Here is a 288,358-nt window from a genome sequence, read left to right on the forward strand (position 1 = left end):
TAACTGCTGAATTTAGTGGGGCCCCCTGGGCAGTATAATTGTCACCACCTTTCACCCCTCTAGCGACGGCCCTGCCAATGTGTCTCATTTGTGCCTACATCTGAGACAAATTTGATAATTACATCAAACATAAGTGAAAACTCTATTAAGTCTATTGATGGATACATTTATTAGCTTTATTTAATAAAATAGCACATCTTCATCTTCATCAAAAATTAAGATAGTGAGAAACTTCAGTGGTTTTATTTTACATTTGACTGCATTAACATTTATATCAGCTGTTAGACATCAGACTGTATATAGGCCTGTACTATATTGCTGATAGGCCTACTTTTAAAAAAGTTTATTTTATCATTTTATCAATTTCTTGTCTTTTGTTGTTATTTATCAATTTCTTGTCTTTTGTGTCTTGCTTGATGACTGTAAACGAAGTTATTAATTGCTTAATGCCATTTTTATATAATATTTTATATACAACTTTGTATATAAAATAAGTAAAAGCAATAACCTTTATTTGCATTTATTTATTTGTCTGTTTAGTTATTTTGCAAGAAATCCCTATTAGGTGCATGGCACCAGATGTGGGCCTCCATGCCCATATCTTAGGCTTACCGTTATGTATATGTACCGTATTGAGTGGAGGGCGTTGGGGGCCCACATCAATGTTTTTTCAGGGGGCCCTGAATTCCCTAGCTACAGCCTTGCACATTGGCATACTATGGAAAGTTGTTTCCGCCACAGGATAAAACTATTTAAAAGAAAATTGCGACTTTTTTCATCTCACAATTCTGAAATTCTTATAAAGTCAGAATTGTGAGATATAAACTCGCAATTGTGAGAAAAAAGTTATATAAACTCGCAATTCAGATTTTTTTACTCCCAATTCTGACTTTATAACTCGCAATTGTGACTTTATAACTCGCAATTCTGACTTTATAACTCGCAATTGCGACTTTATATCTAAATATATATATATAGTTTAAATCTCGCAATTCTGACTTTATATCTCGCATTTCTGACTTTATATCTCGCAATTCTGACTTTATAACTCGCAATTGCGACTTTATATCTATATATATATATATATATATACAGTAGTTTATATCTTGCAATTCTGACTTTATATCTCGCATTTCTGACTTTATATCTCGCAATTCTGACTTTATAACTCGCAATTCTGACTTTATAACTCGCAAATGCGACTTTATATCTAAATATATATATAGTTTATATATATCGCAATTGCGACTTTATAATTCGCATTTCTGACTTTATAACTCGCAATTGCGACTTTTTAACTTGCAATTCTGACTTTATAACTCGCAATTGCGACTTTATATCTAAATATATATATCGTTTAAATCTCGCAATTATGACTTTATATCTCGCATTTCTGACTTTATATCTCGCAATTCTGACTTTATAACTCGCAATTCTGACTTTATAACTCGCAATTGCGACTTTATATCTAAATATATATATAGTTTATATCTCGCAATTCTGACTTTATAATTCGCAATTCTGACTTTATAACTCGCTATTGCAACTTTATAACTCGCTATTGCGACTTTATAACTCGCAATTCTAACTTTATAACTCGCAATTGCGACTTTATATCTAAATATATATATCGTTTATATCTTGCAATTCTGACTTTATAACTCTCAATTCTGACTTTATAACTCGCAATTGTGAGAAAAGTTATATAAACTCGCAATTCTGATTTTTTTACGCGCAATTGCAACTTTATAACTCGCAATTCTGACTTTATAACTCGCAATTGCGACTTTATAACTCACAATTCTGACTTTATAGATCGCAATTGCGACTTTATAACTCGCAATTCTGACTTTATAACTCGCAATTCTGACTTTATATCTCGCAATTCTGACTTTATAACTTGCAATTCTGACTTTATATCACACAATTCTGACTTTATATCTCGCAATTCTGACTTTATAACTCGCAATTCTGACTTTATATCACGCAATTCTGACTTTATAACTCGCAATTCTGACTTTATACAACACAATTCTGACTTTATAACTCGTAATTCTGACTTTATAACTCGCAATTCTGACTTTACATATGGAAGCTTGTTTCCACCACAGAATAAAAAATAAAAAAGGTAATTGCGACTTTTTATCTCACAGTTGCTAAGGAAGCTTTTTTCCCGCCACAGAATAAAATATTTTAAAAGATAATTGCAACTTTTTTTCTCGCAATTTTGAGTTTACATCTTATTATAAAAAGTCGCAATTATCTTTTAAAATGTTTTATTCTGTGGGGTAAACAAGCTTGCATAGCATACAATAAGAATATCTATCAAATTAATGACTATATCATTCTTCAGATACTTTGGTCTCAGGAGAATTTGATGAAAAATATTTGAGTTCATACTGAAATCTCCTACTTTTGATGATAGACTTTTTCAAAAGAATGAGATTTTAACTCAAATCTGTATTTTCTCTTTGTTTGATCTCATTGCTATGATATTAAAAGTTCTCATCTGTGTTTTCTCAGAGACTCCTGTGTGTGCGCGCTTTACTTGAGGAGTGCTATTTGTGGGACAAACACTCTGCTAGGTAGAGTATATGACATTCTCCACTTATAAGCAGTGTTGAGGGTAACGCAGTGAATATCACAGAGAAGCCTTGATTGTCACTACTCTCACTATCACACCCTTACACACACACATGCTCATCTTATGATTTGATTGCAAAATTATGCAGATTAATCCAAGCCTTCTATTAGTGTCTGCATCAAATTACAGGCCTAAAGCTTTAGGCACAACAATTCGTTTCACATGAGTTAGATTCATTCAGATGGAACCCAATAAGTGATTTAACATTTTACAGTCACATCAGAACATACCAATTTCATTTCACTGGGAGTGAATTTCATGAATGTGATTAATATTGGACTTGAGGTCCTCTGTAGTTGTTTGTAACTTTGCTGTGGCAGAAATTACTCAAGAAGTTAGTTACAAAACCTCTTACAAATGAAGTCATGTCCATAATCTATTCAGTCTGAAGGAGCATTACGTTGAGAAGTAAAACTATTAAAATAATTGCAAACCAGCACAAGCCTGTTGTCTTCAGAAACACTATTACGCAGCCTTACTTCTGCTAAGTTGTTTGCCATTATGCATTACATTCTACACCCCGCTGAATAAAATCAATCTGAGAGTAATATTCCTCACCGGGCATTGTTTTCCAAAGTGATTCACCCTGACAAAAACATAATTGCAGAATCTTTAAAACAGAAATGTGTCTCCACCTGCATCAGATGCAAAGCATCTGTTAGGAAACCTTGGCTAAGAAACACAGGCTTTTGCAGTGGTAACAGAAGCTGCTATTAGGTGCTGAGTGACAAATCTGCACTTTCAGATAGGAAAGATAGACGGGTTCAGGAGACAAAGAAATTGTATGTAATGGATGGAGCCAGTGATCAATCAGGACTGACATACACAAATCTGGATTATAGGTATACCTTGTAAACTAACAGGAAATTGGACCACGGTCGTAAACGAAATTTGCTGCATTGTTGGGCCTGAATTTCCTCAAATTGGTGATTCTACAGGCAGATTTAAAATAAAACATGTTTTTATTCTTTATTTTATTCCCTTTCTCATTGATATTTAATATTTTACCAAATGATGTATGATTGTGGGTGATTGAATGTCGACCACGGGGACAAAAGGTGTGTGTTATGACAAAAATTTTATTTCGCAAGTTCACCCTTAGTACATAGCTATAATGGTAGAAATGTATGCATATTTGGCCTGCTGTCCGAAGGGAGGGCTTCAAGATCAGAATTTGGCCCGGGCACAGAGTAGGCCACTCCTCCATCCCTGCTTAGAATAGGAAATATTTAAGAGTGAGTGTGAAAGACTAAGAGCAAAAAATTTTTATTTGTAATCAGTTTTGCTCATAATAACCAAGTGGCAACATCTCGCGGTCTCTCTTGAAGCCAATACAGAAGTGACTTTGCAACTAATCGACTAGTCTTTAGAGATCTCATTGAACTTTACAGCAGCAATAAATATGTTTACAGCCTGGTACAAATTGTGCTTTTGGTCTGTTTGGGTCATTTTTCCCTTCGTGACAACTGTGTGGGGGGTGGATTTTTTTTATATAACTCATCCGTTTAAATTATATTAAGCCTTAAAGTTCTGCATAATTAAGGGCATGGCCACTTGAGTGACAGGTGGATTGCCCTATAGTCGGTGTGATTTCAGCAACCAGGCACCTCAGCTCCACATACATCCCTCCTCTTTGCCCATTTTCTGTTATCCAGGAGTGACGCATGGTGGCACGCTGCCAAGATGACAACGGCCGACTTAAGGCTTCAGAAATGCTCTTCAGAAATCTACGGGTGACGTCACGGACACTACGCCCATATTTTTTATAGTCTATGATATCAACCAAGGGTGCCAATATTTGTGGAGCCCTCTGTATACACATATACATCAGAACATATACAACCCCAAATCAGAAAAAGTTGGGACAGTATGGAAAACGCAAAAAAAAAAAAGAAGTGATTTCTAATTTTACTTTGACTTGTATTTCATTGCAGACAATATGAACACAAAATATTTCATGTTTTGTCTGGTCAACTTCATGTCATTTGTAAATATGCATCCTTTCCTGTCATTCAGGACTACTCAGGCAAACCTTTGTCACAATACGTAGTTACATCCACAAATGCCAGTTAAAACTGTACTTTGCCAAAAGGAAGCCCTATGTTAACAGTGTCCAGAAGCGCCGTCGACTTCTCTGGGCTCGGAGGCATCTGGGATGGACCATCACACAGTGGAAACGTGTACTGTGGTCAGATGAATCAGTATTTCAGGTATTTTTTGGGAGGAATGGACGCTGTGTGCTCCGGACCAAAGAAGAAAAGGATCATCTAGACTGTTACCAGCAACAAATCCAAAAGCCAGGGTCTGTCATGGTATGGGGTTGTGTCAGTGCCCTTGGCAAAGGTAACTTGCACTTCTGTGAAGGCACCATTAATGCTGAAAAGTACATAGAGATTTTGGAGCATAATATGCTGCCTTCAAGAAGACATCTTTTCCAGGGACGTCCATGCATATTTCAACAAGACAATGCAAAACCACATTCTGCACACATTACAAAGTCCTGGCTGCGGAGGAAGAGGGTACGGGTACTTGACTGTGTCCAGTCCCGACCTGTCTCCAATAGAGAATGTGTGGCGCATTTTGAAGACCCCGTACTGTTGCCCACCTTAAGACTTGTTTGCAGGAAGAATGGGACAAAATTACACCTGAAACACTTCATCACTTGGGGCCCTATCTTGCACCCAGCGCAATTGACTTTGTACACCGACGCATGTGTCATTCCTATTTTGCACCCGCGCAAAGCGCGCTTTTCCCTCCACAGATGCACGTCGCTAAACTAGTGAATGAACTTGCGCTACCTGGGCGGTTCAGCACAAAAAAGGAGGCGTGTTCCGGCGCAAACAATCCCTGGTGCTATTTTGCTGTTCCATTAAACAATTGCGCCACTGACCAGAAAAAACCTAGTCTAAAGTCAGTGGCGCGTTGTTCATTATGCTATTTTAAGGGCGCATGCTTGACCATAATGTATAGCGTGCACAACGCGCATACACTTTGCTCATGTAATCTACACAGATGCAACAGTTATTTTTGCAAATCATCAATTGTTACACTAAAAAATATTAACACATGAGATGACGGAAATCATTGTGGTGTGCCACGAAGATGTGAAAAAATAGGCATAAATCTAGCTTACAAATTATTCAGGCTAATTGTAGTCTAATAATTAAGGAGACCTGTTTGCCCAATAGTGGCAACTTTTGGCAAGATATATATGTATATAAGGATATCTAACAAATTGGTTTGTCCGTCAAGAACCAGGAAAAAAAATCGGTGAGAGTGGACGCAGCGATGTCCTCTGTTGGCGTCAGGTCCTGAGTAGAGGCAGATCCACCTCCCGTTACACGGCGTGCCCGATTGATGCTGGCAAGCTTGGACTTTCCCCGTCTTCTGATGTCATTGTAGCGCTTGCGGCACTGGTGCGACGTCCTGGGGATGCCAGCTGATGAAACAATTGTGGCTATTTCCTCCCACGCCTGTTTAACCGACGCTATTTTGGGTGGGTTTCTCCCATCCCCATACAACACAACTTCTCTGTCTTTCACTGCTCTTACAAGCACATCAGTCTCCTCGGCTGTGAACCGCTCCTGGCGTGCGCCTGGTAAATACGCCATAATAATAGCAATCCATAATGGAACTTGCGCACCTGCTTTTACAGGGAATGTTGGATGACGCTCTGATTGGTTTATTCACGTTACGCCCAAACCACACCTATGAATAATGAAGCTACTTCAGACCAACCCATTTTAGATTTGCGCCGGGCGCAAGAGCCATTTATCCCGCCGGGAAAATAGCAACAGCGCAGAGACCCGCCCACAAAGTTACTTGCGCTTCGCGCTTTGACACTTGCGTTTCAGATCGTTAAAATAGGGCCCTTGGTGTCTTCAGTCCCTAAACGTCTTTTAAGTGCTGTGAAAAGGAATGGCAACATTACAAAGTGGTAAATGCTTTACTGTCCCAACTTTTTTTGAAATGTGTTGCAAGTCTGAATGACAGGAAAGGATGCATATTTACAAATGACATGAAGTTGACCAGACAAAACATGAAATATTTTGTGTTCATATTGTCTGCAATGAAATACAAGTCAAAGTAAATTTAGAAATCACTTCTTTTTTTTTTTTGTTGTGTGTTTTCCATACTGTCCCAACTTTTTCTGATTTGGGGTTGTACAATGATGAGCTAAAACTCAGGTGAACAATATCATTGATCATCTCCTAACAAGGCCACATAAGTCTGGGAAGATTAGATGGCAAGGCCCTCTTATTAATTTTTAAAGATTTAATTGGTCATATCAGTCAGGCTGTAGAGAACAAAATTTTGTGACACGTTTGGTTTTATGGTTATACAGTACTGTGGGCTGCACTGGTTGCAGCAGCTTTATAATCTATCATATCTTGTTATTCTACAGTCTGACCAGAGAGAACAACATTTTGTTTTTAATGCAAAAATGTTTGGTTTTATGGTTGTATTGTACAGCACTGTGGGCTGCACTCGTTGCAGCAGAAATGTGTTTTATAAGAAAATAAACTCAAACTTTTCCTAATCAATGTGTTGGATGCATGAGAAATGGGCAGGAATAAAGATCTAAGCGACTTTGACAAGGTTTATGTTTTGGCAAGACGACTAGGTCAGAGTATCTCTGAAACAGCTAGGCTTGTGGGTTGCTCCCGGTCAGCAGTGGTGAGAATTTGTGGTCCGAGGAGGGACAAACCACAAACCAGTGACAGGGTGTAGACAGCCTAAGGCTCATCGATGTACCACGGCAACAAAAGCTATCCCGTCCGGTCCGAGCCAACAGGTCTACTGTGGCACAATTCACAGAAAATTATTTTATGATGGCTATATGGGAGGAATGTGTCACAACACAATGCATCGCACTCTGCAGAGTGCCTTTGATGACCCCTGTCCACCGTTGAAAGTGCCTACTGTACAATGGGCATGTGAGCATCAGAACATGATGGAAGAAGGTCACCAGGTCCGATGAATCCTGTTTTCTTTTACATCACGTGGACGGCCGTGTACATGCGCACCATTTACCTGGTGAAGTGATGGGCAGCAGGATGCAGCATGATGACAAGCTGGTGGAGGGAGTGTGATGCTCTGGGCAATATTCTGCTGGGAAGCCAGCCATTCATGTGGACGTACATTTGACACATCCCGCCTAACATTGTTGCACACCCCTTCATGACAATGGTGTTCCCTGGTGGAAGAGGCCTCTTTCAGCAGGATAATGCACCCTGCCACACTGCACACACACACACACACACACACTACATCTGCCTACACTGCTGCTGCAAAGCAAGTACAAAGACTTGCAACTGCTAACCGCATATACATGCTGCAGCACAAACAATCCCACCAACAAAGACAAGCTACACGAACACAAGTCATAGACGTTCTAACAATGCAGATCTACCCATTGTTGCAGCAAAGAGCCATGTTCATCAAGCCATGTGCATACACTGTGTGACAGAACCATCTTGTTGGAATGGTGTACAGCTAATGAACTGACTTACTATGGTGGTTGGCTTTAATATCTGACTCTGTGCATATCTAGACTGGGTTAGCCTAGAAGCAGGGCATTTTCAAACTTTTGATGCAACAAACATTCCTTCAAAAATCTATCTATCTATATATATATTTATATATTTATATCATTGATCTTATATATAAATATGAATATAACATATATAAATATAAAATTTTTCTTAAATATATACATGCATGTGTGTGTATTTATATATACATAATAATTATACATTTACATTTATGCATTTAGCAGACGTTTTTATCCAAAGCGACTTACAATTGAGGAGTACAAGAAGCGATCCATCATGAAGAGGCAATCGAAACATAAAAAGTGCCTGAATTACTACGTTTTGGACATTACCCAGAGGAACACACGCCAGGGTAGGGAAGGAGTAGAGGAAAATAGAAGGAAAAGGATTTTTCTTTTTTTTCTCTAGATGAGGTTAAGTGCTCATGGAAGAGGTGAGTTTTCAGCTGTCTTTTGAATGTTGTCAGTAATTCTGCAATTCGGATGGAGATGGGAAGATCGTTCCACCAGCAGGTAGCGGTGAATGTAAATGTTCTGGAGAGGGATTTTTTGCCTCTCTGTGATGGTACAACAAGCCGTTGCTCCTTAGCTGAGTGAAGGCTTCTGGTGGGCGTATAGACTCGTAGGAACGAGTCAAAGTATGCAGGAGCTGAGCTCGTGGTGGATCTGTAAGCGAGCGTTAGCGCCTTGAACTTGATGAGAGCAGCGAGTGGTAGCCAGTGCAGAGAGATGAAGAGAGGTGTGACGTGGGCCTTTTTGGGTTCGTTGAAGATAAGATGTGCTGCTGCATTCTGGATCACTGGATCAGAAGCGCATTGCAGTAGTCAAGCCTAGAAATGACCAGGGCCTGGATGAGAAGCTGTGTTGCATGCTCTGTTAAGAATGGTCCGATTTTACTGATGTTGTGCAGTGTAAACCTGCATGAGCGAGCTGTCTTTGAAATGTGGTCTTTGAAGGACAGCTGGTCATCAAAGATTACACCAAGATTTCTGACCGACCCTGAGGGGGTGATCATAGATGAACCTAGCTGGATGGTGAAATCGTGTTGTATTGTCGGATTGGCAGGGAAGACGAGCAGTTCAGTCTTAGCCAGGTTGAGCTGCAGGTGATGTTTTTTCATCCATGCTGAGATGTCCGCCAGACAGCTGGAGATTCGTGCATCTACTGTGGGATCATCTGGTTGAAATGAAAGGTAGAGCTGTGTGTCATCAGCATAGCAGTGGTATGAGAAGCCATGTGTCTGTATGATGGGTCCCAATGATGTAGTGTAAATGGAGAAGAGAAGAGGTCCAAGCACTGAGCCCTGAGGAACCCCCGTGGTCAGTTGATGTGTTTTGCATACCTCCCCTCTCCAGGCAACCTTGAAAGACCTACCTGTGATATAGAACTCAAATCAGTGGGGTGGAACCCCTGTGATGCCCAGTGATGAGAGGGTGGACAGAAGAATCTGATGATTGACAGTGTCAAAGGCAGCAGATAGATTGAGGAAGATGAGGACTGATGAGTTATACACAGTACACACACATATATTAGGCTATGTAAACACAAACATTTATTTTGGATGTGATTAATGACGATTAATCAATTGCCCAGCACTAATATATACAGGTCCTGGTGATATAATTAGAATATCATCAAAAAGTTGATTTATTTCACTAATTCCATTCATAAAGTGAAACTTGTATATTATATTCATTCATTACACACATACTGATATATTTCAAATGTTTATTTCTTTTAATTTTGATGATAATAACTGACAACTAAGGAAAATCCCAAATTCAGTATCTCAGAAAATTAGAAAATTGTGAAAAGGTTCGATATTGAAGACACCTGGTGCCACACTCTAATCAGCTAATTAACTCAAAACACCTGCAAAGGCCTTTAATGGTCTCTCAGTCTAGTTCTGTTGGCTACACAATCATGGGGAAGACTGCTGACTTGACAGTTGTCCAAAAGACGACCATTGACACCTTCCACAAGGAGGGCAAGACACAAAAGGTCATTGCAAATGAGGCTGGCTGTTCACAGAGCTCTGTGTCCAAGCACATTAATAGAGAGACGAAGGGAAGGAAAAGATGTGGTAGAAAAAAATTGTACAAGCAATAGGAATAACCGCACCCTGGAGAGGATTGTGAAACAAAACACATTCAAAAATGTGGGGGAGATTCACAGAGTGGACTGCAGCTGGAGTCAGTGCTTCAAGAACCACTACGCACAGACGTATGCAAGACATGGGTTTCAGCTGTCGCATTCCTTGTGTCAAGCCACTTTTGAACAACAGACAGCGTCAGAAGCGTCTCGCCTGGACTAAAGACAAAAAGGACTGTTCTCTGATGAAAGTACATTTTGCATTTCCTTTGGAAATCAGGGTCACAGAGTCTGGAGGAAGAGAGGAGAGGCACACAATCCACGTTGCTTGAGGTCCAGTGTAAAGTTTCCACAGTCAGTGATGGTTTGGGGTGCCATGTCATATGCTGGTGTTGGTCCACTGTGTTTTCTGAGGTCCAAGGTCAACGCAGCCGTATACATTTACATTTACATTTATGCATTTGGCAGACGCTTTTATCCAAAGCGACTTACATTGCATTCAAGGTACACATTTTTACATTTTGTCAATTCTTGCTTTCCCTGGGAATCGAACCCATGACCTTGGCGTTGCTAGTGGCATGCTCTACTGTTTGAGCTATAGGAAAGTATACCAGGAAGTTTTAGAGCACTTCATGCTTCCTGCTGCTGACCAACTTTATGGAGATGCAGATTTCATTTTCCAACAGGACTTGGCACCTGCACACAGTACCAAAGAAACCAGTGCCTGGTTTAAGGACCATGGTATCCCTGTTCTTAATTGGCCAGCAAACTCGCCTGACCTTAACCCCATAGAAAATCTATGGGGTATTATGAAGAGGAAGATGCAATATGCCAGACCCAATAATGCAGAAGAGCTGAAGGCCACTATCAGAGCAACCTGGGCTCTCATAACACCTGAGTAGTGCCACAGACTGATCGACTCCATGCCACGCCGCATAACTGCAGTAATTCAGGCAAAAGGAGCCCCAACTAAGTAGTGAGTGCTGTACATGCTCATACTTTTCATGTTCATACTTTTCAGTTGGCCAAGATTTCTAAAAATCCTTTCTTTTTATTGGTCTTGAGTAATATTCTAATTGTCTGAGATACTGAATTTGGGATTTTCCTTAGTTGTCAGTTATAATCATTAAAATTAAAATAAATATAAATCTTTCCTCATCAAGAATAGTATGAGAGACAAATGTTGGAGGAAATGTGGATTGGTCGGTGATCAAACTCATATCTTTTGGGACTGCCCCATCATACATTGCTTTTTGAGGGACATTAAGGGTGTTGTGGACAATCTACTAAAAGTGAAAATATCTTTTGACTCCCAAACTTTTTTATTGGACTTTTCAGACAACCTTTCACAAGATCAAGCATTTCTTCTCCGTCTCTTCTTAGTGACGGCTAGGAAAATTATAACAATCTGTTGGCTAAAGCCTGAACCTACTGTTTCGCAATGGACACAAAAGTTAAGACAAGTTTATTTAATGGAACGGTTGACAGCACAACTCCAATTAAAAGTCACAGCTTTTGAAAGAAGATGGGGTCCAGCTATTGATTTTCTGAAATAGGACACATTCTATGCCTTGTTTATGTTTCTGATTGTAAATAATGTATGAAGCCCACTCTGAGGACAATGTTCATGTGTTTTTGTTTTTCTTTTTGTTTTGTGTGTATTCATAATAAAGTAAAAAAAAAATGTTAAAGAAATAAACATTTGAAATATATCAGTCTGTGTGTTATGAATGAATGTAATATACAAGTTTCACTTTTTGAATGGAATTAGTGAAATAAATCAACTTTTTGATGATATTCTAATTATATGACCAGCACCTGTATATATATATATATATATATATATATATATATATATATATATATATATATATATATATATATATATATATATATATATATATATATATACAGTGAGGAAAATAAGTATTTGAACACCCTGCTATTTTGCAAGTTCTCCCACTTAGAAATCATGGAGGGGTCTGAAATTGTCATCGTAGGTGCATGTCCACTGTGAGAGACATAATCTAAAAAAAAAATCCAGAAATCACAATGTATGATTTTTTAACTATTTATTTGTATGATACAGCTGCAAATAAGTATTTGAACACCTGAGAAAATCAATGTTAATATTTGGTACAGTAGCACTTGTGCAATTACAGAGGTCAAACTTTTCCTGTAGTTTTTCACCAGGTTTGCACACACTGCATTGCACACACTGGAGGGATTTTGGCCCACTCCTCCACACAGATCTTCTCTAGATCAGGCAGGTTTCTGGCCTGTCGCTGAGAAACACGGAGTTTGAGCTCCCTCCAAAGATTCTCTATTGGGTTTAGGTCTGGAGACTGGCTAGGCCACGCCAGAACCTTGATATGCTTCTTACAGAGCCACTCCTTGGTTATCCTGGCTGTGTGCTTCGGGTCATTGTCATGTTGGAAGACCCAGGCTCGACCCATCTTCAATGCTCTAACTGAGGGAAGGAGGTTGTTCCCCAAAATCTCGCAATACATGGCCCCGGTCATCCTCTCCTTAATACAGTGCAGTCGCCCTGTCCCATGTGTAGAAAAACACCCCCAAAGCATGATGCTACCACCCCCATGCTTCACAGTAGGGATGGTGTTCTTGGCATGGTACTCATCATTCTTCTTCCTCCAAACATGTTTAGTGGAATTATGACCAAAAAGTTCTATTTTGGTCTCATCTGACCACATGACTTTCTCCCATGACTCCTCTGGATCATCCAAATGGTCATTGGCAAATTTAAGACGGGCCTGGACATGTGCTGGTTTAAGCAGGGGAACCTTCCGTGCCATGCATGATTTAACGGTGGTCCCAGCTCTTTTCAGGTCATTGACCAGCTCCTCCCGTGTAGTTCTGGGCTGATTTCTCACCTTTCTTAGGATCATTGAGACCCCACGAGGTGAGATCTTGAATGGAGCCCCAGTCCGAGGGAGATTGACAGTCATGTTTAGCTTCTTCCATTTTCTAATGATTGCTCCAACAGTGGACCTTTTTTCACCAAGCTTCTTGGCAATTTCCCCGTAGCCCTTTCCAGCCTTGTGGAGGTGTAATTTTGTCTCTAGTGTCTTTGGACAGCTCTTTGGTCTTGGCCATGTTAGTATTTGGATTCTTACTGATTGTATGGGGTGGACAGGTGTCTTTATACAGCTAACGACCTCAGACAGGTGCATCTAATTTAGGATAATAAATGGAGTGGAGGTGGACATTTTAAAGGCAGACTAACAGGTCTTTGAGGGTCAGAATTCTAGCTGATAGGTGTTCAAATACTTATTTGCAGCTGTATCATACAAATAAATAGTTAAAAAATCATATATTGTGATTTCTGGATTTTTTTTTAGATTATGTCTCTCACAGTGGACATGCACCTACGATGACAATTTCAGACCCCTCCATGATTTCCAAGTGGGAGAACTTGCAAAATAGCAGGGTGTTCAAATACTTATTTTCCTCAATGTATATATATATATATATATATATATATATATATATATATTAGTGGTGTCAACAATAATCGATTCAGCGATGCATCGCAATGCGGGGCATGCACGATTCAGCATCGATGCGGCAAAGTGCCATAATCGATTATGTCCCCGTTTATTTTCTGGACTTGAGTTGGACAATAAAGTTGTGAAGTTTCAATTACTTCCAAGGTCATAACAACAACAATCAAGATGGCTGAGGCGGAGGGAGATGACCGCGATAGACGGGTAATTAAAAACGCACCCAAAGCTTGGAAAGCGGACATCTGGGCACATTTCGGATTCTGACGCCGGCTTCACACCGCACGCGGAGCGGTGGGTATGGAGAGCCGGAGCCCGCGCCCCCATTGTGGATTCACACGGGCAGCTTTTGTCTCGCGCAGATATTGCAAATACAGACAAATATTGTACATTAATTTATGTAACATTTTCCGGTCTTCTCCTCCGAGCCCCGTCTGTCTCGTGCTTTGATTTATGATGGGCAGCATATGCTGCAAATGCGACCGCGTTCCCCTCTGTCCCAATCAAACATGCATATAACTTGTTGTATATAAGTAGTTCACATGATAAATGTAAGTTAACATTAAAGTGAATATATGCTTTAATCATTTAAACAGGCTTTTGAAGTTTGGGCAAAAACTGCTGGCAGTGTTGTGTTTTTAATTTTTTTAACAGCTCTGGATGTCATATGGTGATTGTGAAACACACGGGCACTTCACTACATGATTTCATGGTGAAATTTGTTATATTCCATGTTAATCTGGTCAGTTTTGATCAAGAACAATCCACTGTGGCTTTAAATCAGCGTGAACAGCGTGGCAAAAATAGACTCGGCGCCGAAACGATCGCGGCACTGCTGCTTCTGCTCCTGCGATGCGTTGCTGCCGCGCCACCTCTGCGTGCGATGTGAATGCTCTAATCTGTTAACATGGGCGCCGAAAAAAATATGCGCTGCTTACGCCCTGCTAACGCGCCTGCCACACAATCAAGCACGAGAATTGACGAGTCGCTAGTGTCAACGTTACTGTGTGTGTTGGACTGAATATTTTTATTGGTGCCTGGGTGGTGGTTGTTGTTACAATAGTGTGACTGTAATTACGGATTAATATTTGCACAGGAGTTCATGAAGTGCCCTGTCTTAGAGCTTTTTACTGTGTGTAAAAAACAAACACTTATGTTCACTGCTGGAAAAAGTTAACTTAGTTGGTTATTATTGCTCTATATAATTTCAAATGGTTCTAAAGCAGAGAGACGAAAAACATTTCTCATTCAAAGCACTGAAAGCAGTGATTTATGTTTTCTTTTTCAGGTTTGAAAATGCCATATCCAATACCCTGTACCATTCTATTTTATTTTATTTAATGACATTTATGTCAAAGATACAGGAGAGTGATAATACACACATAGCAGCCAATACAATCTGTTGTTCAATATCTGACTGCTTGTATTCCCTCATGATGACTGATTAAAAATTTGCCTTGTTGTGTGCAGTAGAATTTTGATGCATCGCAATGCATCGTAGAATCGAATTGAATCGAATCGTTACCTGGTGAATCGTAATCGAATCGAATTGTGAGGGCAGTGCCAATGCACACCCCTAATATATATATGTAGCTGGTTTGGGCTCGCGTGTCTCGTAACTACGGCTCGGCTACCCCTCTGCGTTGTGTTGTGCAATGAATAAAGACTGGAGTCGAATTGAGAGGTTATTTTATCTTCATCTGCATTAGTTGAAAAATGCAGTAAATATGTTTCATTCAATGTTGTGAAAAGTTAATCAGTCTTCTCCTGTCAAACATTCGAACATAGAAAAGATATCAGCAGACATGCTTCACAGGCCAACTTTCACACTAACATACAGTACAACGTGACTGCATTCACTCGGTTAAATTTTCACTTATGCAGGAAAAACATCTTTAAGAGGATAGATTACATACTTGTGATGTACTATGTATGTGTGTGTATGATCAAAATACATTATGTTACAAAACAACAAACAAATGCTGTTCTTTAGAACTTTCTATTCATCAAACAATTTCTGGAAAAAAAATGCTAGCCAGACCCAGGGCCGGATTAACATGAGGGTGGGGGCTGAAGCCCCAGGGCCTGAGCACGGAGGGGGCCTGTGATTGGCCGAGGAAATGATTGACAGTCGATTTGAGCACCTAAACTTTGCCTGGTGGGCCGCGCGCCAAACCCCACCAGGCCCCCACATATTAAAGGATGAGTTTACCCCAAAATGAAAATTTCCTGATAATTTACTCACCTCAATGCCATCCAAGATGACACTAAATATCAAAAACACTCAATTTTCAACTTCAAAATTAGGGATATACTGTATCGTTGTTTTACTTTCTTTTTTTTTGGTAAAGGGCATTTGTATTAGTCTTCACACGAGCGCTTTGTAAACACGGGGGCGGTACTTCTGCATACGTCTACTCTAGCGTGACCATTCTGAAGTGATTACACCTCGCAGAGCTGTGCAAGATGAACAATTTAGGTTAAAAAGTATATTCATTTTAATTTGAATTTTTTTTAAATGACCGATCGTTTTGCTAGATAAGACCCTATTCCTCATCAGGGATCACGCAGAGCCTCTGGAGCCCATCGAAGCGCTTTGAAACTGCATTGATTTGGACCTTCAGCATTTTGGTTGCAATTGAAAAGCATTATATGATGAACAACCATAGACTGTAAAAAAATATGGACGTAGTGTCCGTGACGTCACCCATAGGATTCTGATGAGCCGTTCTGAAGCGCAAAGTAGGGTCGAGCTGGCCGTTGCCATCTTGGCAGCGCGTCATCGCGCGTCACTCCCGGATAACAGAAAATGGGCAAAAAGGCGGGACGTGGGCGGAGCTTAAGTGACGCGATGACTAACAGACAGCAGATAAATGGCTACCCACCTGTCACTCGATGTGGCCACGCCCTTAATTATGCAGAATTTTAAGGCTTTATATAATGTAAACGAATGAGTTATAAAAAAATTCACCCCCCTCACAGTTGTCATGAAGGGCAAAATGAGCCGTATAGACCAAAAGCACAATTTGTACCAGGCTCTAAACATGTTTTATTCTGCTCTAAAGTTGGCCATTTTAACATGGGGCTCAATGAGATTCTGCTCCCTTCTGGATCCTGTCCCTATCGGCCAGTCGATGAATTGCAGTTTGAGGCACTTCCGTATTGGCTTCAAGAGAAACTGCGGGAGGTTGCCGCTTGTGAACAACCCTGGAACGTTTTCTTCAAAATATTTAATTTATTTTCGACTGAAGAAAGAAGACATGAACATCTTGTCTGGCATTGGGGTGAGTAAATTATCAGGAAATTTTCATTTTGGGGTGATCCTAACTAATCCTTTAAGCGCTGTTATTTATTGGAGTGCTGCGAGTGCATTGGAACAAACACCAAAAGCCAGGTGATGAAACGGCGCTAACATTTACCTGATTAAACACATGCGCATCCAACAGTCGCAGCACGAGAGCAGCTGGATCGTCTCACGCACATCGCTGACGAACTCGTTTGGCGCTTTCACCGCTCTATTGAAGTGTTAACGAGTGCCAGGCAGAAATAGAGGTGACTTGACTTTTATGCATATTCAGTATATATTTGCAAAATAAACAGAAATGCAAGGGTGAAAATGTATTTGTTCCTCAAAACATTGAGTTTTTTTTTTTTTAAGTGATCAAATTAGGTATATTTACATAAACGGAAATGCAAGGGGGTAAAAATAAACTATTGAAGTGAATGAATGAAGAGATCATTGGGTGTAATCAGTAAATAATTGTGGCATTTAAATGGCAGTGTTTCCCAAATGAAACACAAGAGCTGTTAGTTTTAAATGATATGTGTCTAAATAATGTAGAGAACTGTGTTTAGAACTTTGCAAAAAGATTGTTTTACAATAGCAAACTGAGTGTAAAGCAGATAATGTTGGTATATGAGTGAATGATTTCACTTAGTGGGCCTCAAGTACCACTTTTAGTGTGTAAAACTGTAATTTTTTACTGTATTTTGCTGTATTTTGATCAAATAGATGCAGCCTAGGTGCAAGAGACTTATTAACTTTTGAACTGCGTGTGTGTGCGTGCTTGTGTGTGTGTGTGTGTGTGTGTGTGTGTGTGTGGTCCTCGTATTTCCTATGAGGAATAATACCTTGTGGGGAAATTGTTTTGGTCCCCATGAAGAAACAAGCTTATAATCATTCAGAATGAACTTTTTGACAATCTAAAATAGCAGAACGTTTTCTGCGATGGGTATTAGGTTTAAGTTTAGGTTTAGACGTACGGTTAGGGTTAAGGTATAGAATATACAGTTTGTACAGTATAAAAATGATTATGTCTTAAGTCCCCCGTGTGTGTGTTTGTTTTTGTGATTTATGAGGACACAAATTTGTATAATGACACGGATATTACACTGGTATTACGACGTAAACATGAAATATGAGGACATTTCATATGTCCTCATATTTAAAATAGCTTTAAAAACATACTAAACAATGTTTTATTAAAAGTGTAGAATGTTTCCTGTGATGGGTAGGGGTAGTGTAGGGGGATAGAATGTACAGTTTGTACAGTATAAAAACCGTTACGCCTTTACACGGAATGTCCTCAGTTAGATAACAAAACACACCTCTGTGTGTGTGTGTGTGTGTGTGTGTGTGTGTGTGTGTGTGTGTGTGTGTGTGTGTGTGTGTGTGTGTGTGTGTGTGTGTGTGTGTGTGTGTGTGTGTGTGTGTGTGTGTGTGTGTGTGTGTGTGTGTGTGTGTGTGTGTGTGTGTGTGTGTGTGTGTGTGTGTGTGTGTGTGTGTGTGTGTAAAAGCATATGAAATGTACATTATTTATATTTCAAAATATAGATTATATATTCTGACCCACTTTACTGTAAAACTGCTCTGGAATAACATTTATTATGCACTTTAGAAATGTATTTGAATTGAATGTTTCAGGTGTATACACTTAAGGTGAATGAAGTCTAAGCCAGCTATGAGTGTCTGGGTTGGTTTTGTTTAGAAATGCACTGCTGTGTGCCATAACTGAAGGACAAAATGTACTGTTTTTTTTTTCAAAACCACTACTCCACGTAGGGAGCTGATAGAGAGAGAAAAATAACATGAATGTGGTAAGATTATTTAAATATTATCGAGTTAGTGTGAGTATGAGTTCATTGGCTGACAGATGACATGACAAAGATCTACTGAGCAATTAAAAGTTTAAATAATCCTTTATGCGCATGAGCTGAGGTCAGGTTTGATTCCGTGCTATTAATTCCACCACTGATTCTGAGAACTGTTATTTTATGGCTTATTATGACTTTGTCCTTCACCCTTTGACATCTTAATTATACTTTGCATGTACAAAGCAACAGCATTTCGCATTACTCATCTGAACAAATATCGGGTGAGCATCTGAAGTGCAATCAGGTATGAGAAGTTCTTTTATTATACCTACACAAAGCCATTAGCAGGTACTCTGACACACACTCCTGACAATGATGGCTGGGCTAGGAAACGACAGACACGCTCAAAGTCATGCGCACGCACCCTGAAGGACAGCCTCCACACCTGAGAAAAAGAAGTAGCCTTCACTGATGTTGCCCATTAAGTGCATGATGAATGAATTCCTTCTCTCGAATCTAACAAAGTCAGTCTACCTTGAAAAGCCAGACTTAAATCAATAAGACGTTCCACTTATTTGCATTACATATCTGACCCCTAAAACTTCAGGGGGAAAATGTCTTGTCTTACCATTCATTTGTGAGAGGAATGGTATGAACCAATGTTTCACGGTCACGTGAGGATGAATCTGAAATGAAGCACTGGGTTTGTGTCTGAAGTCAAGACATCCGTGTGATTTGTGTTCAAATCACAATGACGCATTCAGCTTCATTTAAAATTTAAAACAAAAGTTTACATTTGTCCTTATATTTATATAGTTCATTACCGTCAAGATTATAGTTTTTTAGTTTTGTGTCTAGTGATTATTTTGTTGCATGTTTTTGTCATTTTATTAGTTTTTTTTAATGTCTGTACAGTTTTTTTTGTTGTTGTTTTTTCACTTTTAGTTTTTGTTATTTTACATGAAGTTAAACTCAATGAAAAGGAGAAATGCTGCAACTAACTGAAACTAATTTTTTTTATTATAATTTATTTGTTTATTTGTTTCAGTTAAAGTTTATTTTATTTCTCGTAAGAAAAGTTTTTAAGGTTAGGCTAACTATAATTATCCTGAGGCCTATAAGAATAGCCTATGCAATAATTTATTACATATTAACTCTGTTACATGTGACGTGATATAGGCTATTAATGATATTGACACTCTTTCTTCATTTCGATTTGGAAATGACTGTAAAATAATAATAACCTGTTCAGTAAGCGAGACGTGTTGATTCAGTAACCACTCTGAACGAATCAGTTCAGTGAAGGATTCATCAGACTGATTCAAACCAATTCGTCTTTTTGAACAATTCATTAAAAGAACCGACTCTCATCGTCCTTGGTTGGGGAATCTGACTACAATGGCCACGCTGTATGTTTCTGTTTTACTAAAAAAAAATGACTTAGTTCTTATGCTGCGTTCCAGGCAGGTTTTTGAGCCCGTAAGTTACGACTTCAAACCACGACTCACGACTTTGTAGCGTTCCATGCAAAGTCACGCCAAACTACCTGAGTGTAAGGAATTGTGGTAGCTAAATGTAAACAAAGCATGGCGGACCGTATGGGGCTTATGCTCATTTACAATCATTTATATCGCCAAAGGAGCTCCTTGCTTATTCGAGGGAAACGGAGGAGAAAAACAGCGCATACGGAAAGAGAAGCTGTTTATTTGACGTTATTTGTATATTTATTTCATAAACACCGCATCCATAGGGGCTGCCATTGTTGTTTCGTCAGAGCTCGTAACTGGGAGTACATCGATCTAGTACGAGTTCACGGGTGGGAGGGAAGTCACGGGTAGAAGGTTGGAAAAACACGGGTTACGGGTTGCCTGGAACGCGGCATTAGTCTTTTTTAGGAATTAGACTATACTTGTCATGATGAGTATTTGTACTAAGAAGAACCGGTGGAAAGAGTCATTTTTTTGTGAATCGGGCCACTCACACTGGTCTTGTTGAATCTTTAAGTGTTTATCGCGAGGATATAAAAAAGACTTTTCTTGCAATTTATTGCCATTACAAATGCTGACAACTTTTCTTCTAAGCTTCAGTTTTTTAAGTATTATTTTCTTAGTTCCCTGTCTATTTATACACAGGGGGGTTCTTTTTGGTAAACGTCAACTTCACCTTCAACAAACTGAACTTTAAAATCTGAAATATGCTCAGTCAAACGTGACCTGTGTCATTTTATTAATCTGTTTTGAATTTTAGTGTCATTCAACTGAAAAATCACTTAAAGAATTAGCAGACTCTCATAAATGTCAGGGCAGCATTATCTGAATGTAACTGAATCTCTAGAGGTATCTGAGAATAGCTGCATGATCGAACTCTGGAATATTTCAAGCACCCACATGAAGGGTTCAAATTTGACTGAGACATCCTCCGTCGTCTTCAATACAGGGAGCGGCACACATCAAAATGTAATCTTCCACAACAGTTGAGAGCAAAACAGACACAGCAATACACAAAGCCCGAGGGCATCCTGAGAAATTGAAAACTTCATTTCTTGCCAGATTGAGGGCAACATAGTGAGGTCAAAGATGTGCAATAGCAAAACAAATGTACATAAGGAGGTTTTCCTCCCCTTCATCTGCGAGAATGTAAACTGTCAGCAATGATTGCATTTTATTACACTGAATGTTTTAATTAATATAAATATATTTTGTATTTATAAAACATGTTTTATTACAAATGACAGGTGTGAATGTCACATATAACTCGTGTGAGTCATATTTCACACCAGAATCCAATAATAAACTATTTAGAATAAAGAAGCATTGTGCCAAGTGTAAAGTTTGGTGGAGGGGGTTGGGCTTGGCACCTTAGTTCCAGTGAAATGAACTCTTAATGTTTCAGCATACCAAGACATTTTGGACAATTTCATGCTCCCAACTTTGTGGGAACAGTTTTTGGGATGGCCCCTTCCTGCTCCAGCATGACTGGTCACAAGTGCACAAAGCAAGGTCCATAAAGACATGGATGAGCGAGTTTGGTGTGGAGGAACTTGACTGGCCTGCACAGAGTCCTGACCTCAACCCGATAGAACAGCTTTGGGATAAATTAGAGCAAAGACTGCGAGCCAGGCCTTCTCGTCCAACATCAGTGTCTGACCTCACAAATGTGCTTCTAGAAGAATGGTCAAAAATTCCCATAAACACACTCCTAAACCTTGAGGAAAGCCTTCCCAGAAGATTTTAAGCTGTTATAGCTGGTGGGCCAACTCCATATTAAACACAACTGCCTTTATGAGTCATTTTAATCATTCATTCAAATCGATTCATTCAAAAACGCTGATTTGCTGACAACTGTAAAAAAAAAAATGTTGTCCGAAATCGCAAACTCAAATTTTGAATAAGTAACTACTTCACGACCGCTAGAAAAGTATGTTCTATAGTATGAATGTTACATTCACCATATTGTGTCATTATCATGTGACCTACCAACGTGGTCGCTTCACAGCCATTCATAAATCCTCTCCTGTGGCCTCATGGGATAGTAAAGTGTCCATTGTATCCACACTTCAGAATCTGGAAGTAGTAAGTCATAAGGTATTTTTTACATAGTCTTTTGTGAGTACTGTGAATTTGAACATACTACTTTTGTTATATACTGTTTTTCGCCTATATAGTAGGGAAGTATGCAATTTCGGATGCAGCCATTGTGTCTAAATGACTCAGTATTATCTTTGTGTATATTGGACTGTTGTATAAAAGTGATATCACACAATTGCAAAAAGGTATCACGCACATCAACCATTTCAAGGGAAGCATATTGCACAGATATATGTGCAAAATAATTTATTTTACTCTCAGCTCTCTTGCCTTTAGTCATTGCTCAAAGTGAGGTCACCATATGACCTAGCAGAAGGTTTTCTCTCTCACTGTCTTCACTTTTTTCTCATCTCTGCTCTTTGCCTTGAGCGATCAACACACATCTCTGTATTCGCTCGCACAGTAACATTGAGAGTTCTTTCTGCTGAATGTTCTGGAATCTGACATGAACAGATATGAATCAGGGATGTGTCACATTTACGAGACGGCCCGTGTCAGTCAGTTCTCCCCTTGCTCTCAAACTTGGCCTCGTTTAACATGAAGATAGCAGGATGAATACAGAAGGGTAAATAAAGATCATCTCAGCCAGAGATTTATAAACAGAGTGAGAAAGTGTTTTTTTTTTTTTTACAGAATTTTCATTTTGAGTGATTTTCATGAAGCATGAAAAGAACACGCTTGGGTTCACTCCAAATTCAGTAGAAAGAAAAACTATTTTCTTAAAGGCAATGTGTGTTCTTTTTCATATGTTATGTTGTATGAGCTGAGACCACTCATTATTGCTTTTTGATTGATAATCACAAGATCCCGACAAATCAAATTGCCTCAACCAATGGCGATAATGTTGGTTGAGCTTTGTCTGGCCAACCAGTGGCAGATAATTTTTTTCAATTGCATTTGGTGATTAATGGTTTAGAAATTACACACTTCACCTTAAAAAATAATAAGCTTATTTATAGACCACTTTTCAGACCTTCAACCTTTTGTGATATTATTTTCATGACAATTATCCACAATTTCCCTCTAAAACCTCTACTCTTATTACTGTAGTAGGTCTACTGAGGTTTATGTAAGTGCAATTAGGGTAATGTAGGCGTATCAGTAATTAAGGTAATGTCTGTTCTTGCAATTGTCTCGAGAATAATTTCACAAATTATACAAAAAAATAGGCTTTATTATGCAAAATATAATATTTTTTAAAGAATAAAAAAAAATACATGTACATCTTTTAAAAAAAATTTGGTTTATGAAATAAAACAACTAAATTACTCAACCATAACAGAGTCAACAAACAAAAACAACATTTTATTCCTTATCAGTGGTCAGGTCACTTGTCTCAGTATCAGCACATTATTGCCTCATTTCCACTGGATCAATGTTAGTCCGTTTGAGGATTTCAGATCTCAGGGATGTAATTAGAGGATGAATTGTCCTTGAAGCTTTCTTCTGAGTCCCTGAAGGTAGAGCTGTTGTTAAAACTAACACAAACTATTTCAAACATACACACCCTGAGGTGTGTGCATGTGTGCCTTGTTAATTCTATTACGATGACATCTATGAGTTGGGCAGAGGACTTTCTTCAAGGTTCACTTCATAGTCGCTTCTAAAAGTACAGTGGTACACATGATCTATGCTAGAGAAACACAATGGCATTCTGCCATCACAGACAAGCCACTGTATGCTGCTTATTCCTGCTTTTTTGCATCAGTGTTGGGGGTAATGCATTACAGGTAATGTGAGTTACGTAATCAGATTGAGTATTTCTCCAAATGAATATATTGTAACGCATTGATTTCCATAAAAAGTAACAGAGGTGCAAACATGATAACCTTACTTGAGTAAAAGTACAGATACTTTATTGCAAAAAAATGGCTCCCTTACAAGTCACCAATTCCAATACGACATTAGTCCTGGTTTCACAGACAGGGCTTAAATGGTAAATGGACTGCATTTATTTAGACCTACGGCCATCCAAAGCGCTTTACATTTGCCTCACATTCACCTCTTCACACACCGATGGCGGTGTCAGCCATGCAAGGCGCCATCCAGCTTGTCGGAAGTAGCTGGGGTTAGGTGTCTTGCTCATGGACACCTCGACACTTGGTCAGGTGGAACCGGGGATCGAACCGCCAACCTTCCAGTTTGTAGACAACCTACATGAACCACTTCAGCTACGAAACTACAGGATATTCTTATATTACGATGACCTTTTATAATCAAAAGCTCAAGGAAAAGTTGATTTCTCATTTCATGTTCCCTTTAAAGACTAGGCTACATGCTTATTTAAAAAAAAAAGTTTTACTGAGTTTCAAAGACATTTTTTTTTCTACTTGACTATAAAGTACATTTTTTACATTTACTCAAATAATGTTGAACTAAGCAGCGGCCTTGAAATTAAGTAAATTGTTCTCTCATTTTGATTTCCACTGTAGATCAAAGGAGTTCTGAGAATCTATTCTAGGTTTATTTGAATTGGAAGCTGTAGTCTGTACAGGAACCGCATTACCTACTTGACTTTTACAGAATCTGTTCCTTGCACGCATGCACAGAGGTCACCTTTTATTCTATTAGATGGTTCTTTCAAACTTGCTTGGTAAGCAAAGAGGAAATAACGATTTTTATTCTCAATTAAACAAGTAAACAAAACTGGCTGGCTTTCTATCAACCTCTGTCCTGATCATGTCATTGATTTCAGTGCGGGAGGAACGTGGTCATGTCCTACTCAATTACATCATGAGTTAGCTGAGGTCTTTGAGGAACAAAGAGCATTTGAGAGCACTGACAGATCAATTTAATGTACAAAGAAAGGTTCGTACAATCCATTTGTTTTAAAGGAAAAAGTCACATAAAATTAACAAAGAAACTTCTGATGATCAACAAAAATCGGTACAAAAATAGAAAAGGTACTGGTACTTTTTTTTACAAGGACATTATCTGTTAAGTTTACAGCATTTCCTCTAATTCTAAAATGCAACAAAAAGCAATGTGTAATTCAAAATATGAGTAAAAGAGCAGAAAATTCCTCAATGTTAACACAGTACATTGTGCCCTACTTTTACAGACTTAAAGGCCCCCTGAAATCAAAATTGAAGTTTTTTAGCTTTTAGTATGACTATGACCAATCACAGCGTTTGCGGTCCGCGTATAATTGACGAGTTGCTACATTTTTGGAGAGGTGCACGTCAGGGTACGTTGTAGGCTACGCATGCAACACACAACCTACGACATATATACGGCGTACACTCGACGCAGAAGTATAAATTGGGCTTCTCACTTCCGTTAAAATGGATCACAGATTTTGATGACATCACCGCGGACTTCAGCTTCATCACATCTTCTGTCCAATCAAATGCTCTCTAGAATTTGAAGCGTCCCACCCCTACACTATAAATAAAAATCGGTCAGTTGTTCACACGTTTACTATTTTCTACATGGTGAATGGCATATAGCGCACTATATTTGTGATAGGAAACGATTCAGACAGTGTAAATATTAGGGGTGTGCATTGGCACTGCCCTCACAATTCGATTCGATTACGATTCACCAGGTAACGATTCGATTCAATTCGATTCTACGATGCATTGCGATGCATCAAAATTCTACTGCACACAACAAGGCAAATTTTTAATCAGTCATGAGGCAGTACAAGCAGTCAGATATTGAACAACAGATTTTATTGGCTGCTATGTGTGTATTATCACTCTCCTGTATCTTTGACATAAATGTCATTAAATAAAATATAAGAAAACATAAATCACTGCTTTCAGTGCTTTGAATGAGAAATGTTTCTCTTCTCTCTACTTTAGAACGATCAACATGGTTCGTGAAGTTAGTTGTATTGCCAACGTGCTTGATTTTAGTGTGGCAGGTTTTACACACCGCGTAAGTCTTGTCTAGTTTCCCATCAACTTCGTAGAATCCGAAATGTGCCCAGATGTCCGCTTTCCAAGCTTTGGGTCCAAGCTTTACCCGTCTATTGCGGTAATCTCCCTCCGCCTCAGCCATCTTGATTGTTGTTGTTGTTGTTATGACCCCGGAAGTAATTGAAACTTCACAACTTTATTGTCCAACTCCAGAAGGCCAGAAAATAAACGGTGACAAAATCGATTATGGCACTTTGCCGCATCGATGCTAAATCGTGCATGCCCCGCATTGCGATGCATCGCCGAATCGATTATTGTTGACACCACTAGTAAATATGCTTTCAGTTGAGGCGAATGAAGTCTGGTTTCACGCGCACCGCCGCAGAACACACACACACACACACACCAACGGCTCTGGTGTAGACTAGAGACACGAGAGTGCAGAGCGCATCATATGCGCGAGTCGGCACAGACAACAAAACATATCGGACCCATTTAAATTGTATTTCAAAGCGATAGGGAGGAGATTATGGTGATAAACGGTTAGAGATTAGGAGGAAACTGTGGCTTTACCAAACAGGAAGGCTCTAGTCAAACTGTGATATTAACGAAACGCTATTGGCTGTTTTTAAAAAGGGGAGGAGCTGCTTACAGCTTTAGCCGTTTCAGGGGAAATTACGTCAACACTTTGAATAATGATGCGCGTTTCAAGGCACTTCAGTGGGCCTTCAAAGTTCCAAAAAACAAGAACAAAAATGCATGACTTTGGTGAAACACAAAATTATTAATTTTCAGGCACTTTTTTTTCAGTATATGAAGACTATCAGGGTCAAAATGACCAAAATATGGCTTACTTTCATAGAAGATATAGAAAGGCATGGGTTTGGCACGACATAAGGGTGATGGATTTTCATTTTTGGGTGAACTGTTCCATGGCTTTCTGAGCCATATTTGTATAACATGAAAAGTCTAATTCTGCATCTCAGCTTGTTTATTTGACTGTCATGGCCATGATTATGTGGCTTAGAACGGCATCTTACTTGGTAAAACTCTGTCACTGAAAATAACAGGAAGAGAGAAACAGAGGCAGCTTATTTATGTTTGATTACACAAGAGAGGCTCTCAGTTTTCAAATCTTCATATGAATGCATCAACATGTATCCATATGAACTGACTGCAGTTCTGTCATGCTGAAATATTCAAATTGAATTCTCTCTTGTCCTTTAGAAAGGTCTTTAAATATCCATTTTCTTCAGACGTCAGACTGTTATTAAAGTGTCTGCATGTTGTCGTAACGCTGGGCACTTAGAATGGATCGCGACAGGTAAAACACCCTCCACGCACACTCCTCCCTATGAATGACAACCATTTAAACTAACACTCTGTCTGTTTGCTTGTTGTTTGCTTGGTTTAATCATCCAGAGTGGGTTTGGTGGATAAACAAAAAGAAAATGATATATCATCAAAATTGCAACCACTTGCCATCTCCGACTTTCTTCTTTCATCTTTTAAAAATCCCTCTCACTTTTTTGTTCATCTCCAGCTGTAATAGAAGATATAAGTCAGAAATGCATCAAATTCAGCAGGATCATTCAAATGGATTCATGTTCTGTTAATGTTCAGTCACAGCTGCCAATTATCTTGCATCTGCAGTGAGTCTCCAATAGATTTCTGTCCATCAGCTTGCAGAGATATAATCCTTCATAATCATTTGGTAAAGCACAAAAACATTATCTATACAAACATTAAACGTTTTAATTCCGATAGGGTCATGGACACCAGGGCAAACATCATGCTTGATGCAAATAAAAAAAAAATGCAATTAGCTATATCATCATGCTAGTTAGGATGGCATAATAAAAAATAGGCTTATCAACTCTTACAAAGGAGGAGAAAACACTTCACAAAGCTTTTGCTGTTGATGGCAAAGGTTACGCATCCAATCAGACTTGGCGCAAATTCATCTGTCAAATATAAGCTATTAAAATTCAACAGATACCAAATATATCAACAAAACTGCAAAAAGTGTTGGAATACTTTGCAAAGCAATTGAGGACCCCATAGGGTGTGCACACTACTGTATATTGCCAAAGGTTTTGGAACATCTGCCTTTACATGCACATGAACTTTAATGACATCCCGTTCTTAATCCGTAGAGTTTAATAGAGTTGGCCCAACCTTTGCAGCTTCAACTCTTCTGGAAAGGCTTTCCATAAGGTTTAGGAGTGTGTTTATGGGAATTTTTGACCATTCTTCTAGAAGCACATTTGTGCGTTAAGACACTGATGTTGGACGAGAAGGCCTGGCTCGCAGTCTCTGCTCTAATTCAAGTTCCTCCACACCAAACTCGCTCATCCATGTCTTTATGGACCTTGCTTTGTGCACTGGTGCGCAGTCATGTTGGAACAGGAAGGGGCCATCCCAAAAACTGTTCCCACAAAGTTGGGAGCAGGAAATTGTCCAAAATGTCTTGGTATGCTGAAGCATTAGTAAGTAAGTAAAGTAAGTATGTTTTATTTATAGCACATTTAAACATAGCAGAGCTATCCAAAGTGCTGAACAGAGTAAAGAGAAATAAAAATAATAAAATGGCAGGGAATAAAGATATGTTTTCAATTTTGACTTAAAAATGGTAATGGAAGGTGTAAGGAGGATGTCCAGGGGTGGCACCAGAAAAAGCTCTATCTCCCTTAATTATTAGACGAGAGCGAGGGATGGATAAAAGAACCCTGTCTGAAGATCTTAAAACATTAAGAGTTCCTTTCACTGGAACTAAGGGGCCAAGCCCAATCCCCAAATAACAACCCCCACACCATAATCCCCCCTCCACCAAACTTTACACTTGGCACAATGCAGTCAGGCACGTACCGTTCTCCTGGCAACCGCTAAACCCAGACTCGTCCATCGGATTGCCAGACAGAGAAGCGTGATTCGTCACTCCAGAGAACACGTTTCCACTGCTCTAGAGTCCAGTGGCAGCGTGCTTTACACCACTGCATCCCACGCTTTGCATTGCACTCGGTGATGTAAGGCTGTGTGCAGCTGCTCGGCCATGGAAACCTATTCCATGAAGCTCTCTACGCACTGTTCTTGAGCTAATCTGAAGGCCACATGAAGTTTGGAGGTCTGTAGCTTTTTACTTTGCAGAAAAGTAGCACTTTGTTATAATACCACTAACAGTTGACAGTGTGATATTTAGTAGTGAGGAAATTTCACAAATGAACTAATTGCACAGGTGGCAACCTATCACGTTTGAATTCACTGAGCTCCTGAGAGCGACCCATTCTTTCAAAAATTTTGTAGAAGCGTCTGCATGCCTAGGTGCTTGATTTTATACACCTGTGGCCATGGAAGTGATTGGAACATCTGATGTCCCTTAATTTGAATCCACGGATCTACAGCCACGTATGACATTACCGTGCTTTGTAATCAAATCTATACAAATTGAAAAGTTATTAAATAGAGTAATTTCCGAGAGGGTCTTCGAACCGTTGGTGCTTGGGTCCTAATTAAAAGACTGATGAAGTATTTTTCATCATATTAATTAGCCCAGCATATGCTGCGTTTTATTTCAAGCTTGAACTGAATGTAGCATAAGATTAGTTCACAACAACAAACACATAAAGGTGTACATGTTTTTCATGATAGTTTACAACATACACTCTAAAGAATACTGGGTTGTTTCAACCCATGTTTGGGTCAAATATGGACAAACCCAACCATTGGTTTAAATTTTCAAATTACATTTTTAAAACCAATGGTTGGGTTTGTCCATATTTGACCCAAACATTGGTTGAATCAATCTAGTATTCTTTAGAGTGTAATGTCTGCAGCACATTTTATATGCACAGTTCCTATTTCTTCTCTGAATATAACAGGATTTATAACCCTAAATTTGACATGTGCAAAGATGTAGCAAATTCAAATAGCATGAATTGTAACGATGCTTTTAACAATGAAGCTAATTAACTAATAATTGATGATCTTTACAATGGAACTGAATCATCTCTGAACTGACTGCAGCTGAACAACAGACGAAATGCATCATTATCCTGTTATCACTATAAAGCTGCTTTGAAACAATCTGTGTTGTATAAAGCGCTATATAAATAAAGGTGACTTGACTTCAAATGGTTATTGTAAATATGCACTACTTTAACAACAAGACAAGGGAATGTAGCTGTTGTGGAAAAGACTAATAAAGAATAGCAGTCACAGCAGCAATCACTTTCCCCTCCGAATTTGAATTATATGGCATGCCCAAATCGGGAACTTGGGTATCAAAAGTATCCCTGAGGTTCCCAGTGGTAAATACATCTTAATCAGCTCCCTAATAGTTCAGTAGTCAGGGCACTGATCAGGGAGTCAGACATTTTAAGGGCCGGCTCAATTGCAAAATCCTTCTAGGGCACTGAAACATTTGCTCCCTAAAAAGTTTCACAATGCACTGTGAAACCCGGGAGCATCAATGCTCACTATGTTCCCTCACCAGAAATTCAGAAGTACTAAACATAAATCGTGCGATGTTGCCATGAAGCCGGAAATAAAGCCATCAATGTCCCATGTGTAGTCAGGGGTTGTGCCACGATCATTTACACACAAACTGACCAGCAAACGCAACTTTCTGACGCCATCTCTTTTTTTCCAGCCCAACTGTCACTCACAGAATGGAACGCACAGGATTGAGGGATATCAAATGCAGCGAAGGATACAAATATGCTGCCTTCAAAAATCGATCAGATGAAGGCATCTCAGGAGACAGGAAGTGAAGCTAACATTAGATTTGGACGTGCCTTGATGCCTTCCTACCTTGAAATGTGTCCAAAGGCAGCCTTTTCCTGATTACATCCACCTGTGTCTCATTTACCTTGTAAGCTCACCCTATAAAAGCCTGGTCAATTCTGGCACTCGTTGCTAAGTCTTGTACGTGTCTTCACTGCATTTCTGAGCACTTCATTGTTTATCTGTTCCCGGGTTTTTGCCCTGTTACCCGTTTCCTGGATTCACCTTGTCTGCCGGTGTTCCTGCCCTGGTATATATTTGGGCTATTAACCTGCGCTTTGACCATTTGCCTGTTTTGGGACTTTGATTGTGGATAACCCCAATAAATACTGCATTTGCATCCTCAACCTTCGTGTCTCAGAGGAGTATATGACAGGTTGCTTCTCACTTCTTATTTGTGCATCCTCGTTTCCTTTCCTCGCGTCTTAGCTCCACCCCCTTAGGATGCGAGGGAATGATACACTTGTGTATCCTCACTCATGACTCCTCAGGAAGCTTCCTCACTCCTCATTCCTTGCCTCCTTGTGGTGCAATTAGAGAATTGAGATGTACTTCAAAATGTCTGAATTCAATCGGTTTCCGGGTCACTGCCTGGAAGACAGAGGAGCGAGAAAACAAGGAAGCGAAGAGAGTTTCAACCAGTGATCATCAAAATACAAATTTGAAGATACCAAAAATGATATGTGAGGTTACATTAACTAGTGGTTCTATCCTAAAGCATGCATAAAATGGTATACAATACAAAAGACACTCTACAAGACAGATATAGTCATACACACAATGTCTTGGAGATATGTATGTTTATTCATAGCATGTTTGCCTGTGAATTAATGAAAGAAGTCCTTTTTTATGGCCCTGATGTGTCTTTTCTATGGGGAAATGGAGCGAGAGTTACTCTCCCCACATTCCTTTGAGCAATAAAATCAGTCTTATCAGATGATTTGTTGTTGCTTGCCATGGTAACCGCCTGGGTGTAAGTTGCTGTTCAAACACAGTGTGTTGGTGTTTGCGGAATTATTCATTAAATATAATGAATAATTGTGTGTCTGATTGGTCCAGATGCTACACAGGTGACCTTGAAAATACACTTTAGTTTGGATTTCTTGAATGTGTTTTACACAACACATCCATTAATTTACACACTATAGACTAGTCAAACAAATGAAAAGATGTGTCTGTCTTTTGTTCAGATGCACAAGGGTGAAATGTTTTTAGAAATACATATTTTGGCATAATTGGCCTCAGGGCCAAGAGAACATACAGTCCGGCCTCCCACGTCGCAGAGGGGAGCAGGGGCCAAAGCAGGCAGGCAATCAGTGGGAGAGACTTTGAGCGCAGCATCTGACACACTGTGAAGTCAATTCACTCAGCAGGATTCTACTGTAACTTGCCCTCAGCTAAATGCATTAGAGAAGGCAACAAATGCTGCTGAAAGCTAAATGTGCATCAGAAAAAGAACAAATGGAACAAGCAGAGAACAGAGTCACTAGGAAATAAAAATGGACATACAGGCCTTTTCAGTTCACTAATCATTCATTTCTATTCATCTCACAATACATTAGGCTGTGCCCCATGGCCGTATGAGGAAATAGTTTTAGTGAAGCAAAAGTAACCTGAACCAATGTTATTTTAGTCTCATTGATATACTGTTTTAGTAAATGTTAATATTTTCAATTTGAATATTTTCTGTTTTCATATTTAATATAACATTTAATTTTAAAAGTTATTACTCTTAAAAATAAAGGTTCTTAAGGAACCCCATTGATGGTTCCATGAAGATCTTTCCATTGCACGAAAGGTTTTTTTTATATATATACACACACACTATATATAGTGGGGGGGAAAAAAAGGTTCTTCAGATTATTAAAATGTGTTCTTTACACTGAAATTAAATGGCTCTTTAAAAAAAAAAAAAAAAAAAAAAAAAAAAAAAATTTAACTGTAAAGTTTTTTGGGGAACCAAAAAATGGTTCTACACTCTTAAAAATAAAAGTTCCAAGAAGCTGCCTTCACCACAAAAACATTGCTGTCGTTGCATCTTCAAATCAGTTTGATAATATTCAGATATATAATCATTATGAATGATACAAAACTCAGGGGTTTTAGTGTTTACTGTTACTCGCTATTAGTGTTACTCGATCTTAGCGCTGCATTCAATACTATCAACCGCAACATTCTTTTGAATAGACGCTCAAATTATGTTGCCATTAGTGGACAGACTGCATTCTATGAGAAGGTGATGTCCACCAAAGTAAAGAGTCATTAAACAATTATTTTTTTTGATGGGAGACTCCACATAGATGGGCTTACATTAACTAGTAGTTCTATCATCAGGCATGCATAACAAAAATACAGTATACAAACATTTACATGTATTCATTTTGCATAAGCTTTTATCCAAAATGACTTACAAATTAGGAATACAGCAAGCAATTGTCACGAGTGCGAGGACCAAAGTGCAGGGAAAAAAGGCATTTATTACAAAACAAACATAAACACAAAACAAAACCCACAATGGGGCAAAACATAATCAAACTCATAAACAGAAACAAACTCAAAACTTACCAAACACGGGGAAACGGGAGACGTTGACATGACATAACAACGTACCAGCACAGGACAGAGAACACAATGAGTTTAAATAAGGGACAAACAAGGCAGGTGATGAGGAACAACAGGTGAGGCAAATAATCAATGATAGGATAACAAGAGGGGTGGAGTCAGACAAGGACAAGAGCACATGCTCAAAATAACAAAACCCCACATGTGATCAACGAGACAGGACAGACAGCGATTCATTGTGAAGAGGCAAATAGAATATGAAACTAGAAATAGATACTAGAATAAGAAGGGATTAAATGAAAGTGAAAGCACAGATTTTTTTTCTGATGAGGTTAAGTGCTCAAGGAAGAGATGATTTTTCAGCTGTCTTTTGAATATTGTCAGGGATTCTGTATTCCGGATGAAGGCGGGGAGCTCGTTCCACCAGCAAGGAACAGTGAACGACAATGTTCTGGAGAGGGATTTTGTGCCTCTCTGTGATGGTACCACAAGCCGCCACTCATTTACCGATTGTAGGCTTCTGGTAGGGATGTAAACTCGTCAGAGCGAGTGGAGGTAGGATGCTGCTGAGCCTGTGGTAGATCTGTAAGCCAGTGTCAATGCCTTGAACTTGATGCGAGTGGTAGCTAGTGCAGAGAGTTCTGAATCATTTGTAGAGGTTTGATTGCACATGATGGAAGTCCAGCCAGAAGAGCATTGCAGTAATTAAGCCTGGAAATGACCAGGGCCTGCACGAGAAGTTGTGTTGCATGCTCAGTTAGGAAAGGCCTGATCTTTCTAATGTTGTGTAGTGCAAACCTGCATGACCAAGCATGGTCATGACCAAGCTGTCTTTGCAATATGGTCTCTGAAGGTTAGCTGGTCCTCAAAGATTACTCCAAGATTTCTGTCCGACCTTGATGGGGTAATTGATGATGAACCAAGCTATGATGGTGAAGTCGTGCTGTAGAGTCAGATCGGTGTAACCCCTCCTGTTCAAACCACCCGCTCCAAGCGGGATTCGAACCCGGGTCCGCCGGCATGAGAGTCGGACGCTTTAACAAGGATGCAAAAGGCTGCAACCTCTAGCGTCAGTCGATAGAGCGTCTCTCGAGATCAGAGTGAGGTTTACTCGCACTGCAACTACTAGCTGGCCTCCGTTACATTGGCAGGGAAGACGAGAAGCTCAGTCTTTGCCAGGTCGAGCTGCAGGTGGTGTTCTTTCATCCATGCCAAGATGTCCGCCAGACAGTTTGAGATTTGTGCAGTTACTGTGGGATCATCTGGTTCAAATGAAAGGTAGAGCTGTGTGTCAACAGCACAGCAATGGTAAGAGAAACCATGTGCTTATATGAAGGGTCCCAGTGATGTAGTGTATATGGAGAAGAGGAGGGGTCCAATAACTGAACCCTGAGGAACCCCCGTGATCAGTTGATGTGCTGTTGGATACCTCCCCTCTCCAGGCAACCCTGAAAGACCTACCTGTGATATAGGACTCAAACCAGTGGAGTGGAGTTCCTTCCTGTGATGAGAGGGTGGAAAGAAAGGGTCTGCTGATACACAGTGTCAAAGGCAGCAGATAGATCCAGGAAAATGAGAACTGATGATTTGGAATCAGCCTTTGCCATCCGTAGGGCTTCAGTGACTGATAGTAATGCAGTCTTGGTTGAATGGCCATTCTTGAAGCCAGATTGGTTGACGTCCAGCTGTGCGTGTGTGTGTGTGTGTGTGTGTGTGTGTGTGTGTGTGTGTGTGTGTGTGTGTGTGTGTGTGTGTGTGTGTGTGTGTGTGTGTGTGTGTGTGTGTGTGTGTGTGTGTGTGTGTGTGTGTGTGTGTGCATGTGTGTGCGTGTGTGTGCGTGTGTGTGTGTGTGTGTGTGTGTGTGTGTGTGTGTGTGTGTGTTGAATGATGTGCACCAATAATTCAGGAACATGCATGAAACTAAATTTAAAACATCAAAGTATAGTACAAAATCTTTAAAATGAAATCTTTAAAATGTCTAATCATGACATTAGCCTAAAATGAAAGATATTATATCTGTCACACTCTCTGACCTTAACTCATGCTGCATAGACTGCATGATTTTGACCTTTATCTGCTGTGTTTTACTTCAGTTTTATCAGTGCGGTTCCTAATGCTGCTAAAGTAAAAACAATTAGTCCCACACTGGTGCCTTAAATTGCTTGGTTAGAGAAAGATCAGTTCATGCTTATTTATGAAACATCTATTTCCCTGCAGCTGGCAGAGGGATTTTATCTGATGTGTCTGAAAAATCAACTGGGATATGTTGAGCCTCCAGGCTTTCTGAAGTGGGGGGTCTGCACAAGCTAAGGGCTCATATCTTATGTTAGAACCAGTTTTTATTTGAGATATCAGAATCATTGTAGGGTAAATTATGCAAGTAGAGCGGTTTATGGTAGATTTGTGGAGTGCTGCTGAAAATATTCTCAGCTGTGTGTGTGTGAAGTCTCTGCAGGGTCCAGTTTTCTCTCAAACACGTTTTCTTTCACTCTCTCCTTTTGTCTCTGAGACACATTGTTTAACACATACATATAAAAATATCCCCATTTCTTTAGTTCTCTTTACCTGGGTGTGATGTTGAAAATGAAATATGCATGCATTTTGTGATCTCCGGAAAAAAAAGACATAAGTATTTTATACATAAGTATAAATACATAATACATTTATATATAAAAAAAAAAAAATTTTGATTTAAAAATCTGAATGTATTGGTATTTGTCTTAAATTACATCCCTTAACTACTTCCTCAGTTGTTACCTAACAGTTGTAGCCTTTTTTTAGAAGAAGAATGCTTGTTTTGAAATATAAAATACTGTTAAATATTGTGTTATATTGTGTTAAACATCTTAGAAACCAAGCAAAAAATAAATAAATTATCAAACCATTGTTTTGGCCTATATGGGAATTGCAATTTATTATACTATTACAACATATAAAATACCCTACCGTTCAAAATTTGGACGTTTTTTTTTTTTTTCTTTTTTTGAAAGAAATTAATATTTTTATTCAGCAAGGATGCATTAAATTGATCAAACGTGATATGAAAACTTCCACATAAATATTAAGCAGCACAACTTTCAACATGAATAATGATAATAAATGTTACTTAAGCACCAAATCAGCATATTTGAATGATTTCTGAAGGATCATGTGATACTGAAGACTGAAGTAATAATAATAATGCATTTTATTTAATGGCGCCTTTCATTACACCCAAGGTCACCTCACAAGCAAAAATACAGATCACTACACAAGACAAAACACACAACGAACACTCCGCATATACAGATAAAGTCCAGTCAAGACTCAATAAAACATATTATAAATAAGCCTGTATAAAAATATATGTCTAAAGACGCGTTTTAAAAGTCAATAGACAATCACTATTGCGAACATCAAGGGGAAGGGAGTTCCATAAGCGGGCGGCAGCATAACTAAAAGATCTGGCACCCATGGTAGTCAGTTGAATCTGAGGTACCTCAAGAGAAATTGAAGATGAAGATCTGAGAGTGTAAACATGAAGAAGTTGAGTAAGGTATTGGGGTGCAAGATTATGAAGTGCCTTGTAAGTAAGAAGCAGGATCTTGAATTCAACTCGATACTTTACTGGAAGCCAGTGCAATTGCTGAAGAACTGGAGAAATGTGCTCAGTAGAAGGTGATCTAGAAAGAACACGTGCTGCAGAATTTTGAACCGACTGAAGCTTATGAAGCAATTTAGAGGGAACATCTGTGAATAGAGCATTGCAATAGTCTGTGAAGTGACTAATGCATGAATAAGAACTGCAGTATTGTTGGTTGAGAGGATGAGACAGAAAACGGTTAATATTACGCAAGTGGAAGTATGCAGTCCGCATGATATTATTAATGTGAGTTTCAAAGAATAGTGTGCTATCCATGATAACACCCAAACTTAACCTATGAGGAAGGAAAAATTGCATTATTGTCAATGTACAAAGAAAAAAAATTTGATTTAGATAAAACAGATCTAGTTCCAACAAGTACGGCCTCAGTTCTGTTGCCATTTAGCTTCAAGAAGTTTGCTGAAAGCCAATCTTTAATTTCGGCTAAACAACTGGACAAAGATGTAGGAGGAAAAGAACCAGTCGGTTTGGCAGACAGGTAAAGTCGGGTGTCATCCGCATAACAATGAAAATGAATACCATGTTTACTCAAAATATAACCAAAAGGGAGAATATAAATAATGAAAAGAAGTGGGCCAAAAACAGAACCCTGGGGAACACCAGTGGTGACTGTAGATGTTCTTGATTTAAAACTTTTTAATTGAATATGCTGAGTGCGTCCGCAGGTAGATACAACCTAAACCAAGAAAGAGTAGTGCCAGCAATCCCAATAGAAGCTAACCTGTCGAGAAGAATCTTATGTGAAACAGTATCAAAGGCAGTGCTCAAGTCAAAAAGGACAAGTATGGTTAAAAGCCCAGAGTCAGCTGCCAGCAGCAGATCATGGGTTATTCTGACAAGAGCAGTCTCGGTGCTATGGTGAGAACGAAAAAGCAGATTGAAATTGTTCATACAAATTATTATTAGAAAGATGTTCTTGAATTTGTATTGAAATACAATTTTCCACTACCTTAGAGATAAAAGGTCAATTTAAAATTGGGCAAAATTAAGTGGATCATCCCCTGGTTTCTTAAGTATGGGAGTAATAATAGCAGATTTAAGAGATGGAGGTACAGAACCAGAAACAAGTGAAGCGTGAACAATTTCAGTAATCAATGGAGACAGGGCTGGTAAACAAGCTTTCACTAAAGGAGTTGGTAGAGGGTCTAACTGACAAGTCGAAGATTTAGATTTATTTATCAGATCCACTATCTCTAAGTTGGTAGTGTAAAGGTAGAGAAAACAGAGTGGGGAGGGGCATGAGAGATAGACTGACAAGAGTCATGATGGAAAGTAACAGTTAATAATTGCTGATGTACATTTTTAACCTTAGACTAATTCAGTGGAATACATATCAGATGGCAAAGAATCAGGAGGTCGCAGAATATTGTTTACCACCGAGAAAAGAGACCTGGAGTTCCCATTACTGACTCCAATTATGTTGGAGTAGTAATCAGATTTCGCTTTGGACAGTGCATTTTTGTCATTTTGAATATGTTCAGCATACATTTATTTATGAACAGTAAGGCCAGACCTAACGTACAACCTCTCTAGCCTACGGCCTTAAGTAATGATGTTACAACAGAACATTTATTTTGAAATTATATTTTAAGTTATAATATTTCAAATATTCATTTTGATCAAATAAATGCAGCCATGAGCATAAGAGAAGTCTTTAAAACAAACTTTAAAAAAATCGTACCAAACCCAAATGTTTAAAAGGTAGTGCACAGAAAAGATGCTACCATGCTTAGAATATTTTATTAAATATTTAAATACATAAAAATGTAACTTGGTTGACTTTTCTTGACGAAGGAAGAATTTCATTTTGAGAGCCAAATATTTCTGCAACGGGCTTGAGTATGGAGAGAAAATGAGCTCACGGTTGTCACAGCAACACTAATTGGTGGTAATTTTGTGCTCAATTTTAATAAAGGGAGTGAGAGACAAAGTGGCGTGTCCATAGCAGCGGGAAGAAAAGTCACTCACTTGACTGTGCTATACAGCACGTCTTTCCATAAGCGTGGGGTGTGTGTGTTTCTAAGAGGAGTGAGGAAGAGCAAAACTGATGACATTCACAGTGTGTCATGAGCCATACAAATGCAGTGTCATTAAAACACAGACACTTATGGTCACATCTGCGTACAGCGCAGTGAGATTTTCATCACTTTCAGGTTTTACTCCTTTGTCTCTTCAATCTTCAGCACTGTGAAGATGTTCAGTTGCTGAACTGCTGTTTGTTACTATACTAACTCTCTCTTTGTCGCTGAAAATGGCTGTCGGCCTTAAACATTTGCTCAAAACAGTCTAAAGCAGCATGCAGCATAATATAATGTTGCCTTAGTGCATATGACAGCTGAAATGCTATCTAGGTAGGCAGTACGGCTGGGCGATATTGTCAGGTCAAGTCAGTTTTATTTTTATAGTGCTTTTCACAACACATATTGTTTCAAAGCAGCTTTAGAAACCTCCTAGAGAGCAAAGCTGAGGGCAACTGAGGCAAGGAAAAAAAGAGACGTTTTACAATAAATGGGGTGAATTCAGGTTAATTGGGACACTTTTTGCCATTGAGATGATCGAAAAAAGTGATCCAATTAAACTGAATTCACCCCTGCACATATGCCAGATATTATCTTTATGTAATAAACATACCGTTAGTCATCTGTTGCTAAAAATATCACTCCATATTTTTCTCTCAATATTTGTTTATTTGCTCTGAAATGGTGGGCAAAATATGTATAGGCTATATATATATTTTTTTTTTTTCTTACAAAACTTTTACTTTTAATTGTATTTTTACTGAATCATTAATATACTACCGCTCAAAAGTTTGGGGTCGGTCACATTTTGTCCACAAAGTTGATGTGTTAGAAGCAGGAAAAAATGGGCAAGCGTAAGGATTTGAGTGAGTTTGACAAGGGCCAGATTGTGATGGCTAGATGACTGGGTCAGAGCATCTCCAAAACTGTAGCTCTTGTGGGGTGTTCCCGGTCTGCAGGGGTCAGTATCTATCAAAAATGGACCAAGGAAGGAACAGTGGTGAACCGGTGACAGGGTCATGGGGGGACAAGGCTCACTGATGCACGTGGGGAGTGAAGGCTGGCCCATGTGGTCTGATCAAACAGATGAGCTACTGTAGCTCAAATTGCTCAATAAGTTAATGCTGGTTCAGATTGAAAGGTTAGGGCAGTTTGTTGCGTATGGAGCTGCATAGCCGTAGACCAGCACTTCCAAATAATTATCCCCATGCAAAAAGATGCATTGTACTAATCATAGCTTAAGGTCTTAACTCAAAATTAAAATTGTATATTCACCGAACATATTTAATTGTGCTCAGTCAATCTATGAAGTCGAAGTGAAAAATCCATGTTGGCTGAACAAGTCCTACGTCCGAAAAACGGTATACGCATGCGCAAAATGCGCTTGAAAAAAACCAGCAGGTGCTGAAGACCGAAACAGACATTCCCAAGAGAATAGAGATATTCATCTCACAAAGACGTTGGTGAGTATTTAGCACTGAAATTATTCTACAGAGTTTTGCTTTATGACCCGGTATGAAGTTTAAAAGACATTTTGTAGAATCACGAGTTCATCCATTCATTGGTTTCATGCGTGTGTTCTCGTTTACTCTAAGGGTAGCCAATAGTTTTATTTTCCTCATGTCTTATATGTCTAAAATGATAGGTAATAAGTAAATTAAGTCATTTGTGTGATATATGCGGCATGCGACCGTTGAACACGATGCCGGAGATTGCATTTGGCGTCGACCTCTTTCAGGGCTTAAGTTATTGTTTTTTAATATCAAACACGTCAAGCTCGATTTTCTTATTCATCCATTCATTCGTCTCATCCTCATTATATAATGAAGTAACTTCTGTTCTGTCATTTGCCAGATGTGATGCAAGGAAACTTTGCCATTAATGTTAGTTTTTATTTTTATTTGCAGGTTTTTAGCTTGCAGTGCCGTGTTTTCTTCACCACTTTAAGACATCCTGTTATGCAGAAGACTTCTTGAATATTCAGAGTTTTCCTTATTGAAAATAAGGTATTTTCACCAAATATCCTGTGCTGGAATTTACTTGTTAATAAAGTAATGTGATAAAATGTCAACCCTGTTGTCTGTGTTCTGTATTTTGCTTAATATATTTATGTTTTTAGTCATTTTTGTCTTTTGGAACAGTGAGAAATAAACAATTGTTACTACAATTTAAAATATTTAATTGGACCAAAAAAAAAACATTTCTCCAATTCAAAATTTTCTAGTGAGCGATCACATCTAAATTTTTTAGTTGGCCAAATTGAAAAATGTAGATGTGATCGGACACTAGAACATTTTAAATTGGAGAGGCCTGACATTTTTTACAGTGTTGGTAAATTAAATTTTTCCATTGGCTCAACATATTATTTCTAATTAAGCCCATGTTAACAGGCTGTTGCCACAATTGATAAAATTCAATTCACAGAAATTAAATTTGGCCAATTGAAAAATTTAGATGAGACCAGTCACTAGAAAATTTTGAGTTTGGAAGATTATAAATTTTTTACAGTGAGTCAGGGTGCCCATTCTGACCCCTCCACCACCAAAAGCGCCAAAAGTGGGCACATGAGCATCAGAACTGGACCACAGAGCAATGGAAGAAGGTGGCCTGGTCTGATGAATCACGTTTTCTTTTACATCACGTGGACGGTCTTTTGGTAAATCTCAATTTGTATATTTGCTCTTAAATGGTTCTTTTTTTAGTCAGATGCCAATACACTGTAACATTACATTATTGTTACATTCCTTCTTTTTTTTTTTTTTTTTACAAAATATTTACTTTTAATGATTTTTCACTGAATCATTCAAATATACTCTCATTCCAGTTTGGGTCGTTAATATTTGTTCATGTTTTTGAAAAAAGTGCTATAATACATATATAATACATAAAAAATGATATTGTGAAATAAATAAAATTATCATTTAAATCAACCATTTTCTATTTTAACATAAAAATTATTGATTCAAAGCAGAATTTTCAGCATCATTGCTCCAGTCTCCAGTCACATGATCTTTCAGAAATCATTCTAATATGATGATTTTCAGCTAAAAAAAAAAAAAAAAAAAAAAACACATTTCTTATTATTAACAATGTTGAAAACAAAGTTGTACTGCTTATTAATGTAGTCATTTCTCCCTAAATCTTTGAATCTTTGAATTGATTTATTGAAACAGATTCACATCAACAAATTTAACACAACTGGTGAGTCATGATGACTTCAATGGATAGTTGATATATTATTGTCACGTTTAGCCTACTCACCCTCACGTCATTCCAAACCTGCATGACTGTTTTTCTTCTGAGGAACACAAAATAAGATATAAAAAACCTTAGAACGGACGTCAATGTGGACCAATGTTGTTTTGGAGCCCACTGACTTAGTGGAAGCATTCTTCAAAATATCTTCTTTTATGACTTTAAAAGAGAAGCAGCCCACTAGATTCTGTAACACTTCACCCTTTTCTGCACCTATATGTTATTTATGAATACTAAACACACTCTCACAGACGCGTTTGAACGTCTTTGTCATGTTGTCAGGTAGTGAACTCCTGATTCCAGCGAGATGTTTATTGTGAATCATTCTCTCCATCTGTTCCCTCACACAAAAAAAGAGCAGTTCTCCGATGCTCGCTATTTTCTGGCAGTAATCAGACGCGGGCTATAGAGAACAGGGTTGATCGATTAATCACTAGGTTGTAGAAAGTGCACAAGCAACAAATGCAACATGCGCCGCTGTGCTCGAGCCCTGCTGCACTCTATCACGTGGAATACACTTGGCTTTATCGATCTATTGTGATGCCATCCTTTCCCTCGGCAGCAGCTCTATAGAACCTCCTGACCGGAACAGAGAAAAAAAAACTCCCATTTGTCAAAAAAACAACAACAAGCGAAAGCCTATTTATCTACCATCCCTCATTCTCTCTCAATAAAAAACTAATGATGTCTTCATGCATTACACAGCAAATAATGCAGAAGATTCATCGTTTTTGTCATTTACTATTGAAATTGGAGCTCTCAGAGTGCTAGCTTGAAAAAAAATCCAATGTTTCTTTATACAAGATGTTGATTGCACTTTGAAAGGGATAAAAAAAACAAAAACAAAAACCAGATTTGGCACCAAACACCACAGAAAAGCAACAAAACAGCCCATCAGTAAAATTAAAAACCAACAAACAAATATTTTCTTTCGTGCAGGTATTGACCCAGACTCACAACATAATTAAGCCATTATTCCCACTACGGCTCTAATTTCCCCTCAAGAAACAGACGTGTGAAATATTACATAGGCTATTCATGTAGCAGCTGTTAACCATCAGTGTGCAAGAGTGCAACACATAACCAGAGATCTGTAAATCAGAGAGATATAAGGAAGTCCTTGAACAACAAATAGATTTTCACAGTCACAACTTAGCAGAGGATACATCCCGACGAGAAAGGTCTGCATTTCACAATGAATATTTGAATGAAAATGAGGGAAAAGATTATAGACAAAAGAGGGTGTGTGACTCCTCTATGCCATATCTAGTGTGGAACATCTGAAGTCTTAAAGGGATAGTTCACCCAAAAATGAAAATTCTGTCATCATTTACTCACCCTCAAGTTGTTCCAAACCTGTATGAGTTTCTTTGTTCTTCTGAACACAAAAGAAGATATTTAGAAGAATGTTTGTAACAAAGCAGACAGAGCAACCATTGACTACCATAGTATTTTTTTCCTACTATGGTAGTCGATAGTTGCTCTATCTGCTTGGTTACAAACATTCTTCTAAATATCTTCAGAATTATTTCCATGTTTTTTGCCACAAAATTATCTTTTATTATGCAACACCATTATTATTTGACTAGTGAGAAATGTCATGCAGATTTTTTTTAAACCAAAGTTTGCAGAGCATCAGCACCCCTGTCACTGAGGAGGATAATACAAGCACAGGAATGCCGGAGGAGAAACCCACCCAACCACAGAGACCTCCCAAAGAGGAAAACATCAATGGGCACAGACCGAGTGTGAAGTGGCCCAAAGCTGTTGAAAAGAGAGAGTGGGAAATAGTCAACAACGACCTGACAAAAATCCTGGAGCAACAAGTGGGCACAGCAGAGAAAAAGTTGGAAAGGACGGGTGACATCATCTACCACTACGGAGAAGAGCGCTTTGGAGTGAACACAAGGAGAAGCAACAAAGCAACACCAGAAACAGCCAAATCCAGGAGGCAGCAAGAGATCGAAAGGCTGGTCAAAGAGAGAAGGCAGCTGAGAAAGCAGTGGAAGAAGGTCTCTGATGCAGAGAAAGATGGTCTCATGCTACTCCAGGGGGACATCAAGTGTCGGGTGTCAACCTTGCGAAGAGCAGAGAACCTGAGGAAACTTCGCAAGAAGAAGGAACACATAAGAACTAAATTCTACAAAAACCCCTTCAAGTTCGTCAAAGACCTTTTCACTAAGGAAAAAAAACGGAATCCTGAAAATTCCAAAGCAGGAAATGGAAAAACATCTGGAAAAGGTCCACCATGACACGAAAAGGCACGAACAGATAGTTATCCCACATGACATCCCACCTATTCAACCTCCTGAATTCAACCTGGAGACTGGCCCTCCAAAATGGAAGGAAGTAGAGAGTACAATACGACGCGCAAGATCAGCATCAGCCCCTGGGCCGAATGGAGTACCGTATAAGCTCTACAAGAATGCACCAGATGTTCTACGCTGACTTTGGAGGCTCATGAGGATAGTGTGGCAAAAGGGAATAATACCTAAGGTGTGGCGAAGGGCTGGAGGGGTGCTAATTCCCAAGGAGAAGCATGCGACAGACATAAGTCAATTCCGGCCAATCTGCCTTCTCAACGTTGAGGGGAAAATCTTTTTCAGCGTGATAGCACGGAGATTGTCCACCTACCTAGAGAAGAACAAGTACATTGATACATCTGTACAGAAGGCTGGCATTCCTGGGTTTTCTGGTTGTTTGGAGCATTCCAGTATGATCTGGCACCAGATCCAAGCAGCGAAGAAAGACAAAAGAGACATCCATGTAATTTTCCTTGACCTGGCCAATGCCTTTGGATCAGTTCCCCATAACCTCCTTTGGGAATCCTTCAACTGTCCAAAGGGAATCCTTTTGGGAATCCCATCTGTCACTAGTCTAGTAAAAGCCTACTTCGAAGACCTACAACTGTGCTTTACAACAGCCGACTTTACAACATCATGGCAGTGCGTAGAAGTAGGAATCATGGCAGGCTGTACAATCTCACCCCTGGCCTTCACAATGGCCATGGAAGTAATTATCAGGGCCTCAAGATGGGTGGTGGGGGGTGAGCGAACTAAGAACGGGAACCGCCTTCCACCCATCCGAGCATACATGGATGACATGACCATTCTGACCACTACTGCAGCATGCACCAGGCGGCTATTTGGAAAACTGCAGGAGAACATCAAGTGGGCACGGATGAAAATTAAACCGAACAAATCACGGAGCATCTCAATAGTCAAGGGACAGCTTAAAAACGTGAAGTTCTGCATTGGTGACGACCCAATACCAACAGTGTTTGAGTAACCTATAAAAAGCCTGGGCAGATGGTACAACGCAAGCCTAAGGGACAAAGACCAAGTGCAGCAAGCAAGGCAGGACATTACCAACAGTCTGGAAAACATTGACAGTACTCTACTGCCAGGGAAGCTCAAGCTCTGGTGCTTGCAATTTGGACTTCTCCCTCGGGTAATGTGGCCACTCACTATCTACGAGCTCCCAATAACAACTGTGGAGAAGATGGAGCGAACAATGACTTCATACATAAAGAAATGGCTCAGCGTCCCACGCTGTCTGACTAACATCAGCCTCTACGGCAGAGGGGTCCTTGAATTGCCTATCACGAGCCTTACTGAAGAGTACAAGTGCGCTAAAGTAAGACTCCAGATGACTTTGAAGGACTCCAAAGACCAGACCATCAGTAATGCCGTTCCACCCCTGTTAACTGGACGGAAATGGACACCATCCAACGCGGTGCAGCAAGCTACGTCAGCCCTGAGGCACAGTGACATTGTAGGGCCCGTCCAGTTGGGAAGAGGAGGCTTTGGCCTTATAGCAAGTAAGCCAACTTGGCATAAGGCCTCAACATCAGAGAGGAGGAAAATGGTGGTCGATGAGGTGCGCCGTCAAGAGGAGGCACAAAGAAGAGCAAAGGCTGTCTCTCTTGCTAAGCAGGGACAATGTATAAGGTGGGAAGGCCTGGAGAGGAGAAAGCTCAGCTGGAGGGAGCTCTGGGAAATGGAGGCAAGCAACATCAGCTTTATCATCAGAGCCACCTATGATGTGCTCCCATCTCCAAAAAACCTCTGCCAATGGTATGGCGAGGACCCAACCTGTTCCCTTTGCTCAACTCCAGCGACTCTCAAACATATCTTGAGCGGTTGTAAGACCAGCCTCACACAATGTTGTTACACCTGGAGACACATCCAGGTCCTGAAGAGTCTGGCAGCAGCTCTTGAGAGCAAGAGGAATACCACCAACTTCTTGCCCCTGAGAGTAACCAATTCCATCACGGCCCCAAACTTCATCCAAGAGGGACAAAAAAAAACCAACCATCCCCCTAACAAACCAGAAGCTGGAGCGCTAGCCATGGCCCGGGACTGGAAGATGCTAGTCGATGTTGGCTAGCAACTAATCTTCCCACCTGAGATAGCAGCCACCACCCTTAGGCCAGACTTGGTACTCTGGTCCCCTTCATTGAAGTCTGTTTATATCATAGAGCTCACAGTCCCATGGGAGAATTTAGCAGAAGAGGCCTATGAGCGCAAGAAACTGCGCTACATAGAACTGGCAGCAGACGCTCAACAACGAGGATGGAAAGTGAAAGTCTGGAAAGTGGAAGATGGAAAGTGGGATGCAGAGGTTTTGTGGCTTCTTCTACCATCAGACTGCTGAAAGACCTTGGCATCCATGGACAGGCTCTACGGCAGACAGTTAGATCAGTCTCTGAAGCGGCCGAAAGAAGCAGCCAGTGGATATGGATTAAGCAGAAGGACCCTTGCTGGGCTCAAGGAGCAACAACATGACCCGCTTACTAATCCCCCCGCCCTTTACCCCACTTGAGAACCCAGGTCACAACCTTCTAGGAGGTGGGTAAACAAGGTTTGCGGTCAGCTCTAGGCTTGATTCAGGGAAGAGGACGCCCCCTGCCTTGCAAAGTTCCGTGGGCTGTGCCATTTAAAACAACCAGGTAATTCTTATGATTGGGCATGGGACACAAGCTCAGGTTTGATCACCCTGTAGCTGGCCACCTTTGATGAGATAAAGTAATAAAAATTATCTTTTATTATGTATGGAAAGCACATACTCTCCCACTCAAACTCAAACGCACACACACACACACTCACACTGAAACGTGTTGTCAGTACTGCTCTGACAATTTTATCAGAAAAATAGTTTAGCAAGTTAAAAATCTGCATGACATTTCTCACTAGTCAAATAATAATGGTGTTGTTCTTGAAGCAGGTAAACTTACAGTTTCGCTATTAGACACGTTGCTGCCTTTCCCTCTCTCTCTCTCTCTCTCTCTCTCTCTCTCTCTCTCTCTCTCTCTCTCTCTCTAATAACTGCATTAATAACTGCATTATTCTGCAACCAATGGCTCAAGCCTCTGTTACTAGCTCTAAAATTATGTTTCAGAATTAGCAATGGAGGCTTGGGTTCAGATGCGTAAGAAATGAATCCTGCGCACAGGAGCGTTTTAAGTAAAAATCTGACAAATGTCTTGAATTACAACATCTGAACAATGTCTTGAGGTGTGGTAACCGTAGTATAAGTGGAATAATTGACACCAGTCCATTGAATTATTAGAAAATACCACAACGTGAAGCAAAGCATTAGCAACTCGGGTGTGTATTATTTTCGAATAATTCAATGGACCGTCGTCAATCACTCCGGTAACACTTTACAATAAGGTTGTATTAGTTAACATTAGTTAATGCATTAGTTAACATGAACTAACCATGAACAACACCTCTGTTTAACATTAGTTAATCTTTGTTAACATTAGTTAATAAAAATACAGCTGTTCATGGTTTGTTCATCTTAGTTCACAGTGCATTAACTAATGTTAACAAGATTTTAATAATGCATTAGTAAATGTTGAAATTAACATTAACAAAGATACATAAATGCTTTATAAGTGCAGTTCATTATTAGTTTGTGTTAACTAATGTAGTTAACTAATGTTAACTAATGAACCTTATTGTAAAGTGTTACCATAACTCCTTACTTAAATAAGCAGAACCGTAAATGAGATTTGAGAGCTACAGTGGAGGGGAAGAGTTTTAGCGAATATACACAACTTTTTTCAGTTCCTCACAAAAAACTATGGTATGGCTTCAGAAGACTAACAATAATCATAAAAGTGCTTTTATAAGCTTGACAACCACTGGTCACTGCTTTGGTTGCATAGAAAAGACTAGAAGAAAGAAAATCATGTTTAAGACAACATGATGGTTATTAAATGATGACTAAATAAAATTTTTTGGGTGAAATATCCCTTTGAACAGAGCTTGAACCATTAAAAGGAGCTCATGAGAATCTTCAAAAACATACTACTTCCTTGTACAACTTAAACCAGGTCTGCCTTTCAGAGATAAAGCAGGAGGAAATTCAAACACGCAGAGCAACATATCAAACCCATATTCCCTTTAACAAGCCAGTGCAGCCCAGGGGCCAAACTTCAACCAGCCAGACGTCCCATGGGAGGCAACAGATCCACAGCGGAACAGGGAATCTGGTAGACAGGATTGCGTGAAAACTGATTCATAGAGGATTGAAACCAAGAAGGTGAAGCAGAGTTGGTGTCCCGGGAACACTTGAGTCAAGCCCACCGCAGCGAGAGCTGCAGGTATTACGATTGATAGACTAACAGCGCTTGCACTAATAAGGCACATTAACTGTTCCGAGATGAAAAGCCTTAATGAAATCCTTTTCCCTAGAACACATAATAATAGGTTACATTTCTAGGGAAATAAATAGCGAATATTTATTGTAAACATTCATTTGGTCACTACTATGTATTTTCGTCTAATGTACCCTTGCTGACCCTTACTGATATTGATTTCAGTAATTAGGAATCATCGATTAGAATGGTGATTTATTTAATGCTGATTGGCCCTGGAGGAACTGTCTATTTAAATGCAAAAAAGACAAAACGTGTTTTCGTGGATTCATTTAGAACTCCCATTTTCACAGAAGCCACTCAATAATGAGTAACGAGTCTTCAAAAAACAATTTAGAAACACAGTTTTAACATATGACGGTAAAAAGTGGGAATCAATCCATTTGATGCTTGTAACAGTGACATCAGTTTCCAAAGCTCATTGAAAAAACGTGCTTGTGGTGACATTTCTGCAAAAATGGCGTTGTCTCCTGTGCTTTTCGCAACACTTTCAAAGTGAAATGTATAGCGAGTGCTAAAAGTGAAGTGACGTGTGGCTAAGTATGGTGACCCATACTTGGAATTTGTGCTCTGCATCTAACCCATCCAAGTGCACACACACAGTAGTGAAAACACACACAACCGAAGCAGTGGGCAGCCATATTGCTGCGGCGCCCGGGGAGCAGTTGGGGGTTCGGTGCCTTGCTTAAGGGTCTCACCTTAGTCGTGGTATTGAGGGTGGAGGAGGGTGCTGGTTATTCACTCCCCCGACCAACAATTCCTGCCGGACCTGAGAACCAGACCTTCTGGTTACAAGTCCGACTCTCTAACCATTAGGCCACGACTGCCCCTAAAAGTGTATAGTCTAATTCAAAACAGATGAACGCAAATCTGCCAACGTTTTATTTCATTTTTTAGCTTACAAATGATGCACTTTAGTAAAAGTGTTTTGCATAAGGAACCATGCAAAAAGTGTTAATTAATAATCTGCACTTGTAATCATAATCTTGTATGAAAACGAATAAAACTTGAGTGTTTTACAGCCTCTAGTGTTCATTTAAGATGGAAACTGCAGTGGTTTTTATGTATTGGTACCTGTGTAACCGGTCCTACTCAACCCGCTCCGAGCTGGATTGGAACCTGGACCTCCAGCGTGGGTGCTAGCCCGCCTCTTGAGGCCAGGGGAGTGAGGTTTACACACACAGTTCTTACTGACCTTTGTCCGTTTCATTTTGTTTAGAGTTTCGCAAAAATGTTGGTTAGAGGCACGGTGCATACATGTTGGTGCATATCCACTGATGAGGCATAACATTATGATGTAATATTGTGTTGGTCCCCTTTTGCTGCCAAAACAGCCCTGGCCCATCGAGGCATGGACTCCACTAGACCCCTGAAGGTGTACTGTGGTATCTGGCACCAAGATGTTTGCAGCAGATCCTTTAAGTTGCGAGGTGGGGCCTCTCGTTGTGCTCCTCAAACCATTCCTGAACCATTTTTGCTTTGTGGCGGGGTGCATTATCCTGCTGAAAGAGGCCACAGCCACCAGGGAATACCGTTTCCATGAAAGGATGTACAATGCTTTGGTAGTACTTTTGTCAATGTAACATCCACATGGATGGCAGGACCCAAGGTTTCACAGCAGAACACTGCCCAAAGCATCACACTGCCTCCGCCGACTTGCCTTCTTCCCATTGTGCATCCTGGTGCCATGTGTTCCCCAGCTAAGCGACGCACACGCACCCGACCATCCACGTGATGTAAAACGAAATGTGATTCATCAGACCAGGCCACCTTCTATTGCTCCGTGGTCCAGTTCTGATGCTCACACGCCCACTGTTGGCGCTTTCGGCAGCACTGTGTATTCTGACACCTTTCTATCAGAACCAGCATTAACTCCATGAGCAATTTGAGTTACAGTAGCTCGTCTGTTTGATCGGACCACACAGGCCAGCCTTCGCTCCCCGAGTGCATCAATGAGCCACTGTTCCTTCCTTGGACCACTTTTGATAGATACTGACCACAGCAGAGTGGGAACACCTCACAGGAGCTGCAGTTTTGGAGATGCTCTGACCCAGTCGTCTAGCCATAACAATTTGGCCCTTTGTCAAACTCACTCAAATCCTTACGCTTGCCCATTTTTCCTGCTTTCTTGCAGCCTAATATATACCACCCGCTAACAGGTGCTGTGATGAAGAGATAATCACTGTTATATGTCATCATGTTATGCCTAATAGGTGTATATGGTGCAAACCCGTCTTTCCAACTTAAACTTTCATGGATTTTTTAAATAAAGATTGAAAGACTTGTCAGACGCTTAGAGGTGGTGATGTCGAAGTCATGTGACCGTTGTGTAGTTAGCTTATAGTTTATGTTTAGCCTTTTACTTTTAGCGATTATATTTCATTTCAAAATTCAGAAAATGTATGTTCATTTGTGAAGATAAGAATCAAACTTTTGTTAGTCAGAGCTTATTTTCTGCAATAATTCCAAAGTCAAATTATAAACCAGTAAAAGTAATGTAAAAGTAATGCTAATTTCTGCTTCGGACTAAAATAAAATGTCTTAAGTGCAGCGCTCTATTGACCACATGCAAGAAACCAGAAACGCAAGCTCATGCAAATTTCGTTACATTCCAAAGTTCATGTCTGGTGAAATCTGACCAAATGTATCACATATCACTAATTCGTATCACATGAAGATGTGTGACCAATAGAAAATCAATATGTTTTAGCATGACCTCTGAATTAAAAGGACACTTTTTTTTTTTTTTAAACCTGCAGGTTTGCTGGAAAATGGAGATGGACATGGAGATTTTCTCAAATTTCAATGTACTTTTTTTTTTTTTTAAATAGTCGTTATACAAAACATAAGGGCTGCGTATGACTTCTCATACATTCATAGTATGTACTGAATTCTGTAGGTTTGTAAATGCATAGCTACTACATTATACTACAGTATAGCTACTAGACTCCAATGCTGTTAATCAAGTACAATTTTATTTATTTGTACTTCCTGTTTGAACTGTGCAGAAGAAAATAATGGCCTGTTATTTATAGAGATAATCATTGTGACAGGAAAATGACAGGACATTCAAAATAAAGTGTTTTCTCAAGCAGACAGTGGATCCAGAGACAGTGATTTCACAAAAAAAGGTTTTCTAGTTTTCGTTTTCATTTTCATGCATTTTCAAAATCTTCATATTTTAGGAATACGTCTTGCATGTTCCTGTAAATTGCCTTGTTAATAAAGCTGTATGAAAGTAAACATTTTCCATTCACATGCCTACTATCAATGATCTAAATCGTCAGAAGTCTTTCATTTTCATGAAAAATGGGCAATTTGAAGCAACAATTGGGCATGCAACAAAGTTCAGATGATTTGCAAATGAGAATGACCTCAAATGATTTAAAGAGGACCTGTGTATTTTTCAATTATCAACTTTCTTTAGTGTGTAATGTTGTTGTTTGATCGTGAAACAGGTCTGCAAAGTCAGTCCAAAGGGAGTTATTCTCTATATCAGTAAGCACTGTTTCTGAACTCCCTGAAATGCCTCGATTATTTGTAGTCTTGAGTTTTCTTCCAGGGACATACACATCACAATATACAAAAAAAGGAGGGGCGAGGCCTGGTTGAGTTCTCTTATGCCGCATTCCAGGCAACCCGTAACCCGTGTTTTTCCAACCTTCTACCAGTGAAAGTTCACTGGAACGGCATTCAAACCCGTGACTTCCACCGTGAACTCGAACTAGATCGATGTACTCCCAGTTACGTGCTCTGACAACACATAGCCCGCAAAACAACAATGGCAGCCCCTACGGATGCGGTATTTATGAAAGTCGTACATAAATAAGATCAAATAAAAGGTATAACAGCTTCTCTTGCCTTATGCACCTTATGTTTTTTCTCCTCCGTTTCACTCAAATAAGCAAGGAGTAAGCACCTTTGGCAATAGAAACGATTGTAAATGAGCACAAGCCCCGTACGGTCCGCTTTGCTTTGTTTACATCTAGCTACCACAATTCCTTACGCTCAGGCATTTTGGCGTGACTTTGCCTGGAACGCTACAAAGTTGTGAGTCGTGGTTTGAAGTCGTAACTTACGGGCTCAAAAACCTGCCTGGAAAGCAACATTAGTAGTGTGTTGAAACCAAGCTGCAACATCCGCCAGTTTCTCTTGAAGCCAATACGGAAGTGACTTAAACTGCAATTCATCGACTGGCCGCTAGGGACATGCTCCAGAAGGGAGCAGAATCTCATTGAGCCCCATGTTAAAATGCCCAACTTTACAGCAGAAAAAAAACATGTTTACAGCCTGGTACAAATTGTGGTTTTGGTCTATAAGGCTAATTTTGCCCTTCATGACAACTGTGAGGGGGGTGAATTTTTTTATAACTCATTTATTTATATTAAATAAAGCCTTAAAGTTCTGCATAATTAAGGGTGTGGCCACTTTGAGTGACAGGTGACAGGATAGCCATTTATCTGCTGTCTGTTAGTCATCACGTCACCTCAGCTCCGCCCTCTTTGCCCATTTTCTGTTATCCGGGAGTGACGCGAGATGACGCGCTGCTAAGATGGCAACGGCCAGCTCGTCCCTACTATGCTTCAAAACTGCTCTTCAGAATCCTATGGGTGACGTCACGGACACTACGTCCATATTTTTTTACAGTCTATGGTTGAAACTCACGATTATGTTAAGGGGCGTGACATTTGTGAAACAAAGCTAAATGCGGTTGACCAATCACAACACATTAGTCTAGCTGACCAATCACTTTTCAGAAGAAGAGGCTTCATATAGAGACAGGAACTAAACATAGCGTTACTGACAGACTTGGAAGAGAGGTGCTGTAAAAATGTAAAATATGTGAAAAAAAAAATCTAGTTTTTAAACATTTGAGCATTAAAACTTAGTAGACCCCAAAAACAAAAGACTTTGAATAAGGACATATTGGTTCCACATTAATCAATATCCCCTTTCACACAGCAATACTGGTAAATTACCGCAAAATTACCACAATGAAACCGGTAAATACACAAAAATTCTGTTCACACAAGCAACGGCTTCAAAGTTCTGGCTTTTTAACGCTAAGAGACCATTCACACAGCTGCAGCAAAATATCAGTAATTTCTGTGATGTCACTCATCGGATGCTGCGCCATTGTCTTCAATCGCCCGCATTAGAAGAAGCACTTTCGTTTCACTATCGGTTCAATCTGACAACATCTTTTTGACTACTGAGTGACAGGTATAATGGTTGATCAAACAGAATGCGTGTTTGCTTTAAGAAACATGACACTCGCGTAATAGTATCCAACTGCAGAGCCGCAGCGCTGATGAATGGAAAAGAAGACACATTGTAAAAGCTGCGAGACATGGCGCAAGTCAAAGATTATCCTGTAGAGCATATTTAAATAGAAAAACTATTAAAAACCCTTCAGTAAACAGCACAGAGTAATCATGTCATCTTCATAAGTCTTTATGATTGGCCCAAAGCAGACTTCTTACGTCAGCGCGTTCTGATTTCCTACGTGAACATACCGGTAATTTACTGGTAATGTTACAACTTCCCTTACTGGTAAATTGCCGCAACCAATTTACCAGTATTTCTGAAAAGGTCCTTTTCACACAGGATCTATTATTGATAATTTACCAGGAAAGATTATATGTTAGAATGAGAATGCACCATTATGCATTCTCAAACTAATCGGAATCTTGAGCTCTAAAGGTTTCTATACCTAGTTACTGTAAGCATCTTAGCAACCTGCTGAAATAATAGTCAAAAACACATTATAAGCACTTGCAAATTGATTGGTATAAAAAAGCTTCTGTAAATTAACGCTTCTCATTTTATAGTACATGTTAAAAACAAGGTCAACTAAGAGCACTGTTAATGGGCAGGGGAAAAAACGCAATTATGCAGACACAAATGTTGTTTTGCACTGTATGAGCCAAATTTATTTAATGTTGGACTAAATACAAAATTAAAACGTAATTTGAAATGCTGTACACTTTCAAATGCATGGAGAGAATAGATTATGGCACGACATACCAACAAAACAACAAAATAAATGCCTTACTGGTAATACAATAGAATGCCAATGTACTGTCGTCTACTCGCTAAATCAAAGTAAAGCGTTACCTCAGAAAATGTGACTGCATTACATGTACAAAGCAAAATTCATATAGAAAGAAAAGGCAAAAATAAGGACAAACGTGGGACATTTCATGATATACTTTGGTAGTATCTATACAGTATGTGTGAGAGTGATAGAAAAATAAGATAAGACAGGAAGAAATACCATGCTTCAACATGTAGTAGACGACTTGGTAAAAAGGGAAGAGCATTAAAAAGTTTGTAAAAAACAAAACAAAAAAAGATGATGATGAGGAAGAGTGACGTCTATGCTGCTGACCGGCGTCTAATGATGAAGGCCCCTCGCTGAAGCTGCCCTAAATAAATCCTCATCTTCGTACTGTCGCTTGTCTTTCTCACCCAGATCTGCAAGAGAATCGAAATCCAAGACAAAAACACTTCAGTGTTAATCCTGTACCACTTTTTTCCAGAATCCAAATTAATCCTAAACAGTGATTTGTACTCCAAAGCCACTGGCTCAGCAAGTTAGAGTCCAGATCTATGCAGTGTGCTATTGATGCTGGCATTAAAAGGATGCAAATGAGACAAAAGCCATTGGAAAGACATCGTACAATTTGATATGGATGCAGATTACGATAAATGAGAGCGACTAAATGAGAATTTCCCTCTTCTGGCCCTCCAAAGCTGATGCACTTGGGCTCATCTCAATAACCTGCTGTTTATTTCCCCTCTGAGCAGGTCATTAGTTTGAAGAGCACAGTCATTTGTTTAGCACCAATCAGAGGAGAGAATCAGACACAAACCTCATTGGTCCCCACAGAGCTGATGACACAGCTGATCTTGTTGTTCTCCTTGGACTCCAGATAGATTGCTTGACTTTTATGGTACCTGAAACAAAAAAAGCATTAGTCACTTAAGATCCTTTAGACTTAAAGACCATTACAGAAAATTCCCGGCAGGGGCATGTTCTCAGTCGGGTACTGTATGTGAGTTTATCTCCTCACATATCTTCACTGAAAAAGCAATATTTAGGATTAAAGGATTTCACAATTATTACAATTCTGCCATCATTTCCTCACCTCCATGAAATTCTGCATGGAGGAACAGGCAAGCATTAACTTCACTGATGCAACAGACTGATATGCAATTATGAGAAATAACAATAAAAATAATAAAAAAAATCTGCCAAAGGGAGCATTACCAGCTTCTAAATGCACACAGAGGGATACTTATTTTTACACAAAAGACTGATTCTGATTTTCTGAAGACATTCTGTAAATGAGTCACATTCTAATGGTTATTATTTGGTCATTTTATCACCTTCACCCATCAATACTGACTAAATCAATTTCCAGTATGGATATGTCCACATATGTTGAAAAAGGGCAAAAAAGCTTAAAGGTGCTGTATGTCTTTGTTGACTACACTAAAGCATAAAACAATTAGAATATGGTTGAGAGATTTAGGTGACATGCTAAGTTTTTTGAAAAACAATGCAATTGTGCGTTCCGCTGCCATGACAAATCGGGTCCGCCCTCGAAATCGTGTCTCCCCAAACTGTCAGTTAATGATTATCCTAAGTATATACGAATTATATGAATTTAAAATATGCATAGCTTACTATATAATGCGTACGAAAACACATTAGTGCACAATAAATCCAATTATAGCCTATTAAGTGAATACTTGAACATCATTCATTTGTTTTTATTTATAACTGAAATATTTGGACATGTAATACTTAACACATAATTACATTAAAGATGATTGAAAATATATGTAGGGTAAGTGCAAATGTGTGTATAAACTAAGCTATCAGGCTATCGCTTAAATGTATGCTATGCTAGTATATAAGCTAACTAATACAGACATAAACGGTCATTATAATGTAGTTGAAACTGCATTTATCATAACATGTTTTTGTAGGAATTGTAATCGGGAGCTAAAGAAAGCAATTTGAACCAATGGGATCGCATGGGGTCGTAAAGGAAACCCAATTTTGGAGACCCAATTTGTCACTACACCAGTTCGGAATGCCCGTTTTTGTTTTGGTCTGTGTGATCCCGCCCACTGCCAATTAACCCAATAGTATTTCGACACCCCAGGCAGACAGCAAGCGGAAAACACAGCATATTGCAGCCATGGAAGCCAGCAAACAAACTGGGTCAGAGATCTCAGATTCTACCTGAGCTAAAAAGCCTCAGCATCATCTAAAAAGCTCTACGACTAACAGTGTAAGGCTCAACACGTTCTATTGCCAATTCGCTCGTTCCTGTGGCGTGTCCTCAAATCACCCGCGTGAACATCGAGTCTGAGGAGGGGGGGGGGGGGGGGGTGGCAACTCTTTCGACTATTTTGAATTTGGCATCCATTTCAACCGCTAGCCGTCAATATTACATACTGCACTTTTAATTGGGAGCACATACTGTTCCAATATAATAGTTATGGTTCAATTAATTTCTTATTAATTTGGGTAGCCTATATTTGAGTTATAATGTCATTTTTCCGAACATGTGAATGAAGCTATCTCTCTGCTAATTCTATGAATTATACAGGGCAGTGTTTCAGAAGGATTTAAACTCGTAACTTGTCTTTTTGAACTACTCACTAAAAATTATTTATTTGATTCACTAAAAAGAACCAGCTTATAAGAGTAATTTGTTTGGGAATATGATTAGACTGGTCATGCCGAATGTTTGCATCCGTTTTGCAGTCCGTGATGACAACTCCATAGAAAGAGTTTTTTGCCAAAATTTTGCGTTACACTGCTTTTTTATTGCATTATACTCAATACAGACGGCAAACTCACATTCACAATTCGGGTAAAATACACCATAGATTAAGCAATGAGGAAAGAATCGGTTCTTAATAGTCATTGTTTGTGAATCGTTTTTTTGGCGTGCAGTCCGTCAAGGAGGACAACTCAATAGAAGAACATTTCTTGCCTTTATTTTTGTCTTTTTTGTTCCATTACATTCAATACAGACTGCAAACTCACTTTTACAAGTCAGGTAAAATATGATTTATTTTACTGTGGCACAAACACTACTAATTAGAGAGTCATCTTATAAAACATAGCGCATAGAGAGCGAAAGTAGCCTGTGGCTTCAACCTTCTCACATAAACATCCTCTGGAAAAGTTCAGATAGAGGCATAGCTCAACCTCTCCACTCATTATTAAAATAGCAGAATAAAACTGCATTTAATATACATGTAACATTATACATTTATTGCCTGCGGTATCACACCGGACCATATTTCCTCCTCCGCTCACTCTCTCCTCATCTGCACAAAATATTCCGGTTGGATTGCAATGCTGAAAGCTACGGCAGCCCACTGTCTAAAGGGCACGAATGGATGAATGCATGCTGACACGCTCATAAAAATCCAGAGGCATTCATGACGTTTAATGTCACAAACGCATAAGACAAAGTAATCTTCAGACCTCATCCTAAACCACAAGCTTCCCATGTATGATCACTTATTAAAAAAAAAAAGTAAATATAGATTTATGTAGTCTTGTACAGAGTATTGCATGTCAGAATATGTGGATCATGATGCCCATGATATTTACATTATTAAATATCAGGACACGGACAACGGTAAATACCATGTCAGCAATGCGTGACCTGAATCCTGGCACAGATGTCGCCTTGTTCAAGCAAACTACCCCTTGCAAATACATCACATACAAATTCTTATGTACATAACAAATGAAACAACAGCCAATAATGCAGAAATCAGTATAAAAAAAATAATAATAATTTAACTTATGATACAATTTATGTTTACAAATAAGCCTATATAATTTAAAGAGTAAATATGACAGACAAAGAGAGAAGGATAGACAGAACAATAGAATTACAGAACGATAGATAGGACAACAGAACAATATAATGATAGAACGATAGACAGACAGATAGAACGACAGATTCATAGATAGATAGATAGATAGATAGATAGATAGATAGATAGATAGATAGATAGATAGATAGATAGATAGATAGATAGATAGATAGATAGATAGATAGATAGATAGATAGATAGATAGATAGATAGATAGATAGATAGATAGATAGATAGATAGATAGATAGATAGATAGATAGACAGATAGACAGATAGACAGACAGATTAATATACAGACATACAGATGCTCTAGGTCTGTCTTGTCTCAGGTCTGTTCCAGCTCTCTGATGTGACGCTGTCCTTTACGTAAACTATATCATAGAATTGAAAAGCAAAAGAGTGATTGCGCCATCTTGTGGTCAGTATAAGTACAAAAGAGAGACTAAGATTTTTTGTTGTTGCTTCAAGGCCCTGCAGTAACCAGGCTAAGGTTTGAGTGTTAAGCATGCAATTAGCCCAAGCTGGTAGAAGTTGTAAATACGCCATAATGTAAATCAGTCTTCATAAGAGCTTTTCACAATGTGCTTAACCTAGGGTTATTGTCTCTATAAACCAACATTAAGTCACTAATCATAAAAATACTAATAAGCATGTTAAATCAGAGTTAAGAAACATACAGTGTGAAATCTTAACGGTCCCATGGCATGGATTTTTATTTTATTTTATTTTTTATATTTTATAATGTTTCCTGAGGTGTACTTATATTGTTAGTATGATTTTTACATCACAAAAAGTCATAATTTAGAAATAAAAGGCATTTTTTTCTGTCTTGATATTAGCCCTCTGGCTTGAATGCTCTGTTTCAAGGGGCATGTCTGCTGTGAGACTTCAGTGTAAACGCCCACTGTTGTGATTGGATGACATCTTTGCATTTGAAATGAGTATTAGAGGGGGCTTGGTTTAGCGAGGTCTGCATGCAAGCACTGCATGTGGACCTGAGAGACGGAGAGCTGGAGAAATATTGCTGAGAAAGTTTTATTGTACCGAGTTGTTGGGAGCGCTGTGAGCGTGAGTTTATTTTGTTTGTATCTGAGAGTTCTGAATAAACGCGAGTCTCAGTCACATCGACCCTGTCTTCTTCCACCTTATTCTACTAGCTTTGTAACACGTGGAACCCTTCTCGAATACTTTTACCACGTTTTTTTTTTTACCATTACAGCTGTCGAGATGAACGGATCGTGAAAGTGTTGATTACAGCATTATTTTTTAGATCTTTTCCCATCACATGAAAGGCTGCAGTGATGAGCATTGAGTACACAGACAGTCTCCTGATCGTGTGAATGCAGTGATCTCGTCATTGCAGCGCGCTCTCTCTCACAAAATGCTTTCACCACAACTAACAGCAAACACGACATCGACAGGAATACAGTAAGTGCTTCGTTGTGCAGCATAACAGCGTCATTCATTATAACAGCAGTTTGGACAAGTGTGCAGATATACTCGTGACGTGTGATTGACAGCTTTGAACATTATAAAGAGAGTGTTCTTTGATCGCTCTCTGTAGTTTAACACACTTTAAATAACTGATTTGTTTCATGCTCTTAAGAGAAACAATGTAAAGTTGATCGTTTAGTCACTGGCTTGATTCACTGATGCATAAACAGTATTAAACGATTTAGAAAGAAAGTCTGTGTGAACTTGAATAATTAGCTACACATCAGAAATCACTGATCAAAGATCAGGCATTAATGAACACTGTTACTCACTGTTTGTGGCGGTGCTGTCGAATCCATATCATAAAAGTCTGTTTGTAAAAATAAACTGAATCCATTTTCCCCAAATTCTCTGGGCAGGCAAAGCAGAGGAAGGGGAGGTAACCTTTCTCCGTATGACGACAAACAGGGAAGATTCCAGATCGGCTCGTCTGAGCTTTCATTTTCTCAAAGGCAGAGCAGGACACCCAGAACTCGGTTTACACCTATCGAAATTTCTAGCCACTTGGGGACCATATACAGGCTAGGGGAACTCATATTAATGTTAAAAAACCTCATAAAATGAAAATGTCATGCCATGGGACCTTTAAAACCTGAATATGTGTCATTAATTACTAATGAAGTATGTAAAACACAATAATCCAGAGTTTAAAGGTAGGGATTTTCAGAGAGGCTAGCAATAGCGATCCTACCCTCCCTTCTCCAAAGTCACGCCTTCTTCAAAACACATGACGCATACAGCAGAGAGCAAACAAAAGCTTCATGATAGACGCTGTTAAACTACCCCATGTCTTCAAGCACATAACATTACAATAATAATGAACATAAACAAATTAAAGAGCACTGACTTCTACCACCTGACTGCTGCAGATTAATTTTGGCGTTGATAGTGTTGCCATTGAAACTTAAAAATTCGAGTCACAAACCACTAAGAGTATAACGTCACGGGTTCTCCAAATTACAGTACTTATGGAGTGAATGGAGCATAAGTTTATTGGGTTGGTTCAGGAGGAACTGTAAAAGGCAGCTGCTGTTTTGGTGGCAGTGCTCGACATTTGTGTAACTCTGCATGTCTATGCAAGCAGGGTGCACGGAGGTATGAAAATACGTACGTTGTCAGACAGGTAGGACATTGTGTGTCATCGATTGGACAAATATTTTACACCTTCCACAGATTATATATATACATTTAGACCACTTAACTTAGTGACTGCTATCAAGACTTTTAAGCAGCATATCAAAACATTTTCTAGAACAAATCAGCCTTCAATGCGACCCTGAGTGTGAAAAGCCCAGCAGAACACAGAGAATCTTACCATCTCTTGTCATAGTAGAGTTTCCCCTCCTCTATCCGTGCCTCATAACGCTGGGACGGGGTGTCCACTGGGGTGGACGGGAGGTGCTCTGGAGAGGATGGGGATGCTGAAAAACATCACAGATGTTTCCTTTCAGTTAATTTCCAATTCATTTTAAAGCCTTTGGTTGAAAAAAATCTGATGGAAAATTATATGGGGAATCACCTCTAAAAGACAAAACGTCCATACCTGGTCTTTTCGGGGATTTAAGCTATAAAGGAAATGAAGCAAAAAGGAAGATTGTTTTGATTTCCTTCAGCAATCTCAGGTGTAAAACACGACAGACACAGACAAACAACCTGATATCTTGGACAGCTAACACTAATCAGCAGTTGCCAAAGCAATACATCCAATAGCATGTCAGTGTCAAAAACCTATTTTCTATGGTTTGCAGCCCTTTTCCCCCTTTAAATGCAGCAAATTTCTTGAGATCCGCAAGTAATAAGTCTCATGTATCTCTTGGTGTAATAAAATGTAATCAAATTTTCAGGGGATCCTGGTTTTTATCACCTAATATAGAGCTTTTAGAAGAAAAAAACAAAAGATCCTTTCTTCAAAGCTGAGACAAGTCGTGAAGACTTTCATTACGTTTTGATGAAATGGATTGAACTTTTTCTATCACACTACTTTTTCTCATCTCATAGCCTGCAAACGAATATGCAAGTGTACATTTTTATACATGATAATGCTGTAAAATGATAAATTAATTAGGCCAAAAAGTTGATACTGTATCTGAGAGGCACTTACATTTTTACAGGGCTTCATTTGCCCAATAAAAATGGAGCTAATTCCAATTCCAACCTTACCTTGTTCAATGTTCTTAGATCTTCCATGATCTGTTCATCAGTGAGTAAATAATTTAACTGCGGTGAGGAGAGTTAAGAAAACCTGATCATTACAGATGCCCAGGGGCACGGAAAGTTGCTTTAGGTTGGGGTGCTGTGGTTTTTTTTTTTTTGGGGGGGGGGGTTAACCACATTTGAATATGAAAAAATATAGTCTATAAAACACGTCAAAACTCCACGCTGCACAACAAGCGTTTGAATCGCATACACACCAGGGGCCTCATTTATAAAACTTTGCGTAGGATTTGCGTCAGAAGTGGCGTACGGATGAAACATAGGACGTGCGTACGCACAGAAATATTCGGATTTATAAAACCGTGCGCACGCACATCCTACGCAGTTTTCCCTTAATAAATCACAATCAATTCTAAATGTAGCGTAGCTTTTGCGGCTTCATGTCACGCCCATAGTTGCCTATAAATAGTCCGCGAAACGCCCACAAGTTAATATTCATCGATTGCGAAATCATGGCAAACACAGAGAGGAAATCATGGCAAACACATTTGCCACATTTGAAAACTAAAAAAACGTAACGTCACTCAATGTGAAGTAGAAGTTATCGTTGGCGAGGTGGAAAAGATGAGAAAAATGTTGTTTTGGAGGGCACAGTGTGGGCATTACTAATGCCAAAAAGGCACTTGAATGGCAAAAGGTTGCAGACGCCGTAAATGCTGTAGCCTCACAACCTCGGACCGTGGCCGAAATAAAAAAGAAATGGTCGTACATCAAAGTCGAGGCAAAAAAGCGTCTAGCGCTCCATCGCCTGAGTGTGTCCTCGTTTGCCAGCAAGTCCTCTTGCTGTCTGAAGATGCGTTCACTCCGACTCCTTCCATTTGCGACATCTTCTAAGAGCGCAAGATCAGCCATTGTGCGTCATTATGCATTGTGATGGGGCATTTTATTTCCATCCATTTAATTGCATCTGACAAGCTACAGATGTCGGTTATAATCTACGTGGAAATGGGAAATAGGCTTTAGTTCAGTGCAAATGGAAAGTCTTGCAGCTTTCTGAATGGTTGAGACACGTTATTTTATCAAAAATAAAACAAACTAAAGGCATATGCATGAATACCATGATTCCGTAGCAGATGAAGACATTTTTACTATGAAAACAACTTTCCCCAGTGGACAATGAATACATCAATCTATCTATTTATCTATATATCTCCCTAATTATCTATCTGTCTTGAATCTATAGCCTATCTGCTCCGCCAGACGGACACATGACGAGAATATCAGTTTTGCACATTATTTCGTTCTGTTTACCATATTATTTATGAGGATGAATTGCATAACATGCCAATATTATTGCAGAACATATTTCACTTTTCTTTTTGCAAATATGGGTTAATTTGCATCTGTTGTAATTTTCGTTTGATTTTGTTTGTTTTACACTGCAGATCGATCAAACGGGTGTTCGTGCCTATACGAACACCCGTTTGATCGATTAGGCCTACGTAAGACTTGCTTTGTGAAGTCTTCTTGTTATTTATGAGAGGCAGTATTGCCATTTCTTTTACACAACGGTCTACAGTTTCACACACTTTCACGTGTTTCTTCCATCTGCCGACGGTGTCGCCATTTCTCATTTCACCCGTTTTTGTGCGTACGCCTGGGTCAGAGCTTGCGTGAAGGACCGCACATTTTCCCGTCAAGTTTGCTTTTTATAAATACCAATTATTGCGTAGAGAGCGGCGTACGCCTTCTTTTGTGCGTACGCAACGTTTATAAATGAGGCCCCTGGACATTTGACTGAACATCACATTTTTGACTATTGACACCGCAACGGACTGGTCTACGGGACATAAATTAAGCCTTTAAATAAGAGGGTTATTGAGCTGTTTAAACTGTCATATACAATAAAAAGAGCCAATACAGCGACAGGAAATAAAAATGAACACAAAAAAATGTGCCTACCTTACACAACCCCGAAAGTGGACCAATTCTTTTTACGCACATTGTCACACTCTGCGCATATGTTTTAAAAATTCAACATAAAAAATAACACTTTTTTTTTAAAGGGATAGTTCACCCAAAAATGAAAATTCTGTCATAATTTACTCGCCCTCAAGTAGTTCCAAACCTGTATGAATTTCTTTCTTCTGCTGAACACAAAAGAAGATGATTTGAAGAATGTCAGTAGCCAAACAGTTGATGAACCCCATTGACGTCCATCAAAAAATGTTTTCCATACTATGGAAGTCAATGGCACCCATCAACTGTTTGGTTACCCATATTCTTCAAATCATCTTCTTTTGTGTTCAGCAGAAGAAAGAAATTCTTACAGATTTGGAACAACTTGAGGGCGAGTAAATGATGACAGAATTTTCATTTTTGGGTGAACTATCCCTTTCATAGCCCATTTAAAGTGTTCATTACAAAAAAATTACTAAATGCTAAAAACGAATAAATGTAAATGAACAAAAATGTATATTGCATTTACAATCCGTGCCCCTGCAGATGCCCTACAGATGCATAGAAGATGGTCCATTTAACTGATGTGTTTGGTCGTCTGAAGTGTTTCCAGTGCATGGGTTCTGTCTCTAAGAGCTTTGTAAAGGATATCAGGTGCAGGCTTTCTCCTCTTGTCTGGAATGGGCACAGGGTCATTGGGTCGTCTCCGGAGCTTCCGGGTTATATGGGTTTTTACCTCCATGGAATCTAAAATAAATAAATATATGGATAGCATACTAGGTTTAATGGTTTAAATGAATATCTCACACAAAAACAAACTCAATGAAACTCTGAAAAACTCTGAAAAACATGAGACATTCTGAAGGCTGTACTGGTTGATTTTTATTCATTGAAATGCAATGAATGGCTTTATGAGAGGCTTTTAACCTTGAAAAAGATGATAAGAAAACAACATACAAGTTGTCTATATGACTTCTGTAAATGTCTTCTGATGAGACAACTTTGTGTGATGAACAGACCAAAATGCAAGTTAAGTTTTTTACTAGCTATGTTTCTATCCACCTATTTTAATGTATGGAAATGTCAAGATACACAAACTCTAAAAAAAGTGCATAAAATCGTCTGCGTTCAATTGAGGTTGATACATTTTTTTTTTAATCTGGTAAGAAGACATGCACATAAACTATGATGGAAACACATTAACTTAATAACTCCCATGACTTTGCCTCAACAGAGGATGTGATTGGATAACAACTAGACTAACCAGCGGACCAGTTTCATTGCACAGCATCTCAAATGTTGGTCATTCTGAAATGCCTGAGCCAAAGTCTGTCATCAAAATGGTTGGATATAATGACCTCACAGCGTTTATTGCATTTCGTTTGCATGCTCGAAGGCGCAAGTCATTTATGATGTATGAAAAAAGAGCCACAGTGGCTTCCCCGATTGCAGCAACTTTCATTTTTATTACAGATATTTGTGCCAATTTCCCTGGAAGTGACCATTTTGTTCTCTTGAACACATGGGATTGAAACTGTATTTTATTCGCAAATGTTTTATGAGAGATTCCAATTTTGGGCATAAGTTAAATATGCAACTTTGGATACATTAGCCACTGACAATTATCCTCTTCAGTGAGGATGAATAGATCTATGACTAGATCCTGGAGTCTGTGTGTTGAACTTATAAACCAGTTCAGTCTGATTTGTGAATCATTCACTTCTGTCAATTACAATTACTGATTCTTTGACTCAAAAGAATGATTCATTCACAAATTGGAAACTGCTACTTCTCTCATGAACTCATCAAAGCGAACTCTGCAAAAAAAAGTGACACAAGGGTGAGTAAGGGATGAATTAAATTTTTGGGTGAACTACTGCTTCAAGTTTTTTTTTCCTACACAAAAGAGAGTAGATAAGCGTTCAGCTATAGGAACAGGATCTTGTTCTCTACAACAACAATACTAGCAATGCCTTGCACAAAAACCCTCTCAGGTTGCATTTTTCTATCTGATCTCACTTTTCCACTTCCTCACCTCCTGTCAGCTCCATTGTTAATTTCTCGCTCTCGATCATCTTCTTCTTCTCCTCCAGCTCTGCAATAAGATTTTCCTTCAGTTCCACTTTCTTATCGTCAAATTCTTTCACCGCTGCTTTCTTCTCTTTGATGTAGTTCCTCTCCACCTGCTCTGTCTACAAGAAATGTATTTAGCATTAATTAACCAGTCATATCTGTTGCTTTCTGCAGTCAAAATACAGATAAAATGAATACATTGCAGCTTACCTCAAGTTGTAGAAATAGGTCTGAAAAGATAAAGAGTTGGGAGGAGAGGGACAGAAGGAGAGAGAGAGCACAAACAAGAGAAAAGCATTAATCATGTAAAGTTGGCTTCAGAAATAATGACACTGAAATCGAAATATATTATAAATCATCTTTACCAGCGTTACGAAGTCTCTCTTTATACTGCTGATCGAGCTTCTTCATTCTCTTCTGGTACTCTTGCAGTGTGCCTGTGGAAATGAATGGGTATGAAACTGATCTAATTTACTAATTGTTAGCTGACATTTTATATCCACAGTGATGTATAGTAAATGTATTAAAGATTACTTTTGATCAAGGGGCACAAAGTTGATTTTTTTTACCCCTTCCATGGTTTGAACCTACAACCTTTAGGTTACCAGCCAGGCTACATCACCTTGTTAGACCACTATCAATCAAAACAGGTTCTTTTCAGGACATATTTTTGTCCAAAAAAAAAGATGAAATACTATGTTTACACTGCAAGCCTTAATGCTCAGTTTTGATTTATTGCTCAGATCTGATTTTTTTGTTTGGCTGTTCACATTATCTTTTAAATGTGGCCAATATCAGATTTGAGTGTGAACTGGAAGTAAACACAGAGGTTACTGAAGTCAGCATTTACACGTTCATTTATAAGATTATGTGCCATGGAGGACAGCTAATTTGTGCATAGGTTATAAGGAGGATGCAGACGATGATGAGAAAGAGAGTAACGTTTTTCTCAAACAGTTTTTCCTTAAGTTTTGCTTGTATAGGGCTGTCACTGTAATACTTATGAATATAATTGCTCACCATCCCTCCACTGACAAACTTCGCTGCCATCTTCCATATTCAAAGAACAAAATTGTGCAGAGTGTCGAATGTTCCGATATGCCTGTTCAGACTGAGGTTGCATTGCAAATCATCTGACCTGTATCGGATTTAGCACCACATATGGTTATCGAAAAGATCAGATTCCATGTGGTTTGTGCTGGTGACACACAAAAAAAAATCATATCTGAGTCACATGAGCAAAAAAAAAAAAGATTTAGGCCACTTTTGCCAGCAGTGTGAACGCATCTTTTGTGTCTGTGTAAGCAGAGATAATTTTCTCCATTGTCAACAGACTTTACTGAATAAGAACATGTGAAAAAATAATAATGTCTGAGTATATTTAATAATAGTATTCGTTATATTGTTACATAGTTATAGTTGCATAGTTTTTTAAAAAACTTATTTTAAAACAGTTGGTGATGTTAAACTTCCGTTTTTAAAGGTACAGTATGTAAGTTTTGCCGCTAGATGATGCTTATTCAAAACAATAACAAAGGTGTAGCTGGATGATGTTGTGAATGAGCGTGGAATCATGGGAGTTGTTGTCTTCACCTCCACAGCTGATTGAAAGCAATCCGACGGGACTCGGGAAGAAATCAAGAGCTTCAAAAAATAAGACTAATTGTGTTGAGCTATATAACAATGATTAGTTTTCTGTTGATAAAGGTATCCACACAGTTGCTCACCTGTCTAATAAAACATAATATATTAAACCGTCTTTGGTGTTTCCATGGTTTCTATGGAAATCAAGGGTAACGCGGATATGACGTCACTGACATGCGACGCTATAACACGGGCCATTACACTGGTTAAAATTTGGATTCCTCTGGATTTAAACATTGTTGAAAACAATTGGGATAATACAAGTACACAAGTCACCAAATATATAACATTGTTCAAGTGGTTTTTGGATATTTTAATCCAAAAATCTAACATATTGTGCCTTTAAAGTGCTTGACTAAAAAATTACTTGTGCATCTCTTTAAAAAAAAAAAAAAAAAAATAGTGGAGTATTTCCATAATAGGAGTATTTCCAGTCACCTTCTTGCAGTTGTTGTAGCTGTCTTTTCAGGGATGCCAGTCTGTCTTGATACATCCTGAAATCAAGACAAAAACAATATATCATAAGAAATTACATATTTATTACATGTTATTACATAGCATGCAAATAGCAGAAATGTGATCAGACAGACAGACAGACAGACAGACAGACAGACAGATAGACAGATAGACAGATAGATAGATAGATAGATAGATAGATAGATAGATAGATAGATAGATAGATAGATAGATAGATAGATAGATAGATAGATAGATAGATAGACAGACTTACTGTTCTTTGATCTCAACATAGTCGTCTTCATCGTGTTTGGCCAGATCTGTTTCACTGGCATCTTCTGTGTCTATAATGATAATAAATATAACAGCAATAAATGAATGATACTTCATTGTCATGCACAAAGCCCAGACAATTTGATATCATACTTTTGCCCATTTCGTTTATTCAAGTTATAATTGCACATCCGTAGCACCATCTAGCGGACAGACGTGGTAGCTTAGACAATTTTCTATGGTAACAAGCAGATATTCTTCACTGTTGTTCTTATTAGAGTGGACATGGACTATTTGGGTGGAAAAAGATACATGGGCCATTAGATTATTCATTATTAATGTACATACATTGTGTTACTGTTAACTGCTATATGGGGAGCTGTCACAAGTTGATTCTAAGACTAAAAGACCTAAGACAATTTTAAAATCATAATAAATAAATAAACAAAGCATGCATTTCAGACCAAAGCAATTTTATCCAAAGCAACATACATTGCATTCAGTCCATGTATTCTCTAGGTATGTTTCGACAAGATTTGAAGAGTTGAAGGATAGTAGAAAAATGGACATTAACATTTTTTAACATTAGGATTTTGGTTTAAAATATATTTGTATGAGGGCAATATGCGCAATAATCATTCGAAATTAAATTAATTTGGCTTAGGTCTGAAGTCAAATGAGTAGGTGTCAGAACAAACATATGTGTTTGGACAACAGAAATAGGTGTGAGGAACAATTTAACAAACAAAATAACTAGGGAACACAGGAAGGCAAAACAGGGACTGAACTGCACATTATACCTATGATAATGCTAGAAGGTTGTTGTTGTTGTTATTGTATTTTCAACAAAATAATTATCAATTTAATAAGATTATTTGGTGTCATTCAACACTGGTGATTTGTTATAAGGCTATACATCTACATTTCTCTAAAACTCCTAAGACCCAGGAAAACAAAGTCTTTTGAAATTAGTATTTTTTCATGTCATTACATTGTTTACAGCATAAGAAACAAATTGATTTTTTACTTTTTTTGAAAAATGATATTTTATTCATATGTTGTGCTATGTCCTCATACGTGGACACCGGGACCAATCATTTTTCAGGTTTCAGGATTTTTTTTTTTTAACCAAACTTTGTTTAAAGATGATTATCAACTATGTTATGAAAGATATAACGGAATTAACTGATATACAATTTTACTTTAAGCAATACGTGGGTAAAATAGCCATACATGGATTTCCCATTCAATGCAATGCATCTAAACACTGTATCTAATTTGCATATTAATGTGTTCTTGAAGCAACATGTAATGCAAAAAAAGAAGAGTAATAATGTGAGTAATAGTTGGCAACAATTTCAGAATAATATCAAATATTTTAAATGAACATTGACATGTAATTTCTTGCCCTATTAACACTCCCAAAATGCCCTGATAAACATGCTTTAAATCCCGATGTCCTCTATGGAGGACATGTATGAAATCAATGCCCTGTTTTTTTAACATAAAGTTATATTTTGATTAGAAACCCCATAACATTTTCCTGAGATGTTGATTTATAACAAACTATTTGAAAATTAGTCAGAATTAAATGATAATTACAAAATATGATCATATTTCCATAAGAGTGCTAAATTTGATCATTCAGTCATTTTAAAGACCAAGGAGACCATTTTTAATCACCAAGTTGTTGTCCTGGTGAAACCTCAAAACAAATGGTATCTCTGAAAAGACATCAAGACTTAAAACTGTGACATGTATGGTGTCAGAGAAAATAACTCAAATATAATGTCCTTATTCCAGTGGCACCCAGGAGGTTATGGTGTCAGAGAAAATAACTCAAATATAATGTCCTTATTCCAGTGGCACCCAGGAGGTTATGACTGAATGATGAACTTCATATGCATTGAGAAAGTTGATCAACTTTATTCTTCCATATATTTTCAAGATTAAAAGATTTTATTATTAAAGGTAAAATGAAAATACATAGACGTATACATTATGCCATGCACAGTCTGATTTCATTCCCATCAGTCTCATCTGTGTGCATGACACTAGCATAAGCTAAGTGAGCGGATAACAACTCTAAGCATTCCAAACCAAATATTTGCCACCACAAATCAACTGTTTCCCAAAATGTTACTTTAAAAGCAAGCAAGTCCTCAGGTGCATCTGATTTTGAGTCAGAATCAGTTTAAAAACATCCTGCTTAATGTATTTGTTTCCTGACGTGTGCTAACTCTGCTAACTGTTTATCAACAGGCTGGCTAGCACATAATACACACAGATATGAAAACGCATTGCCATTATGCAGTTAAAGGCTTACACAGCCATCATTAATGTCTAAAATATCGCTATACAGATTAAATAATGCCGATAAAGTTGCAAAAAAACTAAAATAAACAGAAACCAACTCGACACATGCACACTTTCCTTGCATGTTTACTCATAACTGAGCCACTATTTAACTATCAGTTTACAGCTAACGTTAGTTCACTCGTAGCAAATTAAATGTGCCTTTTAATGCGTCAATCATACGTTATGAGATAAAAAGGTAGATAAATAGAAATTATTGTGCGTATTCACCTTCTTCCGAGTCTCTACCTCTGAAACTGCGATCTTCATCTTCATCCACACTGTCGAGCTCTTCCTCGTCGTTATAATAATCCACCATGGGTGACAGTAAAGTCGATGCCATTTGTTATATTTAAATATTTATAATATCGCAGGTAATACCTATGTGTAAACAATCACACTGCACCGACAACGTTTTCAGTCTCGAGCCGTTTTTTTCAATGGGAGGGTAGGCCGAGGAATCTGATTGGTGGAGGTGGTCGAGTGATGCATGCTGGGAAATGTAGTTTGAACCGCTTGTGCGCAAGTATGACATAAGGGGAATAAGAAAATAGAAAGAGAGAGAAAGAGAGAGAGAGAGAGAGAGAGAGAGAGAGAGAGAGAGAGAGAGAGAGAGAGAGAGAGAGAGAGAGAGAGAGAGAGAGAGAGAGAGAGAGAGAGAGAGAGAGAGAGAGAGAGAGAGAGAGAGAGAGTAGTCTCCTCGCGTTTCAACTGTATTGTTCTTATTATCAGTCAAGGAACATGAAGATTTTCTGAAGTTGTTAGTCCCACTTCTGCCTCTCATGAATTTTTATCTTGGTCAGGTAAGCGTAGCCTATTAATGTCATTATGAGAAGACAAGAAAATACATGCTCATCAATCATTTAGTGCCATTATTTATATGTTTATTATGTATTGGAATTGCATTGGATCCACGTTGAGTTTTATATCCATCCCACAGACTGGTTTGGATAGGTTTCATTTTTGTTCATTGTGCAAAGTTATTCATGTACACACAATGTAGCCTATGTTTTTTTAGGCTAACTGTTTATCATCAAAATATCATTATTATTATTTTCTCGTGAACAAACATTTTGAAGTTAGTGAAATAAATTTGGACTGTCTTATTGAAATCAATCTAGAAGATTTGTATTATACATATATAAATATTTGTATATTCAAACAGCATCTCTCCATTGTGTTGCATAAAACAGAAATACTACTGCTGCTTCTGCTACTACTTCAAATAATAATAATAATAATACAATTGATAAGATTTGTATTATAAATATATAACGAATTTGATTATAAACTTGATAAAAATGACAATAAGTGCAAAATGTATCACATAAAATGAGTAGCCTACAACAATAACAATATAACAATAACAAAACAACAACAACAATAGCTAATAATAATAATAATAATAACAATAGGGTTTCAGCACTTCGTGCTTGAACCCCTAATAACATCATCATCATCAAAATATATTTGTTAAGGGTTCAGTTAATCAGACTCAAACATTAGGATAACAGGTGTTTGTTTAACATGGTAAGATTCACTAAAAAATGGATCCAACTCGTGCGTGGTCAGATTCGTGCTACACATAAATATTGTAATATATTATATTAACTTGTCATCGGGAGGAATCTACAACAAATCCTCGATCTAATCATCATTACACTATAATCCTTCCAGGGACCGTCACTGCCATCTCCATTGTGTCTTCATGTGTTCTCCCTCACTCGACCGCCAGGTGGCGGCGTTGAGTTTCAAAGCGGCTTGACTCGCGAGATCGTTTATCAGCGCTGTTACCTTGTAGCAGGTACGATGGGTTTTCCTAAAAGCGTCAGCCGCTTGTCAAGTCTTTGTCGGTCGCGCGGGGTTTAGTACAGTATTAATGCTGGATATCATAACACGGACTGGATGGACGTTTTATCATCACACTGACGGGGGAGACAGTCATGACGTCTTTCGAAAATAAAACAGGTTGATGCATTTTCAGGTGTATAGGAGCACTAAGAAGCCAATTGCAATGAGTTTGGAAGTTTATTTCCTTCAACATTCCACCTTACAAGGACTACAGGAGGAATAAGGTGGATTTGTACGGTTCATCATTGAGAAGAGCGTTCATTCGCCTGAAGACATTCGCTTGTAACCGGACTTCTATGGAGTTGGACCTGGATTAATGATAAAGCTCTGTTGACTTGGTAAGCCCGCTTTTGTTGGTATACTCATTTATTAGGGGATTTGTTTAGTATTTCAGGGGTATTTTATATATTTGATACGGGTCGCCGTCTATTAAAAGCGTCTTTATCGTATCTGGTGTCACTATCGCGTCTTCCCTCTGCGCTCGATTGATTTTCCCTTGATGAACCTTCAGACTTCATAAAGAAGCATTTAGCCTACAACTGGCCAAGTGATGCAGTTTAAACTCTTGGACTTAATGTAGCATATCCAGGATTTTTATTTTTGTTCATGTTGACACGCAATTCATTAATACAATAACATTGTAATTGTTAAGTTATGTGCGCTAAAGCCAAATAGGCATATGATTCTTCAATTAAAACTAAGCCTTCAAGTGGATTTGTTTTTGTTATGTGTAATGCAAATACATTTTCATGTATTTCTACATTTAGGCCTAGATTAATTTTGGACTTGCTAAAAGTTTGAAAATTTGAGCAAAAATGTGTGCCTTTAGGCTATGCTATAGCCAATGAAAAATGTCATGACGCAAAAGTCTTCAAATTAATGCCATTTCTGAGATTGCTTTCCTGTCACTTATTACGTCTATTACAAACACATATATAGATATATATATTTCAACTGAAGGAATTTATAACTTTTTTTGTTTGTTGAAAATATCAAAAAGTGCAAAGAGCTTCCCCCCCTGTTTTTTTATTTTTAAAAACACCTTTTACAGTCATTGTAGAGGCAAAGTGTTGTAAAGGGAACAAGAGTAGGCTGTCTCTGACAAATGTTTCAACACTTTTACAAATTAAAGAAAAATAATTAACAACAAAAAAATTAAGCTGTTATAAAAGATTCACCCATATGGTTCTGGACTGAGAGTAAATTGCCTGCTTTGCATAGGCTACTCGGTCGAGAAGCCATGTATTTCCGTGTGTGTGTGTGTGTGTGTGTGTGTGTGTGTGTGTGTGTGTGTGTGTGTGTGTGTGTGTGTGTGTGTGTGTGTGTGAGTGAGAGAGAGAGAACTATAACTATATGCGCACGCGGCTGTTCATCCAGGAAGTCTAGACAGCAAAGATTGACAGACAGCGAAGATGGGCCATCAAAACGTTTAAAATATTAAATTTCCGGCTGAAATAAATGTTTTTGAACGGTGAAATTGCCCTTGAGCTCCCAGTCACCCTACAAGAGGTCAGTAACATTTTACTATATTGCCATGGGTCTGGTGGATACAACTGTCAAAGGTTCTGCGTGACATATCCGCGCACATTAATTTCAAAGTCATGCAAAAATAATTCAATACAAACCAGAGTTTTAACGCGGAGATCCGTATGTCAAATAATAATTTTAACTAACTGCTGGCGCATTGCAAAGCTAGTTAGTTTCCTAACCTAACTGTTCTCAACCCTATAGTAGGCTACCACCCAAACTTTCACTTCCTCTGCAGCTCAAACCCTCGATACGTTCATTCGTTTAATACATACTGAGTTGTTTAAAAAAGGAGCGCGTGAGAAGCATGGCTCGCTTATAAATACATACAGTTGCTTATAGACGCACTTCATACTTAAGGTTAAGATGAAACTGCGTCCAGTTTGACATTTTCAGAGAAGTCAGGGCTGTTTATGGGTGTTCGTGCTCTTTTTTTTTTTTCAGCCCCCGCTCCTTGTACAGCTATTTTAAGCAGCGCGTCTCTCTCACACACATGCAGCGTTTATTCCTTGGGATGGAGATCATAATGAAGTTTATGGTCATGAGGAGCGCAGGGTAGAAATATCTCACATTGAGGATGAAGGTAACTTTTCTCTACCGTTATTGGGCGCTGTCAGCGTTGTGCACGAATATGTCGTTTTTGGGGTCATTTACTGTTAGGCTATAAGTGATGGTAGAAGTGATCAGCTGGTGCGATTCTTATGGGAATGTTGGATTATAAATGACTTAACATTCAACGTGAATCCAGTTTGTCTTTTAGCCTTTATAAGTTATAGTCATTTACGATTTCTTGTGGTCATGATGGATTATTTAAGTGGTGGATGCATGATAATTGAACAATGTCCGATTCGTATCAGTGTCCGAATTAATCGTACTTGTGATTTCGAATCTTTTCAGTGAATCAGTACGACAAAACAGGTGTCATCATCACCACACCGGACTGAGCTGTTCGTTCACAAATCGGACCGAATAGTTCCAACCTAATCATTATTATGTAACATACGTTGCCTTAAAGGTGCTGTATGTAAGTTTTTGACTGTGCTAAAGCATAAAAACACCAAAATATGTTGCCAGATATTTAGGAAACAATGCTGTTCACATACTCTTTTCTCCGAAAAACAATCCTACAGCAAGTAGGATTTTTGTCTGCGCGATACCGCACGCCGCCAGTTTACTCAATAGTATTTCAGCACCACAGGTTGCCAGTAGGCGTAAAACTCAGGAAGCCAGCAAACAAACTGGGTCAAAGATCACAGATTTTACCCAACCTAAAAGCCGCAGCATCCATCTAAAAATCTCTAGGAATGAGAGCATATTAAAATAAATCAACTCACCAACTTACAGTTCGTAAGTCTCCTCGCCTTCCATTGTCACTTGCTCGTTCCTGTTGCGTGTCCTCAGGAGTCTGTGGAGGAGAGGGCTGGGCAAACTATATTTTGAATTTTGACTGCAGAACCCATTTCAACCACTAGCTGTCATTCCTACATACAGCACCTTTAATCAACAATGTTCATTAACTTCAGCACTGCATGATACTGTTTCAAAGTGATTTCCGTCATTTTGACAGATAATAAATTGTATTTACCTGTGAAAACAAACCTGGAAAGAGATGTGGATTTGAGGAGAAAAACGAGAGATTCTTCGTGCATTCCAGTGAATTATTCATGGGATATACCGTAATTTAAATCAGGAGAACAGACCACAAATGTGCAGTATATGTTGTCCTTTTTCATACTATTACAGCGGAATTCGAAGGTAGAAAATAAAATAATCATGAGGAAAAGAATGCAGCGACGGAAAAGAGCAGCTCTTGCCATAGATATTCTTGTTATAACATACATAAACACGTTAAAATACCAAGCGTTACATTATTCTCATGATGTCTGAAATTAAAAACGTGAAGGAAGATTGACAGTTCATTCAGTCAAACTGACGGATAAGCTTTATTTATTGCGCAACCGTATGATTTGAAATGACTCGTTTCAGTCTTTTTGAATGGAAGTTCCCCAAACCGGAAGTGCCACCCATAATTCAAAACGCAGTAGGCTCATCAGGGATAAGGTGGATAGCTCTATTCATGACTGCAATAAACTGACAGATGAAATTACAATAAATACCATTACAAATGCAACTTAATAGAACAAATTATTGTAATAATGTGAGGAGGAAATTAAATGCTGAAATCGTGGTTTGAAAGAATCGATTCCCAGCTATGAGTCATGTAATGTAGGTTACTGATAATCATCAGCACAGCTGTTTTTCAGATAGAAGTGAAACTGGGTCGATTTAAGTGCTTATGCGTATGTCATGCTACTACTAGACCCCCCCCCCCCCCCCCCCATCTCAGCTGTCCACAACTCCGTGTTCAATCATTTCCAGTGGTGTAAACTTTTTCTGATGTTATTTACCTGCCAAAGATGCAGCAATCATGTATGTAGTCTGTATTTGACGGGTGTTTTTGCAGTTGTATGTCATAAAATCAAATGAAAAGTACGGCCATATAATATATTTATTTAAGCCAGGCTAATTTTACACAAAACTAATTGTTATACTTTACACCTCTCCATATGTAACTGATAAGAAAATGGTACCTTTCATTTTTTTTTAAAGAACCGTTTAATCGTGATCCTGCCAAAGTACTTGAGTCAGCTGTTGCTATTGTTAAAGACGTATGTAATAGTATGAATATGTACTCAGATTAACTAATTGTCTTACTTTTGTGGTTATTTGTTATTTAAAGTGATATTATGTTTGCAGTGAAATCAGGGGTGGGCGTGGGCGATATTACCGGTAGAAATTTGTCAACCGGTAGAGATTCTGGACATAAGCCGCGTTTCCATTACAGATTTGCGCAAAACTTTAGCGATATCTTCTAAAAGTCGACAAAAAAATATTGCGAAATGACAGCGTTTCCATTAACTGATGTTATGCGACTAAAACATTTTTTTTCCTCTCGTGATAAATCATTCCAAAAATCATGCTACGTATGTTGTTAGGTTTATGTATATCCCAGCCATCGCACGCCATTATTTTTAATGGAAAGAGACGTGCGTGTTATAGCACTGATGGCTAGGAAAGCACCTTATACTTGAGTGGCACATATGAGGTATGATAAATTGTGGCATCTTATATTCTATTGTTTTTTTATGAGTTTAATAAAGAACTTGTCTTCTGTCCAAACATACCATCATCTGTAAAGAATGATCGACTTTTACATACGCCAGGTTATTGTGACGCATTGCCACATACAGAGACGAGCGAAAAGTTTGAATTTGCATGGTGGTAACTCAACGTTTTTTTTTTACCACTTCGTTATTTTGGCTCGGAATTTCGTTTTTTGGAAATATAAACTGAATTTAGAAATGCTTTTGAAATGAAAAACTTTGCTTTTAATAAACAAAATATATTTTTGAAATGAAGACAGCGTTTGGAGTGGAGTGCAAAATAATCTGTTCCCTGAGTCCACGGCCTTTGCTGTTATCGTGAGTGTACACAAATAAAAGTAGACGGTTTATAGTTTATGATTATGTCTTGCACTTATCTGTAGGGCTAAAAATGACGGAGTATTTTAAGTTTCCGCTGGAAAAAGGAAAAAATTCATCAAAAGGCGACAACGACTTCGTCGGAAAGAGGGTTAAAGAAAACGTAGCCTATTTAGTTTCATATAGTTAGGCTTTGTCTAAATATTATAATCTTTTAATTTCATATGTTGATTATGAAAAGTGAGCAGCATGAGTAAGGCTACATAATCAGATGCGCATATGTCTGGAGACATGGATTTTGAGCACAATTGAATTGTGTTTTCTAGAAAGTATTTCTTTAAAATTAATTTCGTTTTGTATAAATTGTATTTTAATTTTGATCAATGTTTAATCAACTATTTGACTGTAGGCTATATTTAATAAATAAGAAGCAAACCAAGATCGTCGGGAATGGATTGACCTAGTCTTTGAGCAAGGCTGAAACTATAGTGTCTTTCTGTTTTAATACATTTCTTGAATATATGTCATAATTAGCCTACAGTAAGCCTATAGATAGTCATGATATTTGTGGTTGCACCGGGGTCCGTCATTATAAAGTTATGTCACTTTCCTTATTAGTAGAAAATATATGTTGTTTTAACGACATAAGATCTCGTACATACTTGAGTGGAAAATAAATGATATGTAGGCCCTATGTGAGAGCAATGCATGACCGTACCAGGTGACCTGTAAATGCGAAAAAACTGTTTCCATTGCAGTTTTGCGAAAATTTCCTTTTTCGAATGGCCTGAAAAACCACCTCATGTGAGCGTAAAAACTTTTTTGCAATATATGGGAGTTTTTGCGAAATTGACACGTTTCCATTGGGCGTATTTTCAATTCGCAATTTCAATTTGCGCAATTTGAAGGGTAATGGAAACGCGGCTATAGTCTCTATCACGTTTATCGTAGTCACTGAAGCTTATCAAATGCATTTTTTAAGGATTGAGGTTTAAAAACAAGTGATTTTAAATGTGCGCACTGTCTGAGACAGCTGCCTGTCTTTGCAATTATCCTCCTAAACAGTAATTTTTGTCGTAAGTGAACATAAACGGTTGAGAAAGAAAACGCATGTGAATCAGTATATTGGATTTGTGCATTCGGTCTTAAAGTGACAGCTAATATACCTGCTGTTGTCATTAATGTTAAACAACAAAAGAGAGAAAATCTCTCACTAATTTTAATAAGAATAAATGTATTAAGTGTTTTTTTTATTCATTTCATTACTCTATCCACCTTATCCCTGATGAGCCTAATGTGTTTTGAAGCACTTCCAGTTTGGGGAACTTCCATTCAAAAAGACTGAAACGAATAATTTTAAAACCTAAGGTTGCCCTAAATAAAGCTTATCTGTCAGTTTGACTGAATGAGCTGTCAATTTTCTTTCATGTTTTCTTTTCAGACATCATCAGAATAACAACGGTTGGTATTTTAACGTGGCGTGTTATAACAAGAATATCTATGGCAAGAGCTCTTTTCAGTCGCTGCATTCTTTTCCTCATGATCATTTTCTTTTGTACCTTTGAATTCCGCTGTAATAGTATGAAAAAGGACAACATATACTGCACATTTCCCGATTTAATTTACGATATATCCCATTAATAATTCACTGGAATGCACAAAGAATCTCTCGTTTTTCTCCTCAAATCCACATCTCTTTCCAGGTTTGTTTTCACAGGTAAATACAATTTATTATCTGTCAAAATTCGGAAATCACTTTGAAATAGTATCACGCAATGCTGAAGTTAATGAACATTTATATACAGATACAGATATACACGACCAGTCAAAAGTTTGAAATCATTAAGATTTTTTAATGGTTTTGAAAGAAGTCTCTTATGCTCACCAAGGCTGCATTTATTTGATCAAAAATACAGGAAAAACTGTATTAATGTGAAATAGTTTTACAATTTAAAATATATTTTTTTCTATTTGAATATATTTTAAAATGCAATTTATTTCTGTGATTCAAAGCTGAATTTTCAGCATCATTACTCCAGTCTTTAGTCACATGATCCTTCAGAAATCATTCTAATGTGCCGATTTTCAAGAAACATTTATTATTATTATCGATGTTGAAAACCGTTGTGTACAATTTTTTTTCAGGATTATTTAATGAAAAGAAAGTTCAAAAGAACAGCATTTATCTGAAATATATAAAGCTTTTGCAACTTTATAAATGTCTATACTGTCACTTGATCAAGGGATTCTTGCTGAATAAATGTATTCATTTCTTTAAGTTCTTTCCTAAAAAAAACAAACAAAAAAAACATTTGAACGGTAGTAATGTTACAAAAGCTTTCATTTCATCTTTTTTTTTTTTACAAAGAATCCTAAAAAAAAATTTTTTATACAACAGCTTTCAACATTGATAATAAAAATATATTTCTTTAGCAGCAAATCATCATATTAGAATGATTTCTGAAGGATCATGTGACACTGAAGACTGGAGTAATGATGCTCAAAATTCAGCTTTGCATCACAGGAATAAATGACATTTTAAAATATATTCAAATAGAAAACAGTTATTTTACATTTTAATAATATTTCACAATATTACAGCTTTTTTTGTATTTTTAATAACATAAATGCAGCCTTGGTGAGCAGAAGAGACTTCTTTAAAAACATAAAAAAATCTTTTGACTGGTAGTGTATATTACTTCAGTGATATTTAACCCGTCCGTTATTGCTGTGGAAAGAATTGCGCTTTTGGGGTTATTCATGGTCTGTTGTGTGTGAGTATCTTGTTTGTTGATGCTTTAAATGTCCTTTTAATGTTCGATGGTCGAAGATCTCGTTTTACCCAGTTAAAAAAAAACGTATTATTGCATTCATAGAGCGAGCCTTTCACTGATTGTTTACTGCTTAATGGAAGTTACACCCATAATTCGCATAAAGTGTCATGGGGCGTAGGAATAAGTTTGATACAATTTATGTAGTATTTCTTATTTTTAGTGCTTTGTGTTTTTGTTCCATTGTGGTTTGTTTTCCTATATGCTTGTTTCTATGTACTTATTATATCACTGTTTACTTGTCTTCAGTAAGCTTGAGATATTTTTTTTTTTTACTTATTAGTTTTTTGTGATATTGTTGTATTGTGGATGTTGTGTATTGTTGTTGAATGTACGGTGAGGCCAAATACCAACTTTCACCTAAAGCTGGACAATAAAAGTACAATGCTGGTGAGTTGGTGTCAAGATGGGGTTGTGTATGAAAGTGTATTTAGAAAATACCAGGCACAGGGTTGGGTATTGTGTGAATTTTAGCGATTCCGATCCTTTTCGATTCCCAGTCAGGTAAAAACATTGTCATATCAAACATATTTATTCTGTGTCTTTTGGCAAAACGTTTGTTGCAGCTGATTTCCATGAACAAAATTCAGCAGCCTAAAGAACACCACAACACAAACAACTGGACTAACTAATAGTGTATACTGTAAACGGCTAAACTCTTCTCTGCTTGTGTGTGGGCATTAGGAGACCGTTCTATTATTGGCTTCTGGTTGACTCTTTAGTTAGTTTAGTTATCAGTTTGGTGGCTGATCAAGGTGAACACTAAGAAAGTTGTGTGTCTGTGTGTGAGTGTGACTCAAGGTTTAATGGTTTATTGCTCTTACTCACATCTTTTATAGATGCTCTTATCTGATTGTTGGATGTTTGGTAACTGGGGCATTCCTAAACGAATGTTTTCATTCCAGGAAATACACTTGTTTGTCAATGTTAACGGGTTCAATATGAACCTGTTTTAATGTTGCTTTGACAGCATTTGCCTCTATTTTCTATTCATTTCCATGTCATGATGTGAGGTCAGAAGAAATATTTGCTGAATCTACAAAAATATGAGAAATTCTCATAAAAGTTTGTAATAATTAATTTAATTTAGTAATACATTATTTATTTAGTAGGCTAATTTATATCATTATAATTGGGTATTATATGGATTTTATCATTGGTTTAATTGGTTTCAAGAGTTGAATAGGAAATCGGTTCAGGAATTGTTTTAAGCCCTGCTTTCCAAGCCAGCAGCATGACAATTAAAGAATCGTGCCAGAAGATAACTTATTTAATATGGTTTGCATTTAATATGATTGGTATCATATAGTGATGCACTGAAATTTCAGAAACCAAAAATATTCAGCTGAAATGGCAAAAAAATATATATTTTTGGTTTTTGACAAAATAGCTTTGGAGGGTGACAGTGACATATAATTAGCACTTCTCTGATGACATGTTTTGACTGTGTCAGTGTCTATTTCATATACACAACGTGGATAAACTACAACAGGTAAACATGTCAGCGGTGTGGATGTGTTTCACGCACTTCAAAATGTTGCTAGAGTAGAATTTTTTGGCTGAAATATTGAGGCGGTTCGTTTCGGAAGAACTACTATAACTGATTCATTTATTAAAATTGAAGGTGCTGTGCGTAGTATTTATGAGGATCTATTGACAGAAATGCAATATAATATACATAACTATGTTTTCAATGGTGTATAAAGACGTTACGTAATGAACAGTTAGAATGAGCCATTTCTCTCTACATACTCAGGGGGTCCCCTTACAGTGAAGTCGCCATTTTGCGCTGCCATGTTTCTGTAGCCCTAAACGGACAAACTGCTCTACAGAGCGCTAGCTACTCTCTGCTGTCTCAGGCCGGTTTCACACTGCACGCGTTAGCAGAGCGTAAGCAGCGCATATTTTTTTGGGGCGCCCATGTTAACAAATTAGAGCATTCACACCACATGCAGAGGCGGCGCAGCAGTGTGTTGCAGGTGCAGAAGCGGCAGAGCCGCAATTGTTTCGGCGCCGAGTCTATTTTTGCTGCACTGCTCACGCTGAATTAAAGCCACAGTGCATAGTTCCTGATCAAATTGACCTGATTAACATGAAAAAGAAATTTCACCATGAAATCATGTAGTGAAGTGTTCTGTGTGTTTCACAATCATCATATGACATCCAGCGCTGTGAATTTTTTTTTATAGAATACACGAAAACACATCACTGCCAGAAGTTTTTGCCCAAACTTCAAAGGCCCATTTAAATGATTAAAACTAGAAGCATATCTTAACTTTAAAGCTACACTATGTAACTTTTCCGTCCACTAGAGGTCGCCTGTTCAAAACAAAGGCGTAGTTTGATGACGCCACGTTTGAGCGCAGAATCTCGGGACATGTGGTCTTCACCTCACAGCCGGTGGAAAACAGTCAGGATAGGACTCGGCAGAAATCATGTTCATGGATGCGATTATTAACATTACTGTAGTCTGAAGCAGAGCAGGACCGAGTGTTGTGGAGCTGAGCAAGGCCGCAGGAGCGATTGAAGAGCGGGACTGTTATTATGGCATAGTCGCCGGCGGGACTTTTATTATGACACGGTTGCCGGCGCCACTTCCTCTTTTCCAGTCATGAGTGAGGTAACGCAACTCTGTTTATCGTATTAGATATATCTAAGTGTGTTGAAAAGGAAGTTATGACGTTCGCTCGCCGGCTGCTATGACACTTGTTCACACTGCAGTGAGAGTAAAGTGTTTCACTGAATAAAACCGGAAACCGAGGGTGACGCAGATATGACGCAATCGAATGGCGACTCCCTCACACGCATAGCCCACACGTCCTGGTTCCTCGGTTAAAATAGCAATTTCTCACGATTTACAAATAGTTGGAAACATTTGGGATATTCTAAGTACTCAACTGAACAAAATATATAACACTGGCCTAGTGGTTTCTGGATATTTTACTGCAAAAATCCTACATAGTTCACCTTTAAGGTTCATTTTATCATATAAACTACCTATATACAGCATGTTATATTAGGGCTGTACGTTAATCGAAAAATAATCGAAACCGAAATTCAGAACCTCTAACCGACATAATTTTACCATGCCGGTTATTTCGGCTTTTGGTCACGTGACTCCGCCCCGTCAGTCACATCAAGTGCAGTTTGCAGGCACACAGAGAGATGCAGGAGCAGTTATCTTTGTTTATAGATGCCCAGAATCACTATAGTAACTGCATGTTTCACACAGTTTATACAGGTCAGTTAAGTGCCGTTCTTAAAGCCTATGCGCTGCCACACACACAGACGGCGCGCGCAAGCCCCGAAGCCAGATTGCTTTCACTTTCGTCCTCATAAGGTTTGTCAAGGAAATGCGTTTATAGGCTGGACAGTTTGAACATTTAAAGTGATTGTGCACTATTCAAAAACAACAATACGGAAAATTGTGCGCGCACCCTGAAGGCAGACCTCTCTCACCTGTGTCCTCACAAAGCTTTGCCATTTGTATGTGTTTTAAGGCCTGCCAGTTTGGACATTAAGCAATTTTAGACCATCAGATGTGTATTATGTTGAACTATATTGTGACAAACGAAAACTCAGACAGAAGCTTGCATATCACGTGAAGATCGCGCGCAGAGAGCAATGCAGAAACGCAGTGTCAACGCTGTCCAGTGACTAAAGTAAAGTCACTAAAGTAGCTTAGAAAACTGAACCGTTATTATAGGCATATATTTGAATACATTTGAAGTAAGTACAAACCACAGCTTATAATGAATAGAGACGGTATGAGTAATTCACACACACAATCACTCTCTCATTAATGCATTCAAATAAATGTAATGTAGGCCTACTGTGTTAATTTATCTGATGTACAACAAACAGAAATCTGCCCCATAGACAATAACTGCTGAAAGTGAACATTTCCACAAAGAAATGCACTTTTTCATTAGAAAAAAAATTCCACCTTTTAGTAGAAAATGTTTACTGTAGGCTATAAACCTTATCAGGAACTTACTCAAAAACCTTACGAGGGCAAAAAATGGAAAGCAACAAAAAAAAAGAAGCAAAATAATCGTTCTTTAATCGTAATCGAGGCAAAATGTTCAATTAATCGAGGTTTTTATTTTTTTATCAAATCGTTACAGCCCTATGTTATGCATAGGCTATGTGTTTGGGACAGAGGGGAACACGGTAGCATTTGCAGCTTATATATGCTGCCCAAAATCAAAGCACGAGACAGACAGGTGACAGAATGGACAATATTCGTCTGTATTTGCAATACACTGCTTGCGCGTGCAGTGTGAAACCGGCGTCAGACGACGACATCTTTGTCCTGTGTCGGCTACCGTAGCCTTGCTTTGAAAGGGAGGGGTGAACAGTTGCAATTTGCAACCTCACCAATTGATGCCGCTAAAATTTACACAGTGCACCTTTAAGTAAAATGCATATACATTACATTTCAGCATATGTAATGCATGTGTTTACTATCTTTAAATCAGCGAGAGATCACACCTTCAGTTGGGGTGCAGACAAACATTCATGGATTACGTTTTGACCTTTTGCACTAGTAGCATAATTGTTAAAAGAAGGCCAGTCCAGCGTTGGCTGTTAATATGGTCTTTGTGTATTTGTAGTAGTATACAATGAGTGGTGTCATCTGTCTTTGACAAGAGCTATGGTGTTAGGCCAACTCGAAGCCACTGCTCAATTCAGACACACACATATACTAGGTCAAACTACAAAACCAAATCACCACACATTGTATATATGTAGTTTTGCTTTCTCTAGTGAGGAGCATTTAAAAGGGTCTCTAGTAGATCTAAAGATGGTTGTTCACACTTCAAGTCTTTCCAGGCATGCATGAGTTTAAAAAGGTCAAATGGTTAAAATCGTCTTCCACCTTCATTACTCTTCAAGGTTTCAGAGGAGTTTCAGTGCCTAAACCTCTGTTCAGAATCCAGCTTGTCCAAATCACCATCTCGGCTAATTTTAGTTCCTCTAAAATATGATTTAATGATGTAGTAGCTTCAAATGAGTTGACCACAGTCCATGCTGCTGTTTTTGAACTGACTTGCCCTCCATCGCTCCTTTGATGGCAGCACAGGGAGTCAGCGAGTGGCCTGAAAACACCCAGCTCATTATAATTAGCACTACTGATTAAACCTCACGGCCTTCTCTGCCCGTGTTATAATGTGTACCCAATCAATTCTTTCACTGCATGTCATTCCGGGCTTTAACTTTGTAAACTCCCTTTTTTTTGTTCCGCTCTCAGTAAGGTTGTTATGTTTCTGTTCCCCACATAGAATGGGATTCTGGGGAATTCAGGGGAATTCTGAGGTCAAACGTTAATGTTACTTAGACCTGTGTTTATGTCTTTTACTTCACTCTAGCTGCCCTACATTGCAAGTGCATGACTCTCTGCATGAATTGTTCGTATTTAACATGCGTTCTTGCGTTTCTGTGGTGGAAACAAACCTCTGTTTAAGGGTGTGATGGAGTTAACATCAGTGTCTGTTCTTAAAAAGCAGATGTGGTGTCATTCAAATAGCTACTGTAGTTAGAAATGTCTTGGAAGTTTTACTAACTTAGCAGCAACGCTGAGAATGCAGCTTTTGCTTCTGTTGCTACAAATTGACTCCTGGTCAATTTAGATTGAAGTAGATTGAATATTTTCATTTTGTGGCTGATATTAAAATTATTATTATGAAGTTTTGAAATAAATTCCATATAAACCACTAAATCAGTTCTTTTACATAAGATATAACGGAATTTAGGCTTCACATATTTTAATGTACAGTATGCAAAATGGATATTTATTTTACGATTTGCTAAAGATTTTCATTTGTCAGTGTTCTTGAAATAGTGTTTATGACTAACTTTAAGTGCAGCATTAAATACTTTTGAAAGTCTGTTATGCTCACCAAGGCTGCATTTTTTTTTTGATTAAAAAAATACAGTAATATCGTATAAATTTAAAAATAAGTGTTTTTTTTATTTGAATATATTTTAAATGTAATTTATTCCAGCTCTGTGATGGTAAAGCTGAATTTTCAGCATCATTACTGATGCCGATTTGTTGCTCATTTCTTATTATTATCAATGTTGAAAACAGTTGCACTACTTTTTGTGGAAACTTTTTAGAAACTTTTTTTTTTTTTTAAGAAAGTAGAAATCGAAAGTTCAGAAGAACAGTATTTATTTGAATAATTTTATTTTTTGTATTTATAATATTAAAGTCTTTACTGACAATATGATGATTTGAATGATTTAATCACACATTTAAATTTAATGTGCTGAATAAAAGTATTCATTTCTTTAAAAAAAAACTATATATGAATATATGTATATATGAATATTGTCTAATAGCCTAACCGATACAGACAATATAGAAGAGAAGACAATATAAAAGACCATATAGAAGACCATTTGTGCTGACTGCAGTTTCAAATGACGTCCAGCCCCACCTCTCTGGATGGGTGATAGAGTTCTGGGTGGGGTTAGGGTGTGGTTGGATATAGATTTGTCTGCAAGGGTACTGTTTAAACGCACAGTTACTTAAAAATAATTTAAAATCGTGAACCTGACTCTCCATTTTCTTCCACATTCCAGATAGGGGTACCCTGAATTTAGTGATTCAGATTATATTTTTTATTTCTTATGAATATTTTAATTCCTTGTCTGTGAAAAGCACTTTGAATTACCATTGTGTATGACGTGCTATATAAATAAACTTGCCTTTGCTAGCTCCACCCATTAGGCCTAAATTACATTCAGAGAGGGGGAGCTAGATGTCCAGAGAGGAGGAGCTGGGTTTTAAGCAAATACAGAGTGCTGAGAATGTAGCGCTGTAACGGCGTTCAAGTGCGTCACTTTTCGTGACTCAAGCAGCCTGTTACGCTGCAAGCCACCCATCTCCCTCGGTTATCCAGGAGCCTTGTCTTCTGGGACTTTTCTTTTATCTTCTCTCTCAGTCTCTTCCATGTGAGCTCAACGTCTCTGTTGAAAAATGCATCAGGATGGGAGTAACCATGCTGGCAGTCAGACGGTGCGGCTCGTGAGTGTATGGTCCAGTAGGAAAGCGCATTAAAAATTAAACCTCTGCCGTCAGTCGTAATGTTCAACTGTGATCAGCTTCAGAGAGGCTCATAAAAAAAACGCTGCTCAAGATAACAAAAGGAATACTTTCCTTGGCGATGACACTCGCGTGTGCTGATTTTAATGACTGTATTGAAAGCTGTATGAACTCATAAAATACACTTGCTGCTGATGCTCTTGGTAATTGCATTGCTCCAGTGGATTCAGTTACCGATATTGACCGCAGCCCCTTTGCGTGTTCACAATAGCGGCCCTGTCACACTTAGGTGGCTCTCTGGGTCACGGTACTGGGGAAATAAAAGCTTCACTGTCACACAGAAATGTCTGCTGTTGTCAATTAGACAAAAAAGTGAGAATTAGATCTCTGCCATTAGGCCAAACTGGAGGGACGCGTCACTGGTCTGCCACTGAATGGATTCAGTCTCCTTATTTGCTGAACTTAGAGGGTAATTTACCTCTTTTGCACAATGAAATGTGTGCCAAATATCGTAAAGAGATAGTTCACCCAAAAATGTCAATTGCTCACCCTCACGTCGTTCCAAACCTGTAAGACTTCCGTTCACCTTCGGAACACAAATGAAGATCTTTTTGATGAAATCTGAGAGCTTTCTGTCCCTCCATAGACAGCTACGCACTAGTAACACTTAGACACTTAAAAAAAGTTCATAAAGAAATTGTAAAACATGAATTGAGCCCTTTAGTCCAACTTTTCTGAAGAGACCCGATCGCTTTATATGATGACCTTGCAGGTTTGGAACAACATATTTTTTTTTATGTTTTTGAAAGAGGTCTCTTATGCTCACCAAGGCTACATCTATTTGATGAAAAATGCAGTTAAAACAAACAAAATAAATGCTTTCTATTTTAATGTTCCAAAATGTAATTTATCCCTGACCCATGATGCAAAGCTGAATACTAAACATCATTACTCCAGTCTTCAGTGTCGTTCTAATTTTGCTGATTTGTTGCTCAAGAAACATTTATTGTTATTTTCAATGTTAGGTGTTTCCCTTTTAGACACATAATTTATGGGAGGAGAGTGAAGTTACTGGTTTTTACGCCATTATTTAACATCAGAAAAAAAGTGTGTAACACTTTATTTTACAGTGTCATTGTTACATGTTACATGTACTTACCATAGTAATAACAGTAAATTATGCCTAATTGCATGCAACTAACCCTCAACCAACCCTAATCCTACCGTAACCCTATAGTAAGTATAGCTTACATGTAGTTAATTAATATTACTCAGTACTTAAATATATAATTAAACTGTAATAATGACGCCGTAAAATAACATGTAACCAAAAAGTGTCTTAACCCGTTTTGCACTTGACATGGCTTTGATAGTTTCTGTCACAGAGAACAGAGAGCATGTGATAGAAGAAAGATACATTTCTCCATTCCAAATCTCCACTTATTTGGAACGCCAGGGGGAAGATGTTAGACAAGCATATAGTTTGCCAAGCCATGTTATTTTTGATTTGCTGTGCCTATGTTGTTAGTAGATTACTCGTACCTGATTATCATTGGCTTTGTTGTTTGCGACCCTACGCTAATTTGTGATGCTCTTTGTAGATTTTGATCATTTTGGAATTGAACTGGATGCGTCTGTATGCTACCTAGTCTGACAAGCCAGACCCACATCAAGATGTTGGGTCTGGAAACTCACCATTGACAGGGCTCAATCCGAGGGGCGGGATAAACGGTTGTCTTTCAAACTCCCTCTGCATGCAATTGGATAGCGCCATGACCGCCACAACCAACCAGAGCAAAGAAGAAGGTGAAGCCGAGCTAACGTTAGTTGATAGACTTTCGCCGTATCCGGTCGGCAAAACTTCGAACATATCTTCTTTTCTTAAGAATGACTTCAGTGCCGTTCTTTTCTCAAATAAAAGTTTAACTCCAAGTCTTCCAGAGTCGCGGCCAAAGCCAATTCAAAAGACCGCTGTTCGCCAGCTTCTGTGTTTACGAGTAGCACGCAGAACCTCCGCAACTCTGCCGTGACGTGCCGTCATTATGTTAAGCCCGCCCACCAACTCTACACACGCTGTGATTGGCCTGACCAGAGTTTGGTTTTTACAGCTCTCAGGTCTACCAAGAGTTGCTAGACTACACTCGCGGCAAAATACTTTTTCTGCCGCTAGGGTGCATCTAGATTTCTAGGCTATAGATCACACGCATCTATTTCCGATTTCCACTCCCATCTGCAAATTTTTGGGAATGCGGTCTATCGCTAATTTGCCCTGTTTAGTTTATCTAGCCCTTAGGGTTGTCAAAAGTACAGGCCGTCATACCAAGTACAAGTAGGTACTGAAATTTAAAAAATGTGACGCTTTGAACGCTGTTGAGCTGGAATCGTAAACGCCTCTGACTGGCCTTTGTACTCACGCACTCATCGGATGTGTCTGTCCTTGCCTACAATGATCGACGCACAGGAGTGTTTGAAAGCGCACGGAAGTTTTTGAAAGTGGGAGCGTCTGAAAGCACAAGCAGGCGTTTACCAGCAGACTGGTAGGCTGATCGACTCCTGCATTCAAACGCTCCCGTGTTTATCTGTGTAAGCTCTCGGTTAAAAGCGTCATTGATGTATATTTACAATATGTTTTTGAAGCGCTGATCATTGTAGCCAATCACATACATATCTGATGAGCATGTAAGAACAATGGGCAATCAGAGCTGTTTACGATTTTGCCCAACAGCGCTCAAAGCATGACATTTTTACAATGTCAGTACCGACTTGGTATCGCGGTCGGTACTTTTGACAACACTACTAACCCTTAATGTGTAATTGCTGAATTAAAGTATTAATTTATTTGCTTTTGAACAATGTGCTTAAGTGTCCTAATCAGATGTGATGCAATAATAAACTGTCAATAAAAAAAAATATTTTCCTTGCAGATCTGAGTAAAGACATTTTTGTTAATTTGGTTTAAAGGGTTTCTATTATGCCCCTTTTTACAAGATGTAAAATAAGTCTCTGATGTCCCCAGAGTGTGTATGTGAAGTTTTAGCTCAAAATACCCCACAGTTCATTTTTAATAGCACGTGAGCAAAAAGGCGCCGTTTTTGTACGTGTCCCTTTAAATGCAAATGAGCTGCTGCTCAAGAAGAGGGCGGAGCTTCAAGAGTTTGTGTTAGCAACTTTATGTTCAGACCGGAGTCGGACAATGATGGAGAGACTCACGAAGAAGTGACAACATGTAGAATGACATTTCTGAATGGTTAGTTGATGAATTTATGTAGCTGATGTGGATTTAGCATCTTCAAGTCATTGATTAGCATATTCTGTCATGGTAATCTATTAATCGTTCGTGTGGGAACTGTTGTAAGAGATGTTGTCATCTAGCTTTTATGACATGCTATTGCATTTGTGTTACGTACTGTATGGCAATAAATGTGAAAAGACTGATGCAAAAGCTTGAGAAGACTCCCCAATGTACTACAACAAGTCTTACTCTTTTTGACATGGCCTCACCCCCTTTGTTGCCTGTTCCCGGGGGCAGGGTTTATGTAAATTTTTGGGTTTGTAATGTCACCACCCTGGGAAGAAGCTGGGAAGAACGATTTATGTAAAAGAAATCTTCCCTTTGCATTGAACTTTAAGCGTTGATACTTGATGTTTGTTCTCAAACAGCTACATTACACACTAACTAAAGTGAAATCATAGTCAATGACCCCTGATTTGTAATTGGGTTATTTGCAAATAGTAATTTGTTTCTGAAATCTCCTTATTCCAAAATCCTTCTGCACAAAACCACTATATAATAAGCATCAAGTCTGTTCTTCTGATGGAATGTGATTGTGTTGCATTGCACAGCATTTTCACTTCCTGTGTGGACAGACCAGTCACTTGTTTCTGGGAACTTATGTCACATCTTTGATTTTTATTGTCAGTCTGCATTGTCATCATGTACTGTGAATACAGTTTATGGTTTTTCTAAAAGGAGTGTGCATTTTACAGTGGAGAAACGTTACCTGAAGGCCTGTTTCAGCTCCTCCTCTCTCTCTCTCTCTCTCTCTCTCTCTCTCTCTCTCTCTCTCTCTCTCTCTCTCTCTCTCTCTCTCTCTCTCTCTCTCTCTCTCTCTCTCTCTCTCTCTCTCTCTCTCTCTCTCTCTCTCTCTCTCTCTCTCTCTCTCTCTCTCTCTCTCTCTCTCTCTCTCTCTCTCTCTCTCTCTCTCTCTCTCTCTCTCTCTCTCTCTCTCTCTCTCTCTCTCTCTTTTTGTTCACATGCATCGTTGTAGTTGATGTATGGCTGTTCTGTTACACCATTTACACCTCCTATAACCTCATATCACTAGTGGACAGTGCTGGTATAAATAGGGTACAGAATGTTTTGTAATGCAATCAATTAAACCACATTCGGAGGTAGACGCTGTACAATCTAAAAATAAATATGTAAATATTTTGCGTGCGTGTGTGTACACGAGCGTGATTTGGAACAGGCCCCCTGTTCTCTCTGTTTGACAGACAGTTCAGTCGATGTGAAGAGAGCGTGAGGTAATGAGTAGTGTTCTATAAATAGTCACCACGCCCCCGTCCTAAAGCCCTCTGTTTCACCCATCTGATATGCTGCCACACTGCAAACAGCGCTAACATGCAGTTTATAGCATCATCGAGGATTTAGATGACAGAGGTTTTATTTTAAATTAATTTTGCCATGTTACATGATCAAGTGGCTTATTGCTTTTATGATAACATGATAAAAGACATGAATGATAGACTGATATTTTTTTATCTTTTCCATCTATTGTTCTACCGTTCTATCCATCTATTGTTCCTTCTATCATCTATCATTCTATCGTTTGTTCTATCCATCTATCGTTCTATCATCTATCGTTCGTTCTATCGTTTGTCCTATCTATCTATCCATCCATCCATCCATCCATCCATCCATCCATCCATCCATCCATCCATCCATCTATCGTTCTATTGTTCTATCTATCGTTCTATCTATCGTTCTATCTATCGTTCTATCTATCGTTCTATCTATCGTTCTTTCTATCTATCTATCTATCTATCTATCTATCTATCTATCTATCTATCTATCTATCTATCTATCTATCTATCTATCTATCTATCTATCTATCTATCTATCTATCTATCTATCTATCTATCTATCTATCTATCTATCTATCTATCTATCTATCTATCTATCTATCTATCATTCTATTTATCGTTCTATCTATCGTTCTATCGTTCTATCTATCTATCGTTCTATCTATCTATCGTTCTATCGTTCTATCTATCTATCGTTCTATCTATCTATCTATCGTTCTATCGTTCTATCTATCGTTCTATCTATCGTTCTATCGTTCTATCTATCGTTCTATCTATCGTTCTATCGTTCATTCTATCGTTCGTTCGTTCTAGTGATGTCAATTTACACAAATTTCCATGATCGTTCGTTGTTGAAATTAACGATCAATTAATCGATTAATCGTTAGCCTTAACACTGCATATGCGTCAACAGCAGTGGCTTATAGCCGACTGCATGACGGTGTGCAAACGCTGACAAAACACCATGTTCCTCACTAAATCAATGAGAAGGGTTTTTAATCTTAAAGGGCTATAGTATTGTAAAATGAATCGATGTGATTGATCATTTAATTAAATTACTTATTTAATAATCAAATATGAGTAATACAAGTCAACGTGTCACCACGTGTCACCAACGTGTGTGGACGCGGTCTTCCTGAAACTGTAAATTCACAATGATGTATTACAATATTGTTCTCTTTATAATAATATGTAACATGACAGTCCCAATCATAGTCATTATAGGTTATGCATTGCTGTTGGAGCTGCATGCGCTGAAGCTGATCACCGGCACGCTTCACTACTGCATTAATTTTTAACCAGATGCATCCTAAATGAGATAAAAAAAAATCAGCTATAGATAAGCCCACACATAATAAACACAATATTACAACTTACATTTGCACAAAGCAAAAGGCTGCGAATGCACATGCAAACTTGTAGTCAAGATTAAGGTGTCACTCTAGCTGTAAAATGGTCCCAAACAGAGCTCTGGCGCGCTTATACTTGTTTATACTCTTGCCTGGCTCTGCCGCGCGAGCATAGACAGTAAAAGAAATGGACACAGCGACCCCATAGACTTAATAGACCCCATAGACCCCATAAAGTCAGTTAGAAGCACTCACTTCCTGATGGCTGAGTGTACTGCGCAGCCTCAGTCTGAGCTTGATGACGTAGATGTGACGTGAGCAACCAGTCTGACAGTTGTATGTCTTCTAGTAGTTGTGCAAAGTAACTTCTGAATCACCGAATCTTGTAGAGACCGAGAGAGTGAGCAGGAGCAACTTTTGATGAATGAAGCAGGATTTGCGACATCTATATCTGCATTTATGCCTCCACGTCCCCCCGATTGCCTCATAGACAGTAAAAGATGAGCTTCTCCTCGGGTCTATACGGTACAGCTCGACTGAGTCGCGTGGTTATGACGCAATCGTTAGCCTATTTTTTGAAAAAAAAACGGCTTCTACGGGGCGATAGTGTAAGATACAAGGTAATGGAGCATTTTATACCTTGTCGTTTTTGTTTAAAAATAAACAATGGACAAATGGAGTCTTTAAACGCCTCAGATGTTAAGTTATTCGCTGTCAAAGTGAGGCCAAAATGAATGGGAGTCAATGGGATGCTAACAGCAGGTGATGGCTTGGTTAGCAATGGCTGCCCCTATGGAAGGTACGCTTTCCGGGGGCTGGATTACCCCCTTGCGTGCGAGCCTCCAGAGCACCCTCACGCACTGTGCAGACCCTTTTTACAGTATATGGTGCAGCTTTATTCCTCGTGTCTGATTTACAGTACAAGTTTCGCGGTTGAGCAGCACGCACGCGCATGACCCTGATTAATCGATGATCGATAGGTTTTACCGATTAAATGTATTATCGACAGTTAATCGATCATCGATTAATTATTGACATCCCTAGTTCGTTCTATCCATCTATCGTTCGTTCTATCCATCTATCATTCTATCGTTTGTTCTATCATCTATCGTTCGTTCTATCCATCTATCGTTCTATCATTCGTTCTATCGTTCATCCTATCTATCTATCGTTCTATTGTTCTATCCATCTGTCGTTCTATCTATCTAATCGCACATAAACACGTTTGTTTGTGTATGTTAATATTATATAATAACATTTATTAGTTATTACTGTGAAATTGTTTTTGCATATCATCTAGCAGAGACACACAATTCAAAAACAAATTATTGCCCATAAAAATAGTGTTGATTGATTACTATTTTATGTGGAACAATAAACGGCTACAGCCTATAGCTTTTTTGCAGTTTTGTATTTAGTATGAAATCATTTTGTAAACATCTTAACATTTGCACTTGTCTGTGAATCTCTAATGGCTGGTTTCCACCGAGCGGTGCAATACGGTACAGTACAGTATGATTCCGGACCCTAAACCCTAATCCGGCTTGCGTTTCCACAGCCAAAAATACGCTTATGATAGGCGTGGTGTAGCGAGCAATGTGATTCTCGCGCGAAGAAGAAAACAGTAAACAACAATGGACGACAAACAGCAGATCTTGTTCTTGCTTCTCAGCATGTGGCTGTGGTCACAAGAAGACGACATGCTTTGTTTGAGGCAAGGCTGCTGGCTGCAAGGAAAACACAGCCCAAATGCCATGCGCAAGTGACGATTCTCTGTCAACCAATCAACGTTCTGCAGTGAGTCTAGCTCTACCCTTTAGTGCTGGACTACTGTGCTAGGTACACTCTAAAAAAAAAAGGTTCTATATGGCACCAAAAATGGTTCTTCGTCGTAATCATAGAGGAACCACTTTTGGTGCTATATATTTGGTTTATTGTTAGCATATATATATATATATATATATATATATATATATATATATATATATATATATATATATATATATATATATATATATATATATATATATATATATATATATATATATATATATATATATATATATATATATATATATATATATATATATATATATATATATATATATATATATATATATATATATATATATATATATATATATATATATATATATATATATATATATAGTTCCCCTATGATTACGAGCCAAGAACCATTTTTGGTGCCATATAGAACCTTTTTTTTTAGAGTGTACCCCGACAGAAGGGTGCTAATAAAAGTAGTACGGTACGGTTCGGAATTAGGGTACCATTCACAACTTCTGACAATGGAAACAGAAAAAATTGCGTACCGTACTGAATTGCACTGAACCGTACCACTCTGTGGAAACGAGCCATAAGTTGAGTTTGGAATTTTTCTTTCTAGAGTTTGTGAATAGCTATATTGCATTACTGTTGGCCTATTGAGGTTCAGCTCCATTAAGCAGACACATGTTCACATGGGGATGTGATGTAGTCCAGGCCAGCTCTCTTACTGGAGCTTTCTCATTGGGTCACTGACAGCTCTCCCCATCTTCAATGCTCATATCCCATAATGCCTCATCTGTGTCTGTTCCAGTGTCATGCTCTGGCCTGTTCACATCAGTCTGATCCGACGCTTTTACATGACTGAATCACATACGAAGGGGGTCTTTCTATCTTTCACATTTATATTTTCCTGTTTACTCACTGTCTGGGGAATTCTCTCTTTCCCTTCATCTCTCCCAACATCTGACATTCCACCCCTAATGTGTCATTCATCTCTCTCTCTTGCATAAAAGACATTGCTACATTCAACACATAAATGGAGCTTTAACCTTTTTCAGTCAAGAAGACGCATCAGTGCTTCTATAGCTTGGGTTTTCATTCCATATTTTTCTCAGCCCAGAGACGTTTGATAATCTCTCTCTGTATATTTGACACTCATGCCCTTGTTTCTAGTAACATTTGACACTGAACAAATGTAATCCTGCAACAGATGAAGCATTTTAAAATGTTAATGGTACAAGACATTTTCATAGGAATCTTCTGTTCACGCGATTCTTATTAACATTTCCTTTGTTTTGTGTTCTGCATTATAATGTAAATATTAACATGTAATCTTGAGTTCCCACTACATCCAACAAGAAGCATGAAGAGTAAATATTTTGCATATGCTTGACATAATCTGGACATAATCTCTTTGACATAATCTCCATGGTTTATGTGAAGGTTGTCTGGTTTGATTTTGACTATGCATGGAAAATATTAATATATGCGCTCCGTGTTTCAGAGTGAAGTGTTGCACCATGTTTTTAAACATGAAAACCCACGGGTGTTTGCAGTAGGAATGTGCGAGACAAGCTGAATAGTCGATTAAACGATGCTGCTGCTAGTCAACTTGGAAATAGGGTTATATTTTTCACAAAGGCTGTGTTTAAATTACTGTCATGTTAATATTACATCTTGATATTAATATATTATTTAATATCTGCTTATATATTATATAATATATAAGTGAATATCTGCAGTAGAAACCAAAATCATTTCATTTGACCTCAGGTGTTGCATGCGTTCGTTTTCTCTGTGGTGCTCACGGCGGGTTCAGAGTAGGGTTTTGAGAATTTTTGGAAACTTTCCAGGATTTTTGGGAAATTTGCTGGAAATGTTCAGCCCCTTTGCAACCCTAGTTCAGAGTAATGTCCACTCAGAAGATGAGCGAGGTGAGCAAGTGTTTTTACAGCCTACACAAAACATTTGCATTTTCTTCTATATCATTTCAAAATATAAAAAATGTAACTCACTTGTTATAATACCGGTTATGAGGGAAAATACGGTATGAAATTTATATTGGATTAAAGGAGAAACATTATGAATGTAACAACTTGACACTTGAACAGTTTCCATATCAACATCCTATGAGAGAATATGCTTAAATAAGGTATAGTTGTCAGACTCAGTACATGTCAAGTTTTTCTTGCGCAATGCTGACTAACTTTTATTTGAGGAAATCTGTTTATAATCGGCTATTGGGTTTAAACTTATTAGTCCTGTGCTGACTATTGGTTCAGTTGATTTAAATAAATATGTCTATAATGGCTAAAGTTGCTTAAGAAGGCTAGCACATCGCATGTGTCTGACCTATTTTTAGGGCATTCGGATTTGACTGTTCATAGATTAAGTAGTTTATTTCAAATGGATCACATACAGACTGTCTCTAGGGGGCGGGTTAAACTAGTCGACTAGTCAGTTGCAAAATATCAGTTTAAACGGTTATGAAATTAGTCTGTGCGCACATCCCTAGCTTCAGTGTCAATTCAATTCACATTTATTTGGATAGTGCTTTTCACAATACATATCGGGTCAAAGCAGCTTTACAGAAAATGCATGTCTACATTACAATGTAGAGTGATCTGTTATCAGAGGTACATAGTAGTCCATACAAATCACACAGTTAGCTAACAATGTATTATTTGAGGCAGAAACAATGAGCTCATTTAAGTCATTATTACATTATTAAGTGAACATAATGATTACAATATATAGAAATGTAGCCTTGGTGCATGTTGATTCAGAGTTTGCGCCATCTGAAGTCCTCGCAGTGTCCCAGAGAAATATAAAAAAGTTTGGTTTAATGTTTGAAAATAAGACAACCATAAATATTACTACTGCAGTTTCTAGTTGTAATGATTTTTCTTTAATACTCACTTTTGTTTCACTTTGTAGTGAATAATATTACAATAATTATTATTCTTTGATGGCCTTATGTATATATAATGTAAATTTTGCACAGCTTTCTGTCTATTTTTTTCTTAAAAAGCACTTTTTTTGCAATCTGGTATCCAGTAAACACAATTTTGTTTCCATCCAGAATGGTAGAAACCATTGCACTCTGACTTCAGAAAGTGGCATCAGATTCAACGACCAGATTAGAGTTCACCAGATCAAGAAAGTGTTTGCCATTTAAATGTTCAGTTTGCATCAGTAAGTGAATGGACTGTGGGCGGTCCGTGGTTGTGCCTTCCGAGGCTGACACCCAGGTGAACATGAAGTGCATTAAGTGGATATACCGAAGAAAGAAAGAAAATAGACATTTTGAAAAAAATCTGGGTTTTTAATCCATGCGATGAAAGTCATTGGGGTACAATTTTGACGTCAACATTCTTTAAAATATCTTCTGTGGACATGTGGATGAGTAAACGATAACAGAATTTTCATGTTTGGGTGAGCTGTCTTAAGTAATACAAACGTGATTTCTGCCTCTCTCTCTATTCCTCTGTGTGAAGTAGAATAGCACATCAGGACCTGGGAAAAGCAAAGGAAATGCTAAGGGTCCTTCTCAATACTCAAATTGATGCTTCCTCGCTCCTCCGTCCTCCAGCCCATGGCCCAGAAACCGATCGAATTCAGCCATCTTAAAGTACATCTCAGTTCTCTAATTGCACCACGAGGAGGCGAGGAACGAGGAGCGATGAAGCTTCCTGTGGAGTCATGAGTGAGGATTCACAAGTATATCCTTCCCTTGCATCCTAAGGGTGGAGCTAAGACTTCATGAGAGGAAACAAAGATGCACAAATAAGAAATTAGATGCACCCTATGAGTAACACCCAGTCAGTGTCTTATGTGCAGTAATCATTTCCTGTGGTGACAGATGTTCATATCCTGTCTTACAGGAAGTGATCTCATGGCGCCTTACCATAATGTTTTGTTTACGGTAGATGTGCGGTGCATTGTGTGGTGATTAGCAACTGCGCAGTCATTTTAACAGAAAAGCACCACTTCTTAACTAGTGTAACATGATAAAGTGGCTAGCAGGAAAAGAGTCTTAACTGCAGGACAGATAAATTGCTTGTTGCTGGAAACACTCTTCTGATGTGCCTGATTAGAACATGGCGAGAGGCTTGGCCAGGCTAATTTGCATAGATGTAGACAGACAGCAAGAGATCAGATGAGCACAGAGTTAAATAACAGAAGCTTTATAGAACTGGCAAATCAATAGTCAGTTATACAAGAAGAAACATTTGATCTACTTCTATCCATCCACAACCAGACTCTTGATGTCACATCTGTCTGTTTTGGATCTTTTTTGGTTCTGATGTCCCCTGTGCGGTGAGGTCCCATTAACACACACACACCGCGACACGCTCTCAAGGGAATGATGAGTCAGGAACAGCAGATGACAGCACTGTCCGGTCAGGACCATAATTGCTGTTGCACACTGGGCCTAAAGGGCTCTACTAGACGCAGCAAGAGCTTATGGGAATGACATATTCCACTTACCTTTGCAGATGTTGACGGAACCTGACAGAGTGCTGGAGGAGGGACGGAGGTTATTTTAATTTCTTTTACTTTAATTTCTTAATGATCCCCTGTGATGGAAATCAAGTGTTTAATGTTTATATGTCTATATGTCATGTTTTTAATATGCTTTAAAATAAGACAAAGCATGTGCAAATTCAGAAGTCAACACCATTGCTGGGTATTTTCTTACTTACACAGTTTGAAATCGCTGGTGTTTCTTACATCACAAACTACCTTGTAACCAATCACGTCAACGTGCTGCCGGGCTTTAGCACATCATTACTACGCTATAATGCAGGGGAGTCTCAAGATAAGCCAGGTTATACCGGAATATTTTTCTGTTGATATGTATATGATGTATATTACGATGTTATGATGTCTTGTTTGTCCTGAGCAGTTAAACTGCCCAATGTTCTTCAGAAAAATCCTCCAGGTCCTGCACATTCTTCAGTTTTCCAGCCTCTTTTTCATATTTGAACCCTCTCCAGCAATGACTGTATGATTTAAAGATCCGTCTTTTCACACTGAGGACAATTGAGGGACTCAAACACAACTATTAAAAAAGGTTGAAACATTCACTGATGCTCCAGAAGGAAACACAATGCATTAAGAGCCGGGGGGTGAAAACTTTTTAACAGGATGATGTCCAAATTTTTCTTGTTTAAATATATATATATTTTTTTCATTTAGTTCTGCCCTTCAGAAGCAACAGAAGATACTTGCATGTTTCCCGGAAGACAAATTAAGTACAATTTACCTTGATTTTCAAATTCAATAGGTTTTCACCCCCCGGCTCTTAATGCATTGTGTTTCCTTCTGGAGCATCAGTGAATGTTTCAACCTTTTATAGTAGTTGTGTTTGAGTCCCTCAATTGTCTTCAGTGTGAAAAGACGGATCTTTAATCTTATTCAGGACAGTACTAAATAAAAAATAACATGCATTTTGTATGATCCCTCTTATTTAGTTAAAATTATTCCCATTTTCACAGATTCTGCAAGCGGTTCACATACTTTTTCATGCCACTGTATATGCCTTTCTCCACTGACATTCTAAGATGTTTAAAGTGTTTCTAAGGATGTTGATTTTTAGAAGGCAGCTGTCTGACTTTTTTGTCTGATTTGTCAAAATTCTGAGAATTTTTTTTTTTACCAAATTTGACAGTACATTCTGCATTTTAAATACTATTCAAAAATCATGAGATTAATCAATTATTTTATTTTTAATAATTAATCAAAAATAGTTTATAGTTTAAAAAATTTATCAAAATCATTTATTGACAGCCATATTTTAATGTTTCTATCCAGGTTCCGCAGTAATTTAAAAATGTTAAATATCTGGAAAAACTGTATGTTATTATTATTTATAAATGATAAAATATTATTTTATATATTTATTTCTCTTTTTATTTTAGAAATACAATTTTTTGCCAGAAGATCATATTTTGAGGTCTGTGGCATTAAAAGTTTTAAGCCTCCACAGTTACACAAGTTTTGGTTAGTCCACTCAAAAATTAAAACAAAACATTATCTGTTTGTATCTCATGGAAGAAAGTAAGTTTTCCAAATGATGTTTCATTTTTGAGTGAACTTTTCCTTCAGAGTGAAAAGAGCTCTAAATGCTCCCATCGTATTGTGTTTTTCTCTATTTTGTTGGATGTCTTGGATCTTTGATTTCTGTTTGGATACCTCACTCTCTGCTTTCTTTGTTTTTAGGAAATGGAAGTCTTTGGTTAAAAAGTCCAAATTTACTTAGGGTGTGTTCACCACTTGGCATGTTTGGTTCGATTAAAACGAACCCTGGTGCGATTTGTTCTGTTAGTGCGGTTCATTTGAATAAGTGTGAACTCTGCCATCCGAACACTGGTGTGCACCAAACAAGCGGAATGAGACCGCAGAAAAGATGGGTCTCGGTCTGCTTCCAAACACAATCTTGTGGGTTTGAATGAAACATGAACTCAACACGGACCAAAGACAGGTCTCGGCCCACTCTAAACTAACTCTGGTGCGGTTCGAATGAAATATGAACTCAACACGGACCAGAGACCTGTAAACAAACCAAAAACGAGATAGTTGCGATGTTGCCCATCACAGTTCGGTACAGGCATCAGAACCGCAACTTCTTGCAGCAGATCTTCGTTTTTGTGTGTGACGGAAGGATTCATAGACTCCTGTTTAGACTCCTTTACAAATTTTATAAGCTCTTCACAAGTTTTCATCTGGTCAAAATACCATCATATGTAGCTACGCACATACAACGAGTGCATTTAGCCCAGCACACAGCATTGTTTTGTATGTTCGGTAAGTTTCCTTTTGAAATATACGTAATAAAAGCAGACCAATCAGGTTGTTAGCATATCCCCATGACTCTAGGTTCAGGACTTTAGGTTATTTTTTTGGTCCGGACCAAACAAACCAAGCGAACCGGACTACAAGTGTGAATACAGCCTTAGATGCAGGAAACTGGACAGTTTTGGACACTCAGTAGAGCATTAGTGCTCTGAGTCATTCATGGATTTTGTGATCAAAAATGTGGCATTCCTTGTTTTATTTCTGGTTACCGTTTTCTCCCCCGAAGCAAATAAGCAAAAAACAAATAATTTCACTCAAGAAGCAGACATTTTTCTTGTATAGTTTATTTATTTTTACATGAAGGATTTGAATCAGTGCACTCTGGGAAATGGATTAAACGACAGCGGGTGTGAGAAAGGGAAAAAAAAGAGCACGAACGTGCTCTAATTTCATTCCTAAATTAATTCGGGACTGGGATAAAAGCTAAAGTCACAACTTTGAACATTCCTCTGCGATGATGTACATAGTTCATACTGTCAGTTTGTATTTTTTAAAAACAAACCCAAAGCATGGGTGATGATTCGGTGGCCTAGATGTGTGACGTTTCCCTTCTGAGCTTTTACTTCCTGATGTTTTCCTTCACAACATCTTATCTCTATTTCAATTTCCTCTTTCCTGCTTGGTTTTACATCTTATTGATCTCAAGTTTGTACGATTTTTCACCTTCTGTTTGCTACTACAGCAGTTTAATTTGGTTCATAATCCTCATCGGCAGATGCTCTCTGCAGTGTAGTGTCATATTTCCCATATGACTTGAACAAAAAGCTTTTTAAGGCCACTATGGCCTCTTTAGATCGTAATTATGAGAGAGAGTGTAAGTGTGCGACAAGTTATTAAAAACTCCTATATATGTAAGGGGTTTTGGGTGTGTGAGAGCGAGTGAGTGTATATAGTAGCTCTATTTTAGGTCAGCAACTCTTACAGGCTCGTGCACAAAATTATGTAAATTAGATCCAAATCCCCAGAGACTTCCAGGGCCCGATGACATCATCATCTCCAGCTGATGAGACGCCAGATAGCCAGCTTGGTTCCTCCGGTCCCTCGCCTATTATACACGCACTCCCACGGGTGCACACACGGTAATACTCATTTGTAAGTTTTATAGTGTGTATGTGAATGGGGAAATAAAGACAGTACAACTCATAAAAGGACATTAAAGTGAGTGCTAATGTTTTTAGAGTTATGACTGGACTCTGAGTGCTCGCTCTGTGCGGCTTTAATTCTGACTCTTTAGGGTCTAAATATTTGATGGTGTAAAAAGCCGGTGGTTTGTGTTTTGTGCCAGGGAATCGGCAGCACGTGTGTGCGTGTGTGTTTGACTTAAGCATTAATCTCTCTGCTCTCTCTGATTGGAAAATCCTGTTGGGTTTAGAGCAGCTCTTCTTTGAATCTAGACCATGGCAGTGTGTGTGTGTGCATATCTGCATATGTTTCCAGAGGAAATCAGTGTGTATTTTTCATGTGTTTTAAAATCTATAGTTGTAACGTTAGTCTTATGAGGTGTGTGGTTAAAGGGGGAAGGGAGGGAAGTGAGCATTATTCTAGCTGATTTCCTGTGTGAGCTTGAAAGGCAGAAACCGTTGAGCTCATATGTAGGTGCAGGAGTGTGTGGGGTAAATTCCTGTGAGTGTGTGAGAACAGATGCATTTAGCTCCACAGAAGAGAGTTGATTCACCTCCTGTGGTGATCAAATCACCCAAATCCACACACAGACACACAGTAGTACAGTATATGACCAAGTGCATGCTTGTCTCAAATCATAATTTCACTCTGTCATCAGCTAAAACAGAAGAATGAGTTAAACCTCAGTATCAGGTCAATTTGAGAGACAATGTAATGTCAAACTCCTGTGTTCCTCTTTGACGGTACTTCTAGCCTACTGGAGTACCAGTTAGTCCTTGTGAAAATGGTGAGAGGTGTAGTGCTAATTTAGGTTAGTTGTGCCACTGTGGTCTCCATGATGAAAAGTTAGGTGGTGCTAATTTATGAGGTTAATTTGGATGCCACTGTAGTCCCCATATAAAATGTTAGCTTGTTGGTTAACTGTTAACTGTGCTGATTTTAGTCAGTCAAGTTGTCTTGTAAGAAGACATTGCACTGATTTAGTAAGATGTTGCACTAATTTAATTGGAAAATTGAGGTGCTACTGTATCCAATTTTTTTTTTACTTTTTTGTTAGTTGTAGTAATTTAGTTAGTTGTTCTTTGGGAAGTTGTACTGCCACTGTAGCGCCCATCTGAAATGCTAGTTAGTTAGTCGGTTGGCACATTGAGCGGGAAATGTGGTGCTTTTTAAATGCCAATGTCTGTACCTTAGTTAGTTGCTTAGTTGTCTCCTTGTTGGGAATTGTTAATTTGGATAGTTGGGTAGTTAAAAAGGATGGGTAGTAGCGTTGCCCCTTACAAATGAGCATGTAATATATAAATTAAGAACATATAAATTAAGTGCTCAAGCACGTGTAAAGCTTGCCGCAGCAGCACAGGCAAACGGCACATGAGCTTTTCTGAGATCAGAACGCAAAAAATAAATATCCTATAATATATAACAGCCTTATCCTAAAAAAAAAATTAGGACATAAAGATAAATCATAAACAAACAAATGTATAAATGTACAGCAAACTGAGACACTTGATAGAGAAATATCAGTGCAAACATAATCAGGCCTTAAAGGGTCAGGAAACCCTAAAACAAATTTTCTGAGATTTTAACAGAGTTATGTGTGTTGAACTAGCCTGGTCCTACCAGACTCTCGTACATTTCACATGGATGGATGGATCTGCCCAGAGTCACTCTGGATCTGCCATAACCAATCGCTAACGTTTGGTCGTGACGTATGTCATGCGCCGTTCGCCTTTTTTTTCTTCAAGGAAATCCATAAAAATAACGGCAGATTGTGCACGCCACCTCAGTGATAAAACCTTGTGCATTCGGATTGTGATTTATTCACAGTGGAGGGGAGAGTGTTGTGTTTGGGAACGCATTGCTCACGTGGTCCATAACATGATTGTATGCTGTAAATAAAATATCATATGCTTGGTATGATAAGAATAAATGCTGCCGTAAATAATGGCCCAATTCAAATGTTTACATGCTTTTCTTCCTTTTAATTTTTGAGCGTGATGAAATATATTGCTCTTGAAAATACTTGCCAGCCTTTAAAGAAATACAAGTCTAGAAAATGCATCCAAATGACAGCGAAGTGCAGCTGTACGGTGCTCTGCAGTGGTCAAAAAGGATATAAACAGTGAATTTTGAAGTGATATATTCTGGAAAAATCAGAGATGTGGATTCGGACAGAAATTAAATGACCACACAACCTTGGTGTTTGTCTAAAGCAGTAGGTAATTCGGCCGGGGATTTTTTACGCGGGTGGTGAGAGATGCTTCAGCCAACTCCTTCACCACTAACGGAGCGAGCTGGAAAATCAAACTTTTCTCGGGACACAACATCATGGCCTCCAACAAAACTCAGCAAAGATTGTTCTTGCTCCGGCTTTAACTTCTGGATATTCGGCAGCGGTGCCACAACGGAATGAATGGCTTCGCTTGCATCTTTTCTCCGCCGCCATTACTGAACTACAACTCAAACTAGCGCACGACATCAACGTCATCGTTCTCAGCCACTCCCCCTGTTTGCCGATTGGACCGGTAAAAATTAGTTCAGAGAAAACCTAAGACTATACAGCAGTCCCAGACGGAGTACTGAAGGAAAATGAAAATTGAGCGGAAGTATGTAGGAGGGCGGATCCAGGCTAGTGTTGAACATCATAGAAGACAATGTTACCATCTGTTAGTTTTAAATGTGGGAGAAAACTAGTTAATTTTAAACCTTTTTGCTCTATTTTCAATTTTCAATTTGCGTTCGTGTCAACTTCAGAGGTTTTCTCGTACTATAGTACAGACTCATCGGTGTCTCATAATTATTCATGAGACTGTGTGTCCTTATCCTATGAGAAGACCCATTGCTTAATTTACGACAGCACATGTTGATGGGTATTTTCCTCTGACAGTGGCACTTCAAACAGTGAGATCGCATTCAGTAAGTGAGAGATGCATGGATCAAAAACGAGTGTATGTTTTTTGCTTTGTAAGAGTTTCTGCATTGCATACGTTCTCTTCAATAGATCCTGAGTCTTCGACACAAACCCGATTCATCAATAATAATAAAAAATGTCATAAAATAAGTCTCAAAAGTTCTCAATGATGCAACAGCTTGTTCATATATATTTATGATGCAGAGAACAAATTGCTAATGGCTGTGTATTTTATTGTGCATTGAATTATAGCTGTCACAGGATATGTATTTGTATAACGGTGCGCTTACAAAACCATGTCGTCCCCTTGGAATTATAAGGTTCTATCTGACGTTTTTGTCAAAATTGAGTTATTCACATATTCTTATTCTGTGACAACTTATTTACATTATGTGATGTTTTTTTTTTAAAGTTGTGTACATTTTGGGACTTTTTATTGAAAAACAAAAAGGTTCTATCTACAAAGTCGAACTCTGACTTGGCTCTATAAGGTTCTATCTGCGTGAGCCAATCAGCACTTCGAATGCACAGAAGAGGACCAATCAGGATCAACTTTATAGGTTGTGTCGCCGGCTTTTTCCTTGACAGGAAAGATCGCAGACACACAATATCTGTGAGGATTATGGCACACAATGCAAAGTTTTTAAGAAACCTCAAGATCGACAATTTTATTGACGATCTTGTCAAGGACAGCAGCCCGAATTCCAGGCATCACATATAGTCAGTGAATCATTTTTAAATGATTATTAAACTTTATGAATTAATTTGCTGAAGCATGTCTGTTTTCTTGCAGTTTTTAAAGTCTTAAAATGTCTTAATTTTTACAATATTAAGCCTTAAAGGTCAAATAGTAAAAAGTTTAATTGATGGGGTCTTAATTACAACAATAAACGTTAGCATGTTATTTCAGCCATACTGATGTCTAGAGAGAAAGACATTTTACCTGGCCCACTTTAGGTGGAATAAAATCCTGCTCAGATGTATTACAGTAGCTGCTTTCTGTCTAAACAAAAGAAAGATGAACAATTTCTGCAATAATGTGTTTAATTACCCACCAAATTGGTACCAAAAATTTACATCTGCACTGGACAAAATATTTAGACCTGCCTAGCTTAATTTGAAATGTCCTAAATACATGGAAGTGCTAAAAATATGAAATAAATGTCATAAGAAAGGATACAATTTTACATTCCAACACATGTTGAGACATTGTTACAACATTATTTTTTATATTTAATGTTCAAATAATGGTTTGGCAGATAGAACCTTATAATTCTAAGCGAAAAGTGTTTTTTTAGAATTAGAAGGTTCTATCTGCATTTGACCCATTCCAAAAATCCCCATTTACAATTTTGAGAGGATTTTGATATTGTATATTTAGAATACATTTAGGGTCCCTGTTATTTTCATGTTTGAAAGAAACTTGTTCCCCATATACATTTTCCTATATGTAATGCAAAAACTTTGAAGCTCAATATCTCAAAACTGCTCAGAACGCAGATAGAACCTTATAATTCCAAGGGGACGATGTGTATATTGTGTTGCGTGTAATGGTAATTTGCAGTGTGCATTCATGGGAAGCTTTGATGCTTTTAATGAGACTGAAATAAAACCGTCTGAATCAGAAGCCGTTGCTGTGTTGTCAGTCTCCCCTCGCCCCACTCCACTCTGCAGCTTAACTGTGCCCACTTTTATAGCATTTGTCAGAACTGACTGCTGCTGAAACGGGGTTACATGACCCTTTAAAGGTGCATTGTGTAAATTTTAGCTGCATCTAGCGGTAAGGTTACAAATTGCAACCGCCCATCGCTCACCCCTCCCTTTCGAAGCACATAGAGAAGCTATGGTGGCCGACATAGGACAAAGGTCACAGGTCTTCTGAGACAGCAGAGAGTAGCTAGCACACCTGTAAAGAAGTTTGTCAGTTTAGGGCTACTATAGAATCATGACGCCGCAAAATGGCGACTTCACTGTAAGCGGACCTGCGGTGTATGTAGATAGAATGGCTCATTCTAATGTAATAAAAACATAACGGTTCATTATGTAAGGTCTTTATAGTGCTCAAAATGTTGCTAAAGTGTGTATTTGTGTGCGTGTGTGTGTGAGTGGATGTGTCAATATCACACTGTTGATGTTTTAGAGTGTCACCCTTTTACTGCTGTGTACTTTTTTTCAGCATTATCCCATTCATTTCCTAAGGTCAGTCATTTATGACCGAAGACAATGAACGCTACTTTTTTTTTTTACGACCAATTAGCATTTATCGAATCATGACCCCAATTTTTTTGTGTGTTTACATACCTAATGCAAGAAAAGTCACCAAGTTTCATATCATTCCGATGAAGCTGTGATTTTTAACATTTCAAAACAGAACATTTTCCGGTCAGAAATGACCGAAGAGCACCAGAGGGTTAATAGAAAAGGAACCCAAGTTAGTCCACGTTGTTGGGGAGAAGTGAGCTCTTTGTCTTGCTCACAATAAAACTGGCCTTTGAGAAGATGCTCTCTGGTGGTGTGTAAGTCAAGTTAAACATGTCGCGCCAGTAAGCTAAGCGCGGTACTAATTTAAGATTCCACACGCCACACTTGGATATGCGCCTAATATTAGTGCGCATTTATCTAGATTCACGTGAACGTTTGAGCGAGCGGCTATGTAAAGTGTCTATATGTTAGATTACTACATAAATGTTTTTAAATAAGTCATGTTTGAGGTTGCACGTCATCTTTTTAACCTTTTTACAGAAGAATTTCAATTTAGTCGACCAAGCTTCTTCTCGTCTACTAACTTTTAGTCAACTATTAGGGGCAGCCCTAATAGGAAGTTACTTTAGCTCGATTACTTGTGATGCTACTGTAGTCTCCATATTAAAATGTTAGTTTGTTGGTTAGTTGTCTTGTGAGATATTACCATGCTTAATTAAAAAGGTTCTGCCACCATAGTGCGCATGTCAGTGTCCCTTGAGGGAGTTTTTTTGTGCCTCTTTCAGTGCCTGTGTACAGTTGTAGATTTTACATGCACACTTTACTCAGTTGTACCTGAACAACAGTTGGAGAGCTTAGTCCGTGTGTATGAATTATAGGATGTCAAGAGACTTGTCTCATGCTTTGTCCTCAATAACAGATTCTCACAGGCCGTTGTTTCAAGATTCAAGATTCAAGATTCAAGAGTTTTATTTGTCACATACACAGTTATATACAACTGGCAGTGAAATGTAAACAGGTCCGCTCCATGGACAGTGCAAATAACAGTTACAAGAACACAAGGGAAATTAAAATAGAAATAGAATAAAATTAGAATAAAAAGTATTAACATAAGTAGAGTTATAAATAAATCAAGTAAGATAAAAATAGGAAATAAGATAAAAATAAAAAAATAAAATAAAAATATAAAATATAAAGTAAGTGGTATAAAGTAAGTGGATATGATAAGTGAGATAAACTGTAGACTTAAAAATAAGTGGTTAACATAATATATATATATATTTATATATAGAGAAGTATGATGTGCATGCAATAGGTATAATTGCAAATTAGTATAATGTGCAAACAGGAGTATGATGTGCAAACAGGTTTATTACAGGTTGTTACACAGTAACAATAGGAACGTAAAGTGCAGTGCAATGGCAGTATGTGAATGTTAATGTATAAACTGGATGTTTATGCGTGTGCGGGGTGAAGTGAAGTCACGTGACTGAGTTCAGGAGTCTGATGGCCTGGGGGAAGAAACTCCTCCTGAGTCTTTCAGTCTTTGCCATCAGGCTACGGAAGCGCTTACCAGATGGCAGCAGGGTGAAGTGAGAGTTTGCAGGGTGATTAATGTCTCTGATGATTTTAGTAGCTCTACCTCTGCAGCGTTTGGTGTAGATGTCCTGCAGAGACGGGAGAGCTGAGCCTGAGATGCGCTCGGATAAGCGCACCACTCTTTGCAGGGCTTTGCAGTCGTGACTGGTGCTGTTCCCGTACCACGCTGTGATGCACTGAGTCAGGACACTTTCTATCGCCCCTCGATAGAAAGTTTTCAGGATGGCTGGTGAAACCCTGAATTTCCTCAGCTGGCGCAGGTGGTACAGTCTTTGCCTGGCTTTTTTCACCTGTGTCTGGATGTGTGTAGTCCAGGTCAGATCCTCGGAGATGTTCACACCCAGGTATTTGAAGCTGCTCACTCTCTCTACCGGTGTCCCGCTGATCATGAGAGGGGAGTATGACCGATGCTGTCTCTTCCTGAAGTCCACAATCAGTTCTTTGGTCTTGTTAACATTCAGAGAGAGACAGTTGTCCTGGCACCATGATGTCAGTTGCTCCACTTCGTCCAAGTATGCCGTCTCATTGTTGTTGGAGATGAGACCCAGGACAACAGTATCATCAGCAAACTTGATGATCGAGGTGGAGCTGTGTGTGGACAAACAGTCATGGGTGAAGAGAGAGTAGAGCAGGGGACTCAGCACACATTGTGAGTGTCACATTGTAGTTTGTACTCCACGGCAGTGCATGATGTGTGTGTTTGAGGAAGCAATGGCTGTGTGCGAGTGAGTGTGTACGGCTGAAATCAATGTTCTGTGAAATTGATACCTTTATAGCTGTAGGCAGATCGAACCATCAGAGAAATAAAGATCAGTACTGAGATGAACGTCAATGTTGTTATAAAAATAAATAAAAAATGTATTTTCTATCTCCTAAAACATGACTTGGGCTGTGTTTACACTGGCACAAAAAAAATTCTGATTTCCACTCGAGATCCACACAAGATCCAATTTTTTTCCGCATCCATTCTGAGCCACTTCCAAATGTGGTCAAAATCCGACAAGGTGAGGATGGCACGTTTGCCCATAAAGATAGCTTTTTAATGTTGAATTATGAAGTAGACATGCCTGTATGTGCTTACAGCTTTTTTATTGGGATGGAATCTGATATTTTATAGGTAAGAAATTGCACACACAGAAACATTAATAGAAACTGGTTTTCAACCTCTGCCCTGTACATTTTAGAACTAAAACAGCTTTACTACTGATGGCTACATCATTTTTGAATCAATGAGGTGATAACTTTGCTGTTTTTGTAATTAAACTCACAACTTCACTATTACATAGAGACGCTGTACAGACGCATGTACTTCACACTCACACTTCACTCTCTTTCTTTCTCTCTCTCTCTCTCTCTCTCTCTCTCTCTCTCTCTCTCTCTCTCTCATTAATTCCTTCGAATGCATTCAAGTAAATGCAACGTTACTTTGTCACTTCACCCGTTACTACACGTTAACCGTTACTACAGATAATGTAGACCGTAAACATATCTAAAATGAAATTAATTTACATTTAAGCAGTTTAATATGGAGAGGCACTGAAATGTAGACCTTCGTGTTTTTGACCTACAGTGTTAACGTTACATGACGTGAGAACAGTTAGTTATTTCGGTTTGTATGTTAGCAGGGATTTTAATCGTAATTTAACGAGAGTATGACAAACAGAAAATCCTCTCAGGATACCTGGAATCAGTGTTACAGTACCTCAGGCACTATGTTTTAGCATTTGTGTAGCATAAACACCATCAAACCGATGAGAGCTTCAGATTTTCCAATGCATCTCTATGGTGCTGATACCTAAAGATGTCCGAGTTCCGGTCCCAGTGCAACTGATACTCAACTGTTATTGGCTCATCTGCGTTCGAGGGGAGGGGCTTAGCGATATGTCAATTATGTTTGGGAATCTGCCGATGGCATGAAAGCCCCATTTTATTTCGGCTTGTTGAGCATTTCGGTAAGGGAACTGGATGTTGGTTGGGGCTAAGGAAATAATTGCATCCAACATTGGTCACAGCTTTCTTTTTTAGGGTTTGACACCAATTACGCATTGTGTTTAAAACTACAAAAATGATAAATTGAGTGTTTTATAATTAAAGGAAACACAGGACATATGTGGATTGCTTAAAGGGTTAGTTCACCCAAAAATGAAAATTCTGTCATTAATTACTTACCCTCATGTCGTTCGACACCCGTCAGACCTCCGTTCATCTTCGGAACACAAATGAAGATATTTTAGTTGAAATCTGATGGCTCTGAAAGGCCTCCATTGGCACAATGGCACGTTCACTCTCAAGACCCTTAAAAGGTACTAAAGACGTCGTTACAAAGTCCATCTCACTACAGTGGTTCTAAAATAACTTTATGAATCGGCGATAATAGTTTTTGTGCGCAATAAAACCCTAAATAACGACTTACACAGTGATGACGATTTCAAAACAAGGCATCATGAAGCTTAGAAGCGTTATGAATCAGCGAGTCGATTCAGCAGTTTGAATCGCCAAATTTCAGCAGTTTGGCGGTTTGACACGCGATCCGAATCATGAATCGGCTCGCTGAATTATAACGCTTCGAAGCTCCATGATGCCTTGTTTTGAAATCGTCATCACTATGTAAGTCGTTATTTAGGGTTTTTTGCGCACAAAAACTATTATCGCCGATTCATAAAGTTATTTTAGAACCACTGTGGTGAGATGGACTTTGTAACCACGTCTTTAGTACCTTTTAAGGGTCTTGAGAGTGAACCGTGCCATTGTGTCAATGGAGGCCTTTCAGAGCCATCAGATTTCAACTAAAATATCTTCATTTCTGTTCCGAAGATGAACGGAGGTCTTACGGGTGTCGAACGACATGAGGGTAAGTAATTAATGACAGAATTTTCATTTTTGGGTGAACTAACCCTTTAATGCATACTGTGACACTCTTAAATGGTTTTTATGTGTAGTATCGCTATTCTACCTCTAGATTCTCTGCGTAAGCATGCTCAGAGGTGTGCTTATATTTACACACATTTCTATGTATAAGTACAAGTTGGTAGATCCCACACTTTGCGTGAAACTGTTCTTACGCACTCATTATGCAAAAATCTGTGCGTACGCACCGTTGATAAATGAGGGCCCAGATCTGTGCATTAAACCTTGCAGTGTAAACACAGCCTTAGAGTTTATTGGAGAGGCATGCAACCGTATAAAACACTTTAACTGAAAACATCATTAGATAAAGATATTAACCAAAAAAATATTAACCATGTGCGTCTTTGTCTTTCTTTCTCCATAGTGTCATACCACAACAAACATCTTTTCAGATCGTTTGAGTTTTGATTTTGCGGTGTTGTGGTGATGTTTGCCTGATGCCCAAGATCTTGGCTGTAATGCAATGGTTAACTGGGTTAAAGCCCACATTATGTGTGACCTTGAGAGTTACAGAGATCTTCTTTCATGTCATTTAATCCCATTATGCTCCACGGATATTGTCCCAGTAAAAGGCGAAAAGACATGTAGCCAAGTAAAAAAACGGACCTTATGTGCATTAAAATATTGAATGTGTCAGACAAGTGGACTTTGGCGATTCACTATTTTATTGTCTTGTATTGCATTTTATGATGTTCTATTTAAACAATCAGTTGCATGGTCACAAGATAAAGGCAATAAAATAAACACAGGATATACTTTACGTACCTATCACGTATGACGTTCACAATTGTGACGTTTACAGCATACACACCTTCACAGTTTAAGTGTCTAGTAGTTTTTCTCCAAGTCAAAATAAACATTGTAATTTTCACCCCTTTCTAAGAAATAATGGATTGTCCAGTATTGAACAATGGCATTTAATATTATTTTGGTTTGATCATCCTTTTTGTGTGGTTTCTTTATAAACAAGTATTAACTAAATCAAACATTTCAATAGGGGTTTCTGAAATTTGGTTGATTTGAAAACCAAATAGTTTAGTTGGTCTCAGATAGTCTGAGACTTCGATGTAACACCCACAGACCACGGCCAATTGGAAATGCTTCAGGAGTTTGAAAGTCATCATCCGGGAGACCTCTGTGTCACGTTCTTTAATGGTCCACCTGGAAACAAAGATGCCGCAACGCCAACCCCCCTCATGGAAGAAGAGCGCCATCATGTTTACAATTGTGAGAATGAGCGCTTCTCAGATTCAGGATCAGCTTAAACACAGGATTTTCAAAAGTATGTGAAGTATGTAATGTTTGTGGCATAGACTTAAAATATGTCCAAGAGTTACATTTTGAGACATTTTACATTTTCATTTTCACGCACCTAAACATGACACGGAACAAAACAAACTGTGATTGGCTGCTTTGCATGTCAGTCAGACGACCTCTGGTCCTCTACAAAGTTGCAGTGTGTGTAAAGGAAGTGTCTGTGTTTGGTTGATACTTGGTTGAATGGGGGTTTAATGTCCAATCATTGCTGATGACTGCAGACATTCAAACAGGCTTTAGTTATCTTCCTCTGTCTACTCAGTTAATCAAACACCCATGCCGATGGTGTTTAACAGGAACATGAACTGGCAGAATATCAGATTAGATATCAGCTGACACCTAAAGGGAGGCCAGAGGCAGAGTGAGGTGGCTGTGTTTTGGGCCTGTTAGCTCTAGCGTGTAGGACCAGAGCTATTCAGAGATACTTTGATTTGGTTTGTTTGTTAAGAGGGAGCATGCGCTGACCATCACAGCATTGTCAATGTCATGAATGACTTCGATCAAAAGGACTGAAAATAGCTTAAATTTTATCATCTTTGATCATTTATTCGGTCTCGAGGTGCCTAGAAGCATATCTACTACTCCCCCCGCCATATCAACAAAACACCCACATTCATCTTTAAACACTCACCACTGTAGACTTTTTATTTGTGGAAGTCTATAAGGTTTGAGGTGCCATTTATAAACTGAAATCGCACATTTATATTAAAGGAATTGTTCACCCAGAAAGGAAAATCGTCATTTACAAATTGCCTATTGGCTCCATTCCGGCCCATTTTTTTTTCCTTTTTCCATGAAACGTTAAAAGCAGATCTTCAACAGGATGTCCAAGCTTCTGTTTTCCATCAAAATGAAGGGTTTGCACTCGATATGATCTTTATGAAAAATGCAAAATTCTGGTATAAGTTTACTATTATAGTATTTAATAATATTTTGTAATAGATTTTATCTTAAAATGTTCAGTTTACATTTCAATTTGTTTGTTTTAGTAATTGGATTGTGCTTTTGTCAGTTTTATTCATTTTTTCATTTTTCTTTTTTAGCTTTAATTTATTTTTATTTCAGTTTTAGCTTTAGTATTTTTAGTACAACTTAAAGTTATTGTATTTCAGTTTAAATTTTTCAAAGTTTTTTTAAAGGGGGGTGGGGGGGAGCAGTATGGGACAACATGAAGGTGTGCAAATGATAACATTTTTAATTCATACACATCAGAAGGGTCATACTAGAGTGAAAATAGATGCTATAAATTGTTAATCTGATCCATGCAACTCATTACAACCTGCTGACTTGTAACGACTCTAGCACAGGTGAGTGAGGGGACAACTCGTCTCTTTTCAGTTATGGCATACGCAGATTACGAGCCCATGAAGATCAGGAGTGGAAATCTGGGCTAGCGTTAGCCTTGGGCTGCTCCCCCGCCCCACTCGTGAGCCAAGTCTAGTCATGCTGTTCAACACAAGAACAGAAACCGGACAGACTGATCATGACCGCAAATATTGTCCATCAAATTAGCTCTTGTCTCGCTGAGAAGGGACGTCCATACTATCAGGCACTCTTTTTATTTTCATAAAAACTTGCTGAGCTACGAAAGGCTTTGGAATGAATGTTTGATTGAATGGGTTGGATTTAGTAGTCTTTGCAAACCCTATTCCCCCCCCCTCAATCCCCAAAGAAACCTTCCATATGACCTCCGTTAGCCACAGCCACACTATCAGCTCTCTGTTTCCTTACCCATGTTCCTCATCAGCTCCACCGTACTGAATGACTGGCAGCCACCTCATTCTGCTGCGGCCCAGTGCCTTTGACCTATATTACATTAAGGGAATTAATTCTCTCTCTCTCTTTCCTCATCTGTTTGGGTTTGTGCGGTTGTGTTATGCAGATGCTGCTCAGCCTTTTTTTCAGCGTGACTCAATGAAAAGGCGGTTTTGGCAACATTAAGTGCTGTTTAATAATGTCTTTCTCGTGAAACGAGATGAAAGTGGGGCAGGAACGAAGAGCACGTGCACTTGTGCTGTTTTTCTGTGTGGCAGCATAGTAGATTGGCAAAGAAATCGTAAAATCCGTTGTCGAATTCCCTTCGCTGGGAATTCCTAACTGGTTCATTCTGAAGCCGCTGGGGTAATGGAAACTGAAACGCTATCAGCTATCTGCTCTGTCATGTACCGGCCTGGCTCAGTTCTGCATGACACATTCCCACTGCATCTATAGGTTTGCTTAATTTAGCTTTGTTTAGTTTGGTCATGGAAAAGCTGGATATTATATTTAATTTAATTTTAAACTTTTTGTTTAATATATATATATTTGTAGATGCACTGAAAAAAAGTGTTGGATTTACATGATTTAATTGTGTACATCGGTCCCACATGAATCAATTAAGTTAAACAAACATAATTTGTTCATGTAACTTGAACATCGTGGAATGAATACATTTTAAGGGACCCAATTAAGTAGTCTCTAAGTGAATTTTATATGGCTCCCTGACATGATTCAGGCATTGAATTTCATATATTCATTCATCATTTTCATATATTAAAATTTTACACAACTGCATTATAATACTGCACTAGCTAGTTGACTAATTTCTAGCTAGTAATAGCACAAATTAGCATCTTAAATGCTAAGCATTAAATGCTCCTTCAGCAAAGCCATTTTGAGATTAGTTGTATCAAGCCACAGTCTAAGCAAATGCTCCACTCTTCTCCACAATGGTAACCAACTGTAATTTAAATGTTTCTTATAATTCCAACATAATTTAATATTAAACACAATGAAGTCTCTCTCTTTCTCATCTTGCTCAAAAATGCATAAAATAACTTTTTTACCTATAAAATAACAACATTTACTCTATTGATTTAGCCATATGCAAAGCATGCTGGGAACTTACAAGCCCTGCCCAGTTTCAGTTAATGCAACATAAATCATGCATGTCATTTCAACACAAACGGATTAAGTAAACTTAAATTTGACTTCTATTTTAGTCTATTGAACACAATCAAATTAAGTTAGTTCAAAATGTATAGCAATTGTGTTGCTTTAGCTCATTTTAACTAAGCAATTTGAAAAACAAAATTCAGTGTATAAATATATTTATTTGATCAAAGATGCATTACAAACAGTAGTGTTTTGAAATATTACTTCCATCAAAATAACTGTTTTTTATTTTAATATATTTTAAAAAGTTTATTCCTGTGATGGCAAAACTCCTTTTCAGCATCATTACTCCAGTCTCAATGTGTCACATGATCCTTCTGAAATCATTCTAATATGTGACCCTGGACCACAAAACCAGTCATAAGGGTCAATTTGTTCAACTATTTGAAAATCTGGAATTTGAGGGTGTAAAAAAAAAAGAAAAAAGAAGTAAATATTGAGAAAATCGCCTTTAAAGTTGTCCAAATGAAGTCCTTAGCAATGCACATTACTTATAATAATACATATAATACAATAATACATATTTACGGTAAGACATTTACTAAATATCTTAACGGAACATGATCTTTACTTAATCCTAAAAAATTTTAGCATTAAAGAAAAATCGATAATTTTGACCCATACTATGTATTGTTGGCTATTGCCACAAATATACCCATGCTATATGACTGGTTTTGTGGTCCAGGGTCACAAATGCTGATTTTGATCAAGTAACATTTCTAACCATTATTAATGTTGGAAACAGTAGTGCAGCTAAATTTTTGTGGAAACCGTGATCCCTTTTTTTCGTGAGTCTTTCAAAATAACTTTTTTTATTAAATAGAAATATTTGATAACATTGTAAATATCTTTTAGTCTCTTTATTCTGTCCTTTATGAATAAAAGTAATAATTTCTTTACTGACCCCACAACTACTTTATTATAATTTATTATATTTATATTTATTTATTTATTTATTTTAGTTACTAGTTAGTTTGTAAAAGAGCCTGTTCATTGTAAAAGAGCTCACATTTCATGTTGTCATGTTGATGTTGTTCGTGTTCTTGGTTTATAAAAAAAACCCTGCAACCCTTTAATGTGTTCTTCTCTGGTTAGTCAAGCATAACGCCCTTTATTTTCTCTCGCATGCTGCTGAAATTGTTATCTTATCTCTCAGGGCATGTAGCAGCGACCCGGGGGCCCAAACTACAGCTGTAAACATACTTACAGATGCCTGTCAGCATGCACATTATTTCTTGTCATCATGGCTTCTGGGTCCAAATTAATTGAGCTGCATATTATTAGCAGTATAAATTGATTTTATGGACTGTCGATATTTCATATAGCCTACTATTCTTATTTGTGATCTATATACTATTATCTATATATAATAAGAATCTATGTATGTATGTGTCCTATATGTATGTATGTATGTATGTATGTATGTGTGTGTGTGTGTGTGTGTGTGTGTGTGTGTGTGTGTGTGTGTGTGTGTGTGTGTGTGTGTGTGTGTGTGTGTGTGTGTGTGTGTGTGTGTGTGTGTGTGTGTGTGTGTGTGTGTGTGTGTGTGTGTGTGTGTGTGTGTGTGTGTGTGTGTGTGTGTGTGTGTGTGTGTGTGTGTGTGTGTGTGTGTGTGTGTGTGTGTGTGTGTGTGTGTGTGTGTGTGTGTGTGTGTGTGTGTGTGTGTGTGTGTGTGTGTGTGTGTGTGTGTGTGTGTGTGTGTGTGTGTGTGTGTGTGTGTGTGTGTGTGTGTGTGTGTGTGTGTATGTATGTATGTATGTATGTATGTATGTATGTGTGTATAATATCACTCTCACAGGGGCGGGATTCTACTTAATGTTTTGAATCATATCATAGGAACATCCTGGGAACGTAGCCCGACACAGAACCAGGTTCGAGAGAAAGAAATCCCTTCCAGTTAATGGTCACCTTGTATTTGACAAATGCTTTTTATTTAAAGCAATTTACAGTAAACTAATAGCAAAAAGACAACGGATCATCCTGGGGTTAAGCGCTTTCTGAAGGGCACTATCCAGGGTTTGATCATATCTAAATATTTATTAAAATGCAAAACTGCAATACTTTTTTGAGCAACTAGATTAGATGCATGTATATTGATTAAAGAGCCGTAAAGGCACCAGTGGGTAATGGCATTACAAATGGAAATTATTATTTTTCAAGCCACAAAATGACTCTAATTTGCCTCTTTGAATAAAAATTCTCTAATTTAACCTTAATTACTGTACTAATTACTATGTACTAATATAATTGTAATATAAATAATACAAATATTAGAAGAAAAATATTTTAAGTGGTCATTAATGTACCATAATTATTGCACAAATAGTATTTAGTACCAAAATATCTAAAAATATTCAATATTATTGAACTAAAATATAGAACATTTATTCAATTGAAAAATAGTTAAGGTGTATGGTCACATTTGACCACCAATGAGTATAAGTGTGAATTAGTAAGGAATACCTGAGGGCTAAATACAATAAAAAACATTAACATTTATGTTAACATTGTTGCATCTCCATCACTCTCCATTATAAAACGATCCTGTATGGTTGACGTAATAATCAATGCACACTATGCTGTACTGTTTACCAAAACTTGCTGCAAACCCCTGTAAAGTGGAGCTGTTGTGTATCAAGCCATTCAAATGTATTGGCACAGCGCTAGAAGTATTGAGAGCTCCGTGAAGCACGTGACTGCGCGCGCCACGGGAGATGAAAGAGCATGTCGCAACTCCGTTTTTTCAACACTCTGGCTTTATCTATGTCATATTAGCCCCAAAACGCTATTTGTTGTTTGAATTTCGCATTAAACCTTAACAAATTTAAAAGCTTAGACTTTGTTTAATATCAAAAGCAGGTTTGGCAATTTGGCGTGAGATTAAGTTGGGCAGCGTGAGAGCGTGAGACTGAGCCTGAAAGCGTGAGTATCACGCCAAATGCGTGAGAGTTGGCAACCCACAAATTTTTGCTATTTTGGCAACGCAAATAGTTCCAAACATAGCAACACTGATTCAGCTGCTTTAAAAAAAATGGTTGAGTAAATGATTTAAGGTGCCCTATTTTATCGTAAAAAAAAAAATGGTTGTTGCGACAGGCGCATGGTCCAAAAGGGTTGTACCTAGCCTCTTAATGAGCCATGGGTGTTTTGGGCATAACATGCAATAAACCAATCAGAGTCTCATCTCCCATTCCCTTTAAAAGCCAGTTGCGCTTGCACCATGACAGCTTTGCTGTTTACATGGTGGAATTTGCGAGCGGAAAGACTGAACGCTTCTCCAGAGAGGAATCCTATTATTTTTAATATTTAAAAATGAGAGGAATCCTTTTATTTTTAATATTTAAAAATGTTTGTGTGCTGCTGCGCATCCCTGTGTGTGTAATAAGCAGAGTGTATGTGCGTTGTGCACCCGCCTATAGGCACATATTAATAACAAACCCTGTTCAATGGCGCAGTCGATTTCAGTTGCCTCAAAATAGCAATGCGCCACACCTCGATTTCAGACCAGCACGCCCATGGGTGAACAGATGGGCGCGAGTGCATTTGCTATTTAAGCTGGACGTGAAAATTATAACTTTTTTTTATTTTTTTACATTAATCTCAGTATTTATGCAGTTGAAATTGTACCAATTCAGATGCAACTTCTGTGCCACCTCTGCATTGCAAAGACAAATGTGTTGTTAGTGATTTCATTTGATTGGTAACAGCTCTATAAAGTGTCTTGTTAGTATAATAGTATTCATTGATTAAGACATTTCTCAGGCAGTAAATGTGGATCTTTCAGATGAATTTGAGGAGGTCTGGTCTGGTCTTGGTCTTGACATAGTCTCCCGTTGCCTTGGTCTTGTCTTGCTCACAACCACTCAAAGTCTTGGTCTTGCCTTGGTCTCAACACACTCTGGTCTTGGTCTTGGTTTAGGTGGTGTTGGCAGCTCACTACTATATAAACATACAAAACTACAAACATAATGTAACGGTTGTACTGCAAGTCTCTTTGGACACAAATACTTTTTGTTCAAAAAGTACAAAAAGTTGTACTGCTGTAAATGTCAAGTAACCCTCTGCCTCATGTTTAGACCCACTGTAACATCTCTCCCTGGAGGCTTAGTTGGACTTTGCTGCTGTCATTGACCTTAAATACTTTCCCAGGTAGAATTTGTGCCATGCCTGAACTCTGTGCTACAAAAACCCTCCTACCTAGAGACTTCTTTTTATGATTTTTTTTAAAGCTTTTCATAGTAAGGAGTGAATCATTCTGCAAACTCTCAAACACGACTCAATTCCTCCCAGTGTACTTCTCTGAGGCTACATGAACTTGTTCACACTGTCAGTATCAAATCTTATCAGAGTGAAAAAAGACGAGTGAAGTTTTTGATGGTGATGAAAGAGGATTATGATATGTTGAATATTTAAGATGAACTCTATTATTTTGTTGGCAAAACATAGAATATTCATAATATACATTACTTTTTGGCAATATAAAATGAACAAGCATTATGAATATTGCAAGTATTTTTTATGTTTGCTTTTTATTTTTGCCATTTAAGTTTTCTAAAGACATAGTTTCCAATGAGCACACAATGACAGGCTACTGTGATTGAAAAAAAGAAGATATGTATATATATCATTGTATTTATTTATTATTATTTTTCTGCAAAAAAAAAAGTTGCAGCAGCATTTCATTGTGTGCTCATTGGAAACTCTCTGCTTGCGTCCCACTGTGACTTTCAAATTTTGTTCGTCTTTTATTTATTAATTTTTTGGCATCCAGTTAGTCATGAACCAGAAGACTGAGTGGCATAAGACACACGCTTGGCCCAGACCATCAACATCTGTCACTTTGTTTAAAGGTCTCTCTCTCTCTTTCCGCCTCTCTCACTTCCTCTCACAGTCTCTTCAAGTGTGCGTTTAGAACGAGCCGTCCGGCCCTGCGTGCTGCATGAAGGAGAAATGTTACTCTAAATAGAGTCGTCTATGTGGAGAAGCAGCCGATCATACTGAATTAAAGCAGTCAGGCAGGAGAAGCCAGCTTTTTCTAGTCTTGGCCTGCTCCAGATCTCTCGCTCTCTTTCTCCCACGGCCCTTCTCTCTCTTTCTCTTTCTCCCCATCTCTCTCGTTCTATCTCTCCCCCATCCTTGGTCAGCCATGAGCAACACTGTCTGCTGAGTCACACAAACAGAGAGAAAAAAGCAACAGAGATAGAGAGAGCGAGTGAGGATGTGAACATGAGGGGTGCCCTGGGAAATGTAGAGGAGGTTGTTTTTTGACCCTCTTTTCTCTCTCTCGCTCTATTCCTTTACTTCCTCTCTCTCAGCTCTGAAATGCTGCTAATGTTTTCCACCTCTTTTTTTTAGTTTTTGTGATTCACTCTTGAGTTTCCTAATTATGAGCTGCCTGAGGTGCCAAGCTATATCTGTTGTTAATCAATTGAACATTTTCTACATGTCTTATTTCATTCACATTTAAAGCAGTATTCTTGTCCCCCAAAAGTCCTCTTATAATATTACAGTTTCTTGCACAAAATCTGCAATTTAGTTCTCAGATTTTTAAAGGGAAAGTTCACCCCAAAATGAAAAATCTTTCATCATATATTCTCATGTTGTTCCAAGACTGTATGACTTTCTTTATTTTGTGGAACGTAAATGAAGATATTTTAAAGCTGCAGTCTGTAACTTTTTTGTGGGTTAAAAATGATCTAAAATCAATTTGAGCAAGTACATAACCAGCCAGTGTTCAAAACTATCTCCTTACCTCAGCCCGATTCGCAACTGTAAGCCTGTAACAATGAGTTTCTAATTTGAGTTGTACAGGTAGGTTTCCGCAGGAAATACAAGCTTGCCACAGTTCGTCTTTGCGTCATTACGTCACGTCTGTATACATAAAGGAGTCCAGGCTAGTTGGCTATATCGTGAGGATGCAGCAGGTGGCAGATCATTTATAGCCTTTCTCAAGACTATAAAGACTTCAGACTGCCGAGTGGCTACAGAAAGAAAGATTTGTATTAGTTCTAAGGAACATTAATTAGCTTTTGGGGTTAAAAGAACAATTTATTTATATGAAATTCGAATGGTATGACAATTAGAGATTAGACTGTACAGAAATTGAAATCTGCAGGTAACACTAATACACACTGAATACAGAGTCAGGCAATTGCTGATGTTGTTAACATTAAACATTTGAGAACAAAGTTTGATGTGATGTGAGCTAAGTGATCATTAGATTTAATCACCATTGGTAGCGCGATTTATTGTAATGCTTTTTTTTCTCAGTTGGTCAGAACAAAAGTGTCAGACATGTTACATTTTCCAGTGAAAATTCTTATTTTGGTCACACTTCCAAGATGTAGAATCTGTGGTTCTGAAGTACTTTAAGAGAGGTTTTTTTTTTTGGTCCATACAATGAAATCCAACGGTGACCAATTGACTTCGTATTTAGGAAACTTAATGGCCAAATAAAAAACACATTAAATGATGCTTTCTAATTTTATATTGCTTACAAAATAATAATTGCACATTATGAATATCCAATATATTGCCAACAAAATAGAATATATAGTATATCATAAATATGGAGGGGTCTTATCTGAAAATGGACAACATTATCAAATAGTATTTTTTTTAGTACATGTTTTTTTATCATTTTTTCATTTTATATTAAATACATTTTAATATTGAATTAATTATTTCCTTTTCATCAGCTCACAAAGCCCTTGGGTTTCATGAACCTTAGTTTAGGGCACTCGGTAGACAAGGTAGACCAATAGTAGATCTACTCATTTATTTCAAAAGAGATATGAAAAGGCTGTTTATTTTCCCTGATATTTCCCCTTTAAATATTCAAAAAATATGCAGCATTCATTGATGTATTGTATTTTGAATTTAACACATAGATGGGTTATTCTTTTATGTGTGTCTGTAAATATTAATTTCTGGCTCTAATGATGTGACCGTTATTTATACATCTGTGGAGATGAATGAGTGACACTGATGACTGCACAGCTCATGTTAGTGCTGATTAAAGGGTTTGACTTAAGAACTGTGTGCTGCTTACAACTCACATCAAAGACCTCCGTCTCCTGACGCACAGTCATCAGAGAAATGAATAAAACATTGGCCTGTCTCTTATACGGCATACACGTTGTGTTACGCACACACACAGCGTCACAAATCTTGACTTTTCATGTGACTGTACCATCGTTATATATCAACCAGTCAACATTATTTTGGCACTTGTCTTTTTCATCTTTAAGCAAATGTATAATGATAAAATATATTAGTTGATCAGTAGTATTGACATTTTGTTTGTACCACCAAAAATGACTTTTTTTTTGGCTTCTTAACTGAATATTTGATCACAATTTCTTCTACTCTGGAGTGAAGTGTTCTACTTTCAGTCCAAATGTGGTGATTTTGTAGAAACTTGATTAAGTCTTTCCCTTGGGCCATACAAGTTGTATTACTTGTTCAAAGGACGTCCCTGTTCATTTTTATCTTTAGTGAAATAAAGAAGGATAGAAAAAACACAAGTTAATTTATTGCTTTTTCCCCTAGAAATGTGGCGGAATCCCAGGGCTCCTTGGGTACATTCCTTGTGCCTGATTTTTGGGAGAAGACTGAGCGTGTCCGTTACATTCATGACTTATTCATGTTGGCAAATTCTATTCCATCATGACCTTTTACACTATAACAATCAATTTTGCAAAGCAAAGCTTCTGTTGTTCACAGTTAGTGTTAAACACAAACAATTTATTTTAGCTAATATGTTATTATTATAGTAATATTTTATGTAGGCCTAATAATTTACATTTAATGTTGATACTTATAAAACACCTAAAATATTTATTTGTTTGTTTGAGACTTACAGTGAATTCAAGGCATATATTTTTCATCAAAGAATACAAGATGCAAAGAGTTCTACTGGGATATAAAGTCTGTATCTCGGTGCTCTTTGGATGTGGGATAGTTGACCTTGCAAAAAACATATGAGGCCAAGGCACTCGAGAATGTAGAAAAAATATAAAAAGCCTTTATTTATTCATAGCTATAACATTAATAACATTCACATTGGTTAATGTTAAAGCCATTAATAAATAACGGCTTTTTATATTTTTTGGCCCCATATATATTTTTATCAGTTCATGCAGTCCTTTGGAATCAAACCCATGATGTTGGCATTGCCAGCGCCATTCGCTGCTGTTGCACTATATCGCCAAAAGTTTTGGGACGTCTGCTTTTGCATGCATATGAACTTTAATGGCATCCCATTCTTAATCCATACAGTTTAAGATGGAGTTGGCCCACCCTTTGCAGCTATAACAGCTTCAACTATTCTGGGAACTCTTTCCACAAGGTTTAGGAGTGTGTTTATGGGAATTTTTGACACTGACAGGCACTGATGTTGGATGAAAAGGCCTGGCTCGCAGTCTCCGCTCTAATTCATCCCAAAGGTGTTCTATCATGTTGAGGTCAGGACTTTGTGCAGGCCAGTCAAGTTCCTCCACACCAAACTGGCTCATCCATGTCTTTATGGATCTTGCTTTGTGCACTGGTGTTGGAACAGGAAGGGGCCATCCCCAAACTGTTCCCACAAAATTGGGAGCATGAAATTGTCCAAAATGTCTTGGTTTGCTGAAGCATTAAGAGTTCCTTTCACTGGAACTAAGGGGCCAAACTCAACCCCTGAAAACAACTCCAAAACATAATCCCCCATCCACCAAACTTTACACTTGGCACAATGCAGTCAGCCAAGGACCGTTCTCCTGGCAACTGCCAAACCCAGACTCGTCAATCGGATTGCTAGACAGAGAAGCGTGATTGGTCATTCCAGAGCACATGTGGCGGCGTGCTTTACACCACTGCATCCATTGCTTTGCATTGCACTTGATTGAAGGCTTGGATGCAGCTGCTTGTAAGAGTAATAGTCATTACCACACAGAGGAAAAGGGTTAATATAATAAATAACCATATCTTCAAATTTCCAGCAAAAATAACTATCATATCATTAGCATTACAAGTAACGCAAGTTACATTATTTGAGTTACTTTTTCAAATAAGTAACGCAAGTTATGTTGTTTTCTCATTTATTGACTAACCTAAATTACCCTATATAACCTAATCTACGTCGTAGCACGCATAGCCTGTTTGCGTAGCCTGATGTGCACCTTTCCAAAAATGTAACAACGCATCAATTCTTTGTGGACAAGCTGCTGCTTCTTCTGCTTTTGCCTTGATACTGTGGGTTACACCATCAACATACTTGTGGACACTGCCTACAAACAGTCTGCATGTGTAATTGCATGTTGACACGGACAATGACGCAGAAGTATAAATGAAAACCAATGTGTTTCCTCTACACTGTAGGCTGTAGGTCTGAAGCAGTATAAATCAGCCTTAAGTGCAGAGGCATTGTGTGTGCTGGATCATCAAAGGATCATTTCACTTTTGGTGTGAAAGGGACTGTGCATTTGCCAAGCACTTACATTTTTTTTTGTTATTAAAAATTAAACCAGCAAACCCAGCCCAGTAGAGAAACAGTAACGCAACGCATTGCTTTCCATAAAAAGTAACTAAGTAACTAAATGCAATTCGTTACTTTTTTGGGAGTAACGCAATATTGTAAGGCATTACTTTTAAAAGTAACTTTCCCCAACACTGCTCATACTAGTCTGTGATTTCAAATTGTGATTTTACTGCCCACCCCTAGTGCCTTGTTGACATCTGTGCACGTGTGTTGGTGTGATTTCACATGTTTGTGGAGGTTCCTCCATATGTGGGAGGCCTGTGGTTTAGGAGCATGGGCCGCATGCGGACACTCGGGTCTAAAGTGCTTCTCTCACCCACATGTCAAACATATGTTTTATTCAGAGGACTGATGCACCTCACACTCGCACATGCGCGCATTCACCGATAAATTAGTAATGCCGATAGCTTTCCACTGGGACCTGATGGCACAAGGAGTGTTATATAGAGGAAAAGTCAGTCTAATGAAGTCTCTCATACATACCCATGAAGACTCTCTCTCCCCATCTCACCCCTCTACTAATCTGGCTCAAACTGCTCGCTAATCTCTCAACCTCAGCACAATGCAGCCATAGATTTACAGTTATTCCTACCGGCTTTCCAAATCGATGTGTTGTTATTAGACAGACTCTCACCATTGGGCTCTTACAACCTGTTGGTTCTTCGTTGCATCATCTCACCTCCTCTGCCCCCCCTCCAGTCTCGTCCTGAAGCGGGACTCCGTCTCCGCTTGCTGGAATCTTATTGGATGCAGATCTTTGGATCTCGGCCTATGAGCGTCAAGGAAAATGCTGTCGTATTCAGAGTCATCGTTTGAAGCGAAGGTAGAAAGCGGCAACCCGATGCGTGAGTTTGAAAGTGACAGAAACAGAAAAAGGAGAGAGACAGACAGATAGGCAGACAGACATGATGCAACTAGAAGACATCGTTCTGTCTGTTGCTGGTTGAACAGGTTAACCAATCGCTTTTAGCCTTGGCTAAATTATAGATATTAGAGGAATGTTTTGGGTTCAATGCAAGTGAAGCTTTATCAACAACAAAAAAACATCCATGTTATGTTACCTTAAAATATTATTCAAATCATCTATCAGTTTATAAAATTAAATATCATGTTTACTATAATGGGTCTGGAGATTCTGGAGGGTTTAAAAGCACAAAATGTGGAGCTCATATTTTTGTTAAAGCATTTATATTAATTCCTCTGTACAAATTGGTTATTTGAGCCGTCTAAATCTTCCCTTCAGAGGCAGGACTAATGTTTTAGATGGATGACTTTATAGTGAATGTGTACTTTATGCATAGTTGCGTCATGTAGCTTCCTGGCAGTCGTGCGTGTGTGTGCGTGTGTGTGTGTGTGCGTGTGTGTGTGTGTGTGTGTGTGTGTGTGTGTGTGTGTGTGTGTGTGTGTGTGTGTGTGTGTGTGTGTGTGTGTGTGTGTGTGTGTGTGTGTGTGTGTGTGTGTGTGTGTGTGTGTGTGTGTGTGTGTGTGTGTGTGTGTGTGTGTGTGTGTGTGTGTGTGTGTGTGTGTGTGTGTGTGTGTGTGTGTGTGTGTGTGTGTGTGTGTGTGTGTGTGTGTGTGTGTAAACAGGGTTGCCAGCATTATATGGCAATGGTGGGAGTTGAAGAATATAGGAGAATATAACTTTACACAGGCTATGTGTTTAAGTGATTATATCACACTAGTCTCATGTTAAAAATGCGATCTGAAATAGCTCTATTCTGTATTGTAATGTGCATCATCCTTGTTTAACATATAAAAATATATACAGAGTGGGGACTTGGTTCTATCCATTGTTTGTTGATTGGATTTTAAGCTGATTATAATGATTTTAAGCACAAAATTGTATGAGAGTTTGCAGTTTTTATACAAAAGATCGAGAGTTGTGACATTTTCATTAAACATTACCAGGTCAAAAAAAGTAATATAAATGATTAATCATTTACAATAAGATCTAATGTGAATTTACAAAATCGATGTGAATTTTGTGCATGTGAAGATTATTTCCATATATTTTTTAATGCAATTATCCAGAAAAATGCAGATGGACACCCAGTTACTGTATGTTTAAATGTTTATTCCAAAAATCATAGTTTTTTTACATCATGAGGGTGTGTAAATAATGACAGAATTGTCTTGTTTGAACTGTAACTTTAAGTGTTTACACGTGTCCATTATGCAAGGATTCAATGAAGATTTACTTTAGCTAGACTGTACTGTACTGGTCATAGTTATTGTAATAAAAGACTGCACAGTGGTGATTTTCTCCTTCATGTAACTTCGGCTGACTCGTGTCAACTCCTGTTGGTATTAAAGCCTTAAGAACCACTGTAGAGATGCCAGGACCGACTCTGAGGCAAAACGTTAGCTCCTCTCCAGTTCTTTTGAAGAAGATTAATAAATGAACATATAGCATGTTCTTTTGGACCTTACACTCTAAAAAAAAAAAAGGTTCTATATTGCACCAAAAATGGTTCTTGGCTCGTAATCATAGGGGAACCTTTTTTAGTGCTATATAGCACCAATTTTGGTGCTTCAGTGGTTCTTCAGCGGTTCTTCAGAGGTTCTTCAGCGGTTCTTCAGAGGTTCTTCACCGGTTCTTTGACTAAGGTGCTATATAGCACCTCTGAAGAACCGCTGAAGAACCACTGAAGCACCAAAATTGGTGCTATATAGCACTAAAAAAGGTTCCCCTATGATTACGAGCCTTTTTTTTTAGAGTGTATAGTAAGGGAGGTTCACAATAAAAAAATCATTAACTACCAATGACAGACAAACTAGAGCAGACGTGCAATAGTGGCCGCCTCAAACGTGCTGTGCGGCAAGTAGCCTACAAGATTATCATCTATCCTCCACTCAACGGAGTGTGAAAGTTCATGTTCTTTTTCTCTATAAGCCAATAAATGCTGTGAAACGAATGGGTTTTGTGACTGCGTTGTGCAGAAATCGTTGTATTTTTAATAGGTGACTGTGAACTTTGATTCACCTTTATGCCAATTAAAAGCTTTAACCTTCAAAATCAGAGTGTGCTTTATGCGCATGTCCAGTTGAGGCTTCTACTGCCTTTTGCTACTCGCAATCTATTTGATTTCTGAAGTATTAAAGGGTTAGTTCACCCAAAAATGAAAATTCTGTCATTAATTACTCACCCTCATGTCGTTCGACACCCGTAAGACCTCCGTTCATATTCGGAACACAAATGAAGATATTTTAGTTGAAAGCTGATGGCTGAGAAAGGCTTCAGATAGGCCTCCATTGCCATTCAGTACATTTACACTCCCAAGACGCATAAAAGGCACTTAAAACGTTGTTACAAAGTCCATCTCACCACAGTGACTCTACAATTATTTTACGATGCGACAACAATAGTTTTTGTGCGCAAAAAAAAAACAAAATAACACCTTTATCCAACTTGTTATTGGCTTCCGTGTGTGCCTCCACGACGCATGCGCGAGAATATGACGCAGATCCGGCGTTCGGACACATGACCCATAAGCGATTTGTTTACAAGCAGAGGAAGACGCGCGTGTCTAAGCTGTTGGATTCTACATTGATCGTGCTTTAGGTCTTGGCGTAGTTCTCAAAATGGGGCTTAAGTGTGCATTTCATGGATTCCCGAACGTTGGCGCTACGTCATATTCTCGCGCATGCATCGTGGAGGCACACACGGAAGACAAGAACAAGTTGGATAAAGGTGTTATTTGATTTTTTTTTTTTCGCACAAAAACTATTGTCGTCGCATCGTCAAATTTTTGTAGAGCCACTGTGGTGAGATGGACTTTGTAATGACGTTTTAAGTGCCTTTTATGGGTCTTGGGAGTATTAATGTACTGAATGCCAATGGAGGCCTATCTGAAGCCTTTCTCAGCCATCAGCTTTCAACTAAAATATCTTAATTTGTGTTCCGAATATGAACGGAGGTCTTACGGGTGTCGAACGACATGAAGGTGAGTAATTAATGACAGAATTTTAATTTTTGGGTGAACTAACCCTTTAATTCAGCAATAAGATAGCCCAAGGCATGAAGTAGTAAGATTTCACTCACTTGGTCAGAGGGATGAAAGTACCTCAGTCATGAAGTGTAATTGTGGTTGAGGCTTTTCTGCTGTTGTAGTTCAGGATGACACTGGGTTCAGTGCTGCCTACAATGACCTGTATCATTTTTGGCCATGGCACTGGTATAGCATAGTGGTTTAAGATCAGAGCTAGTAAAAAAAGGTGGTAGGTTTGAACCTCAGAATTGAATACTTGAGCAAAATGTTCAAGTTCAATTTATAGTGCACTCCCCTCCCGAGTCTGAGGAAGGCTGAGGAAAAGAGGGCACTAAAAATGGAAAGCTTTGCAATTTAAAGTTGACATGAAATAAATGTCCCAATTTGTATAAATTCTTGTGCGCTACGAATCAATGGACCTTTTTCATAAATAAATAAAAATGTTTCATAATTTTTCATCAGGAATCTTTTCATCTTGCCTTTGCCTCTCGTTCGTGCATTCATTCATAGTTATTTTAGGTTTTGGATGCACAATAAAGACAAGAACTCCATACTACTCCAACCACCTTGCAACATTTTACAGAGATATAGATAGAGATATTTATTGATTGATTGACCGATTGACTGACCTCAGGTGGCTCCAGAGGAGCTGTTCTTGTTGATGGTGGTTGTGTTATATTGATAGTAGATGTGCTGGGCAGTATGATCATATTCATAATGAATGTGCAGATGGATAGCTGCCCATGTATTCAGTCTCTATGTATCGGATACACAGTACTTTCAGCACCTTTTGTTCCTGGGTCAATGGCCGCTTGTGTGTCAGATGTCTGATGACTCAGTAGGCAGTGTTACATGCAGGTGGCCGCTGTGTGTGTGTGTGTGTGTGTGTGTGTGTGTGTGTGTGTGTGTGTGTGTGTGTACATGCTAGCATTATGAGCAATGCTGCCAGACGTTGAGCTGTCTTCCCATGATGCCTAACCAAGCTGCCCCCAACGCAAATACATTTGTGTCACACCAGTTTACCATCGCAAACACGTGTACATGCTCAAACATGCTGGGAACACCAAGCAATATAGGCTTTGTGGATGGGGAAAGGCATGTTTCGGTATTTAGCATAAAAGTTTAGAATTGTTGTACACTTACTAGTATCTGTAGGTTTGTGAGTTTGATTTGTAGGTTTGTATTCTGTGCTTTATTTGACAATTTTTATATTTATGTATTCATCATTTAAATGCTCCTTTTTGCATTTGGCTTTAATTAAGGCATTTGTAGGTTTACCTGGAAACTCAAGTCTGCGACTTGGACTCGAGTTGTACTTAAGTTGCAAAAAAAATTACTTGAGGCTTGACTTGGACTTGAAGACTGAGACTCATGAAAAACATAATTCTCCTATCCTAGTTTGTGTCATTTATTTAAAAAAAGCAATCAATTAATTCAAAGAGGAGCTGCATTTGAACCTGTCTGTCTCAATTACACAGATTGGTTTGTCAAGGTGTGTTATTATATCGCCTTATCACAAACGTCACACAGACAGGATTGTTGTTGTTTGTATTGTTTACTGCCGCTCTCTGGAAGACTCCATTACTCATGAGTCATGACTGCTTAAGAACTACAACAAACTGCGGCAACTCAAATAGCTCAAAACACATAGCAAGTTTTTTTCTTGTGATGTCTGTCCCTGCATTCTAAATGTTATAATGTTATATAGTTTGAAAGTAATAGTTTTATCAAAACACTGTTAATTACAATAACTAGCTGAAATAACTATTGCTAAAAATATAACAAAGATTTGAGACTTGTCTTGGACTTGGACCCAAAGACTTGAGACTTGACATGGACTTGAACCCAAAGACTTGAGACTTGGCATGGACTAGGACCCAAATACTTGAGACTTGACATGGACTAGGACCCAAAGACTTGAGACTTGACTTGGACCCAAAGACTTGAGACTTGACTTGGACCTAAAGACTTGAGACTTGACTTGGACCCAAAAACAAACACTTGAGACTTGACTTGGACTTGGACCCAAAGACTTGAGACTTGACTTGGACTAGGACCCATAGACTTGACACTTGACTTGGACCCAAAGACTTGACACTTGACTTGGACTTGGACCCAAAGACTTGAGACTTGACTTGGACTTGGACCCAAAGACTTGAGACTTGACATGGACTTGGACCCAAATACATGAGACTTGACTTGGACCCATAGACTTGAGACTTGACTTGGACCCAAAGACTTGAGACTTGACTTGGACCCATAGACTTGAGACTTGATATGGAACCAAAGACTTGAGACTTGACTTGGACCCAAATACTTGAGACTTGACTTGGACTAGGACCCAAATACTTGAGACTTGACTTGGACCCATAGACTTGAGACTTGACATGGAACCAAAGACTTGAGACTTGACTTGGACTAGGACCCAAATACTTGAGACTTGACTTGGACCCATAGACTTGAGACTTGACATGGACTAGGACCCAAATACTTGAGACTTGACTTGGACTAGGACCCAAATACTTGAGACTTGACTTGGACTAGGACCCAAATACTTGAGACTTGACTTGGACTAGGACCCAAAGACTTGAGACTTGACTTGGACTAGGACCCAAATACTTGAGACTTGACTTGGACTAGGACCCAAATACTTGAGACTTGACTTTGACCCATAGACTTGAGACTTGACATGGAACCAAAGACTTGAGACTTGACTTGGACTAGGACCAAAATACTTGAGACTTGACTTGGATCCAAAGACTTGAGACTTGACTTGGACCCAAAGACTTGAGACTTGACTTGGACTAGGACCCAAATACTTGAGACTTGACTTGGACCCATAGACTTGAGACTTGACATGGAACCAAAGACTTGAGACTTGACTTGGACCCAAAAACTTGAGACTTGACATGGACTTGGACCCAAAGACTTGAGACTTGACTTGGACTAGGACCCAAATACTTGAGACTTGACTTGGACCCAAAGACTTGAGACTTGACTTGGACTTGGACCCAAAGACTTGAGACTTGACTTGGACTTGGACCCAAAGACTTGAGACTTGACATGGACTTGGGACCCAAAGACTTGAGACTTGACATGGACTTGGACCCAAAGACTTGAGACTTGACATGGACTTGGACCCAAAGACTTGAGACTTGGCATGGTCTTGGCCTTTAGGGACTGTAGGGACAATATCAAATCTAGTTCACACCACTTGAATGCTAATATTCTATATTAAAAAGTCAAAAAACATTTGGCCTATTTCAGAATACTCTGACTTCACTACTTGGAATATGGTCATTATTCAAACATCTATTCAAAAGTTCTCATTCAAGTAAGAAAAAGTCCTACAGGTTTAAATGGCGTGAGGGTGAATAAATGATGACAGAATTTTCTTTTGATTTAACTAATCATTAAGTCACTTTTTCTGATAATGACCCTCACTTGTCCTGAACAAGTGACAAATTAATCTGGTCTTTAATCTGCTCCATTCTGTCCGCAGGCAAAGCAGGTAAATGCCGGGCCTGCTGAATGAAGGCGAGCCGAAGCACGTGGCCATCAGAGGTTCTGTCTAACTCATGATGCCGTCGTCCACACGGAAGGGAGGACTGAAAGACCCGGAGTTTGGCAGCCTCTTTTTCAAAGATGACCCGGAAGAAGTCTTCTGCGACCTACACGAGATCGGCCATGGGAGTTTTGGAGCAGTGTACTTTGTGAGTATAGAAATGTTGAGGAAATGTCTTTCTCTTTTTTTCAGCTGCATCTGTTATTAGAATGGGGGAAACTGTAATGATGATGATGTCAGTGTAGCATTTGCATATATTTGTATCAATCGATCTCTCTCCCCCTTTTCTACAGTATATACTTTTCAAACTTATTTGTATTAACTATTTTATTCATTCTCTTCATTCTAGTAATATTTCTTCTCTTTTTCCAAGTTCTGTAAAAGACGAAAGGCACATAGTTGTGATGTAAGAGACCAGAATAGCTTTTAATACCCAAGCTTGATGAGCCTTTCTTTGGTCTTATTCTTCCCTTCAGTCAGTTCTTAAATATAGTTAAACTTGGAGCCCGTCATTTCATTTTCGAAGCGGCACAACGGTGCAGCAGTTTTGTCAAATACAAGAACTGCAGCCTCATGACAAGTTCTTGTGTATTTCTTAATCTGAGAACTAATAGCATAAAGCCTTTGATTCCAAATCTGTGGCAAGACTGGAATCCGCCGTGCAAATCCCCCTTCTCTCTCTTTCTCTCTCTTTTTCTCAAATACACTCACGTGCACACACACACTCACTCACATGCGAACTGCCCATCCAGATGTAGGGCTGGTCTCGAGGGAAAAGTATAACTAGTAGACGCTGCTTTTAAGACAGATGTTAACTCCGTTTAAATGCGAGAGCCAGCTGGCCCCATGATGCAGAAAGACTAAGATTACTGATTTCATACAGACTTGTGTTGGTGATTACAATAGACAAACAATGGCATTCCTGACCTAACACACACATTAAAAAGTTTAGAGTCAGTGATATTTTATTTTATTTTTTTAGAAAGAAATTAATACTTTAATTCAGCAAGGACACATAAGTGACAGACATTTGAGGAAAAAACAGTTTCCACAAAAATAAGCACCAGCACAACTGTGTTCAACATTGATAGAAATGTTTTTGAGCACCAAAACAGCATATTAAATTATTTCCTAAGGACCATGCGACTCTGAAGACTGGAGCAATGAGGCTGAAAATTCAGCTTTTCCATTACAGGAATAAATTACATTTATAAAAATAGAAAAGTTTTTATTGATTTAAATATTTTTTTTTAAGATGCACAATATGTTTGTGACCATATCATTTAAGGCCAGTATTGCCTTTACATTTTTAGCATTATTTTGATTAGGACTACAGTGAAAACTGATATTTTACATGCCTGGTTTAAGAAGTACTAAACTGTAAAAACCTAAAATAGTATTAAAAAAAAAATTTTTTGGTTTCCCACAGGCCCGAAACTCCTATTCTCATGAGGTGGTGGCCATTAAGAAGATGTCCTACAATGGCAAGCAGACCACTGAGGTGAGAGACGAACTCCACAGTCATCTAACTCTGATATTTTGACTCTATATTTGAACGTGTTAGTGTTTTACTCTCCATATAAAGCAGTTCTTCAATGTTAAACAAATCTTCTCCTAATGTCATTGACCTTGTAGATGATGAAATCAAAGCATTTATTTATTCAGTAGATTTGGTTTTTTCAATGTAAGTTTGTGCAATTTAAATGATTCAAAATAAAATATTAATTTAAAGGATTAGTTCACTTCAAAATGAAAATGTCCTGATATTTTAATCACCCCCATCTTATCCAAGATGTTCATGTCTTTCTTTCTTCAGTCGAAAAGAAATTACGTTTTTTGAGGTAAACATTCCAGGATTTTTCTCCCCATCATTGACTTCCATGGCAACCAAAATGTTGAAGGTCCAAATCAATGCAGTTTCAAAGCGCTTCGAAGGGCTTCAGAGGCTCTGCACGATCCCAGACTAGGAATAGGGTCTTATCTAGCGAAACCATCGGCCATTAAAAAAAAGAAAAGAAAAATGAATATACATTTTAACCGAAATTGCTCATTTTGCGCTGCTCTGCAGGATGCCAGTGATTGATTAATCACGTCGGAAAGGTCACACTAGACATAGGCAGAAGTACCGCCCCCATGTTTACAAAGCACACATGCGAAGACTAATACAAACGTCCTTTAGCAAAAAAAAGGTAAAACAACGATGTCAGACAATTTTGAAGATGCAGTGTTTTTTGGTAAAGGGCGTTTGTATTAGTCCTCGCACATTTGCTTGGGGCGGTACTTCCGCCTACGTGACCTTTCCGACACGATTGCGCAATCCTTGGCACGTCGCAGATCAGCGCAAGATGAGCAATTTAGGTTAAAAAGTATATTCATTTTTTTATTTTTCTTGAAAAAGATCGTTTCCCTCGATAAAACCCTATTCATCGTCTGGGTTCGCACAGAGCTTCTGAAGCCCTTTGAATAGATTTGGACCTTCAACATTTTGGTTTCCATGGAAGTCTATAATGTGGAGAAAAATCCTGGAATGTTTTCCTCAAAAAACGTAATTTCTTTTCGACTGAAGAAAGACATGAACATCTTGGATAAGATGGGGGTGAGTAAAATATCAGAATTAAAATTTTGAAGTGAACTCATCCTTTAAATAATATAAAAACAATATTTTATTGAACTTCAAATGGATGGATGGATGGATGGATGGATGGATGGATGGATGGATGGATGGATGGATGGATGGATGGGTTGCAGGATGGATGGATGGATGGAATTTCAGAGTGTACATCTCAATTGCTTTAACATTAGCTTTTATTCACATATATCAGCATTATATCAACCATTCTGCTCTTTAGTTATCGGTATTGAATATTGGTAGAAGTCAAAAGTACTTTTGTTCAAAATTGTCTGTTTCTTTGGGTTCCCCTGTTCAGAAGTGGCAGGACATCATTAAAGAGGTCAAGTTTTTGGAACAGCTTCGACACCCAAACACCATTGAATACAAAGGCTGCTACTTGAAGGACAACACAGCATGGGTTAGTACTGCCATTTAAGAGTGATAAAACAGTTTTCTTGGTTCACAAACACAATACTATTTACAAGAACTACTTTCAGCTTGGTTTACTTTAAGTAAATTCCCAGAATTCCCTAGCAGTTAAATTAACCATGCCTGCTTTTCCCAATAATCTCGTGTGCCTTTTTCATTCAGCTTGTGATGGAGTATTGTCTCGGCTCCGCTTCAGACTTGTTAGAGGGTGAGTTCACACTTAAAACGCACACTACACACTCTTTCAAGTATGCAAGTACAGCGCACACCCACAGTGTGCATTCACACAGAGGAACAGTAATTGTTAGAGCTGTCATGTGTTTTTTAGTCAGTGCTGAAGGCCTTTATTAACCACATCCCAGACACATTATAAAGCCCATTGTGTTTTATTTCCAGTGTCACTACCAAACTGCCATTGCATTCATGTTTTTGTTTCCTTCAGATGTTGTCATAGCAACATGCACAGCTTTAATGATAGACTGTTGGTTTCAATTATCGCTCCATATGTGTGTGTAAAAGAAGAATTTAGAGTTTCCAGTTTAACTGAGTAATTTTAACTAGAGTAATTTATGCTGCATCTGATTAATTCAAGGCAGTTCAAATCATGTTCTGCCCTTGTCTATAAGAGGATTGGGTATTCAAAAGGTGTCGTGTCAGTTCGCTGTCTTCTTGACACACATTTTGTTTTTCATTTTTTAAGCACCACGCTTATAATAACAACGTTGTTAGGCACATGTTAAGTTGTGATCAAGCATGCTTCTTTATTTAATTTTTTTCATCCAGTTCACAAGAAACCCCTCCAAGAGGTTGAAATTGCTGCCATTACCCATGGTGCCTTGCTAGGACTGGCTTACCTACATTCCCATAACATGATACACAGGTGAGTCGCCACCTGACCGATACCCGTTTGCACATTATCAGCATCCTCGATATACGTAAAATACAGATAAATCTTTACAACTTCAGTTTTTATGTGTTTATATGCTTACCATAAAGCACTGCTATATTTAGCTTTTGTTTTCCCCCTGTAACTTTGTTTGCTGTGACCATATTTGCTTTATGCTTTGTCATGTTTTTTGATTTTCAGCATTGGTCTAATTAGAATGATATTCTTGGAAATGAATTCCAATTCCTATTCTGGTGTGCTGGTGTGTTTCAGGTTTCAAAGTACAAATTCATTATAGTTATGTCAAGTACTAATCCATGACACATCCGCATATGTTGACATACCATTTATTGAGCACACTTTATTTAACCTCTTTACAACATGCAAGTTCTTATCTGTGTTGCTATTTATACTTTTGCTTTCTCTTTCAAATTTTAAAAATATATATATTTATATTATATATTTTATTTATATATATATATATATATATATATATATATATATATATATATATATATATATATATATATATATATATATATATATATATATATATATATATATATATATATATATATATATATATATATATATATATATATATATATATATATATATATATATATATATATATATATATATATATATATATATATATATAATTTCAGCATTTGTAGACTTGAATGTCATTGGAAACTTTGGAAAGCTTATTTTTTTTCTAATCCAGAGTGTGTACTCTTCGGTTTTAGGGTACTAAAACGCTATAAACGCTATACTAAACCGTTACACGTCAAATTACACATCTGCACATGTCAGCATACCATTTTTCATGATTTACCGCATTTCCACATACGTTCTTATGTTTTATTAGCTTCCAGTAATACAGTGATATTTTAGTTTTCTCTCTGCAAGGTGTTTATTTCTTTTGTGTTGTGTTTTTTGTTTTGTTATTTACCTGAGACACCTTACCATTGTATAATGTGGTAATGTGATACTACAGTAGGCCTGTACTGTCTGTCTGCAACCCTCTCTCTGTCTGTGATTTTGTTTAGAGATGTGAAGGCTGGTAATATCCTGCTGACAGAGCCTGGTCAGGTCAAGCTGGCTGATTTTGGCTCCGCTTCCATTGCCTCTCCTGCCAACTCCTTTGTGGGAACCCCATATTGGTCAGTACCATACATATTGACATTTAAAGGTACAAAAGGTACATTAAAATATCCAAAAACCGCTAGAACAGTGTTATATATTTTTTTGACTTGTGTACTTGTGTTATCCCAGATGTTTCCAAGAATGTATAAATCCAGAAAAATACTCAATTTTAACAAGGGACGGACTGATCATACCTGCATTACCCTCGATTTCTTATTTTATTTATTAGAAACCATTGAAACACCAAAGACGCTTTTTTTATATTATTTGTTTTATTAGACAAGGGAACAACTGTCTGGATACATTTATAAACAGAAAACTAATTATTGTACAGTAACACAGCATTTTCTCCATCATACAATATGTTTTAAAATAAATTGCATGCCATTTAGCAACACAAGCCATCCAGCATTTATTAATATGATATTCTAATAACAATATAGCTTACTGAAGTGTGCAACAAGTGTCTCATAGCAGCTGCGGAGCGAAAGCACAGAGTATGTGGCATAATAAAAGTTCTGCTGCTCTCCAACAGTGTGTCACACTCGTCTCTCATTAGCAATCGCTCCAGCGACCTCGTTCAGCTCCCACAACACTCAGCTGTGTTCTGCTTCATACTACACTAACATTAATAATCTCATCCATGAACACGATTTCTGCCCGAGTCCCATCCCAATTATTTTCCACCGGTGAGGTGAAGACTACAACTCCCAAGATTCCACGCTCAATCTCGATGTCATCAAGCTACGCCTTTGTTTTGAATAGGCGACCGCTAGCTGCGAAAAACTACATATTGTGCCTTTAAGTAGATAACACATCCTGATATAGCAGGGTTAGTTAAAAAAATGTGTGTGTTTCTACCACAGGATGGCTCCAGAAGTGATTTTAGCCATGGATGAGGGTCAGTATGAGGGGAAGGTGGACGTCTGGTCTTTGGGGATCACTTGCATAGAGCTGGGTAAGTGGCTATGTTTTTAAACTTCATATTTCAACCATGTTCCATTTTCTAATGTTCTGATGCATTATAGTAAACAGATGTTTAGAAGCTGTTTTTAACCATTCACTGTGTGTTTTTACATTAAAAAAACTATGGCTGAGTACCCATAATTCAATATGACTGTTTTTTTCAATATGACTTCTTCAAAGTATTAGTTCACTTCAAAATGAAAATTTCCTGACATTTTACTCACCCCCATCTCATCCAAGATGTTCATGTCTTTCTTTCTTCAGCCGAACAGAAATTGCGTTTTTTGAGGAAAACATTCCAGGATTTTTCTCCCCATCATAGACTTCCATGGCAACCAAAATGTTGAAGGTCCAAATCAATGCCGTTTCAAAGCGCTTCGAAGGGCTTTAGAGGCTCTGCGCGGTAGGGTCTTATCTAGCAAAACCATCTGTCATTTAAAAAAAAAAAAAGTATATACTTTTTTAACCTAAATTGCTCATCTTGCGCTGATCTGCGCGTGCCAAGGATTGCGTAATTACGTCAGAAAGGTCACGCTAATTTCTTTTCGACTGAAGAAAGAAAGACATGAACATCTTGGATGAGATGGGGGTGAGTAAAATATCAGGACATTTTCATTTTGAAGTACACTAATCCTTTAAATGACATATATATATATATATATATATATATATATATATATATATATATATATATATATATATATATATATATATATATATATATATATATATATATATATATATATATATATATATATATATATATATATTTATCACAAATTAAACATGGCAGATGAACATTTACCAATATCTTCTTTTATAATAGATAGTTGTGTAATTCTCCCATCTCCCATCTGATTTATTTTAATGATTTTTCCCTTTGTGATTTCATAACTTGTTATCCAAATGATCTCATTTTACTCTCATTTTAATTAATTTAACAATTTTCACATAAGAGAATCATCATGTACACACCGCATACTTTGCAAGTACATACATTGAAGTGAAATAGCATTAGCATAATCATATTAACAAATAATGTAGCTTATCATCCAGATGTTTTCTGTAGCATGTCGTCCAGATTTTTTACTGTTTTCAAAATGCTATGGTTTTAGACACACTACTACTAATACTGCATGCTATACAAGATACACCTAAATATTGACTTACAATATACCAAATCTCTGCTTCTGATTGGCATATTCGTTTACAATTTATGCAACGATGTCTCACAAGTTTTCAGTTTGAGAATTTCAGCACATTTGTTTGATTTTTCTACACACTGTTTTCTAGCTGAACGCAAGCCTCCTCTCTTCAACATGAACGCTATGAGTGCCTTATACCACATCGCCCAAAACGACTCTCCTTCCTTACAGTCCAATGAGTGGTGAGTGTCCTTCCACACAATCACCAAACTCAAGTTGACTCACTCTTATAGATATATACAGTATGTGTATATATTTACACTCCTACTCGTCAAACATACTCTCTTAACCACGCACTCCTCTCACACTTTAAATGTGTTATGCAATAACTCTGACCCAAAATGCCAGTTCTTCACAATTCCTGATTATGCATTATTGCACAAGCAAACTTTCAGTTCCCTTCATCTTTCTGACCTGCAGCATAGCCGAAAGCCTGCTGGTCTTTCAGGTAGCATTTGCTTTTAGTTGATGGATATGGAAATTGAAAGGCTGTCTGAATGGGCCAAAATATTGTTGAGGGTGTCAAATTTACTTTGGCAACCCCCTTGTTTTTCATAGTGTTTTCTTATGTGGAGGAGATAGGTTCACATTTTACATATGACTTTTGCAATACACTTCACAAAACAGGATTTTTTTCAGAAATGTATGCTATAAAGGTAATATGAATGGCTGAATCTGTTTAGTTTCTGAATACATATGCAGTGTATTTTTTTTTTTTTAAGAAGTGTCTTATGCTCACCAAAGCTGCACTTATTATGCAATATTACTACAATTTAATAGTATTACAGTTTAAAATAATTTTCAATTCTAATAATTTTAGTATACACTACCAGTCAAAAGTTTTTGGACGGTAAGTTTTTTAAAAGAAGTCTCTTTTCTTGCTCTGCTCACCTAGGCTTCATTTATTTGATCCAAAATACAGCAAAAACAGTAATATTGTGAAATATTTTTATTCTATTTTTCTATTTTAATATATTTTAAAATGCTATTTATTTCTGTGTTGGCAAAGCTGAATTTTCAGCATCATTACATCATAGTCTTTAGAGTCACATGATCCTTCAGAAATCATTCTAATATGCAGATTTGCTGCTCAAGAAACATGTATTATTATTATCAATGTTGAAAACAGTTGTGTACAATTTTTTTCCAGGATTATTTGATGAATAGAAAGTTCAAAAGAGCAGCATTTATCTGAAATATAATGCTTTTGCAACTTTGTAATTGTCTATACTGTCACTTTTGATACATTTAATGCATCCTTGCTGAATAAATTTATTAATTTATTTGTTCTTTCCCAAAAAAAATTAATACAAAATTCTTACTGACCCAAAACTTTTGAACAATAGTAAAATGTTACAAAAGCTTCCTATTTTAGATAAATACTGTTCTTTTGAACTTTCTATTAATCAAAGAATCCTAAGAAAAAATGTTTTATACAACTGTTTTCCACACTGATAATAATCATAAATGTTTCTTGAGCAGCAAATCATCATATTAGAATGATTTCTGAAGGATCATGTGACTGAAGACTGGAGTAATGATGCTGAAAATTCAGCTTTGCATCACATACAGTGAGGAAAATAAGTATTTGAACACCCTGCTATTTTGCAAGTTCTCCCACTTAGAAATCATGGAGGGGTCTGAAATTGTAATCGTAGGTGCATGTCCACTGTGAGAGACATAATCTAAAAAAAAAAATCCAGAAATCACAATGTATGATTTTTTTACTATTTATTTGTATGATACTGCTGCAAATAAGTATTTGAACACCTGAGAAAATCAATGTTAATATTTGGTACAGTAGCCTTTGTTTGCAATTACAGAGGTCAAACGTTTCCTGTAGTTTTTCACCAGGTTTGCACACACTGCAGGAGGGATTTTGGCCCACTCCTCCACACAGATCTTCTCTAGATCAGGCAGGTTTCTGGCCTGTCGCTGAGAAACACAGAGTTTGAGCTCCCTCCAAAGATTCTCTATTGGGTTTAGGTCTGGAGAATGGCTAGGCCACGCCAGAACCTTGATATGCTTCTTACAGAGCCACTCCTTGGTTATCCTGGCTGTGTGCTTCGGGTCATTGTCATGTTGGAAGACCCAGGCTCGACCCATCTTCAATGCTCTAACTGAGGGAAGGAGGTTGTTCCCCAATATCTCACAATACATGGCCCCGGTCATCCTCTCCTTAATACAGTGCAGTCGCCCTGTCCCATGTGCAGAAAAACACCCCCAAAGCATGATGCTACCACCCCCATGCTTCACAGTAGGGATGGTGTTCTTGGGATGGTACTCATCATTCTTCTTCCTCCAAACACGTTTAGTGGAATTATGACCAAAAAGTTCCATTTTGGTCTCATCTGACCACATGACTTTCTCCCATGACTCCTCTGGATCATCCAAATGGTCATTGGCAAACTTAAGACGGGCCTGGACATGTGCTGGTTTAAGCAGGGGAACCTTCCGTGCCATGCATGATTTCAAACCATGACGTCTTAGTGTATTACCAACAGTAACCTTGGAAACGGTGGTCCCAGCTCTTTTCAGGTCATTGACCAGCTCCTCCCGTGTAGTTCTGGGCCGATTTCTCACCTTTCTTAGGATCATTGAAACCCCACGAGGTGAGATATTGAATGGAGCCCCAGTCCGAGGGAGATTGACAGTCATGTTTAGCTTCTTCCATTTTCTAATGATTGCTCCAACAGTGGACCTTTTTTCACCAAGCTGCTTGGCAATTTCCCCGTAGCCCTTTCCAGCCTTGTGGAGGTGTACAATTTTGTCTCTAGTGTCTTTGGACAGCTCTTTAGTCTTGGCCATGTTAGTATTTGGATTCTTACTGATTGTATGGGGTGGGCAGGTGTCTTTATGCAGCTAACGACCTCAAACAGGTGCATCTAATTTAGGATAATAAATGGAGTGGAGGTGGACATTTTAAAGGCAGACTAACAGGTCTTTGGGGGTCAGAATTCTAGCTGATAGACAGGTGTTCATATACTTATTTGCAGCTGTATCATACAAATAAATAGTTAAAAAATCATACATTGTGATTTCTGGATTTTTTTTTAGATTATGTCTCTCACAGTGGACATGCACCTACGATGACAATTTCAGACCCCTCCATGATTTCTAAGTGGGAGAACTTGCAAAATAGCAGGGTGTTCAAATACTTATTTTCCTCACTGTAAATAAATTACATATACTTATTTTAAAATATATTCAAACAGAAAACAGTTGTTTTACATTTTGATAATATAAAAAAAAAAAAAAAAAAAAAAAAAATGTGTTGTATTTTTAATCAAATAAATGCAACCTTGGTGAGCAGAATAACAAAATAGACTTCTTAAAAAAAAACTTGACCGGTAGTGTATATATTTTTATATATATTTTAATATTTTTTCACAACCAGAATCCTTCAGAAATCATTCTAATATGCTGAATTGGTGCTCAATAAACATTTACTGTTTGATATTTTTGTGCAAAACTGGAATACAACTTTTTAATATTTGAATATAAGAATGGTAATATTTATTTTATATACACATTTATATAAATTTTGGTGTATATAAGGTGACTTGACATACATACAGTATATATATAAAAATACAAAATTGCCGTAAAATAGGTTTGGAAGGTTCATGTCAACTGTAAATATTACTTTAAAAATGTTGTAATTTATTTGTACAGTCCATACCCTACAAAAGTGCATAATACTGTAACTGTTGCATGTATTTTGTGAAGGTCGGATGCATTCCGGAGTTTCGTTGACTACTGCCTACTAAAAATTCCTCAGGACAGACCCTCCTCAGCAGAGCTCCTGAGGGTGAGTAATCGCATACACACAATGTTGACACATAAAGGGGAAGTTATCATGTCACATATAAAGTCACACGTAAGCATTGCTCATCTAAGTTCAACCACGACTTCTGAGTGCCCACACACTACTGTTAATTCACTCCCATTTTGAATCACGCTTTCAAACACACTCTGTAAACACGATTGCTGGAGGATGGCGAAATACTCATGTGAAACTCACACACCGATTGTTAGATTTTGGCTCAGAAATGTTAACTTCTTATGTAGTTTAATCTCATGTAGCGAGACCTTTGACCAAGGGGGTAATCCAGCACCCGGAAAGCGTACTTTCCATAGGGGCAGCCATTGCTAACCAAGCCATCACCCATTCATCCCATTCATTTTGGCGTCACTTTGACATCGAATAACTTTACATCTGAGGCGTTTAAAGACTCCATTTGTCCATTGTTTATTTCTAAAGAAACACGACAATGTATAAAAGGCTCCATTACCTTTTATCTTACACTATCGCCCCGTAGAAGCCGTTTTTGTAAAAATAGGTTAACGATTGCGTCATAACCACGAGAAATTACCATATATATACAGGAGGAGAAGCTCGCAGGCAATCTTTTACTGTCTATGAGGCAATTCATTAAAATAAAAAAATACTATGCAAAATGACAAAATAATTCATCAGAATACTTACCAAAAGTTGCTCATGCTCTCCGTTTCTGCAAGATTCGGTGATTCAGATTTAACTTAGCACAACTACCAGAAGACTTACAACTGTCAGACTGGTTGCTCACGTCACATCTACGTCGTCAAGCTCAGTCTGAGGCTGCGCGTACTGCTCAGCCATCAGGAAGTGAGTGCTTCTAACTGACTTCACTTTTCACAGTGGAAGTCCATGGGGTCGCTGTGTCCATTTCTTTTACTGTCTATGCCTTTGACAAACGGCATATTGTCTGGTCTACATTACATGATTATGGCAAAGAACTGTTGCATTAGACAGAAAAAGACTGTATAAAACTGGCTGCTCTGACTGGCTGTTGTATAAAATAGTAATTTTTCAAATCAGAGATTTAGGTTTGACATAAATTGCACATTTCATAGCAGAGTGCAAGTACATTACCATTCAAAAGTTTGGGGTCAGTAAGATTTTATTTTTTAAAGGAATTAATACTTTTATTAAAATGATCAAAAGTTTTACATTACATTTACGTTACAAGATGTGTCAAAAAAGAGCTGTTCTTTTGAAAAAATATTAACCAGCAAACTATATTTCATATTAGAATGATTTCTGAAGGATCATGATTCACTGAAGACTGCAGTGCAAAAGAATGCAGTTATTTTAAATAGCAAAAACATCTAACAATATTACTGTTTTAGTGTATTTTTTTAATCCGCTATTTGAAAAAATCGAACAGATCTCAAACTTTTGAACAGTAATGCACGTTGCATTTTCAGCGTTTCTATCGTCTAAAGTTATGATATGTTTGTAGCACATTTGAAGGAAACTCTTCCCCCCTAGTAACGTACACCCGCACATTCATAAACCCCATCGTGTGTCATTCGTAAAAACGTCAATATCTTTCACAGAGATTAAGAGGCTCCTTTGCAGTTGGTGAGTGCACTTCCTCTTCGCCATATCTGTCAGTACTTCCTGCTCTCATGACAGTGGGTTCCTTACTCATCCATCCCTGCTGACTCACACACATACACGTTTTCATATGCGCAGCCAAGCGCTCAGCCCACAGAACATGTCATTCTGCTGTTTTTTCATTTGCTCACTTCCTGTGCCAGCTACATCCTTGGAGGGTTAATAAAAGCAGGCGGATTTTTTGATTGTGCGTGTCTAACTCAACTAATATAACCATGACTTTCTCTCAACCGAATCACTGGGGCTGTAGGTGGACATATTGCTGCGCGGTGACTAATGTTCGTGATATCGTGCTGTGGTGGGAGGCTTATGGATTTATATCATCACCAAAATAAATGTGTGGTAGTATATAGCACTACAGTTGGGATATGGGTAATTATTGGCTGTGTGGTAGCACTGGATACTGGATCATTAAGGGATAGTGATTCATTTGTTTGTTTGTTTGGGCTTTGTATGGGTCTGTTTGTGTTGGTGTATGTTACAGGTTATGGTTGATCTCGTTGGTGGACACAGGTAATCCTATTTAGCACTGAGAGCTTAGTGTCACGCACTTCAGGCACAACCTCATAAGGGGTGGGCCTGAGTGGCATGGGATACCGGGGTCTCTTCTGTGGCCTAGGTTGACACTGGAAAAAAGATAATTTCGACCCAGTTTTGGTCTCCCATTCCTCACTAATACCTCAAGACTGGCCTTCCAAGCTCCTTAAGACCGAAAAGAGGTCATTAATCTGAGTCTAGCATTAATTTATTCTCTTCCCACCATTTGCCGCTTCCCAACTGCTGTCTTAATCTCACATGGGGTCTAAATCCACCTCAATTCTTGACCTACAGAGGTCTTGTCGATCGAGAACGAACAGGGGCGATCTGACTCGCGATCTGACAGTTAGAGCTGGAAGACTTCAGATTATGTAATTTCCTCCATTTAAAGGGGATAATCCCATAGATTAGTTTCCTCCCATGCTGGTCAGTCACAGATGTCCGTTTAGAGTGGCGAATGCTTATCTATGTTATCATTGGGAAGCCGAGCTGTTAGCTGTAACTGTCTTTGCCGGGCTTAACGGTTGAGCCGGTTGCTCTGCAGTGCTTTACCAGCTCGCAACACAGACGTGACCTGCTTAAACCAAATGTATTTTCAACTAAATTTGTAATTCCTTTCCAAACCACTCTCCATAGATGTGGGTTGAGAGTAGTAACATTTATCAACAGTTATTGAAACCAAGCAAAGGAGAACCAGTCCACTTTGATTAGGCCTACGAGATCGGTTTATGCTTAAGAGCATTTTATGTTTATATGTCAATGGTTTTGTCAATACATTTTCAAAGATTTGGGGTTGGTAATATTTTTTAAGTTTTTGAAAGAAGCCTCTTATGCTCACCAAGGCTGCCTTTATTGGATCAAAAATACAGTAAAAACAGTAATATTGTGAAATATGATTACGATTTAAAATAACCTTTATATTTTAATTTTTTTTTTAATTTTTAAATTTTCAGCAGCCATTATTCCAGTTTTCAGTGTAACATGATCCTTCAGAAATCATTGTAATTTGCTGATTTGTTGCTCAAAAAATAAGTTTGCACATATTTTTGTGGAAACCATATTTTCTTTTTTTCAGAATTCTTTGATTTAAATAAAAAAAACAGCATTTATTTGAAATACAAATATTTTCTAATATTATAAACGTCTTTACTGTCCCTTTTGATCAATTTAATGCATCCTTGCTGAAGTCTTAATTTCTTTAAAAAAAAAAAAACTTACTGACCCTAATCTTGAATGGTAGTATATAAGAACAGTTTATGCTTTAGATCAGGGGTGTCCAATCTTGCTCCTGGAGGGCCACTGTCCTGCAGAGTTTAGCTCCAACCCCAATTAAACTCACCTGTACCAGCTAATCAAGGTCTTATTAGGCATACTAGAAACTTCCAGACAGCTGTTGAGGCAAGTTGGAGCTAAACTCTGCAGGACAGTGGCCCTCCAGGACCAACTTTGGACACCCCTGCTTTAGAGCATAGACTGTAAAAAAATATGGACGACGCAACTTCATTCGTTTCCGCTGACAAGAGTTGAAGCTTTCGAAGGCCCGCACACGGCGCTGACATCTTGCGCAGATTTGGGACAGAGTCTGCGCAGTAGAGAGCAGGAAGTAGAGGCGCGATTATCAAAAGCCCGCCCACACTCTCGCAGATGCAGAACAATTCATTATGTTGGTGTGAAATAAACAGTTATAGAAATGCAGAAATTAAAGCTTAAGCTCCAATCTCCTCCCAAAAATCCAGAAAAAAGTCTGTTAGTGCCTCAGTGCAACTTCACTCAAAGAAGCCGACAAGCCGTCAATCTCAGCTGTCAATCATGACGTCGAACCCCCCGTTTTAATAGCATCAAATAACTAGGGCTGTGTTGAAAAAATCGATTCCTCAATTCTGAATCGATTTTCATATTAATTTCTAAAGATCGATCCGTAACTCAGAGGATCGATTTAATAATAGGCTTACATTTTAATTTGCCGCGTCACTGAATTCACGCATTCGCGCGAGGTGGTAGGACATTAAAACAACGAACATGGCATCTTTGAAAACTCCAGAAACGCTAAAAGCTGCGATCTGGCAGATTGTGGTTTCTCTTGATTTCAGGCGTTTATCCTCCGAAGCCGTACAGGGTGCATCCCTGCCGCTTCAGCGCGTACACAACATCCATGGCGGTGACGGTCTTTCTCTTGGCGTGCTCGGTGTAGGTCGCGGCATCGCGGATCACGCTCTCCAGGAACACCTTCAACACTCCGCGGGTCTCCTCGTAGATCAGACCGGAGATGCGCTTGACACCGCCGCGGCGAGCCAGACGACGGATGGCGGGTTTGGTGATTCCCTGGATGTTATCGCGCAAAACTTTACGGTGACGCTTAGCGCCTCCTTTAACTTTGCGATCTTAATGTCAATTCTTAATGTCATTTTTAATAATACATCAGGTTCGCGTCTAAATAATTGGTCTACTGCTGCTGATATACCTCTGCGTCCTCTGTCATCTACACCAGTGCAAGTTTGTGAAAGCAGTTGTATCAACACTCTGGAAGGGGGATTGTTCTTTGCAACCATCAATACTCCATTAATTTGCAGTTGAATGTCTATAATAATAGTATCAATATGTTGCATAACTACAGTCCTGTAATTCAGGTAACAGCTGGAAAAAAATGCTTTCTTAAAAAACACTTATTTAAATCTCGAAGATCGGATCGGATCGAGTCGAATCGAATAATGATAATCGATTCAAGATCTTGAGAATCGGAATCAAATCGATTCTTGAAATTTGAATCGAAACCCAGCCCTACAAATAACTAACTAAAACTAAACTTATTAAAAAAATTAACACTTGAAATGAAATCACTGTGATAAAAACTGCCTAAAATGACAGAAACCATCTTTTGGAAACAATTATTTGAAGTGTAATTTTATTGTTTAGTTTGTCTCGTGTCCATTGTAATACATGGAGGGGTGGGGTTTATGAGCTATACTGGGACCAACCACCGGGGGGCGATCGAGGCGCGTAGGCTTCAGTTTCTGAGAGGAGTGCTGCAGGCATGCTTTAGAGCAAATGGCATATTGTCACATAAAGAGTAACTTTCAAAGCGTCAAAGCTAGGGTAAAACCAAGCTAGGGTCCTCTTCAGGAAGGTCTATGAGAAAGTTCCATGTGCTAGACATCGTCTAATGGCCGATAACTTGGTTTTGTGTGACCAGTCCTATACAAACGGTTTATACTTCAGAGCAAATTATATGTTGTCAAACAAACTATAACATGTATTAAAGTCAATCAAATCAAACAAGATTACTTCGAACAGGTCTGTGAGAACAGTTTAAGTTTAAGAACACCTTTATTTATATAGCACTTTGTACAATACAGATAGTTTCAAAGCAGCTTTACAGTGATAACAGGGAAATAATGCAACAAAGTCTGTTTCGGCTGTATAGCAGATCTAGAAGAAATTAGTGATAGGTTAATTTCTGTTGTAAAAAATGTATTTAGTTTTTTTATCTATACAGCCGCTCTGTCTTCGTCCAGCTCAGTTCAATATTCATTCAATGGTGTCAATGCAAGCAGATCAATAATATTGTTGAATATTTAGTTTAGGACTGGAAATACAAAAAAAAAAAAAAAAGAGGAAGAGTTTAGGGTAAGTGCTACAAAGACGGTCTTCACAATGCATGTTTTAGAGGAAAAGTTGTTGTCCAAAGTCCCAGCTATTTTTAAGATTGGGACAGGGATTGATTTGGATTTGGGATTCTAACGGTTTTCTTCCAAATAAATAAATAAATGACTCCCCAGTTGGGTAATGGAAAGAACTCCAACATGACCAATTAACTTTCAAAGAGTCTTGGTTTGTGGTTTGCAGAGCACAGTTTTGTGAAACCAGTTAACATGCGCACATGCAGCTCCATGAACTTGTGTGGGTTCTCTTTATATTTTCATTGAGGAGGTGAGATCAAGTCCTCATTTAGCCAGCCATGTCAAAAACCTTCTCCATATGCCATATGTCCACTCAGGGCCACATTACACATGAGCACCCTCTAGTGAGCAAAGGACAAACATGAAATGACGTAATTCAGAGCACAAGTGGAGTAATCCGACACGCTGAGAGGATTGAGACTGGGTTTATTTCATGGCAGTTGAATTGCATCATGCTTAACCCCCAAATGTTTCTCCTGAAATATTTGCTTTTATGAAATGAATGCCATTCATGTAGTTTTCAAGTGAACATGGGGCCAAATAAAAACACATTTTCCTCTCTGCGATACACTCGTCATCAATGTAATAAAACCCAGAATCTGAGGGTAAGATTTGATTGATCAGGATGTTTACATACTCGTACACATTTCATAACCACGTATTGCTCATTTTCTTTGCCTAAAATTCCAAAAACACAGTTGTTAATTTCACAAATCTCCTCTCTGTCCCCCTTTGTCCGTCCCAGCATGATTTCGTGAGGAGAGATCGTCCTCTGCAGGTCCTCATCGATCTGATCCAGAGGACGAAGGATGCAGTCAGAGAACTGGACAACCTGCAGTACCGTAAAATGAAAAAAATCCTCTACCAAGAGAAACACAACGGCCCAATGGGGGAGTCTCAGGAAGAGGAGGAGGTGGGTACAGGAAATGCTCTGAGACATGAAAGGTCCCCATGAGTGTCATACACACATGTTGGATTCATTCTTGCCTGTGTGAGTTTCATAGTGTTGCATATGGCCACATATTGTATATTCAACTGATATGGCATTTATATTGAGGCACTCATTGGTTTCTCTTGTTTAAATATATACTTTACATGTTTGCCATCCATGCTTCGATTTTAACATCAGTTTTGAGTTGGGATCAGCATCGGGGCAGATGAAGCTTTTTTTTTTTTTAAACTGACTGGTATCAGCTATACTAAGCACGATCCTTTATTTGATGTCAGCTGACAGGACTCTGTGTCGGCAGATACTCAATATTCAATGACTCCGATCTGATCATAGGCACAAAAAAACTTGATCAGGACATCCCTAGTATTGAGTTATCATACAATAATTTGTGACTACACTTGGTTTCAGAATCAGTCTTTCAATTTTAATGTGTATTTAAAGGGGAATAGGGATACAACTACACTTAAGGGATAATAAACTACTCTGAGCTATATTATAAATATTTAACTGAAAAGTACACTGTACCTTATACCATACTATACTGAACTAAACTAAGTTATATGATAGTATATATACTATACCCAACTATACTAAATAGAACTACATATCTACTGAAAGTACACTGGCATTCAAAAGTTTTTGATCTGTATGTTTTTTTTATGTTTTTAGAAGAAGTCTCTTATGCTTACCAAGGCCGCTTTATTTTATTAAAAATGCAAAACAAAATAAAAAACAGGATAATATTATTAAAATGTAAAATAACTGTTACCTATTTGAATATATTTTAAATATAATTTTAATAATATAATTATTTTATAATTATTTTTATATATATATATATATATATATATTATATATATATATATATATATATATATATATATATATATATATATATATATATATATATATATATATATATATATATATATATATATATATATATATATATATATATATATATATATATATATATATATATATATATATATATATATATATATATATATATATATATATATACTTGGCAAGAAAACTTACATTAAGTTTATCAAAAGGGACAGTAAACCAAGACTGGAGTATATAAAATATATTCAAATATAAAATGGTTATTTTTAATTGTAATAATATTACAAAGTTTTACTGTTTTGATGTATTTTTTTATCAAATGAAAGCAGCCTTTATAAGCATAAGAGACTTCTTTCAAAAACATTTAAAAATCCCAACCCCAAACTTTTGAACAGTAGTTCATATACTTGACATGCACTTGATGTGTAGGAACTAAAGACTATACTGAATTATATACTGTATGTCAAACTACATTTGAAAGTATATAGAAATATATACTACACTAAACTTTATAAAATAACCTGAACTGAACTGAAATGGAAGATAATACTAAACTTAAGTGTAGATATATAAAAATATATAATATTAAGCTATAAACTATACAGAACTGTGTATTATACTGCTTTACATAGTATACAGCACTATATACTTTATTGAATTATATAATAGACTATACTGAATTACACCGAAAGTATTTGGAACTATATCTTTTTTTATCAACTTTGAAGGTATAGAGAACTGTACAGTATTTGAACAATATTGAACTATTAGGCAGAAAGGCTTTCAGTAATGGTGTGAATGTGTCTCTGTTCAACAAATAGCTGCCGTTACAGACCTTTGCATTGGGTTGTGTAAATTGTTCCCAGTAATTGAAATAAATATTGGTTTTCAGAATGGATGGTTATCTGTTTCTCTGTGTGCATTTCTCTGTCCACTGTGCAGGATGGAGAGCAGGCAGCCTGTAAGATGAACAGTTTGGGCAGTAATCATTCCATCCCCAGCACCTCTGTGAGCACGGGCAGTCAGAGCAGCAGCGTCAACAGCCTGCAGGAGGTGCCTGATGACTCCTGCTCCGAGCTGCACCACGACTACGACAGCACCCTAGAGTCTTCCACGCACCACAAAAAGGTTCAGGACGCACACGCGGACAGAAATCTCCACAAGCTTTACAATGCACAGCAGTCCTTTTTTCAGTTAAATGCTTACCATACTTCCATTGATGTTGACAAACAAAAATTGAACATATGCTTTGCAGCATATTCCTGGAAGTCATTTCAGTTGAGCTATTCTTAGAAGACCGGCTTGTTACAATTTTAATGGTCTGTATATATTCATTCTGTGCACAGAGAAGGCATACTTGGATATAAGATTAGAGCTAATGTTCTCTTCAAATAAAAACTTCCCTATTATACATGCACTATATATGCACTATATTGTTAGCTGTAAAATAAAAAATACTAGTGCTGTCAAATAGATAAATCGCATCCAAAATATTTGTGTTTACATAATATATGTGTGTACTGTGTATAATTATTATGTACACAGTACACACACATATATTATGTAAACACAAACGTTTAAAATCTATTTGACAGCACTAGTATTTTTTATTTTACAGTCAAATATTATTATAGTTGTGTTTCTTTAAAAAAAAAATTAGTGTTAATTATAATTATTAGAAATGTAATTATTTTAAAGTTATACTGCAAGTATATTTTCTTATTAATTTCTTAATTCTTTTATTTTACAGTGAAATATTATTTCTTTTTAATATTTTTATTTAGTATTAATAATTATTTATTATTATTGTTATATTTGTCCAAAAAAAACATGCTGCCATAGTTTATACCACACAGCTGCATATATAAAGACTGTATCGATTACATACTCTGTACATTCTCTGAAAGTATGTGATTTTGGAAGTTCACACTTCGCATACACATGCATGTATGATTGACACTTCCTGTCCTCAAGGAAATTACATCAGCATGCAGGAGAAATATGAATTGACTTTATGGGAACTGGACAGCTCTTCAACAAGTTGTACTTCATTTTGTTCACTGAGAGAAGATAAAACCCTTAGGAATATGAAATATCTTAAGCACGTTGGTATTGAACAGTCTCATGTTGAAAAAGCAACAGGAAATATAAAACTGTGGATGTTGTAAGGAAAATGTATAGCTTGAATTGGACTACAAGTCACTGGACTGCATCTGTCAAAGACATAAATGTAAATACTGTGACGCAGTACATGGTGCATTATAGCTGCAACTTCTGCGGTTAAAACAAAATATCTCAATAACTCCCCAAGAGATTATTATGTTGACACCAAATCCTTGACTGATTTTATTTGTGTGTTTTTTCCCCTTCAGGATCAACAGTATATCCGCGATGACCTTCCTCATCGGGACCACCGGTCGGACCTGCGACCGCCCTCGTTGGAAAGAGCTCAGACTCACAACTATAAAAACCGCGAGCGCTTTGCCACCATCAAGTCAGCCTCACTGGTGAGCAAAACGAATGACATCATCCCTGCTCATTCTCTCTGTCATCCTCTCATTCCCCCCTCCTCTCTTGCTTCACTCTTTCGTTCTTTTCTTTCATCCTTGGCTTTCATACACTCTGTGGTCATTTCTCTCTCTCTCTTTCTCTCTGTGGTCTTTGCCTCCTTCTCTTTCTGTTTTACCCTCTCTTTATTCGAGGGGAAGAAATGAAGGGTCCTACTTTTCTCTCTCACTCTCATGTCTGTTGTCAAGGCAACATGCTTCAGTCAATAGCCAGCTGCACTCCTCGCACGAGTCATTGGTGTTGTTGTCTACTATTAGTTAATACAGTGTGTGATCCAACACAAAAGGATATTCTTCATCTTGTGGGGTTTTGGGAAAAATCTCCTTTTTTATTCAAACAAAAGGTCAGTGTGAGACATGTACGATACCAATAAAGAATACATGCAATTAAGCAGAAAAAGAATCTATTGTGATACCACTTCCACCCTAATTGATGAATATATGGAGATCACTGGCAGGCAGTGTAGTCGATCGCAGTATGCTTGGTTTAAATGATGATGTCACCTGTTTTGGCCCCATTTTGCTGGAGCGTGAGCGCCCTCTAGGGGCAGACAACCACAGTGGACTTTGTCTGATACTACAGACACTCATCTATCATTTCAGATGATCACAAAGGAGTTTGGCTTTAGTGGGTTTATGGGCATGGTGCACCATCCTAAATCTGTTTTTTTTTTTTTTTTTATCGACTTGGTGCGCTTTTTATTTATCGATATGGGTTTACAACAGTTGTATGGAATGAGACACAAGGATCTGGGCTGTGCAGGGAAAGAGACTCTTTGTGTTTCATATGAAAAGCTGTAGAGGAGGGGTGAAGTGTTGAAAATGAAACGGGGAAAAAAAGGAGGGAAGACGACATTGAACGAATTAAATGAATAAAAGTAGATGTATTGACAACTATATAGGGATGAAAAGGGGGACGTGAGAATATCTTGGATGCATTAAGAACAGAGATTTATTACCGGTTGTAAATCGAATCTGATAAATCTACAGTTGATGTCGTACTAACATCTCATGTTTTTGTTTCCTTGTTTAGTTTTTTCATATTGAAAAGCCCAAAAATGCATATAATTTACAAGCATAAACCAATAAACACAGCAGAGCAAGACGTAAACTCAACAGTAAAACACGTCCATCAAACACATGTTTACATGGAAAAGTAACGCATTGGAATGGGGGGAAAAAAACCTTAAGGTTAGCAAAACAAAATGAACAAATATATACTACATGGTTATACACCCTCGCTCACAGTACATTATTCAAATATACACATATCCTGTGATAGCACAAATAAATGCGCAGCATCTGCATTTGTACTCTGTAAAGAAAATGTAAATGAACAAGCTGTTGCATTTAAATAACTTTGACGTGTTTACTAACAATTATTTGCCGTTTGATCAGTTATAGGCTTCTCAAGGAGCTCTACCAGTTTCACTTACGGTATATATGGATCGCGTTTGTGTCAGAGACTCCTTGTCCAATGAAGAGAATTAAAGCCACACAAAAATGCATGAAATTACTTAGGAAAGATGATCCAGTTTTTAAGCAGTGTTTGTTGAGGTGCAATTACAGTGGGGCAAAAAAGTATTTAGTCAGCCACCAATTGTGCAAATTCTCCCACTTAAAAAGATGAGAGATGCCTGTAATTTTCATCACAGGTACACTTCAACTATGAGAGACAGAATGAGAAAAAAAAATTGCAAATTATGGTGGAAAATAAGTATTTGGTCACCTACAAAAAAAGCAAGATCTCACAGACGTGTAACTTCTTCTTTAAGAGGCTCCTCTGTCCTCCACTCGTTACCTGTATTAATGGCACCTGTTTGAAATCGTTATCAGTATAAAAGACACCTGTTAACAACCTCAAACAGTCAGAATCCAAACTCCACTATGGCCTAGACCAAAGAGCTGTCAAAATTGTTGACCTGCACCAGGCTGGGAAGACTGAATCTGCAATAGGTAAGCAGCTTGGTGTGAAGAAATCAACTGTGGGAGCAATTATTAGAAAATGGAAGACATACAAGACCACTGATAATCTCCCTCGATCTGGGGCTCCACACAAGATCTCACCCGTGGGGTCAAAATGATCACAAGAACGGTGAGCAAAAACTCCCAGAACCACACGGGGGGACCTAGTGAATGACCTGCAGAGAACTGGGACCAAAGTAACAAAGGCTACCATCAGTAACACACTATGCCGCCAGGGACTCCAAGTGCCAGACGTGTCCCCCTGCTTAAGCCAGTACATGTCCGGGCCCGTCTGAAGTTTGCTAGAGAGCATTTGGATGATCCAGAAGAGGATTGGGAGAATGTCACATGGTCAGATGAAACCAAAATAGAACTTTTTGGTAAAAACTCAACTTGTCGTGTTTGGAGGAGAAAGAATGCTGAGTTGCATCCAAAGAACACCATGCCTACTGTGAAGCATGGGGGTGGAAACATCATGCTTTGGGGCTGTTTTTCTGCAAAGGGACCAGGACGACTGATCCGTGTAAAGGAAAGAATGAAAGGGGCCATGTATCGTGAGATTTTGAGTAAAAACCTCCTTCCATCAGCAAGGGTATTGAAGATGAAACGTGGCTGGGTCTTTCAGCATGACAATGATCCCAAACACACCGCCCGGGCAACGAGTGAGTGGCTTCGTAAGAAGCATTTCAAGGTCCTGGAGTGGCCTAGCCAGTCTCCAGATCTCAACCCCATAGAAAATCTTTGGCGGGAGTTGAAAATCCGTGTTGCCCAGCGACAGCCCCAAAACATCTTTGCTCTAGAGGAGATCTGCATGGAGGAATGGGCCAAACAACCAGCAACAGTGTGTAAAAACCTTGTGGAGACTTACAGAAAACTTTGGCCTCTGTCATTGCCAACAAAGGGTATATAACAAAGTATTGAGATGAACTTTTGTCATTGACCAAATACTTATTTTCCACCATAATTTGCAAATAGATTCTTTAAAATTCAGACAATGTGATTTTCTGGATTTTTTTTTCTCATTCTATCTCTCATAGTTGAAGTGCACCTATGATGAAAATTACAGGCCTCTCTCATCTTTTTAAGTGGGAGAACTTGCACAATTGGTGGCTGACTAAATACTTTTTTGCCCCACTGTACATGAAATTCATTTTAAAATCAGCACAAAATGCAATTCTGCAGATTCTGTGTGGGTCTATAAATGACTGAAATACATGGGCAGCAACTCCTCAAATTTCTAGTGTTCATGTGAGGAGAGCAATTTGTTTGGTCCAAATATTTTCTTCATGTGAAGCTCATCAAAGACTTATAATTGATTCCAATAGAGTTTTACATTAGTGTGCTGCCAAGCTAAAGCATGAGTCCATTATAAACGTACAATTACACTACTGTTCAAAACTTTTGGGGTCTGTAAGATTTTTTTTGCATTTATTTGATCAAAAATACAGTAACAACAGTAATATTGTGAAATTATATTACAATTTAAAAGAACCGTTTTGAAATGTAATTTGTTTGCTGGCAAAGCTGAATTTTCAGCATCATTACTCCAGTCTTCAGTTTCACATAATCCTTCACAAATCATTCTGATGCTGATTTGGTGCTCAAGAAACATTTTTTATTATTATTATTATCAATGTTGAAAAAAGTTGCTGCTTAATATTTTTGTCAAAATATGAATGTATTTGTATGTATAAAAAAAGAATGCCATTTATTTGAAATAAAATGATTTTGTAACACGACTTTATAAAATAAATCAAGTCAAAACTGACTTTACTGTCACTTTTGATCAATATGCTGAAAAAGGTATACATTTCTTTCAAACCAAAAAAAATACAAGCCCCAAAATTTTGAACAGTAGTCTACATACGGTACATCACACATTGCTCTTTTCAGTTGATACTTTTTTGCTGTTGAATGAAACAGATATACTATTTTTATAATCAATTGATTATTGAAATATAGTTTAATACGAGTTCTCTTAAAGTCTCCATGAAATCAAAATTGACATAATTTTTTTTTTTTTTATTAATTAATGTGCCCCTGTAATCTTTAATCAAAAATGTTAACCTCCCTTCCCCCTCGAAATGGCATCTGTTCTCTTCATGACGTGTTACTCGGCATAGGGGAGGCAAACTGGCATTCAGATCTGCCTACGTATAGTTAACAACACCCAACTTCCTATGATCCAATCAATTCCTGAAGGACAAAATCCAGTCCCGCCCTACATTTTTCTCATTCCAGAAGCCGTTTCACTCGGACATGCGTCACAATAGGGAAGAAAATCGCAGAAGCCGTTTCATGCCGACTTTAAGTCATCTGCAATCTTAGGTGATATTTTTCACTTTGGATTGGGATTGCATTTTCTGTGAAGGATGCATTTAATTCTAAGATACCATATTTTGACCACAAAAACCTTTTGTAGCTACCTTTGCATCAGGAGCGCGCCTTAAAATGACATTTATCTTGTTTGGAACAGAGCTTTTAAATGCCCGTTCTGGCAACACATGATCTCCATTAGTGTCAGCTCCACATAAACATGTATTTACCTTTAATCTGAAATGGTCAAAAGTTGAATGTAAATCCGGTTAGGATGCCCACCTGTGTTACCTTTAACCTGAACGTGTTTCTTTCACTATTTCCCATTCTACTTTTGCTACCATGGCTTAGTGATATCACATGCCCCTTTGGTGCGGCTGATTGGGGCATTTGGGCAGAAAGCGATTGGATTGGTGACTGCGGTTACAGTGGGGCTACTGATTCAGGGTGATTAGGAAATTTCCCCCTTCAACGGGCATCTCATGTGACTAGCCTACTAAACGCTGCTTAGCCCGCGTGCAGGGCCAGGCCTCTCTGAGAACCTCTTTCATTCATGGCGCACCTGCAAGGAGAGAGGAGAAGCAGTGTTCGCCCTCTCTCTTTATCTCCATCCCTCTCTCGTTCTCTCTTTCTCTCTCTGTGGGTTTTGAGCGAGTGCTTTTGGGGGATGTAGTGCAGGCGACTCTCAATGTTCTCACGGGTGGTTTACTTCGCCAACATGTTTGGCATGAGGAGTTCAGGTGGGAGTTACGAGAAACTCAACGAACAGTTTGATCTGGACACGCCCTTCTTCCAGGTTTGTCTTTCTGGGGTTTGCCTAGGCAAGGGAATGGTGGGGGTTTTCTGTTTTCATTTATATATTTAGTTGCATCAATGATGTTCTAGATGTAGACAAAGGCGATGTTGAGATGGGTAATAGTCACAATTGCATATTTTCCTCTTTGTCACAGTCAGATATTGCACTGAAATTATAATTATCCATAATTTTGATGGACTGAATTGTAATTTTTCCATCATGCTCTATTTGAAATTGTCAGTATAATAATATAGCACCTTTGATATCACAATAACTTTTAGTCTAGTGTTGTTGGTTTCATAGCTACTTCTTTTTAGTCTATCATAATGTGAAAAGACGACACTGTGATGATGATGTGAGCTTGCTATCTGGTCACCCAATTTAATGGATGATATCTAATGAATTATTCCACTAGATAGCACTGGGAATCTCTTGTTCCTCTTCTCATATCCTTACATTTTCCTGTCTGTTTCATGGGGATGCTTTAGAAACAAACCCACAGATTAAAAATGAAGAAAAGTGGATACATTTAACGTTTTCAAGTAGGGAAATGCCTTGTAGCCAATCGCCAGGTCTTCCCAAGAACTGTGGGCTGACTTTACTTTACACTTTGCTACACGGACAAAATTTCATCAGTTACCCATCACCCTCATTGACTGAGTTTCTTTCCGTCTAGGTAACGCGTCAGATCCACGAACATGAGCAGGAAAATGAGCTCCGAGAGCAGATGTCGGGGTACAAACGCATGCGACGGCAACACCAGAAGCAGCTGATCGCTCTGGAGAACAAGCTGAAGGCAGAGATGGACGAGCACAGACTGAAGCTCCAGAAAGAACTGGAAACCCATGCCAACAATGCCTTCATTGAGTTGGAGAAACTCGCCAAGAAGCACGCCATCCAAACGGACAAAGAAGTGGGTGATCTTTCTTTATTCTTCTGTTGAGACCCTACTGTTTATAGTTTGTAGCCGATCAAGTATTGGTCAATTGACATAATGAAACTAGTGATTGGCTGATGTAACATCCAATTCTGGGACTTGTTTTACTTTAACATCTTAACAATAAATTCTATATTATAAAATCCCTGTATAAAGTTGAAAAAACCCTAAAAAGAATATAGGACTGTGAGGATTTGTTTAGTTTGTTGTTTCAGGAGTTGTTTTAACATGAGAAAAAAAAAATCTGTGATCTACTGAACTGCTATTGATGATACATTTGTTATATTCCTCAGATGAAAACACTGTCAGCTGATGAGAAGAAGTTCCAGCAGCAAATCATGGCCCAACAGAAGAAAGAGCTCACCACCTTCCTTGACAACCAGAAGAAACAGTACAAGCTGTGCAAGGAGAAGATCAAAGAGGTTGATGTCTAGATCCTCCAAGTTAACATGAATCTAAAATGGACCCTATTTACATCAACTGTTCCTTATTTCTTAAGAATATTTGTTATTCCAAAGAAATCAAGTCCTACCATACATTTAATTTCTCGTATATTTCTGAATATCGTGTTTCACATGGAAAATTGTATGTTGCAAATATTCTATAATGAGAATATTTCGTCTAAAACCACCATCTCCCCTGTCTCGTCTCATGGTCTTTGTGATTCTTTGTTTAGGAAATGAGTGAAGACCACAGCACGCCTAAGAAAGAGAAACAGGAGAGGCTGTCCAAGCACAAGGAGAACATCCAGCACTCTCAGGCTGAAGAAGAGGCTCAGCTCCTGGGTCAGCAGAGGGCTTTCTACGACAGGAACTGCAGGGCCTTCAAACGCAAGATCATGGTCAAGAGGCACGAGTTTGAGCAAGAGCAGTTACGAGAGGTGGGGATGAAATGCTTCAAGTCAGAAATAGACAAATGAGTGCCTAAGACACTCTCTCTCTCTCTCTTTCTTTCTCTCTCTCTCTCTCTCTCTCTCTCTCTATCTATCTCTGTCTCTGTCTCTGTATATATATTTAAAAGGTTTGGGGTCAGTAAGTTTATATATATTTATATACAGAAATTAATACTTTTTCAGCAAGGTCGCACTGAATGCCACTAAATGGATCAAAGTGACAGGAACGATATTTGTAATGTTAAAAAAGAAATTAGAATTAGAAATCTCTATTTTAAATAAATGCTGTTCTTTTGAACTTTCTATTCATCAAATAATCCTATATTAAGCAGCACAGCTGTTTTCAACATTGATAGTAATCTTGAGCAGCAAATCAGTATATTAGAATGATTTTTGAAGGATCATGTGAATGAAGACTTGAGTAATGATGCTGAAAATTCAGCTTTGCAGGTATTTTTAATTGTAATAATATTTTACAATATTACTGTTTTGCTGTATTTTTTTATCAAATAAATGTAGCCTTGATGAGCATTAAAGACTTCTTTCACAAACCAAAAAATCTTAATGACCTCAAACTTTTGAACGGTATTATACAGTATATGTATGTATGTTTATTCCTATGAATCGCATTTTGGGCTTTTCCCAGGGTTAATGCAAAATTTGAACCTTTTCTCAGGGTTGATTTAAATAATCTGATTTGAAAATAAGTAATGCAGCAATGTGCAAATCTCTTAATCTAGCACTTTAATCAGCAGGAAATCTTCGGAAGTATTACCGAGTCGAAACCCACATATGGTCTATAGAACAGCCAGTGTTGGGAAGGTTACTTTGGAAATGTAATAGGATACATATTAAGTTACATGTTACCCTATTAAAAATGTAATATGTAGTGCAATTAATTCAATTACTTTATTAAAGTATGTAACATTACATTTCATTACTTTTTCATTACTTTTCTAATTTCCAGCACTGGAACACATTTTTATCTTTCGCCATGGTGGCAACTCTCAGACAGTTTGTAGCCCAAAGCTTCCAGCGGTGGATTGATGTAATTGGCAGACATGGTGCTGAAAATTCAAACGAGAACCAATCAAAAGCATCAGAATAGCATTGCTTCACTAAACGGCCTTTAAATGCCATCGTGCACATCAAAAACAAGCAAAGCAACAAATTAATATTCAAATATTCAGATGCAACCCGCTTTGTAATCATTAACTTTTTCACAAGTAACTGTAATTTAATAACTTATTGTTTTTAAAAAAAAATTAACAATAATTTTTTTCTCAGTAGCTGTAACTGATTACGGTTACATTTATTTTGTAATTAAATTACATAATCTAGTTACATGTAACTAGTTACTCCCCAACACTGAGAACAGCAAACATGATGATGCATAATCCAGTGGTTTGCAATCCTGGTCCAAATTTTGGATTTCTTCCTTATTTGACCCTCAGTTCTGGCCTTGAAGCCTACTAATCTACTAATTGTGAACCACTTATTAACATATTACGTTTCATGTATGCGTTCACACCTCATTTTACTTTTGTAACATTTGCTTTCTTAGGCAAGCTATCCCTTTTTGTTTAATTATATGCATAATTATGATTTGGGGTTTTTTGTGTGTAATTCATCCCCAGAATGGTTTGTTAAAGAGGTGTTTGTTATTACGTACGGTATTCTTAGTGATCAGAGTAATGGGCAAGCCATTTCTAGCGACTAAAATATCATCAGAGACATTTAGAGTCTAAATGTCTGACTGTATAAATGTGATGTGTGGCATCTGTGCAAACTAAATTTCCTAACGGATGAATAAACTAAACTGAACTGATTTATAGAGACTTCATATAGACTGGCTCTTTTGAGCATTCACCTGTCAAACACAAAATCAGGCTAAACAAACAAACATTTTTTTAAGGATATATAAAAATCCAGCCATTAATATTAGTAGATTTAATAGAGAGGCACTGTTATTTGAATAACTGCAATTGGATTAGACATACAAGAGAAAATTGGATTTTAATTGAATGGTTAGCTAATGTAATATTGTCTGTCTTTGACTGTCAGGAGTTAAATAAGAAAAAGACCCAGAAGGAAATGGAGCACGCTATGTTGATCAGACAAGACGAGTCGACCCAAGAACTTGAACACAGACAGCTGAAGACTCTACAGAAACTTCGCATGGATCTGATCCGACTGCAGCACCAAACAGAGCTGGAGAACCAGATCGAATACAACAACCGTAGAGAGAGAGAACTGCACAGGAAACATGTGCTTGAACTACGGCAGCAGCCCAAGAACCTCAAGGTGCCACCAACTGTGGAAAACATTTCTTATTACTTAGCTATATATAGTGTGAATTTAACCTACAAAATCTATGTAGGTCTCATTTTTTTCTCCGACTGTGGTTGTAAAATTAACCTTGATTTTTTTAGAAACTGGGTAGATATTAGGAACATTTGCAGGTCAGTTGAGACTGATGATGATGCTATGATGTATTCGTCTGAGAAACGTTTAAACATTTCATTGCATAGGCACATTTAAATCTAAAAAAGCGGTGACACTTTACAATAAGGTTCTATTTGTTAACATTAGTTCAATTGAATTTATTAATCCTAGTTCATGTTAAGGTCAACATTTACTAATACATTATTAAAATCAAATAAAAGTTGTATCTATTAATATTATTTAATGGATCTAAGCTAACATGATCTAACAATGAACAGTTGTTTTTGTTCATTTGTGTTAATGTTAGTTAATGCATAATGTTAACTAATTGGACCAAACAAACATATTTTTGCTTCATTTCACAATCTTTTGAGACAAAACGCATATTATATGATCGTTTTTGCCCTGAAAAGACTGTCAGTTTGCGTTTATACAACTCTTGAGTGGTGTCTCCTGCAGGCTATGGAGCTCCAGATAAAGAAACAGTTCCAGGATACGTGTAAAGTCCAGACGAAACAGTACAAGGCCCTGCGGCACCATCAGCTAGAGGTGACCCCCAAAAGCGAACACAAGACGGTGCTGAAAGCCCTGAAGGACGAGCAGACTCGTAAACTGGCCATCCTGGCCGAGCAGTACGAGCAGAGCATCAACGAGATGATGGCATCACAGGCAGTGAGTGAAGAAATGACACTGTTAATCATTATAAGGGCCAAGAAGAAGCATCACATTAAACATATTTTGTTGATCCTGGAACAACAGTCCTGTCTGATAATTAAGTTCCTATCCCTACTGCTAAACCTAACCCTACCCACAATGTATCCCTAAAATCAGAGGGAAATGAAAGGTGAATAACACTGATGTAGAAGCACCTAACCCTGGTTGTAAGTCTAAACTTGACATAAACTGTAAACTTGTTCCTCAGATCTGATTGGTTGACTCGAATGTTGTTCCAGGATCAACAAAGACGTTGATCCAGGAACATGTTTTAATTTGTGAAACCATGTTCACCTTGGAATGATATTCACAAAGCATTTAACATCCATAATTTGACATTTTTGAGTAAAGAGTACAAACAGCGGATAATATTGTAGTGATATTTATAATGTAATTTGTTTTTGCTAAAGTATTTGTTCTGAGTGCAACAGTCAGGGTCTGGAAGTTAAAATTCCATTCATTTTCTGCATAGGGAAATTGATTTTTTAACAATAACTTATAAACCTGTTTATAAATAACTTATAGACCTGTTGTGAGCTCAGAGTTGTAAACTGATGGTATATGCTTTCATTGAAGCTGTCATTTTCAACTCATTTTTAAAATAATCAAGTTTAACAGCTGAATTTGTGCTGAAAAACTACATTACCCATGATGCTATACAGAAAATTCCTCCAATCATAGTCTCAAACTAGTTTTAATACGCTCTCAAAATACTTAATACTTCAATTATTCGCATCCAACATTTTTTTTTTTTTTACATAATATGTGTGTGTACTGTGTATAAATATGTATATATAAATACACACACATGCATGTATATATTTAAGGGGAAAAAATAATCTTTATTAAGTATATAAAATATTTATATATAATATAAATTATATAAATATTTACATTTAGTCATTTAGCAGACGCTTTTATCCAAAGCGACTTACAAATGATTGCAATATATATATATATATATATATATATATATATATATATATATATATATATATATATATATATATATATATATATATATATATATATATATATATATATATATATATATATATATATATAACCCTGTGTATAAATGTATATAAATATATATATATACATGCATGTGTGTGTATTTATATATACATAATAATTATACACAGTACACATATTTTGTAAACACAAACTTTTATTTTGGATGCAATTAATCACGATTAATCGATTTGACTGCACTTATATATATATATTTTTTTTACTATTCACATTTTTTATTTCATTCTCAGTGCTTTATGGGATTGTAGTTCTTTCTCTCACTAAAGCATTAAGTACAGTCTTGTACTTTTATCAAACACGTTTTGCTTCAAATCAAAGTGTGTAAGATTGTGATTCACCTCATAGCTGTTTTGTTTGGTTCATGGAAAATGTAGTTTATGTTGTCTTTAAGATGCAACACAAAATGTGTTATTTATAAGCCGTTTTGGAAAAGCAAAAGTAAGTATTTGTTTTGTTGATAGTTTATGCAGATTTAAATTTAACATAAAACAAGGCCTCCCTTCTGTTTGAAATTCCAGTCTCAGCCCGTTGCCCATACAAGAAAGCCATTGATGGTTAACCGAAACTGTGCTGTAGTGTCAGCAGTACTCTGAGGCTCACGTACTCTCACTTGTGTGATTTTGTGTAGCTACGTCTGGATGAGGCTCAGGAGGCGGAGTGCCAGGCACTGAGGCAGCAGCTGCAGCAGGAGATGGAGTTACTCAATGCGTACCAGAGCAAGATCAAGATTCAGACCGAGGCTCAGCACGAGCGCGAGCTACAGAAACTGGAGCAGAAAGTCTCACTGCGCAGAGCACACCTTGAACAGAAGGTCTAGCACTGTTATTATCCTCTTCTTTACCCAGACTCTATATAAGAGTATGTTATCATCAATAGTGGTCTGCCAATATAGGATTTTCGGTCACGCTTTAGGTTAGGGTCCAATTCTCACTATTAACTCAATATTAACTATGACTTTTGCCCCAATAAACTCCTAATTAATGATTATTAATAGTTAAGTAGTTGTTAAGTTTAGGTATTGGGTAGGATTAAGGGATGTAGAATATGGTCATGCAGGATAACTCATTAATGTGTGCTATATGCATGCTAATAAGCAACTAGTTAATAGTGAGAATTGTACCCAAAACTAAAGTGTTACCGTATTTTTAATGGCCGTTCTAGAGAGCAGGGTATTTAATCAGCAGTTCATATAAATATATATTAATATAACATTTATCATCACTCTGTCTTCTCTGCACCAATAAGCTGCCGTCGCATAATCCAGATGGATGCTGCACATTGGTGGTGGTTGAGGAGATTCCCCTCTTCCATGTAAAGCGCTTTAAGTGCCGAGAAAAGCACTATGTAAAAGTAACTAACTAATTATTCTTAACATTTATTGAAATGTACTTTTTCTTTATTTGTGTAAAAATTGTGGTAAACTTTTTTCTTTATTTTATTATATATTTAATGGAGTAAATAGGCCTATACAGATACAAATGCTAAAGTTTGGGATCAATAAGATTTTATTTTGAAAGAAATTCATCATTTTAATGATTTTATTTAGGACGCATTAAAGGGATAGTTCACCCAAAAATGAAAATGACCCCATGATTTACTCACCCTCAAGGCATCATAGGTGTATTATGACATTCTTCTTTCAGACAAACATATGTAAAATACGTCCTGGCTAATCCAAGCATTATAATAGCAGTAAATGGCTGCCCAAAATTTGAAACCTAAAAAAGTGCATCCATCCATTATAAAAGTAATCCACATGGCTTGGGGGGGTTAATAAAGGCCTTCTGAAGCAAAGCTATGTGATGGGGAAAATACCCATATTTAAAACTTTTATAAAGTAAAATATCTAGCTTCTGCCAGACTGCCTTCCGTATTCAACTTAAAGAAAAAGCGTAACTGATGCATCGTTTTGAACTGCGTGAGGCGTTACACTTTCTTCGTAAGTTGAATACGGAAGGCGGTCCGCCAGAAGCTAGATGTTTTACTTTATAAAGTTTTAAATATGGGTATTTTTCTATCGCTTTGCTTCAGAAGACCTATTTATATACACCGATCAGGCATAACATTATGACCAACTTCCTAATATTGTGTTGGTCCCCCTTTTGCTGCCAAAACAGCCCTGACCCATCGCTCCACTGGACCCCTGAAGGTGTGCTGTGGTATCTGGCACCAAGATGTTAGCAGCAGATCCTTTAAGATCCTTTAACACCTCAAACTCGTTGTTTTGCTCCTCAAACCATTCCTGAACCATTTTTGTGGCAGTGCGCTTTATCCTGCTGAAAAGTGGACACAGCCACCAGGGAATAGCGTTTCCATGAAAGGGTGGTACGTGTCAAAGTAACATCCACATGGCAGGACCCAAGGTTTCCCAGTAGAAGATTGCCCAAAGCATCACACTGCCTCCGCCGGCTTGCCTTCTTCCCATAGTGCATCCTGGTGCCATGTGTTCCCCAGGTAAGCGACGCACACGCACCCGGCCATCCACGTGATGTAAAAGAAGACATGATTCATCAGACCAGGCCACCTTCTTCCATTGCTCCGTGGTCCAGTTCTGATGTTCAGTGCCCAATATTGGAGCTTTCGGTGGTGGACAGGGGTCAGAATGGGCACCCTGACTGGTCTGCGGCTATGCAGCCCCATACGCAACAAACTGCCCTAACCTTTCTATCAGAACCAGCATTAACTTCTTGAGCAATTTGAGCTACAGTAGCTCGTCTGTTTGATCGGACCATACGGGCCAGCCTTCGCTCCTCACGTGCATCAATGAGCCTTGGCCACCCATGACCACTGTTACTTCCTTGGACCAATTTTGATAGATACTGACCACTGCAGACCGGGAACACCCCACAAGAGCCGCTCTGACCCAGTCGTCTAGCCATCACCTTTCAGTGGTCATAATGTTATGCCTGATCGGTGTTCACTATTATTATTTTATTTATTTTTTTACTGCATATTTGTTCTTTTACAGCATATTTACCTGAAATGTGACGCTTTAATCTTAAAATTTAAGTTTTTATAAAAAGTTTGATTACCTACAGCTTCGTGCATACTGTGATATTGCTTCTATATAAGTTTTTAATGTGCGCTCTGCTTGTCCAGTACAATTAGAGGACTGGAACTGTTAAAAATCAGTCTGTCCCTCCCTTAAAATGAACATAAATGGCACCGGTTCATTAAAATGTCCCTTTCCAGACAAGCTCCAAAAGCTACTTTGCTCCATTATTTGGATTATTCTTTGAGGTTAAATACATCACGTGGACAATTTCAAGTCTAAATGTATTTTTGCTGTTTGCAATGAGTTCATAGATTGAAGGGAAGAAAGAAATCGGTAGCACCTCATTTTACAGTCCTGTTTCGCATGTACATACTATGTACTTATTGTAGTAATGACACTAACTAGGTAATAACAAGGTACTAACCCAGAACCTACCCCTAAACCTAACCTTAACCCATGTTGTTGCCTTACATTACTCAATATTATAATTACTCAGTATTATGCTGTAAGTAACCAAAAGCCTTCATTTCAGGGATGTTGTAGTCTATCGTGGAAAGATCTGTACTCGTAACCAAAATCCTGTAGGTTCCTTATTACACGTCTGTTGGTTTGACACCCTTTTGCTTGAGCTTCTGTCTTGTGTTCTTAGATCGAGGAGGAGCTGGCTTCTCTTCAGAAAGAGCGCACTGACCGAATCAAACACCTGCTGGACCGGCAGGAGAGAGAAATCGATGCCTTCGACATGGAGAGCCTTCGTATGGGTTTCAATAACTTGGGTGCTTTGGACTACCCTAAAGATGACTACAGATGAGACCATAACACTCCACCATCCTCCCGCTTTCCTGGTCACCCGCCTTTTTTTTTTCCCTTCCCCTTATTTTTTGGAGCCGTTTTTGCTACTGACAGTCCGATCAATCCTCTGGGCTGGTGCCTGCACAGGCCTTACACATTCGGGGCGCCCTCTGCAAGACAACGCGCTGGATAACATCCTTTAGTCGACTCTTTTTATATATAAACATTATATACGAGACGATTCAATCTGTCACAGTGTTGATGTCGATGTTTTCTCGTGCAATGATAACACTTTCGGTGTAACTCAAATTAAAATGGAGATTTCAAGACAGAAGCAATACGAACGGGGGGTTTGTATTGCTCATTTTAATGCAGATGCACTTGTGCACAGTTTTAGTTCCTTTTGCAGATGTTTTGATGGGCTGTGTGATTTCAGAATTTTTTTTAACTGTTTTTTTTGCAGCCTCCTGCCTCTTGCTGCTTGAATCTCTATTTGGTATTTATTCACCCAGAAAAAAAATAATGAAAAATACCTTTTATTAAGTATTGAAGAAATTTGATAAAGTTTGCATATTAAAACAATGTACATATTTGATAGTTGCATCTGTGACTCTGAGATTCCTATGGTATTCAACCATTTTGTTTTTCTTTGGGAGAGAGCAGTGCATTCATATGTACAATACCGTAATTCACCTCAGCTGAGGTGCACAATGTGAATAATGCATATGTGAATCCTAAACTCGTGGTACCTGCACAAAGGGCTGAAGGGGAAGGGACATGTATTTTGTGTATAGAAGGATTTATGGAGAACTTTTACTTATTTTCCTATTGCATTTTAACTGAATTTCAATTTCTTTTTATATATATATATATATATATATATATATATATATATGCATACACATCTATATATAATAAATGTTTCACCACCCTTTCCCTCCTGCAGTTACTGGTGAAATTGCCTCAATGGCCTCTTATTTCATGATTCTGTTTGGTTCTCTGCATCTTCCAGCTGTGTATTTTCTACAAAGTCAAATTAGTGAATAAAAACGCTTTACTGTCGCATGCACTTTACATTTGTTTTCAGGTTAAGAGGCATGATTCTGTCAGAGCTTTTAATTATATTTGTAAATAAAGTGCTCATCACACAAGCAACGTCTTTCCATAGTCTGATTTTATTATCCAGGATGTGTTCATTTCCAGTATATAGTGGTGAGAAATTAATCAAATTAAAGGTGCCGCCAAAAATACAACACAAACTTGCGATTTAATTTATATTCAAAAGGTGCAAGGCAGTCCAAATGCTTCCAAGCAAAGAGACATAAATGAAGGCGTAGATTAAAGTTGCTTAATTTCAATTCAACTAGAACAAAATATGACTTGAATATTACAATTTCTACCCTGCTTTTAAAGCAAAACACAGTGTCTCTAGTTAATTCGTTTCATTTTTGAAATGGCTGAATTGAGTCAAGCTCTGTACAGAATAAACTGCAATAACAGATATTCTAAATGGTCCTTATTTGCCAGCCAGCTGTTCGTAAAGTTTGGGTACGTAGTCGTCCCACTCTGCCTGGAAGCAAGACCCTGCGAGCGGAGCACCGAGGCCGTATTTCGTGCGGAAACTCTGGATCTTGAATTTTCCGCGGTTGTCTCCAGAGCGATTGGTGAGGACGGGCTCGGTGCAGCTGATGCTACCCGACTGCTCGTAAACCAGCCACACGTAACGATGGAGACCTGAGGAAAGTACACACGAATGTTACTCACCATTCATACGACAACTTGCGTTACTTTGGTGCTTGGATGCAATATATTACACAACATTTAAGGTAGTCAATAGGTGTGTTCCACTTAAAGGGACAGTTCACCCAAAAATGAAAATTCTGTCAATAATTACACTTCGTGCCAAACCAATAAGACATTTGTTCATTTTCGGAACACAAATGAAGATCTTGTTGATGAAATCCGAGAGATTTCTGTCCCTTCATTGACAGCTACGAAACTACCACTTTCATGCTTCAAAAAGTTCATAAGAGATTGTAAAACTAATCCATATGAATTTAATGGTTTAGTCCAAATTTTCTGAAGAGACTCAATCGCTTTATATGATGGTTTTATTCTGTTTTTCTATTTAACTTTTCCTTACTCTGTTCAGATTTGTCGTTTAAATGTTATATAAATTCAGGCTTTTATTCACATAAACATTGATCAGCGAACATAAACAGAAGTTCAACGCGCAAGAACAAACCTCTTGCAAAAGCTCAAACGTGCTGCATAACACAATAATGAACCTCACTGGTTCTTGTGAAAGCTCAAATGTGCTGCGTAACACAATAATGAACCTCACTGGTTCTTGCGAAAGCTCGAATGTGCTGCGTAACACAATAATGAACCTCACTGGTTCTTGCGAAAGCTCAAATGTGCTGCGTAACACAATAATGAACCTCATTGGTTCTTGTGAAAGCTCAAATGTGCTGTGTAACGCAGGAATAAAACTCATTGCTGATGTGTGCGTTGATGATTGTTTATATTTGAATAAAAGCCTAAATTCATATAAAGTGGTAGTGTCTCTTCTGAAAATGTGGACTAAACCGCTCGATTGATGATCAGCTAAAATTCACTGACCACATTACTGCAACAACCCGATCCTGTAGATTTGCATTATACAACATTAGGAAGATTAGACCCTTCCTATTAGAGCATGCCACACAACTACTGGTCCAAGCTCTTGTTCTCTCCAGACTGGACTACTGTAATGCTCTTCTAGCGGGCCTTCCGGCATGCACTATCAAAGCCTTGCAACTGATCCAGAATGCAGCGGCGAGGTTGGTCTTTAATGAGTCGAAGAGAGCGCACGTCACGCCTCTCTTCATCAGTCTACACTGGCTGCCAATAGCCGCTCGCATCAAATTCAAGGCAATGGTGCTCGCCTTCAAAGCAACCACCGGCTCTGCACCAATATACCTAAACTCGCTCGTTCAGACCTACACACCCTCCAGGAACTTTCGTTCTGCTAGTGAACGACGCCTTGTGGTGCCATACCAGAGAGGCATGAAATCACTCTCACGGAGCTTTTCCTGGGCTGTTCCCACCTGGTGGAATGACCTGCCTATCTCAATTCGTGCGGCCGAGTCTGTAGCCATTTTCAAAAAACACCTAAAGACACATCTCTTCCAGCAGCACCTGACCAATCAAGAATAGCACTTATCATTCTATTCATTTTCTGTCTGTCTAATTTATTAAAAAAATAAAAAATAAATAAAAAAAAAACACTGTCCTGTGTGTTCTGAGCTAGATTAACTGAGACTTGCTACAGCACTTGCATACTGTTGCCCTTGACTGTTCTAGTTGCTTCTTTTGCTCTCATTTGTAAGTCGCTTTGGATAAAAGCGTCTGCTAAATGACTAAATGTAAAGTAAATGTCAATTCATATGGATTAGTTTTGAAGCGTCAAAGTGCTAGTTTCGTAGCTGTCAATGGAGGGATTTCAATAAAAAGATCTTCATTTGTCTTCCAAAGAAGAAAAAAAATCCTACAGGTTTGGAATGACATGAGGGTGAGTAATTAATGACAGAAGTGAACTATCCCTTTAAGTTGAGGCTGGATTTAACCGGACAACAAGATTTGCCGCCTAGTTGAGGGAGGAGTTGAAAACAGAGACGTGAAGTAAGACACTTTCAGCTTCCCGTAGTTCCCGACACTCGCAGTGTTTGCATACTTGATCACAGATGAAGTGGATTGGATGCATATATGTTTTCATGTACTAACAGTTACACTTTTCATTCAATGCTTTGTGTATAGCTTACACAGACGCAACCGGATCATTTCCATAATGACCGACGCAATCTACCAAGAGCAGCGCAAATTAGCGTCTTGTTTAAGACATGCCTTTTTGGGGTGTTAAATAATGCCGCAAATACCAGTAAAATGACTAGCACAAACCGTGATTCATTTAAAAACTCTCTCCTCCCATAAATGTTGTGTCTGAAAGGAAAACTCCTATAAATGCATATGCAAAGTTCAGCTGCAAAAATGTGCTAATGTCTTTAGTAAATCCTGACTGTAGTTTTTTAACGCCAAAAGAAGGTTTGCACTGGCGCAAGCTATTAGTAAATCTGGCCCTAAATGTTTTAGCAGTTTTATTTTCTATAAACATGACAATATAACATTAAAATTACTTGAAAATAGTTTTTATAGTTATAAAAATACGAATTTGCAAGTGTCAAATAAACAAAAAACAGTCAAGAATTGTAACTGGCATGCACTGCTTCAAGTCAGATGGCATTCGGTCAGTGCAGTGCCGCATGAGGTCGAGCACACCTAATCTGAGTAGTCTCACCTGTTCCCTTCGGGGGTCCTGAACCAACGTAGTCCGACATGACACATCCACTGGAGACTTCATTTCCTTTCATGTTGACAACAAGGAAGTGGTGCCATTCCCTGAGATTAAACGCAACAATTATAGCAGATTTCAGTATCCTGACTCTACTGTTTGTCTCCTCGCTAGCAAATCCCTTTGTTTACTATTGTAGTTCGTGTTCATCTTTGGTTTAGTTCTGATATAATGAATATGGCTGATTGATATGGAAACATACCGAAATTTGGGGTCTTTTCGGCTGGGTGCGTCTGGATCGGTCATGGCCAATGTGTAGAGCTTACTGGGGTCACATCCCTCCCACTCAATAGATGTGGGCCGATTCTGCACCTGCACAATGAAAGCAAAACAACAAAGATGCAAGTAAGTTTCAAAACGGCTTGAGATGACAAACAGTACATTTTATTATATAATCATAATACACTTTACTTGTTTTACACAAACTTGACAGCATATATTAATGTGCATTATATTTTGTATTTTATATATTTTGAATAATACATATGTTCCTTTTAAAAACGTATACCCATGTACAAGGGAAAGTGGTCATCGTTTATTAGATTTCCCCCCATTTATTTAGATTTTTTAGTTTCTGCATTTAAATAGTTCAAATGAATATAGCATAAAAATGCTGTTTAAAACCTTTATATATATATATATATATATATATATATATATATATATATATATATATATATATATATATATATATATATATATATATAAATAAATGTCCCACTCCAGGATGCTATGAATTATAATGCAACACAATTCCAATCAAGTCTTATTGCACGACAGTTGCACAATTGCTTTAGGCAACACAATTTATTCTTCTATATGTACTATATACATGCAGAAAAGACCCTTAGCTTTTCCAGCAAACAATTTTTTTATTTATTTTCAGCTGGATGTAGTATTTATTAGAATTATACATACCAGTAAATACATACACAGAAATTCTTTATACAGTGAACTACCAGTAAAATTTGGGACCAAAATGATCAATTTGGGTGTAATTTTATTCATTTATAAGTTCAGAACACTTATATCCCGTTTTCCTAATTTCTGTATTGTATTGCAGGTCTCTGTTCTAATGTTCTCATTTTGTGTTGCAGACACAAACTTTGCACGCGGTAATGCAGAGAGAGGACCCACATTGGGATCACGTGATCGTGCAACTTTGGCTGCATGCGACCCTTGTGCGCATTACATAACTACAGGCAAACTGCATTCATTTCAACCCTCTTTAGTCAATGCAAAAAACAAAACTGCATTCAAATGACCCTCCGTTGTCAATCGCACATCTATATCAGAAAGTAATTAATGATGCAGAAGCACCGCTAATTCCTGGCCTAATTCCTGCTTGGGCTCTGACCTGAGTGGGTGTGAACACTTTCCCCAGCGCGTCAATTTCCAAAGAGCCATATTTGACAGTTAGAGGCTTGGCTGGCTGTTCCTCCACCTCTGTAAGAGCTAGAGAACCTGTCCATTCATTAATATCCACAGGCATGGTGAATAACGGCTCTTGCGAGATATCAACACAACAGAAATAGTAGAGCTTCTGTCTCCCCCTACAGTTGTTTTATTGTGATTGTTCATTGAATTGTGCGTAGTCAATGGCATAGCCAATCAGCTTTCCGCTGCTGAACATTATCTTAATTTTGATTGGTCAGATGGCCTGTCAAAATGTTTTGGCCCGCCCTCTATTCTGAGAGTAATGGAACGTTTGAGTCATTTCCACGAATCGGTTCTTTTAAACACTTAAGAGAAAGTTATTTACAGCCTAAATATGATTAGCATTTTGATTATTATTATTATTATTTATGTTTTAAAAGCAACAACTTCGTTTTTTAAACTAATTTATTACGATTCGCAACTGGTTTTGTGAACCGATTCATTCAATTCGTTAAAAAGATCCGACTCAAACAAACAAATGTGTTCACGAATCAGACGTCGCTGTTGTTCTGAACTGTGAACTGACCGCGGTCACGTTCAACGCTTTTCTTAAGAACTATTCGTTTAACAAACTCGTGATTGTAGTTGATAAATCATCTATTAAAATTTGACTCGAGCCATACTAGACTTAATGTCATAATGTATAATTAAAAAAATAATGGTAAAACATTCACCCAGGCATCATTTAAGGCACCTATAACGGCTGACAGGGGTCTTGCTTCTTGACAGTATGGCTGCCTTCAGTAGAGGCAGGCAGAGGATAAAAGCTTTCAGGACATTAATATTTACAAGAAACTTTACAGGTAATGCTTATTGAATAGTAAGATATATTGACGCAAAGCTTTTTGGTTCAATTCTTTTGCTTGAGATGGTGAAATTCGTAATCTCGTAATTTACCTGGTTTGGCAGCAATTGCATGGTTTAGTTTGTTTGTACTGTCTAACTTATGATTTATGTATGTGTTGTGTATATATGTATGTGTGTGTATATATAGCAATGATGTCCAGTGCCTATGCGAAACAAATTATTAGTTGAAAGGCATGTTATTATGAGCAAATATCACAAATTGTTAAAGTGTCTGTTTTTTTAATGATTTTTAATCTTAATTCCAGCTGGAACATTTGATTATGATCTGGTGGTTATTGGTGGAGGCTCTGGAGGGTTGGCATGTTCAAAAGAAGGTATTTTTCATCCGCACTTTAGAGCTTTGTTTGGATTCTGTTCTTCTTTTACAGTTATTAGGAATGCCGTTTTAGTTCATCTCCTTAATGTGTCTTATTAAGATGACCTTTGATGTTTTATTTGATGCTTCACACTTTTTTTGCTTGCAGCTGCCCAATTAGGGCATAGAGTTGCTGTTTTGGACTATGTCGAACCTTCACTCAAAGGTACAGACTGACCCATTTACAGTTGTCATCTATTTCCTGGTAATGTATTTAATTCCAAAATAACTAATCAACTCATGCTGCCTTTAGGCACAAAGTGGGGTCTTGGTGGGACGTGTGTGAATGTCGGCTGTATTCCAAAGAAGCTTATGCATCAAGCGGCACTGCTTGGCACTGCTGTCAAAGATGCTAGGAAGTACGGCTGGCAAATCCCAGAATCCCTGTCACATGACTGGTGAGTTTCAGAGACCGTATGTAGAGACAATGCTTATAGCCAGAGCTGCCTTTTTGCAATAATGATAAGTGTAGCTTCATACTGTTCAGAGCATGTTATGAAGTTCATATAATATTCAAGGTGAGGTTTTGCTTCAAGTCAGTGCCATAAACACTTTGTGGCACAGCACCATCTTGTGGTGAAACCCCAGATGCTTAACGGGTCAAATCCAATCATTTCACTAGAGGGCGCTCCAGGTCTGATTAAAAAAAAGATTATGGTTTTTACAGGTGTTGTCCATATGCTGGTCCATATCTCCTCCAACATATCATCAATGGGGTTTTGATCTTCTGTTTTTCCTCAAACTTGAAACGAAAGCAAACATAATTTTTTACTAAATTATGGATCCCTTAATACATTACTTTATGGAGACCGGTACTTGTGTTAAAATATTTATTTAGGTATAATTTATATGCAGTGTTGGGAAAAATACTCTTTAAAAAAAAAAAAAGTAATTAATTACTAGCTACTAATTATATCTTCAGCAGTTTAATTAGATTACTTTGCTAATTACTCTTTCTTAAATTTATTGCATTACTTATTACTAATTACTTTCTAAATCCCATATCGACCAGTTGAACAATACAAGGATAGACATGAAACTACTCTTTTAATTTTTTCAAATAAATAATATACAATTGCATAAATTATTCTGGAACTTACCAAAGTATTTAAAATTGATTTTAAATGCACTATTGCTTTATATAGAATTGTTCTATAATCTATATAATATTTAATGCAATTATATCAGAAGTAACTATAATAATTAGCTTACTTTACTTTTTCAAAGGAAAAATTATTAAATTACAGTAACTAATTACTTAGTAATGCATTGCACCTAGTGCTGTGTATATGTATATATTACTGTGTATGCTTGAAATATACAGTCAAACCAAAAATTATTCAGACACCAGACCAATTTTTTTACTAGTGGGTGCAGGACATTATAGTAAATTTATGTAAGTGAGGATTGCAAAATAAAGGAAACTGTGACATATTACACACAGAAATTCTTTATACAGTGAACTACCAGTAAAATTTGGGACCAAAATGATTGACACTTTGACCCGACCATGTTTTGCTTAAGTGTTTTTTCTTCAATTGTTAATGCAACCCTTTTACACCACAGACTGAACAAAAAACAAAATGATTGGTAATTGGTTGACCTAAATTGGTATTATCTAATTGTGTACTTAAATTGAACAGCTGACATATGATTGGTTGATTGTAATCCATTACCAAGTTATCTGACAGTTTGTTGACAGTTTAACAGTTCTTGTCATATTACCATTTTCTAAACTATAGCAAAAATCTGTGATTAATGTGAGAATATGTTGAAGGTGTCTGAATACGTTTTGGTTTGACTGTATATTTATTTCTATTCTTTCTCTTTTATCTCACTCTTGTCCTTTTTAGGTGTATTTTTTTGTAATCGTTATACTTTTACAATTGTTTTCTATTGTCTCTTGAGATCTTTAATGTTTACCCCCAAATGGTATTAGTATGAATTAATCAGTAACACTTTACAATAAGGTCTTATTAGTTAATGTAGGTTAATGCATTGGTTAACTAACTATGAGCAATACATTAATACAATACAAATAAAAAATTTTTACATTAGTTAATAAAAATACAACTGCTCATATTAGGTCAGGTCCATTAAATAATATTAACAGATACAACTTTTGATTTCAATTATGCACTAGTAAATGCTGGAATTAACCTGAATTAAGATTAATATTTGCTTTGATGCATTTTTTTTTTCATTGTTAGTTCATGTTAACCAATGTAAACTAATATTAACAAATGGAACTTGTATTGTAAATGGTTATCAATTAATCTCCTCTATATAGCTCATTTAAATCATGTGCATGTGCTTCAACATATTTCAGTGTAGCAGTTGATGGATGAAATATAAGATCGCAAATGCACATGGCTTTCTGTTGTGATTGTGACCGATCAGATAAGAGAGAAGTATTTGTGTAATCTGTTGCAGGCCAACAATGGCTGAGGCTGTCCAGAATCATGTGAGGTCTCTAAACTGGGGCCACAGAGTGCAACTACAAGACAAGTACGTTTTACTATTAAAATAACATTGCTAAAATGTACTCAATCCACATTGAATGTTACCACGACAACACTAGGCAGCTAAAACAGAAATATCTTATTGGTGTTAAAATTATACAAATAGATGTACATTTTATAATTGTGTGTGTGTGTGTGTGTGTGTGTTCCTGTTCCCTATATGCTCTTTACTTTATAAGTTAAGCATTAAACACATGACCCTAAACGATTAATTGACTTCCTTGACGGGACCATTGCATGTTCCCATTGCTAACGGACTTGTGGAAGGGCCTTCGAGAAGGGATTCAGTTGTTCACTTTCATTTGGAACGCCCCTACAAATGGCATCCCCCAAAGTGCCCTTTAAGGGTGCAAAAACACAGTTTTTGAATCATTCCTTCAAACCGATTCTTTTTTTGTTTTTAAATAATTAATTTAAACGTGTTAATGTTTTAAAAGACTGCAGAAATGAGCATTTTGACATAACCTGTAGTAAATGCCATTTGTTTAGTTGTCTATTCAGAATCATGGGTGAATCGCAATCTCTGCTAAATTCTCAATTTATCCAGAATCCTGCAGCTCTAGCTGTAGTAAATGTCCAGCACTCCCCTGAGGACAAAAACTATGTATTGGCTAATTACTTAAAAAGGTTGTGAACTGTTTTGGATGAAATATACAGACATTATAGAGCAGAATCTGTATTGCCCTGTAGATCTCATTAGCTGTCTGTCTCTTTCACCATCTTATCAGGTAATTACAATCTGAGGCTATGTGAAAGTGCCATCATGATAAATTGTCCTAAATTTCAGCCGTCTTACTGTATGGCTGTGAGGCAAACAGGTGTGGGGGATGTCATTTCCCAGAATGCTCCAAATATATGTCTTGACGTTCGAGCAGAGGTATCATTTGGGGTTTGAACATCAAAATTGTTACTAATCAAATCTTGTTTTTATTGTTCAGCCCTCTTACATCTCCATGACTTTGTAGAAATGAATTCACTTTTGCAAAAGTTGACAGGGAATTATGATGCCAGTAGGCTACTTTGGTTCATGTGTTAGTTGTCTCTCTTTCTGTTGTAACAGGAAGGTGAAATATTTGAATATGAATGGCAGTCTGGTGGATAAACACACTATCAGAGCTGTAAATGCCAAAGGGAAAGAGGTATGATTTTTGAATTTACAGCAGTTTAATTCTCTAAAATGTTATTTAACCACCTTTCTGTTGTGCCATATTTCTGATTATCCTGCTGCTTTGTGTTCACAGATGACATTGACCACCAAAAACATTGTGTTAGCTACTGGTGGACGGCCGAAGTACCCTACACATGTAAGTATGCGTGCCAGTGCAGGAGGGCATGCGTGGGTGTTGTCTTTACAGTATGTGACCTTGTTCTGCTGATAGGCGTGTGGGTGAGATAATTTCCTGTCTGACTTGCGAAATTTGACAACCGATATTATTCTAAATCACACTTGAAAGCCTGCTATGTCTTTGCTTCCATTGAGATACTGGTAAAGGATACAAATATTACTGTCCCCCTAAAACTATACATTTAAAGAAAGTGATGCCTCTTCTTAGGACAATTCTTGTGTGTGTACACGTATATTATAGGATAATTTTATATTGGAATATTGAAAAGCATTATATTTTGTCATTGTTGATATTATTATTTACAATAATATATTTGGAATTGTACATTTTTATATTGTATATTATTACATAACAAAGAACACTGTTGATATTATTCGTTTATTTTAATGTTTTTCAGCTTTAAATTTTACATGTATGAAATTGAATGCTGATTGTGCTGTATATTTAATCTTTAAAGTTGTTTTTTTGGGGATTTTCATCCAGGTCCCAGGAGCTGTGGAGTTTGGGATCACAAGTGATGATGTCTTCTGGCTCCGAGAGTCACCCAAAAAAACGTAAGTGACTTTTATGTTGTGACAGGATGTGAGCAAACACTTTGAGCACTTTATTGTGTCTCAGCATAATCTTCCTGTCATAAGTGGTCAAGAAATCTGCTTTACCTGTTGCTTTGCTCAAGTGTGCTTGTTACTTTTAGCCAGCTGCATTTGTAAGTCTGCAAGTAAACATTTTTTTTTTTATTATACATTTTTTTCCATAAGTCAAGTCACCTTAATTTATATAGCGCTTTTTACCAATCATGTTGTTTCAAAGCAGCTTTATAGTGATAACCGGAAAATAATCTAACAAAGTTTGTTTTGGCTGTACAGCATCTCTAGAAGAAAATAGTGTCATTGTCCAGCTGAATTAAGTTCAGTGATGATTCATTTCCATTGTAAGAATCATTAGTATTTATTTAGTTAATTTATCTATACAGAAGTTTTGGAGAAAACGGTGATGTCATTGTCCAGCTCAGTTCAGGGGGGTATTCCAGAAAGCAGGTTATGATATCTGGGTAAGTTTAAGAGTAAGCGGATGTAAGGCCCGCTAAAATCTCGTTCCAATGCCAGTCGGGACTTGTTGTACCAAACGGAGATTGTTGTACCAGTCGCTCTGAGACATTTCAAACGATATCAAACGCATATAATATTGTACAGTGAGAACCTACATCCAAATCGCACAGATTTTGGGTGATCTCTCAGCATGAAGTGGCGTGGGATGTGGGGAAAAAGGAGAAGGGAAATGCATGTAAATTAAGGCTATTTTCAGTTGATTTGCTCTGGGTGACGTCTGCGAAAAAGTGTCTTCTCAGTGAGTAATTGTTTTCTACCAGACAACTTGGCGTGATGCAAGTTTTCTCTCTTTCACGGAAAACCTCAACTTTCGGTTCCAGAAATGGAGGTAAATTTTAGAGGATGTATTCAGATGCGCATTATATAATTAATATAGTTATATAAATCTCCTCAATGGCAGGGAAGCGTTTTCTCATAAAAGAGAGATAACAAAAGACAGAAAAAAATCACTACTGCTCTTGACCTGAATAACTTTAATAAGGGTTAATCTATATTTATACAGTGAAGACTATGCAGTGATATTTTATTTGATTACTGTTTCTGTACCTGAAAATCTAGTTTAGACCTACATGAACAACCTGAAAAGAACTGTTTTTCATGTGTATGTTTGTTCTGTTGTATTTATTTGTTTTTAGTTAATTTATTTAAGTATTTTATTTTATTACTGACTGTCTTGAACAATATTTCAAATTTATGAGTTAGGCTAGTTTTTGGAGTCATAACCTTATTAAGATTATATGGATCAAAAACAATATCTAATCCTATTTTATTTTATGTATCATTTTTTTGTGATGGGACTGGTTACTTGGGCCAGTAGAAAAAATCCTTAGTGTTGAGCCCTGTCAATATATGTGAAATTAGTGTTTCATTTTATTGCTAAAACAAACTTTTGACGCAAAATGAACGCTGCAGCCCATCTGATATAGATATAGAGCCATGTTGCATGACTATGAGCGTGATATTGCTCATATAATATATATGATACAGCTTTCATTCTTCTTCAGGTCAATCATATATTCATGAGGAAAAAAAACAGTTTGAATAAGGAAAGCGATATCTTTGTCATAGTATATTTCAATGGGTAAAGTTGCGCTGCACTTTTTTTTGTACCATTTTGTTTTATTAGTTTTTTTTTATTTAACTATTTTTATTTTTAAAGATAATAAATATATTGTTTGATTGAGTCCTTGAAAACCAAAAAAGCAGTGCTTGAAAAGTACTTGTAAGTCCTGGAATTTCATGTTACAGTATCTGTACGAACCCTGCAGTTCAGAAGTCAGATTGGATCGGAACATTCCAAATATTTAATCCAGTTCCATCTGGTTGAAAATGTTTTTTTTTTTTTTAGGATAGTGCACTTTACAAAATAAGACATTATATTTAAAAATTAACTTCTGTTTAAACTTGGATAATATTTTTAGTTCCTTACTGCAGCTTTCTCTTTAAGTCACGCTAGTTACTGTCATGGCCACATCCTTCTCAGACAGGTGATGTTGTTTTGCCGTTGATCTGTCAGCTGTACAGGTGCGATTTCAGACTATTGCCAGTAAGAGTGTTCATCCTGTGGAAGTGGCAAGATCTTGGTGACTGATGGGCATGAGCAAGGCCATTGGCACGCATGCCTGAGAGGGTGAAGGGAGTGCTTTTAAATTGACTTGTGCGGCATAACAGCAGGGCATCTGTCATGACTGATGACATTCAGTATGATATCAACCCTTGGGCTCTTTATATAAATGTCAGTGTTGAAAATAACTTGTTTTGAGGGAACTAGGTAACTATTTTGCCTGTGGTTCGGGTGCCCAATGGGCCCCGGGACCCACAGATGCTCGTACAGAAAATGGTTCTCTGTCCTGTGCTTATCTCTCTCTACTCTACTGAAGTGAAAGGAGGCTCAGTCTGGGCAGACATTAGGGAAGGCACAGCATGAACTTGCTGATCTTATCATGGTCGGGTTTATTATAGAAGTGCTGCCCAAGGTTGACTGAGTCTACAGTAACCACAGTTCCCACACACTCCCCAGGATAAACTCTCTTTCCTGCTGTTATTTTTGCATGAATGCAGAAGGTGAAGCTAGTGGGACTTCAGCTGAAGAGAATGTTATGCTAGCCCTAACAGTAAATGCCTACGTTTTTTTAAAGGTCCCGTTTTTCCTGTGTTTTTGAAGCTTTGATTGTGTTTACAGTGTGCAATATAACGTGTTCATGTTTCGCGTGTAAAAAAACGCAGTATTTTACACACAATTTACTTATCTGTATACCGCTGTTTTCACTGTCCTAAAAACGGCTTGATGATTTCCTTATTCTATGAAGTCCCTCCTTCAGAAATACGTAACGAGTTCTGATTGTGCCAGCGGTTCCCGTGTTGTGATTCGACAGCAGCTTAGCGCACATTGCCCGGAAAGGTCACACCTCTTACCATAACGGGGAGATGCATGCGCTCAAAGTACAGCCCCTGAAGGCCAGACAAAGGTGATTTGACTCCGGGATGAAAATAACAGCGTCTGGGACATGGCGACAAACACACTCTACAAACGCAACACTTCCTCTTCTACACGTGGGAGAGCAACAAGACCACGCCCCCTTTTTTGCGTATTCTTGTGGGCGGAGGTTAGTCAACAAACTGTTCTACTGACGTCATTAAGGCAGGGAGTACAGGGATGTAGTCCAAACCGGCCGTTCGCTGTAGGCTTTGAAAAGGAAATTCTGTTAAATAAAATATCTCGCTTGGCATTGAACTTTGAGCTTTATAATTTTACAGGTATTATTTATGCTCTAACAGCAACATTACACACTAACTAAAGTTTGAAAAATGGGATCACGAAGAACAGGACCTTTAAAGGACATGATCAAATATGAGTTGTTCTTTTTTTTTTAAAGCTACACTGTGTGATATTTTCCCCCATCTAGTGGTGAAAAGGTATATGACCATCCAGTGAATTTTAGTTTCTGTTCCTCTCAATTCCGATTTCGTTTCAACTCCTACGGTGGCCGATTTAGTCCAAGATTAACTTGGCTTCCAGTTCGACCTCGTCCACATTCGACACGGTGCCTGTGGGATATTCTCTGCGCAGTGGGATGGTTGGAACTCAACTGGCCTAATTATTCGGCTAGAAAGAACTGCAGCTAATCCAGAGTGAACTTTGATGATAGTAATGTTTATTCAGTCATCCAATTGCAAGGCATAAACAGGTTTGCGTGGATATGTACATAAATGTGGTTTCTGTGAGAGAACAAATAAGGATGGTAAATATACATACACTGTTAAGAACTGTATAACTATACTTATAAGTTACATTTGTATAATGTAACCGTAAACCAGAGCTTATTGTACCATATATAGGCGCTAAATGCAGCTGCATTAAAAGGAGCGGAGCTGCCGCTGCTAACAAGCGGTGTCCGGTTACAAAAGTGTGTGCGCCGCTTTAACGTTAGCACTGCAGTGCGCTCTGTATAACAATTGTTAATATGCCGATCAGACCTGATACATATTTCCATCAACATACATTACAAGCAAATATTTTCTAAAAACGAATAAACATTGTTGATAACAAAATAACTGAATGATTATTCAAATAGGTGAGCATTACGCTATTGTTTGTTGACACAAAAATACTTCTGAGGTGACATCAACTGAATTACGCGATGACACACTCTGAAACACATCTACAATGACAATAACTATTATTACTTACGGAGTTATTAACGCACAGAAATACCACACAAGGAAAAACAGACTTTTGAGGAATAAACAAGCCAGGAAAACTCCGTATAACTCTGTTACTGGACGCTGCTGAGATGAAAACTCTCTGCAAATGCACCAGACAAGTCTGAACAAGTTGACGCGCACATGCGCGAGGCAGAGAACTTTGTACAGTGCCATCGAGTATTAAAACCGGTTAAAGCGCGAAAGGCGAAGCTTGAATTTACGGGTATGTCCCTCTTGGGCTAATGTACTTTCAAGATGGAGGGGCAACATGGCGACCACCGTTAGATCCCATTACCTTATGTATTTTCAATGGCATATTATAAACTTAAGAGAATACTTTATTACTTGAAAGAAGTAAATATACATTAATGAGCACATATAGTTTTGAAAAAACTAAGTGTTTTTAGCTAAGAATAGACTAAAAAACTTACACAGTGTAGCTTTAAATGTTGGCCTTTTGCTACATTTTATGCTACAAATTTAAAGCAGCCCTATTATTAAAGGTTGTGAATTTCATTTTGGTGGTCTACTACAATAGGCTTGCATGCATCCAAAGTCAAAAAAACACTTTCAGCGTGTGTTGGAAACAACGCACATTACGATATCTGAACTTCAGCTCCGGAAGCTTCCTTAGCACTTGTAACCGCTTTAACCGGATCAGTTCAAGCCAGAGTCCTCATCCTTTGGAAGTGCATGCAAAGTGGATTTGCTGTCGCAGCGCAGAAAACAGCGTCTTCCCGACATGTCGACAACCCGAACTCGCCTCTTCCAGGCCTACAGTGTTTGAGGGCAGGTCAAATTAGACGTTCGCAAGCACCCAATGAAGACCATAGTCTGGCATTATGCAAATTTGTGTAAGGTTGTGCAGGAAGTAAGACTGGAATTATTGACTACTCATTTTAGATTGTTCAGAATCGGTTCTTTTTGGGAACAATAACTCCATTTATTATGCACTTTGGTATTTGCAACTTTGCAGACCTTTTACATACACAAACAGCTATGTTACCATAGACTGTAAAAAGAAATATGGACGTAGTGTCTGTGGCGTCACCCATAGGGTTCTGAAGAGCAGTTTTGAAGCCTCAAAGTCGGACGTTGCCATCTTGTCAGCACATCACTCCCTGATAACAGACAATGGGCAAAAAGGCGGGACGTGGCTGGAGCTGAGGTGATGTGATGACTAACATACAGCAGACAAACTTCAATCCACCTGTCACTCAAAGTGGCCACGCCCTTAATTATACAGAACTTTAAGGATTTATATAATGCAAGCGAATGAGTTATAAAAAAATTCACACCCCCTCACAGTTGTCATGAAGGGCAGAATTAGCAGTTTAGACCAAAACCACAATTTGTACTAGGCTGTAAACATGTTTTTTTCTGCTGTAAAGTTGGGCATTTTAACATGGGGCTCAATGACATTCTGCTCCCTTCTGGAGCATGTCCCTAGCGGCCAGACGATGAATTGCAGTTTAAGTCACTTCTGTATTTGCTTTAAGGGGATCTGGGGGAGGTAATATCCAAAAAGGTATAATGGGGCACTTTCATAGGGAGTGAAAAGAAATTTATGAGAGCGAGATAATGTATTTGGGAAACATGGCAATGGAGTCAACCTGGGGTTGGAATCAGCAGAGGCGTGTTTGTGACATTGATGTCAGGGTCACTATATGATTATAATTGCGAATATTCTTTTTTTTTTTTTTTTTTTTTTCAGTGTGTACAAAATTTATATAGTGATATACTTTCATGCTCTTTTATTTCATTCATCTGCATTGGCATTTGCATAACAATATTATTACGCTCAGTCTAAGCTTGGATTATGATTAATAGCATATTTTTACAAAGAATAACTTGGTTTCATCTGTACCTTAGCACACAAGTGACAAATGATTTCCTTAGAATGACTCTCTAATCAACAGATTAAATGTAAAGTTCATGCTGGGAGAAGAAATGTTACCTATACACATGCAAATGAATGCAATGCACTCATTTTGCTCTCATGTATCCTACATTTGTCATTCTATATTAAAAGGAATGTCTCTTATACTAATCCAGACAGAAGGTTTTTAGTCCATGTCATTCCTTATCATCAGACTTGTTGCACCATGGCAGGTAAAAGCTCAGGGATGTTTTGTTGATAAAATGGCAGAAAAGAGGTCTGAGATTTTGCTCCTAATCCCTCTATAAGCTGCCACACAAAAGAGCACTAAGTGCAGATGTGCATTAGCAGTGTTGTACACTGAATGCGTGTGATGTTGCATTGGTGTAAGTGGGTATCAATCAGCAGTACTGTGTAGGGGCAATTATGAGGATTAGACCTTGTGTTAACAATTAGACTTCACCATGACTGTGAATCTCAGGGCAGACTAAAGCAGGATGTACTCATCGACCACACACAGTCGTTACTCTTTGTTCTTAAGTCATCTTTATTGTGTTTTCCTGTCTTGCTTTGGTGTAAGTAAGGTTGTGTGCATTTTTTTTTTTCTCTTTAGGTTGTTTTGTATCATTTTACAGAATGTCTCCCGTATCCTGTGACTAATTTACTGACTCTTTCATTTCATGTTTGTCGTTATGTGACCTAATTGTTCATGTTGCTTATCTGTGATCTCATTAATTGCTGTTTTCTGTGTGTTCCAGGTTGGTTGTTGGTGCCAGTTGTATCCTTCAAAGCCTGACACTTACTGTACAGGGGGAGTGTCTATACCTACCCAGATGATTCTATTAGAAACATTATGATTAACCAATGAGTGCATTTACATGTTCGACCAAACGCTGACAAGTCAGATCGTCTAGTCTGTTTTTCTATACCAGAATGCCTGTACATATTTATATGCAAAGCAAAGATGATGCAGGGGGCAAAAATCTGTGTTGGTTTTGCTTATGTTTTTTGACCTTTGCCCAATAAAAAGAACACTTGTGATGAACAAGATGTTTTCATGTCTATACATGTTATGTTATTAAGCATAATTAGTGTGTGATTGTACATGCAAATGCACTCAATGACAGATTATGGCTAATCCACTGTGTTTTGTATCCCACATAACATGGATATTAAGGTTATCTTTCCCTCACAACCAAAAGCACACTTCTTTAGTGATATTGTTGATTTTGTGGTCCAAAAACAAAATGATAGCACTGCAGACAGCTTCCGTAACACAAACGAAGCTCGTTGATGTGCGCACTCTTGCTCTCACTCTGGTTGATGTGTGTACGTGCTCATCTGTGAGAAGCGGCCATTCAAGGAATTCCACCCTTTATGACATCATACAGGGCCATACTCGGGGAAAAAAACTTTTCCGAAACGTAATCAAATTCTGAAGGAGTGTATTTGTCACAGAAATACTGTCATATGTCACAATACAGTTATTCTATTTTTATATTTTACCTTAACAATTAAATTAATGTTTTAAATTCTATTAATTAAAATATTATCGCATAAAGTTTGACTTTTTACATTTATTCCAAAATAATAACCTTTAGAAAACAAATTTCAGATTAAATCCATTTTATTTGTGAACTGATGTTCAGCTATTCTTTTTAATAGTCAGTTTATTAATTTTCGGATCATCAGTCATCAAAGCTTGGTAAACACGGCAGAGGTCAGGAGGGTCAGACACCGAGATGTACCTTTAATTTCTGATTGCTCACTAAAAACCCTTACACATCGTGTTTTCAAGTCATTTGAGGTTTTATTTTGATGTGACAGAAAGCGGTGATATCCAAGTTGCTGAATTGTTTACATACTTTTTAATCAGTCTTCCCATTAACCGCATTTTTACAGTAGGCATTGCCTCTTATTATGTGACTTTTCCCAATTAATTCTCAATTACCCCCCACCAAACCCACAGCATGCTTTAGGGCAGGGATTGGCAACTTTGGTCATTGAAGGCCACTGTCCTAGACTTTAGCTCCATCCCAAATCAAACACACCTGCCTGCAATATTCAATACGCTGCCTCGCGCTGTAAATTTGACCTCTGGTGTTGATTTATACACGAACCCGCTTTTTCATGTTCTATAATATTTGTGCGGTTTTATTTTTGTACTGTGTATTTATTTCTCATCCAATATGTTTTCCTTCACTGTGTGTGTTAAGATGTAGCGCTGGAATGTGCCGGCTTCCTTACAGGCATTGGGCTAGACACCACTGTGATGGTGCGTAGTATCGCCCTCCGGGGGTTTGATCAGGTATTACATCTGTTGTATTGCTTTGACGCCTCATCCTCTTTGATGCATTTAGAAAAAACAATTATCATCTTTTTTTATTAACCTGATTTAATTTGTTTTTGAGTTGCATAATACATTAATAAGAATAGTTATTATTATTCTCTATAACATTGCTTTTGGTTTGGACATTCTTTAATGTGACTCACCATGGTAGAACCGTCAGTCTACATGGCAAAAACAGGATGAGAGACCTGGCTAGACATGTTTTATGACCCTGTTTTTTAAGCATTCATCTTTAATTAACGGTTATAGTGTTCTGACAGGAGATTTGTCATGTTATTATCAAGCATTACACCCGCAGTATGGTCTGACAGGAGTAACAAAATGAGCAAATTGCTCAGTTGAAATAATATAGGTTTTTAAAAAAAAAAAACGATGGATGAGAAAAAGCTTTTAAATGTAATCGCATGTTACTCTTTTTTCGATTGTACAGGTTGCAACTATGTAGATAATCTCTTATCCTTATTACAGTTAAAATACTTTAATATGTAATAGTATACAGAGATCAAATTGATAGTGTTTGGAGAATTTGTTTGTCAATTTTTGTATGTTTTTTATTTTTGTCTGTATGATGCAACATTAGGTATTTACTGTTAGTTACTAAAAAGTAATTTTAGTCATTTAGCTACCATGTTTTTTTTTTTTTTCTGAAACTATTCACCATGCATGTATATTAATATATATTACTATTTGACTTTTTCTGCTTGTCTCTCAGCAAATGTCTGGTTTAGTCACAGACTACATGGAGGCATATGGCACCAAGTTTTCCTGGAGGTGTACACCAAAAAGCATAGAGAAGCTCCAATCTGGCCTTCTCCAGGTCACATGGATGGATCTAAACACCAAAGAGGAACATCAAGACACCTTCAACTCAGTACTTTGGGCTGTAGGTGAGGCAATCTTAATGCGGCACAAGTACAGACACAACATAATTTAATTTATTAGGCACTTTTCTTTAGAGGACTTCCGCAAAATGACAAATTTAGGATTTGTTTTCCTTTTTTTTTTTTTTTTTACCATTATTATTATTATTTATAAAACTGTGGCTAGGTTAGAAACGCATACTTCACTCCACAGTGTCTTCTCACATAATAAAATTAACCCTCAAATAAATATTCCATAAATATATATATAATCTACTAAGCAGTCAGACAGTGTTTATTTAGCGATTTAATGAATGTCTGACTGTGCATTATCTCTTGTATCAGAACTGCTCTAACATAGATTATTGCTTCAGGAAAATATGTTGTACAGTTGAGTCATCCGCTGTGATCAGTGATCCTTTCATCACATTTCAAAAGCATAAATCCTCATAATACATATATCAGTTTGAGCTTATATTGTTCTATACCACAGTGCTGCTGTATCAGCAAAAATGGGACTGTCATGCCTGAAAACAGGGTAATAAAGAGAGAGGGATGGAATCATCAAGGGAAGTGTTAATCACTGGACTGAGGTCTGCTCTTCAGGACCAGGATGCACCAGGGGCCCTGGGGTCGCCCCATTCCCTGCTTTGTTCTTTCGCTCTGGGTTTTCCTGCCAGGGTTGTCTGTCTCTCTGTACGGAAACCCACCCAGAGCTTCCACAGTTTTCCCCTTTTACTCATCCCTCAGCATCTCTGACTGCAGATGCCATTCTCTCTATGTGTTTGTATCTTTCACTCATCTGATTTCTCTCATTCCGGTTACAGGGACAATGAGAGGATTATAGGAATATCCGGCTGGCTGGTGCTGGTTTATTTATTGATAGTGTGAGAAGATGGTGGAGCAGAGGTTACAGTGTACAGTGAGGATGAGACTTCAGCTTCCTGTCTGGATGTGTGTGACATGGAGAGAGGGATTTAGTGCTCTGGAGTGACTCCTGCCTCACTGTATGGCAGCCTTGGCTTTGCGTGTTTGAGTTGAGTAGCTTTCTCAGGCCTTTTTGTTCCTGAAATGTTAGTCCTGACTTGTTTGCGGTTGAGGGACAGTTCTCTCCGTTTTACAGTCCTTTCAGTGTGTTTACTTTTACCACGGATGTGTGTATTTAGTCAATATATAAACCAAAAACCTAGTGTGTAAAATCTAGTGATCAACTGATGTATTAAAAAGGGGTGGTAGATGGCCAATATAATATACATTTAATTTAAAAAAAAGTTACATACACAAATTGCTAAAATTAGATTAACACTTTTTTTACTTCATCATCATTATTATTATTATTATTATTTGTATTAGAATAATTACTTATGATTAACTGAAACTTGTTGTAATTAATTAAAATGATTTAGGGGAAAAATATAAATTATTACCAGAAAATATAAACTATCCATTGAAATGAGAGAGACACTTGTTGTACTTTTTTAAATATTATTATTTATTTCAACATTTTATCTAGTACAATTTACTAAAATATGTGGTAATTACATTAGAAACTTTAGAAAAATGTTAGAAATTATAAACAATATGTGCACTATCCATTGAAATTAAATCGGCACTTATTTTACTCAATTTTATTATTATTTTACTTATTTTACTATTTTATATAGTACTCACAATTTAGTTAAATTTGTAGTGATTTAACTTTTTTAGATAGTATTAACTGAAAAGTGGACTCTTACTTTACTATTCATGTAGTTCTTACAATTTACAAAAAAGGAGAAATTATTAACAGAAAATATGCACTATCCATTGAAATTAAATGAACATTAATTGATTATTTCATGTAGCACTTACAGTTTGCAACAAACAAACAAAATAGCAGTCTGATAATCTAGTTAATTTCATAATTTCAAAGTTGCAAAATGAATCATCTGCCCAAAATATTTTATCTATCACCAGTAAAATCACACAATATTTATTGTGGTTTAATACATTTTCAATGAAAAATGGGACTGCGATATTCAATAAAAGCAATGTTCAATAAATATTACATTTATTAATTGTGAGAATCATGACAAACCATCAAATACTATCATGCATTAGCGTAGGGTGTTTATGGTTGCCAACTTGGAGCATTAATAACCTGTTTTATAGTCAAGTAGTGTTAGTATTGACTGTTGTCATAGTGAAAAGAGCTTTCAGAGGCTGATATCCTCTATTACACCCTTGAGAGGATGCTGTGTTTCCATGCTGTGGCTTCTCTGTTTCTCCATCCTGCTCTCTTTCTCGCAGTGGAAGCATAAAAATGAGCTTTTTTTTAATCTCCCTCACGGCAACTTGTAGAGCAGCCCCATCCCTCCTCCTGCCTTTCACCCCCAGCGGAGCTCTTCCACCCTTCCGCTCCTCCATCCTTCCTCTGGGCTGCGCCCATCTGCAGGTGGCTGTGCTAAACACCAGGAAAGAGAACATTTCCTCCATATTGTAGGTGTACCACTTTTATGAGGACTGAAGAAGGGAAGTAATATACACTGTGTAAATATGCTTTCCGATTGGTAAACAATTGTGGGCATTTAATGTACAGTATTATTATATTCTATTAAAAATTGCCATGATAACCATCATTTACTTAAAAATGTCATAGTTATAACATAAACAGTGTTAACTTGCTGTTTGCCATAATTTTCCTTGAAAAATATAAATTTAAAGACGTGTGAAATCTTTGAGTTGTTTTTAGCCAATCATTTGCCAAAAATACTAAATTTACCAGTTCACATTTTATTGGACTGTTCATTTGTTTTCAAATATTTTTGAGTGAATTTGGAGTAAATATTATGTAAGGATTTCAACAGTTTATAGTCTATCTAGTGGCATTAGTGAGAGATGGGGACAGTGTTTGGGAAACCTGTTTGAAAACAGTCATTTATATTTTCAATTCTATTAGAAATTACACACTTAACCTTTAATAAAAAATAAAAAAAACTTTAAATGACACATTTTCTTTAGAGTTTTACAGTAGTAACCATGATATTTTGGAGGAAACTGTTAATTTTTAATTAATTAATTAATTTTTTTAGTAAATTTTTGTAAGATTCATTCTCTATTATGTCTGGGCCAAGTCATTAAGGCCATATGTTTGGCTTTTTCACTCTGCATTACATTTTCCAGGAGCTGTTTTTCTGCTACTGTGCAGTAAAATGTCATTAAAATCACTGTGGAGAATTACAGATCTCGCAATGATGCCATGTGTGACTGGAAGGGAAGGCGACTCCATTCTCTCTTATTGTTTCATCCATTTTTCTCTCCGGCCTGTTTTGTCGATAAGGCTCATTTAAAGTCTTGCCAGGCAGATTGTTGTGTCTAATTAGTATGTTGGCCTTGAGATTTCTTTCTTGTATAACTCCAGGCTTTGTTCTTGTTCATTATCAGAGGTGTGTGTGTGTGTGTGTGTGTGTGTGTGTGTGTGTGTGTGTGTGTGTGTGTGTGTGTGTGTGTGTGTGTGTGTGTGTGTGTGTGTGTGTGTGTGTGTGTGTGTGTGTGTGTGTGTGTGTGTGTGAGTGTGAGTGTGAGTGAGTGAGAGAGGAGGTGTGGGTTTGAATTCTCAGCCATAGTCCTTATCAGTGGTCCTGTGTTGTTGTGTCCAGCCTTCACAATGCCCAGCGACGTTCCTGGAGCCCAAATCAGAGAGAAAAAGAGACAGGAAGTGCAGAGCAGGAATGCCCCATTTCAGTTTGACGCAGAGACTGGTACTTTTCCCGCTTTACAGTAATCATCGGTTTGTTTGGGGGTTTTTTTTTAGCCAATAAAATGCACATTCTCGCTATTATCAGGCTGTCTTTGCCCACACAAAGTCAAGGACACTCTTTTTCCACGGGCCATGAAGGATATCTCAAGGGGTTTTTGCTGATGGAATGTGGTGTAAAACGAAGGATGTCTTTCATTTAGACTGTAGTTTGTGGACTTCTGAGCCTTTGTGTTGGCAGAAACCTCTAACTCAGCCATCGAAATAAGTGTCATGTTTTCACTACAGTTCTGCTTCTGATGGGAATCTGCATGACCTTAGTGGAACTATGCATTATATTTGAGTATTTATAATTTTAGCATTATTTTATTGCAAAAATAAACAACAATATTATTTTATGTAATTTTCACTGCACTTTTTATGTGACTTTTAAGTGTCCTAAAGACTGTGCTGGTAGTTTCATCTGCTAATGTTTTAATGTATATATATATATATATATATATATATATATAATAATTTTTTAAGTTAAACTAAAATTAAAACCCAAAGTATTAAGAATACTCTCTTTACAGTTTTAGGTTTACTGTGAATGATCCAATTTAAGTGATTATATATTTTTTTGTCAAATCGATTAATCGCATCTAACATAAAAGTGTGTACATTTTATTTATTTCATTTTTTTATTTATTAACATATATAATAGTGCCTCTGAAATAAATTGTTCTGCTAGTGTAACTAGTTTCATTCTAATTTTAAATGAAATAAATTCACATTATAAAATAAAAAATAAAAAAAATCAGTTTCATCACACACTTTTAAATGTTTTCCACATGTTATTTAGTGTTTTTAATTTATTTTTTTTATGTATAAAACAAATTAGTCGTAAGTACAGTTTTACTTAGCCAATATTTTACAGTTATTTTAATTAATTGAAATGTATTTATTCATTTATTTGTATCTGGTTTTCCACATTTTCTCTCTATAACTTGTTTCACCATCTCTTACTCTTTCTCTGGGTAATCGATGTTTACATACATACTCATATCTGTGGCTCAGGTCTCACTGTAGTCGAGCAGAAGGAAGTTGTTTCTGTGCTTGAGGCAGGAAAAGGGGCTTAAGGTTTGTTTTTCTTGCTGTCTGATAGCATCTACATGGGTACCTCTGGCTTCTGCTGCAAACATTGTTTATTGTGATACCTATAAAGGCATTGGGACTCGAGTCTTGTGTGTGTGTGCATGTCTGAGACGTCGTGAATGGGGGAAGGAGGCCAGAGATGGACAAGTGTCGACAGCCTCTCTCAGCCCTTGGATGGGAAGTGACAGAAATGACACCGCAAGCCCCAGGTGGCTGATGGGATATGCACCCAGGTCTCTTCATTACGCCCTCCATCAGACCACCACAGAGAAACTTTCTAACTCAGCTGTGCTTGTGTTTTCTTTTCTAATCACTGGATAAGATTTTGCCCTCTAATCTCAGGGCGTAAAGCCACCCCTACATTCTCCCAGCAGGCCGAGCGTTAAACTCCAGCCTTAAGCATCCAAAAGCTGTCCGATATGTCGCTCTACCTGTCATTGCTTTCTTCTCTTTGAGTTTAGGCAGAGCCCCTGAAACCAAGACCCTCAATTTGGAGAAGGTTGGCGTGGAGATCAACAAAGAAACTGGGAAGATAATTGTGGCCGCTGACGAAGCAACATCTGTGCCAAATATTTTCGCTATCGGAGACATCGGTGAGGTAGGCGTTATGAATGAATGTCATAAATAACTGGGTTTCCATTACGTGAAGCAAATCTTTTCAAAGTTCGCAAACAAAGAAAAAAATATATAAATGTCAATTAGGTGCGTTTCCATCACGCTGTTTGACGGTGGATGACGGTGGTAACTGGAAACCATCCGCTGAAACCGTAGTGATGTGTCGTTTGCAAACGAGTCGGTTCTATGAGCCGGCACCTTTAAGTGAACACTGATACCCCTTTTCCACCAATGCAGTGCTGGTGCTAGTTCGGAGCCAGAGCCTAGTTTCAAATCGGTTCTTTGTGTTTCCACACCCAAAGAACCAGCTCCGAGCCAGGAAAAGTGGTTCTTAAGTAGCACCAAAACATTGCTGGGCTAGACGAACACAAACTTGAGATCCGCCATTTTTGAAATGGCAGCTAATGGAGCTAACAGCTGCTGCTCGTTTGTAATCTCCGTCTATACAAATTACGGCGAACTACATGAATGCGTTAGAATCGCTGTGTTTTGATGCCGATGTAGGATCGTAAAGCCACGTGAATCAATAGTAACGCAACGTTCGCCATTGTTGATGGAAGGCTTGTTCGCAGCGGTGCTGTGCAGACCGATCGCTGTATGACAACGAGTCCAGCGAGAGCATATGACCCCTTATGCTTTTGATTCACTCATGCGTTTTTTTTTTTATATTATACGTGGATCGGTCTGCGCAGCGCCGATGCATCTTGTACAAGCCTGGTGTGTTTGTGTTTCCCGCTGCCTCACTAGCGTTGCTGAGAAAGATGAGACGTATACAGTGACGTAAGACCTGGCTCTGTTGTGGCTCTCAGCATGTGGAAAAGCAAACGGTTCTTAGAAGGCTCCTCAATCAAACCAACTATGAACTGGGACTAGAACTGGCTCTGAACTAGCACCCGGTTCATTCTGGTGGAAAAAGGGAATGAGAGCCGGTTCCCATTGTAGAGCCGTTTTTCCTTTTTATATATTAAAACAAGACAGAATAATATTATTATCCTTTCACTACACTGCTCAGCCACACGTCAAGTAGTCACTAGCTGAATGTTATTTTACATTTACATTACATTTATGCATTTGGCAGACGCTTTTATCCTAAGCGACTTACATTGCATTCAAGGTACACATTTTACATTTTGTCAGTTCTTGCTTTCCCTGGGAATCGAACCCATGACCTTGGCGTTGCTAGCGCCACGCTCTACTGTATGAGCTACAGGAAAGAATTTTGATGTGTATATACGCACGATCACGTGTAATTGCATTATTACCCCGCCGCTCTCGATTCGTGCTACACATAAACATAGTTCAGTCACTGTATGGAGTGTGTGTGGTCAAGCAGTGTGGCGAAAAGATCATCCTTAATATCGGGTCAGAAAACAAGATGAGTAACATTGAATAATTTAAGTGAAATATGTGCATACATATCAATCACAGACCAAACATTCTGAATTTAAAGAGCCAGAAGTGGTACTAATTCTGAAAGAGCCGGCTCTTATTACTAAGCTGAGCCAAATGATCCGGTTCCCTAAAAAGAGCCCTCACGTGGGTTTAATGTTCGCTACGTCAGAATTTGATTAATGCGTTTCCATCTCCCATTTTTCGCATTAACTCTCTTTCGCAAAAACCACCTCAAGCGAACGTGTAAACTTTTTTCGAATTAAGGGATTTTGTTTCGAAAATGTGTGTTTCCATCATTCGTTTCTGATGCAATACTTCAAAATGCGCATAAAAACAGGGTGATGGAAACATGGCTAGTAACGCACTTGTAGGGTGGGGTGGGTGATATGACTTGTTTCACGATATGAGTTTTTCAGGTACAGTAGGTTTATTTAACATATAGTAAGAAATGCTGCAGAAACTGAATAATCAAACGAAAAAAACAACAACAACAAAAAACATTGAATTGTCTTCGCTGCATAATTGAATATGAATTGATTATTATTAAAGATACATAAATTCTGCAGTCAAGAGCAGTGAGTGTTACTTTACTAGTTACTTGAAAAAAGTGATCTGATTACATAACTTATGTTACTAATTATGTAATGTGTTACCGACAGCAGCAGGTTTATTAGGCCGCCGTCACTTTAAGACCTACCGTCTTCGGTATCCCCAGCGTGTGTCTGTGAAGTTTCAGATCAAAATTCCTAACAGATCATTTAATATAACATTTTAAAAATGCTAATTTTTGGGTTTGAGAAAAATTTGCATTTCTTACTTGCTGCTGTTAAATGCTCTGGCGAGGAGATAAACATGGCGGACTGTGTACAGCTCTCTGAGGGCGGGTCTATGCTAATACAGCAGTGTCCATCAGCACTCGTGGGCGGGGCCTGTAAAATGTGATGGCATGTTGGAGGAGTGGGTGGATTTTTACCATTATAGGGTGGTTGTGGACACACACTGCCAACACACATTTATGTTCAAACAATGTTCGAATGTTCGAATTTTGCATAATGGGTGCCCTTTAAGACTACATGCTGAGCATTTTGACATAATTATGTGTATTTGACCATTTAAGAGCAAATAACTTGTTGTGTACGTGCTTCGGATGTGTGTCAGTCAGCACATTGAGTTCATGACTTATTGTGCTTAATAATATACTCATTCTTGCACGTTTCTTTATCACTCTAACATGTCAATAACTTTAACGACAACACGAAACGGAAGTTGTGATATACTTTTCTTTCCTGTTGTGACGAATAACTGAGTGAAACACTTCTCAAACAAGAAAAATGTAGGACAGGACTTTGTGGTTTGCTATTGCTGTGATCCTATGTGAGTGACGGGTTTGCCCACCCTCATATCATCAGAGAGGTTAAAGATTACGAGGGTACATGAAATAAAATAAAAAACAAAGTGACCGGATAAATCGTTTACAATAAATTCTGCAATATTCTACAAAAAAAAAAAAGAATAAGAATGGCCCGTTTTGATTACATCGTGACTTTAAGTAGTACTGCGCTACATAGATATATTTACATACTGCGATATAAACATATAACGTCATACCGCCCAGCCCTAATCAAACTCAATCGAGAAGACACGGCTGGAAAATCAACACATCTACAGCATATTCCTGTCTGTCAGTTCAGTCTCTCTCCTGGAAGGTCGCTGCCCTGTAACATCTCCAACACAACTGGCTACCGGGATCAAATATCACAGCTGCCTGTCATCCGCAGCAGCTGTGTGATTATTGGCGCACACACACCACCACAATACTAGTCAAAAGAAGCGCCTTGTACGTCAATGTGCTTGACTTCTCATTATTTTAGAGAAAGAAAACGAGATGTTGAGCTGCACCTGGTTACTGCCAAGAAATGCATTTACTATACAGCTGCCTGGGTGGTGTTCACACACACACACACACACACACACACACACACACACACTCTGAGCCAAACACCCAAGGCAGTTTCTTGGACAGCAGGATGTACAGAAGTTATCAGACTGGTTGCTGATGCCATTAGTCAGTGATTGAGAATTCGCCCGCAGTGCTGCATGTTCCTGTGTTGTTACTGTAGGCATGTTTTTCACAGCGCTGATTGGCAGTCGTCCACCTCTGCACTGTAATAATCATCTTGACTGACAGCCATGTAATGTTGAGATGATACTAATCTCTGAAATGTTTGATCAGGCTCATCATACATAGATTTATACTTAACTGCACATCATTTAAACATAATGCAAAGAAAAGTGCTACTTAATTCTTTTCAGTTGTGTTGTTGTGCATTTACATATTGACCTGCCCGGTACTTGTAAACTAGATTTGCAGTTGAACGCGTCCATGCTTGTGCCATTTGTTTATTTTATTATTATTTATTTTCTTCTTAACCTAATTAATTTCAGTTTGCTGCCAAGACAACATTTTTGATTCTCATTTTAAAAAATTAATGCGTGTGTGTGTGTAAATGTTCTCTGACACAGCCAACTCGTGCTCTGTTTCAGGGTCGTCCCGAGTTGACCCCGACAGCCATTATGGCCGGAAAGCTCCTGGCCCGCAGACTGGTGGGCCACTCCAATGAGCTCATGAATTATGACAATGTAAGTTTGTTGTTACACGCACGTACCGTCATTCTATCTTTTGTTTCTGGATGAATCTCACAAAGCCTGTCACAAACATATTTGACTCTAAAATCAAAACGGAAAAATGTATTATGATATTATGCTCATGTCATTACAGTATTACATGTAGTTACTATAGAAATAACAGTAAATTATACATAATTACAAGTACTGACCCTAAACTGTTATTCTATAGTAAGTTTATGTAGTTAATTAATATTATTCAATACTTACGTGAGTAAGTACAATGTCACTGTCACGTTCTAATAAAGTGTAACCCAATATTTTTATGAGAATGTAATCATCCAAAAAAAAACTTCTTTGAAAATAAATAATATGAATTACAAAAACAATCTAAATTGAAATGACATATTACAGTAATGAGAATGAATTAGGGATGTAACGTTATCGTATATCGAGATATAAAAGTGCGATGATATGTATTGTTGATGTAAGCGATATAATTCACGATGTAGAGTTAGTTTTATCGGCCCCACTTTATATTAGGTGTCCTTAACTACTATGTACTTACATCAAAAAATAAGTACAATGTACTTACTGTGTTCAAATTGTATTGCAAAACACTTTTGCTGATATTGAGGTGGGATACGGGTAGAGTTAGGGACAGGTGTGGTGGTATGGGTAAGTTTAAGGGTAGGTGTAAGGGAAGTGTCAACTGTGTAATTACAAATGTAACTACAGAAATTAATTACAGATGTAATTACATGCAGGTATTTTTTTTAAATGTAAGTACAATGTAAAAACATGAATGTACACAATTAAGTGCATTGTATCAAATGATTAATTAAAATGTTAGGACATAGTAGTTAAGGCCACTTAATATAAAGTGGGTCCGTTTTATCCAAGGCTCAACTTACTGTATTTATAAGGTATAATTATAAGTCAATTATGAGTCATCATGTACTCACCCTCATGTCGATTCAAACCTATAAGATTTTCACTTATCTTCAAAACACAAATTAAGATATTTTTCAAGAAACCAGAGAAAGATTTCTGTACCACCATGTAAAGTCCATTCCTCTCAAACTTAAAAGATCCAAAAAATGTCATGAAGGCATCGAGTCCAAATCCAAGTCTCCTGAAGAGACACAATGGCGTTATATGATGGAACAGATTGAACGGACGTTCAAATGCTTGCCTGACACGCTAAAACAACATGAGAGTGAGTAAATGCAGAGCTAACCATTTACAGTTTGGGGATAGTCATTTTGACACGCTTTCTTGCAATTAGAACTGTGGATGATTGCATTGATTATCTGAAGTGCACGCACTGCCAGAATGACACTCCTCAAAGTGAAAGTGCAAACATCATTTAAATCACATTTAGTTTTAATAGTATGATTATTCGAAGCGTTTTAGATGGTTTATTCTTATATGTACAGTGCATTAATAGCAGGAGAGACAGAACATGGCAAGCACCGGGAGAGTCTGTGTGCGAGTAGGCCTACTGCATGAGAAAAAAATTGTGACATTACTACATTAAACTACTATATATAGTGTTGAATATCATGCATAGTAGTGCAATGGGGAAATATTTGTGTGTCCTGACGATAATAACATAATAACAATATTTAAATAATAATAAAAACATCTCTTCTTTATTTTGGCATTAAATATCGTATCATGAGTTTAATATCGCGATCGTGACACCCGGGTATTGTTGCACCCCTAGAATTAATTATGAGAATACGGTCACAAAAAATGTCTTAATGCAACAACAACAAAAAATTTGATGCAACCTTCTAGTGCTTCTTTTGTTCATTTTTAATGATCTTCTCCAGTTAAATTATTTGTTGTGTTTATGTGTAGATGAGCTTGCTTGAGTCTTTTGCATATGTTTTTCTGTGTGTGTGTGTGTGTGTGTGTGTGTGTGTGTGTGTAGGTGGCCACTACAGTGTTCACTCCACTAGAGTACGGCTGTGTAGGTCTGTCTGAAGAAGAGGCTGAAAAGAGACACGGCAAAGACCAGATTGAGGTAAAAATACAGCAATTTTACCATAGGTGCTGTTAGATACAATGTGAAGTGCCGTTATAAAGTGGCAGCAGCTGCAATACAATTAAATGTTCAAAACATGCAATTAATATTGCAGTAGGGTGAACAATACATCTACCAAGTAATATAGTTAATTATCCTAACTGGGCTCTATATTAATATGCTTTCTTGGCAATTTTACACTGTATTACGTTATATCTGTGTGTATGTGTATACCTGCACACCTGCATGGTTCTAAAGCCTAAAGCATTCAGAGAGGGGCGTGCCTCTGGTTTGATTGACAGATGTGCAGGAGGGCTGACTGATGCTTGTAGAGGTTGATGAGAGATGATCAAAAATGCAGCATCCCATTGGCCCTGACAGCTGTGAGCAGCATGTGTCAGCACGCCAGAGCGCTCGCTCTGAAGCATGTTCAATAAGATGGTTTCAGCACCCAAAAAATGTTTAGAGCAGTAACACAGACACAAACCATAACAGTAGCAGCACTTGTTTCCAAGTGCTTGTTGTAAAATGACGAGCTCAAGTGGTTGATGATTCAGGAAATGATGTCATTGTTGGTGTATCATAGTTTTTGTGTTGTCTGGTTTAACAGGTGTACCATGCCTTCTACAAACCACTCGAGTTCACTGTGGCTGAGAGAGATGCCACTCGATGCTATATAAAGGTATTTTAAAAGAATTCTTTTGTACACTGTATGTATAGTGATTAAGACATTTTTTTAAGAAATTGACACTTGTCTTCACTAAAATAGCATTTAGTTGATAACGCCGCTTTGACTGTCAGGAAACTGTAATATTGTAAAATGTTTTTTAACTATTTATTTATTTATCCATCCACAATACAATTTTTCCATCCTCTTTCAAGTCAGTAGTGTAAGAAATTGTCTTCATTTCTCAAACAAACTACAGACTAATACATTGATAGTGAAATGTAGTCTTGGGCCATTTTTTTATTAAAAAAGATAAATAAGTGCACTCAACACAAGCAGTTGCAGAAAGACATTGTATTGCACTTTATGGATTGATTACAGCCAGGTGTGCTAATAAAGGTGTGCTAATTAAAAAGGTTTCTCGACTACCAAATCAGTACATTAGAAGGATTTAATAAAAATGATGTATTAGTTTCTTAGTAGCCTGGAGTAATGGCTGCTGAAAAAAGGGTTTTAAAATCGAAATTTAGCTTTAATACTATGGGCCCTATTTTAATCGCCACGTATGGCTAGTTTAATGACGGAAAAAATGGTTGGTGCGCCAGGTGCATGGTCCAAAAGGGTTGTACCTAGTCTCTTAATGAGTCATGGGTGTGTTTTGGGCGTAACATGCAATAAACCAATCAGAGTCTCATCTCCCATTCCCTTTAAAAGCCAGTTGTGCTTGCACCATGGTGGATTCGCTATTTACATGGCGGAATTTGCGAGTGGAAAGACTGAACACCTTCTCCAGAGAGGAATCCTTTTATGTTTGTGTCCTGCTCCCTGTGTGTGTGTGTGTGTAATAAGTATGCACGTTGTGCACCTGCCAATATGCACATTTTACTAACGCGGCCTTTAGATAACCCACAAAATACTGCGCTATTGACTTTAGACCAGGTTTCAGTTGGTCAATGGCGTAGTCGTTTTCAGTTGCCTCAAAATAGCAACGAGCCTACAATGCACTTGAACACAGTGCATTTGCTATTTAAACAACGTGGCGCTGGACGTGAAAATGATAACTGCGTCGGGATGAAACTAGCAAAAAAACACTTGCGTCGTGCCTGCCGTTGCATTGCGCCGGGTGTATAGGGCCCTATAAATTTAAGGTGCTGAGCTGTTGTTGAACCACTATTGTGAACTGTGCGTTCACACTGCCGCCGGCGAGAGCGTCAAAGTGGCCGGAAGTCATTCATTCTCAATGGGAGCCCGGCGGCGGGCGCGGCGCGTCTTGGAGGAGAGTTGAAATCAGGTCAACTTTATGGTAATAATGAGCTACGACGCGCTTCGGCGGCAGCCGGCGGCAACCAATGGGAATGTAGTAGTGCTCCGCTTGAGATGATTCTAGAGAACGCAGCGCTGTAAACTTTGGTTCCGACCACATTAGTTCCCAAGCAAAATAGAGGAGAGGTTGATCACTGCTGGTGCGGCGGGTTTGATAAGAAGATGCGCAACATTATTTATACACCACACAAATGGCTTTTAATTGGTTTATTTCGTTAGCAAACATGTAACTATAATTGTTAAGTTATTTCCATCGATCTGCTTTTTTTAACTTTCACATTTAAATGATTTCATGAGGTTATATTATACGGTTATACCCTACTTGTGGTCAGTCAGCACAAACGCCGATCAACATGAATGTTTGCTTTGCAGCCCCTTTAAATGCCGTTTCAAAAAAGACCAAGCATTCGATCTACGTCAGAGCGGCAGCGCATCCACGAATCTTCTACAGCGTCGATGGCAGGGCGGCCAGAGCGAAGTTTGACGCTCTCGCCGGCGGCGGTGTGAACGCACAGTTAGAGATTAAAAGGATCAATTTATTTTAATGAAAGTGTAAATGATGATGGTTGTCATATCTTAATTATTAACTAATAACTGAATCCATGTTCCCTCCCTTGCAGGTGGTTTGTCTACGGGAGGGTGAGCAGCGTGTGCTGGGTCTGCATTTTACTGGGCCGAACGCTGGTGAGGTGACACAGGGCTTTTCTTTGGGCTTCCAGTAAGTTCCGCTTCTCCGTTGACCTGCACGTGATGTTGAGCTGGAGTCAGATTACATTCATTTGTTCTGATATCACCCAGGTGTCTGTTTCATTACACGCACATTTGCGTGTACATTCAAATCAGTGTGAGTTACAACACCTGTGGGCGAATGAATACGGTGTCTGTGTGTTTATATCTGCAGGTGTGGGCTTACCTACGGACACCTCAGGAATACGGTCGGGATACACCCCACCTGCGCCGAGGAGCTCACCAAACTCAGCATCACCAAACGCTCCGGTATTGACGCCACGGTAACAGGCTGCTGAGGTTAAGCATCCCCTCCCTGATCACACGAGCACACGGGAACCAGTAAACAGGGTTATGATGGAGTTACAGGAAGCAGTCTTTCAGTCTTTGCTTTAAAAGCTCTTCTGTTTTTATGTCGTCTGTGTGAACATCAGGGTCATATCTTTGATCTGACCACAGAATGCAAATCGATTTCAGCTTAATATATGATATTTCAGATGATAATTCCAGGGGTCAGTGCTAACAAGTACGTGCTCCTTTGCTTTCCCTCTATGAGTCATCATTAAACCAAATCCAGAGGAGTTCTGCTAGCTTTTTACCGCAGGTCAAGATAATCCAATAAGGTCCTCATGTTTGCTCTACAGAATACGAACACAGATCCAGGTTAAGGCAACACGAACCGCGAGCGCCGCTACGAGCAGATAAACACGGCCATAAATCAGGATTAAGGCCCCATTACAGTTTGCTGAAATGAGAACCGTTGGAGAAAGTGGCCTAATGTTTCTGAAATATATTCTGCAAATATTGTTGTTTCTCTGGTTGTACTTCCTGTCCATTAGTCATGCGCCGCTCCTGACACTGATGGATGGGATAGGCCCGTCGCTGCGCTGACACCACCCCATTTCCCAGAGACGTAGACAAACACTCGGTGAGCGCCGTGTCACTCAAACGCAGAACCCGGTCGTGGACAGAGTGAGCGCTTGTTTAGTCCTGGACTTCAGGAGGTTCCCCAGTGCACAGAGGGAGCAGAGAGTACGCAGTACAATAACATACTCTCCTGCCCCTGATGTCTCTGGTTAAAGGCCAAAATGAGCCGTCAGTACCACCGGCTACCTAAAGGTGGCAGTGTTAGCTTCCTTTTCCCCCTGTTCTTCGCTCGCACATGTGGGGATAAAAATCTCTGAGCTGTGTAGTCATTATGAATTCAAGTCACAGTTAATCACTGGCAGAATGTTAAGATTAATTGAACACTTACTGGGCATTTATCGCTCCATAGCTTTAGCTTATCTGTTGTTTGTGTACTTGGCTAATAGCTTTGGCCCATGCTGCTGCCGCCCGCTTTGAGGGAAGTAAAACTGCAACTATTCCCAAAAGTTCAATTCATTTGGTGACCGGAAATCTGTCTACTTTCAAAGCAGAAAAAGTATCGATATATAATGCAAATGTAATTATAATGTAAACTTGTATTATAATGTGAGCTTTTAGTTCATCTGACGTGTCGATCCAAACCTGTATAACTTTATTAATTCGTCAGGACACTGATGAAGGAATTTAGATTTGTACTGGTTGCTCTTTGTCCATTAAATTCCAATGAGGATGCAGTAGCATCATAAAAGTGATCCATATTGACTGTATGTCCATGTGTTTTGAAGTCATGTGATCGATTTGTGTAAGGAACAGAATGAAATGTAAGTCGTTATTGACTGTGAATCTTCCACCTTGCATTCTTGAGAGAAGCGGCGACGCTGGACTCATGAACGAATCATTCTTTTGAAGTTTTTTATCGACAATTTGATTGATCCAGATCACAAAACCAGCCCGAATAATTAGTTCACCAATTGGACTGAGCCGATTCTCAAGTTCAAACTCAACCTATAAGTGTAACAGTGCTCTCTGTTCCTCGCGCAAAGCTATCTTATGACTCCGGAAGACTTGGAATACTACTTTTATGATTCTTTAATGGTTATTTGATGTCCTATTTTTACAGCTTAAAAGTTTCAGTCTCATTCATTTTTGCACCAGAATAATTGTTCCATTGAAGCCTTTATTTCTTAGTGGAACACAAAAGAAGAAATACAGGTTTGGAAGAGCATGTGGGTGGGTAAATAATGGCAGAATTTACATTTTTGGGGCGAAATATCACTTGAATTGTTCAGTAAAATGGGTAATAAAGTCAAATTGTTAATTTGCATTAGTAATTGAAGTATCAATGAAACTTGATGCAGTGAAATAACAGATATGCAAAACTTCTAAAACACCTGAATCAGCCATAGTCACTCGATTTGCCTAAGTCCTGTAGTTATACATGCTATATGCAAAATGAATGTGAAATCAGCATTAGAAACACTAGTCAAGATTTCAGTGCCCCATCCTTAAAGGGATAGTTCACCGAAAAATGAAAGTTATGTTGTCATTTACTCATGTTGTTCCAAACCTGCACGACTTTCTTCTATGGAACACAAAAGAAGATATTTGAAAGAATGTTTTCTTTTATGTTCTACAGAAGCAAGTCATTCATACAAGTTTGAAACAACATAAGGATGAGTAAATGATGACAGAATGTTTATCTCATTAGCAGTTGCTAAACCCTCTGTCTTTAATCGTGCTGTTACGTGTACGCTTTCACACAAATCATTTGCACTGTGTGTAATTTCAATTGGTTTCGTGAGAATGCCATAGACTTCGGAGTGAACGTCCGTGGTGGAAGAACGGTATTGCTGGAGTTTGTTTTTGTTTGAAGTCTAATCTGCCCTGGCTCTGATTAATGAGCCTGAGAGCGGAGTGACAGCCTGCCGTGGAGAGGAGCACTGCGCTACCAGGTTTATTTGTACCAAGGACTGATGGGAAGGGGGGGGGTACCGTGTGCTCGACTCAGGGACGGGGTGCTGACTGAAGAACCCTGACCCCAACACACTACCACCAACAGCTTGGCTCTATCAACCCACACATACACGACACACTCACAGCCGTTGGGCGGAGCTGCACCACAACACAGAAATATGCGGGCGCTCATTTCTCCAAAGTGTACAGATATTCCTGTTATGACCAGCGTAATTGTCATGTCACCGTTTGAACACATTTTTCAACGTGAAATCTGAAATTATCGGCATTGATCGTCTCACTTAAATGCTGATAAAATGTGCGGCAGACACATTACCCGCAGGCCAGCTTGAGACAGCAGCTCCGATCCCCACACACACACACACGCACACACACTGTGAAGGGTCACGGTTCAACTTTCAAGGGCCCAGCTAATGATGACTTGCACTAAAAGCCAAAACTGGAGAGGGCGAGTCTGATGTCACCTGGCGTCACATTTATTTCTGTAAATAGAGAAGCCTGATTTGGCATTAAGCCATGAACTGGATAATTTATGTGTGTAATAAAATATACAAATGTACAGTTGCACCCTTAAAATAAAGATAGATTCTGTTCTGTCTGTCTTTTTCTTTTCAGATGGTGTGTATTTACTATGTTTCAAAACTTTCCTGTATAGGCAACACCCTTCTAAGGGGTTATTCATACACTGTAAACCCTATTGAGTAGAGCCAACTCAAATGAAACAATTGAGTTCAATCAAATGAACTTTATTGAGTATTTAGAACTTTCGTTTTATTTTGAGTTCACACAACTTGACACATTTTAAGTAATTTGAATTGTTTCATTGTTTTGAGTTTTATGAACTAGTTTCTTTTCATTTAGACAAACTTAAATTTAACTGAAACTGGGCTGGCATTTCTACTACCCAGCATGCATTGCCATGACACTCAAAAGGGAGAGTAAATGCTAAAATTATAATTTTTGTGCAAGATTAATGTTAAGGTGGAGATTTAGTAGTGTTTAATGTTTTGAACAGATATATTGCTGTCCTCATTCAGCAAATGCTTTGCTATGCTAATGCTATCAATGCATTGTGTTAGCAAGGTAGCATTTATTGAATTAGTTAGTTAAAGCTAGCCGAGTTTCCACTACTAAAAATATTTAAGTTGATAATTGTAATTTAAATGCATGAATTAGCTTACTCAAATATTTGAAGTTGAGCAATTAAAATGTATGAGTACAAAATAAAAATCTGCAAGTTCAGCTTACTTAAACCTTACATTTCTGAACTTTAAAATTTGATGTAACTGATTGCCTCAATTTGAGTTTTGCCAACTTTTTCAGGTTTACAGAATGCATTCACTCATTTCATCTTAATTATTGGTCCTGCATTGAGCGTTTTTCAGCCATTTGTTTGCAGCATCTTGCGCTATGAGTGTTGCATTTGTAAGGCATGTCAAGTTAAAAGCATTTCAACTTTTTTTTTTTTTTTAAACCCAGGGATTTCCATTCTGGTTTACTCCGTCTGTTCTTCAACATGTTCTGTGTGAACAACTTCTAAGAGGCTATTCGCTCAGAATGCTTTTACATGTAAAATGTTAAACGCAGAGAAGTGGAATGAAAAAAAGGAAGGTCTAGAGACGCGTTTTAGTTGCCTATGTTTACATAGAAAAACAATGTAAAATCAGTGCAAAAAACAATCCCAAAGGCACTCTAAATAGGCAGCAACTTCAAATTGTTCACGTGAACCACATGGAAGACCAAACTCACAATTGATTTCAATATACTTTTTACCAATACTTTACATTATTGAATGAAAGGTTTCATTTCATTAGTATTTCTCTCTGCTTGACTCTCAACTCCAAATGGAATCCCAGAATGCATTGCAACAAGAATAGCATTTGGTCAAAATTAAATATCCGAGACGGCTTAATCTTGCTTAATGGCTGTAATGCACCTATGCTCTCTAAAAATGCTATTAAGGTAGGCAACTCACTAGGTTTTGAGAGGCAATACAGTACAAAAGTTTGGTGTCAGTATGATTCTTTTTTAAAAGAAATTTAAAAAAAAAAATTCAGGAAGGATGCATTAAATTGATCCAAAATAACAGCAAAACATGTATAATGTTAAAAAAAGTTTTCTGTTTCAAATAAATTCTGTTCTTCTGAACGTTCTATTCATGAAGGAATCCTGAAAGAAATGTATCACGGTTTCTACTGAAATATTAAGCAGCTCAACTGTTTTCAACATTGATAATAATAAGAAATGTTTCTTGAGCAGCAAATCAGCATATTAGAATGATTTCTAAAGGATTATGTGACATTGAAAACTGGAGTAATTATTGCTGAAAATTCTGCTTTTTGACATCACAGGAATAAATTATGTTTAAAATAAATTCAAATGGAAAACCGTTGTTTGAAATTGTAATAATATTTCACAATATTACATTTTTACTCAAATAAATGCAGCCTTGGTGAGTATAAGAGACATAAAAACCTTGCTCACCCTAAACTTTTTAACAGCATGTTTGGTTGTGTATATGATGCCTGTCTCTCTCTCTCTGTGTGTGTGTGTGTGTGTGTGTGTGTGTGTGTGTGTGTGTGTGTGTGTGTGTGTGTGTGTGTGTGTGTGTGTGTGTGTGTGTGTGTGTGTGTGTGTGTGTAAGGTCAGCTCCTCTGAGGAGTTCTCTCTCAGCAGGGGTGGTCACGGTATGACCTCTCGCTGTCTTTGCTGACAGGCTCCTTGGCAATGCCGACCTGTCAGTCAAAGCTGCACAACAACAATGGCAGAAATTCCTCTCTGTTTGTTTGCTTAAGGACGGGGCTCTCACAAACCCTGAAACTCTTAACGTTGTCACCCCTAAAACTTTCCTAACTCCGAGCTCTCTCCTCAGCCATTAAGCGAAAGTCATCCCCGTCGGCCACTGAGAGAAAAGGATAGAGCCCCCTTTTTAACCAGCGACACGCTTTCAGCATTTCTTTCTCTTTCGAAATGGAACAAATGTACCTAAATCCACCTTGAAACACACTTAGCAGAACATGTCAACATGTCAAGGTGGGTTGGGTGGATATTTAGCGTCTTAATCCGCTGCTATTGTGGGTTGACAGTGGGAATCAGCGTGTTTGAGCTCGGAGTCTATTGTGGATCACCCTCATCACCCTTCTGCGGGGGGTTTACGCTCATGCTGGTTATACAGCCCTGCGCTTGTGTCCAAAGCCCTGGGAGGAGAAACAAATATCTAGGCATTGGCTTGTGTAAACATATGCAAAAAGTTTGGCATAGAAAAGGGGGATTATTGGTAAAATGAATAATGGCCAATTATAGTCTATTTTTTCTAATGTGTATCAGATTGAACATGTGCGATCATGCCATGTTATTTGTTTATCCATTTATTTGATTAAAAATACAGTAAAAACTGTAATATTGTGAAATATTATTACAATTTTAAATAACAGTTTGTCTATTTTAATATATTATAAAAAGGCATTTATTCCTGTGATGGCAAAGCTGAATCTTCAGCATCATTACTCCAGTCTTTAGTGTAATTTCGTATTATTATCAATGTTGAAAACTGTTAATATTTTTGTGGAAACGTGATACATTTTTAAAGGATTCTTTGATTTAATAGAAAGAAAGAACCGTTCGTCCTTTAATACAGTGCCTCCGGAAAGTATCCACAGCGCTTCACTTTTTCCACATTTTGTTATGTTACAGCCTTATTCCAAAATGGATTAAATTCATTATTTTCCTCAAAATTCTACAAACAATACCCCATAATGACAACGTGAAAGAAGTTTGTTTGAAATCTTTGCAAATGGAGAAGGGGGAGAAGGGCCTTAGTCAGGGAGGAGACCAAAAAACCTGATGGTCACTCTGACAGAGCTCCAGCGTTTCTCTGTGGAGAGAGAAGAACCTTCCAGAAGAACAACCATCTCTGCAGCACTTCAACAATCAGGCCTGTATGGTAGAAAGGCCAGACAGAAGCCACTCCTCAGTGAAGGACTCCCAGACCATGAGAAACTAAATATTCTGGTCTGATGAAACAAAGATTGAACTCTTTGGCCTGAATGGCAAGCTTCATGTCTGGAGGAAACCAGGCACAGCTCATCACCTGACCAATACCATCCCTACAGTGAAGCATAGTGGTGGCAGCATCGTGCTGTGGGGAGGTTTTTCAGTGGCACGAACTGGGAGAATAGTCAGAATCAAGGGAAAGATGAATGCAGCAATGTACAGAGACATCCTTGATGAAAACCTGCTCCAGAGTGCTCTGGACCTCAGACTGGGGCGAAGGTTCATCTTCCAACAGGACAATGATCCTAAGCACACAGGCAAAATAACAAATGTATGTACTGTAAATTACATTGTCAAAAAAGTGAAAGAATAGTATTTATAGTCACAGTTATAACATTTTTGGAAAAGGTGCGCGATAAACATTTGAAAAAATGACAATACAAATTTGAATGGTAGTTTAGATTGTCGAAAGTATAGGCTATTTTATTGTATTGTTATTCTATTTCATTTGATTATTTTCAGTACATTGTAAAATATGCACTGTGCTGTTCTATCCCACAATGCAGTGTGGTTGATATATTTTATTGGAGTAAATTATATTTTTTTTTATAAAATTAGAATAAAACATAAATCAGCTTTTTATTTCCAACATGATAAATTTAGTATAAAACCAAATATTTTCAGTTGAATAATGGAGCCAGTCCCACACTCGCAGTGAAACATGAAGACTCTTGATGATGTAAGATGCTTAGGTGTGGTTAGAGCACAGTCTCTCCTCTCTCATTACAGGCCAGATGTGTGGCACAGATTTATGTCCTGCTACACGTCCACAGTTAGATCATCGTCTTTGTTCAGCAGTTTTTCAAATGTTTTACGCCATTAGAGTTGCATGAAGAGCATGTTTCTACCTGATTTGATTTTGTTTTCCTTTCAAGAATCATCCCTTGTAAAGTTTGAACCTCACAACCTTTTGGTAACCAGCTAGCTCTTTAAAGTCAACATGGAATCAATTGTCAATTCTTACTTTTTATGGAATATTGCGGTATTTGTTAATGATTATATATCGGTGCACATCATTATTAATTTTAATTCATGTGGCCACTTAATCTTTGTCTAAAATAACTTTGCCTCCCTCTTGCAGCGACATCTCTTCTCTGATAACGTGTTTACTGGCGCGAGGGCGAGACAATCTGTCACTCATATGAGATTGACCAATAGCAAACCACAACTATCAAATTCATTCCCACCCTACGTTTTTCTTGTTCGATCACAACTTCCATTCCATGCCGACTTTAACCATATAAGCCTCATTCATTTGTGTGGTTTGTATTGTATTTGTTCTCAGAAGACACATCTATTGTTGGACGAGTATCGGATGGGAATGACCTGGAGTATAATTTGATCAAGGACTTTGTTGATTGGTGTGAATTGAATCACCTTCACATCAATGTTACCAAGACAAAACAATTGGTGATTGACTTCTGTGGGAAGGCCTCATATACTGTACCAGTTTATGCTGTTCATATAAACAATAAATTGGACTGGTCAGACAACATGAGAGCTCTGTATAGGAAGGGCCTCCATTTGTTGAAGTCCTTTGGGATGTGTAGGACATTACTGAAAACTTTTTATGATATGATAGTTGCATCAGTCATTTTTTATGCCGTGGTCTGCTGGGGTGGTGGAATCACAGAGAAGCTCTGCAAAATGATTAGGAGGGACAGTTCTATTATGGACTGGTGCTTCGTGAGTTCACGTCCGAGATGACAAGAAGACAAGCACTGGTTGAATAAAGTCGTTATTTTGTTTAGTTTTTTTTGCGCACAAAAACTATTCTCGTCGCTTAATAAAATGATTGTAGAACCACTGTAGTGAGATGGACTTTGTAACGACGTCTTTTGTACCTTTTATGGGTCTTGTGAGTGTACATTTTGTTGCTGCCAATGGAGGCCTTTCTGAGCCATCGGATTTCAACTATCTCAAATATCTTCATTTGTGTTCCGAAGATGAACAAAGGTCTTACGGGTGTCGAACGAAATGAGGGTAAGTAATTAATGACATAATATTAATTTTGGGGTGAACTAACCCTTTAAAGGATCTGCTGCTAACATCTAAGTGCCAGGTACCACAGCACACCTCCAAGGGTCTAGTGGAGTCCATGCCTCGACAGGTCAGGGCTATTTTGGCAGCAAAAGGGGACCAACACAATATTAGAGCATAATGTTATGCCTGATCGGTGTATAAGACAGAAAGTCAGAAAGACAAATTAAAATTACATTTAGATAAACACTTTCAATAATTCTACTTCCCAGCAAACAAAAATATGGGTAGTGCTTTATTTTACAGTCCTGTTCCCCATGTACATACAATGTACTTATTACAGTAATTACAATGGGTAATAACTAGGTACTAACCCTGAACCTACTCCTAAACCTAACCTTAACCCCTGCATGCAGTTACCTTATATTACCCAGTATTTTCTTATGTACACTAGTACACGTACTGTAAAATAAAGTGCAACCAAAATATGTTCTAAGAACGTTTTGCTAATGTTCCCATCAAGTTATCAAAACATTATTTCTCTGAACATTCAAAACGTCCAGTTATTTTCATATTTTAAAAAAGTGTATTCTTGGTAATGCGAACGTTTTGTCATTCTGCAAACATTATAGGAACGTTGCTTTTGAAGTTCCTCTGAACATTCTGAAACTAGTAGTAACATTTAAAAAACGTTAGACAAATGTCCAACTAAAATGTATCAGAAAAAACATTCCATGAACAATGTTTAAATAAAATGTTTAAAATGTTAACATTTTGAGAACATTATTAAAGACCATATAACTTTGAACACATTATCTGTTAACGTTTCTGGAAGAACGCACCCGGGGGGCGAAAACTTTAGAACAGGATGAAGATGTCCAAATTTTTCTTATTTTGTTTAAATATAATTTTTTTTTCATTTAGTTCTGCCCTTCAGAAGCAACAGAAAATAATTGCATGTTTCCCGGAAGACAAATGAAGTACAATTTACCTTGATTTTCAAATTCAATAAGTTTTCACCCCCCGGCTCTTAATGCATTGTGTTTCCTTCTGGAGCATCAGTGAATGTTTCAACCTTTTATAGTAGTTGTGTTTGAGTCCCTCAGTTGTCCTCAGTGTGAAAAGACGGATCTTTAAATCATACAGTCATTGCTGGAGAGGGTTCAAATATGAAAAAGAGGCTGGAAAACTGAAGAATGTGCAGGACCTGGAGGATTTTTCTGAAGAACATTGGCCAGTTTAACTGCTCAGGACAAACAAGGGACTCATGAACAACCATCACAAAACAAAAAAACAGCCGTGGATCATCCAGGGAACGACACACAGCACTGAGAATCAATGGTTCATAAACTTTTTATCAGGGTTATTTGAATAAATTCAGTTATTTTTTTGTCTTGTGGACTATATGTAAAAAATGTTTAGGTAAAATATCTTTATTCAGGACAGTAGTAAAAAAAAATAACATGCATTTTGTATGATCCCTCTTATTTAGTTAAAATGATTCCCATTTTCACAGATTCTGCAAGCGGTTCACATACTTTTTCATGCCACTGTAGTAGGGAAATCAATTTTGGATGCAGCCATAGTGAGCACCGATGCTCCCTGGTGATCACAGTGCAGTGTGGGACTTTTTAGGGAACAAACGTTTCAGTGCACTGGAAGGATTTTGCTATTGAAACGGTCCTGACTTCCTGATCAGTGCCCTGACTACTGAACTAGACATCTGATTGAGACGCACTCTATAAATCATTGCTTCCAGTCTACAGTCATACAAGCGAGAGATGTTGTGACGTACGCCATTGATTCATCCACTATAGATTACCGCCACGTACCGTTTCTTATGCTTAGATGAAACTAAACAAGATGGAAAGTGGTGAATCACCTGTCATCATCTCAGAAATCTTCTTAATTTGTTTTTCGGTAATTAAATAACGACAGCAGTGGGAGAGTCTGCAATTAGGCTTTATTTTGCGAAATACAATAAATCAATAAATGTGCCATGAGATAATGAGGCATTTGATTTGCTACATCATACCTGAGAGGGTTTGTTCTGTTGTTGTCTGCTTTCGTTCCTGCGGGACGGTATGAGACATGCCTCACGGGCTCCATCATCCGCACCATCTCCAAAACCTCCATTGTGCTGTTTACAGTCAACACTCACAGTTATGCAGAATGCAGTACTTTTACTTGACAGGAAAATCATTTTTTAAGTGTTTTGTTTGTGTGTGTCCAGCACTTATTTAACAGAAAGCTTAGGGTCAATTGTGTTTTTAAGCAATACATACTTTTACATCTGTGCTAGTTGGGATCCAAGGCTTGTATCTTTGTCATTAAGGGAATAGTTTGCTCAAAAATCGGAACTTTCTTCTGCTTGTAATCAGGGGGTGTCAAGCGAAAAAGAAAAAGAACACAAAAGTGCCATGAAAGTCTATTGACACACTGTGTTAAAAAAGTCATGACAACATATGTTTTTACATTACTTCAAATAATCAAAATAAGTTAAGACATTTTAAACTTTATTTTTTAAGTTATGAGATTCAACTCATTTTTTAACGTCAGTTTAATGTCATTTAAGTTGAAATTAATTACACAGCCAAGTTGATTGTACTTAAAAAATACAGTGCAGAAAACATTCAAATTACATTAGTATATAATTGTTTATATTTTGGAACACTTGGAACGTGCTGTATGAACTACCATTTTTAGTCCTTTCTTAATTTCTTTTTATGGAAACTCGTTTTGTGTTCCCATATAAAATCATAGAAATTCAAATGACATGAGGAAGAGTAAATGATAATGAATTCCCACTTTTTGGGTGAATTCCACCTTTCAGTTTCAATCTACATGCAGCTTCATCCCTCCACCTCTTCCACACATCTTGTCTCTTACTCACTATTCAATCTTCATTCAGGTGATTAAAGGCTCATTGATTCTGGTTCTGTGTTCTTTCACTCAAGTCTTCAGGTCTGCAGTGGTGAGAAATCCCTGCCAAAACATTTCTTCTTCACTCCTACTCTCCGTCCTCTCTCCCTGCCCTGTGGCACTGTGATTATTATCCTCACACTCTCCGTCATAAATCACCTTATCTTTACTGGCTGTGACAATACTTCCCACTTTACAGCCACAACATTAACCCTGGGCTGTATGGCTGAGGGTAGAAACACTTTCAATGAACATGCCTCTCTCTCACACACAAACACACACATCAGGGACATACACTACCAGTCAAACGTTCCGAAACACCTACTCATTCTTTGCTAGGACAATTTTCCAGGGAATTTTATGGAATTTATCTCTTTGCCTGACAAGTTTTTTGCAACTCATCCATCAAAAAATAAATAAAGAAATAAAAGAATATACAGTCCCGTGCGAAAGTGTGTTTTTTTTTTTTTTTTTTACATTTTGTTATGTTGCAGACTTATACTAAACTGCTTTAAAGGTGCACTATGTAACATTTTTTCAGTAAAATGTCCAAAAACCACTAGGCCAGTGTAATATATTTTGTTCAGTTGAGTACTCACAATATCCCAAATGTTTCCAACTATTTGTACATCGTGAGAAAATTGCTATTTTAACCAAGGAACCGGGATGTGTGAGGAAGTCGCCTGTCAATTGCGTCATATCTGCGTTCCCCTCGGTTTCCTGTTTTATTTTACAGAAACGCTTTACTCTCACTGCAGTGTGCAACAAGTGTCATAGCAGCCGCCGAGCGAACGCACAGAGTAACGTCATAACATAATTTTCAACACACTCAGATGTTTCTAATATGATAAATAGAGTTGCGTTACCTCATACTCATGACCGGAAAAGCGGAAGTGGCGCCGGCGACTGTGTCATAATAAAAGCCCCGCTGCTCACGAGGCGTGTGTTGCGTTCATCTTATTAACAATCACTCCAGCGGCCTTGCTCAGCTCCACAACACTCGGTCCTGCTCTGCTTCATACTACAGTAACGTTAATAATCGCATCCATGGACATGACTTCTGCCCGAGTCCTGTCCCGTTTCTTTTCCACCGGCTGTGAGGTGAAGACCACATGTCCCAAGATTCTGCGCTTAAATGTGGCGTCATCAAACTAGGGCTTTATTTTGAATAGGCGACCTCTAGTGGACGGAAAAGTTACATAGTGCAGCTTTAAATGACTTTTTTCCACATCGATCTCCACACATCAAAAGCGACAACAAAAAAACAGTGGCTGGGACACTTGAAATTTAGCTCAGGAGCATTCCAATTTTCGCTTGTAGATGTTACTACACTTCGAGTGGAGTTAACCTGTGGCAAATTCAATTGAATGATTTGGAAATGCCTCATCAGAGCAAAACAAGCCATGGGGTCAAAAGAAATGAAAGCTCTAGCATAAGTTCTGCTGGGAAGACTCAAACTACGTCACTTATTGCCTTACCACTCTAACCCAATGATATTCTCATGCTCACTGTATAAAAGCCCGGTACTTGCACATGTTTGAGTTCGCAGATACTGAAGCGACGATTACCCCCATCCTCCCCACCACCACCAGGATGGTCCTGTCCATACCTCCCGGGGGGGTTGGCTGCGCCCCTGCCCTCGTCTTCAGGCAGGAATTGCAGATCCGATACCCTCGGATTATGCCTACGGGCTCCAAATGACTTTGTATATTATTAGCTTGCTGAGCTATTAATAAATGCACTATTGTCGATATAATTCTCCCGAGTCTTTCCTGTAGAACTGCCTGTAGAGCTCAGAGACAGGATTGTGGGAAGACTACGAAAATATTTCTGTTGTATTGAAGGTTCACAGAAGCATGTAGCCTCCATAATCCTTCATGGAAGAAGTTTGGAACAACCAGGACTCTTCCTAGAGCTGGCCAACCTGAGCAATCAATGGAGAAGGGCCTTGGTTAGATTGGTGACCAAGAAGCTGATGGTCACTCTGGTTAAGCTCAATGATCATATATCAAGATGGGACAAATTTACGGAAAGACAAACATCACTGCAACACTTCACCGTTCTGGGATTTATGGCGAAGTGTACAGACTCAAGCCGCTCCTCAGCGAAGACACATTAAAACCCACTTGGAATTTGCAAAAATGGACCTAAAGGATTCTCTCAGACTGTGAGAAACAAGATTCTCTTGTCTGATGAACCTCATGAACCTGCATCACATGTATGGAGGAAACCAGGGAACGGTCATCACCTGCACAATACCATCCCAACAGTGTGGAGCAGCATCATTCTGTGGAGGTGTTCTTCAGCAGAGGAAGACAGAACCAAAGCTCAACGCAGCAAAATATAGAGATATCCTTAAAAAAAAACATAGTCCAGAGTATTCAGAACCTCGGACTGGGCTGAGGGTTCAGCTTCCCACTGGACAATGGCCCTAAGCATAGATGATGCAAGAGTGGCTTATGGACAACTCTGTGAATGTCCTTGAGTGGTCCAGCCAGAGCCCGAACTTGAACCCAATCGAACATCTCTGGAGAAACCTGAACATGTCTGTCCAATGACGGTCCCCATCCAACCCGACAGAGCTTGGGAGGATCTGAGGAGAAGAATGGCAGAAAATCTCCAGATGCAGATGGTCAAAAATGTGAAAAGGAAGTAATTTAAATTAGTTTAACATAAGGCAGCAACGTAACAAAATGTGAATAAAATGAAGAGGTATGAATACTTTTGTAATATACATTACCATTCAAAGGTTTGTGGTCAGTTAGTTTTCCTGTTCCTGTTCCCCATGTACATACAATGTACTTATTATAGCACTTTCTTGGGTAAGTACACATAGGTGCACGTACTGTAAAATAAAGGGCAACCACAATTTTTATGATGCTAAAGATTCAGATTTTCACCACAGGAATAAAATACATTTTAAAATATATTCCAATAGAAAACAGTTATTTTAAATTGTAATTTTTACTGTATTTTTAATCAAATAAGAGATTTTTTTCAAAAACAATACAAAAATCGGTTACACTTTATTTGAAGGTAACGTAGTTACATTGTAATTACTCTAATAAATATAGAGTAATATTAATTAACTACATGTACTTACTATAGAGTTAGGGTTTGATTTAGGGTTAGTTGCATAATTTACTACGTATAGTAAGTAAGTACATGTGCTACTTCAAATAAAGTGTTACCCAAAAATCGTACCCCAAACTTTTGAACGGTATATATAACCAATACAACAACAGAATGTGAATGTAAATTTTATATTTGTGTATGCATTTTGGTTTAATGTCTGCACATGACAGCTGTTTTGAACATCATAGATGCTGATATTTATCAGAGATCTTGGATTTGTTTATCTACAATTACTATTAAAAAAAACTATCCATTTAATAATGTTTAACTTCTAAAAAAAAAAAAAAAACGACATAAAGTATTTAGACACTTAAAGACAACAATTGAATTAGATGAGGGCATGGCATAACAAATATCAAACCAAATGGCATCTGCGAACAAATGCTGCTCCTTTTTCAGAACTATTGTAACTTCACTTTTCTGAACCATCATTTTGCTAATGCAATGTCGATCATTCAATGTGTGTTTCACAGCTGTGCGGTATTATGGGAAACCATTCAGGGTGAGGGCATCAGCCACAGCTGTAGGGAGGTTCAAACCACTGAGATAAGGCTGTGAGGCTCTAATGCACAATCCTCTCTCATCCCCTTCACCAGCTCCAGGGAGGATCTTAACCTTGTGCTGAGAGGAGCAGGATATCTGCCTGGCTTGGGCCTCTGCCATGCCCTCACTGGAGGAGTGTATTAGATTCTGCTTTTCACAGACACCATAAGGGTCCTTCCAGACCCCAGCAGTCCGTCCGCACCCGCCCACCCACACACAGAGACGTCCAAGACAAACACAAGGCTTGGAGATGATGCAGAAGTCCAAAAACATCAGAAGGGAGGTTGTATCATCCAAATCTGTGCAAACATGTCTAACATAAACATATACCTCTTGTCATTTAATTTGGCTTAGTTATATATATATATATATATATATATATATATATATATATATATATATATATATATATATATATATATATATATATATATATATATACTTTCATTTAGCAAGAATGCATTCAATTGATCAAAAGGGATGGCATTTATAGAGGCATAATGTTACAAAAGATTATTTCAAATAAATGTTGTTCTTTTAAAAATAGAACATATTTAAACATATTGGGACACCCCTCCAAATCATTGAATTCAGGTGTTCCAATCACTTCCATCGCCACAGGTGTATAAAATCAAGCACCTAGGCATGCAGACGCTTCTACAAACATTTGTAAAAGAATGGGTCGCTCTCAGGAGCTCAGTGAATTCCAGCGTGGTACTGTGATAGGTTGCCACCTGTGCAATAAGTCCATTCGTGACATTTCCTCACTACTAAATATCCCACGCTCAACTGTTAATGGAATTATAACAAAGTGGAAGCTTTTGGAACAACAGAAATGTAAAATCACGGAGCGGGGTCAGCGCATGCTGAGGCACAGAGTGCACAGAAGTCGCCAACTTTCTAGTCAATAGCTACAGAACTCCAAACTTCATGTGGCCTTCAGATTAGCTCAAGAGCAGTGCATAGAGAGCCTCATGGAATAGGTTTCCATGGCCGAGCAGCTGCATCCAAGCCTTACACCACCAAGTGCAATGCAAAGCGTCGGATGCAGTGGTGTAAAGCACTCCGCCACTGGACTCTAGAGCAGTGGAGACGTGTTCTCTGGAGTGACGAATCAAGCATCTCTGTCTGGCAATCCGATGGACGAGTCTGGGTTTTGGCGGTTGCCAGGAAAACGGTACTTGCCTGATTGCATTGTGTCAAGTGTAAAGTTTGGTGGAGGGGGGATTATGGTGTGGGGGTTGTTTTTCAGGGGTTGGGCTTGGCCCCTTAGTTACAGTGAAAGGAACTCTTAATGCTTCACAATACCAAGACATTTTGGACAATTTCATGCTCCCAACTTTGAGGGAACAGTTTGGGGATGGCCCCTTCCTGTTCCAACATGACTGTGCACCAGTGCACAAAGCAAGGTCCATAAAGACATGGATGAGCGAGTTTGATGTGGAGGAACTTGACGGGCCTGCACAGAGTCCTGACCTGAACCCGATAGAACACCTTTGGGATGAATTAGAGAGGAGACTGTGAGCCTGACCTTCTCGTCCAACATCAGTGCCTGACCTCACAAATGCGCTTCTAGAAGAATGGTCAAAAATTATTTTCAGCTATGTTTTGTACTGTCCCTATACAAATAAACTCAAATAAATATAATAAATAAAAGTATAATAAATGTTTCAGAATGAGATGTGCATTCAATAACTGATGTATGATCATGTTGAAGGGATGTGTTGAGAAGAGCAGATTACATTATGATGTAGCTTCTGTAGTGTGGCACAAAAGTGATCACTTTAAACTTAAAATGTAATTTTTTTTACTTATTTACATTTAAAATTTAGATTTCTTATTACTTTGTTCACTTTACTAATGATAGTGACCTGCAAGCTGATCTTTACATCACTGTAAATAATGTACCAATGAACGGCAAATAATGTACATGTAAATACAAAACAGAGGCACAGATGCTGTGTACAATTTCAGTAAAGTTATTACTGTTAGAATTGCATAGTGTGCAGTATTTTACTGTAGTTATTTTTAAATGGATCAAGGAGTAATATCAAGTTCATGCCTGAGTGTTCTAAAAGAGAGGCTTGTTTGACTAAAAGCTTATCTAATTTAGTGATGAGCTGTAAGCTGACCTACACGGCCCTGTGGCGAGAGAGAGCCAAGGGATTTCCTTTCCTTTTCCACCATCAAGATGGACAATGTTCGGCCCCCTCCTCAGGCCCAGGGAGACCGCAGCACTCCCTCACTGGCATTGTGGTATATTGCGGGTAATCTGAGATGGCACCAATAATTCATGGTTACGTGGGGCATGGCATCTGACCAGCCTGAGCAGAAGATGCCACTTTTAAGGGCCCCCTCTGCAGGGTCACCGGCCTGCCGCCTTCCATTTACGCTAATTGCCATCTCATCACTTCATGACCGGCCCGAATAGAACACTATACTGAATAATGATCAGTGCAAGTCAAACAGAATGAATTATGCATTTGATTTTCTGGTTTTATAATATATTTAATAGAGTTTGTCTGTCTGTCTGTCTGTCTGTCTGTCTGTCTGTCTGTATGTATGTATGTATGTATGTATGTATGTATGTATGTATGCTGTTCTATCTATCTATCTATCTATCTATCTATCTATCTATCTATCTATCTATCTATCTATCTATCTATCTATCTATCTATCTATCTATCTATCTATCTATCTATCTATCTATATATCTGTCTATCTGTCTGTCTGTCTGTCTGTCTGTCTGTCTGTCTGTCTGTCTGTCTGTCTGTCTGTCTGTCTGTCCGTCCGTCCGTCCGTCCGTCCGTCCGTCCGTCCGTCCGTCCGTCTATCTATCTATCTATCTATCTGTCTATCTGTCTGTCTGTCTGTCTGTCTGTCTGTCTGTCTGTATATTTATCTGTCTGTCTGTCTGTCTGTCTGTCTGTCTGTCTGTCTGTCTGTCTATCTATCTATCTATCTATCTATCTATCTATCTGTCTGTCTGTCTCTCTGTCAAATTAGCTTGTGATATTCTCGATCGATCGATCGATCTATCTATCTGTCTATCTATCTATCTATCTATCTATCTATCTATCTATCTATCTATCTATCTATCTATCTATCTATCTATCTATCTATCTATCTATCTATCTATCTATCTATCTATCTATCTATCTATCTATCTATCTATCTATCTATCTATCTATCTATCTATCTATCTATCTATCTATCTATCTATCTATCTATCTATCTATCTATCTATCTATCTATCTATCTATCTATCTATCTATCTATCTATCTATCTATCTATCTATCTGTCTGTCTGTCTGTCTGTCTGTCTGTCTGTCCGTCCGTCCGTCCGTCCGTCCGTCCGTCCGTCTATCTATCTATCTGTCTGTCTATCTGTCTGTCTGTCTGTCTGTCTGTCTGTATATTTATCTATCTGTCTATCTGTCTGTCTGTCTGTCTGTCTGTCTGTCTGTCTGTCTGTCTGTCTGTCTACCTATCTATCTATCTATCTATCTATCTATCTATCTATCTATCTATCTATCTATCTATCTATCTATCTATCTATCTATCTATCTATCTATCTATCTATCTATCTATCTATCTATCTATCTATCTATCTATCTATCTATCTATCTATCTATCTATCTATCTATCTATCTATCTATCTATCTATCTGTCTGTCTGTCTGTCTGTCTGTCTGTCTGTCTGTCTGTCTGTCTGTCCGTCCGTCCGTCCGTCCGTCTATCTATCTATCTGTCTGTCTATCTGTCTGTCTGTCTGTCTGTCTGTCTGTATATTTATCTATCTGTCTATCTGTCTGTCTGTCTGTCTGTCTGTCTGTCTGTCTGTCTGTCTGTCTGTCTACCTATCTATCTATCTATCTATCTATCTATCTATCTATCTATCTATCTATCTATCTATCTATCTATCTATCTATCTATCTATCTATCTATCTATCTATCTATCTATCTATCTATCTATCTATCTATCTATCTATCTATCTATCTATCTATCTATCTATCTATCTATCTATCTATCTATCTATCTATCTATCTATCTATCTATCTATCTATCTATCTATCTGTCTGTCTGTCTGTCTGTCTGTCTGTCTGTCTGTCTGTCTGTCTGTCAAATTAGCTTGTGATATTCTCTATTACAGTTTTTCTCAGTCGCTTTGGTACATTTCTCAGAACAGAATTGAAATTCTCAAAACTACCTGTTCAATCTTCACATCATTGTGTCACTTGTGCACATCAAAAAAGCAGTTTCTCATTTCTTTGAACAAGTTGCAAATGCTTGTGTACATCCATGCAAATGATTATGTACAATTCTCTGCTGTTTCCTACATTATCAGTTGCTTATGTCATGTTGATCAAAATGTATTATAATGGGTCTCTGTTGAATAGTCTCACCCCCCACAACATTTAGGCATTAGTTCATAGCATAAGTCTTTACATGCAAAATGGTTGAACAAGTTGTCATAAAATGTCAAGCATATTTCTATACATTTCCGTTAGACGTTCACATTTCTACTTTTGTTTTTCTGGGGGGGGGTTTTCTTTGTGCTATGCAGTGCTGTCTTTCTGTATCGCAATGACATGGTCTGTCAACAAATTACAGTACAAACAGTAAAAGCATAAATGTGAATCTTGTCCAGTCTCTTGCATTCAAACTCCCACACACACTAAGGTGTAACCTACAATTTACAATAATTGTCATCAAAATTTTAGCCATATTTACATCAGAACATCCCTCCAGAGTACAGTTATGTTGACAATATGACTAAGCAATTTGATGTCTTATTCATACACAATGACACAAGGACTTGTCATTCTGATGGCACTGATATGTTCATTGACACAGATATTTACTTTTGAGAGATGAACTAAGGATTTCGAGCAAGAGACTGGCTTTTGCAGGTAATCCATGGTGTTTTGCTATGTGTACGAATTGTTTTGAGAAATGCACTTGCTGTTTTGCAAATGTCGAGGATGATTCGAGAAATGTACCAAAGTGACTGAGAAAAACTGTAATGCAGATTTGTGTGCATTTCAAATGGAGATTATATCACAAACAACAATAAACTGTTTAAACAATACTATACATAATTGTCATTAAATATGACATATTTATTGTCATAAATATTTCATTTTTCTATATTTAGTTTATCCTATATTTATTTTAATGTTATATATTTTAATATAGAGTACCATTAATAATTTATATATAATTAAAATAAAATGTATTTATTTTAATATCATGTTTAATATAATTTTTAAAAAGTTAAATTTTCTTAAAAGTTCACACTAAAAATAAAATCAAGTGCATTGCATTCACCGTATATAGAACAAAGTGTGAGTTAGTAGGTCATTCCCACGCTGTTTGAGACTCTCACCATGATGGGTTTTCCGAACTACCTTGAAAAGGTATATTAATGCTTTAAATTTCCTCTTCCATAGATCGCCTCACATTCCTTCAACATTCTGCGCAGCACCTGTGTCCTTGTGGATCTTATTGTCTCATTTAAGAGAGACGAAGAGATGCATGGAGAGATGGAGTAACCCTCAGTTGAGCTAATCCAGGGCCTCTAAAGAGGTTTAAACTGCTCTGGTTACATCTAATCTTTTTGCTCAGACCCAGCTGAGCCTGAAACCTCTTCTTCATGATCGAAACGTACAAATAAAGGTCTCTCTCTCACCCGGTGCAAGTATGAAAGGCGGCTATGTGCTCTGTGGATTAGAGTGGACTTTCCCCCTCCCGTTTTCTCAATTAGAGAAAGGATGAAATAGAGGAGGGAAACAAAAAAGAACTTAGCTGTTTGCTGAGTAGCTGCTACCCAGCAGGGGGACTTTTCAGAAGGCTTTGTGTTATTTTTAGGCAGCATCATGGCATGTTCACATGGCGCTCCAAAGAAAAACATGACCATGATACCATAATAGTCAAACCAGTAAGACTCTTAAAGCTTCTGAATTTGTTTGGAGGAGAAACCTCATTTATTTATTTATTTATTATGATTTCCAAATCCATAAAGGGATAATTCACCCAAAAAAGAAAATTCTGTCCTCACGTACTCACCCTCAAGTTGTTCCAAACCTGTATGAATTTCTTTCTTCTACTGAACACTTATTTTGAAGAATATTGGGTCCATCAATGGGGTCCATCACCACCTGTTTTGTTGCAAACATTCTTCAAAATATCTTCTTTTGTGTTCAGCAGAAGAAAGAAATTCATGCAGGTTCAAACAAAAAAGAAATGTCAGAAATATTCTTAAATATTCTCACATTGTGTAAAGATTCGATGTTAATTTGCGATCTTCAAATCACAGACAACTGCTAATTTGCTATCAGCCACCACTGTCAAATAAATAAACTTGATTAATTATCCTTTTCCAATCAATAAACAAATGATGGGTATTTTGCTGGATGTTCATTTTTTATAATAGCTATTTAATACTACTACTATTTTTTCACTCTTTTGCAAAAGAAAGAAAGAAAGACCAAGGTTAATAATTTAAATTAAACATCTTAAATTGTTTTTAAAAATTCAGGCATTGCTGAAGACAGCTCTCCTCCGCTACGGGGCTTTTCATGATCGCTGTCGCACGCTCTGATTTCATCCGTTGCACGCGGGAATCCGCCGTTTATACAGGTACCGTGTTTACATTCCTATGACGGATTGCGTAATGTATATTTTACTGATGATTCCATGCAAAATAATCGCATGCTGATATATGTTGTTACGTCGCGCGCTGCTTTGTGCTTCTCCATGCTTACTTTGGTTGTGTTTATGCCTTACCGTGTGCAGTGAGAGAGCAGGTTCCTGCCTGTAGTGAAGCTGTCAGTGGTTTATCACAGCTGTCAACACTGAATGCTTCACTCATCCACTACAGTCATGCTGTCAGCCTCGTCAGCGATTTGTTTTGTCTGGACTGTAGGGTTCGGACAGTTACAAGCTATAATCCATACTTCATCCACACTAATATGGGATTACTTTTGTTGTCTGACACAAAATGCTAAAACTCTGTATTTGTGCATATTGTGGCCCCAAACAGCAACGCTTAATTTATGGAAATCATGTCATTGCATTCATACTGCATTCAATCTACTGAAATGTCAAACCAAGTGGCAATTTAATATTTGTTTATTTTGCTTCAGTTCACAAGCTAAACATTTCATAAAAATGAAATAAAAAAATTTAAGTGAAAGTACTATAGCAACATATTTTGATTATTATCAATATTCATGTAGTTCAAATATGAGCCTCATCAGTCCCTTTACTGGACATTCGCAGGTCCGTGTAAGGATCAGATATTAGAAATGAAACAGAAAAATAGCAATTAGCTATTTTTTAAAAGAGTAACGCTTTACAGTGTAAGGTTCCATTAGTTGGCGTTGTTTAATGCATTAACCAACATTATTTAACAATGAGCAATATAATTTTTACAGTATTCATTCATCTTTGTTAACTTTAGTTAAAGCTGCTGTCCATAACTTTTTTTGTGTTGAAGATTTACAAAGATTATATAATGAGAGTGTACAACATGAATCCATTTTCCAAACTGTGTTTGTGTCTTACACTGAATCATTATGGTACACTTATAATAAGTGTTTATATTGGGACTATTTTAGACCGGACTGGTAGGAACCGCTGCGGAGGAGCACTGTCTTTTGATTTTATAATATTGTATTAGTAAATTATGAAATTAACATTTATTAATTAGATAATAAATGGTTGTTTATTAATAAGTGCTTGTTTAAGTTATATATATATATATATTTTATTATTATTATTCTTTTATTTTTATTTTTTATAATTGTTATTTTGTGTTAACTTACAATGTTAGCAAATGGAACCTTAGAAATTGTTACCTCTTTTTTATTGTTTTTATTTTAACTATGTAAATTTTCAGGCCATGAAATACTACCGTTCTTAAGTTTGATGTCGGTAAGATTATTATTATTATTTTTTTTATATTTTGAAGTAATTAACCCTCTGGTGCTCTTCGTTTAGGGGTTGCATTGGTTGTCTTCCCGGTCATAAGTGAGACCTAAAAATTAAACTTCCTCCACCCCAGTAAAACCAATGCAATTTATTTTTCTTCAATAATATTTTTTTCTTTTTAATTTTGTATTTTGAGATGATTTGATGGTATTTTTTTATATTTATGCAATAATTATGGTCTATTTTTGCCATTGAAAATGATAAAAAACAATATATTATTTTTTAAAATTATTATTGCAGTATTTCAGGTTAAAATAGAGACTAGTGCTGCGTCCCAATTCGCCTACTTATGCTATGACCTAAAAGTATGTACTCTTTTTGTGAAGAAAAAGTACATACTTTTGAGTGTGTAGCAGAAGAGTATGCAAGCTTTGGGATAGGGGTGCACCGATCCGATATTAGGATCGGATATCGGCCGCGATACTGACAAAATAGCTGGATCGGGGATCGGAAAAATTAACAGATCCACAAGCCGATCCAGGTGTTTTTTTCCGTCGCAGCAGAACCTACGTCATTCGTCAGCTTCACGTGTGTCGCATGCTAGAAGGGAGCGAGCCAGAGAGTCGGCTGTGTGGAGGAGATATTTCACGCTTGCCACGCCAACTAGTTCGTCGCTGTTTCGAGGGTATTACTGCAAAGTCAGGGTCTTTCCTGCATTGACATTTTTTTGACGGCCAAAGCCTAATTTGATGAGTTATTGTGATTTACGAGCGATGTAGAACAGATGCTGCGCTTGTGACTGAGTGACAGAGAGACCGATCTGAGAGCTCCTCCCCCGCGCGCGCTCTCTGGGTCTTCAAAATAATCAGTGTTCGCTCTCATATTTCACATATTAATCCAAATCAAAAGCTCGGAAGACCGAAACCATGTTGCACGTGACACATTCGGACAATTTTGTCCTTGAATTATCACTGGGTGTGAATTGCGCTCAAAAAACATTGACTCTTCTCTGACCAGCTGACATAAAGCATACTTTCAATAAGCGGGAGACAAATTATATCCAGTTATGAAGTGTTTTCTGTGTGTTGACATCTTTCGCGATGTTCTAACAGACGGGATTCGCACACAACGCGTCTGCTAATGTCCGATTCGTGACCTAATGACTCCTTTGAACCGAATCATTTTAACGACTGGCCAGAACAACTGATCTGTCCAACACTGAACTCATGAACTCAGTTCATTAATTTACTCAGAACGCAACTGAAATGAGAACACAAGTGTGCTTACCCATTTTAGCAAGAGTGGGTAGTAAGAATTATTTTTAATTATCAACAGTATTTCATCTTATTTCTGTTGACAATGTGTAGTAAAATAAATAGGCCTAGCCTACAATCATTTAATCTGGAGTGAGGTGAAACCAGAACAAAGTTGTTATTAGCTAGCTGAAAATTTTTATTAAATTGCATATGGTAGAAAATTAGACTATTTGTTAATTTGTAATGCTACTTTTTAATATTGATATGATTTATATACCAAAACAATTATCTGTAGTGTAAAAAATGTTTGGTAACTGTCAGATTACTATTGTATGTTTGACCAATACACTGTTTTTTGTTTCCACTGCTACATTTTATTTATTTAAAGAAGTTAGATTACATTCTATTTTAGATTTGAATGCACAATTGTTTTTTAAATAAATAAGAATTCAACACTTTACATTCATCTGTTATTTTGTCTTAGTTATGTTTAGTTAGTAAAGTCTGGTGCCTTTAGTCTCTTCAAGGAAGGTATAAGGTGGAAGATATACAGTTTATTATTAATTCAACAATATATCGGATCGGTATCGGGTATCGACAGATACACAAAGCCCAGGCATCGGTATCGGTATCGGGACTGAAAAAGTCGGATCGGTGCACCCCTACTTTGGGACATACTACTTCGTCATCTTTAACGGACTCTGTTGCTTAGTTACATGCATCCCGTCACCATTTAAACTGCCCTGTCAATCATCGTCACAGTTCAAATCCTCAACATTCAATTTAATTTCCTACCGTATCGGAGAGAAGCGTAGTCGCACGTTGATCTGACATTCGTGGATGTTTAATGCAGAGACTCCTCTCATGTGTTTGCAAAGTTAATGGCCAAACGTATCATTACAAAAGTTCTCAATGCGGCTGCAGGTGAAATATAATGTGGCTAACATTGAATAAATATCTTTTCGCCAGGTTAAATACTGATAATTGCTCACTCAAACCCCTTTATCTAACCCTCTCTACTTAACCGTCGGACGCGCATAACTGTCATGTTTGTAGTTTTTTAACCCTTTTTATCCGCGTTTGTAGTTCTAATCGAATCCTCGTCCATCTCGCAATGGGTTGTGGGCAATATCAGCCGTTAGAGTGCGCATCGATCTGCTCTTCGAATTCTGACCGGAAATAGTAGACCATCCGGGAATCTTTGGAATACTCTTTTCAACATACTACGATTTGGGACATACTAACTCTTTTTTCGAAAACTATTTAGTATGGATAGTATGCGAATTGGGACGCAGTGATCGCCTTCAAAATATATTTTTTTTGAAGGCAATTTAGCGCCCTCTTTTGGAATTATTTAAGAAATCATGCAGCCATGGGTGTAATCCCTAGAGGTCTCTATGGAGAGGCTTGATAATTCCCTAGTTCTCTTTTGAACACATTTAATGATTTTTTTTTTGTGGTTGATGGATTTGAACATATATTAAAAAAATCTCAAAGACTATTTATTATAAAGTTTTAGATATTTATTTTTTGTTAGAAATATAGATTTTTTTCTGTTAATTTGTGTTTTTGCAGATTTCCCATAAATGTCCTATGGTGGTCATTTTTGACCGAAGAGCACAAGTGGGAGTATTTTTTTTACGACCACTTAGCATGCTCGAATCATGCCCTCAATTTTTTTGTGTGTTTACATACCTAATCCTAGAAAAGTCACCAAGTTTCATATCATTCTGATGAAGCAGTGATTTTTAAAATTTCAAAACAGAATATTTTCTGGTCAGAAATGACCGAAGAGCACCAGAGGGTTAGTTCACCCAAAAATGAAAATAATGTCATTTATTACTCACCCTCATGCCGTTCCACACCCGTAAGACGTCCGTTCATCTTCGGAACACAAATTAAGATATTTTTGTTGAAATCCGAAGGCTCAGTGAGGCCTGCATAGGCATCAATGTAATTTACACTCTCAACTTCTCAAGACCCATAAAAGGTACTAAAGACATATTTAAATCAGTCCATGTGAGTACAGTGGTATAATAATAATATTTTAAAGAGACGAGAATATTTTTTGTGCGGCAAAAAAACTTGAAATAACGACTTATATAGTGATGACCGATTTCAAAACACTGAAGCTGAAGCTTCGGAGCGTAAACGAATCAGCGAGTCGATTCAGTGGTTCGGCGCACCAAAGTCACGTGATTTCAGCAGTTTGGCGGTTTGACACACTCCGAACCACTGAATCGACTCGCTGATTAGTTTCCGCTCCGGAGCTTCATGAAGCAGTGTTTTGAAATCGGTGAATGCCTATGCAGGCCTCACTCAGCCTTCGGATTTCAACAGAATTATCTTCATTGGTGTCCCGAAGATGAGCGGAGGTCTTACGGGTGTGGAACGGCATGAGGGTGAGTAATAAATGACATTATTTTCATTTTTGGGTGAACTAACCCTTTAATACTGTTATACAGCCATGTTAAATTGATCAAAAGTGACAGTAAAGACATTTATAAGGTTTTTTTTTTTATGTGATTTTTATTTTCAATTCATCAGTAAATCCTGAACAAAAATTATCAAGTTTCACAAAAATATTAAGCAGCACAACATTGATGATTAATGTTTCTTGAGCAGCAAATCAGCATACTAGAAAGATTTTTGAAGGATCATGTGACACTGAAGACTGGAGTAATGATGCTGAAAATTCAGCTTTGCATCAGAAATAAATTACATTCTTAAATATATTCTAATAGAAAACTGTTATTTTAAATTGTAATGATATTTATTATTGTTTTTACTGTATTTTTTATCAATAAATGTAGCCTTGGGGAATAGAAGATCATTCTTTCAAAAACGTCGAAATCATAGCGACACCAAACTTTTGAATTGTAGTCTATGTTTATTAATTTATGAGGTATTTCAACATTAATATGAGTTCCCCTAGCCTGAATATTGTCCCCAAGTGGATAGAAATGTTGATCGGTGTAAAACCGAGTTCTGGCTGTCTTTCTCTGCCTTTGAGAAAATGACAGGCCAGACTAGCCAATCCTGAAGTCTCCTGGTTTGACGTCCAAGCAGGAACGGTTACCTCCCTTTCCTCCGCCCAGAGAATCTGGCACGCCCATGCAAACGCTCGAGAGATCATTACTTGTGAACAAGTGAATGCTGGAAGTTTCTCAGTGTTTGGATGTACAAATGAAAACAGAAGTCTTTTTTCAGTTCCTTCTGATCTGTGATCAGTGATTTCTTATGTGTAGCTAATTATTTATTATTCGTGCACACGCTGCGGCTTCTCTCTCTCCCGACAGAACGGTGTTTTCGTGTTTTCTATCTTGTGAGTCAGTGTTTTTGTACGTCCTCGTCGCGTCTATCTGTTCTTAAATGTGCATACAGTCGGGAGTTTCTGCTTAACATCGGCAGAGCCACATCTTTAGAGATAAACCTCACGCACGCCGAAGCTCGGCCTTCAACATCCCCGACCCCCAGTACTGCATCTGGCCCACAGCGGAGGCACCAAACGCAGTGTGAGATTAAGCAGAAGGAGGGTAAGCGTGAGGGTATCCGGCTAGGCTAGCCAGCTTTCCCCACAATAAACTGGATTACATTCGATTACTGCTGTTGTGTCTTTGTTTGCGCTGTGTAACGTTACTCAATGCGCGTCACTGACGCTTTTCATATGATTGGAACATATCTAGAAATAATGCTATACTCAACACTTACTAACTCGTTCATCTCGCTGTAATGGTACATTGCATGTGTTACAAAGTTGGTAGAATAATGATGAAGACGGACTCGGCATGACTGGGACTCGTGTTTATTCAGAACTCTCAGATACAAACACAATAAACTCACGCTGACAGACAGCGCTCTCACAACTCAGTAGTTACTATAAATAACTTTGTTAGCAATCGCTCCGTCTCCATGATGTCCGGTTCGCGAACGAATCATTCTTTTGAATCGGTTCTTTTTAGTGAACCGAACCAGTTCACCAAATCGGACTGAATCGTTCTATACGGTTCGCGTCTCGAGTCAGCGCTGATCCATAATTTACTAAAGTTACTAACTTTCTGACATGTGTGACAGCCCCTCCGACTAGAAATAGACTAATAACCTGAAGTATATTCTAGTAACTACAACAGTTCACCCTGAACTGAGACATGCTGAGAGAACTGATGAGAAGTGAACTCCGGTCCATCCGTCTCTCTGGCAGCAGCTCGTGCGTCGTAGACCTCGTTAAACCACGCCCCCTCCGCTCATTTAAAATGTAAAGATGTCAGCCAATCACAACAGTGGGCGTTTTTACTGAAGTCTCACAGCAGACACGCCCCTTGAAACAGGGCATTCAGCCACAGGGCAAACAGCAGTATAGACAAAATGCCTTTTATTTCTAAATTATGACATTTTATGATGTAAAAATCATACTAACAATATAAGTACACCTCAGGAAACACTATAAAATAATAGAAAAATGCCATGCCATGGGACCTTTAAGAAAAGCATTAAAGGGGTGGTAAAACACATTCTTTTGAAGGCTTGACTGTGTTTGTGGGGTGCACTGTAACATGTGTTCATGCTTCGTTTTAAAAAAAATTGCCTTATTTTTCATATATTTGACCTTTATTCTACACTGCTCTGTCCCTCCTTGTAAAACGGTCTGATGCTTTCCGGGTTGTATGAAGCCAGTCCCTCAAAAATACGCAGTGGGCTCTGATTGGTTAGCTGGCCCAGTGTGTTGTGATTCGCTAAACGCCTAGTGCACGTATGTCGGAAACGTCACGCCCCTTACCGGAGGCTGTGCTTTGGTCAGTGTTAGAAACAACGGCGTCAATAAAACCATACCAATCTGAGCCCGAATCAGACCCAGAACATTTGAGTGAAGATGATCGAGCAGAACCTGTTCAGTCCTCAAGAGTAAAGACTGCGGATCTATAATGATCGCTACTGAATGGCACTTTAACTTTTGTATTTTTAGAACGATTATAGCCAAATATCTGTCGCAAGAACTAACCCAAAACAAACACTAAGCACTGGCTTTAACTAGTAAGTTAGACAAATCACACCCAGAACCATGTTTAGCAAGCCTGTAGATAAACAATACATAAAAGCTCTAATCAAAGAATCATTTACACTAATGTCAGGTTCGCTGTTGAGATTTTAACGTTAGTGTTTGTAACGTTAGGTGTTCGTCGGATAACGTCAAGTATGAATGAGCATTTAACAGACTGGTTTGCAGAACAGCGCTGTCATCTGTTTACTTCCTTGCTACAACCTATTACAGGAAAACACATCGATGAAAAATAAATCAGACTTACAGGTTGTGGCCCGTGAACAGCTTCTGTTTGTAAATCCAGCTTTCAGGACAAGCCGTTGTGCATATCCTGTATTGAACTCGCGAAGTTTGTGGAAGTTTGTGTTGTCCTCCGTGAAATGTGCAGCGCGCGCGTCATGCATCCACGCACCGGCAGTGTTTTTTTCACGCAGCTGACGTTGTGCAAATCTGGCATTGAAATCGCGAAGACGGTGGATGTTTTCCTCTGTTAGATGTGCTGCAGGGAGCCCTGCACGCGCCTGATTCCCCGCTGACTCAAACACACGTGCATATAACATGTTTTATGTTAAACGCTCTGCAACGCACCCCCGTCCCAAGGAAGGCTGAACAGAGCAAGTACCCCAGACCTGCAATCCGGATGAAAATAACAGCGTTTCCTCGGCATCGCGGCAACAACACTCCAGCCTACTAACCACAACAGCGCCGCGATACAAAATGGCCTCACCCCCCCTTATTTAATATTCTCGGAGGAGGGGTTTCTGTAAATATTGAGCCTGTTGATGTCACCAACCCTGGAGGAATGTGTGTAGTCGCCTACTGGCCGTTTGCTGTAGTTCTTAGAAACTGATTTCTTTAAAAGCAAATATCTCCCTTTGCTTTAAACTTTGAACGTTGTAACATTGCAGATGTTGTTTATGCTCAAGCAGCAATATTACACGTTAGCTAAAGTAGAATAGTGAAATCGTGGTTTACCACCCCTTTAAAGGGATAGTTCACCAAAAATGAAAATTCTGTCATTAATTACTCACCCTCATGTCGTTCCAAACCTGTAAGACTTTCGTTCATCTTCAGAACACAAATGAAGATATTTTTTTATGAAATCTGAGAGATTTCTGTCCCTCCATTGACAGTCCACTCGACGAACACCTTGGCGCTTCAAAAAGAAGATCGGAAAACAAATCCATATGAATTGGGCGGTTTAGTCCAAATTTTCTGAAGAGACTTGATCACTTTATGTGATGAACAGATTAAATTTAGGCTTTTATTCACATATTCATCAACTCACACATCAGTTGTGGTAAACAAGCTCAAGCATGTTCGCTTGACGTGCTAGAACCAATGAGGTTCATTCTCGTGTATTATGCATCACATTTGAGCTTCCTCAAGAACCAATAAGGTTCATTCTCGTGTATTATGCATCACATTTGAGCTTCCTCAAGAACCAATGAGGTTCATTCTTGTGTATTATGCATCACATTTGAGCTTCCTCAAGAACCAATGAGGTTCATTCTCGTGTATTATGCATCACATTTGAGCTTCCTCAAGAACCAATGAGGTTCATTCTCGTGTGTTACGCATCACGTTTGAGCTTCAGCAAGAACCAATGAGTCTCTTGACCAGTTTGGTCAATGACCAATAATGCGCTCAATGCATATGAATTAGTTTTACAGTCTCTTTATGAACTTTTTTTCAAGCTTTTTGAAGTGTTAGTTGCATAGCAGTCTATTAAGAGTACAAAATCAGATTCCATCAAAAAGATCTTCATTTGTGTTCTAAAAATGACCAAAAGTCTTATTGGTTTGGAACGACGTGAAGTAAATGAGTAAATGATGATGACAGCATTTTCATTTTTGTTTTGCAGTTTCCTTGTTCTTCTTCTGTATCCAATGCAATTCAATTCACACAGTTTAAGTGTGACTTAAGCAAGTGCACATGAACCTGTCTATGTCAGTCCAGTAAACCTCAATCACTCAGTACATCATTGCAAGGAAGCAGGTGATAATGTCCACAGATAAACGAGTGTTACCTGCAGGTCTCTTTGGTAATCAGCACTAAACCCCCTTAAGTCCGGGTGCAAAGACAAAGTGGCCACCATCACTTCCCTCACACGCAGCTATGCATTCAGCCCTTATCTGTGTCAGCCTCAGCGTGGCATTCACGCCATGGGCAGGAACAATGCGGCCTGTCGCTCACCTCCGTCAGCATGAGTGACAGTGGGTGTGGAAGCACTTGTGTCTGACTTCAGCTCTCTATCTTCCACAGAGCTGTTTTTCCAGTCCAGATACTCCCCCCTTCCCTCCGTTTTCCTTTACCGATGCGCGGCAGCACAATAAAGGGTGTGTGTGTATCCCGCACTTCCTCCTCTGTTTGTTTAACTGAGCTTTAGAATGGACCTGCCGGTGCGTTTGCCACATTTGTTTCCTCCACAGGAGAATTTGCCTTTTTTGGCACAAGGGGGTCGAAAGAAACGCTGACTAATGATTAATGTGGGTGTTGGGCTCGGTGAGGTGGAAATGTCAATGAAGTAACAGAAAGAGAGTGAGAGGGAAGAAACTAAAATAAGAATAAAGAAAAGAGTGACTAATATCCGAGGTATGATATCATTCAACCGGGGAGTACCAGCACACAGCCTTCAAAGTCATTCTACTCCCTATATGTCCTTTTTATTATGATTCATTGATGTTTTATCACAAAAAAAACGTTTGGATCACATTCAAACATTCGATAACATTCCCAAACTAGATTTTTAAATTGTGACTGTGCTTGTCCATGAAATGGTAGAATGTTGGGTTGCCAGGGCATTGATATTCAGTTGTTAAGGTGTTTTGAGTGGTTGTTAGCATGTTGCAATGTGTTTGCTGTGGTATTCTGAGTGTTTGCTAATGTGCCCGCTGCCCGATCTTCTTAAAGTGTTCTTAAGAACTTTTTTTTTTCTTGGGATAAGGATTTTAGGGATTTAAGACTAGGTAGATGTTATCCTAAGTGTAAGAGGTAATTTACAAGTTTTTTTAACAACATTCTTTTCAGGACGGTGTTCAAGTTTTGTCTGACCATATTCTTTGATATGGTTTCTGCATTGGGAAAGCGGAGATGGTGGTCTAGTGGGTTAAACCACTGAACTGATATGCAGAAGGTTGCTTGTTCGATCCCAGCAGTTACCACCAGTGTGTCCTGTAAAAGTGAGCAAGGCACTTTTACTCCATGTTGCTCCAGGGGGATTGTCCCTGTAATAATAAATGTAAATGCATAAATGAAAGCAAATCCACTTTGCATGGACATCCAAAAAGATGGGGTGAATTGATGCGGTAAAACTGGCGTGTCACTGTGTATCAAGTACTGAGGAAGCCTCTGGAGCTGAAATTCAGATGGGTGTTTCATTTCCCACACGCACTGTTAGTTGTAGACCAATCCCAACAGACTGGGCCATCTGACCAATTAGAGCAGAGTAAGCAGACTAGGCACGTCTTTTTGGTCTGTCAAGATGTCTTTGGTCCATGTTGCGTTCATGTTTCAGTCGAACCACACCAGTGTTTGTTTGGAAACAACTTGGTTTTATGTTTGGTGCGCACCAAGGTTCAGATGGTATAGCATTCACACTAATTCAAATGACAGAGCAATTGCACCATTCGTTTTAATTGAACCAAATCTGCCAAGTGTGAACACCCTTGGACACACTCTTGATGATTTTAAGACCGATTTTGGGCCGATTTGCAACCCCCAATGATCTGGGGTATGTGGCCCAATTCGAGGATTCTCGCTACCAACTTTTTGTCCAAAGAATCCTCAGTTGTGGTGTCATTAGGATTATTTTACTGCTCCTTATCGCATCAGAGACTGCACAATCCCAAATCGTAAATATCAAACATGTTTGATATTTGCGACTCTTGATCAGGCTCACTCTCACGTGATACCCGCGATAGCCAATGAAAGCGAGCACGCTTCACTAACCGGTTTGGATGATGCGTGCTTAGCTGAAACTTTGATAAAGTATTTATTTTGTGGAGTATTGAGAGAGAAGATCGCCCCTATTCTTTTTTTTTTCTCTCTCTTTTGTTTTTCTTCCCTTAAAACAAAACTCATGTTAGGAGAACCAGCTGACAATGTTTGATCCCGAGTCTCCGTGAGATCTCGTCTCACTGTGAACATTTTACTACAATCGACAGGTGTGTGTTCTCATGGTCCATGTGCATTCTGAGGATTATAATGCTTAAAATCAGTTGAAACTGCCCTTATGTATGTGGTGTCCCACAGTTTTAAAATCGGTTAAGATTTGAAAATCGTCTAGTGTGTCCCAGGCCTAAGTCTACATGATTTTTGCCTGATGGACTTAAAAAGTCCCAAGTCTGGCTAGATGGGTAATAATAGCACAATCTTTTTGGCCTATTGCCATGTTTTTATGAACTGTAAAGTGAAAAGAGAACAAAAAATAATAATGCTAGAACTGAACTTGCATCTCCTGTGTGCACTAACCTCAAGGCCACAGCTCCTAGAAAATTACTTTTGTCTGAAACGCAAAGTAATAAGCCTTCCTCTCAGACTTTTTATTTTATTTTAAGTTTCCCATAATGCTTTATCACAGCAGCGTTTTAAAGATGACATCCACCTGTTCCACGAGGGCAGCAGTAATCACATTCTATATTCCCACAATCTGCAGGATCTTAGTTGGGCTTATTTATGAATGGCAGCGTATGACAGTGGTTTGGGCAGAGGTGTGTGGCTGCCCATCACTGAATCCACTGATTCCACGGCGCGGGGGGAGAGGAATGCGGACCGCCTATCCACGATCTTTGAAGCCCACGTTAAAATGACTGCTGGTCCCCCCTCCTCCGGTATAAGTCTCAGCGCAGGGGGCACAGATAGAGCCTGTGTTTGATCTGAAGGTCGCCAGCCCTTTGCCTGTGTTGAGAGATACCTGGCTGACGTGGCTGCTTCTTATTTAATAACATGAAGGGGAAGCGAACTCTCTCTCATAATTAGGCCTAATTACCAAGCAGGTGTTGACAGACGGCCCACGAAGAGACAAACTGCCTTTATCCAGAGTCTTAGAGTCAGATTACTGGAGCTGTCTTATCTGTTACACCAAGAGCGCTGAAAAACGCTCTCTCTTTCTCTTCATCCTCCCATCAGAAATGGGCATTCTCACTTCATATCTGCTTTTGCTTGCACATTTAATTACAGATCCTAAATAATTCAGAACAATATTGACATTTAAATGGATTTTGATTTAATAATCATGGTCTCATAATCATGGCTTTTTTGTCAGACGTTCAAAATAACATTAAATATCTCTGTTAATTGTGAGGGAAAATTTGTATTTTGGATGGATAGAAATTATTACAATTAAAAAATGTTGATCCTTCAGAAATCATTCTAATATGCTGATTTGGTGCTCTAGAAACATTTCCCATTAGTATTAATGTTGAAAACAGTTGTGCTGTCTAATATTTATTAGATCTATTAGATTAGATTATATTAGATTTATTAATCTTTTTGTAAATGTCTTTACTGTTACTTTTGATCAATCTAATTTATCTTTGCTGGATAAAAGTGTTAAATTCAGAGCTTATGTTCAATGATCAAATATCCCGAGCGTTCCTGAAACTTCAGTGTGAGTGAAGCGGTAAAACTCAACTATAGTAAATGTAGTAGTCTTAATAGTCTACTGGTTAGTGCTGTGGTTGACCAAAATGGGGTTTTTATTGACTGATTAGAATATCTAGAGAACATATTGGCTCATGGATGCTGTAATGGCAACACATAACAGGTATACAGTCTACTAATTTAATTGGGGAATTTGTGACTAAGAGTTTCACAACAGCACTGGAACTTTTTTTTCCCCACTCCACTTGTTTATTTGCCACATCGAATTCCAATTCTGTTTCGCAACATTGTAACCCGAGTATTTTTGTTGACAGCAAAAAATAAACAAACTGTCTGAAATGTCAGTTAGTTAATATCAAAAATGAAATGTTGTAGGAAAGCTGCATCGCACTCTCAATCTTGTTTGTGTAATTTATCACCCCAAATTTTTTTTCATAATTTATTCACCCTCCAAATCTGTATGATTGTCTTTTTTTCTGTAGAAAACAAATGAACGGTATTAAGAATTTATATATATTTTTGTCCATAAAATTAAATGGGGTCCATTGGTCCAATGTTGTTTGCACCTGATTTAGTTTTATAATAAGTCAATCATATACAGGTTTCGATTGACAGAAGGATGAATAAATGACGACGATATTTTTGGGAGACGTATCCCTTTGAAATATACATTATACTATTTAATAATCACAGCAAAAATGAACTGCATTGTGACCCCATTCTGCCTTTTTTATCCATAACACTGTATGCGCTCTCCTCTCTGTCTCTATCCATGCCAAAAAAACTTCTATAAAAAGTTGCCTTGCCAATGAAGTTCTTGACTCTTTGGCCTAGTTCCTCAGCCTGTTTTTCCACTTCATCCATATCTTTATTTCTCTCCATCTCTGACTGACAGCACCGTATTGGCAGAGGTATGTCTTGATGCGTCGTGTTGTTTGCATAACGAGAACATGCGTTTCCAGACCCGTGTGTCAGTGAACTTCACAATACGGGCATGTTAATCCTCTTAAAACCTATGAAAACCTTGCTGTCACTATCGGACTGATCGCTTTTTTGGGGGAGGGGAGAATTACAGTTTAAAGCCCATTTTATGCTATTTTAAATTCTTAATTTTACAATAGATTTGCATACATCCCATCCAAGGTCAAAAACACTAATGTTCTCATAATATACATTGTACATCTCCTCATTTCTCAAAGAGTCTGAAAAAGGTTTGTTTGAAGATTCAGTCTCTCTAGACCCCTCCTTTCCACGAACCTACACTTCTCTGATTGGTCAGAAGGCCCAGTATGTTGTGATTGGTCTACAGCTCACACAGCATGCGTCAAAAACAAAACGCCTATTACCATATCTGAATTTACTTCCTCCTTGTATACACAATGATACGAAAGATGGCGTCATTTTTTCCATATCAATTCCAGCGTGAGTCCTCATCCTTTTAAAATGCCTTTGCATTTTAAGTGGCTTTGCAGTGCAGAAAACAGCATTAAATTCTTCCAGGCCTCTACAACTAGTGTTTGAGGGCGGGTCAAAATATATGACGTTCGCGGGGAGCCAATGAAGACCAAAGGCTGGTCTTATGCAAATTTTTCTTATGTTACATTGTTGTGTATGTATGTAACAGGAAGTGAGACTGAAATTGCTGATGACTCATTTCAGCAGTTCATAATCGGTTCTTTCTTTTAGTAAACAATGGCCCTCATTCATGATTCTTTCATAAATATATGAGCAAATTCTGAGTAATTTGCACGTAAAATGGACCTTTACACACAAACGCTTTGTATACCACGGAGTTAAACGTGTGTATATTAATGAATTCCAAACATTCGTAAACAGGGCGCGCTTACACGCTCATTCATAATTAGCATAATCCCCGCCCATGAGTTACAACTACGCAAATGACCTGCCCAGGAACACTGTGGAATCTTCTAGACTCCCTTCTCAGGTTTGGCTCCAGTATATTGCATACATGCTAAAGAGACCAATTGGCCAATTGCCTAGCAATAAATATTCAATTATCATGTGTCCACCAAAGCATTTAAGCCAGCTAAAAATGCCTGGTGCTCTTCCGAAAGCGCTTGAATGCGCTTTGCAAGCGCAACGTTGCTATGATACAGAATACCATTGCTATGATACAGAATACCATGGCAGTAATGTGTTACTAGTTATCTCATTTTGAAGAATATTACTGAATATAAAAATGCAGTAGGGCCTAACCAGCAATATTAACTTTTCCATTGTTGTTCAGTTGTTGTAGGATGATTGGTCGGTGTTGTATTTGTCCAGCCCCTCCTCCACTGTGATTGAACGGCTGGGTAAAAAGGGACGAGCGCGGCCTATTGCTATTACCCAAAGTTGAAGTTTAACAACAACAACAAAATTCTATTCTTTTTGACTGTCAGGATTTGATTTTCTTTTGGCAAACTGCTAAAGCTAGGAGCTATGATATATTTGTGAATATATTTAAGATATATTAGTATTCCTCTCTTACCCATGATCCCCTTGTGGCTGGAGACTGTCACTGCTCTTTAATTATATGACTATCAAGTCGAGTCATATTTATTTGTATAGCACTTTTGACAATATACATTGTTTCAAAGCAGCTTTATCATAAGTTATATCAGAAAGTCATACTGTATTGTTTATAATGTCTATAGCCTGTTAGTGTTAACTGTCAGTTATTGCCATTTTCCTTATCACATATTTTCGTAATCATAAATTCGTAATCCTGTCTATAGTTTTTTTTTTTTGGGCATTGCATTACCATGGAAACTGTACTTTAAAACCTTATAGCAGGCTACATTTTTGTGATATGTGCTTCAAATTTGGAACACAGCTTGGTTAGACATGATTTTATAGCAATTTTGGTATATACTTTTGTATAAAATATATATTTTTAACTTCAGTACACTTTTACGCTTCTTCACTTCTGCAATAATCTTCTGAGTGCCTGTATTCCAAAGCATTAATTTTACTTTCAGATCTATGCTCAAAAAAGGGGGGTCACAGTTAGCAAGCTAAAGCCCCTATTGCAATTTGTCTGGAGAATTACAGTTTTAAAGAAAACCATATACTACTTGGCAATTTCCAATCATTTCTAAGTGCACTAGAAAGGTAAATAGCTTTAGTTTAAGATATTGTTCAGCTGGATAGACAGTTCCCCAAACCAGAGGTTTAATTTCAGCCTCTATATGTGCAGTAGACAGGGTCTGGCTCCTATACAGGCCTGATGGCGACTGATAGTCACGGGTTCTAATCCCACTGCCTCCCTCTCAGTTCTCCTGTAAGAAACTAGAGGGGTGTTTAGTGACTGTCCCCTTTGTGAGGGGTTCATATGGGGCGGCTGGGGGCTCGACTCTTAATTAGGAAGGTAGGGCAGTGAAGAATCTCCGCTTGACAGATTAACATGCACAATTTAACCACTAACCTTCCGAAATGAGCTCCCCCAAAATACCTGTGGGTCCGGTTTCAGCGCAAGGGCAGAGGTGACCAGAGATGACACTGAGCAGAAGGGTCTTCATTAACCGGGCGGCTCCATATCTAAAATCAGCAATATCAGTCGCCACTCAAAGGAGAAAACCGGCTCTGTCTGTGGCCATGCAGTTATTTTTGTTTAATTGTCTTAATTTCATTATAATTGGTGTAATTTTTTGCTTCCCTTTTAAATGGTTAAATAACTAATACGGTTATGAAACTTTTCTCGGTGTCAAGCATCTGAAGCATTTCTATGTCGAAACTCGAAACTGACATCTTATGATATCTTGCAGGTTCAAAACCACATCAATGTGTCAAATTTTTAATGTTTTCTTTTATGAAGGCATCAGCAGATTTAGCTTTTTGCGGCCGTTTGAAAGGGATTTGTTGCTGACATCTTATCGTCAAATTTCCGTCTGGATTTTTGTGGTCTGTTGCATCTCCACTGTGGCCCTCCCTGCAGCCATCAGTGCCGTTTGCGCTCCCATGTGCTTTGAAACCCTTTTTTTGTTAGCTGTTGATGAAAATAAAAATGTAAAAGACGGTTTTCAGTCTGTTTACAGTGATTAAGTTGTCTCGCTCATGATTTATGACGTATTGTGCAAGAGGTTTTACAAAGCAGAAGGAAGACGAGGGGGAAAAAAATCATGATCACATCTTCCTTTTGCCCAAGGGCTTTTATAGTGTTTACAGTGTTAACCAAGAGATATCAGTGTTTTCATATGGGCTGATGCTAATAATTAATTGTAAGTTGTGTAAAAAAATTCCACCAGTGCTGGTCATGTGGTCGGTTAAATTTTTCTATTCTTTTTAAATGTCAGGATTAGATTTTTCTTTTAGGCAAACTGCTATAGTTCGAAGCTGGTTTTAAGATTTATTAGTATTCCTTATTTACCCATGATTCCCTTGTGGCTGGAGAAGTGTGTCAGTCTTCAGTGATTCTTCAAAAATGCCAATTTGATGCTCAAGAAACATTTTATTATTATCAAAGTTGAAAACAGCTGCTTAATATTTTTGTGGAAACCAAACCGTGATACTTTTTTTTCATTAAATAGAAAGTTTTTTTTAAATAAAGCATTTATTTGAAAAAGTATTTTTTGTAACAATGTCCTGTAAATTCTTTTGATCAATGTAGTGCATCCTTGCTGAAAAAAAATTGTTCTTGTTTGTTTTTTAAAAGCCCCTACATTTGTGTGTGTATACTTGCATATTTTTATACATGTTTACATATTAAATGTTTATTTTTATTTACCAGGTATGCACTGCATTTATTTATTTATATATCTATCCTAGGATATTGATCATTGATGTTGCTGTGGTGATGTCCCGCCCTCCTCCAGACCCACTGTACATCCTGAGGGGTTCAGGGGCCGCAGTGAACACCCTTCACTTCTGCTGTGGTGGGGATGGACCACCATTTCTCTACTCTGGGTTGGTGCCAACTTATTAAATGAACCTTCTTGCAACTTTTTGGTTGCCCTAGTACTCTTCTGTTCATGGTCATCTTGATGCTTGTGTGCTTTAGGTCAGGTAAAGGTGCAATCCATGTCTGGAACCTGACCACTAGGAGAGCAGAACATGTTTTAGAGAGCCATGCTGGGAACTCTGTTATCTGGCTCCACACCTTCAAAGACAGCAGCAGCAGCCTCATCAGGTAGAGGAGAGGGGGGTAAGGCCCTGTTTACACCTTGTATTAAGGTGCGTTTTGGTCGATCGGATCACAAGTAGACGAGGGAGACACATCCCCGTTTACACCTGGTGTTTTAATCCGTCTCTTTTGTCCACTTTCAACCACTTCTGTCCTAATTTCTTTGAGGGGAGGTAAATCTATGTGTTTTTTCAGATCTTTCCATCTAATGAATAAAATAAGCTTGTATATTTTACATTTATGCATTTGGCAGACGCTTTTATCCAAAGCGACTTACAGTGCCCTTATTACCGGGACAATCCCCCTGGAGCAACATGGAGTAAAGTGCCTTGCTCAAGGACAAACTGGTGGTGACCACTGGGATCGAACCAGCAACCTTCTGCGTATCAGTTCCATGGTTTAACCCACTGGACCACCATCTCCATCTCCATCTCCTTCTATTTTGCATATGAATGCGCACGGAGATGACAGAAAAACATACAGCCAGCTTTCGTTTCTGCTCTGATAGCCACAAGTCCACGGCGAACACTGTGAGGAAGTGTTAGAAATCAGGAATATGAGAGAATTTTGTGTTTGGTACGTTTTTCGTCTTCAAACAGAACTTGGTTCTCCAGTCAACAAAGTTTAAATTCCATATGGCTAGCGGACTTCCCATAATGTTTTCAGTGGCCGTTTTTTTTGTGGCTGTTTGACCATATGAGCGTTTACACTAAGAAAGCAAACTGGTCAAATGCATTTTCAACTAACGTTACCCCTGGAAGTGGTCGAAAGTGGACAATCTCAAAAAGCTTTAGAACCTGTATTTAGTGTTGTCCACTTGTGATCTGATCGAACAAAAATGCTTCTTAATACCAGGTATAAACGGGTCCTATTATGTGTGTCACCCCTTAGCCTATCAAACGTTGCATCATTATTGTCGCATGACAATCTTACACGCATACATCAAATATGTTAAACTGTAATGCTCATGCAGGAGAGACTTGGACTCCCTTTCCCCTTCTCTTTTTCCCATTTTCAGTCCCCTCTCTCTACTGTCAAGATCTGGCCGAAGCGGTTCAGTTAATTTGTGATATTTAGTGTGATTCATTGCCATGATTGGTTTTGTGTGTTTGTGTCTGTTGCTGTCAGTCAGGGTCGGGACATGCGGGTGTGCGTGTGGGATCTGTCTGAAGACCGCACCACAGTGACGGACTCTCTCCTCACGGGCAGTGTGGGGTTCAGTCAGTGCTCTCTGCTGGAGTCCCGGCCCGGATCTGCTCTACTGGCCCACCCCACAGAACACATGGAGGAGGTGAGTGACTGCAGAGATAATAGCTTCATCTCACACATCTCAGGACAGTGCCCACCAACACTGCAGTTCCCCTTCAGAGGAATACATTTAGTTGCTTAAGGTACTTGCATCAATAATCGGATTAACCAGATTACCCCCTTTCTGCGTACATACCTTTTATCACATTCTGTTTTTATATGTTTGCATGTTCAGGTATGTGGCGATGTCTTGTGGGAGTTAGCAAAACTGAAATGGCTTACAGCTTATGCTACTGTTCAATATTTTGGAATCAGTAAGATTTTATTAGAAATTAATACTATTCGGCAAGGATGCATTAATTTAAACAAAAGTGGATCATGTGACACAGAAGGCTGGAGTAATGATGCTGTCAATTTTGGTTTGCCATCACAGGAACATTTTAAAATCTATTAAAATAGAAAAACATTAATAGTTTTAAATTGTAATAATATTTCTCAATATTATATAATATACAATAATATAATTGTTTATTTTTCTGTATAATAGACTTCTTTCAAAAATATTTAAATCTTACCAACCCCTGACTTTTGAATGGTAGTGTATGTTTAATTAATTAACCAAGCAGTCTCGTATATAATCCAATACCAAACTACATAATAGCTATATATTGATGAATTAATTAACATAGCAGGTAAATCAAACCACCACTAGTTGGAATTATTTTAATCTGGTACTAGTGGAATTTTGGCAAGTGGAATGATTATTTAAAAAACAAATTGATAGTGGTCATTTTAGGTAAGATTCAGTCAGACTGTAGGTGTGCAGTCAAGCAGGCAACAGAGAGCAGAGAGTGTGAGTTCTGCTCTGTCCTGGCTTTTATTGCATCCAGATTCATGTTTCACTGTCCAGTCTGCCAGTTACTCACTTGAGAGAGCCTGAGCTGTCACTCGATCTACATTTACCATGCTTCAGCTCCCAGCAGCCCTGCAGCCCAGACCAAACACAGAGCTTCAATATTGCCGTTATCCTCGTCCTTTTCCATACAATGCTCCAAATGCATCTCCCTTCCTCTTTTTTCATCACTCCATGCCCATTATCACTGTTATATTGAAATAAAACCAGACCAGATCACTACCGTTACAATCAACAAAGCTGTTGTCAATGTAAGCAGTCGACGTTGCAAGCCACATTTTCCATTTTTGTCACATTGCAAAAAAATCCTTATCCAGCTGATAAATAAAATTAAAATGTTTTTAATGATTCCCATTTGCGTTGTTTTATAAAAAATAGTGTGCATTTACACCAATCAGGCATAACATTATGATCTAATATTTTGTTGGTCCTCCTTTTGCTGCCAAAACAGCCCTGACCCGTCGAGGCATGGACTCCACTAGACCCCTGAAGGTGTGCTGTGGTATCTGGCACCAAGATGTTAGTAGCAGATCCTTTAAGTTGTGAGGCTGGGCCTCCATGGATCGGACTATTGAGATCTGGGGAATTTGGAGGCCAAGTCAACACCTCAAACTCGTTGTTGTGCTCCTCAAACCGTTCCTGAACCATTTTTGCTTTGTGGCAGAGCACATTATCCTGCAGAAAGAGGCCACAGCCACCAGGGAATACCGTTTCCATGAAAGGGTGTACATGGTCTGCAACATTGCTTAGGTAGGTGGTGCGTGTCAAAGTAACATCCACATGGATGGCAGGACCCAAGGTTTCCCAGCAGAACATTGCCCAAAGCATCACACTGCCTCCGCCGACTTGCCTTCTTCCCATAGTGCATCCTGGTGCCATGTGTTCCCCAGGTAAGCTACGCACACACACTCTGCCATCCACGTGATGTAAAAGAAAACATGATTCATCAGACCAGGCCACCTTCTTCCATTGCTCTGTGGTCCAGTTCTGATGCTCACGTGCCCACTGTTGGCGCTTTCGGCGGTGGACAGGGGTCAGCATGGGCACCCTGACTGGTCTGCGGCTATGCAGCTCCATACACAACAAACTGCGATGCACAGTGTGTTTGATCGGACCACACAGGCCAGCCTTCGCTCCGCACGTGCATCAATGAGCCTTGACCCTGTCGCTGGTTCACCACTGTTCCTTCCTTGAACCACTTTTGTTAGATACTGACCACTGCAGACCGGGAACACCCCACAAAAGCTGCAGTTTTGGAGATGATCTGTCCCAGTCGTCAAGCCATCTCAATTTGGCCCTTGTCAGATTCACTCAACTTTGAGGACAAAATGTTCACTTGCTGCCTAATATAACCCACCCACTAACAGGTGTTATTCCCGTCAGCTGTCAGTGGTCATAATGTTACGCCTGATCGGTGTGTATATATTAATATAATCTTAATTTTTATATATTTATATTTTTATTATATGTTTATTGAAATACATAACAATTAATAAAAACAAAATAAAATGGAAAAGGGGTATAGGAGCATTTATCACTGTAGTGAAATGCAACGTAGGGCGCACCACCTAGTGTACTCCATAGTGCTCAAGCATATGGAAACATGGGTCTGGAATTTACAGCTCTCTTACATTCCCCTCCCACCTTGTACTAACTAATGAAGGCCTTGTCAAAAGCCCATCAAGGTAATAACCGTCACAAGATAACTGCAGGCAAACTGCACCACTATACGTCTCTTAAAACAAATAACAATGCTGTAAGGCATGCTGGGAGTCCGGAACTCGACCTCATCTGTGTCTTCCGGTGTTTTTGGAGGCTTTCATGTTTAGCGTTCCAGTGAGGCTGACAGTGCAGGGCTTTAATTAATAGACTCGCTGTTATTTATCGACTGCTTAACTTGTGTCGGAATCGCTCGCTCTCTCTCTCTTTAACCTGGGGGGATGAGAGTTGCCCTTCTCTGCTGTTTATAGTTACAGGCGTAAACACATGTTGAACGTGCAGATGTGTCTTAGTGTTAAAATATGAATTGGTCTGGAGTCAGAGATGTTAAATTGAGCTTAATTAGAATGATTCTTAATCATGGCGGCCTCTGCAATCAGCCTGAGACAATAATGGCCTGGGGAAGTTACTCAGGAGTTATTACATTGTATACATGTTATATACAGTGACCCCAGAAGCATTTGGACACTTATACACCATAAAAAGTAATTGCATTCGATAAAATATTAAAACGAGCATTTATTTGAAAAGAAAGATAGCACAGACACATTTTTCTAGCAAAAGATGTCATCAAAATGTAGTTTAAATGATTAAATAAATGTTCAAAATTGAGACAGTGTTTGGAAACTTTCTGGGTGTCATGTTCATAGAGGATGCTATGAACTGCACCTGTGGTTAGTCCTGTATGAACTTAAAGGTTTAGTTCACCCAAAATGAAAATTCTGCCATTTAATTACTCACCATCATGTCATTCCAATCCCGTAAGACCTTCGTTCATCTGAAGATCTTTTTTATGAAATCCGAGAGCTTTCAGTCCCTCCATTGGGGGCAACGCAATTTACACATTCAATGTCCAGAATCGTAGGAAAGACATTGTTAACGTTATCCATGTGACTTTTACGTTTAACCTCGATTTTATGAAGTGACACAAGTGCTTTGTTTGCGCAAAAAACCAAACATAATTTACCTCTATATTCACAAAATAATCCTATCCTATAGTGCGTTTCATGGAAGAACTTCCAGTCTTTAGTCAACACACATGTATTGCACCCAATTGTGGGAAATAAAGCTCTCTGATTTCATCCAAAATTCGTGTTCCAAAGATGAACGAAGGTCTTACGGGTGTGGAACGACATGAGGGTAAGTAATTAATGACAGAATCTTCATTTTTGGGTGAACTAAGCATTCAAGAAGAACTTCATACATCCACTAAAAATCACCTTGAGGCCAATTGCATATCATTATTTGTTTGCAAATGCCTCTAGTTTTGATATTTTGTTGTTTAATGGAAAGCCATTCCAACATTTGAGTGTGGCTTAAAAGTGTTCAGAAACTTTTTGGGGCTGTTGTAGTTTGATGCCAGGGAAATTTGCATGTTCACCAATGGTTCCATTATTCTTCTTCTTATTAATGGTCATAGCCCTTCTGTGTTGGAAACTGTTGTTTTTTAAATCAATTGCCTCTGTTTGGAGTCTGACGAGTCAAGACTTGATGAGGCAGAGCGCCGGAAAATGGGAAAGCTCCTGGCAATCAGCCCAATGTTGGCTGCACTCGCTTACCACCTGTGAACATGCATCATGGCAAACTAACAGGACAGTTTTCTAATACACATCTGTGCAGTGCTTTTTTATTCAAACTCTTTGAATGTAGATTATTTGGAGGGTATCACAAATTTTTTTTATGGATGTGCATTCAGTACTTAGAACATTAATAGTGGTGACTCCCATAAACCTGGAAGAATTATCTCTGAAACTGTATGGAAAAATACAACACTGAACAAGAAATAAAGTCTCTAATATGGATGATATTTTTCAGGTGAGCGTGGTGGAGATGAGGAGCTGGACTCCAGTGTGCACTCTCAAACCAGATTCAAAGCTGGGGATGCTCATGTGTATGAAGATGTGGCAGGTAAGAGTCACAACATTCCACTACATTTGTCCGGAAGTATGCTTGGGGAAAAGTTTAATTACTTTCTTTAAATTATCCGACATATATTTTGGAGAATGAAAGCGATTTGCTTTATGTAATGCTTGCATAATTAGTCAATAAACATTTCCTTAACTTTAGGTTCTAATAATTTATGTGGCAAATAAATTAGGATTTTAACTAGGAGTGTACTTAATAGATAATTTTTTTTATTTAATTTAGCACTGTTGAGGTTAACTGGAATACTTGCACCATTCTAATGTCAACAGTAGTTATGATGCGTTCAAGTCATGTCAGAAAGATTGTATTTACGTTGAACACACATAAACGCCACCACAATGTCATAAATATAAGTGGGAAACTCAGGCTTTTCTTTAAGTCCCGAGTTTACAAGTTGGGGTACCAAAATAGGTATTTATAGATATAGGTATTTAGCAGTGACATTGTCAGGCTTTTTTATTTACAACAAAATTGCCTGCACAAAATAAAATGGCACTATAATATATAATGTGTGATTAAAGTTTAATTGCTTCATAAATGAATAAAACATCTACAAAAGCAAAACACACCTGATTTGTTCTTCATTTTCTACTAGTACAGTAAAAATTGCCTTACTGTATTTTTGTGTAGTTAATTAAGAGAGTTAATTAAATTTGCTGGATAAAAACCCTTAGACTTTTGCAAACACAAGAAAAAACTTTTTTTGCGTTCTTGTTTGCATTGGGAAAGTCTCAGGGTTTTTTTTCCCCTTCAAATGTCACTTTAGAAGCACTGTCAGATTTACCCAGGTTATTAATGTTGTTGTTCTTAATTTTCGGCATTGTCAAGTGTTATCTTTTGATGTACTGACAAGGAAACCAAGAGCTCACAGAGTAACTGAGCAGTTGGCAAGTGTGTAAAGCAACAGAACTGATCTGATTTATGGATGCGACCTGTCCTGGCTGTTCCTCCCCCCTTTACACCCGCTGCACTGTAATCATAGTGTTTGGAACAACTTTGCGTCAGTGCCATATATCAACTGCCCGTGTGTGTTTTGTAAACACAGCTGAATTTTTTTTATTTTGCTTCCAATAAAGAGACCTATAATTATTTTCACCGATAATTAATATCTCTTTTTATAGTATTTACGAGTTTTCCATCTGTACCCTCAGTTAATCTCAGGTCAGTTGACAGCTGGGAGGAGTTTCCTCGCAGTTAATTGGCAGCGCTAATCAAAGCAAAAAGAAAAGACTGGTGTTGTAATTCTGTTTGTTTTTCACCAACTTTCCCTCATCCTTTTGCCTGTCCTGTGTATACAGTGGGGCTCTTAGTGCTGCCTGCCTGAATTAGAATTGATAATTATGAAGTATTAATGCGCGCCCCACAGGTAGGTGCTGACATCTAACAGCAGGACTCTGGGCGGCAGTGAATCGCTCCAAGCTGTCGTCTTTCATTGCTCAGACAGGGAGATCTGTTACTGTCATGCTCAAGCCCGGCAGGCTGAGTTCAGAGGTACCCGTCTACCCAGAAAAGGAACCCAGCGTGAACGTGTTAAGCAGTCCTCTCTCAGTGTGGGCACACTTGGCCCGGTCACTTCCCCAGCGGCTGTAACACATTGCTCTCTCCCGGTGTCAATCAATCATGAGGCGGTTGTCTTGTTATCCTCACAATCCCTGGTGGTGCAGACTGCCATTTCCTCAACCACACACACACACACACACAGATGATCGCTATCCTCCTCGCTCTCTTCTCTTTGAACACGTCTCCTCCATCATGCTGCCAGTAGAACTGATAACAGATTTATTGTCTGTCTTTAAGCGCATCATGTTGGACTATTGGAACGGATTAAATGCCATATTAAGTAATGCTGTTTTTGGGGTTTGGCTTGAGACTCGCTTGGCACTTTTTGACTGGCTCCCCCATCTTCGTTCTAAAAGAGCCCCGTGGCTTCTGATTGGTTGGAAGTGTCTCAGTCAGTGCTGTAAGATTAGAGCTGTATGATATATTGGTGATTGATTTCCCTGTGTGTGATCAGTTCAGTGTTGTTAACTAAAACTATTAAAGATCATTTTTGATCAACTTGAAAATGAAAATTAGAAATGTTGCCGTGGCCACGATTTGAAACGAAGTACTAAAATTACTAAAACCTAAAATAAAAAAAAATAATTCAAAATGAAAGCTGAAAATATAAACATAACACTGCAGTCAAATTTGGATATTTAATTGTTTACAGTAGTTGTGCCCGTTTTTTTTTTTTTTTTTTTTACATACCGTGATCTAGCACTTAAATCACCATGCTTTAATATTATGAGTAATTTTCTAATGTAAACATTAATTTGTAGCACTCAAAACTATGGAAGTGATAAAAACAAATTTTTGATAAATACGATTCGTGCTTTAGATACGCATTTCATGAGAACGTGTTGGGGTGAGATTGGACAAGGTCTGGTGTCAAGAATGCAGTGATGTTGGCGAGAAGGAAATGTTCCTATACAGATATCCATCAAAATCCCCATGACATCACCCTCCACCAGCTCTGCTCCGCATGTCCTCTCCTTAAGTGTTTCAGAGCCTGGCCTCTTTGGACTCCTCATTATTGCCCTGTAAACCGCTTTCGCTTTCATCAGCGTGTTGCATATTCTAGTAACCCTGTCGCACATCTGTTCACCCTTGTTCAGGTGTGGCTTACACACACGCCACCCACAGTCCTTCACACGACTTGACCTAGAGGAGCTCCTCTCTCCCGATCTTCCTTTGAAGGCCCCCAGAGATGCGAGGAGGGTCTGTGCTGGGATCAACTCTGTGGTTTCCCACTCAGCGGGGGCTTCGGTGGTGCATGGCGACTTGTTGCCATCCAGTGGAACGCCACCGCTCTCCTCCCCTCCGTTCTGTTGTGGCTTGAGTCTGGAGCATCCATCTGATGCAGCTGTTGGGATGATGAATCTTTCCCTGAAGCCCGAGTCCTAATCCGGCTAAAGCGCCCTCTTGTAGACCAGCCATGGAGGATATAATGAATTAGGTGTCTACCCAGGGTTCCATGACCCTTGACCTGTGACATCATCAATCAAGGAGCACCTACACTTAACTGAAGTGCAGGGGCCAGAGGGCAACAGACGGTAATGCTTAACAACTGTCTATGAGGCTTGGGGATTGATTTCCAGTTTTTTTATTTTTTATTTCATCCTAATACACTTTGCCAGGGATGTGTTTACATGGCATTCGTGATTCGAGGGAAACTTTGTTTAATCGTAGCAGGAAAAAGAAATATACCGTGCGAAGAGAGGACGGTCTTTGTGAAAAAAGACACGGCAGCAAATAAGAGAGAGTTTTGGGACTTTACACATATGGAAAGAATTTTTCCCTTGCCAGCTTCGCCTGTAACCGGTACACTACCATTGCCCAAGGGCAGATGATTTGTAAAGATTCCTCATCCTTCTGTAGGTAAAACTTGCTGAATAAAGTGTTAATTTATTTTAAAATCATACTCCCATTTGAAATGTAGTTTATGTATTACAGACAGTGTTTTTTGTTTCTAATAAGTTATAAGAACCCCAATAAAGTGTATATTATTTAACAAGTGTTTTTATTGTGATTGATGCATACACAACGTAGTGTAAACCAAGTCCCGTAAATGGCACCGCTGTGTTGTCACTTGTATGAGGAGGTGAATGATCTTCTGGAGGGGAGGTGTGTGTGTGTGTGTGTGTGTGTGTGTGTGTGTGTGTGTATGTTGTGTATCTGAGAAGGAGAGGGGCGAGAAAGGAGGGGAAGGACACCTCCGTTGTAAATCTTGTTGTGTAGACAGCACGCCTGCAGCTCTGTTTTGAGTTATGAGACTGTAGGCTTTTATCAGCTCCCTCATTCTGCTTTTATCCGCTAAACTGATTTATGAGACAACCTACTGCGTGTAGCTGTGTAGCTTGAGCGCATCTTGCAGATAATGAGCGGGGAACCTCGGAGGTGCTGTAAATCTGAATAAACAAACAGGCACCTGCACCTGAGCTGTTAAGTAAAAAAAAAAGGTCATAGAGCATAGTTACTGAAAGTTAGAGGTCACACTGATTGTGGCAGTATAAAATGACAGCGCGCTCAGAACGAAGATTTGTAGCGACATGTTCAATCGGTTATGGGTGTTATATGCAAATATGATACTTTTGTGTTTTGTGGTTTCAAATATGTCTGTCCAATTGTCTGTTCATTCACTCACTAGAGATGTAGTGTAGGGCTGGGTGATATTGGCCACAAAAAAAAGATATTTAATATACGCTATTTTGGCAAACGTATTGTGACACTCCTCCAAGCCATTGAATTCAGGTGTTCCAATCACTTCCATGGCCACAGGTGTATAAAATCAAGCACCTAGGCATACAGACGCTTCTACAAACATTTGTGAAAGAATGGGTCGTTCTCAGGAGCTCAATGAATTCAAGCGTGGTCCCGTGATAGGTTTGCCACCTGTGCAATAAGTCCATTCATGAAATGCCCTCACTACTTAATATTCCATGGTCAGCTGTTATTGTTATTATAACAAATTTGGAAGCTTTTGGAACAACAGAAACTCAGCCACGTGTTAGGCCACGTAAAATCACAGAGCGGGGTCAGCGCATGCTGAGGCACACAGTGCACAGAAATCGCCAACTTTCTGCAGAGTCAATAGCTACAGACCTCCAAACTTCGTGTGGCCTTCAGATTAGCTCAAGAACAGTGCGTACAGAGCTTCATGAAATGGCCGAGCAGCTGCATCCAAGCCTTACATCACCAAGTGCAAAGCGTCGGATGCAGTGGTGTAAAGCACACCGCCACTGTTTGGTGGAGGGGGAATTATGGTGTGAGGTTGTTTTTCAGGGGTTGGGCTTGGCCCCTTAGTTCCAGTGAAAGGAACTCTTAATGCTTCAGCATACCAAGACATTTTGGACAATTTTATGCTCCCAACTTTGTGGGAACAGTTTAGGAATGGCCCTTTCCTGTTCCAACATGACTTCGCACCAGTGCACAAAGCAAGGTCCATAAAGACATGGATGAGCGAATTTGGTGTGGAGGAACTTGACTGGCCTGTTGGGAGTCCTGACCTCAACCTGATTGGACACCTTTGGGATGAATTAGAGCGGAGACTGCGAGCCAGACCTTCTCGTCCAACATCAGTGTCTGACCTCACAAATGCGCTTCTAGAAGAATGGTCAAAAATTCCCATAAACACACTCCTAAACCTTGTGGAAGCTGTTATAGCTGCAAAGGGTGGGCCTACTCCATATTAAGAATTAAGAATTAAAAGATTAAGAAAGGGATGTCATTAAAGTTCATCTGCATGTAAAGGCAGGCGTCCCAAAACTTTTGCCAATATAGTGTAGGTATCTGTTTGCTTTGAAATATGTAGAAAATTAGTTTTTTGTATTTATGTATCGTATATTCAAACAAATTTTCAACTGTTTGATTACTTTTAATATCTCTGAATTTGCTCTAAAATGTTTATTTATTTTTAATTATATATTAACATCAATATTATTATACATATATTGTAGTATTTATGTATACATTATATAGTGGGCGGCAGTGGCTCAGTGGTTCATGTAGGTTGTCTACAAACCGGAAGGTTGGTGGTTCGATCCCCGGTTCCACCTGACCAAGTGTCGAGGTGTCCATGAGCAAGACACCTAACCCCAGCTGCTCCCGACGAGCTGGATGGCGCCTTGCATGGCTGACACCGCCGTCGGTGTATGAATGAGTGTGTGAATGGGTGAATGTGAGGCAAAAATGTAAAGCGCTTTGGATGGCCGTAGGTCTGTTAAAAGCGCTATATAAATGCAGTCCATTTACCATTTTACCATTTATATTTTAATTATTTAGATTTTTCAATATAATATTGATTATCCACACCGTTTTAAAGGTGCAGTGTGTAAATTTTAGCGGCATCCCAATGCTCACCCCTCCCTTTCGAAGCGCGAAGAGAAGCTACGGGGGCCGAAAGAGGACAAAAATGTAATCGCAGAGAGTGACTAGCGCTCTGTAGAGAAGTTTGTCCGTTTAGGGCTACTGTAGAAACATGAAGGCGCAAAATGGCGATTTCACTGTAAGGGGACCCGTGGTGTATGTAGATAGAAATTGCTGATTCTAAGGGAATAAAAACATAGCAGTACATTATGTAAGATCTTTATACTCCACTGAAAACATAGTTATGTATATTTTATTGCATTGCTGTAAATAGATCCTACACACTGCACCTTTAACTAAAATATATTATTATTTCATAACTGCTAATATATTTACCAGCCCTGCTCTAATGAAGTGTACAGTGATGTGTGCTGTGATTGGCTGGCGGCAGCATCAGATGATTAATGCTGTGGTTCATCAGAGCATGAGCAGCCTGATAACCTCTGATAAACACTTCTGCCACGAGCTTCTGTTCGTCTGTTGTGCTCTGTTCCTCTCTCTACCTCCCCCTTCAGTATTTCTACACTCCTTTTCTTGGATCTCCATTATTCTCATATGTCCTCACATCTTCTGTTTGTTTCTCTCTATGTAGGCGGATTCTGGTCCCGTTCTGTGTGCCGGGTATGAGGACGGCTCGCTGGTGTTATGGGATGTTTCCCATCGCCGTCCGCTCAGCTGTCTGAAGGCGCATCCTGAGCCAGTCATGTGTCTAGACGTTGATGTATGCAAGCAGAAAGGCATTTCTGGGTCTTCAGAGAACATTCTCCAATCCTGGACATTTGACAACCAGCAAAACCTTCAGGTTAATTCAACATGAACTCATACTGACCCTATTTACTTTCTTCACAAACTTTCCTTATTGAGAACTTCATCAGTGAATGTTTTTTCAGTGAAATTATCAAGGCCCTGTTTACACCTGGTATTAAGATGCGTTTTGGTCGATCAGATCACAAGAAGACAAGGGAGACACATCCCTGTTTACACCTGGGTTTTTTTATCCGTCTCTTTTGTCCACTTTCAACCACTTCTGTCCTGATTTTTTTCAAGGAGAGGGGCTATGGATGGGTCACGAGCGTCAGAAGCGAGTTATTGCAATGTTAAGTCAGTACTTTTTCAGGTGGGAGTGTAGTTGTTTAAAGCTCAAATCTGTGGTTTATTTATAAAGAGAGCGCCTATTTAAAAAAAATAATCTGGCTTTTTTGGAGTTGTGAGCTCCAGGCGATCACCGTGCGCTCAGCACCTATTAACCCCGGCGAGAGCAGCCTTTCCTCCTCTTCCTTTCCTTTTCCTTGTGTAGATCTAACGTGCGATCTTGGCTCTCATGAATCTCATTTGTTGTCGGCCAAATCGTTTTGACTGAGGGCAAAGAGAAGTTTCATAATTTTTTTTTTAAGGATATTTAAATATACATGCAGTGAAGATAATGTAGGCGTTGCCTGGACCACATTTGTGTGGCTATTAATGTTTAATATATATTTTTAATGAAAATGAAAAGAGGCAGAGTGGTGTTTTGACATATTTCTCCTGGAGCACCTTGAACGTGCGTCTATTTAGCTTCAAACGCTCAACTTATATGTTAACACCAAACGCGAATAGAGTGTCAAAATCGCGTCTACCGCATCTTGTTTGACGCTTGAACATTTTTAATCCATTCGCGCGTCCACAGTGAATTGGACGCGCAAATGGATTCAAAATGTTCAAGCGTCAAACTAGACGCGATTTTGACGCTCTATTCGCGTTTGGTGTGAACGCAGCATTAGATCTTTAGATCTTGGTACATTTTTCATCCTCAAACCAAACTTGGGTCGTCTTCACTCAACAAAGTTTAAATCCCATCTGGCTAGCGCGCTCCCCATAATGTTTACACATTATGTAGGTGAGTAGGTGGTATTTTATGGCTATTCGAAAACATTCAACCACATGAGCGTCTACACCACAAAAGCAATCCGGTCGAATGCTTTCTGGAAGTGGTTGAAAGTAGATAAGCTCAAAACTTTTTAGACCCTGTTTTACACCTGTATACATCCACTTGACCAAAACACATCTTAATACTAGGTGCAGACAGGGCCAAAATGTAGAGTGTAGCTTTGCTACACCTCTAAATAGACTTTCCTTTTTGTCCAAGGTCTTGTGGACTATTGGTTCAAAAGCATTAATGTTAATTTAATATAGAAATAGCAATTTATGCATTGTTTTAGGATAATGTTGTAAGTAATACAACCTTTCGGAAACCAAACTTTCCAGTAGTTAATGCAATTATTTTGTTCTAGTTATTTTTATAAAGGACAGCAATAATCACAAATTGCATTATATTTTAAAAAGAAGCGTTACGTTTAGATGCTCTCAAAGGTGAACTTGACTTTCAGCCTCAAAGTTCAGTCAAAAAGCCCCCTCAGATTTTGATGGCAAAATGTATTAATCCTCCCCTTTTGACTGCAAACTCTTATTCTGCTACAGGGCATCCACCTTTCAGTTCCAAGTTCATTGTTTTTTTTTTGATTTTGGTAAACCTTTTGTTTCACTCTAAAATGTCACATTATAGAACTAAAAATGGGTTGTGAATGCCTTTTCAGTTGCAAAGTGATAATCTAGAGATGTTTTTATTATTGTCCTTCGGTTATTCTGGCCCGCTATCCAATTAGTAACTAGTTGTTCGGTTCTCTACAAAGATTTAATTCAAATTTTGTTCTCACTCATCTAAATAATCAAAACGGTGTGTGTATGCAGAACGATTTAAGGCTGGAATACAATACATGACTTTTAAAATCTGCACAGACTTGGTTCGCCATGGCACGATTACAAAACCGTTCTCAGCCCGGAATTCTCAGCACAGTTAGCTAAATCTGTGAACGGACTGCCGCAGACTTTCATTAACTATTGTCAACTGAACAAAAGTCGTGTAGTGTATTACAGCCGTTCGGCATTTAGTAGTGGACAGTGAACAGTATTGAGGAGTGTATTTAGCAGTGGTGTGTACGTGGCCATGTAGACACACACCACCTGATACACTTGGAAAGTATTTGGCTAGAATTTGAAGTTTCCTCAGGTCTGTTGTGTAATAAATCAGTCTCTTTTACTTTAGATTGGCAACTCTCAGCTACACTGTGATGTCATACTGTAGTTCTAGGCCAGATTTTGCCTCTAGACAAAAACATCGCTTCTCCCACAATACTGCGCGCATACAAACGCTTTTATATTTATATTTACACAGCATTCTTAAAAAATGAGCACACACCAGAGCCGTATTTTATCTTGCATAACCCTTTACTCATCTGAAAGGTAATGCCTCATTAGCAGCCATATTCTCTGCTGATTTCAGGGCTTACAGATTCAATATTTCACATTCGGCTAGAAAATCTGTGTGAAAAAGCTCTTATATACAACACTCCAGTCCTGTGCATGGATTGTTATTCTTTCCAGTGCCTTTTACACATGAATGGCTGAATTAGAAATATTCCCAAACCTTCCTCCCTATTTTGTCTAGCATGCAAAATGTATTTGCAGTAATAAGCGTTTATTCACAAAATAGGAGCTGTATCGACGGTTCGGTTTATTTTGCACGTCGAAAAAAAATTGATTTAAAATGTAATTCTTGGCGGAGAGGGCCTAAAAAAAGAGGAGCTCGGAACAGGAGTCTACCGGGGCTTTTAAATTACCCCGAAGTGCAGCGCAGTGTGACGTCCAGACAGCCGCTGCGAGCTCTTCCCACAGACGTATTTTTGTGTGGCGGTAGAGCTGGGGGTATCTGCCGGGTGGCTGCTCCTCTCGCTCGCCCCGCTTGACGAACGACCCGCGAGAGGTAATAAAAACATCAAAACCTCGCAGGCTGCTAACCAAACAAAAAACACATCTGCAATAAAAGGAACAGTAGTTCACAGTGGGAGGCTCTACGAAAGGCTGAGAGGAGATGAAGCAACGGGGTCTACACCGTCCGACCTTAACCTGCTGCTGAAATGCACATGCTGCGGTGAACGCTAACAGTACTCTATTAGCATCGTTCGTTTTCTTTGTTTCTGTCAAAGTTTGAATTTTGAAGAAAATGTATTTAGAGTATATTTAGTTATACAGGTTTGGGATGACATAAGCATGAGTAAATGTTTGGGTGAACTATCCCTTTAACAATCACCTGAGTTGCTGAAATAACATAATGAGCACACCAGATTTACTTAAAGGTGCACTGTGTACATTTTAGCGGCATCTAGTGGAGATGTTGCGAATTGCAACCGCCCACCCCTCCCTTTCGAAGCACATAGAGAAGCTACGGTGGCCGACACAGGACAAAGATGTCGTCGTCTGAGACGGCAGAGAGTAGCTAGCGCTCTGTAGAGCAGGTTGTCCGTTTAGGGCTACTGTAGAAACATGGTGGCACAAAATGGTGACTTCACAGTAAGGGGACCTGCGGTGTATGTAGATAAATATGGCTCATTCTAAGGTAATAAAAACATAACGGTTCATTATGTGAGGTCTTTATACACCACTGAAAACATAGTTATGTATATCGTATTGCGTGTCTGTCAATAGAACCTCGTAAATATTACACACTGCATCTTTAACAGAGAAAATGAGCGCGATAACGCACAAACAAAAAAGTGCAGATGGGAGTAGAACTACTGACGATGCACAAATTAAAGAACACAGATGCAGCCAGATCATTTCCATAATGATCAACGCAATCTTCCAATGTTTTAAGACATTTTACTTGTAATACCAGTAAATTGACTAGCGCAACGCCGCAAACCTTTGTAAAAAACCCTTTCGTGATTCATTTAAATACTCTCCTCCCCTAAATTTTGCGTCTGAATGGGAAACTGCTACAAATGCATATGCAATAAGAGTCTGCACTGGCGCAAGCTGTTAGAAAATCTTGCCCTTAATGTGTTGTTACATAAAAGGGCGTATTCGTCATGCAACTTGCTCATTAGCACGTAACTTATTTTAAGTTCACTTGTGTATTTGCATCATTTTGTGCGCATGCAAGTGAAGTTATGTTTATGTTGTGTATACCTTTAAAGTTTGCCGTCAGTATCAAATAAATTTAGCCTTAGTGAGCACAAGAGACTTCTTTTAAAAACATAAAAAATCTTACCGACCCCAAACTTTTGGATGGTAGTGTGTGTCTGATTAATATCATATCCGTATAGGATGCATTTGGGTGAATTAATTAACTTGATAGCAAAGTGCTTGCAAAGTGTTCATTCTGTGTTAAGCTTCAACTCAAGCGGGTCAATTCCTGACAATATTGTCTATTATTGGATTATTCTAGACAGTCATATATTCCTTTGTGGAAAAAAGCATTAATGCAGTGTTAATATCTAGTTGTATTGTTTTTGTCCCATCCCAGTAAAAAAAAAAAATATTGTTATGAAGCACATTTTTTGTCTCCCCTTCATTATCATTATGAAATGGGGGGAAAAAAACATCTACTTTAAAAAAAATTATTAGTAAATGTATTGATAAGAAGCCATTCAGCTTCATCATTTTGCAGAGATGTATTCTGTAAGCCGGTGTGTGTGAGCTGAAGACAGGGAAGCAGTTTTTTTTTAAAGCACAGATAAACTGGTTTGCCCCGGGACGGCCCACCGTTCCGCGTTCGCTCATGGATATGATAGCCGTGGTGGTGGAATTTAGCAGCCGCATCTGTCACAGGCTTGACTAAGAGTAATTACGCTTGCGTATCGCTTTGCATGTGTGTGTGATGGCAAAGTCAAGACGTTTGTTGATCACGATTTGGCTATGGGTGGTTAGCTGCGCTCCTGACTATTGACAGATGTAGTCGGACAAGATTTTGGAGGGTGAGGCAGAGATGGTTGTGTGTGTGTAAAGATTACTGTAAATCAAGCATGGCTGTCTGTGCATGCTGTTGGAGACGTGCTGACAGCACTCACAGGTGGATCTCCACATCTCTTTGCGTTCAATCCCTACATTCCTACTGCTCCTCTCAATTAAACAGCCCTCCCTTCTATTACCCATCCTGCACCACACCAGGCTCCATGCTTCAGGTATCCAGCATCTGTCAGCACCCAACTGGAGGGATCAGACTGCCCTATCAAGGGCTGTTCTGGAATGAGGAAGCAGGATGCTTTGTGAATTCCTTTGCAGTCATTATTAATATTAGGTATGGATTTCACTTTTTTCATGCTCTTGTGCCAAGATGTTTTTTGTTCAGGTGTCCACTTGGTGTAATGCCCAATTGAGAGGTGCAGATTTTTTATACCAAAAAATTGCGATTAAAAGCGAATGGGGTGTGTCGCCGGAAAATGCAAACACACCCCTCATCTGTACTGAATTGTCAGGCTCAAGTGGACAAGTGATGATAACTGGTTTCAGTAGATCAGTGTCAAGTCAGCTGAGCCTGCCAAGTCCATGCTGGAGAGAGCAACATACTGCGTTTTGAAAATCCTGTTACGTTGCTGCCAAAAATCGATCACATTTCGCTTTTTAATTGACCGCTGTGTTGTGCCACTAAGTGTGCCGCGTGTCATCGTGCACTTGTGTCCCCATTGCATTGCTTCCAAAAATGATCACGGTTAACTTTTTTCAATAAAGTGCCCATAGGAATTACGTGTTTTTGCATCACCCTGGTTCCCTCGACAAAAAAAAACAATAGGATTTCTTTGAATTTTGGATAATAAAAAAAGATGACCAACAAATTGTATGATTCTTACATGTTTTATTTGTCAAAATAATATTCTTAAACCAGTAATGGCTCCTGGCCATAAATTTAGGTGGGGCAGATTCTGGGTCTTAGCGCTAGTTTATGATAACCATTTTGCAAGTTTTTTATTCTAATCGCTAAACACATCACACACACACTTTTTGTCCTTGCATTATTCAGACTGAGGATGGTGCTCTAATGATGATTGACAGACTTTATTACACACGACAAACGCATAGAATGGGATGTTAGAATTGCCTTAATGTAGTATTTATTGCGTCCGAATGTTGTTTTAGAATATTACAAGTTATGTAAGATTTCAAGTGAGGAAAACAAAGTCATGACTATTCTCAGAACAAACATAAAACAAACACAACAGAACTACTGTATATAAAATCTATTCACATGAGCATGTTTAAATGTAAAGGTTTATAATCTCATTTGATACTCTACTCCACATGTAGGAAGAACAGACATACCACTGACCTTATGCAGACACATAGCTGAAACAGACTAATATCGTCAGGTTTACGTGAGGTAATGTCACGTGAAAATAAGCCGGGCAGGCAGAAATCTGCCCCAATTGCTCTCTATGAGAGTGTGCTGCAGTTCCATTTTTCACCACAGATTTATATTAGAAATTTGTGGGGCGCTGTAGAGCTAGGGAGGGCTCCGAGACCAGCTTCAACACTTAGTATCATGAATACATGCCTGCTGAATCCATGCGCTTCATTTTTTTATACATCCTGCTCACTTTACAACTTAAAATAGTCTAGAAAATCCGAAAAAATATTTGTTGCAGAACGCTGAACACATATATAATTTATTATTAATTCAGTATAGAGGTCTATGTTTGGATGAATATTTTGGTGGGGCTCTGCCCACAGAAACCAGCCGCGGCTGTCTTAAACACTAAATTCAAACGGCAGAAGTAAAAAGCTAAAGATAGGCTATAAAGTACTACACCATGTTTGCATGACTTCAACTCCACCAACACTAAGCTTCTGACAACTCTTTTAGTCTTTATTTAAAATCTACACGTTGGAAAGCTTGAGCTAGAATAGATTGCAAGAGCTCTAGTGTAAACACAACGGGGCTGAGAAAGCAGACTAGTGAGTAGATGTAGTCCCATTTAGCCTCTTGTTAGCAACTGTCTTTTTTAAGACGCAAAACGATGTAAACCGTTGACTTTTGGGCGATCAAATTAGGAGTGCAAGAATGCTATTTCATTTCTGGGTTTTAGGACTCTATTGGTCTTGCTGTAGTATAACCAAGTAAATGTGTTATCCTCCAGTCCACCATTGGGCCTAAGGCAAGGTTTCGAGGTTTGTTTTTGGTTAATCATCAACAGGACAAGCATATGTGTGTACATTGCGTGCATAGATGACCGTTTGCTATGTATACCCCATCAGGAATCAATAGTCCTACAGAGAAATGAAGGATAGTTCATAAAGACTGACCTCTTTGAAGTCGTTGTTGAAATTGTAGAGGATCTGAACCCATGGAGAATGGATTCCATAAATGAAAGCTAATGATATGACAGTTCTCAGACTCTTAAAGGCTGTGTTTGATATGAATGTATCCATATTGCACCATTTAAAAAGCGATAGCCAGGCGTGCTAATTTAGCAAGACTTTTGGAGTAATCAAAAGAAACCGTAATCTCTGAACTTGTGTTTTTAAATCCCTGGAATAGTGGAAAGTTGTAGGAAAATTCCGTTCATACGATTCTTATTCAAAAACGAAAGTGTGGCAATCTGTAAATCATGCTTTTCTAATGGTTATTTCACGATACAGGCCTCACGGCTCACTTTATAAACACCCATTTACCTTTTTTATCGCTTTGCTGTGACCTCTTAATTAAATTAATGTATTTTCCTGACACAAACTATGGGAAGCATAACAAACACAGATAGACACATTAACCCATCATTATCAACTCTGTAATATGGACCAGATGGGCGTTTAGTTCAGGCATACCAACCTCGGCTCGGAGCGATTCATCTTTCTCCCCCGTCCCTCTTGGCCGCGGCACGCAAACCCGTCTCTCCCTTTCCCTTTGTGGGAAAGTTTCTGCTCGCAGGTGACATCATGAATTTTGATTTGGACAATGATGCGAGTTGATTTCAGATATGAAGAAAAGTAATGCTAGAGTCTTCTCTGTTAAAGAATAATGTTAGGGACGATTTTCCCGGCGCATTCTTCAATCCGCTTGGGTCAGGAATACCTGACTGGCTTATATCTTCCACATGCAGGAGTGACTGGCTCTGATTTTCCAGGCAGAAACAGGAGCACGCCGACAAATTCTTCACTGTCTTCTCCCGCATGAGAGCCATTAGTCTCTCTGGACACCGCTTATGAAGTCAATTTTACGCTGTCCAGTTCGATTCCAGCTCCGGGACCAGATGCCTCCCGTGGAGAGACGGCGCACACGTGTGCGCTTTTCTCCAGGAAATACCTTGAACAACGTCCTCAAAGGAGAGGGGCCGCAGATAATGAGCTCTCGGTAATACTTTATAAGAAGTCACATTGTTGCCCATTACTGAGATTTATCTGGTCTCCTGGCCACCGTAGATCACCGAGAGCAAGGGAAGGTAATCTTTAGCCAGCGTTTGCTTCCCTTGCACTGTTGACCAGACCTTTCAATGCAAATGTAATTCACTAGAGACTAGAGTTAAAACAACAAGGCCTTCGCAAACAAAGATTTCAGCGAAAACAGTCCTCGCCCGGTGACAAAGGTAACCCACCCCACCTCCGACGCCTCGTGCTCCAAACCAAATAGTCACGCGCGTAGTGCGTTTTGCTCGTGCTTGAATGTTTTACGGCCGATGATTGAGGCGCTGGAGTCGCGCACGGATTTCCCCTGCCAGGTTCAACAGCTATTTAGCCGCTCATTTGCGGCTCAATCATCAGATCAGCCGAAGGTGGCTGGTGGGGAATTGCTCTCGCTCTCTGCCCCGTTCTTTATACGGATTTAAATTAGCTCTTGCTCAGGTCATTAAACAACAAGCTCATTTGTTTCTGGTAAATAGTTTATTTGTCCTGCATTTAAACTGTAATCCTTTCTACCCGCCTGAGACGAATAAGCGTGAATGGTGACAATTAGCGAGATTCATTTCTCGTCTGATGCTCAGTTCGCTTCCTTGCCATCATGATGAAATCGTAGGGATTCCAGCGGGGCCGTTTGTTAATTAAAGTCCTGCAGTTGTCTATTGCGGCTCATTAGCGTCAATGTCTGATTTGTGTTCCCTTACAGATGCACAACTCCGTTCAGATGACCAATCCCGGGGTCTCCCAGCTGCGTATCCGAGCCGACGGCAAGATCCTAGCAACGGCGGGCTGGGACAACAACATCCGAGTGTTTGGCTGGAGGAATCTGAAGCCGCTGGCTGTTCTGCAACATCATACTGACATGGTGAATAGTGTGGCCTTCTCAGACCATCAGGACCCCCCACAGAGACTTTTGGCCGCAGGGTCCAAGGACCAGCGGATCAGTGTGTGGTCTATATATAGTGAAAGTTGAGTTTGAAAGACAGAGGCCCACTTTACCGTTTCCTTCAAACTGATTGTTGCAAATTACTCTGACTTTATTTACATACTTGAACGTGGTGCTAATGTATTTGTCTTTGAGCGAACGCGCCTAAATTAGTGGCTGACTGCCATTCGGAGGCGGAGCTTCAACGCCAGCACATTTAGCAAGATGTTCAGCAGTGTTCCCGTTATTGACACGTCCAAGTGAATGAGTTCCTATTGGTGAAATGCTCAAACAAAAGCAGCTAATATACACACACTCCATCAGCGTGTTTTGTTCCAGTTAACCAATAGTTTTATTGTCAAAGGCAGAGCTTAAACCATCCGCTCCGATCTGTTTGCTTTACCCCAGGCTGATGTGCTTCAGTAGGTGTATTTGCTCTTGAAGTCGCACCTGAGCGGCAAAGTAATCCAGCGATGTTTTTCTAAATCTGCCTCCGAGTTTAAGATTGCCCTCTAGACTGACCTGCATACATCACACAGGGTTAATCACATGGGCTCAGGCTTCGCAGACAGGCCTGTTTGTTAGAAAGATTCATTGAGCAAGTTTCGTTTCGTTCTTCCTTTAAGCTCATGAGCTGATGAAGGCGGCTCTATTTTCAGCCTAAAGACAAGGCTGACCTCTGTGTTCGGATGTGGCTAAAAGACAAACTAGTTATTTTTGTATTTATTGCTTTTGCTCTGCAAAAACTGGACGGCTCACTCACCAGAGTAGTTATGGTTTCTTTTTCTTTTCTACTTGTGTATGTGTGTAAAGACTTGAGGCAACAAATTAGGAAAACGGATATCTAGTATTGTTTACACTGTTTGTAAATTAGGCTCTTAAAGGGATGGTTCACCCAAAAATGAAAATTCTGTCCTTGTTTACTCGCCTTCAAGTTGTTTCAAACCTGTATCATTTTTTTCTTCCACTGAACACAAAAGAAGATATTTTGAAGAATGTCGGTAACCAAACAGTTCCATACACTCAAAAAAAAAAAGGTACTATATGGCACCAAAAATGGTTCTTGGCTCGTAATCATAGGGGAACCTTTTTTAGTGCTATATAGCACCAATTTTGGTGCTTCAGTGGTTCTTCAGCGGTTCTTCACCGGTTCTTTGACTAAGGTGCTATATAGCACCTCTGAAGAACCGCTGAAGAACCACTGAAGCACCAAAATTGGTGCTATATAGCACTAAAAAAGGCTCCCCGATGATTACGAGCCAAGAACCATTTTTGGTGCCATATAGAACCTTTTATTTTTAGAGTGTAGTATTTTTTTCTCAATACTAGACTGACTGGAAGTCAATGGGGTCTATCAACTGTTTGGTTATTTTCTTTTTTCTGTGAACTGTCCCTTTAAGTAAGCATAACCAATTCCAACCAACCAAAGTGTAACTGAGAGCCAGTTCTTATTCAGAACCAGTTCCATTAAAAAAATTCGATTTGAATGACTTTTGGTTCTGCTACCAATTTTCAAATGAATGACTTTTTAATGATTTGCTGCGAAAAGTCATTAAAAAGTTTTCTTGTAATAACCCGTTTCAATAAATATATTGAATTGATTTGATTTCTGATTTGTTACATGTTTTTGAAGTAGTTATAGGACTTGGAAACTGTGGCTATACTGAAGACAGTAAATGCAATAAATATTGCATTGCTTTCTTCCAAATGTTTCAATGTCCTCAAAAGAAAGAATGAAAAGAATTATTAATGGAACAGTTAAACAATTGAATCATCACTAGGAAACCGAATCAATACAATATTTACCATTCCCATCTCAATTCTTAAGTGTTCTGTTCTTCAGTGAAACATTGTATAGATTCGAACCAAAACTGTTGGTTTTCATATTAAGGCATGGTATAACTCAACCTCAATATTTAAAACAGACATGAATATTAGACGACTAACATGCAGAGAGTTTGAAAGTAGATATTTTTGTCAGCACAAGCGGTAATAATAGCCATCCATGGTACTAAGCTAAGTGGGATTTCATGCGTCTCAGAGCGATGGTGGTGGAACTTCAAACGGCCCACAGCCGTTCTGCCCCATAAAGCACGTGTCTCTAGGGACGTACCCAGACTGGAATATCTCATCAGACGGTACAGGAAGCTCGGGGAACTTGGAGGCCATCCTTTTAAAGGAAAAACAACAGCGGGCGAGTCGCCGGCCGGAGAGGAAGACAAAACAGTTCATTTCACAGTCCGCCTGGTCATTAGCCTTCTCCGTGTCATCTGTGGACCCTCACGTACCTTTGTCCATGACCTCTGTAGAGCTCGTCCGATTGGTAATCACTTCCTACTTTTGTAGACTTGGTGGGGGGGCACAACAAAGCCATGCCAGGGGTCCCTTCCATCCGTTCTGTGAATAAGCACGTAACACTATTGCTGGAGATTTCGGCTTATACCTCCCAAGTCAATAATAGATCACTTAAGCAGTCAGCATAAGCAGAACCTCGACACGGGCCACTGACAAAAACCTGCGGCTCACTGAACAACAGACACACGCCTGTCTATAGCACGAGGGGTCAGAGGTCACCGGACCATTCTACGCCAGCTTAAACAAACTCAGTCCCCCACAACAGACTCTACATAGCATGTTTTGCTGGTTTAAAGATACTCTGGGCTCTTACGGTAAGACTGGATGAATGGATGTTAGTTTTTGGAAACAAATAATAATCCCAGGTAATCACAGTCTGAGGAAATGGCCCTTTGCATGAGAGAAACTCAACACTGGTTGTGTTATAGTAAATAATTTATATGTTGGCAAGCTCAGTAGGAATGAAACGATTTCTGTTGTCTGAGATAAGCAGGCGGTGATTTGTTTTTATATGCAGCGTTGACAAATGGAACACAAATTCGCTGGGGAAAAAACGCGGGAAAATGTGAAACACGTGCATGGCTGTAGGTAAACATCTTTGGTCCACCTTAATTTTTTTTTTTGAAAAGCTGTCTTTGGATGTGCCAAGCTAGAGAAATGCACACAAAAGATAGGCTTGTCACAACAGATGTTCCAAATGCGACCCTGTGTCAGATGATTACCAGTTCTTTTTTTCTTTAGTCATATAGTGTGTTGTTTTTACTGAGCCTTTAGTTAGCGGTCTGATACACCATTACAGGCTTTCAGTATTGACTAAACAATGTTTACAATAAACTGTAGGCCTGTTTAAAAAATATGGTAATTTTTTTCTATTAATGTTTGTAATTAGCTTATTCATCGCCTCTCTCTGTACAAAAAAAAAAAAAAAGATAGATTTGGACAATCGTTACAACTGCATGATGAGTCCAGAACATGGCAGAATACATAAAGGTAGGCGACAGTTAAATGAGAACTGGATCAACATTAATTTGGCATAATGCAATATTGTTCGTTAATGTTGTTCATTGAGAAATGTAAACATTTTTGTATTATTTTAAGCTCTGGGGGGCTGAGAGTCCTTGCGATAGGAAAGGTTACAAATCCTGAAGGTGAAAAGTAGATTATAGGCTCGCGCGCTTTAGGATTTTTATAATGATTTCTATGATTACATTGCCTTTTTTTAACAGGCGTCACTTCTGTAATATTGTTTAATATTCATCGTGTCATCGATAATTAGATATGATTCGGTAATTCTATCAAGAACATAAAAGACCGAAATATAAGCCTACATGTTATTTTTACGTAGGCCTTTAGCCTAGCTTAATTTGTGTCTTCGCATGGGCAATAGGCTAGGCCTACTATTAGGTCATCCCAGTTTGAAAAAAAAATATATATAAAAAGATTCTGAGATCTTATCCAATTAATTAAGATAGCCTATTGCATTTAAGTTTGAAAAATTTTGTAAAATATATAGCCTACTTTTTTTCTGGCGATTTTTGAATTTAAATTGTCCATTTGTATAAACGGAGTGGTTTTAAATTAAATCGTTAACACGTTTCTTTTAAAAGGAATTATTATGATCTAATTTAATTTGAATGTTTGTTTTTTTCTTCTACTCAATATAGGCTACAGCATTTTGTAGCATAGGCCTATTGGAAACCCGTTTGTTGTACACATGATTACTCAGATGTGTGTGTGTGTGTGTGTGTGTGTGTGTGTGTGTGTGTGTGTGTGTGTGTGTGTGTGTGTGTGTGTGTGTGTGTGTGTGTGTGTGTGTGTGTGTGTGTGTGTGTGTGTGTGTGTGTGTGTGTGTGTGTGTGTGTGTTGTCGAAGCGCAGGTATTTCCTCTAGGATCAAACAGTGTATCCATGCTGAACTTCTCACGCATCATGTTTGAACTTCAAAGACGGATACAATTTTCGGTGCGTTTGGCCCATAAATAATGAGCATTTTTAGAAGTGGTGATTGTTGGAAACAGCCGTCAGTCGTCATTTATGGATGCAGGTACACAGGCTGCGCGACCGCGGGCCCCTGTCGGCCCCTCTCATCAAGGCGAAGCGCAACCAGAGAAAACACAGATGGGTAGACCCCTGACGGAAAAGACATGGGTCCGGGTGTCCCGGTCTTCCTGATGGGCCAAACTCATTACCTGTAGCCGGGAACACGCTCACGCGAAGGGAGGCCCAATCCTCCAAACGGGCTATTTCCGGCCCCAAATGTATACTAGGGAAATAACATGTGCGCTTTACAATGAACGGATTGTTAAAAAGATTGCATTACAAATTAGTATTAAAATATGAAGAAATATACTTTGTTATTAATAATTTGTTTTAAATATTTTATTTTGAATATTTTTTTTTAAATATCTACAATTATCTTTGTTAATATATTTTATATTTATAGGCTATATTTCTAATTTATTTATTAGCCTTCTTTTTAAAAAAAAAAAAAAAAAAAAGGGAGAGAGAGAATCAGAAGAACATTCGATTTTAAATGTTTATAGCCTAATGGAAATATATAGGCCTATAGGCTACAGCCTAAAATATAATTTTTTTTATAATTTAATTCGGCCAGAAATAGAAATGCATTTATAATGACATGCTATTTGGAGAAATATTTAGCATGCTTAAAATGCGTAAAAAAATGTTTTGAAAGTTTTTCATTGCCCTTGTTCTTCTTAATTCAGTTTTAACGCAGTTTTAATGTCCCCATTACGTGTCGCTGGTCTCAGCGCATCGAGTTGTTACCACAAACAAAAAATTATACGACCAATTAGTCGTCGCTCAAATGGCTGGAAACATTGTTTAACCTTTGATACTTCAGAAAGTCGTTAGCTGTCAGAGGTCAAATGGTCTGCAAGCGTTTCTTTCCTCTACCATGGGATTACCTAAATCACTGCATAGAGAAACGCGCAGTTTTCTGTATTAGACTAATCTATTTCAATAACTGTTCCCTTTCATTTTTAGTGGGATTACGTAAACACGGAGCAATATCATTTATATCCTCCTTTTGTGCATTTCTCTTCTATTTGTAAATGTACTGTATTCTTGTTATTCGTTCAGTTAAAGTTAATTCGGCGTTTAGCTCTTGTTTTCTTTATTCACTCAGTAGCCAATGAGTTGACTGAGCACATAGACTTCATCCATTGCTTTATGGTTTAAGAAAAAAAAAACGTTTTAAGTAGCCTAATAAGTGTAAAATTTAGCAGTATTCAGCCATTTCTTTGCCTTGATCAAGTCAGTCATCTGATTTTTTTTTTAAAACTGATAAATATTTTTACTTTTGATTAAATAAAAAAAAATCTCTCACAGGAGATCCATATTTTTGTTTGGAGGTTGAAATAGGCCCAAACTGACAATATCCCAATTCTCTATTTGATAATGCGTCAATGATTTATTTCCAAATGAAACATGTTTGGATTTCTGAGGAGAACGAAAGCATGGAATTGCATTTTCTCAAGTGCTAATGGAACACGTTTAAAGGTAAAATATTTAATGTTTATTTTACAAGTTCAGCACAGTCATTCTGTTCATTTATTTATTTGAACTGCTGTACGTCAGTGCCACGTTACAAGCTTCACGGACCTGCTAAAGGTGGTCTAGCATTTTCAAAAAACAATTCATTTTCAACCAGGAAAAAAAAAAGTCATTTCAGGGCATTTCAGCACCTTCAAAACAGCGCAACATGCAAATATTCCATCTATCTAGAAGCTCGATGGCTCAAGGGTAATATATAATTTATGGCTTTTTAAAAGCAAAAACAAAAAGTGCATCCAACACAAAAGTTCAGTTCCAGTCCGTGATAATGCATTATAAGTCTTTGTCCTCCGCGTTACTCCAAACACTGCAAAGCCCTTCCATTGTTCTGATTCTGAGTTCACAGGCCGTCCAGAGCTAATGTTGGGCTCGTCCTTATGCTCCACAAGGACATTGTGACATTTCTCCCTTCAATAAATATGGCAGCTTCTCTTTCCATCTTTTAGAAGCCACTGCAAAGATGTGCCCAACCCAAAACTCAACATGTTTCGTGAGTCTGGGACACAAAGGTATGTGTGCAGGGTTTTTATTTTCATAATGTTTTGTCCCGTGTGGCTCTCGACTGGGTGCCGATTGAGTCATTATCTGGGTCCGTAGTCGTAATTAGTCGGCGCGCTTGTTGCAGAGTACATGTTGGCTGTGGCTGGGTTCATGTGAGGGTGGTAACCGTGGCTTCTGATGCTCGGTGAGGGATACGGCGACGGCCTGGTTTTGGCTCCCAGGTAGTGTTCATAACTGCTTGGATACTTGTACGGATGATGGTGCAGGGTGTCGGGCGGTTGGGGGTGTCCGTCGAGGCGTAGTTCGTGGGGTGGGCTGCGCGGGCCGGCTGTGAGGGGCACGGCGTGTAGGCCGCCAAGGACTGGAAGGGCAGGGCTGAGGACTCGGGACATCAGCTGGTGAGCGGGGTCAGAATGGAGGGGAGTGCCGCTGGGGTCACGGTCGTATTCTCGCCTGCTGTCCTCTGTGTTCGGTACAAAAAAAGAAAAGGTGTAAGCTGTAAAATTCCAAAACATGATAGGGTGTAAGATACAACCAGGTGTGTGTGAGTCATATTTTTAGGATTATTGAGCACAATCACACTGTTGATGTAGAGGCCTGCACTCTTAAAAGGAGGCTTTTGCATGCAATGCATAGAAAAAACATTTTGGGTCAACCTTCCTATGAAAGAACCATTTGTTCTTAGTGTGAAGTCTGAAGAACCTTTTTTTCACTATTACACAATACACTCTTAAAAAGAACGGTTCTTTATTGATATTGATGGTTTCATAAAGAACCTTTTTCCATTGCACAAAAGTTTGTTTATAGTGGGAAAAGGTTCTTTAGATTACTCAAATGTTCTTCGCACTTAGAAAAAATGGTTATTTTAAGAAATGTTTACTGAAAGGTTCTTTGGGGAACCCAGAAATCGTCCTTATGGCACTGATAACCCTCTTTTGGAACCTGTTCATTTGAATGTTTAAAGGGATAGCTCACCCAAAAATGAAAATTCTGTCATCATTTAGTCATGCTGAAGTTGTTCCTGTATAAAGTTCTTTGTTCCGTTGAATACAAAGGAAGATATTTGAACGAATGTTTGAAACCAAGCAGATTTTGCCATTGACTACCATAGTATTTTCCCCCCCTCAATGATCTGAGAGTAAATGATAACAGAATTTTCATATTTGGGTGAACTACCCCTTTAAGTTAGCAAAAAATTTAGTATTACAAACGATGGGAAAACAATGTAATTTAGTTTGTTTGTGGATGGATTATGGATTTAAATGTGTAAATGTTCACTGTTTGTCGTAGGAATGTTAATTTGTAATAATTTATATATATATATATATATATATTTTTTTTTTTTTAATCATCTGAATAACCTTTTACCACTAAAAGGAAGCTTTTGTGCAATGGCAAAGTTCCTTGGATATTAAAGGGATAGTTCACCAAAAAATTACAATTCTGTTATCATTTAATCACCATCATGTTGTTCCAAACCTGTATGAGTTTCTTTCTTTCTTCTTTTGAACACAAAATAAGATATTTTAAAGAATGTTGGTAACCAAACCGTTGACGGCACCCATTGACTTCCATAGTATATTTTTTCCTACTATGGAAGTCGATGAGTGCCGTCAACCAACATTCTTTAAAATATCTTCTCTTGTGTTCAAAAGAAGAAAGAAACTCATAACAACATGAGGGCGAATAAGTAATGACAACATGTTCATTTTTGGGTGCACTGTCCCTTTAAAGAGCCTTTGTATTCAATAGTATGTTTGTGTATAAATGCACTGTTTTGAATGGCTCTTTACAAAAGTAGAAAGCCCAGACAATGAGTTCAGGGACCTGACCTGGAATGAAAAAGCGGTGTAATTTAGTTTGTTTGTGAAACGAGATGTGCTGGGGTTGATTGGCAGGATAAGTCATAAGTGTCCTTCAGCCAAAGAGGTAAATTCTCACAGGAAATCATTTTACACAGCGTGTATAGCACCGAAAAAATCTCAGTCTGAGCATGTCCTCCGGGCATGCAGCTGTTCAAACCTTTGTGTATTGAAATTTGCAGCGCTCAACTAGACAAATGTAACTGTTTTGCGCAGTGGAACGTAGATGCTGAGAGACCAAACACACTGGAGCCATTACTCGAATGAAAATCCAAACTGCCTTTATTTGGACCTGTTGCTCATTTCTAGCGAATTGGCTTTAACACGGTAATCACAGCTGAATACGGTTTAATGTTTACGCATGTGAGTGTACATTCCTGTATGGACTGTTTGATCAGTAATGGATTTAAATGTGTAATAGGCACACCATATCATCCATACAGCAAATGTGACCATTCGTCTTGTCATAGTGTAGAAATGTTCATTTGTAAACTCGGGAATATTGTTTTAAATGCTAAATGACTGTGTTTTATATACAGACCTTTCTCTGTGCCGTTCTGCTGTGGGGGGGAGGACATGGGGTTCCTGGTTCGAGCGAACGCACTCATGATTTGCAGAGAGCCCGGCCTGTGATTCCGGGGCCTGAAATGCAGGCGAGATAGAATCAGTGACATGTTCTGGAATGCATTGTTTTGTAGTCTGTATGAATGAGTGGTATGTCTAATGGTATTCTAGCAGGAATATAATTGCCATTCAGAGCAATAAATCAAACATTTTGGCAAATATAGGCCTGAAATATAGCCATCAAAATTGGTTTACTGTAAGTTACTTTAATAAAAAAGTATATGTAGCCTATATTAAGACTTACATTTTTTTTAGTTACTGTATAATGTTACTGTATAAAATGTTTATTATATTTAACAAGGCAAAACACTCTTAAAAATAAAGGTTCTTTATTCACATCAATGGTTTCATAAAGAACCTTCAACATTCCATTGCACAAAAGGTTCTTTATAGTGGAAAAAGTTTCATTAGATTATTAAAATGTTCTTCACACTTAGAAAAAAAAAGGTTCTTTTTAAGAAATGTTCAATGGAAGGTTCTTTGGGGAACCCAAAAAAATGGTTCTGTGAAAACCCTCTTTTGGAACATTTATTTTTAAGAGTGTACATGTTCAGTACTGTTTAAAAAAAAAAAAAAAGTACGATTATGCTACAAATTTGAATTCCTTATCTAACGTGGATGTTAGTTATATTGGCCTTAATGTGCATTTAATTGTTCAATATATATAAAAAACCCAAATGTCCTTATGTTAGTTGAGCAGTAGCCAAAAATAACTAAATAAAACCTCACCAGTCCTCCGGATCACAGTCTCTGAATCCCTTGGCAAACGGGTTGCTGGCGATTTTCAGTTGCGTTATCTGAAAGAAACAGTAAAAACGTGAAAAATGTGGCGTTGCCAAATAACCAAATTCGGGTATTGACCTCCAATATTGTCCATTTATTTTTAATCAGACAATGAGATTGTTTATACGGATAATCATTTCTCAAAGTCCACTCCAGAGCTTGTGTTATTATAAGGCGTTTTTTAAATTGTAAACTCATTTTTCTGCCATGTTACGCTCCAATTAATCGCGTATACAACGAATGTGCGCTATTCCTGAAGGGCGTAGACACTCGACGATTGTATTTATATTAACAATAACACATTTCAACATTTATTTGGACACCGACTGGAAACTATTTATGTTGAATATGAACGCGCGAGGTAATGCCTCGTGCATGCTGTGGAAAAGCGAGGGATATGAAGATGTGTGCGTGATTTTCCGGAATGAGTTGAAAAACAAATGTAAAGCCCGCGGTGAGAGTTGGAGATCAAGAGGTCAAACTGATAGAAGACAGAGCAGGAAAGACAGATGAAAAAAAGAGAAGAAAAACACTGGACAGCTGCGCGAGAGCATCGGTGACACCACGGTCTTTATTTAGAGCTCGAATAGGCCAATAGTCAAGTGTATCGTTTTAAAATTTATTTTACTTTTTTTTATGTTTTCAAAGTATGGACGGTGGGCTGATTATAACAAATACATTCCTAATAATTTATAAAGGTAAATTGTAAAGGTCATTTTAATTTTTTAAGTTTTGGGCATTTTAAAGCCATCAAGTCGATTCTAAAAATTAGGCTAATATTCTCACGATACTCGGATTTATTTATTTTAGGATCGTGCTTTAGGAAACCGCAATGATTCACAAACAATAGCCTACAAAATTTGCATGCAGCAAATAAGTAGATTAGCACCTCTTCGTAAAATAGGTTTAATTCTGTTATTAGGCTAATATTATAACCAGCGGGTAGCCTACATGTGACAACAGGAAGGTCTTTCTAAAAAGCGGTAATTAGTGTCAGAGATGAGCACTTACTCTGTGGTTTTGATACGCTGTGACTGCGGTAAATCTGGTCTCCTCGAACACAAAAGTCTTGTAATTTTCCTCGGCGTATTTCTCACTGTCTTTCCTAGGATCCACGTAGACCACATGGAATCTGGGCTGGTATCTGTGCATTGAGTTCAGTATGATCTGCAAGAGCAATACATATAATATTAACATGATATTTAAAAATTAGAAATGTGGCAGTCATTGCTTCGTTTGAAGGTACGTGGCGCGCTTTTCGATTAGATATAGCCTAAACTTATTTGGAAAATGTAGGGTACTTCACATTAATAGCCTACATTTCCTATTAAAAGTAATGATAATAGTAATATTAAATTAAATTTTAAATGTGAAAAACTAAGAAGCAATCAAAAGGCTAAATAAACATTTGGCAATTAATGTAGCCATCATGTGGACATATCATTGCGCGTTTCCAATGTGTTTACGCCGTAGGCATATTAACGTCCAAAATATGCAGAGTTTACGGCGGAGTCATAAATAGCCCTATACTAATTATTTCCTACTAATTATTTAGTGTTGTTAAATACTGCCTATAAATGTGCACATTTGTCACATGCGTAATTTACTCCTCTCAATCTTCCACTGGTCTGTGCTGTTCTCAAATAAAAATGAAATATGACACAACCCGAATATCTCATAATTAAAGGCAAATTACGTAAAAATTTATTTTTAGGACTCCGTTAAAAAAAAGGTTACACCTACATGTCCGTTGTCGTCCAGCAGATTGTTGGTTAGTTTTAGTTTATCGAAGGAAACGATCTGTTTCATCCACTGCGCTCCTTTGGCAGGTGAGTCGGGGTGATAGTGCACTCTTCCTGGAGTCGCTGGATCAGCCTTCCCCGCCACCAGCCACGATGAGCTGTGGAATGCATACCTTCAGTACAGAGAAGAAAGACAATGAGTGCTCCGTTTGCAACGTCAGACAGTTATGAGTAACACTTTATAATAATATTTACTATAAATATGGTTCACTTTGACATTTCTGCGCATTCAAATAGTAACGAAACTTTGATGTAACGTCGAAATATGTTTAGTCGCTTTGATGCAGTGGTTTATTTATGGCGTGAAAAGCATAGGCTTATGGCATACCTGTATCGTTTATCATCCACTGGTAGGAAATCCATCAGGAGCATGTAATCTGCCATTGGGTCCATTCCAAATATTTTGACTTGAAATGTAGGAAACATTCGTCTGGAGAGGAGAATGCAACCCGTTGGTTATACATTTATGAGTAAACAATCTATAACTTTTCTATTAATTCAATTATATACAAATCTTCCTCTCTAAATGGGATCTTTTCATTATGATGTTTTTGCAAAATGTTGTTGACAATTTGGAATGTGTCAATTACATGCATTCTTATACTGACTCCACATCTGATATAGAATATTAGGCCTGTGTTACGCGCGAGAATTATCTCCAGCACACTTCGGACCTGCTATGAAACACTGGAGTTTTTCCCTCTCTCTCTCTCTCTCTCTCTCTCTCTCTCTCTCTCTCTCTCACTCACAAACACACACAAGGATGCATTCGTCGATTATGCAGAACAAACACATACGCACGCTGTGCTCAAATGTGGGTCGACAAATACATTATTCTGCAACCGTGAGCCCTTCAGTAGGCTATCCAACCTTCTGAAGCACAGGCACACCACATGCTGCATACCAGTGAAAGTGATACTGGAATCATTGTTCAGTGAACGCGAGTGTCTTTTCAGGGCGCTAGTTGTGGATAGGTGAAGCTAAAGTAGCTTTTTAAGTGCCTTCCCTTAGATTCGGTGCGGTGAGCACCTTTGGAATGACAGATGACCTTGCGCGCGCACACACACATAAGCGGACAACCAGGTAAAATGTCTATTTGTACGTTTTTAAAAAAAAAAATCTATTTTAGCCGCTTCTTCCACCGTTTAGCATCGAGCACGATCATAATGAATCAAAGCCGTGATTTCATAATGATAATCATGAAGGTATGACATATTGCAGATAATGTAAGATCAAATACGCGTCTTTAGGCCATAAAGACAAGCACACCGTTTCTGCAGATTGAACCGGTACTTTTAGTCTTATTGCTTTTAATTAATTATTGTATATGAATTACTGGTTAAATAAATACATGTTTTTAAAGTGTATAGCTACATAGCATGGCGACAGTTGCATTTGAGATATTTTGATATCAACCATAATTTATTATTTAATCAAACGTAGGTCCATATTTATTTTCTTTTTTTCTTTCTAAAAGCATGCAGGTAAATAACTCATATATTTTCTTGTTTGTTTTGCTGACATTCAATATAGGCCTACACGTCAAAAATCAACCTACTGAAACTGAAAAATTAAGCTGCCTTGATTTATTGAAATCAAATTGGTGTTAAAGTTACAGTGATAAGTTAGCTGAAGTGCGAAGTTCATTGCATTTTTCGACCACTTTTAATTCAAACTGAATTTAAACTTTAAGAACATTGGGTACAAATATATATGAAATTGTGACAAGCTAAATGAATGGAAACAAAAATGTTATTTCGATTTAAAACGCACGACTTAGCCTATATCGAAAATCCAATTTCGTAATATTTGTAATGTGGCCTATATTTTTTTCAGACGTGCAGTCATTCGTAGATATGGGCCTTAATATATTAATTGGAAAGGATAATGTCCAATGCAAATGTTTGAGTCACGAGGCAAATTGGACTCAAATATAGAATAACACAGGCCTTGGGGGAAAACGCACTTTTATGTGCAATATCTGTCTGGGGTCTGTAATATTAACAGTGAAATTTGTGTTATTGGGATGTTCTGCTACCTATCAGAATAAAAGCCAAACTTGTTTACGTGCCTGCAGTGTTTTATTCGCCTCTGAACTGCTTCGACTTTAAGTAGGCCACAGCAGCTGCAAGAAATTAACACTAAACGAGATGAACGGTCCATGTAGTGGTCTGCTGACCTCATTTACGCAGACGCGATGCTTCTAAAATTATGGTAAGTGTCGTTCATCTCCCTTTTGCCTTCTCCCACATGTGATTTTTATTTAAAAGATAGGCTAATTTGCTGATAGAAATGTACCTTGGAGTATAACACTTCCTGGCTGGGGCCTGGTTATATCCAAATACATGTGTGAATTTGTATGTACGCTCGCGTGCATTTATCTGAGTCTTTTACTGTATATATATTATATTCATTTATTTTGCGTCTGTTTTGCAAGCTAAAACTCGACATTGACCTGAATAAACAGACCGGGCTGTACAAATAAGACACTTCAGCTATGCATATTAATCGTGAAAGCCAGCCAGGAGCCCTTTAGCACGCAGGTGAGCTAAACATGTACTGTATCTCATGCTATCTGTCTTATCGCTGTGTAAATACACACAATGGACTGTTTACACTTCTTTTTAAATGGTCGTGATGATGGTGCCAGCTAATGCACTGTTAAGAGTATTTATTCAGAATCGGACCTATTGAACTTTCTGACAATAAGATGATAAATGTGTCTTTCCCGTGCAAGAAGTAAGATTTTCTTGAGCTCCTAAAATAGCTTATTAATTCATTGACAAACGACATGCTTAACACCTCTGGAGTTCAAGTAGCTACATTGATTATAAAATGCTGTTTACATTTATTTACATTTTAGTTAAATAGCCTACTGTATAAAACACTACACGTCTTTTGTAATTCCCTGCGCGTAAATGTCTATAAATTGTATTAAAACAACAACTTGATGTCTTAAAGTTCAGAAACCTGCCAACTCACCTCCCAGCTTTTGTGACAATCATTTCAGTTCCAAGTTGATTAAATTCATCCCAGAGCGCCTTCATTTCCAACTGTACATTAATATTGGCTACTTTAGGGTTCTTTTTGACCAGCGTTTTGTTCGGCGTTGAGCTCGAAGACGACGAGGAGCAGTTGGACGTTCCGGTGTCTCCCTGTGCCGGGGCCTGTGCTGGGTTGGATCCGGAATAGTTGTAGCCGTGCTGGGCAGCCGGGCACGGCTCAAACTGGGTTTCGTGATGGCTGTAGGGATCCCCGGGTGACGGAGAGAGGTGGTAACTCCCGGGCGTATTGAGACTGCTCAGGCTGCTGGTCGTGAAGGCTGCAACATCGCAAAAATGGGACAGCTGCGTCAGCCACGGGCTTGATATTGCTGAAATCATTCCAAAAAGTGGGTTTACAATTTGCGCAGGACTCGAGTTCAAAAGCAACAATATGCAAGTGAATACTACAGGAGTTCGCCTATGCTTATCAAATATACAGTAATTTCACGATGTCCTCAAGTGTGTCGCGTATCGGAAAGTGTATCCAGGAACTTTAAGAACGAACGGTGGTCTCCTTAGGTTAACGCATATTGCATTGGTGAGGTGCTTGGAAAGCCCGTGTTAGAAATGCCTTCTGTTGCGCTGAACCTGTAAAACGCCTTCCTAAGTAGCTTCGTATTGATTACCGATGGTCTAAACTTGTGCGTGTACGCGCGGTCCGTTGTTTTCAAAGGCTTGCGCGCTGTGAGCTGTTCCAAGCGGCCTCTGTCCTGCCCCTCTGCTAAACTGAAATCCAGACTTCTCTCTTATCTCTCACATAGGGCCTCCCCTTTGCGATAAAACCGGTTCTTATTTCTATTTAGATAAGGAACTGCAGGTAATGTGCCTTTCCTCGCCTTGGGACGAGACTGATTGACAGAGAAGTGCGCCCCTTATAATGGGCTTTCCGGCACCCATTTACTTTTGGATAAGTGTATCGCCCACACCACCCTCCTCTAACAATAGACTGGTTAGCTGGCACGACGGAGAGTAACCTTTTTTCGCAAAGCAAACAAACACCCGCGCAACAAGGACAAACAACTAATGTTGCGATGGAACAAGTCTCCCGTCTATTTCTTGAGGGCTGTTTCCTTTAGTTCACAATTTCGCTGTCTGACAGGCTCATCCTTGGGTTGGAGGTGGAATCTGAGTTTGCTAGATTTCCGGGGCACTTTGCGAGCTTCGGTTTGCATTGCGCGCGCTTGTAATTGTGGGTTTATGTTATCCGAGGACCATGCAATGACTAGCCTGTTTCACAAGTTGCAGCTAATGTGCAACTTAGGACAAAATATTTGCATTTCTGCCTATTGTACAAATTAGTGCGCGGAGAGGAAAGCGCGGCGGTTTATTTACTCAGTGCGTTGGGCGTAAAGCCAGAACACGCTGTGTTGAATTTTGCATTAGAATATTGAAATACCCGTGTACTCGGCGATAACTGAAAGTTTCTCGCGCGCCCTGGGCGACGCGAAAGCGTTAAACAAACTGCGCGAGCCCTACAAATCACAAGGTTATTGTCAAGATCGTGCCCGTACCTTCCATCTCCCGCGTGACAGTGCTGTAATGCATTTTAATGGGTCTGGAGCAGTTTTGCACCACTTGCTTGTCCAGGCTAGTGGCGTGTTTGTCAAATGCTGTGTTTCCTGCTTGATCCCTCGCTGAAATCAGACAGGCAATACTAAAAGCATTTGCCTTTGGAGAAAGGGGACTACTGTCGTCCATAAGCGAGAAACCGAGTCAAGGAACACCGCTTCCACCCCCTTCCGAGCTACTCCATGTCGAGGACGCAGACAGTACAAACAATAAGTCGAAGTACACGAAGTTTCATTCTTTGAGAAAGGGCCTTTTGGCGATGTTGGTGCTCTCCACTGTTTTCAAAACAAACTATTCCCACGGAATTTGCTCTGCTTTATATGCTCCAATTAAAAGATCTGCTCGAACACGTCCGGCTGCATTAAAACATCGCTCTTCCACACACACACACACACACACACACACACACACACACACACACACACTTAAGAAAAACAGTTTTCTTCAGCCGCGGTGTCTGGGTGATGTCATTAGGGCTCGCTGGAGAAGAGCTACTGCGGGAGAGAATGTCAAGAGCTCGAGCTCCACGCCTCCCGTGCACGGTTGGGAGAAAAAAAAGTCTGCACGCTCTCCGCGGGATGTTTTATTTGAATAGGACCTTGTCAATCACTTTACCAAATTTGAATTCACTGGCAAGAGAAAAAAAGAAAAGAAAAGGAAAACGTCACGCGGATGTCCTGCTGTAGGCTACTTTTACAGCAAATTATATGTTGTGACTTTTCCCACTGGTAGTGGAAAGCATTACATGCACAGACACTCCGAAGTGTACACCAGTGAACTGCATGCAGACGCTCTGAACTGCTTGCTAAATCGATCCGGTTTAAAGCGGTTGACCTATCAGTGCGTTCAACGAAGGTTCTTCAGTGGTTCTTTGCGACATCTGAGGCTTACATATGTTGTTCTTTAAATATTCGGGATGTTACAGTATAGGCTCTTCAGAGCTTTTTTTCAGAAAGTTTAGGAAATATACACGGCATGGTCAGGCTGTAAACCTTTTTTTTATTCTATTGGAAGTTTTATGAATGCATATTTACAGTATAGGCTATGCCCTTTTCACGCATTTTATAATCCATCTTAAAAATAAAGGTTCTTTGGCGGGGTGTATGTGGTTCCATGAATAACATTTAATATCCAAAGAACATTTCCATAGCACAAACGTTTTTTGGGGTTCTTTAGACTATAAATGATTAGGGGGGGAAATATTATTCAAAGAACCTTTCACAAAACGGTTCTTCAGGGAACCAAAAATGGTTTTTCGCCATGAAAACCCCTCTTTGGTTCTTCCTGGCACCTTTATTTTTGAGTGTGAGATTTTCCTCAATGGACAGATGATGCTTTTATTGTATTTTCCATTTATTCAAAATACTCGTTTGTGTCAGGTAATTTTGCCTTTTTTATGAAATAATTTATTTTCAGTTCTCATTGTGCATTGAGACATCATGTTGCTGAAATGTTACTTTTTTGTAAGTAGCCTATAGTCTGTCGCCATCCACGTCCACGCAGCCAGATAAAGACCCAAGTGCACGTGAAACGTAAGCGGTGTATCGCGTGGCTTAGGCACTTGACCCTTCTCTCTGGTGTACAATATCTATCTGGTTATCGGCTTATCAGGGTTCATAATTAATGAATAGAAACAAAAGTTATGTTTTGTTGACCTGCAGCGATAGCAACCGGATTGAATCTAATTTACACTCGGGCGATTGAATAACAGGCAAAAGCAGCAGGGCACTAATGAGATAACCTAGTTAACGACACCACTGTTTTCCCTTCAGCTTAACGCTATTTGTTTTTGGATGTTTATCTTACGCAAAGCATGCTATCGCTCGTAAATAAACAAAAGTTATTTTCTATAGGAAAAGATTTGAGGTGTGGGCAGCTCATTCAAATAATTATTTACAATCATAGTGTTATTTGGTAAGCCTTTTATTGATAACATCTCAACATGTAGCCTATCCCAATTGTATTCTAAACAGACCTATAATTTATAGGCTATTTATAAAAAATAAAGGTCATAAATTAGTAAGTTCATTATTTAATCATTCTTTTGCAGTAGCTACAGGATTCAAACAGAAAACGAATTTGTTGCATTGGCGACACATCCCTCAATTTGACTTACTTTCTTTTTCTTTCTTTCTCTTTGTAGGAATGGTTGCAGTGATTGTGATTGTGTGCAAGATCAAGAGGCGGGCGTGCGTAAGTATTTCCTTCTTTTATCAGATGCGTCTTTTGGATCACTTCATCACTGTCAAGTCGGAAGCGTTCTTTGTAAATACTCAGGTGATAACAGACACAATTCAGAGCTTGATAAAAACTGGACAGACCGTCCGTGATGTTGCGCAACGGAAAATAGATCTAGATTTTGCGCAAGGATAAATGCGTAGGTAGGTTATATTCAGATAATAATCGCATTAGTTATTTTCACCCCTTTTTTTTATAGAAACATGTTGATTTCCCCCCCCCCCCCCCCCCCCCCACAGTATCTGCAAGTACAAGTTTAAGGAAATCAGTCAACGTTACGACCTTGGGACAATGCATTTAGCTTATAGCCTATTTGTCTTAACTCAATTTGCCTTTTGTCTTTTTATCACGACTAGTTTTTTCCCCTTTACGAATGAAAATTTAGGAAAATAATAGGCCTGTTTAAAAGTAGACAATATTAACTGTGCAGATTTTTAAGACTGGAGTCTTTCATTAAATTGTTTCTTCTACACTCTAAAAAAAAAAAAAGTTCTATATGGCACCAAAAATGGTTCTTGGCTCGTAATCATAGGGGAACCTTTTTTTAGTGAAGAACCTCTGAAGGGTTCAGTTGGAACCTTTTTTAGTGAAGAACCGCTGACGAACCACTGAAGCACCAAAATTGGTGCTATAAAGCACTAAAAAAGGTTCCCCTATGATTACGAGCCAAGAACCATTTTTCGTGCCATATAGAACCTTTTTTTTAGAGTGTATAGCCAATGCAAGCTTCTCTTTGTCAATAGTTTTTAAATTAATAGCCTATTTGTTTTTCTGAAAGTTCCCTTGAATGAATTGGACCTTCTCAGTTTAATCACAGTGATTAAATATCATAAGTTATGCTTTAGCGCAGTTAGTAGGCCTATAGGCTACATCATTAATTCGTTGTTTGCATGATGTTTTCAAGGGAGACACACTTCCTGTTTTGTCTCAGCGGCGCCTTTCCGAATCCACCAGGTGTGTGTGTGTGTGTGTGTGTGTGATTTCTGGATATACCGTATTACATCTAAAGTAGAAGCCATATTTCATCAAGACACATGATAATACGAGATAGCCTAAAAAACAAGTCTTTAAATTATTCACCTAAATGTAACGTTTTATAATACATTTCATTACAAACATTATATGAAGCTTGACAGGTCAGAAACCATATATTCAAACATGAATTGCCTACTTCATGGCGTGTTTGCATGTGCGTGACTAATCATGTAAGGCGTGAGATAATGTTTAGTGTCATTGTTTCGTGTGTTTGTTTTGAACGCGTCTGAATCTGTTAGAGCTAACTTTTTTTCTTGCGAATTCATGTTCAGTCTGCAGACTTGTCGAGTTTATATAGGACATTTACACAGGATGGTCAATTCTTTATGTAGCCTATGTATTTATTTTCTAGCCTATCTAAAAAGAATCATTTTGTAATAATGTTCGTTATTGTTCTCCATATGCGAATTGAGAGCAAATATTATCTGTGCTAAACTTGGTTTCTCTGTTTTAATATCTGAGCACCATTT

General features: G+C 38.3%; 6 protein-coding genes across 14 annotated transcripts; 3 read left to right on the forward strand and 3 right to left on the reverse strand.

Moving 5' to 3' along the window:
* Positions 1–55,195: 55,195 nt before the first annotated feature.
* On the reverse strand, positions 55,196–72,060 carry suds3 (SDS3 homolog, SIN3A corepressor complex component). 3 transcript variants are annotated; one of them, XM_079814972.1, is made up of 12 exons: positions 71,840–72,060; positions 69,255–69,324; positions 68,963–69,018; positions 67,246–67,317; positions 67,091–67,110; positions 66,843–66,999; positions 65,459–65,554; positions 62,855–62,916; positions 62,238–62,259; positions 62,010–62,115; positions 56,157–56,241; positions 55,196–55,758 (listed from the first exon to the last, which is right to left on the reverse strand). In XM_079814972.1, exons 1-12 carry the CDS (start codon positions 71,949–71,951, stop codon positions 55,660–55,662), a joined length of 957 nt encoding a protein of 318 aa, XP_079671098.1. In that variant the 5' UTR covers positions 71,952–72,060; the 3' UTR covers positions 55,196–55,659. The 3 variants fall into 3 exon arrangements, with proteins under 3 accessions (XP_079671098.1, XP_079671097.1, XP_079671099.1); XM_079814971.1 differs by having other exon boundaries at positions 62,214–62,259; XM_079814973.1 differs by having other exon boundaries at positions 62,855–62,911; positions 65,394–65,554.
* Positions 72,061–73,345: 1,285 nt separating this feature from the next.
* Positions 73,346–171,751, forward strand: taok3a (TAO kinase 3a). Of its 3 annotated transcripts, none has more exons than XM_079814789.1 (20): positions 73,346–73,797; positions 134,939–135,149; positions 136,431–136,502; positions 137,929–138,030; positions 138,204–138,249; positions 138,825–138,921; positions 139,980–140,093; positions 140,943–141,034; positions 142,336–142,429; positions 145,977–146,058; positions 152,650–152,817; positions 154,648–154,833; positions 156,078–156,212; positions 162,026–162,262; positions 162,580–162,708; positions 162,963–163,166; positions 165,243–165,482; positions 166,083–166,295; positions 168,001–168,183; positions 171,017–171,671. In XM_079814789.1, the coding sequence occupies exons 2-20, from the start codon at positions 135,015–135,017 to the stop codon at positions 171,176–171,178; spliced, it is 2,691 nt and encodes an 896-aa protein (XP_079670915.1). In that variant the 5' UTR covers positions 73,346–73,797; positions 134,939–135,014; the 3' UTR covers positions 171,179–171,671. The 3 variants fall into 3 exon arrangements, with proteins under 3 accessions (XP_079670915.1, XP_079670914.1, XP_079670916.1); XM_079814788.1 differs by lacking the exon at positions 73,346–73,797 and adding an exon at positions 74,748–74,968 and having other exon boundaries at positions 171,017–171,751; XM_079814790.1 differs by lacking the exons at positions 73,346–73,797; positions 171,017–171,671 and adding exons at positions 74,748–74,968; positions 168,618–168,848.
* Positions 171,752–172,316: 565 nt separating this feature from the next.
* On the reverse strand, positions 172,317–177,136 carry pebp1 (phosphatidylethanolamine binding protein 1). The gene is made up of 4 exons (XM_079814791.1): positions 176,907–177,136; positions 175,752–175,861; positions 175,496–175,596; positions 172,317–172,893 (listed from the first exon to the last, which is right to left on the reverse strand). Exons 1-4 carry the CDS (start codon positions 177,039–177,041, stop codon positions 172,676–172,678), a joined length of 564 nt encoding a protein of 187 aa, XP_079670917.1. The 5' UTR covers positions 177,042–177,136; the 3' UTR covers positions 172,317–172,675.
* Positions 177,137–177,649: 513 nt separating this feature from the next.
* On the forward strand, positions 177,650–209,664 carry txnrd2.2 (thioredoxin reductase 2, tandem duplicate 2). The gene is made up of 17 exons (XM_079814792.1): positions 177,650–177,789; positions 178,099–178,167; positions 178,318–178,374; positions 178,462–178,606; positions 180,642–180,716; positions 181,791–181,869; positions 181,972–182,034; positions 182,560–182,630; positions 189,528–189,547; positions 190,986–191,077; positions 191,832–192,006; positions 197,311–197,447; positions 201,401–201,496; positions 203,421–203,513; positions 204,124–204,195; positions 206,124–206,221; positions 206,405–209,664. Exons 1-17 carry the CDS (start codon positions 177,717–177,719, stop codon positions 206,526–206,528), a joined length of 1,539 nt encoding a protein of 512 aa, XP_079670918.1. The 5' UTR covers positions 177,650–177,716; the 3' UTR covers positions 206,529–209,664.
* Positions 209,665–228,287: 18,623 nt separating this feature from the next.
* gnb1l (guanine nucleotide binding protein (G protein), beta polypeptide 1-like) lies at positions 228,288–270,105 on the forward strand. The gene is made up of 7 exons (XM_079814078.1): positions 228,288–228,345; positions 246,304–246,441; positions 246,536–246,664; positions 247,787–247,949; positions 252,354–252,446; positions 258,964–259,173; positions 268,282–270,105. Exons 2-7 carry the CDS (start codon positions 246,332–246,334, stop codon positions 268,546–268,548), a joined length of 972 nt encoding a protein of 323 aa, XP_079670204.1. The 5' UTR covers positions 228,288–228,345; positions 246,304–246,331; the 3' UTR covers positions 268,549–270,105.
* Positions 270,106–274,262: 4,157 nt separating this feature from the next.
* tbx1 (T-box transcription factor 1) lies at positions 274,263–285,397 on the reverse strand. 5 transcript variants are annotated; one of them, XM_079814102.1, is made up of 8 exons: positions 284,558–285,397; positions 282,985–283,375; positions 280,331–280,432; positions 279,944–280,115; positions 279,212–279,367; positions 278,147–278,214; positions 277,335–277,435; positions 274,263–275,394 (listed from the first exon to the last, which is right to left on the reverse strand). In XM_079814102.1, exons 1-8 carry the CDS (start codon positions 284,742–284,744, stop codon positions 275,012–275,014), a joined length of 1,560 nt encoding a protein of 519 aa, XP_079670228.1. In that variant the 5' UTR covers positions 284,745–285,397; the 3' UTR covers positions 274,263–275,011. The 5 variants fall into 5 exon arrangements, with proteins under 5 accessions (XP_079670228.1, XP_079670231.1, XP_079670227.1 ...); XM_079814105.1 differs by having other exon boundaries at positions 282,985–283,324; positions 284,558–285,382; XM_079814101.1 differs by having other exon boundaries at positions 274,373–275,427; positions 284,558–285,208.
* Between the last annotated feature and the right edge of the window lie 2,961 nt (positions 285,398–288,358).

Source organism: Gobio gobio (genome assembly GCF_949357685.1).
Source record: "Gobio gobio genome assembly, chromosome: 4".
Lineage (NCBI taxonomy): Eukaryota > Metazoa > Chordata > Actinopteri > Cypriniformes > Gobionidae > Gobio > Gobio gobio.

What these genes read in the sequence shown, in the direction of transcription:
- suds3 (XM_079814973.1), bottom strand. Translation starts at nt 71,951, where the DNA reads ATGGCATCGACTTTACTGTCACCCATGGTGGATTATTATAACGACGAG. An exon ending in AGGTAGAGACTCGGAAGAAG is followed by an intron (nt 69,325 to 71,839) that starts GTGAATACGCAC and finishes TTATCATTATAG; the next exon opens with ACACAGAAGATGCCAGTGAA. An exon ending in CACTTCAGACGACCAAACAC is followed by an intron (nt 62,912 to 65,393) that starts ATCAGTTAAATG and finishes TCCTCACCGCAG; the next exon opens with TTAAATTATTTACTCACTGA.
- taok3a (XM_079814789.1), top strand. Translation starts at nt 135,015, where the DNA reads ATGATGCCGTCGTCCACACGGAAGGGAGGACTGAAAGACCCGGAGTTT. An exon ending in TGAAGGACAACACAGCATGG is followed by an intron (nt 138,031 to 138,203) that starts GTTAGTACTGCC and finishes TTTTTCATTCAG; the next exon opens with CTTGTGATGGAGTATTGTCT. An exon ending in AGCAGCCCAAGAACCTCAAG is followed by an intron (nt 165,483 to 166,082) that starts GTGCCACCAACT and finishes TGTCTCCTGCAG; the next exon opens with GCTATGGAGCTCCAGATAAA.
- pebp1 (XM_079814791.1), bottom strand. Translation starts at nt 177,041, where the DNA reads ATGCCTGTGGATATTAATGAATGGACAGGTTCTCTAGCTCTTACAGAG. An exon ending in CGAAAAGACCCCAAATTTCG is followed by an intron (nt 175,597 to 175,751) that starts GTATGTTTCCAT and finishes GTTTAATCTCAG; the next exon opens with GGAATGGCACCACTTCCTTG. An exon ending in AGGACCCCCGAAGGGAACAG is followed by an intron (nt 172,894 to 175,495) that starts GTGAGACTACTC and finishes TACTTTCCTCAG; the next exon opens with GTCTCCATCGTTACGTGTGG.
- txnrd2.2 (XM_079814792.1), top strand. Translation starts at nt 177,717, where the DNA reads ATGGCTGCCTTCAGTAGAGGCAGGCAGAGGATAAAAGCTTTCAGGACA. An exon ending in AGAGTGCAACTACAAGACAA is followed by an intron (nt 180,717 to 181,790) that starts GTACGTTTTACT and finishes CTGTTGTAACAG; the next exon opens with GAAGGTGAAATATTTGAATA. An exon ending in GTTGGTTGTTGGTGCCAGTT is followed by an intron (nt 189,548 to 190,985) that starts GTATCCTTCAAA and finishes GTGTGTGTTAAG; the next exon opens with ATGTAGCGCTGGAATGTGCC.
- gnb1l (XM_079814078.1), top strand. Translation starts at nt 246,332, where the DNA reads ATGTCCCGCCCTCCTCCAGACCCACTGTACATCCTGAGGGGTTCAGGG. An exon ending in CCACAGAACACATGGAGGAG is followed by an intron (nt 247,950 to 252,353) that starts GTGAGTGACTGC and finishes GATATTTTTCAG; the next exon opens with GTGAGCGTGGTGGAGATGAG. An exon ending in TGTGTATGAAGATGTGGCAG is followed by an intron (nt 252,447 to 258,963) that starts GTAAGAGTCACA and finishes CTCTCTATGTAG; the next exon opens with GCGGATTCTGGTCCCGTTCT.
- tbx1 (XM_079814101.1), bottom strand. Translation starts at nt 284,744, where the DNA reads ATGGACGACAGTAGTCCCCTTTCTCCAAAGGCAAATGCTTTTAGTATT. An exon ending in GTGGATGATAAACGATACAG is followed by an intron (nt 280,116 to 280,330) that starts GTATGCCATAAG and finishes TCTGTACTGAAG; the next exon opens with GTATGCATTCCACAGCTCAT. An exon ending in GACTGTGATCCGGAGGACTG is followed by an intron (nt 277,436 to 278,146) that starts GTGAGGTTTTAT and finishes CCTGCATTTCAG; the next exon opens with GCCCCGGAATCACAGGCCGG.